We start from the raw sequence: 287,628 nt of genomic DNA, 5'->3' as shown, positions 1-287,628 counted from the left end.
CTAATACAATTATGTAAAGTTTAAAAATAAAATAAAATTTAAAAAAAAATGATAAAAGCAAGAAAGTGTTCTTTGGAGGGGATCTCACCACATAAAATAAAATTGGAAAATACAAAAAAAAAAAAAAGCATCAGTTGTTGGGCACTCTGCCTTCTTTGTGGTCCAGCTCTCTCTTACGTGGCCCACAAGCTGGGAAGGTCTGTTCTAAGGTACTTACTTTGAAGTGGACTTGATGGGTCAAGACTGTGCGTTAGACGCCTAGTTGAACCACTTTTCTACTCCCACCCATAATACCTGTATCTGTTGTTCCACATCCTTGCCAACATTTAATATTGTCACTTTACTCTTTAAAAAAAAATCCATTGATTTCTACTTTAATAGAAGGGAGTTAATCTTTCATATTCCATGCTTATTGCATACGTTTTCATTTCTTTCTGTTTTGTATGAACGTGCTTAACGCTGTGACCTTTCCTCTGAAGTCACCTTTGCCTACTATGTGTTTGTCTCATTTTTGTTATTTTCTAGCAGTTTGCATTTGTGATTTCAAGAGCTTGGGTGTTTTTTTCCAAATGTTATATTACTTTTTAGTACTCTAAAGTCAGTAATACAAAATTTAGAACTGAAAAAGGAAAATGAGAACTACAATAATTAAAATGGGATTCTTGGTAATTCCCTGGTTGTTCAGTAGTTAGCACTTGGCACTTTTGCTGCTGCGGATCCAGGTTCAATCCCTGGTTGGGGAAGTAAAATCCCATAGTCTCTGCAGTGCAGCCAAGGAGAAAAAAACAAGCACTTTCTTTGTTGAATATTTACTATATAACCTTAGTACCTTTTCTCAGTGCTTGTTGTTATTTCACTTCTCACAACCAGTCGTTTTATGGAAGAAACTGAAGTCATAGAAGTTAATGATCACATAATTAGTAAATGTTGGGTGAATCTAGGATTTGTACCAAGACAACGTGACTCCAAAACTCATGCTTCTAATCACTATGTTCTACTACCTTTTATATAAATTATTATCACAGATGTTCTAAATAAAAAATCCACTACCAGGAGTACATTGAAGAATAGAAGATGACAGAAATAGCTGCATTCTCTTAATCTCCCAGCTTCCTTCATAAAAGCAAAAATCTATGCATGGCATCTGTAGCGAGTCTTGGTGACACGGTATCCCCACAATCCCAAAATAAGACCAGATAGTGACAAACTCAAAAGCAGCTATAAAACCTGAGTAGTGCCAGCTATCTGTGTGGAAGGTCATGGACAAAAAACAATGGGACATCTGATGGCCTTGAGAAAAGGGTGTCTCCCAAAACATTGCCACAGGAAAGTGTGGCAGGCCAGTTTCAAAGCAGCCACAAAAGTGAAGATTCCTGCAGCTGCTAATATGCAGGTGTTTAAGAGGATTGCTAAACTCCACACTTGTCTTGAAACTAACAAATGTAAGCTTTCTTCCAAAACAACCTTTTTAAGGAGAAACTGCTGGCTCTGGACACCAGTTTCAGCAGGAATGGACAATAGGGGCAAAGGAAAGAACAGAGTGAAGTGGGGGAGAAACGAAGCAGCTGTCAGAACTAGGTCATTTATTTTAGTCACTTTGTGAAACTAATACATTTCATGAACCTCAAGGATAGAAAAGTTATTTTGTCCCTTTTAAAAATATTTAAAACTGATCAGTGGAATTGTGGAATATGATAGAAAATTATGAGAATATAAAACTAAATCCTTACAAAACAATCTGCTGTTTCAAACCAAGGTTAAATGGTAATATTGTAAAAGAACAGTGTAAACTAGAATTAGAAATGCTCAGATGAGTGGATAAAAGGTGTAAAAATAAATGCAAAGAATTCAGGAAAATATTAGAAGTTAAAAGGAATAAAAGTCAAAGTGAAAACTAAAAGGAACTCAAAAAAGTGAATAAACAATTGATAATTCCTAAGAGAAATAGATGGAACTGGAAAGAAGGAAAGTGTTTTAAATAGAGAAGAGTGACACCTCATTGAAAACCTGATATCCATTAAAAAAGAAGTCTGTGAAGAAATCCAGAGCAATGGACAAGAGCAAATACTAAAAACTTGGTGCAGGTTATTATGCTGTTGTCTCTACAGCCACCCTTCTATCCTCAGTCTTGTGGTGACGAAGCTGGAACACTGCACGTTTCTCCTCTGAGTAAGTGCCTGCTCAGTCATTTCAGTCATATCCAAAATACGGGACTCTCTGACCCCATTTCTGTTCTAGCTGTATTTATATTAGCCTCTGCCAGTAGGGGGTCACTAGAGGGAGAATGCAGGTCTGAAGGAAACAGGATTATGTTCCATCCTGTCTACCTTCTGTGGGCTTTATATCTGCTTGTGATTCTTGTGAGCATTATTCCAGCCAGTGCTATTACATCCAGCACTTCGTTCCCTAGCCTCAGCTGAATCAGGTTGCAGTTTTTATAACACCTGAAGCGCTTTCATCATGCCTACTGTCAGAGATACAAGCGGCCCCTTTTCAGGGATCTTGGTCTTAGGTCAAAGCTCAGAGACCAGCACAAGCATCATCCCTCCTCATTGTCTTAACTTTCAGCTCCACGAGGCTGTTCTAATTCCTCTCCTTTCTTTGTTCTCTCATTTCAGGATATTAGGTGCTCTCTCCTTGGGTTTCCCTTGTGGCTCAGTGGTAAAGAATTTGCCTGCCAAGCAGGGGACACAGATTCAGTACCTGTGTTGGGAAAATCCCCTGGAGAAGGAAATGGCAACCCACTCCAGTATTCTTACCTGGAGAATTCCATAGACAGAGGAGCCTGGTGGGCTACAGTCCACGGGGTTGCAAAAGAATCAGACACAACTTAGCTACTAAAAAACCACCACCATGATATCTTGATGTTCTCTTTTTATCCCTTCAGTAACCTATTTATACTTAGTATGTTTTTATATTCTGTTCAGATAACTAGTATGGCTTCTGTTCTGACTGAACTCTGGCTGATACACTGAATCAAGAGAACTTGCTTGAAATTAGAAATACTTTATATATTAGAAAGACACACTGTATACCTAGGAACATTGACCCAGAATAGTCAGTACTGAGTCATGGCCTAAAAAAAAGAATGAAACAATTTTGAAAGGGTTTTTTAAAAGAAAAAGTCCCTGGGAGTCCGGGCCCTCCAACAAAAGCAAGGAGGAAGTCACTTATAGGGAAGATAAATCTGATCATGTTCATACTTTTTGATAGTGACACTATGTTAAAAGATAATGAAGTAACATGAACTTAGGATTTTTCTTTTTTTAGGGGGGGGTCACACCATGCGAGATCTTCGTTTCCTGACCAGGGATCAATCACGCACCACTGCATTAGAAGCACAGGATCTTAACCACGGGACAACCAGGGAAGTTCCCAAACAGGATTTTATATCCAACCAAATGGACTTTCAAGCATAGAAAGCCACAGGTTGTCATCAATAGTTAGAACAATAGTGTTCTAACTCATGATTTCCATGAACCCTACATGAGGAATCTATTAGAATAAGGTTCAGATAACCAGATTAATAGGAGAGGCATTAATGTAAGAGGTGATAAAGCTTTGCAAGTATTGAATGAGTAAGATGAGAATATTACCTTAATGATTACCTATGCTAATACCAGTAATACAGTCAGACATTGTGTACTTCCTAATTGATACTAGCACTAGCTAAGAAAGGCATCCTCAGGTATCTGAATTTCTGTTCCATAGGACTCTATCAGGCTGCTAAGTATTAATTTCAACTCTTTTTTTTTTTTTTTTCCCTCTCCCAGTCCTAGTAGCTTTGCAGTTGCTGCTGCTTAATACCTTCTTGGTGCTCTTTAGCCTTTCTAGTCATATAGTTCAAATAACTCATGTGGTTCCAGTCGCCTGACTGGATGTTCCCTGATATAACACTAGCTATGAATCTTGCCAAATAATTCAATCTGGAGTCTTGTCAAAACCCTAGATCTAACTGCTTGTTTACTGGAAATGTAGGGGGTCAGAGGAGCATATTAAACATCAATGGGATTAACCAGCAAAGTCCAAATCCTGGGAAACTGCACAGGATAAACACTTCTAACAAAAACTAACAAGGAAAAAAATGGCAGAGGATCCTCTAAAAGAGCAGTAGGATTTGAAAAAGGATACATGTTTAACTGAAAAAAAATTTTTTGTATTACAGTCCTGGGGGTAATGTCACTGAATTGTACACTTTAAAATGAGGGGATTTAGGGACTTCCCTGGTGGTCCAGTGATTATAAAGGGGACACAATTAAATTCCTGGCCTAGGAAGATCCCACATGCTGCGGGGCAACTAAGCCCGCGCACCACAACTGCTGAGCCCTCACTCTAGAGCACATGAGCCGCAGCTGCTAAAACCCGGGTGCTAGGGCCCGGCTCTGCAACAAGAGAAGCCACGGCAGTTAAGAAGCCCACACGCCACAACTAGAGTAGCCCCAACCACCGCAACTGGAGAAAGCCCAAGTGCAGCAACGAAGGCCCAGTGTAGACAAAGAGAAATATTTCTTGAGAATTTTATGATACATGAATTATATTTCGATAAAGCTGTTATTTTATTTTATTTTTTTTTTTCTGGGGGGATCATGTTTTTTTTTTTTTTCTTTTTTTGCCAAATATCAAAATGAATCCACCACAGGTATACATGTGTTCCCCATCCTGAACCCTCCTCCCTCCTCCCTCCCCATACCATCCCTCTGGGTTGTCCCAGTGCACCAGCCCCAAGCATCCAGTATCGTGCATTGAACCTGGACTGGCATCTCGTTTCATACATGATATTTTACATGTTTCAATGCCATTCTCCCAAATCTTCCCACCGTCTCCCTCTCCCACAGAGTCCATAAGACTGTTCTATACATCAGTGTCTCTTTTGCTGTCTCGTATACAGGGTTATCGTTACCATCTTTCTAAATTCCATATATATGCGTTAGTATACTGTATTGGTGTTTTTCCTTCTGGCTTCCTTCACTCTGTATAATAGGCTCCAGTTTCATCCACCTCATTAGAACTGATTCAAATGTATTCTTTTTAATGGCTGAGTAAAAGCTGTTATTTTAGAAGGAGGAGTCATATATCAACAAATTGTGTAGACCATGTTTAGATCTTTAAGCAACTGTGAAAAAAACGGATATTTATAATGATATTGTGGTTATGTGTTTTTTAAAAAGTCACTTTTAGAGAAAAATACTTAAGCTGTTAGTCATGAAATTACCAACATGTAATCTGGGGCTTCAAAATAATCATAGAAGTAGAGGGAATATGTGAGGATCAAGATAAAAAATTGGCCATGATTTCATAGTTGTTGAGTCTAGATGATGGGTATGTAGGGATTCATTGTATTGTTAACTCAGTTTTTACATGTGACATTTTCTATTGTAAGAATGTTACTAAATGATGAACTATTTCCCATTGGAATTCATGCCAGGAATGTAAAGGTGTTTTAATACTAGGAAATTTATTTATGAAATGAAATTTCATATTTCATATTTATTTGTTTATGAAATGCAACAGAATAATATATCAAATTAAGAAAATGATATCAAATACCATAGCATTGCTAAAGCTTTAACTTTTGTGCCTGATTTTAAAAACTTTGGTAAAATTAGAACAAAAGATATTTTCTGTTAACAATAAATTGTTGGTAATATATTTATTAGTAGGTAGGTGAAGACCTAGACAGTAGTACATATAACATTATCAGTTCATTTGTTCAGTCATATCCGACTCTGTGACCCCATGAACTGCAGCACGCCAGGCTTCCCTGTCCATCACCAACTCCCAGAGCTTGCCCAAATTCATGTCCACCGAGTTGGTGATGCCGTCCTACCATCTCATCCTCTGTCATCCCTTTCTCCTCTTGCCTTCAATCTTTCCCAGCATCAGGGTTTTTTCAAATGAGTCAGCTCTTCACATCAGGTGGCCAGAGTATTGGAGTTTCAGCTTCAGCATCAGTCCTTCCAGTGAGTATTCAGGTCTGATTTCCTTTAGGATGGACTGGTTGGATCTCCTTGCAGTCCAAGGGAGTCTCAAGAGCCTTCTCCAACACCACAGTTCAAAAGCATCAATTCTTCAGTGCTCAGCTTTCTTTATGGCCCAACTCTCACATCCATACACGACTACTGGAAAAGCAATAGCGTTGACTAGACAGACCTTTGTCAGCAAAGTTATGTCTCTGCTTTGTAATATGCTGTCTAGGTTGGTCATAGCTTTTCTTCCAAGGAGCAAGCGTCTTTTAGTTTCATGGCTGCAGTCACTATCTGCAGTGATTTTGGAGCCCAGAAAAATAAAGTCTCTCACTGTTTCCATTGTTTCCCTATGTATTTGCCATTATGAAGTGATGGGACCAGATGCCATGATTTTAGTTTTCTGAATGTTGAGTTTTAAACCAACTTTTTCATTCTCCTCTTTGACTTTCATCAAGAGGCTCTTTAGTTCTTTGTTTTCTGCCATAAGGGTGGTGTCACCTGCATATCTGAGGTTATTGATATTTCTCCTGGCAATCTTGATTCCAGCTTATACTTCATCCAGTCCAGCATTTCTCATGATGTACTCTGCATATAAGTTAAATATGCAATACCAAATTAAAATTATCAGTATGAATTATCTACCATTTTACTGAGTGCCTACCATCTACTAGAAACATTAAAAAGTAGGAAAGTAAAAAGTAAGCATCTTATCTCATCCATTTTTATATCTAGGAAATGATGTTAATGTTATTCTCCTTCCTTTCTAGGCAAGCTAAATCTTCTAGGGAGACGGCAAGGGCAATAAGCAAGTTGAAAAGTGTTTCTACATTACACAGTCCCAGGCCAGCTCACATGGAACACTGTCCAAGTGAGTCTCCCTATGAGCCTCCTTGCCTTTTTTTAGTTCATGGTTTTTCTTCATGTAAACTTACAAAATAGCCATTAAACCAAGATGGATAAAAAGTTATCTGATTTATTAATTACAGTGACATTACAAGAATCTTCAGGAGAAGCAGCACCCTGAAAGGTCTCCAACGTGCATGTTTAAATTTATATATGCATAGAAAACCAAAAAGCCCTCTCGTTCTCTTATTTGACTCCACCTGGGTTTCTACCAATATGTCCCTTGAAGAAGTCTATATCAACTCCATGGACTACCCACTTTCCTGCCTCAAATAGACTTATGCTTTTACATCCATCTTGTTTAATTACCTTGTACTGGTGCCTGCTCAGTTCTTCCTTAATAGCAGTTATAACCATATTTTGTTTTCTTCCAAATATGTGGAAACTTTTCCTTTTCAATCAAAAGTATGCCCCTCTGCCCCGAAAAATGTGCGTGTGTATTAGTTCTGTTTCTCTGAAGAACATTAAGATGTATATAACCATTCCATGAAAATGAGTGCAGGACTTCCCTGGCAGTCCAGTGGTTAAGAATCTGCCTGTCAGTCTGACAGAGGTTTGATCCCTGCTCTGGGAAAATTTCACATGCCATGGACCAGCTAAGCCCATGTACCACAACTGCTGCGCTTGTGCCCCAGAACCCACGACCCACAACTCCTGAAGCCAGTGCACCACACAACTCGAGAGCAGCCCCGCTCACAACTGGAGGAGGCCCGTGCACAGTAATGCAGGCCCAGTGCAGCCAAACAAGAAATTAAGGAGGTTAAAAAAGACGAACGTGTGGGAAACCAAAGACAATCTTTTCTTGGGGAAAAAAAAAAAAAGACTGCTAGAACTCATATCCAAAGCAATTAAATTTAAAATACGATATTTGTGTAGGAATAGATAGCTCACTGGACCAGATATATAATGAAATTTAGTATATGATAAAGGCAGCTGAACTAGTGAAGGCTATTTTGATTATCAAGAGACAGAAGCAACTCAAACTAGCTTAAGGAAACAGATTACTTCGGTGGATTGTGAAGCTGAATTCAGGTAGAACTGGAAACCATGAAACCATGAAAATAATGTTACCACAGCTCCTCCTTTTTATCATTAAGCTTTACTCTTTGCTCTATATTGGTTTCATTTTCAAGGAGTTCTCTCTAAGGTAAATAGAAGATGACCAAGCCTGGCTTTTTGCCTTTCTCCATGGTGCCCATTACCTAGCCAACAGAGCTGATAGTTCCAGACAAATAGGAACTCAGGAAAAGATTACATAGTTGAGCATAAGAAGAAATACAACAAACTGAGTAAATTACAGTACAAGAAGAAGAGAAAAATATATACAGAACAAAAAGTTTAAACATACATAAGCAGGAGCCTCACGGAGAGAAGGGATAATATTGAAAACATCTGTGCATTCACACACAGTTGCTCAGTCGTGTCCAACTCTGCAATTCCATGGACTGGAGCCTGGCAGGTTCCACTAGCCATGGGATTATTCAGGCAAGAATACTGGAGTAAGTTGCCATGCCCTCCTCCAAGGGATCTTTCCAATGCAGGGATCGAACACGCCCCTCCGGCTTCTGCATTAGCAGGTAGACTTTTTACCACTAAGCCACCTGGGAAGTCAATTGAAAGCGTGAAGCAACACTTTCTAACACCATACACAAAAATAAAATGGATTAAAGATCTAAACGTAAGACCAGAAACTATAAAATTCCTAGAGGAGAACATAGGCAAAACATAAATCACAGCAGGATCCTCTATGACCCACTTCCAGAATATTGGAAATAAAAGCAAAAATAAGTGGGACCTAGTTAAAAGCTTCTGCACAACAAAGGAAACTATAAGCAAGGTGAAAAGACAGCCTTCAGAATGGGAGAAAATAATAGCAAATGAAGCAACTGACAATCTCAAAAATACACAAGCAACTCCTGCAGCTCAATTCCAGAAAAATAAATGAACCAATCAAAAAACGGGCCAAAGAACTAAATGGACATTTCTCCAAAGAAGACATACAGATGGCTAACAAACATGTGAAAAGATGCTCAACATCACTCATTATCAGAGAAATACAAATCAAAACCACAATGAGGTACCATTTCATGCCAGTCAGAATGGCTGCTATCCAAAAGTCTACAAGCAATAAATGCTGGAGAGGTTGTGGAGAAAAGGGAACCCTCTTACACTGTTGGTGGGAATGCAAACTAGTACAGCCACTATGGAGAACAGTGTGGAGGTTCCTTAAAAAACGAAATAGAACTGCCATACGACCCAGCAATCCCACTGCTGGGCATATACACTGAGGAAACCAGAATTGAAAGAGACACGTGTACCCCAATATTCATCGCAGCACTGTTTATAATAGCCAGGACGTGGAAGCAACCTAGATATCAGCAGACGAATGGATAAGAGAGCTGTGGTACTTATGCACAATGGAGTGTTAGTGAGCCATGTAAAAAGAATACATTTGAATCAGTTCTAATGAGGTGGATGAAACTGGAGCCTATTATACAGAGTCAAGTAAGCCAGAAAGAAAAACACCAATACAGTATACTAACGCATATGTATGGAATTTAGAAAGATGGTAACGATAACCCTGTATACGAGACAGCAAAAGAGACACTGATGTATAGAACAGTCTTTTGGACTCTGGGAGAGGGAGAGGATGGGATGATTTGGGAGAATGGCATTGAAACATGTATAGTATCATATGTGAAGCGAATCGCCAGTCCAGGTTCGATGCAGGATACAGGAAGCTTGGGGCTGGTGCACTGAGATGACCCAGAGGGATAGTATGGGGAGGGAGGTGGGAGCAGGGTTCAGGATGGGAAACACGTGTACACCCATGGCGGATTCATGTTGATGTATGGCAAAACCAATACAATATTGTAAAGTAAAAATAATGAACTGAAGGTCAAAAAAAAAAAAAAAGCATGAAGCAAGAATAAAGAGTTACAAAGGGAAACTTAATACTAGGTACAAAAATGTATAATAATTGAAATGAAGAACAGAAAATGTAGATTGGAGAAAATAATGAGAGAATATACCCCCCCAAAAAGGAAAAGGAATCTAAATGTTTAACTACAAAAAAAAGAATACAAAAGAAGCCAGTAATGGAGGAAATGAGGGATGAAGACCTATAAGGCATACAGAAAATAGCAAAACGACAGAAGTAAGTCCTTCTTTACCAGTAATTACTTTAAATGGTTTAAACTCTCCAGTCAAAACACAGGGTAGCCGAAAACAAAAAAAAACACAGTGAAGCTCCATTTCATACCCACTGCTGCTGCTAAGTCGCTTCAGTCATGTCCGACACTGTGCGACCCCATAGATGGCAGCCCACCAGGCTCCCCCGTCCCTGGGATTCTGCAAGCACAAGTACTGGAGTGGGGTGCCATTGCCTTCTCCATCATACCCACTAGAAGGGCCATAATCAAAACACTGAAAACAGCCAAGTGTTGGTGAGAAATTAAAACTGTCATACACCTGCTAGTGGGAAGTGGGTTCTGTGGAAAAGTTTGGTGGTTCCTCAAAATGTTAAAGTTACCTTAAAACCGAGGAATCTCACTCCTAGGTAGATATTCAACTGAAAACACATGTTAACACAGAAACTTGTGTGTGAATGTTCGTAGCATCACCATTCACAAAAGCAGAAACAACCCAAGCATCCATCAACCGATAAATGGATAAACAAATTCTGTTTTATCCATAGAATGGAATATAAGCCCGTGCACCACAACTATTGAACCTGTGCTCTAGAGCCCAGGAGCCTCAACTACGGAGCCCATGTGTCTAGAGCCCATGCTCTGCAACAACAGAAGCAACTACAATGAGAAGCCTAGATGCCACAACTAGAGAAAAGCCCAAGCAGCAACAAGGATCCAGCATAGCCAAAAATAAAAGTTTTTAAAAAGACAATAAAGAAGTCAACATAAATTTATTAAAAAAAAAAAAAAGACGTCTACCCTGAGACTGTCGTGCTGAAGCTAGGAGTAGGCATTCCAGTCAACAGCCTCAGCTGAGCCCTTGGCCAATAACCAGCATCTGGCAATCATGTCAGTGTCACCTTGAATGTCACGCCCAGAGAATTTTGTGATGACTGCAGACCAGTCAACAACTGACTGCAATTGCATGAGATCCCAAGCAAAAATGGTCGTCAAGCCCTTCGTAAATTCCTGACACATGAAGCTGTGATGAAGTAAAATGATTGGGGTAATTTATTACACAGCAACAGGAACCAGAACAATTCCTGTCTGAGATGGACCATTTAACACATTTGATTTTTATAAGTCTACTTGCCAAAACTGGACTGAGAGATTTACTGTGAAATCTGATAAAGTTCTTCATTTGGTTACCTCACATCCATACTCAGTCTTGAAAGATAACGCTGTGTACACGTGATAAGGAATCTTTTCGTTAGTATAATTTTTTATGTACAGAAACACTGGCCTAGAGATTAGAGCATAAATTTTAATCTCAGTTCTGCCATTTACTGATTTTTGTGACCTTGGTTAATTCACTTTGAGTGCCAGTGCCTTTGTTTATTGAGGCTACTTCCCAGAATTATAGTGTAAAGATTAAATGAAATACTATAAGTGAAATAACTCAGTAAACTATATAAGTTTATAGTTATGAAGTTATTTCACCTATATGATTTCTCTTTTTAAACTTTTTTTTGGTAATATTTATTTATTTTGGCTTCACTGGGTCTTCGTTGCTGCTCGAGGGCTTTAGTTTCAGTGAGCAGGTGCTGTTCTCTAGTAGCGATGCTCAGGATGCTCGCTGCAGGGGCCTGTCTTGTGGAGCAAGGCCTAGGCGTTCAGGCTCAGTAGCTGTGGCACATGTGCTTAGTCTCTGTGCCTGTAGGATCTTCCTGGACCAGAGATTGAACCCATGTCCCCTGCACTGTAGGCAGATTCTTAACCACTGGACCTCCACGGAAGTCCTCCCCAATTTGATTTCACTAAAATAATTCCTACGCTATTTCCCTGGGTGGTAGCCATGATTATTAATAAATGTTATAGGACTGGTTGGGGCTTCCCAGGTGGCGCTAGTAGTAAAGAATCTGTCTTCCAATGCAAGAGACACATAAGATGTTGATACGATCCCTGGGTCAGGAAGATCCCCTGGAGTAGGGAATGGCACTCCACTCCAGTATTCTTGCCTGAAAAATCCTATGGGCAGAGGAACCTGGTGAGCTACAACCTGCTGCTGCTGCTGCTGCTAAGTCGCTTCAGTCGTGTCCAACTCTGTGCAACCCCACAGACGGCAGCCCACCAGGCTCCCCCGTCCCTGGGATTCTCCAGGCAAGAGCACTGGAATGGGTTACCATTTCCTTTTCCAGTGCATGAAAGTGAAAAGTGAAAGTGAAGTCGCTCAGTCATGTCCGACTCTTCGAAACCCCATGGACTGCACCCTACCAGGCTCCTCTGTCCATGGGATTCTCCAGGCAAGAGTACTGGAGTGGGGTGCCATCGCCTTCTCCGAGCAACAACCTATGGGGCTGCAAAGAGTTAGACACGACTTAGTGACCGAGCACACACGTAGGACTAGTTGGCATAGAGCAGAGCAGGAGAAAAGAACAGGGATCTATCAGCGACTAACAGAAGAAGTGAGTACCAGGCCCAGATCATGAAGGAAATAACCAAGGTAATTAGAAGATGATAAAGTCATGTATCTCAGCATTTCGGAATTTCAATTGAAAATGTGAAGCAGAAGTTGATTTTATAAAAAAATATCAAAGTCAGAATGACCCTTGTGGCAAATGAGAATTAGTAAGTAAAGTGACATGTGAAGCTTCCAGGAAAACACATGCAGAAATGTCCTAGTTACCAGATGGGATAAAAGCAAAAGAAAGCTGTGGAGTCTAATATGGAAAAAGCCTATTTCCTGAAGGTAACAATATATTATTTACTAATGGTTCCTTGGTATGAACCATTGAAATCATATTTTTTTTTTCTTCTTCCACAACGGTAAAGATAATTCCATATTAAACATTACCTCTCAAAGGCAAGGTCTGTATCTTTTTTAGAGGGGTGGAGAGCGGGGTGTGGGCCAGCGACACTGTGCAGCATGCCAGATCTTAGTTCCCTAATCAGGGATTGAATCCATGTCCCTGCAGTGGAAGCCCAGAGTTTTAACCACAGGCCAGCCAGTGAATTCTGAAGGTCTGTATCTTATTTTGCGTTCAGTTCAGTCGCTCAGTCGTGTCTGACTCTGCAACCCCATGGACTGCAGCACGCCAGGCCTCCCTGTCCACCAACTCCTGGAGCCTACCCAAACTCATGTCCGTTGAGTCAGTGATGCCATCCAACCATCTCATCCTGTTGTCCCCTTCTCCTCCTACCCTCAATCTTTCCCAGCATCAGGGTCTTTTCCAGTGAGTCAGCTCTTCGCATGAGGTGGCCAAAGTATTGGAGTTTCAGCTTCAAAATCAGTCCTTCCAATGAACACCCAGGACTGATCTCCTTTAGGATGGACTGGTTGGATCTCCTTGCAGTCCAAGGGACTCTCAAGAGTCTTCTCCAACACCACAGTTCAAAAGCATCAATTCTTTAGCACTCAGCTTTCTTTATAGTCCAACTTTCACATCCATACATGATCACTGGGAAAACCATAGCCTTGACTAAGCAGATCTTTGTTGGCAAAGTAATGTCTCTGCTTTTTTAATATGCTGTCTAGGTTGGTCATAACTTTGCTTCCAAGGAGTAAGTGTCTTTTAATTTCATGGCTGCAGTCACCATCTGCAGTGATTTTGGAGCCCAAAAAAATAAAGTCTGACACTGTTTCCACTGTTTCCCCATCTATTTGCCATGAAGTGATGGGACCAGATGCCATGATCTTAGTTTTCTGAATGTTGAGCTTTAAACCAACTTTCTCACTCCTTTCTTTCACTTTCATCAAGAGGCTCTTTAGTTCTTCACTTTAGTAGACCATAAAAAAATGTTCCCTGAGTAAAATGTAAGAGGTCATTAATATCTTAGATACAGTGGCACGTGTGCATGCCTGCTAAGTTGCTGCAGTCATGTCCACTTCTTTGAAACCCTGTGGACTGTAGCCCAGCAGCCTTTTCTGCCAATGAGATTCTCCAGGCAAGAATACTCAAGTGGATTGCCATGCCCTCCTCCAGGGGATCCTTCTCACCCAGGGATTGAACACTTGTCTCCTGCAGCTCCTGTATTGCAGGTGGATTCCTTACTGCTGACCCACTAGGGAAGACCTAGATATACTGGATAAAACACCAAATGTGGAATAAGTTTCGTATCTGAGTGTCAGCTCTGCCATTTACTAGTTCAGAGACTTTGGATAAGCCATGTTCTCTCAGGCTCAGTCTCCTTGGTAAAACAGGAATTCTTTCTAATGTATAAAATAATTATACTGTTATTTTAAATTTATTTTACACCAGGATTCTCACAGACGATTCAAAGTCCAGTAAGACATGCTCCCTGCCACTCAGAGGTCTAATGGGTGAAACAACTGTAGACAAATAAATCCAATGGTTAACAATAAAGGAACACCAAAGGAATCATCATTTTTCTTTGTGTGTCTGCATGTGTGTGTGTACCTCTGAGTTGTGGAAATTAAAAAAAAAAAAACAAACATGTTTTATAATAAAAAGAAAAGTAAGAGTATCCTGAAAGTTGATATTTGCTAGTCTTGAAACGGAGCAGGACCCTATGGTCCTTGCCACCACCCACCCGCCCCCCCTCATGTCCTCTGCATGCCTTTTGTCTGTGGATAACTTTAGTCAAAGAACAAGTTTAATCAGAGAAGTGAGAAATGCTGAAACAAAGGAAAACAGTCATAGGAGACTAAATAATTATAGTCATTAAACATAGTCAAGGACCTTTAGTTTTTTCCCAAGGGCTATAGATAATATTCTGAGCCACATCCTGTGAGCTGTCTTATAGATACTAAAACACCAGGTGGAGAAGTTAATTACATGATGACCAGAGTCTACCCAGGACATGAACTGCTACAATTTTGAGAATTGGAACAAATGGACCCTGGAAATAAAAATTAACTGTACCTGAAACAACCTAAATGATGCTAGTCAGACCACCGATGACCGATTTGAAGATGACTGTTAGAGATGACCAGAGAAGGCAATGGCATCCCACTCCAGTACTCTTGCCTGGAGAATCCCATGGACGGAGGAGCCTGGTAGGCTGCAGTCCCTGGGGTCGTGAAGAGTTGGACACGACTGAGCGACTTCACTTTCACTTTTCACTTTCATGCATTGGAGAAGGAAATGGCAACCCACTCCAGTGTTCTTGCCTGGAGAATCCCAGGGACAGTGGAGCCTGTTGGGCTGCCGTCTATGGGGTCACACAGAGTCCGACACGACTGAAGCGACTTAGCAGCAGCAGCAGTTAGAGATGACTGCTGATTCTGCATGTAGCTGCCCCCTCTTATGTCTAGAAAAGCTCTCACTCCCTACTTGTCAGAGGGGGAGTGAGTTGGCCTTTGGATAGACATCCGCCACCCTCCCTGCCTTCTCAGTTGCTGGCATCTGAAATAAAGCAAACTTTCTTTTCCACCAACCCGGCCTGCTTATTGGCTTTTGACTGATGAGCAGCCGGATCCACTACACACCATTTGGTAACAGTTTGACAAACTGCAGGTCTTTCTAGGAAGCTGGAACAGTGTGTACAGAGGTAAAGAAGTAGAAAATGCAAGATACACTTGGGGAAGTACAAATAGTTTAGTTTGCATGAACAATTGTTTCAAAGGCATAACAAAAGGTGTAACTAAATAAGGAGCTATTAATAGAGTTATGTGACCTGGTAAGGAGTTTCAGGGAGAAGGCAATTGCATCCCACTCCAGTACTCTTCGGAGAAGGTGATGGCACCCCACTCCAGTACTCTTGCCTGGAAAATCCCATGGACGGAGGAGCCTGGTGGGCTGCAGTCCATGGGGTCGAGAAGAGTCTGACACGACTGAGCGACTTCACTTTCACTTTTCACTTCATGCATTGGAGAAGGAAATGGCAACCTACTCCAGTGTTTTTGCCTGGAGAATCCCAGGGATGGCGGAGCCTGGTGGGCTGCCGTTTCTGGGGTCACACAGAGTCGGACATGACTGAAGCGGCTTAGCAGCAGCAGCAGCAGCCAGTACTCTTGCCTGGAAAATCCCACGGACGGAGGAGCCTGGTAGGCTGCAGTCCATGGGGTCTCGAAGAGTCGGACACGACTGAGCGACTTCACTTTCACTTTTCACTTTCATGCACTGGAGGAGGAAATGGCAACCCACTCCAGTGTTCTTGCCTGGAGAATCCCAGGGATGGGGAAGCCTGGTGGGCTGCCGTCTATGGGGTCACACAGAGTCGGACATGACTGAAGCGACTTAGCAGCAGCAGCAAGGAGTTTCAACTTCATCTTGAGTTGACCAAAAAGTTCGTTCAGATTTTTCCTTTCTTTCTGGCCAACACATACAAGAGAAAGGGATTCTGAACACCACATAAATAAAATTAGAGTTCCGGGGAAAAAGCCTGACAGCCGTGCAAGTGCCAGTGAAGAAGGGGAGACTCGTAAAGGGTAGCAGAGTCCAAGTGGAGTACACTGACACTGGATTAGGATGGTTTGGGCAGATACAAAAAGGGCTTGAATTAGATATTTAGGAAGTATAATCTACAGTACTTAGAGAACAATTGCCTGAGCAAAGGGGAGGGAAATGTAAAATAATACTATTTTAAATTCTACCATAAAGGAAAGTTGTGAGGAAAAAAATAACATTTGCTTTGATTTAGTTTTTCTTTTTAACGTCTCATGTAAAATACTAAATAAAATTCCACCAAAAATTTTAAAAACAAGGAGGGGCAAGAGTATACAAGTGTAATACAACCATATATCAGAGAACCTAAAAAGTATAAGATGAAGGAAAGAAAAATGAGTAACATCTGTTTGTTGCTGTTGTTGTTTAGTTGCGAAGCAGTGTTTGACTCTTGCAACCCCATGGACCGTAGCCTGCCAGGCTCCTCTGTTCAAGGCATTTCCTAGGCAAGAATACTGGAGTGGGTTGCCATTTTCTGCCCCAGGGGATCTTCCCGACCCAGGATTGAACCCTTGTCTCCTTGCCTTACAGGTGGATTCTTTACCACTGAGCCACCAGAAAAGTCTATAATATTTATTACTTGGTTCCATACAAAAGGAAACCATATTGTTACTTTCATCTGGTTTTGCCCTGAATAGAAAAATTTGGTTTGACTCTCTAATGGAAAAATTACATTATTAGTTATTTCAGTGTGGCATGTGGGATCTTACTTCCCCGACCAGGAATCAAACCCATACACCTTGCATTGGAAACTTGGAGCCTTAACCACTGGACCACCAGGGAAGTCCCTATAGTTTAAAGTCTGAAACCAGAAAGAGAACAGGATAAGCTGTCTAGCTGAACCCTGTTGGGTTCACTCATAATTTTATCCAGCAGTCCTTGTGGTGCTAGCACATCTTTGTTAAATTCACCATCTTATTTGCTGAAAATAAATCCCTGGTTCCAAATCAATATATAAATGAAGAGCTGGTTTCCCTAAAACACAAAGTAAAATATCAATGAATCCCCACATGTAACACTTTTCCTTTTTGTCTGTTACAGCTAAGGGCAAAGTGTGCTTCTACTGCCCGATCCAAAACCCTTTTCTCAGACACAGACTGGCTTTCTAGTCTGTTGGAATTGCTACCACAGAATGTCATTTAAATGTCTCTCCACACCACAGGCTTAGAGTTGAACATTCTCTAAAGTCCCTCTTTCTCACTGGCCTCAAAAAATACACCAGTCCCTTTTGCTTTTAGGATCTGAGACATATTTATTTTGTGGAAACAATATAAAGTTCCAACCATCCCAGCTGAGGCATCAGATACGTGAAGTAGCCACCTTGGTCCAACAGTCTTCAGACAACAAAAGCTCCAGTGTCTGTCCACCTTGCTGAGGCCAGTCAACTCTCAACACCATAATAATTTGTTGTCCCAAGTCACTAAATTTAGGGGTGGTTTGTTATGAGCATTAGACCATAGAAACTACTGAGATGGATACCTGGGCAAGGGGTCAGACAATTTAGGAGGCAATTTTAATAATCTGGGTCTGAGATCTCAGTGCCTCTTGCTCAAGCTGTTTGCAAAGAACAAAAGAAAAGTGTTGTGATCAAAATCCTTAATAATGGCCTACAAATGATCTTACTTCAGCCTACTGCTCAGGCCTCTTCTTATACAGCAGTCTTTTTTAAAAAACCATTTTATTGGGGTGTAATTCACATACCATCCCATTCCCTCCAAAGCATATGATTTAATAGTTTTTAGTATATTCACAGATACATGCATCCATTACTACTTTAGAATATTTTTTTTACCACAAGAAGGAATCCTGTATCCTTTAGCAATTACACCCTTATTCCTACTTTCCCATTTCTTAACACCTTTCCCCCAGTCCTAAGCAACCACTTACCTACTTTGTAGATTTCCCTGTTCTGGCCATTTTATACAAATAGAATCATATAATACGCGGTCTTTTGTGACGGGCTTCACTTCTCTTGTAGCACGTATCACTACTTCATTCTTTTTTATGGCTAATATTCCACAGTATGGATATATCACTACATGTTTATCCATTCATCCATGACTTTTATTTCCACATTTTGGCTGTTATGAATGATTCTATAAACATTCATGTACAAATTTTTGTGAGCATGTTTTCATTTCTCTCAGGTTATTAGACTTGCTGGGTCACATGGTAACTGAGGAACTGCTACTGTTTTCCAAGATGGCTACACAATTTTACACTCCTGATAGTGTATGGTGCTGCTGCTAAGTTGCTTCAGTCATGTCCGACTCTGTACGACCCCATAGACAGCAGCCCACCAGGCTTCCCCGTCCCTGGGATTCTCCAGGCAAGAACACTGGAGTGGGTTGCCATTTCCTTCTCCAATGCATGAAAGTCAAAGTGAAGTTGCTCAGTCGTGTCCGACTCTTCGAGACCCCATGGACTGCAGCTCTCCAGGCTCCTCCATTCATGGGATTTTCCAGGCAAGAGTACTGGAGTGGGGTGCCATCGCCTTCTCTGCCCAATAGTGTATGAGGGCTCTGGTTTCTTCACATTTCTGCCAACAATCTAGTAGTTGTAAAGTGGTATTTTTTTTCCTTCTCCAACTTTTATTAAGGTATTATTGACAAACATAATTGTATAATAAAGTGTACATTGTGACTGGATACATTATGAAAGCACCTAGCAACTGCTGCTCTTTGAAAACATTTTAAGTTCTACTCTCTTAGTAAATTTCAATTCTATAATGCAGTGTTTATGAACTAGTCACCATATTACAAAGAATTGATGTTTTTGAACTGTGGTGTTGAAGACTCTTGAGTCCCTTGGATTGCAAGGAGATCCAACCAGTCCATCCTAAAGATCAGTCCTGGGTGTTCATTGGAAAGACTCATGCTGAAGCTGAAACTCCAATAGTCTGGCCACCTGATGCGAAGAACTGACTCATTTGAAAAGACCCTGATGCTGGGGAAGATTGAAGGTGGGAGAAGGGGATGACAGAGGATGAGATGGCTGGATGGCATCACTGACTCAATGGACATGGCTTTGGGTGGACTCCGGGAGTTGGTGATGGACAGGGAGGCCTCGCGTGCTGCAGTTCATGGGGTCACAGTCAGACAAGACTGAGCGACTGAATTGAACTGAACACCATATTATCTTCAGACAGCCTATAGTTCAAAGTGTGAACTGGTATCTCGGGGTATATACATGTATCTTTCATGGCAAGCTGCACAACCAGGGATGGAAGCTGGGCCCCTGCGCTGGAAGTGTGGAGTCCTAACCACTGGACGGCCATGTTCCTTTGAAGAAAAGTGATAAACCCAACATGCCCATTTTTTGTTGAACACCTTTTCAGTGTCATATTTAATAGTCTCTCACCCAACTCATTTACCCATTTTCTAAGTTTAATTTTATTCGTACATTTAGATTTTCAACACTTTAGTTGTTAAGTAAATGAGTTTGGGGAATACCATGCTGTGTTAAATCTTCAAATTCTTAAAAACGGGATGTTTTCCTATTTGGCACTTTAATGTCTTCTGAGTCTTTCCCCAGACCGCACGATTGCACTCATCTCACACACTAGCAAAGTAATGCTCAAAATTCTCCAGGCCAGGCTTCAACAGTATGTGAACTGTGAACTTCCAGACGTTCAAGCCAGATTTAGAAAAGGCAGAGGAACCAGAGATCAAATTGCTAACATTCATTAGATCAATGAAGCAAGAGTTCCAGGAAAACATCTACTTCTGCTTTATTGACAAAGTGTGTGGATCACAACAAACTGGAAAATTCTTCAAGAAATGGGAATACCAGACCACCCAACCTGCCTCGTGAGAAACCTATGCAGGTCAAGCAACAGTTAGAACTGGACATAGAACAGACTGGTTCCAAATCGGGAAAGGAATACATCAATGCTGCATATTGTCACCCCTAGTTAACTTACATGCAGAGTACATCATGAGAAATGTTGGACTGGATGAAGCACAAGCTGGAATCAAGATTGCAGGGAGAAGTATCAGTAACCTCAAACATGCAGATGACACCACCCTTATGAAGAAAGCGAAGAACTAAAGAGCCTCTTGGTGAAAGAGGAGAGTGAAAAAGCTGGCTTAAAACTCAACATTCAGAAATCTAAGATCATGGCATTCAGTCCCATCACTTTATGGCAAATAGAGGGGGAAACAACAGAAACAGTGAGACTATTTTTCTGGGCTCCAAAATCACTGAAGATGGTGACTGCAGCCATGAAATTAAGACACTTGCTCCTTGGAAGAAAAGCTATGACCAACCTAGGCAGCATATTAAAAAGCATAGACATTACTTTGCCAGCAAAGGTCCATCTAGTCAAAGCTATTTCCCAGCAGTCCTGTATGGATGTGAGAGTTGGGACTATAAAGAAAGCTGAGTGCCAAACAATTGATGCTTTTGAGCTGTGGTGCTGGAGAAGACTCTTGGACTGCAAGGGGATCCAACCAGTCCATCCAAAAGGAGGTCCATCCTGAGTATTCATCAGAAGGACTGATGCTGAAGCTTAAACTCTCAATACTTTGGCTTCCTGATGCAAAGAACGGACTCATTTGAAAAGATCCTGATGCTGGGAAAGATTGAGGGCAGGAGAAAGGGAAGACAGAGGATGAGATGGTTGGATGGCATCACTGATTCTATGGACATGAGTTTAAGCAGGCTCTGGGAGTTGGTGATGGACAGGGAAGCCTGGTGTGCTGAATGAAGTCCATTGGTTTCCAAAGAGACAGACACAACCAAGTGACTGAACTGAACCGAGTCTTTTCCTTCTCATCCTCCTTGACCTCAAGTATGTCTGGAACTTTTTCAAATTTGGCTGTGTTGGGTCTCCACTGTGGCACAGGCTTGAGCTTCTCTTGTTACTGCACATGGGCGCTACAGGTCACAGGCTCATGTGGAATCAAGTTCCACAACCAAGGGGCTGAAACTACACTCCCTGCATTGGAAGATGGATTAAGACCCGGGACCACTGGGGAAGTCTCCCAACCCAGTTTAACATCAAAGATAGAAGACGTGCAAAACATTACATGCCTCATACACAGTATGTTAAAAACCTTGTGGACTCATTCTCAACTTAAGCTCCCCTGACTTCCCTATACACACTTAAAAATAGCAACTAATCAATACACCTTGCAAGGCAGGGATTTTTATTTAACCCTAATATAGCATGAGGTTAAACAACTTGTCAAATACAAGAGCATATTAAAAAGCAAGAGACATTTCACAAAGGTCCATACAGTCAAAGCTGTTTCTCCAGTAGTCATATATTTGCATTGAACTGTGCCAATGAATTGATTCTTTCAAACTGTGGTGCTGTAGACTGTGTCTCTTGGACAGCAGGATCAAACCAGTCAATCCTAAAGGAAATAAACACTGAATATTCATTGAAAGGATTGACACGGAAGCTCTAATATTGTGGCCACGTGATACGAAGAGTTGACTCACTGGGAAAGACCCTGATGCTAGTTAGATAGGAGGGCAGAAGGGGGCAAGAAAATGAGACGGTTGGATGGCATCAACATGAGTTTTTTGAGCAAACTTCAGGAAACTGAAGGACAGAGAAGCCTAGTGTGCTGCAGCCCCTGGGGTTGCAGAGTTGGGGCATGACTTAGCAACTGAACATGTAACTTGTCAAAAACAGTTTAAAGAATTATTTTGAATATATACCTCACATTAATTTGGTTTGTAGAACAGCTTGTCAAATTTAATGAGTTTTCAAGAATGAAGGGGATAAGCAGATTTTATAGTAAATTACAACAGTATTTCCCTTACACTTATAGGTAAACTGAGAATTTGCCCATTACACTGTACATAAAATTCAACTCCAGTTTACAGAAATTGCCACTCAGGACAACCAAAATGTTGTATTTGGCAATATGCAATTCAGTCTTTGAGTGAAATAACACCCAATTACTCATAACCATAATTTGGTAATCCTTTTCTAATACACAATAGTACATAAAATGGAGAAGGCAATGGCACCCCACTCCAGTACTCTTGCCTGGAAAATCCCATGGATGGAGGAGCCTGGAAGGCTGCAGTCCATGGGGTCGCTGAGGGTCAGACACAACTGAGCGACTTCATTTTCATCACTTTCATGCATTGGAGAAGGAAATGGCAACCCACTCCAGTGTTCTTGCCTGGAGAATCCCAGGGACAGGGGAGCCTGGTGGGCTGCCAGCTATGAGGTCACAGAGTCAGACATGACTCAAGTGACTTAGCAGTAGCAGTACATAAAAACCTACTTAGCAATTGCTTTGATGTTCAGTCACTGTCACGTTAGAATCTGTTGTGACTTTGCTATCTCAAGGACTAAAGCACACCAAGCTCCTGACTTTGCACCATCTCAATCTCCTGTAGTTTGCTCAAATTCGTGTCCATCTAAGTCAGTGATGCTAACCATCTCATCCTGTGCCACCTCTGTGGCAATTAACAATTGCCGATCACATGCTAACTCCAAGACTAAAACTTATGAAGCCTGAAGGCAATTTTTTAAGGCCACACCAGGCAGCGTATAAGATCTTAATTCCCCAATCAGGGCTCAAACCTGTACCCCTTGCACTGGTCCACTGGACAGCCAGAAGCCCCTGAAGGTGATTTTTAAGATACTGACAGCTAAACCCGTGAATAAATAAGGGCATCAGGTTGATTAGCTATTAAGAAGCTGGGGGGGGGGGGCGTGGTGGTGGAAAAAAAGGCTGAAGCAGCTCTGCCAAAAAGGACTCAAGAAATATAAATCCTGAATTATGCAATTTGTTTTAAACTTATAATATGGAATGACTTCAATGCCACTGAGAAATAAGTTGCTGATACTTATGGAAAAATTCTCAAAAATAGAAGAATCCTACTTAAAAACAAACCAAAACAAAATCCCATCTCGAAACATTTTTATTCAACAACAGGTTGATTCCTCTCTTTGCTCTTTTTTCCTCACTGGGTTTCAGGACACAGTTCACGTAATCCTGCCAATTAAAAGGAAACAATTATTCCAAAAGTTGTTAATAATTAGGTATCAAGGTCTCAAATATTTATCAGCAACAACCAAACTTTAATCAAAGAATGTGGTAGCGTAAGTATTTGATTATCTCTAGATAAATAAGGGTTAAGCAGCACAAATAATTTTAATACCAGACTCACCTAGCGAGTTTATTAAATTTTATTTCCATCTTCTACAAGAACTTTTAGTTACAACCAAACTCTTAAAAGGCAGATCTCTTCAAGCTACTCCATTAATTGGCACCCTCTGGTGGCTTGGGCAGTAAAGAATCCACCCCCAATGCAGAAGACCCAAGTTTGATCCCTGGGTCAGGAAGATCTCCTGGAGAAGGCAACAGCAACCCACTCCACTATTCTTGGCCTGAGAAATCCCATTGACAAAGGAGCCTGGTGGGCTACAGTCCATGGGGTTGCAAGAATTAAAACACAACTGAGCAACTAATACTTTCTAAGGTATAAGACACAGATCTCAATTCTCCCATTTCTGCTTAAAATTCAACTGATTATGATAGCCCTTTATATCTAAGTGATACCATGAACAAATGCAATTTTTATTACATGAGACAGGTAAGCTACTGTCTACAGCCCATTTTGTAAAAAAAAAAAAGCAGCTTTACTGGAACACAGTCATTGTCCATTTGTCTACCTAATGTCTATGACTGCTTTTTAGCCAGAAAAGCAGAGCTGAATTGCCCTTTAAAATTGCCAACCCTCTAGATTTTGTTTTCCATCTATTCTATCAGTGACTCCACCATTTAACTATCTGGATGAAAAATAGGAACTTCAAATCTTCTGAATCTTCCTCTGCATTGTTGTATGGATGCAAAGGTAATAAAGCTATATATATTTTTATTAAAAACTTAAGTCCCTGTTTTTCCCAAGCCAAACAAGACTAAAGCCAAGGCCTACCACACCTCAGAAAACTTAAAAAAAAAAAAAAAAAAAAAAGATGATTAAATATTTAAGTAAATGTTATAAAAACATACTTGCTACAAAAAAGTTTTAACACAGAAGAAATTAAAATGAGATATCCACATAAGCAGTTATCTTACACCACCCAAGATTCCTTCTGAAGACAATTTTTTTAAAGATGTTTTTTGATGTAGACCATTTTAAAAGTCTTTATTGAATCTGTTACAAGACTGCTTCTGTTTTATGCTTTAGTTTTTTGGCCCTGAGGCATGTGGGATTTTAACTCCCTGCCAGGGATTGAACCCTCACCCCCTGCATTAGAAGGCGAAATCTTAACCACTGGACTGCAGGCAAGTCCCTGAGGACAGTTTAGAGTTAAGAATCTCAACTTACCTTGATACTTCATCAGTCTAACAAGTTGTAGCTTTCTTTCTTGATCAGTTCATGCTGTGTGACGTCTTGAGAACTTATATCCACCTATCATTAAAATATCTTTGTTATGATAACATATTTGGCATATCTTGAACAAAACTGATTTTTAACATGTACACTTTATTCTGACATCAACAGGTATATATTTTGGCATAGGTTTGGATTTCAGTAGTGGTTTGGTTTTTTTTCTTTTGGCTATGGGCTTCCCTTGTGGCTCAGACAGTAAAAAGAATCCACCTGGCAAGGGAGAAGACCTGGGCTCGATCCCTGGGTTGGGAAGATGTCCTACAGAAGGAACGGCTACCCACTTCAGTACTCTTGCCTGGATAATTCCATGGACAAAGGAGCCTGGCAAGCTGCTGTCCATGGGGTTGCAAAGAGTTAAGACACAACTGAGCAACTTTCAATCTCACAGTTAGTTTAGGTAAGACCTGGCATTGTAGTATGTATCTATTGGAAAAAATCAGCATCATTAAGTGAACCCCTGAAGCGCAAACCCATGTTGTTCAAAGGTCAAATGTACTTTAAAGGAATTCTCCCTACCAATGACTGAACAATTGTTCTTCACAATTTATACTGTGAAAGCAATCTCAAGGAGATTTCTGAATTGGACCCAAGTTGATTTTAGAGTACCACAAAATACAGCATTTCTCTACAAATTCAAGCCTTTTCTGATCTAACTTCATCTTTTTCTTCTATTGTTTAACATTTTTGTAGTAAGTATTCCCAGCCTTTTCTCTTTCCAACTCATATACACCCACACACATCTATTTTAAAAAACAAAAATACAGGGGTATCAAGAGGTGAACATCTTAAAAAAAATCAAATAGCTTTCACCCCACATAGTTAAATCAAATCATAACCATTAAATAGAAACCAAACCCCAAATCCTTAATAGGTAGACTTTCAAGAAAGCTTACTTCAAGTGAATGAGCACTCCAGTTCTCAGCCAACATCAATCATTCTTACCTAAAGAATAATAAGAAAAAGTTAATATAAAAGACAAGGGCATGAAGATTAGAAATGCTAATTTCAAAATTTAAAGAGTAAAATTCCAGAAACAAAGATTGGGGGCAAGTTACAGCATAAAAAATAGGAAGAAACTTCATGGGGGAGGTGGGTGGACTCTAAAATCATTCTGAAGTAGCAGTAGACACCTGAATTAGAGTGAGAACTGTATCTTCTTTGTATTTACAAAAGCCTAACTGCATTTTCACCAGTCTGAGCACAATGAAGTTTGACTGCAACCCAAAATATACTATCCCTTATGTGAAGGTATGTGACAACGTTCACCTAACCAAATGAGTTTTAACATCGGCTCTTTTCATATAAAAGCACATACCCTGCTCCCCACCAAGTATGTCTTCCATTCTCAGGTAGACTGACCACCTTCAGCAGTCCTCCTCCAAGAGTGCCCTCCCCATTCCACAGTACACAACAATGCAGTTGTTATCCTGCAGTCCTATATATTTGCCTCATTCTTTCCCTCTTAAGTCCTCACTGAGTTTTAAGTTACGGCAGGGAAGCTATGCCTTATCAGGACAGCAAGGAACCTGAGTTTTTCTGAGGGAGAAGACATTCACCTTCACTATATATGCCTGGGAGAGCCACAGTGCGCAAAAACCAGAAAGATCAGCCTTAATCCAAATTCCAGGTTTTTCTTCCTCCCTGATTATCAGAGACTGCCAAGGGTATATGAAATAGTTCCCTGTTGCACATGTACCATCCATAAGGGATACTATATCGTTTTGCATTCTTCCTCCATTCTCCAGATTATCCTATTCTGCATCCAGCCCCTTTTTCACCCTCTGAATAAATCTTTTCAGCACTGGTGTTCAAAAGCAACATTTATGTTTGATGGTTTACCAGCAACTGTGTGATTTCCACAGTTGAGTCTTAAAAATTGCCAATCATTATCTAGCAGCAATGACAGATGATTAGGAGCAGCCAAATCCTCTGAATTCTTTCCCTAACAGGCAGCCATTTGAGAACTGCACTAGCTGACAGAGCACTGAAACGTTATCAGCTAAAGCCCAAACCAAATAAAGGCCCAGAACAAACATCCCAGCTCTCTAAAACCTATCCAAAATCATTAATGTTAAGGCAGTAAATGCAGGACTGTGGATCATGTCACTGCAGCTGACAATGATTAACAATAAGAAACATGCAACCCCCATTAAAGTTAAAAGTCCAAAACTAGTCACACGCATCTCTTTATCGGGAAAAATGAGACTATTATGCATTCTTTGTAGGTTTTGCAACCTTATATGAAGAGCACCCATTGCATTTCTTTCATCTTTCATAAAGCACCGGTATCTATTCCCAAGGGCCTAACAGTACGAAAATGCATTCTGGCATCACACCTCTGAACTTGCGACCATTGTCATTAAAAATAATTTTTGTTTGTAATAAGAAAAGACTATGAAATACAATGCAAGCACCTGGGATATAGTTACTATTGAAACCCGTTTATCCCGTTTTTTGACTGATTTTTAAAAAGACCCTCTGCACTAAAATTCACAAATTACAGCTGCATACAAATCGAAACTAGTAAGAATCAACTTAAGTCACAGGTTTCTCATTGAAAGTGCAAAAGCCTATTCATCTTGAAATAAGCAGAATGAAGCAAAATTACCCCCCAACCCAATGATGTCCATGTATTAAGTACATTCTCTCAAAAGTGTTATTGACTGTTAAGAAATAAACCTGATCTTTTATTTCTAAACAATCACTGAGCCACGGTAGCCAAGTGTTGGCTACCAACTTCATGGATTATGCCATAGGAAAACCCCATCAGAATTGCATGCCAATTTCATGACACTATTGTCACTAATACTGAGCATTACGTTTGAGGTACATTGTATTACTAATACAGAGCTAAACTAGTCACCATTTGTTCTTTCGTCTAGCAGGAGTCAAGTCATTTGGTTGAATGGACTGCATATTAAAGTTACAAGTCTGTCCCCACCATGTGAACTGCTTGCCAAAGAGCAAGCCATTTTTGATACAAAAGAAATTCTCATAATCATGAAGAGTTTTGCCAACATTTATGCGAAGTAAACCAAACTTTCCAGTTACAGAGCAGAAAACATTATACATGAAAGCTATTTCTCATGCATGCTAGCTAAAAATCAGTTCATAGACCAATGTTCAGTTGAATTGAGGTCTGGAACAACTGTTGATGCAAAGCTTAAATCCTGAACAACAGAGAGGGTGCTTTTGAAGCCTTACTATTTTGGTAATTGAACAGTTTGGATTGCAACATCTCATCCCTAAAAAGCTAAGGGAACCAAATTCAAAAAGCTACCCTGAACATTTGCAGTTATCCTACAGAATACGACGAAGTCTTACAGTTGGGAAATGATTCCCAACATGTATTCAATAGGCAAGTCAACATGCCACACCATCTTCCCCCAGGTTTAGAGTATAGACATATTTAGACAAATCACAGAACTTGAACTATTCATGTTAGATTCCCATCTATGCCCCCAGTTAGTAACAAAGCTGTTCCCATGGAGCCCATTTAAAAAAAGTTCAAATCACATTGCAAAAAAAAAAAAAACTGTACTTTTAGTTTTAATTCACTCAACCCTGTGGAGTAATAACCAAGATTGCACTCTGAAATTGATATTGCTGACCTCTGGGAAGGTCAGTTTGCTATAACAGAAACTAATTGTCACGTGCTGTATACAGTCTGTGTCAAGATGCTAAAAGCACTCTACTTTCCAAATATGGTATGGTCCCCTCTCCCCCACACCACTGATGTGTTTCATGTTATGTTCAGTTACGATGCAACCAAAAACCACACAACTGAATCAGATACATACCAAATACTCAAGTTTGCACTTTTTATCTGAGAACTGCAACAGCACTGAATTCTGCCTGACAAATTACAGCTCTAACCCAAACCCACACAGTTTTGATATAAGCTAGCTTTATCATACACGTGTTAGGTGCTGCACTGTAATTTCATTGTCAGAAGTATGATGTCAGAATGCCCACGGAATAAAAGTACATAGCAAGTCACCAAGTTAGATTATATTGCTTGTTACCTACCTGTATGCAGTCGGCAATGAGAATCTCGGAGCAAGCAGGAATACTACATCCGGGTCCTAATGTCCATTGCCATTTGCGGTACTACGTTCCTCACAGTTACGCACTGCAGAAATGCTGGCTAAATGCAGTTATGTAGCAGGCCACTACTTTAATAGTGCACAATTGCAGTCCAAGAACACCAGAAAATATTCCGCCACAAACTTAGTGGCTTGCCCAAGAAAAGCCAAGTATCTGAATTTTGATCTGCCATGATATGCCACTTACAAAAATTGCACAGGCGTAACATTACAATTTCCCAAATTATTGTCTATTTATATTAGTGATATAATACATCTAATAAAGAGTGGTGGGGTTTACAGTACTTCTTAGAAGTTTAATTAGTGTTTTAAGCCAAGAGGATTATGGTTTCACTGAACATGAACCAATGGGTTAAGTTTCTAAAGTCCCTATTAAATACACTGGGATCTCTTAGAGAATGCATTTTTTGAAGATAAGGAGTAATAAGAGGAGCAGTTAGTTTAAAAACAATCAAGTGTTCCTCTTAAAATTATGAGAGAAAGTGGAGAAGAGGAAATGGGGGCAGGTGGTTTCTTTAAATGAGAAGACTGGCCAAAATACCTCTAAAATACTACCTTCCCTTTCCCACCCCAAGTTTCGTAAATCAGCTTTTAGGAATCTACTTTTTGAGATGATTTAAATTCACATTAGGCTATCATATACATTGCAGGACTTGTTCAAAGTCTGAGTAGCTTACAACCCTTGATACACTGCTATTTCAGTGATAAAAGTCAAAACTTAGTTAAAACTAAGCAACATTATTTGCTAAACCATGTTTAGCAATTCTGCACAGTAAGTCTATCAAAACCACAACTTTTAGGAGATAATCCATTAGCATCCTTCACCACTCTTCAAAGGTACAGTACTACGAAAAGCTTATTTTAGGGGTCTGTGCCAGCATCCCTTTACAAAGAAAGGCATGTAATCTGAAAAATAAACTGAAACATTAATTTTATAGGCAGATTTTCCCATTTCCCCACCAGCCCCCACCCACACATTCAAGTTCACCCTCTGTGGGTGTCCCATGAACACCCCTTATTTTCTTATCATTAACGGAGTCCCTACCATACAATTCAAATTGTAATGGACTCCTTTCAAATCAAGACCCTTGTTTCCAATACAGAAAATCTCATACATTATCACCAATTAATGACTTGGGACAAAACTTCCTCCTATTATTATGGTAGAACTACTCATTTCCAAGTGTCTTGGTGAACAGAAATAATGAACATTTTCTAACGAGATTCTCTCCCTTAATTAGCACACCAGGTACCTGTCAGTCACACAACCAGAATTTGGTGGCATGCCTTTACATTCCACTAGTGTTTTAGTATTAACAGGTTTCCTATGCACAGTGCTCAATTGTTTCAACTATAGGTTTCCCTTTGTACTCAGGCACAATACTAAACTTACTTCAGCATTTAAAGATTTGATTTAGAATTTTACTTTTGCCAATTAACACTAAAAGAGGTGAAAAGGAGGAAGACACATTCCACAGTAAGAGTTCTATAATGTACAAATTAGAATGGAAACAGCTAAAATCAAAGCCAAACCATTCAATTACTTTACCTACTACTTTTAGGAAATTGTTCCTCTGCTTAAAAATACACTGGGAAAGCAGGTGTTCCCATTGTACTAACAGACACCAGTATCAATCTATTTTATTAATAAGTCAAAATGTCTCTGATGGAAGGAGAGTCAATGAAGTTGACGTTAAACTGACACCACCATCGAAACACTCCGAAAGCTTTATGGTGGGAGGAAGGAACATCTGTACTGTGTAGCACGAGCAACTGTCTCCAGATTTTGTGCCACATCAAAAGGAAACTATGAAAAACAAAAATGTTTCCTACGAATGGTTCTCTGCAACCCTATGTTATTAACAGTCACTACAAGCTCTTAGAAAACAGACTAGTTTTTTTCATAGTCCTACAGATTTTGCCCAATAGAAGTAGCACAAGGAGATGTAAAAAGTTAGATTACAAGTATATACATTTCTAACCTACTTTATGATTAACTATACCTCTTATTTTTAAATTATTCACACTAAACTCCACCTTTATAAATCACTTAAAAGTAATACATGAAAAGGCTTCATGTTTAACAATCTTTAATTCAAATGTGAAAGTTCAATACAAGCCATTTGTAGGGCTTGGGACTCGTTTTTTAAAAAACAAGAATGGAGGAATGCAACAAAATGATCTTTCCACTTTTTCTTCAGAAACTTTCAAGGAAAGAATAGATCATAGGGCCATAAAAGATCCATTTAAGTCATAACCACTTTCTCCCCCTACCAATAGTCTTACACCCATTCCATAATCTTGATACACATTCCTGGATGAAGATTTACAGTTCAGCTTTGCTTACATAGCCATTTAAAAATACTTAGCACCAGCTTGCTTCCTTGCCAAACAAATCAAATCATGAAACTACTTCAGTAAGCATTTCTTCTTTTTAAAACAAGGGGGTACTTATAAGTAGAAAGCAATACTTAGCCTACAAATAACATTTCCCAGAAATGGCATATGCCATTCAAAGGCCTAGACACGCTTATGCTTTCCAAGTGGAATACCTAGCCTAATGTGCATAGAAGCATGAATGGCAAAGTTGAAGATCAATATCATAACTATTTTTTCTATTTATTTGAAGCACAGTAAAATAAAAAATTGGTACACTTTGGAAATTCAGTGGCACAGGTACACTGCCGTAACTTGAGGGACATTATACAGTTTAAAAAAAAAAAGGCAAAAAAAAAAGGAAAAAAAAAATCCCCTGTTGCAAACACTGCATTACATAATTTTACCTGCCCCAACAGACCATTTACAAATATTAGGTCAATAAACTGCTAACATCCATAAAAAGGTTGCTTTCTTACTAAAATGCAAGAATTTAAAAGACTGGTTATCTAAACAAGAAAAGACAAAAACAAACTGGAATGAAAGCCTAGATATCACATCTAAAATCGGGGTTTTTTGTTTGGGCCTTCATACTCTTCTCTCCCTCTACCATATCCTGCTGGAGTTCCAGGCCCCATTCCTCTAGGACCCTGTCCACCCACAGGTCCCGCACCTCCCTGCCCAAAGCGCTCAGTACGCTATTGGAACAGTAATTAACAGTTCATTATATGTAGTTGATGTCCATGTGTGTTAAGTAAATATTTTAGAAGGTTCCGTAGTCAACGTTCGTCGATACAATCACCAATGAGTCGATCCACAGGTACCGGGAACATAGAAAGGAAAAAAGGGTAATTTGAAAATTAGTTTACGATAATACATGCCTTGTGGTATGTTCCCACTTGAGCCATTCTCATACACCTGTTTCAAAGAATAGATCTTCCCTGTAGTGCTAAAAAATTTAAGAATTAGTGCAGATGTGAAAACCCATTCCAAAATGAGTTTTAAGAAATTTCACATCAGATTAACCCACTGAAAAGCTTACAAACTTCTCACTTTCAAGGTCTGAACAGGAAATTTAATTTCCAAGTAAGCCTAACAAGCCCAACCAGACAGATTCAATTCACTCAATGAAGTGACAAAGACCTACTCACCAGTTAGTGGTATGTGCTGCATAAGAAACCTTGTGCTTTTCAAGATCTTAAGACACATCTGCTAAGTTGCAGAAATCTTAAAAGGTTCAAAGTTTTTAATAAAATGCTACCAGACTACAAAAAGAAAAAGAATAGAAGACTAATAGGTTTAGTCACTTAACCGGCACAGTAATTTGATTTAAAAGTGTTGCCATATTCTCTCCAAGTATATCACCTTCACAGCCATCACTACATAAAACCAGAGATATTATGTTCACAGTACTGTTCTTTATAGTTGCAAATTAACTGAATATACAGCCCACCCTCATAACAGCCCAACTTTTCATTTTCCCTTATGTCTGTGAAAAGTCCCGACAGTTATGATTCCGTGTTTTGGGTGTCTCCCAAACAGCATTAATACCAAGCTTAAGTGACTGCCATAAAGCAGGACTTTATTCCATCTTGTTTTAGGTTAATTCTAGTCCTAGAAACCTATGATCCCAAACAGAGTAACCCTACAGATATGCAAGCACAGCAGCCTGAACTATCTCTCAAATTCATATAAAGCAGACCAATTATTAAGAGTATTGCTCAAAACACAAAACAAAGCCCCAAAACAGAACAAAAATCCAACAAAACCCCCCAGAAATTAAAAAAGGCATCAGGGTTTAAAAATGTTATTATAAATAATTTCAACATGCTTCCTATAAAATACTACAGGGCTACTCAAGACTAAATCCTAATCCTTCCAACTATTTCAAAATCCTAACAATTTTAGGTTTTCAGAGCATTGTATTATCTCAAAAAGGTGAAAAGGAAATTTGGGGGTTTGTTACCACATCATCTTAGAATCCAGAAGCTACACGTCACAAGGACTATAGAATCTGAATTGTGGGAACATCGTGTCAAAATTAGTTACAAATTTGATATATAACCTACATCTGACTATTAGGAAGCATATAAACCAAAATATAACTCACATTATTTTTAAAATTCATTTTGAAGCTAACAGCGCTACATTTAACCCTCCAACTATTTATGATTCTAATCTTCAAAGCCTTAAGCAGATGAAGCCCCATTCTAAATCCTTATTATTTGTAAAATGAATCTAGTGAGCTATATACTGCAGCTTCTCTCCTTTGCCAAAAGACTGTAGATGAACTAATTAGATTCAATTCGGTTGTGACAAAGCACTTTTCTCCAAACCCACCTCTACAGCCAATATTCAGTTCTTCTAAGGATTGTAAAATCCCGGTATCACCACTCAGACCAATTCTCTTGGTTGTTCTAAAGGATCCTGACACGCTATCTGTACAGCTAAAATATGACACCATCAAGAAGGTTCAGATCAAATGCACACAACTAGTATGCTAAAAAATAAGTGACTTTTGCTATTCTGTAGCAAAAGAGATGTCCATTTATTTTAGAAAGTACACCTAAAGACAGGCCCAACAGGAGGGAAACGACGAGTCCGAAGACTAAACAATTCCCTTTTCATGGATAAAGTCACACCAAATGTAGGTCAAAGTCCTAAACATTGCTAAAACATGCCTAAAGCTACAAGCTACAAACAAGTCTGATTCACACTTATGGCAAATACCAGCTTTATGAATGACAACTTGCCATTTGATTACTCTCACTTGGATGTAGAATAATCAGTAGTATCTAACATTTAGAATTTGGATTTGCCATGAACTATTGTGCAAAAGTACACAAGCAATATAATGGAAAGCACCTAAGTCTACTTATTGCCAAAGGTAACTCCCAACATACTAACAGTATTGACTTTTTGTTGGCAACCTTATCAGGTGGTTACCACATTGAGTTCTTCTATGTTGCCAAGGTATTCACCAATATTACGGATTTACACGATAGGGGAACTAAAAGAAGTCCAGTCACCTACTTAAAAAAACAAAAACAAAAAAAACACACACACATAAGTTGTGAGAATGAGAATTTCCTTTTGAACTATGTCCCACAAGATACATTACCATGTCGCTTCCCATCATGGAACCACTCATTGTTGCCGGTGGAACGCCAGGATTAGCTTCATAACCTATGCCACCACCACCACCTAGAGGTGGAAATTTCTGGCCTCCTGAGCCATAGGGATCTAGGAAACAAAAATGCTGGTTACCCCTCAACCAAAATACTGCTCTTCATTAATATTACTAATTTAATTTTCATTCTTACCTCCCATGTTCATTGCTCCTCCACCACCCATTCTCATGTCTCTTTCTCTCTGAAATTAAAAAAAAAATCCTTTCATACACTTCTACTAAACCCATACCAAGCATTCTTAACTTGGTAATTCTTAACTTGGAAATTCCCTAACAAGGAATTTCCAAAGCTGAACAAAAATTGTTTTCAACTTAAAGGAAAAAACCAATTAGGTGATTTTTTTAAAGATGCCATTATCAAAAAACCTATAAAGCAAGCTTCTTCCTAACCAATGAAATCTTTTGGCCCACCCAAGAAGGTAAAACTCAAGGCCCATCAATCATAAACACTTGGGTTAAAAAGAAAGAAAGAAAAAGGTAGAATAGCTACCATGTGAAAAGTGACATTTAACTGAATAAACTGCACCCTAGGTATCCACAAATTCTGTAGAAAACTCCAATTACATTGCAAAAGTTTACTTACTGGATCCATATAGCCCATCCGACTATAACTTTCCTCTCTTTGGCGTCTCATCTGTTCTTCCATCTCACGTTGACGAATCATCATCTCTTCTTCCCTCCTACGTCGTTCTTCCTCTTGCCTGGAAATATTCATCAAGTATGTAAACAAAAACTTTATGCACATTAAAAAAATTCAGCTTGAAGGAAACTAGTAGTTTACTCAAGAGCATTACAGCAAATGGAAGGTTGGGACTAAGGAGAAAAGCCCTAAATGTATTCCAGCAAAGTAAATGAGCCATATAACAGAAACCTCTATTTCACAATTTAAGCATTAAACCAACACTGACATAGTATTTAATATCTCTGTACCTCAATTGACTCACCTGCAAAATTTAGGTACACTTAACACTGAAACAAAGGTTTGACAAAATTGTACCTCAATTGCATCTCTTTACGTTTCTGCATTTCTTGATTGTGCAGTTCTTCCATGCGTCTTAATTCTTCCTGGCGTCGCATTAGATCTGAACATTGGAAAATTCTGTTAGAGATTCACATTAACAAATTCTAATACGCTCAAAAGGCAAATGATCCTACCGGCAAAATTCAGAAGGTATTTTACCTTGACGCAAAAGATTTGCCTGATGCTCATGATAGGCATCTTCCATTTCACTTTCCAATTTGTCTTTTGCATCTTTCATGTTTTTTTCAACTTGTTCCCGCTGCTGTTTTTCCATTTCATCAAGGGACTTCCACCGCTGAGAATACTCATACTCAAATGTCCCATGCTGGGCAAAACGAGGAGGGGTTTCTCTCTCCCTGACAATATTTAAATATGAACCAATTTATGGATGCACACAAGAAATATATGTATCTGATGTCCCCTAAAAATCACTGGTCCTTCCACTGGCTGCTCACTTCTAAGAAATACTGGAAGGCAAAAATTACCTTGATTCTTAGTTATCTTATCTCTTTACACATTCCAGGATGATACTAGACAGTAACACAGGCAATGAGGATCAATCCTACCTTCCTCACTGTCCTAATTCCACTTCCCAAGCCAAGTTTCAATTCAAAGAATATTTTTCCAACCCTGAAAAACCAGGACATCTACAACACATCTTAACAACTGTTAAGAACAAAACAAGATTGCATATAAAAATATAGCTACCACAGAAACAACCACTAGGTATTTGAATGACTGCTTCAAATCCTCTAGCTTTCTAAACCTGAGCTTTTCATTAAGCGTATCTAAGATTTTTGTACATATTAAGCAAAACTGAAAAATTATCAAGTTCTCCGAACTTACGGTTGCTGAAGGGGAAAGGATAGTTAAGAGTTTGGGTAAGACATGCACACATTCCTATTATTTAAAATAGATAACCAACAAGAACCTACTGTACAGCACAGAGAACTTTGCTCAATGCTACAGGGCAGAGAGGATGGGACGGGCGTTTGGGGGAGAATGAATACATGTGCATGCATGGCTGAGTCCATTTGCAGTTCACCTGGAACTATCGAACACTGTCAATCTGCTATACCCCAAAACAAAATTAAAAACTTAAAACAAACAAAAAAATGAACAAGTTCTCTTTTGTACTTTAAGAAATTGTTCTTACTTTTGATACATTGGATTCTTCTGGGCAAGTTTTTCAGGAAGACCGTCTTCATCATCTAACTGTTCAAGTGGTTCCACAATGACTGGACGAGGAGTTCTAACAACAAAAATGGTTCCATCTTAATTTTGTTCCATCTGTATCGCAATTTCTTCGTAAGTTAGTAAGTAAGAGTTACTAAGATAAACATAAAAACTTACGTTGTCAGTAAGAAAACACCTTCACTGCATCTTTCAAATGCTTTTCTTGCTGCTGGTTTAGAAGCAAATTCAACAATGCCTTTCCCTGTAGATCTTCCACGATCATCCACAATTACAACAGCCCTTTCAATAGGACCAAACTGGCTAAAAGCTTCTTCCAACAGTTCATTGGAAACATAAGGTGAAAGATTTCGAACAGAAAGGGCAGCAGCATGTGTGGCAAATCGAACCCGAAGCTGTCTACCTCTCATGGGTGTATCATCAAGTTCAGCTTTAGCTATTTCAGCCAACGCTCTAGATTCCTGAAAGCATCAAGACATACACTCAAAGTTAATGACCTCAAAACTGGCTAATGCCCACCCTAAAATTGTTACGAGTCTAACCCCCAATCCTATTCTTCTGCCAGCTCAATTCAACTTATCTCGAAGCAGTCTTCCCTGACACTTACCACCCAATCGCCCGTTTTACATACTATTATGCACTATAGAGAGACTACATCTTTTCTGTTACTGATGAAAACTTTATAAAGTTGCTGGTTCAGAAAACACTATGTAGTAGTAAAAAAAAAAAAAAAAGGTAATTCCACCAGAAAAACACAAAAACTAAACTCACAAGCTTAATAAATCCAAATCCTTTGCCTTTGTTTATAAAAACTTCTCCTGGTTCTCCATATTTAGCAAAAAGTCTTTTGAATTCATCCTCCGTGATGTCTGCAGGTAGATTACCAACAAACAACCGACACCGCTGGGTGTAAGTTTTCTCTCCAGGCCTCCTCAGGAGTGACAAGTTGGCTTTAAACCCCTGATATAAAAGGAAGGAAACTTTCAGATACAAGGTACCCCTGCAAGTAGGAAGAACCAATAGTCTTTTCCCAAAACTGAGTATGTTACCAATCCAATCGGGTTGCTCTTCTGTTGCCTTTAAAGATCGTATTACATGCCTAACCGGACTTCCAAAGTAATCACTCATAACATTAAAAAGCCTAAACCATCCTAATACTCTTGAGAAGTCTCTTTAGAGAGTAGGCTCTGTCTGTATCAGGAACCTCGTCAACCGTTTATGCCTAACGTCCCTGACAGCATCAAAACTATAGTGGACAAAAATTAAAAGGATGGAAGGGTATGAATAAAACGATTAAAACTGTTGTCAACGACGAAACCTGTGGCTAAGCGTTAAGAGAAAAACTCGACCGATGTCGTCAGTCCTAAATTTCAAGCTATACTCTTTACTCTAGACCCCAGGATCCGTTAGCTTTAACAGGGCCCATCAAACTTTCCTCAAACCACCCGCTGCCAGCCCGGAGGCCTCCCCAGGGATGCCGCTAGCGGACCCGCGCCGTCCGCCCCTCAATCCCGCAGCCCCGCCCACCCACCCCGGCCTCCCGCGCGCAGGCGCCCTTTCCGGTCTCCGACAAAATGGAGGGCGGGGAGAGGGGCCGCCGCCATCTTAGAAAAACCGACGCGTAGCTCAGGTTAACACTCACCTCAGAGTCCGAAATCTTTTCCTCGCTGCGGCCGCCGGGCCCTCCGGGCGGCGGCCCTTGGTGGTGCTGCTGGTGGTAGGGCGGATGGTGCTGCCGGCCCCCGCGGGGCTCCCCGCCACCTCGGTGCGGCGGCTTAGGGTGGCCGCCAGGAGTGCTTAGGCCCGGGCCGCCGCCAGGCTTCGGCCCGCCTGGCATTTTGCCGCCCTTGGGGCCGCCGGGTCCCGGGCCCTGCTTAGGCCCGGGCACCGGGCCCCCTGCAGGTGGTGGAGGCGGCGGGCCCCCAGCCTGAGGGGGGGTGGTGGGCACCCCACTGCTCGGCGGAGCCGGTGGAGGCGCACCTGGGGGCGCCGAGGTGACAGCGGGCGGCGGGGTCGGGGTGGGGCCTGGCCCCGTGGGGGCCCCCGAGGTCGGGGGTGTGGCGGGCGGCGCCGAGCCGGTGGCCGGAGGGGCGCTGCCTACTCCGGGAGCCGAACCGGGTCCTTGAGGAACAACAGACTTAGATGAGTCCTGTGGCGGCGGCGGCGGCTGCTGGTGCGGCGGCTGCTGATGGGGCGGCTGGTGCGGCGGGGGCTGAAGCGGCGGCGGCTGCTGTGGTGGCGGCTGCTGCGGCGGTGGCTGCTGCTGTTGCTGGTGAGGAGGCGGTGGCGGGATCTGAGGCTTGGGGCCACCTTGGCCCGGCACGGGCCCCATGGGTCCGCGATTCTGATTGAGGCCCATGCCGGGCGGCGGGGAGCGGAAGTCGTGGAGACCGCCGCGGCCGCCTCCTCCTCCGCGTCGGTGGAAGCCGCCACCGCCACCGCCCCGGCTTCGGAACCGGTCCCGAGACATGTCTGTGATCAAGGGGCGGTCGAGGCAAAAGCGGAGAAGACGTTCAGGGAACGTGGAGGCCACCTTGCTTCGCACAAGATGGCGGATGACACAGGCGGCGCGCCGCCTTTGTCCTCTTCTTATATAGGCCTGCTGGCATGGCCCCGCCTACTTCTCGATCGGTAGCTCCAATAGCCAATTGCAAGTACTGTGCTTGGTGACGCTAGGTTACGAAGATCTCATCTCTCCTATTGGCTCTCGATGAGAGGCGGGAGGAATGGAGTGGTTGAAGATTTCAGTCGGCCAATGAGCGGTAAAGGAGTTGTCTGTAGGCCACCGTGATTTGCTGGGAGATATTTGAATGGGTTTTCCAGAGCAATTTTCCCGTGAAAGCAAACACCCAGGGCCCTATCAGCTCCTGGGGAGAGATGTTAGAAGACCCTTTTCTTTCTTGATTGCCTTTATGAGCAGACTGCTGGTATCTTTCCACAGAAACAACAGTAGTCTCCAGTTCAAAAGCATAAATTAGCTTTGTGCTGGGCCAATGGAATTAGAGAAAAATTTACAGATTTCGTACACAGCATTTACTGATTTGATTTTGGAACCTCATTGGAGTATTGGTTCTAGCAGTATAAGTGTCTCAATAGGCTTAAGTGAGTGTTCTTTTGCTCAAAAAGGCCTTGATTTTGTGGTATATATGTAGACTGTTTCGGAGAAAGCAATGGCACCCCACTCCAGTACTCTTGCCTGGAAAATCCCATGGACGGCGGAGCCTGGTAGGCTGCAGTCCATAGGGTCGCAAAGAGTCGGACACGACTGAGCGACTTCACTTTCACTTTTTACTTTCATGCATTGGAGAAGGAAATGGCAACCCACTCCAGTGTTCTTGCCTGGAGAATCCCAGGGATGGCGGAGCCTGGTGGGCTGCCGTCTATGGGGTCGCAGAGAGTCGGACAGGACTGAAGCGACTTAGCAGCAGCAGCAGCAGCAGCATATAGACTATTTACAAACACAAATCACAGAAGGAATTAAACATTTTTCTTAATTCTACCACAAAACACTTGATGAGCAGATTAAGATACTTTAAAATTACCATATTAAAAAATATATATGGAATCAACCAATGGACAACATCCTTCTTATTTCGAAGTGCATGAGCCATTTCCCTTAATACCTCTCCTAATTAGTGTCATCTAGAGACCTTTGGGTGGATCACTCCTCTGGTTAATATTAGCCCATGGCTCATGTCTTCTTTTCTAATTCTGTATATCAGGCACCATCTGAATGGATGACCACCCAATAATACTCTTGTCAATCCTTTACCTCCTCGCCTCCAGCCATCTTTCCTTCTATCCTATGTTAGCCACCCACCCACATTGTAGTTAATCCTATTTGTTATTGCCAGGAATAACATCCCTTAGAAAATCTCTATTTTGGAATCCCAGCCAACATAGTAACTTCTGAGTCTGACTTCATCAGAACCACCAAACCAGGACTTAACCTGGCAGTCCAGTGGTTAGGCTTTCACGCTCCCACTGCAGGGTTCACAGGGTTGATCCCAGGTTGGGGAACTACGATCTCACAAGCCATACAGCCAGAAAAAGAAAAACAACTCCCAGATTTTCACTCTCACTTTCACAACTTGTGTCACCTAGTTTAGATGTTGCGATGGCCATAGCTCTTTCTCCATTATACTCACCTGGTAAAATTCTGTTTGTGGTTAGACCAAAGAATTCACCTTCTTTAACAAGGGCTGAGGCTTTCACTTTAAATTTTGACCACGGTTCTCGAAAGGGCGTTAGGCTTTTCCTGTCAATCTTACCGAATTTCCCTAGTAAGTTCACTTTCTCTCTTCCAGAGATAGTGTATTTCATGCTTTCTCTGTTCAAACTCCAACACTCTGTTCTGTCACACCCCCATAACTAATGACTTCTCATATTTCTTTGAGAAAATAAGAATCACTGCATAGGAACATTCTCATCCAGCTAGAAGCCACCAAACTACTTGCATCTGTGTCCATCATCTCTGACTTCCTTCCTGATATCATGAAAAGTATATCTCTGCCCCTACCAAAGGGCAAGCCCTAGGCCCCCACCCACCACTCCTGCCCCAGTGATTTGGATTCCATGCTACAGCCCCCGTGCCGTCTCAGGGAATTTTCTTTGCTGTATCATCAGTTACTTCTACTGAATCATTTCCATCGTAAACAAAACCTTCTCTTTACCCTATCATCTCATTTCTTCCACTATTTGCAACAGCATTAAAATTGTCTATGCTCAGTTCAGTTCAGTTCATTCGCTCAGTCATGTCTGACTCTTTGTGACCCCATAGACTGCAGCATGCCAGAATTCCCTGTCCATCAGCAACTCACAGAGCTTGCTCAAACTCATGTCCATCGAGTCGGTGATGCCATCCAGCCATCTCATCCTCTGTCATCCCCTTCTCAGGTGAGAGCAAGTTAAAAGAACTAAAAGGTAGCCAGTATGACTGCAGCAAAGAATGCAAGAGGGAGAGATAACTGGAGAGAAATGGGATGGGAATGGAGGTTCACCTTCAGAATTTAGGAGTTTGTAATTTTTTTTTTTCCTACGGGCAATATGAAGACAACAAGTGGTTTTAAAAAGAAGAGTAAGAAGCATCAGATTTGCTTCTTTAAAAGATAATTTTGATTGCTACCTGGAAAACAGAAAGAAAGGGCAGTAGTGACACCATGTTTAGGGCCCACTGCTTTGGGAGCACGGTGAACAAAGTAAGTCAGAAAGAGAAAGACAAATACTGTATGATATCACTTATATGTGGGATCTAAGTGTGACCCAAATCAACGTATCTATGAAACAAAAACAGACTCAGATATAGAGAACAGACTTGTGGCAATGGGGGTGGGTGGTGGGTGGGAGCAGGGGAGGGAAGGCGTGGGTGTTTAGGATTAGCAGAGGCAGAATTTATAGATAGGATGGAGAAACAACAAGATCCTACTGTGTGTGCGCTTAGTCTCTCAAGCATATCTGACTCTGCAACCAATGTAGCCCCCCAGGCTCCTCTGTCCATGGGATTTTTCAGGCAAGAATACTGGAGTAGGCTGCTATTTCCTTCTCCAGGGGGATAGTCTCATCCCAGGGATTGAACCCACCTTTCCTGTGTCTCCTGCGTTGCATGCAGATTCTTTACCCACTGAGCTATCAGGGGAGCCCCTACTGTGTACACAAGGAACTATATTCAATCTTCTGTGACAAACCATAATGGAAAAGAATATCAAAGGGAATAAATATATGTACGTATATGTACACTTTGTTGTAAAGCAGAAATTAACACAACATTGTAAATAAACTATTTATTTTTAATAAAATTTATTTAAAAAATAAGAGCCATTACTAACCTTGCCTCTTTGAAAATATACTAACCAGACATTTGTTACTGAACTCAATTTGTCTTCTGGCCTATAACATTCAAGAGCTTCTGATTTTTTTTTTTTTTTTTTCAAAACAATAGCTAGTATTTATTGAGCACTTAACAACTATACTAAACACTTCACCTAATCTTCACAATTTCCCTAAGGAGTATGTCAGAAAAGTACAGAACCTTGGGACAAGGCCCTGGAGATGGAACCAGAGCCTTAAAAACTGTTATGCTTCATTCATTCGTTTAGCATATTAAGCATTTCTGTGCTCTTGTCTGTTATGTACCAATGGTACAGACTTAAAGAACTCTGACAGAATCTCAGTGCAACAGAGGAAACAGACAATAAACAAAAGAAAGAAACAAGATAAATACTAGAAATCGTAAAGAGAACTCTCATGTATATTACATCACATATGGAATGGCATTACAGAGAGGGGAGAAGACTTTTGAGGTGACGTTCAATCTGACATAGAAGAATGAAGAAGCCATAACTCTGCAGAAAGTTGGGGGAAGAGCACTTGGAGCTGGGTAAACAGCAAGTTCAAATACCTTGAGGCAAAAACCATGCAGACAAAGTAACTTGATAAATCCTAAGAAAAGACAGGGGCTTCCTGTGGATGAGGTTTGGGAACCAGAGAGATAAGAATGGGGAAGCAGACGGGGGCCTTTTAAATCTTGGTAAGGTGTTTGGTGAGTCTGAGTGAACTCCGAGAGTTGGTGATGGACAGGGAGGCCTGGCGTGCTGCGATTCATGGGGTCGCAAAGAGTCAGACACGACTGAGCGACTGAACTGAACTGAAGGTGTTTGGATTTTTAATCTAAGAGCAACAGGAAACCACTGAAGGCCTTTAAATAGGGGAAGGAAAATGACATCTGAATTGCTTTTTCCTAAAAGTTCACTCTAGCTGCTGAATGGAAACTGAATTAGAGAGGACCCAGAAAGAAAGCAAGGAGAAAAGTTATAAAGTGGTTGCATTGAGACTTCCCTGATGGTTCAGTGCCTGAGACTCTACACTATCAATGCAGGAGGCCAAGATATGATCTCTGGTCAGAGAACTAGATCCCATATGCCACAGCTAAGAGCCAGCATAGCTAAATAAATAAACATTTTTTTAAAAAGGTAGGTACAGTAATTGAGGTGAGAGATGGAGGTAGAAAAGATCAGGTTGTAGTGACATTTGAGATATATTTCAGAGGTAGAAATGACTTTTTAATTTCATGCAGAGGATAAATCCCTGTTATTGTTAACTATATGATGCCATTTACTATGCTGGGGAAGACTGGAAGGAATATGTTAGGTTGATAAAGTCAAGAGCTCTAGATTGGACATATTAAATCTGATACGCAAGCTAGAGCTCTGAATGGAGATGTCTAGTAAGTAGTTGGATATATAAGTTGGGAACTCAGAAGAGAGATCTACCCTATCAAGTAAGTAAAAATGTAAAGATTATTAATATTTAGAAGGTGCTTGAAGTCTTGAAGAGACTATCTAGATCAAAAGAGAGCCTGGTTGTTAAAGTGAGTCCAAAACTGAGATGTGAACTATCTCATCATTTAGAGGTCTTAAGAGGAAGAAGTCAGCAAAGGAGACATCATTGAGGCAAGGCGAAAATCATCCGAGTGTCATGTCACAGAGGTCAGTGAGAAAGTGTTTCATCAAAGACAGAGTACCATCTATGCTGAATGTTGCTACCCTTCTTACCACGTTTTAGTTAGCTCCTATCCATCTTTTAGGACTTAACTTATACCTACCCTTCCCTGAAGGCCTCCTGTGACCCCAAAGAAAGACCAAGTTGCATCATTTGATTGGCATCCTGAACTTACACTCTCATAACACTCATCCCACTCCATTGTACAGACTTTCTAAATTGTACTCTTTAGTCTATAAGATCATGAGGGCAATGACTGAGATTCTCTTTAAACCACCAAATCCCTGCAACCTGGTGGTGGAAACTCAACATATATTTGAATGAATGAATGAACAAATCCATTAGTCTCCCTTTTCTGAGCAATTGAAGAATGGCCCCAGTCATAAATGACTAATTTCTGATATTAAACACAACTCCATAGTTCAAATATGTGGAAAATTATGCTGAATGGCATGTAGAACAATATTCAATCTATAATACTCTGAATGTGGATGAACTTACAATTCAAATTATAATTTCAATAATAAAAAGTATAATAATTCTCTGGTTTGACTTTTTATATGGCATAGAAAGTAGGGGGTGGAGATAATATGCTTGATAAAACATATTGCCACTCCCTAATGAATATTAATTGAATTGGCTAAATTTACATCTTCAACTGTATCCCAAGGCCTGAGTTACCATGTTGGTCAGCTTAATTTGTGTTAATTAGCTTTGTAGTTCCAACTTTGCGGAGGCTATTCAGTTTCCAGATCTATCAGCACAGATCTATCTCTGTAGCTTCACAAACACAATAGAAGCCTCAAGTTATTTTGGAGCAGAAAAGAGGGCACCTGAGGTCCCCAAACCCACTCTTCCCAGTAATAAGGGGTTCCTAAGTGAAAGAAAATGTTAGTCATTCGGTTGTGTCTGACTCTCTGTAACCCCATGGACTATAGCCTGCCAGGCTCCTCTGTCCATGGAATTTTCCAGGCAAGAGTACTGGAGTGGCGTGCCATTGCCTTTTCCACCTGAGAAGCTGCTGCTGCTGCTGCTGCTAAGTCGCTTTAGCCATGTCCGACTCTGTGCGACAGCAGCCCACTAGGCTCCTCTGTCCCTGGGATTCGGGCCCAAATGGCAAATTCTAACAGTGTAGTAAAGATACTCACCACTAGGTGTCTCAGTGGCTATGCCACGTCCTCCACGTCCTTGGAAAGCAGCCAACTGCACAAACTCCAGTACTCTGTTATGGAACCTTCAAGCAAATATCCTGTAGGAAGGGTTGGTTTCAATACCTGAGTAAGTCTTCCAGCAGATCTAATCAGAATCTAGATCGCATCTCTCAAGAGAAACACTGGATTAACCAAAGTGTCTCACTCAGTATGGCTTTCCTTTGCTAAGGGAAAACATGCTGTGTTGGTGGAACATTCGTTTATTTATTTATTTCTCTATTTACTTGTTTATGGGTTGGGGGAGAGGGAAGGAGACTTGGCTTGAAGTGATTATAATGCTCTACCTGATTTTGATCACCTCTTAGCCCTACAGTGAGCTACATGTCCTTCCAGGCCCTCCCCACACAGGTACTTGAAGGTATCATCACTCTGCAGCTAAGCTGAGCCACCAGGGAAGTCCAAGAATACTGGAATGAGTAGCTGATCCCTTCTCCAGTGGATCTTCCTGACCCAGGAATCGAACCAGGGTCTTCTGCATTGCAGGCAGATTCTTTACCAACTGAGCTATCAGAGAAGCCATAAACTGACCACTCGGATTGATTTTTTAAAACTGAGGTGTAGCTGATTTACGAGGTTGTGTTATCTCTGGTGTACAACAAAGTGATTGAGTTATAATGTACATATATTGTTTTTCATATTATTTTCCTGGATTGATTTTAAATATCAAAGAAGTTAAGAGTTTAAAGAATTATCAAAGGGAGGAAGATAGCTCAGAGATAGAACCATATACATGAATTTTTTCCATAAGGGAACATCAGAGATCAATGAGAAAGGAATAGTCAATAAATGATATTAAAATAACTAGTTTATGAAAAAATTACCAAACTAATTCTATATAGGTGGATTAAAGAGATAAATATACTTTTAAATCAAATCCTGAAAGAAATAATGAGGAAAAAATCGATGTGAATATCAGATCTTTGTCAGGAAGAGAAATTTCTAAGGTTTAATATGATACAAATAAACTACAAAACAAAATATCAATAAATTTCTGTGCATGAAGGTTAGAAATCACCGTGTGAAAAAAAAGACAAAAATTAAAAGTTACACTGAAAAACTTAATTGCAAAGAAAAATTATAAGTGGTGAATATCTTTAATATGTTAATATAAGTAATTTATACAATTTTATAAAATCATCAAGATCTCAGTAAAAAATAGCCAAAATAAACGAACAAACATATGGAAAATATTCATCTTCACTGATAATTCCAAAAATGCAAATAAAAATTAGATACCATTTTTCATCTAAGTTAACACAAATTGTGGACTTTTCAGTAGTTAGGACTCTATGCTTCCACTGCCAGGTTTGGAAGAGGTTTGACCCCTGGTCAGGGAACTAAGATCCCATAAGCCATGTAACATGGCCAAAAATTTTGAAAATAACAATAAAATTAAAAATAATTTAAAATTTTAAAAATTAACAAATTGAAACAGTTTTCATACAACCCTTTTGGAAAATAATGTAGCATGTCATTTAGCAAATTCATCCTTCTTTTCTCCTCCATCAATCTCAGTCTTCTTCTTCTCCAAGCTTCCTTCCCCTCTTTCATTCGTTCATTTTTATTCAACAAATACCTTTTGTATGCCTGCGAGGTGCTGGAATCTAGCCTAAATTCTAAATACAGTAAAAAACTTTATCTGCAATTTTGTTCATCTCAACATGATCAGTAATAGCCTCAGATTGAAAACATCCTACATTTTCATCCATAGACAAGGTAACCAAATGTCCTGTTTTGCTCCTGACACTCTTGGTTTATGCCTGATGTCCCAGAGTAATTATTAAACGGTGCCCCCATTTAGACAACTTCCTGGCTGATGGCAGTGAAGTATTTTGAGGAAGGACCAGCTTTTTTAATTTGTACAAAAGCACCACTAGGATTAGACACTACTGATCAAGTTATGGATATAGGGTGATTTCTGGTGTTGCCTCTATTTGTCTATAATTTCTGGACTTTCTAAAATGAAAAGATAAAATATCTTCTATGTATATGGGGCTTTACATGCATTAACTCATTTAATTTTCTCAACCCTATAAGGCATACCTCATTTTATTGTGCTTCACTTTATTATGCTTTTTACAGATTAAAGGTTTGTGGCAACCCTGCCTTGTCAGATAATAGTTAGCATTTTTTTAATTAAGATGTACTTTATTTTAGACATGCTATTGCACACTTAATAGACAACAGATTAGTGTGAACATAGCTTTTATGTGCATTGGGAAACCAAAAAAATCATGTGACTCACTTTGTTGCAGTACTGTGTGTATTGCAGTGGTCTGGAGCCATGCCCATAATACCTCCGAGGTGGGCTTGTGCTTAGTTGCTTAGCTGCATCTGACTATTTGCGACCCTAAGGACTGTAGCCCATCAGGCTCCTCTCTCCATGGGATTCTCCAGGCAAGAATACTGGAGTGGATTGCCATTGCCATTCCCTTCTCCAGCAGATCTTCCCAACCCAGGGATGGAAGCCGGGTCCCCTGCATTGCAGGCAGATTCTCTACCATCTGAGCCACTAGGGAAGCCCATCTGCAAGGTATGCCTATAATTTTTTTTCCCTCTATCTTTAAAAAAACAATGAAATGAGGCAATTGAAGTACTGAGAGATTTCTTACTTAGAGTCACAAATTTACCAAGTGGTAGAACCAAGATTTATACCTAAGCAATCTATCTCCATACCCTTAAACACTACAGTATCCTGCCCATAGGGACAACTATATCCCATTGAGCTTGTTTTTCACTTATGGGGGAATGTCGACTACCTATGTAAATATTATCTGAAAAGTGCTTACAAATAGTAGCCCCAAAAGGTCTCCGTTTATTTCTGAGAAACATAATATTTATGTTATAAAATAGTTGATTTTTTAGAAATTTAAGATGCAAAAATTATAAACTGTAAGAATCCCAAACACAAAATTATGAATGTCCTTTTTAATATATATTTATATTTCCATTTAAATTTCAACACATTAAGTACACATGATTAAAATACTTGTTTTAAATGTGTTGGTAGAGGGATTTCTCTGGTGGGTCCAGTGGTTAAACCTCCATTCTTAAACTGTAGGGGGCGCAGCTCAATCCCTGGTCAGGAAACTAAGACTCCACATGCCATGTGGCAAAACAAAAAAAAACGTGTTGGTGGACAAATAATATTTTTCTTTCATGATTAATTAATTTAAAGTGAATTAAACAATATGCATTACCAAGTAAGGAAATGTTAAAAAATACTTTATGAGTGTTATTGAGAATTTATAAAAACAACTGTTTAGTGCTAGTTTTAATTATCTGTTAATCTAAATTGTTAAATAACTTCAAGTCACTTTTTAAAAAAATCATATACTACAAAAGGGCAAATTTTAAATAACCTCCTTAAAGGGGACCCTGGAATACTGAAGTATCACCTTACCAGTCTGAATAATACTACATTGGTGCCAATTAAATTCCCTTTCACGGGCTTGAGTGTTTCCAAGTCACCTCGGCTACAGATTCGCAGCCCATGTTAAAGACTGACTGTAGATGCCTCATCCGTCATGTGTTGACATTTCCTAGTTTCATTCTCAGATGCTGAAAGTAGCATAGGTCAGCTGTGGAATGAAGCAGATTCAAGTTTCCATTCCAGTTCCATCTCAGGTCATTTGTCCCTAGGCGAGTTTCTGAACCTCTCTGAGCCTCAGTTTCCTCATTTGTAAAAGGATAAGGGTAATAATACCACCTGGGATGAAGTAAAGTGGGTCATAGTCTTAACATAGAGGCTGGCTTCTGGTAAATTCTCAGTTGAAGTTAGTTATTATTATCTATGTGACATCCAAGTTCTGGGAACCCAACTCAGGCTCTTATGTGGTGACCCTGGTTAGACAGGAACAATTTTGAAAATAACCTCTCTGCTTTGAGTACTTCATTGAGTAAAGGACACAATGAAAGCACAGCTTGAGTGATGTTTCCCCAAGAGAATGCAAAGGAACAATCTAGAAGGGTAGGACAAAGCAGGCAAGATCATCAGGGCTGGTTGGGTTTTGGCAGGCATGCTACACACTGCAGGGGTGTATCTGGGGCAAGCTGGAGTGAATTTTAATATCTTTCCGACCACAATATCTTCCTGGACTTTTGACACTAGTGAAAGCCAGTTTGGGTACTGGCCCTCTCCTGCTGGTCACTGGAAATACAGCATGAGCAGCAAAAGAGCCTTTGTCTCATTTGCCTGCCCTCACACAGGCCCAGAATGTGGCCTTTGCTCTAGGTTAAGTCCCACTATTCAAGATTCTTATCTTCTCCCAGCAGCCTAGAGTTAGTACCATGGGCGAGAGACAGCAGGAGGTCGCTGCCTCCATTTCCCTTTGCCATTTTTCAAAGTTTAACTCAGGCTCAGGGCTATAAGGATTAAATGAGATAGATAATGCATATTTAGTACAATGCCCACTACAAAATTTTGGCTGTTATTCCTGTGCATCCCCATGCTCCACGACCTGGAATGCAGCAGACATTGGTTGATTACAGGTCATCTTCCCTGGCCTTTCTCAGGCAGGGCCTGTGACTTCCTCCTTTTTTGTTCCTAAACACTCTGTTCTGGGTCTGTCACTGTGCTTGATCACTCTGCATTGCATTTCTACTGTCTGCTGACTTGCAGATTTCCTCCACAAGGCTGTGAGTTCTTTGAAGTCTGAGACTACATCCTTTATCTGTGAATTCAGCCTGTGAAATCATATCTTAGATGAATTATGAATGTTTCATGACTGTTAAATAAAGCAAAGTACATCGAAAAAAAGTATGCATTGCGAAATTTTTATAGATCTGGATATGAATCCTAACCTTGGGAATAAAGCTGTGTGTCCCTAGTAAGTTACTTTGCTCACAGTTTCCCTTTCCTCACCCCCAAAAGAAGGGTGACCTGTAACTCCCTCCTAACATTGTTGTGAGGATTAAATAGAATAATGTAAGAAAAAATATAAACCCCCTCCAAAATCTGGCCAATTTTAGGTGCTCAGTAACTGAGTTCCTACTGTAAATTGAGTTTACACTAATACACTAAAGAATTGAAAATGCAAATCTGGACTCTTAAGTCTCCTTCATTTGTAACATTCTCATGGAATAAGGAGGTATGAGATAAATGTAAAGTAATGCGATGATGTCTCTGGCTGAACAATGGGTGTTTAGCTGAAGGAAGAGTCTAATGTGTTATTACTGAGCTTAATTAAGTCTTCTCCGCTATTCTACCATAATGGATGAAAATACATTCTCTTTGGGGTTAATTCAAGAACACTCCTCCCAGGAGGGAAAGCCTGGGCAGGAGCTTCACTCCCCGACTTGAGGCAGCAACATTTCTTCTTAGTCCTCTTCCCAGACACTAACAAACCCTGCTAAGTGCGTCCTCCTCCTCCCCTGGGGCTTCTCTCTGAATCACCCCAACCAGAACAGGCTGGCAATATGACTCAAGATTCATCAGGCCTGGTGAATGGCTGCAACAAGGGCTGGGGGACTCAGGGAGAGGGCTGACTTTAAATAAACACGAATCCTATTGGACAGAGGATAAAAGAAGAGAAGCGAGGTAAACCTCAGAGGCAAACGGAGAGATATTCCTTGGAATGCTCATGGAAGCCAGATCCCAGGGTTGCTCAGTAGCTCCGCCCCAAGTCTTGCATTACCCACCTGCCACCCCTCCCCCACTGCCTTTTCACGGCTGCTGAATTTAGACCCTGAACCACGTGCTGTGCCTGCTGCCTCTTGAGAACCCTCGCGGGAGTGAGAATCGGATGTTTCTGAAGCAGCCGGGGAATCCGCTGCACGAACAGCCTGCTGCTTCTGTTTTCTACCATCGGCTCCATTTATTTGGGGGTAAACGAAGCAGTCACGCAAGAGATGTTGCTAGGAGGAAATGGGCTAAAATTCTGAAGAGTTTATTCACAAAACTGGATTAGATCTGTCACCCTGCCCCAACCCCTGTGAGTTATCATTCTGGGACTCATCTGCCAGTGTCCACTCCCCGCTTTCCCTTTCCCATAGCCTTCCCACTGCCCTTCAGGGGAGAATGGTCTCTTCTACCCTGGCAGACTGGTGGTTAAGACTCCATGCTTCCAATGCAGGGGGCCTGAGTTCAATCCCTGGTCAGGAAACAAGATCCCACACACCCACAGCCAAAATAAATAAATAAATAAAACTCAAAATTTTTTTTGTTTTTCAGAAAGTTACCTCAGTCTCACAAGTCTGAGACGTGATTTTGAAAAAGTTCAGAACTCTTAGTTCTTATCTGAAATATTAGCATCTTTTCTTGGGAAGTTTTGTCCAACTCCATAAGAAAATTGCTCTATCCCTAGTTTCTCATTCTCTTAAAATTTGCAAGGAATTGTCTACCCTAGATGTCTTTTGTATATGTCTTTTAAAAGAAATCAGTTCCTTTTAATGAAAGAAAAACAACAACAAAACCAAAAATGTTTCAGGACAGACAGAACTCACTCCTGAGAGGTCAGCATAGCTTTTAAGCAGTACATAGAATTCTAGGACCAGACTGTGTGTTTGAATCCTTGGTCTGCTGCTAACTAGTTATATGCCTTTGTCAAGTCTCTTAACCTCTCTAGGCCTGGAGGGAGATTTCCTTATCTGTAATCAGAGATGATAATAATGGTGTTGATACTTACTTTTAGAATTAGGAGGATTAAGGGAGCATTTACAGCATATAGAACAGCAAATGAGACCTGCTAGAAAAACATGGTCTATGATTTTACTAGAAGGTAGTTTTGAACTCCCAGAGAAGGCAATGCACCCCACTCCAGTAGTCTTGCCTGGAAAATCCCATGGAGGGAGGAGCCTGGTGGGCTGCAGTCCATGAGGTCGAGAAAAGTCGGACACAACTGAGCGACTTCACTTTCACTTTTCCCTTTCATGCATTGGAGGAGGAAATGGCAACCCACTCCAGTGTTCTTGCCTGGAGAATCCCAGGGACGGGGGAGCCTGGTGGGCTGCCGTCTATGGGGTCGCACAGAGTCGGACACGACTAAAGCGATACAGCAGCAGCAGCAGCAGCAGCTTTGAACTCCATTATAGAGATAACAACTGGGACTTGTATCCTAGGTCTTTAATTGCTCAGCCACTCTGATACTTTGTGACAAACCATCATTCCCAATTCATACAAACCTTTTACCATTCTCCTACTCGGCCACCTGAATGCTTGTTCTTTCAAGAGTCAAGTACCTCCCACCCTTGAAAGAAGAGACATGAACCCCTCTGGTCAGAACTTCTGTTTTAATGAAACTGAAGTGGCTCCATTTCTAGGTTTGAAGAGATTTCAGTTTATGGAAATGAGATCGTTAGCAGAGTTGAATGAAGAACAGCTCTCAAAAGAAAGACAAAAGAACTGACCTGTGAATTAGAAGCATCCACAGAATCCATAATCATACAAACAAAAGATGAGTTTCAGTGCCTTGAAATTCAGCTTCTGGTACTTTGAAAAAGTCTCTGATGTCCCTTTTGAGGCAGTCCCCACCTTTCTTTACTTCTTATCCTTCTTCAGTTTTTGTAATTTCTTCTTGGCTTTGCACCAAAGCCTTCAAGCTAGGGGACAGTGGCAAGGACACTGTTTAGAGGATACAAGGAAGGGGGAATTCCTTGGCAGTCCAGTGGTTAGGACTCAGCGCTTTGACTGCAGTGGCTAGCCTCAATGTGAGGTCAGAAAAAGAAAGAAAGGTTACAAGGTAAAAGTTCTCATCATAAGAAAAAAATTCTAAGTGTGGTGATGGATGTTAACTAGACTTATTGTGGTGGCCATTTCACAATATATGTGTGTGTAAAGTCGATTCATTCATGTCCAACTTTTTGTGACCCCATGGACTGTAGCCTGCTAGGCTCCTCTGTCCATGAAATTCTCCAGGCAAGAATACTGGAGTGAGTTGCTATTTCCTTCTCCAAGGGATCTTCCCAACTCAGGGATGAAACTCATGTCTCTGATGTCTCCTGTATTGGTAGGCAGGTTCTTTACCACTAGCACCACCTCACAATAGATACAAAAATCAAATTATTACATGCACATGAAATTAATATACTGTTATATGTCAATTATATTTCAATGAAAAAAAATTTTAAGATTACAAAGAAGCTTTACTACAACAAAAAACAATGGAGATAATATATAGGCCAGAAAAGACGAAGTAAAAGGGATGAAGTCTACCAAAAGCTGCTGGGCCAGACTTATTTTCTCCACCCCCCGCCTTTTGTTTTTCTATTTGCTTTTTAAAAAAATTTTATTTTATTTATTTGGCTGCTCTGGGCCTTTGTTGCAGCACGTGGGATGTAGTTCCCCAACCAGGGATCGAACCCAGGCTCCCTGCATTGGGAGCATAGAGTGTTCACCACTGGGCCACCAGGGAAGTCCCTGCTTTGTTTGTTTGTTTGTTTGTCAATTGAAATATAGTTAACTTACAATGTTGTGTTAATTTCTGCTGTACAGCAATGCGACTCAATTATACCTATATATTTTTTCATATTCTTTTACCTTATGGTTTATCTCAAGGTATTGAATATAGGTCCCTGTGCTATAAAGTAGGTCTTTGTTGTTTTCTATTTGCTTTCTTAATGCTAAGTGTAAGCTACATTACAAGAGGAGAGACGATTCTGGGGAGGAGGTAACAGATTTTAAAAATGCAGAAAAGTTAATAATGTTTTTGTTTCCTTCATGATGAATATCTAATTTATCTTTTTAGTAATGATTTCTTGGTTTCCTCCATTACTCCCCTACAATATAAACTCCAGGAGGGCAAGGAACAGGCCCTTCAGTCTTGGCTTATCCTTGTATCCATGGCAACCAACACAATGCCTGGCATGATGTTATAGATTTTAAACATAGAAAACACTCTCTTAAAATAATACAAGGAAATATTGGAAAACATTTATTTTTAAATTCTTGGGGGGGGGGCATGAAACCTTTCTATAACAAAAAAGAAAATCAAGAAGCCAAGACTGACTAAACACACACACACACACAATTTTCCACCTGAAAAATAATAATAACCACCACTTATGTGTCACTTTATATGTTCCAGCTTCTGTTCTAAGCATTTTGTATCTCTTAATTCATTTATGCATCCTAATAGTCTTCTGATGCAGGCACTATTATCATTTCCCTTTTACATATAATGAAACTGAGGTTCAACAAGATTAAATACTTTACTCAAGATCAGCTACTAAATTGTGGAGCCTCAGATTAGATCTCATGCAGCCTAGTTCCAGGGTCCATGTTCTCAACCACTGTATTACAGTTACCCTAGAAAAATAATGTAAAAAAATTTTTTTAAATAACCAAAAGACTGGGAGAAAAATTTTGCAACATATATACCAGACAAAGCCTTAATATTTATAACAATTAAGAATTTCTAGATGAAGGCTGGATTTAGAATGTTCAGATGTTCAAGATGGATTTAGAAAAGGCGGAGGAACCAGAGACCAAATTGCCAACATCTGCTGGAACATTGAAAAAGCAAGAGACTTTGAGAAAAATATCTACTTTTGCTTTATTGACCATGCAAAAGCCTTTGACTGTGTGGATCACAACAAACTGTGGAAAATTCTTCAGGAGATAGGAATACCAGACCACCTGATCTGTCTCCTGAGAAATCTGTATGCAGGTGAAGAAGCAGCAGTTAGAACTGGACATGAACAACAGACTGATTCCAAATTGGGAAACAAGTACGTCAAGGCTGTGTATTGTCAAAATGTTTATTTAACTTATATGCAGAGTACATCATGTGAAATGCTGGGCTGGATGAAGCATAAGCTGGAGTCAAGATTGCCAGGAGAAATATCAATAACCTCAGATATGCAGATGACACCACCATGGCAGAAAGCGAAGAAGAACTACAGAGCCTCTTGATGAAAGTGAAAGAGGAGAGTGAAAAAGTTGGTTTAAAACTCAACATTTAGAAAACTAAGATCATGGCATCTGGTCCCATCACTTCATGGCAAATAGATGGAGAAACAGTGGAAACAGTGACAGATTTTTTGGGGGGTGCTCCACAATCACTGCAGATGGTGATTGCAGCCATGAAATTAAAAGATGCTTGCTCTTGGAGGAAAAGCTATGACCAACCTAGACAGCATGTTAAAAAAGCAGAGACATTACTTTGCCAACAAAGTTCTGTCAGTCAAAGGTATGGTTTTTCCAGTAGTTATGTATGACTGTGAGAGTTGGAATATAAAGGAAGCTGAGTGCCGAAGAATTGATGCTTTTGAACTGTGGTGTTGGAGAAGACTCTTAAGAGTCCCTTGGACTGCAAGGAGATCAAACCAGTCAATCTTAAAGGAGATCAGTCCTGAATATTCATTGGAAGGACTGATGCTGAAACTGAAATTTCAATACTTTGGCCACCTGATGTGATGAACCAACTCATTGGATAAGACCCTGATGCTGGGAAAGATTGAAGGCGGGAGGAGAAGGGGACAACAAAGGATGAGATGGTTGGATGGTATCACTGACGTGATGGATATGAGTCTGAGTTGGCTCCAGGAGTTGGTAATGGACAGGGAAACCTGGCGTGCTGCAATACATGGAGTCGCAAAGAGTAAGACACTGAACTGACTGAGATGAAGGCTAAGTGCTGAAGAATTTATGCTTTTGAACTGTGGTGTGAGAGAAGAATCTTGAGGCTCCCTTGGACAGCAAGGAGATCAAACCAGTCCATTTTAAAGGAAATCAACCCTGAATATTCATTGGAAGGACTGATCAGGTAGCATGAATCTGAAGTTCCCATACTTTGGCCACCTGATGTGAAGAGCCGGCTCATTGGAAAAATCCCTGATGCTGGGAAAGATTGAGGGCAGGATGAGAAGGGGGTGACAGAGAATGAGATGACTAGATGGCATCACCAACTCAATGGACCTGAGTTTGAGCAAACTCCGGGAGACAGTGAAGGACAGGGAAACCTGGCGTGCTGCAGTCCATGGTATCACAAAGCCTCACACGTGACTTAGCAACTGAACAACAGCAAGAGTTCCTAAAATCAATATGAAAAATACAGATAATCCAGTTGAAATATTGGCAAAGAATATGAATCAAAAACTCCCTGAAGAAATAAACACATATGTTCAGTTAATATTCCTTATTGGTAAGTAGTGATTTCTATTTTTTTTAATTTTATTTTTTAACTTTACAATATTGTATTGGTTTTGCCATATATCAACATAGTAGTGATTTCTAAAGCTATAATAATAGTGAGCTACTACTTATTATCCTTTGGCAAAACAGAAAATAGTGCTACTATCAAGTACTGGCAAGGGTGTGGGGAAATAGAGAAAACTGTTAGAACTGTTTCTCATTTTATTCCGAGTTATTTTTCATTGCTGTCACTAAAGAGGGACTCATCAATGAGTACTGATTTTCAAATTATTCTAGATTTGACCAGGGGACGCTCCTTCAAGCTGGCTCATGTGTACTTTTGAATATTGCATCATTCTTTGAGCGCTGCTTAGTTTCTGGCACAACAAAACAGTTGCAGGCTCATTCTGTTGCAGCCCTGGAATCAGTCATTTCTCTGAGTTCCTGGTTCCAAGTATATTCAATGTTCTTGTCCTGTCATTGCTTCTGGTGCTCTTGAAGGGCTCAAAAATGAATATGCATAAAAATGCTTAATGATAAATGTTAAGTAAAATAATCAAGACAGAAAACTGTGTATACAGTATGGTAGTTTTCATTAAAAACACACACAAACACAGATACAGCAAAATTTGGGGGATTATTTTCTTGTTTAATTGAAAGATAGTTGATTTACAATTTTGCATTAATTTCTCCTGTACAGCAAAGTGATTCAGTTATACATATACATACATTCTTTTAAACATTCTTTTCCATTATGATTCATCCAAGGATACCCTATGCTCTACAGTAGGACCTTGTTGTTTGGGATTTTGGGGTTTTTTTGGCTGTGTTGCACGGCTGTGGGATTTTAGTTTCCCCAAAAGGGATTAAATCCAGGCCCTCCACAGTGAGAATGCAGCATGAACCCCTGGACAGCCAGGGAATTTAGGATGATTTTAAAATTTCAATTTGTATTTCAAATTTTCTGAAATGTAGCATGTAATTTTTAAAAAACATTTTAAGGCATATTATCTTTTATTACTTTTTCAGTAAACTTTATTTTAGAGTAGATTTAGATTACAGAAAAGTTGCTGACATTGACAAATTCTCTTAGGGCTTCCCTAATGATCTAGTGTTTTAGAATCCACCTGCCAATGCAAAGGACACGGGTTTGATCCTTGGTCCAGGAAGACCCCACATGTTGCTGAGCAGCTAAGCCCATGCTCCGCAATTACTGAAGCCTGCGTGCTTAGTGCCTGTGCCCAGCAACAGGAGAAGCCACCACAGTGAGAGGGCCGCGCATCACAATGCAGAGTCGCCCCCACCATCGCTGTAACTAGAGATAGCCTGTGGACAACAGTGAAGACCTAGCACAGCCAGAAAAAATAGTTCTCTTATACTCGACATAGTTTCACCTATTATTAACACTATTTGTCACAACTAATTAGTCAATATTGACCATTATTATGAATTAAAGTTCATACTTTCTTTAAATGAAGTATTATTCATGCTTTAGTTATACTTTCTTTAACTCCATACTAAAAGGACCTTAGTTTTTACCTTTTTCTGTTCTAGGATCCTATCCAGGATACTACATACTATAGTCCAGGACAGATACCAAAATCCAACAATGCTCAAGTCCCTTATATAAAATGGTATAGTATTTGTGTATAACCTCCACATATCCTCCTATATACTTTAAATCATTTCTAGATTACTCATAATACCTAATACAATGTATTAGTAAATGTTATGTAATCAGTTGCCAGTGCACAGCAAATTCAAGTTTTGCTTTTTGGAAATTTCTCTAATTTTTAAAAAATATTTTTGATCTGCAGTTGGTTGACTCCATAAATATGGAACCCATTGATATGGAGGGCTGTCTACAGTTTTGGTCATTATGTCTCCTCAGGCTCCTTTCCTTGTTTTTGATGACCTTGATAGTATAGGGGATAGTCAGTTGTTTAATAAGATTTGTTTGATGTTTTTCTCTCAATTAAACTGAAGTTATAGGTTTTAGGAAAGACCAGAGAAATAGAGTACCATTCTTATCACCTCAAGAGTCAGTCAGTTCAGTCAGTTCAGTCGCTCAGTCATGTCTGACTCTTTGTGACCCCATGAATTACAGCACGCCAGGCCTCTCTGTCCATCACCAACTCTCAGAGTTCACTCAAACTCACGTCCATCGAGTCAGTGATGCCAACCAGCCATCTCATCCTCTGTTGTCCCCTTCTCCTCCTGCCCCCAATCCCTCCCAGCATCAGGGTCTTTTCCAATGAGTCAACTCTTCACATGAGGTGGCCAAAGTACTGGAGTTTCAGCTTTAGCATCATTCCTTCCAAAGAACACCCAGGATTGATCTCCTTTAGAATGGACTGGTTGGATCTTCTTGCAGTCCGAGTACTTAATCACTTTTTGGTATGTTGTTCAGTAGCTAAGTTGTGTCTGATTCTTTGTGATGCCAGGACTGCAGGACACCAGGCTTCCCTGTCTTTCACTATCTCTTGGAGTTTGGTATGTTATTTTTGTAATAAAAAGTAATATGCTTTTTAAAGTTCTAAGAACAAACAATGCATTTTTATATATTTGTTAAGGATGAAAGTTTGGCTGTTACAACAGAAATAAAAAATATTAAAGCATGATAGAAATTAATTTCTTTCTCTCAAAAAGGTCTAGACAGAGCAGTCTAGAGCTGATGGGGCAGTTTGCTTTACAAGGTTGGCAAAAGACCCAGATTCCTTCTGTCTGATAGTTCTGTTTAACAAGTAGTCATCATGGCTACAATGGAAGTTTTGGTTGTTGTATGACTAAGATGGGTGCTCTAGAGGCTGCCACAGCATCCACATTCAGTAGAAAAAGGATAGTATACTCTTTTTTAAAGACATACTTGGAAGTTGCACAGTTCATTCATTCTGCTCACATTCCATTGGCCAGAACCTAGTCACATGGCCATAGCTAGCTGCAAGGGAGGCTGGGAAGTGTAGTCTCATAGTAGACAGCTCTGTGCTCAGCTAAAGTTTCTGTAAAGATTAAAGAAGAGGAGGCTGAATTTGGGGAAGACCATCAGCAGTCTCTGCCAAAGCTGGGGTGCAACCATCCTAAGAGTAGAAGATGGATCTGGGAAAATCCAACACTTTAATGGCTATTCATCATCATCTTCATTACATTACCACCAAAAATTCCCGTGAGAACACCAGACATTCCTTTTCTAATGTTATTTGGTTACCCTACCACTAAGGAATTTATACCAGCCATTTTTACTCCACATACTCTCCAACCTCATAACATTTCCATATTTCTCTGTCCCACCCCATTCTTCTTTCCTCTCCCTCTCAGGAGTGAAACCAAACTCCCCAGTTTGCTTGAAGTGGTTTATCCAACCACAGTCATCCCCTTAGGGGTTCACCTTCTACTTTAAGAGGATTATCAAGATTTTTTTTCAAGGAAAAACTTTTGCTTAGAAAAGCTGTTAAAATTTTCACACCTTTACACTAAGAACATCCTTTTCACCAACAGATGAGATAAAATTCCTTTGTGTCTGGCACTCTTTGAACATTTCTTCACGTGACAATCAGAAGTATCAGCTGAAAACAGTTGTTCTCAGTCAGCTTCCTGGCCCCATATAAACTGTAATGTTGGAAAAATTTGTTTTCAGATACCTTCAATTTTTCTCTACACTCTTCCCCTCTCCTTCCTTTTCCTTCATGTCACCCCCAAGAGGTCCTCCTGCCTTTGCTTTCCCAAAACAATTCATGAAGCACTTTGACTATGTCATACATAAGAGTAGGGTATCTAGTTACTAATGCCAGGGTTATTTTCATTTTAGTGTAGTAGTGTTAGTTGCTTGGTCATGTCCAACTCTTTGTGACCCCATGGACTATAGCCTACCAGGCTCCTCTGTCCGTGGGATTCTCCAGGCAAGAATATGGAGTAGGTAGCCATTCCCTTTTCCAGGGGTTCTTTCCAACCCTGATCGAACTCAGGTCTCCCACATTGCAGGCAGATTCTTTACCATCTGAGCCACCAAGGAAGCCCCAAGAAAACAAGGACTAAAGGCTGAAGCCTAACAAAGTGAAAATGAAGTCGCTCAGTTGTGTCCAACTCTTTGTGAGCCCATGGACTGTAGCCTACCAGGCTCCTCTGTCCATGGAATTTTCCAGGTAAGAGTACTGAAGTGTGTTGCCATTTCCTTCTCCAGGGGATCTTCCCGATCCAGGGATCAAACCCGGGTCTTCCACATTGCAGGCAGACACTTTACCATCTGAGCCACCAGGCATCTCTAAATGGGAGAATTTCAGGTATCTCAGTTCTTAGGCGGAAACTCTAAATCCTTGACAGCAAAAAAATGAGACAAAAACTAACTTTTACTGAATAACTGGTCCATACTAGGCATTATATACAACACTTTCACATAAATTGATATATTTAATCCTCATATTAATTATGAATAGCAATAGTATCCCTATTTTATGGATAAATCAGCCTCAGAGAGATGTCACAATTGGAACCCAGATCTGTCCAAATTCCCAAATTTGCATTGTTTTCACTATAGTAGCTGTGAATATTTGCCTGAGGAATAGAAATTAAGGATTACCACAAATCCATGGGCCAAATCTTCTCAGAAAGTATCTCCAGACAGATCTTGGACCAGAGTTAGCAATGTATGGAGTGGTTGTAGGAGATAATTAAATTCTATACCAGCCAGGCCCAGTCCCTTTTGCTGCATTTCTCAAGAAGTAGACTACATCAGAATCACCAGGGGGTCCTTAATCAAAATGTGCCCTCCTGAATCCCTTCCCAGACTACTGATTCCAACCCCCAGGGCCACAGTCCTGGAATCTGCATTTAAAATAAGACTGTAAAACACACTGAGTTTGCAAATCACTGGTTCAGTGAATAAACACTCCTCCTTTCTACACCTGCCCATATTTTTGTAATTTTATAGCTTGTTTGCACTCTTCTCAGAGACTGAGAGCCAGAAAGCCTAGGATTTGTTCTTCTAAATTATTCATTTAGCACTTATTTATTGCATGCTTTCAAATGTGCCAGGCATAGGAAAGCCAACACATTGCTTCTGAAATGTATTAGAAAGGAAGGCAAACAACTGGGGGAGAGAAATTTGAAAACAACGGTCAAAAGAAGAAATTGAGAAATTATTTGAATGATCAGTTACAGAGACGCTCAGGGTCCCCAGTGAGATAGCTGTAATAATCTGGGACTACACAGGAGTCACTGGTCACCCATGTGCTCTGTTTTATGGTAGTGGAGCATGCCTTCCTGGATATGCTGATCAAAGATAAGCAAGCAAGAGAGCCATTTCTCTTCTGCTTCCTGTGAAGAAGTCAGATCACTAGCTACTATCTAGCTTGGGAAGGATGGGTGTCTATATGCGCAATGGATCTAGGTTTTGTAAGAGCTGAGTTTCTACAGGCCCAAAGACCTGCTCCAAGAAAAACCATACAAAATTGTGAGTATAATATTAAGTATGAAAGTGAATGTTTGTTTAGAATGAGAAAAGAAGTCAAGACAAAGTATTGAAGACTCAGTTTCAGATCCCTCTTTTCTGAGATCTTCAGGCAATTTTTCAGAAATGCTTCTTGACTGCAAGCCGCTTCCTCTCCTCAACTCTCAGCCAACAAATCCCAGCAACTCCCACCTTTCATAGGGGCTCCTGCAAGTGAGGGACCCTGAAACTTAAACCTCATTGCTGCTGCTGCTGCTAAGTTGCTTCTGTTGTGTCCAACTCTGTGTGACCCCACAGACAGCAGCCCACCAGGTTCCTCTGTCCCTGGGATTCTCCAGGCAAGAATATTGGAGTGGGTTGCCATTTCCTTCTCCAATAAGCCTCATTAACTTCACAATAAATCTTATTTCCTTCCTTCTTTCCTTATAGGACAAAGTGCTAATCTTTGCTCCAGTGGTCTTTTGTTACCGACTGGCTCCAGCAAATATGCAAAAGGCTCAGTCAGTTCAGTTCAGTTGCTCAGTCATGTCCGACTCTTTGCGACCCCATGAATCACAGCACGCCAGGCCTCCCGGTCCATCACCAACTCCCTGAGTTCACCCAAACTGATGACCATCAAGTCAGTGATGCCATCCAGTCATCCATCCTCTGTCGTCCCCTTCTCCTCCTGCCCTCAATCCCTCCCAGCATCAGAGTCTTTTCCAATGAGTCAACTCTTTGCATGAGGTGGCCAAAGTATTGGAGTTTCAGCTTCAGCATCAGTCCTTCCAATGAACACCCAGGACTGATCTCCTTTAGGATGGACTGGTTGGATCTCCTTGCAATCCAAGGGACTCTTAAGAGTCTTCTCCAGCACCACAGTTCAAAAGCATCAATTCTTCGGCGCTCAGCTTTCTTCACAGTCCAACTCTCACATCCATACATGACCACTGGAAAAACCATAGCCTTGACTAGATGGACCTTTGTTGGCAAAGTAATGTCTCTGCTTTTGAATATGCTATCTAGGTTGGTCATAACTTTTCTTCCAAGGAGTAAGCGTCTTTTAATTTCATGGCTGTAGTCACCATCTGCAGTGATTTTGGAGCCCCCAAAAATAAAGTCTGACACCGTTTCCACTGTTTCCTCATCTATTTACCATGAAGTGATGGGACCAGATGCCATGATCTTAGTTTTCTGAATGTTGAGCTTTAAGCCAACTTTTTCACTCTCCATTTTCACTTTTATCAAGAGGCTTTTTAGTTCTTCTTCACTTTCTGCCATAAGGGTGGTGTCATCTGCATACTGAGGTTATTGATATTTCTCCCGGCAATCTTGATTCCAGCTTGTGCTTCTTCCAGCCCAGCGTTTCTCATGATGTACTCTGCATAGAAGTTAAATAAGCAGGGTGACAATATACAGCCTTGACGTACTCCTTTTCCTATTTGGAACCAGTCTGTTGTTCCATGTCCAGTTCTAACTGTTGCTTCCTGACCTGCATAAAGGTTTCTCAAGAGGCAGGTCAGGGGGTCTAGTATTCCCATCTCTTGAATTTTCCACAGTTTATTGTGATCCACACAGTCAAAGGCTTTGGCATAGTCAGTAAAGCAGAAATAGATGTTTTTCTGGAACTCTCTTGCTTTTTCGATGTTCCAGCAGATGTTGGCAATTTGATCTCTGGTTTCTCTGCCTTTACTAAAACCAGCTTGGACATCTGGAAGTTCACAGTTCACGTACTACTGAAGCATGGCTTGGAGAATTTTGAGCATTACTTTATTAGCATGTGAGATGAGTGCAATTGTGCGGTAGTTTGAGCATTCTTTGGCATTGCCTTTCTTTGGGATTGAATGAAAACTGACCTTTTCCAGTCCTGTGGCCACCGCTGAGTTTTCCAAATTTGCTGGCAGATTGAGTGCAGCACTTTCACAGCATCATCTTTCAGGATTTGAAATAGCTCAACTGGAATTCCATCACCTCCACTAGCTTTGTTCATAGTGATGCTTTCTAAGGCCCGCTTAACTTCACATTCCAGGATGTCTGGCTCTAGGTGAGTGATCACACCATGTGATTATCTGGGTCGTGAAGCTCTTTTTTGTACAGTTCTTCTGTGTATTCTTGCCATCTCTTCTTAATATCTTCTGCTTCTGTTAGGTGTATACCATTTCTGTCCTTTATTGAGCCCATCTTTGCATGAAATGTTCCCTTGGTATCTCTAGTTAAACTGATTTTGCTGGGGGAGCAATCTTGAAAGAATAAAATCTGATGATGGTGGGGGTCTAGGCTGGGGAAAATGATTTATTGGATCTCACTCCATTCACTCTGGGGAATCTGAAAACAGCAAAGATGGTCTGTGAGGATTTCAATATAGTTTTTTTATTTGTTTCAGCTGGGCTGTGCAAGCTGGATAATAAAATTCTTTCAGCTTGAATTTGTTAATTAACTTAGCTTGCAAGAGATATCTTGCCCCTGCTATTCAGAAATACTTGCTGACTCTCACACCTTGTATGAGTAGTACACAAAGGAACGAGAATAAATGATTTCTTAGTAAATGCAATTTGTTTAGAAGATAAAAACACGGTGTTCAAAGGAAGCACCTTAGTGGAAAAATTTTCGGGAGTACTGTTCTGGTCCAAGCACCTCATTTTACAGATACTAAAACAGATACTGAGGTCAGAGAAAGAAAGAAATATGTTCAAAACCAAGTAAGCAGGCAGTAGCAGATCCAGAATAGAATTGCTGATCCAGGTTTCTCTTTGACCAAACAAACTTCCCAGTTGAAAATCTTGGTTTATGGACTCCCCTGGTGGTCCAGTGGTTGGGACTCACACTTCCAATGCAGGGAGCACAGATTTCATCCTTGGTCGGGGGAAAAAGAATACCATATGCTATGGAGCGTGGCCAAAAACAAAATCTTCGTTTCTAATAGCAGGCACAGGAATGATCTGGGAGGCAAACAAGAATAATCTGTTAAATTGGGTTTGGAGCTGCTGACAACCTGTTGGAGAGGTGATGGGCTAGGCTAGCCCTCTTTGATGGGAATGCAAATCAGCCTAGCACTACCAAAGAGTTATTTGGCAACTAGTATCAAGAACCATGAACATGTGCATTCCCCCCAACCCTGAAATTTTATCTTTTGGAACTGATTGTAAGGGCATAATCAGAAATAAGTATAAAGATATATATATTTGGGCTCCCCAGGTGGTGCTAGTGGTAAAGAACCTACCTGCCAATGCAGGTAGATATAAGAGACATGTGTTCCTTCCCTGGGTCAGGAAGATCCTCTGGAGGAGGGCATGGCAACCCACTCCTGAGTACTCTTGCCTGGAGAATCCCATGCACAGAGGGGTCTAGTGGGCTACCGTCTATAGGATCAGAAAGAGTCAGACATGCCTGAAGAGACTTAGCATGCATGCATGCCTGTGTATATGTATAGCAGCATCATTTATAATTTTAAAAATTGAATATTAAAGTTTTATATTATTTTATATATTATTATAATTATTTTAATTATTACAATACAGTATGTTGTTATAATATATAATTATTTATAATATAATATAATATATTATATATAATAATATAATATAATAATATATTATATATAATAATATAATAATGTATTATATGTTATATAATATGTGTTAATTATATAATTACATGTTATATAATATTATATTATATTAATTATATTACTATATTTTATATTATGTAATTAAAATATCAGTATGAGCTGGCTTTATGAAACCTAGTCATCCTTTTCCTACCAGTCCCTGCCCACTAATTCCACTCCCCAGACCTGTACAGCATGTTATCTATATTTTTTCCTGATAACTATTTTCATGTTTTTTAATCATATGCATCTGTCACTATTCGCTTCTTTTTTCTTTTTTGGCCATGCCATGTGGCTTGTGTGATCTTCCTCAACCCAGCTCATGACAGTGGAAGCCCGAAATCCTAAGTACTAGGCTACCATGGAACTCCCTCATACCATTATTTCTTGATTTTTCCTAATTTCGGACATTATTCATTGATTTTCACTATGTAAAGTGAGGATTTAACTCCTTACATTTACCTCTCCCTCTTCCTCTCTTCATTCTCCCAGTATCACAATTGTTTGTTAAATTGGTAAGCAGTACTTTATATTATTATAATTTAATAAGCATTATTCACTTCTGTGCCATGTGGTACAGAAATGAATAATAAATGCTTGAAATTTAAATTTTTTCTTTTTTTTGGCCATGCTGTACTACTTGCAAGATCTTAATTCCCCAACCAAGGATTGAACCTAGGCCATGGCAGCGAAAGTGCTGAATCCTAACCACTGGAGGACTAGGGAATTCTCTTGTTCTTTTGCTGTTTCTTCCTGCAGTTATTGCTTCATTTTTATATTTGTTTAGTTTTCAATAATCATAAAATTAGCTTGCTTTGAGTGTTCCATGGAGTCTGCTATATGTCTATCAATATTATTTTTCAACTGGTCAAACATATCAGATATTCTATCAACTTCATTTTTTTCCCCCAGACACCTCATTACTAGAGCCTCATTTCGTTGCTCTATTCTGGAGTAAGATCAAGATTTCTAGGGGCTTCCCTAGTAGCTCAGGGGTAGAGTCCACCTGCCAATGCAAGAGACACGGGTTCTATTCCTGGTCCAGGAAGATCCCACGTGCTGTGGAGCAGCTAGCCCCTGCGGCACAACTATTGAGCCTGTGCATTAAGCCGGAGAAGCACAACTCCTGAAGGCCTGCGAGCCACAGAACCTGTGCTCTGCAACAAGAGGAGACACCACAATGAGAAGCCCGCGTGCCACAACCAGGGAGTAGGCCCTGCTCACCACAACTGCAGAAAAAATTTTGTGCAGCAATGAATACCCAACACAGCCAAAAAATAAAGAGGAAGATTTCTAGATCTGACACAAACTATTTCCATAGCGCTCTTTTTCACCATTTAGCTGTATTGTGTCTTCTGTTTCCTCCGTCTTATTTCATTAGAAATAAAAGAAATTTATTTCATTAGACTTATTCCTTTGTTTTACAGGAACACACCCTCCAGTAGTTTCTCTATTAAGGGGGCATGTAAGGAAAATCTACTGAAAGCTTGTAAATGTCTTAATTTTACTGTTATATTTCACAGTATGGTAAGGTGAAGAAAACAAGGTTGATACTCCATTTTTTTCTCTCAGAATTTGGAAAGTCTTGCTCCATCATCTTCTAGCTTCCAGTGTTACATTATGATTTCAGAATATCATCTGTTTTCCTCCTCGCTCTGTAAACTTTTAAGAATTCCTTTTTATAGCTTGTAATCTGAGTAGCTATGGTTTTTCCAGTAGTCATGTATGGATGTGAGAGTTGGACTGTGAAGAAAGCTGAGTACCGAAGAATTGATGCTTTTGAACTGTGGTGTTGGAGAAGACTCTTGAGAGTCCCTTGGACTGCAAGGAGAGCCAACCAGTCCATTCTAAAGGAGATCAGTCCTGGGTGTTCTTTGGAAGGAATGATGCTAAAGCTGGAACTCTAGTACTTTGGCCACCTCATGCGAAGAGTTAACTCATTGGAAAAGACTCTGATGCTGGGAGGGATTGGGGGCAGGAGGAGAAGGGGACGACAGAGGATGAGATGGCTGGATGGCATCACCGACTCAATGGACATTGAGTTTGAGTGAACTCAGGAATTGGTGATGGACAGGGAGACCTGGCGTGCTGCGATTCATGGGGTTGCAAAGAGTCAGACACGACTGAGCGACTGAACTGAACCGAACTGAATCTGAGTTCTTCTTTATTTTTTTAGGCCACGCCATGCAGCATTCAGGTTCTTAGTTCCTCAACCAGGAATTGAACCCATGACCCCTGTATTGGGAGATTGGGATCTTAACCACTGGTCCACCAGGGAAGTCGCTGTAACCTGAGATTTTTAAGAATGTATGCTTTAAGGTGACCCTCTTTTTTTCATTTGTTAGGCTTTTTCAATCTAGAGATAATTTCTCTTAACACAGTTTCAGTCTCTTACACGTTCCCATATTAAATTCTAAAACTTCCCAGACTTAGAAAATGCAGGGACTTTCTGGTGGTCCAGTGGTTAAGACTGCACTTCCACTGAAGGGGTGGCAGGTTTGATCCCTAATCTGGGAAACAGGATCCTGCATGCTACTAGGACAAAGAAAAAAAAGAGAGAGAGAGAGAAGATGCAGACCAGAAAGGGAGACATTTACTGAAGTTGTGAATGACCACAGAAATACTGAACTCTCCTTAAAATTGTTAAATCAGTACTCATTAACTTCAAGTGGAGTGTGATAACAAGCCTATGTTAAATATGCACATTTCCTAATTTTTTCTTCTTCAATTAGTTGATTGAATTTTGCATTTCCAGGGCTTTTGAATATGTATATGTCATTTCTTCTTAATTATTAAAACCACTGGATTTGAGGGAACCCAAGGATATGTTTACTTCCACTTAAAAATTTAAGTTTTAAATACTTTGGGACTTGAAGGAATCTTGCATTCTCACATAACCCTAGAATGAGACAAGTATTACTTTTGAATATCTTAAATATCTCATTTAATTTTTAATATCTCATAGATTGTGTGAAACTTGCAGCCAACAGCCAAAAACATTATTCTACCAACTTTTGAGTGCCCAAGCTTCTCCAGGAAACCCTAAAAAGACTCACAAGACCAAATAAGCAGGAGGAAAGTCAGAGGACCATGGAGAGAAGACTAGATTTGCCTTGAAATAAAGAATCTGCTCCAGGTGTTCTAACAGCAACTGTTTGGTTCAGTTCGGTCGCTCAGTCATGTCCAACTCTTTGCGACCCCATGGACTGCAGCATGCCAGGCCTCCCTGTCCATCACCAACTCCTGGAGTTTACTCAAACTCATGTCCATTGAGTCGGTGATGCCATCCAACCATCTCATCCTCTGTCATCCCCTTCTCCTCCCACCTTCAATCTTTACCAGTATCAGGGTCTTTTCAAATGAGTCAGTTCTTCACATCAGGTGGCCAAAGTATTGGGGTTTCAGCTTCAGCATCAGTGCTTCCAATGAATATTCAAGACTGATTTCCTTTAGGATGGACTGGTTTGATCTCCTTGCAATCCAAGGGACTCTCAAGAGTCTTCTCCAATACCACAGTTCAAAAGCATCAGTTCTTCGGTCGGTGCTCAGCTTTCTTTATATTCCAACTCTCACATTCATACATGACTACTGGAAAAACCATAGCTTTGACTAGATGGACCTTTGTTGGCAAAGTAATGTCTCTGCTTTTTAATATGCTGTCTAGGTTGGTCATAACTTTTCTTCCAAGGAGTAAGCATCTTTTAATTTCATGTAGTCACCATCTGCAGTGATTTTGGAGCTCCAAAAATAAAGTCTGTCACTGTTTCCACTGTTTCCCCATCTATTTCCCATGAAGTGATGGGACCAGATGCCATGATCTTAGTTTTCTGAATGCAACTGTTAGGGCTTCATAATCCTAGTATTATTTATTAATAACCAATTCAAGATCACAGACATTTCTCTAAATCCCCTTGTGAACTTTACAATGCTTCCTATCAAATCTGTGGAGTCATCTGTTCATTCAACCTATACTGAGGGAGGCAAGGGTCTTCTCATTTATTGAAGGGCTACAGTGTGACTGGAGCTAGGCTAGGCATCCATAGACATGACCTTACTGAATTTCCCAAGAATTTGCAAGATGGAAATTATTATCTCCTCCTTACGAATGAGGAAACTGAAGTTAAGATAGCAGCTAATTTGCCCAGGTTCTGCCAAGAAGGCACTTTGCTGATTACGCTGTGAGAGAAACAGACTCACTCTGGAAGGTTTACAGTCTAATGGCAAGACAGACATACAAATGACTATAATATAAAGCAAAAGAAATAAATGAGAAGTTAAAAGTGCCAGCAAAATATCCAGAGAGCACACAGAAAGGGGAATTTTTGTCTGAGTTGGTGGGGACAGGTATGTTGGCTAGGCCCCAAAGGATGAGTAGAGTGTTAAATAAAATAAGAAGGTAGTCCCTACAATATTGCTTGAGCACAGCCAGTGAAGTGTTTTGTGTTTGGGAGATAGCAACTGTCTGTGTGGTTGAAGCACAGAGAAGTAGAAGCAGAGAAGGGAAGTGAAGCCAGATCATGTATGGTCCTGAAGGCTATAACATGGAGTGTGGGCTTCATTTTGAAGGCAATCAGGAGCCAACAGATGATTTAGAGCAACAGTTCTCAAGGTGTGGTCAATGGAAGTCCCTGAGACCTTTTCAGAGTGTCCGTGGGGTTAAAACTATTTTAATACTAATAAATATCTTGCCTTGGGACTTCCCTGGTGGTCCTGTGGCTAAGGCCCTGTGCTCCCCATGCAGGGGATCCAGGTTTGATCCCTCGTCAGGGAACTAGATTCTCAGTGCCACAATTAAAGAACTCACATGCCCGCAATGAAGATTGAAGATCTTGTGTGTTGCAACTAAGACACAGAACAACCAAATAAATAATTTTTTTTTAAATCAGCACACATTGCTGGGAGAAATATCAATAACCTCAGATATGCAAATGACACCACCCTTATGGCAGAAAGTGAAGAGGAACTAAAAAAGCCTCTTGATGAAAGTGAAAGAGGAGAGTGAAAAAGTTGGCTTAAAGCTCAACATTCAGAAAACGAAGATCATGGCATCTGGCCCCATCACTTTGTGGGAGATAGATGGGGAAACAGTGGAAACAGTGTCAGACTTTATTTTTGGGGCTCCAAAATCACTGCAGATGGTGACTGCAGCCATGAAATTAAAAGACACTTACTCCTTGGAAGGAAAGTTATGACCAACCTAGATAGCATATTGAAAAGCAGAGACATTACTTTGCCAACAAAGGTCCATCTAGTCAAGGCTATGGTTTTTCCTGTGGTCATGTATGGATGTGAGACTTGGACTGTGAAGAAAGCTGAGTGCCGAAGAATTGATGCTTTTGAACTGTGGTGTTGGAGAAGACTCTTGAGAGTCCCCTGGACTGCAAGGAGAGCCAACCCAGTCCATTCTAAAGGAGATCAGCCCTGGGATTTCTTTGGAAGGAATGATCCTAAAGCTGAAACTCCAGTACTTTGGCCACCTCATGCGAAGAGTTGACTCACTGGAAAAGACTCTGATGCCTGCAGGGATTGGGGTCAGGAGGAAAAGGGAATGACAGAGGATGAGATGGCTGGATGGCATCACCGACTTTATGGACATGAGTTTGAGTGAACTCCGGGAGTTGGTGATGGACAGGGTGGCCTGGTGTGCTGCAATTCATGGGGTCACGAAGAGTCAGACACGACTGAGCCACTGAACTGAACTGAACAGTTTCTATACACTAACAACTGATTATCTGACAACTTATAAAAAGTAAATATTTTGCCTTTTTAAAATGGTGGCAAAGAGCACATGCCATAAAATCTACCATCTTAACCATTTTTAAGTGTACGGTTCAATACTACTACTACTACTAAGTCGCTTCAGTCATGTCCGACTCTGTGAGACCCCATAGACGGCAGCCCACCAGGCTCCCCCGTCCCTGGGATTCTCCAGGCAAGAATACTTGAGTGGGTTGCCATTTCCTTCTCCAATGCATGAAAGTGAAAAGTGAAAGAAAGTCGCTCAGTCATGTCCAACTCTTAGCGACCCCATGGACTGCAGCCTACCAGGCTCCTTCATCCATGGGATTTTCCAGGCAAGAGTACTGGAGTGGGGTGCCATCACCTTCTCCGTACAGTTCGATAGTGCTAAGTATATTCATATTGGTGTGCCACCGTCACATCATCCACTTCCAAAACTTTTTTTTTTCAGAACTGAAACTTTATACCCATTAATAACTTCCTATTTCCCATTTCCACTAGCCCCTGCTAATCACCCTTTGACTTTCTGTTTCTGTGAATTGGACTCTATAGATACCTCATATAAGTAGTGAAAGCTTATGGTATTTGTCTTTTGGAAGTGAAAGTGAAGTCGCTCAGTCATGTCCGACTCTTTGCTATCCCATGGACTATAGTCTACCAGGCTTCTCTGTACATGGGATTTTCCAGGCAAGAGTACTGGAGTGGGTTGCCATTGCTTTCTCCGAGTACCCCTTTGAGATCCTACTTTCAATTCTTTTGGATATATATCCAGAAGTGAGGTTGATAGAGCATATGATAATTGGATTTTTAATTTTTTTGAGGAGCCATCATAGTTTTCCATAGTTGTCGCACCATTTTACATTGTTATTTGCCTTTTTAGCTACGTTAACATTTTCACTGACATTGTAAATCAATGGTGGGTTAATGGTGGGTCAGCATAGCCCAGTGGCCCCAGATTGAATCTGTATTCTTTGCATACAATCACAGTAAAACAAGTATTCTTGATGAAGCAGTAAAAAAAAAATTCTTAATTTTATTAAATTTTGACTCTCGAGCACATATCTTTTGAATATCCTGTTTGGCAAAATGTGATGAAGACATAAAGCACTTTAGCTGTGTATCAAACTATGAAGTTTATTTCAAGGAAAAGCTCTTGTGAGATTGTTTGAGCTGGGAGCAGATCTAGCAGCTTTTCCACATAACACCGTCTTTACTTGAAAGAATGATTGATGAATGATGGTTATACAGACTTGTGTAATTGGCAGACAAGTTCCCAAAATAGACTGAAATGCAACTATTACCTCAAGGAAAACAACTGACAATATTTGTTGCCAATAATAAAATCCAAGTTTTCGTGTGAAATTATAATTTTGGAAAACTTATATCTTCTATCATGACCTTGACAGGTTTGCAATACTTGAAGACTTTTATGATAAGGCTGATGGAGACATTAATGAATGAGATTTTTTATATTTTATAATGAAATGTGTCAGTGTTTGGAAGATTAGGGTAATGTGGTGAATCAATATTTTCCACGTGACCAATGCCTGATGCTATAAAATTATTCATGGGTGGAGCATCTATTCAGGGTGTAAGATAGATTGATGAATTTTAATGTAACAGAATACAGAATTCATTGATATGGCTTCAGATTCCACATTGAAAGTAGCCTTTCATAAATTACTCCGTGTATGTTGATTATTGGTGTCATGCCAAAGAAGAATATCCACATCCCAAAAGGCTTTTAAAATACTTCTCCTTTTCCCAATAATACATCTATATCAGATTAGATTTTTTCATAGACTTCAACCAAAACAGCATACTGCAATAGATTGAATGCAGAAGATATGAGAATCCAGCTGTTTTCTATTGAGCCAGACACAAATGAGGTTTGCAAAAATGTAAAACACTTCATTTTGCTCTCTAATTTTTTTTATTTTGGAAAATATACTTATTTTTCATAAGTTATATTAACACAGTGGATTTATTGCTATCCTCTTAAGTACATGAAAATATATTTTAATACATTCTAGTTCTAATTTCAGATATGGTAAATATACATAAACAAAAGCTCAATATTTATTTATTTTTGACTGTGCCGGGTCTTCATTGCTAGTTTGCAGCGAGTGGAAGCTATTGTTTACTTGCGGTAGGTGGGCTTCTCATTGCAGTGCAAGGACTTCTCATTGCAGTGGCTTCTCTTGTGGAGCATGGGCTCTCGGGCACATGGGCTTCAGAAGCTGTGGCACGTGGGCTCAGTAGTTGCGGCTCCCAGGCTCTCGAGCACAGTCTCAGTAGTTGTGTCCCATGGACTTTGTTGCTTGGAAGTATGTGGGATCTTCCCAGACAGGCATCGAACCCATGTCTCCTGCATTGGCAGGTGGATTCTTTACCACAAAGCTACTAGGGAAGCCCCCAAAGCTCAATAATTTTAAGAGTGTAAAGGGGTCCTGATATAAAGAACTTCAGGACTGGTGATTTAGGGGTCAGGTGCAACAGGATTAGGACTTTTAGGGCTCTTTATTGGCTGTGCCAATTCTTAGTTGTGGCACGTGGGGCCTAGTTCTCTGAACAGGGATCCAGCCTGGGCCCCCTGCACTGAACGTGAAGTCTTAGCCCCCGAACCTCCAGGGAAGTCCCGGGACTGCTTTTAAGAATATAATTCTGAAGATGGTGTTTGGAAGGCCTGAAAAAGGTGAAAATTTAGAGGTATTGAAGTCAGTGGGGAAACTATTAAAATAGTTGTGCTGAACATTCCACAATCTGAATGCAAAGTAAGAAAAGTGCGGGAAAAGGTTGCAGCCCAATAGAAACTTTAAGAACACTCACAATTAAAAGAAAATGCCATTTAAAATCTAACTGATTGCTAACTGAATGCTCAAGAAGTCTGATGATAGGTGAAGGTAGGTGAAGGTATAGAGATATAGTCCCATTTATACACAGCTGGGGGATGAATTGGGCTTCACGAAATATTAATATCTATCAGTATTTAAAGTATTTATGTGTGTTGACCCAGACATTTATATTAAGAATTTATACTACAAATATATGCACATTTGTTCAAAATTACACACACACATGTATTTATATGCAATGGAAAGAGTTTAAACGTTTGTAGAGGATGGTTAAATATTTGAGTTAAGCTATCCATACAATGTGGAGAAGGGAATGGCGGCCCACTCTATTCTCCCCTGGGGAATCCCATGGATAGAGTAGCCTGGCAGTCTGCAGTCTAGTGGGTCACAAAAGAGTCGGACGGGAATTAGTGACTACTAACACACACACACAAACCATGCAACGACATAGTATGAAGTCACTGAAAAGAAGGAATCAGTTTTTATGGGTACGAATATAGAACTATCTCCAAAATACATTGTTAGTGAAAATAAAGACTGAGAAAAATGTGCTATCACGTGTGAAAAAAAGTGTGTGTGTATGGTAGATTTGTAACCTCTCAAAAGATATACAAGAAACTGTGATAGTAGCTGCCTCTGAAGTAGAGAATTAGATGGCTGAAAGACAATAGTAGAAGGGAGATTTACTCTTCCCTATATAACCTTTTATATCTTAAAAATTCCACGTCAGATATATGTATTATGAGTCCAAACTTCACTTAAATGGTTAAGAACAAGAAGATAGTTTCAGTGACAGTAGGAGTCTTATCTATGGTCCTGCATGAAATGGAGAGCAGGAGATAGCACAGACGTTGTAAAAGTGGAATTGATTGGTTTTTAAATCTTTTTTTGGCTGTGCTGGATCTCAGTTCTCTGACCAGGGATTGAACCCTTGGTCCCTTGCTGTGGAATCGTGGAGTCTTAACCAAGCAAGTCCTAGAATTGATTAATTTTGATGACTGGTTTCATTTTGAAGGTATGAGTGGTGCTGGGGCTAAAAAGAAAGATAATAAGGAATTAAAGATGATTTCATTCTCCAGACAGAACGATTGATGGCACCCATAACCGCTGTGTGTGCTCAGTTGTGTCCGAGTTTTTGTGACCCCATGGACTGTAGCCCACTGGGCTCTTCTGTCCATGGAATTTTCCAGGCAAGAATACTGGAGTGGGCTGCCATTTCCTACTCCAAGGGCCATAACATTGAAAGAAACACAAAATAAGAAGCTGGTTTATGGGGGTGGTAGAGATGGGGTGAAAATTTATGAGTTTCAGGCCCAGATGCTCCAATCATTTATAAGAAGACACCTATAATTGACTAAATATATTGTTCACAAACATAGTCTCTTAAATTCAAACCAACAAACAAAATAAGTATATAAGGTAGGAATTACTACCCCTGCTTGATAGGAACAAAGTAGCCTCTACGATGTTAATAAACTTGCATAGGGCTGAACATCTATTAAGTGCAAGAGGTGGCTTTGAATTAAGTTGTTCTTGTTCTCCAAAAATGTTGTCCCCCCCATCTATCAGATGCCAGGTGTTAAACTGGCAGAAGAGGCTAAAAGAACAGGTTGTGGACTTGAATAGACTTGGATTCAGATCCCAATTCTGCTAATTCCTAACTGTATGACCTTGAGCAAGTTACCTAAGCTGTCTAAACCTCACTTTCATCTTGATGTTGTTTGGTAGCTAAGTCGCGTCTGACTCTCAGTGACCCCATGGATTGCAGCATGCCAGGCTCCTCTGTCCTTCACTATCTCCTGAAGTTTGTTGAAATTCATGTCCATTTAGTCGGTGATGGTATCTAACCATCTCATCCTTTACCACCCCCTTGGAAAATACCCTGATGCTAGGAAATATAAAAGGCAAAGGGAGAAGGGGGCGGCAGTATCTAGAAATGAGATTTAAATTAGATGACATACCGAAAGGTTTTGGCAGACACGCATGATGGCTTAATATATGGCAGATCAACTGTCATATCGATTAGATGTGGGACTTGTCATTACAGTAAACTGAGAGTAAGAATTTTACATCTGGAGTTAAGGGAGGAGTACAGATTTACCTCACATAATGATAACCAGTTTTTGCCATAATGGCTCTTGGAAAATTATTCGACTTTTCAGTCAATGACTCATTTTTCCTAATACTACAGTTTTTTCACTTAAAAATAGTAAAAGTATGCTCTATTTTTATTATGTAATATTTCAATCTTATGGTTTCCAGTAAAAATACACTCATCACTTTACTTGGCTCAACAGATTTAGTCAGAGAATATCATATGGACAAATTTGTATTGGACTCTAGATTTAGATGAGCACAAATGTTTTGTTTTGCATATATATACAAAGTGAGAAAAATGAAGCATCTTCTATGATCAGTTGAATGAGTGCTTATGTCATTTCCATTTTTCAAAGCACATTTGGAGTTAGCCTTTATTTTGCCCTAGAGATATTTTTCCTTGTTATAAATTTATTTCTAAGTGCAGTTCAAGGGCAAGAAAACCATGAGCTTCTAAAAGATTGAAAAAGTGGTACAAATGGCCAACAAAAGAATACACCTTCTAGAGAATAATTTCCCTGTATCCATCCTCCACCAACCACCTCTCACAAACAAGTCTTCTCTTCTTTTTTTGATAAGTTTAAAAGATTGATTGAATTATATTTTATCTACAAAAGATATTAACCTTCAAATAGCTGTTTATTTGAAGATTAATATATATATGTTACATGGTATGGGCTTTCCCTGTGGCTCACATGGTAAAGAACCTGTCTGTAATGCGGGAGACCAGGTTCGATCCCTGGGTGGGGAAGATACCCCGGGGAAAGGAATGGCAACTTGCTCTAGTATTCTTGCCTGGAGAATTCCATGGACAGAGGAGCCTGGCAGGCTACAGTCCATGGGGTCACAGTATCAGACACGACCGAGCAAGTAACACACACAGTATACCTCAAATAATATTATATTATGCAATGGTATATATTGCATTATAATATTATTATGCAATTATATATTGTATTATATGAAATGGTATATACATGTGATAGATATCATATAATATACCACATAATGGTATATATTTACAGATATATATTATATTACATTATACTATTATACATTATACATATACTATGGTATAACATAATTATGATACTTAAGTGAAAACAATTATATGTTATAAACCATGTTATAGCTATATATACCATCATGTAATGATATGTGTGCTCAGTTGCTTCAGTCACGTCTGATTCTCTGCATTCCCACAGACTAGCCTACTCCAGTACTCTTGCCTGGAAAAACCCATGGACAGAGGAGGAGCCTGGTAGGTTGCAGTCCACAGGATAGCTAAGAGTCGGACATGACTGAGTGACTTCATTTTCACTTTTCACTTTCATGCATTGGAGAAGGAAATGGCAACCCACTCCAGTGTTCTTGCCTGGAGAATCCCAGGGATGGGGGAGCTTGGTGGGCTGCCATCTATGGGGTCGCACAGAGTCGGACACAACTGAAGCAACTTAGCAGCAGCAGCCTACTAGGCTCCTCTGTCCATAGGATTCTCCAGGCAAGAATACTGGAGTGGATTGCCATGCCCTTCTACATGGGATCTTCCTGATCCAGGGATGGAACCCATGTCTCCTGCATTGCAGGCGGATTCTTTACTACTGAGCTACTGGGGAAGCCCAAAATGGTATACATATCATATAATCTATTGCATAATAGATTATATAATATAATATATATAATTTACATATGATGTGTTTGCTGTGCACCGTTATTTATTATAATTAATATATTATCTACTATAATAGATTATAATATATACCATTATAGTACATAATATATAAACCTATTTTCACTGCTTAATAAATGTATTTATTTGTTTATTTTTGCTTTAGTTGAATAATTTAATATGCAGATTTGGGACTCAGATCTTGAAGGAGGAGGCACAGCTGGCTGCTGATAGAACTTCAGGAGGGTGAAAAGAGGTACCATAGAGCTGGGACTCAGACCTCCAAAGAGGGATTGTGTGCTGCTGGGTCTAGGAATATGAAAAAAGCTGGAGGTTGGAACCAGTTGCTGTTGCCGGGGTGAAGTGATCATTGACGGGAACAGTGAAGGAGCCAGTCCTTTATTCTACCCCCAACACTGCAATCTCCCTCTACATCCTCTATTTCTTTACCTTTAAAAATTGTTTGCAAATCTTGGGTTCTAAGTTGGCTCCCAAAGTTTCCATCTCTTGGTATGCACATTTATAAAATCCCTACACTCAAGAATGGGTGGGATCTATAAATATGATGAGCTATAATGTGTGATTCTGCTGCTGCTAAGTCACTTCAGTCGTGTCCGACTCTGTGTGACCCCATAGCCCTCCAGGCTCCCCGGTCCCTGGGATTCTCCAGGCAAGAACACTGGAATGGGTTGCCATTTCCTTCTCCAATGCATGAAAGTGAAAAGTGAAAGTGAAGTCGCTCAGTCGTGTCTGACTCTCAGCGACCCAATGGACTGCAGCCCACCAGGTTCCTCTATCCATGGGATTCTCTAGGCAAGAGTACTGGAGTGGGGTGCCATTGCCTTCTCCAATAATGTGTGATTAGGTTATCTTAAACAGCAAAAGTGAGGAGATTTTTGAGATGTAATAAGGTTTCATGTATGGATGTGAGAGCTGGACTATAAGGAAAGCTGAGCACTGAAGAATTGATGCTTTTGAACTGTGGTGCTGAAGAAGACTCTTGACAGTCCTTTGGACTGCAAGGAGATCCAACCAGTCCATCCTAAAGGAGATCAGTCCTGGGTGTTCATTGTAAGGACTGATGTTGAAGCTGAAACTCCAATACTTTGGCCACCTGATGCAAAGAGCTGACTCATTTGAAAAGACTCTGATGTTGGGAAAGATTGAAGGCAGGAGGAGAAGGGGACGACAGAGGATGAGATGGTTAGATGGCATCACCGACTCAATGGACATGAGTTTGGGTAAACTCTGGGAGTTGGTGATGGACAGGGAGGCCTGGTGTGCTGTGGTTCATGTGGTCTCAAAGAGTCAGACAGGACTGAGCGACTGAACTGAAACTGAAAGTTTTCTAATCAGTTGACTTTAAGGTAATCAAAAGGGAGATTATCCTGGATGGGCTTCACCTAGTCAGCAGGGCTCTTTGAAAAGGGTTAGAGACAGAAAGATCTGAAGCACAACCGCCTTAAAGAAGCAAACTGCCCTGTTGTACAGTGGTCTATATAGCAGGACATTGTGACTGGCCACTAAGAGTTGAGGGCCTCAGTCCAATGACTGGAAGAAGTGGCATAGCCAACAACCAGCAAGTTTGGAAGAGGACCCTGAGCCTCAGATGACATCAAAGTCCTGGCTGACATCTTGATTTCAGCAGAGAAAGAACAGAGCAGAGGATCCAGCTAACCCATGTCCAGATTTCTGACTCATGTGTGTGCAATGCTTAGTCACTTCAATCGTGTCCAACACGGTGCAACCTGTGACTATAGCCCTCCAGGCTCATCTGTCCATGGGAATTCTCCAGGCAAGAATACTGGAGTGGGTTGCCATTCCCTCCTCCTAGGGATGTTCCTTTGGAGAAGGAAATGGCAACCCACTCCAGTGTTCTTGCCTGGAGAATCCTGGGGACGGGGGAGCCTGATGGGCTGCCATCTCTGGGATCGCACAGAGTCGGACACGACTGAAGCAACTTAGCAGCAGCAGCAACAGGGATGTTCCAGATCCAGAGATCAAACCTGCGTCTCTTATGTTTCCTGCTTTGGCAGGTAGTTATTTTACCACTAGGGCCATGTGGAAAATCTAAGACTGAGATAATGAATGTGTTGTTTTAATCCACTAAGTTTCTGATAATTTGTCATGCAGCAGTAGAATACTGGTATAGATGTGTATAAATGATCTATGGCCACAATAATTCTGTATAACAAACCATCCCCAAACTCAGAAGCTTAAAGGAACTACTATTTATTACTTCTCAGGTCACCCAGGCTGCTCTTTTGACCTGGGCTGGTTGAGGCTAATCTCAGTCGGACTTGTTCATGATATAACACCTGTTGAATTGCCTGGAAGTTGGCTAGTCTAGAAAGACCTGAGGTGGGATGACCTGGCTTCTCTCCACATGGTCCTTCATTTTCCAGCAGGCTAGACTGTGTTTGTTCTCATGGTAATAACAGGGTTAGAGAGAGGAATTAAAATTTACAAAAGCGAATTTCAAATTGTTTGCATCAAATTTGCTCAGTTCAGTCCAGTTCAGTCACTCAGTCATGTCCGACTCTTTGTGACCCCATGGACTGCAGCACGCCAGGCTTCCCTGTCCATCACCAACTCCCAGAGTTTACTCAAACTCACACCCATTGAGTCGGTGATGCCATCCAACCATCTCATCCTCTGTTGTCCTCCTTCTCCTTCTGCCTTCAATCTTTCCCAGTATCAGGGTCTTTTCAAATGAGTCAGTTCTTCACATCAGGTGGCCAAAGTATTGGAGTTTCAGCTTCAGCATCAGTCCTTCCAATGAATACTCAAGACTGATCACCTTTAGAATGGACTGGTTTGATCTGCTTCCAGTCCAAGGGACTCTCAAGAGTCTTCTCCAACACCACAGCTCAAAAGCATCAATTCTTTGGTGTTCAGCTTTATTAATAGTCCAACTCTTGCATCCATACAGGACTACTTGGAAAAACCATCGCTTTGACTAGACGGACCTTTGTTGTCAAAGTAATGTCTCTGTGTTTTAATAAGCTGTCTAGGTTGGTCATAACTTTTCTTCCAAGGAGCAAGCATCTTTTAATTTCATGGCTGCAGTCACCATCTGCTGTGATTTTGGAGTCCAAATAAATAAAGTCTGTCACTGTTTTCACTGTTTCTCCATCTATTTGCCATGATGTGATGGGACCAGATGCCATGATCTTAGTTTTCTAAATGTTGAGTTTTAAGCCAACTTCTTCACTCTCGTCTTTCACATTCATCAAGAGGCTCTTTAGTTCTTCTTCACTTTCTGCCATAAGGGTGGTGTCATCTGCATATCTGAGGTTATTAATATTTCTCCTGGCAATCTTGTGCTTCATCCAGTCCAGCATTTCTCATGATGTACTCTTCATATAAGTTAACCAAGCAGGGTGACAATACATAGCCTTGACATACTCAGTTCCTGATTTGGAACCAACCTGTTGTTCCATGTCCAGTTCTAAATGTTGCTTCTTGACCTGCATACAGATTTCTCAGGAGGCAGGTCAGGTGGTCTGGCATTCCCATTTCTTGAAGAATTTTCCACAGTTTGTTGTGATCCACACAGTCAAAGGCTTTGGCGTTGTCAATAAAGCAGAAGTAGATGTTTTTTTGGAAGTCTCTTGCTTTTTTTGATGATCCAACAGATGTTGGCAATTTGATTTCTGGTTCCTCTGCCTTTTCTAAATCCAGCTTGAACATCTGGAAGTTCACGGTTCATGTACTATTGAAGTCTGGCTTGGAGAATTTTGAGCATTACTTTACTAGCATGTGAGATGAGTGCAATTGTGCGGTAGTTTGAGCATTTTTTGGCATTGCCTTTCTTTGGGATTGGATGAAAACTGACCTTTTCCAGTCCTGTGGCCACTGCTGAGTTTTCCACATTTGCTGGCATATTGAGTGCAACACTTTCACAGCATCATCTTTTAAGATTTGAAGTAGCTCAACTTGAATTCATCCCATTAACTAAAGCAAGTTACATGAGAAAAGAAATTAAGATGTAGCTATATAGAGTTGTGAAAAAATATTTATAGTAGTTTTAGTAATAAGAGCCAACAACAGGAAACAAATCCAAATGTTCATCAATAAGAGGAAGAATAGACAAACTGTGGCATATTCACAAATGAAGTATTACTCAGCAATAAAAGAATAAACAACTGATACAAGTAGCAACACAGATGAAAATAAAAAATATTATGTTGCGCCAAAGAGGTCAGACCTAAAACACTGCATGTGAATAGATCCATTTATTTGAAGCTAGAGAACAGGTAAAGCTAACCTATGGTGATAGAAATCAGGATAATGGTTAAAGGATATGAAGGTTGAGTGGAAGAGGCATAAGGGCATTCTCTGGGTTCACAGAAATGGGCTTCATCTTGACTGGAGTGCTGGTTACAAGTATATATTAATTTATCAGAATTCACTAAACTTGATATTTTATGCTTTTAGTTGTATGCTTTAGATCTACACATTTCACTGTTATCAAAATTTTACCTTTAACAAACTGATGTAGTAGTAAGAACATAAGCTTTGATGTTAAAAAGCCTTATATTTGGATACCATTTCCAATTCCTAGCTACATAATCTTTTTTAAAATATTTATTCATTTATTTTATTTAAGACCTGAAGGAGGTCTTAATTTACACATGCTAACTCTTACTTGTAGTGTGTGAGATCTACCTGCTGCTGCTGCTGCTAAGTGGCTTCAGTCGTGTCTGACCCTCAGCAACCCGATGGACTGCAGCCTTCCAGGCTCCTCCGTCCATGGGATTTTCCAGGCAAGAGTACTGGAGTGGGGTGCCATTGCCTTCTCTGGGATCTACCTAGATAGCATATTAAAAAGGAGACTTTGCCAACAAAGGTCTGTCTAGTCAAAGCTATGATTTTTTCAGCAGTCATGTATGGATATGAGAGTTGGACTATAAAGAAAGCTGAGCACTGAAGAATGGATACTTTTGAACTGTGGTGTTGGAGAAGACTCTTGAGAGTCCCTTAGACTGCAAGGAGATCAAACCAGTCCATCCTAAAGGAAATCAGTCCTGAATATTCATTGGAAGGACTGATGGCTGAAACTGGAACTCCAATACTTTGGCTACCTGATGTGAAGAACTGACTCATTTGAAAAGATCCTGATGCTGGGAAAGATTGAAGATGGAAGGAGAAGGTGACAACAGAGGATGAGATGGTTGGATGGCATCAAAGACTCAATGGACATGAGTTTGAATAAACTCTGGTGATGGAGTTGATGATGGACATGGAGGCCTGGCTTGCTGCAATCTATGGGGTCGCAAAGAGTCGGACATGACTGAGCAACTGAACAGAACTGAGTTCCCTGACCAGGGATCGAACCCAGCCCCCACTGCATTGGGAACTTAGAGTCTTAGTCGCTGGATCACTAAGGAAGTCTCTAAAGTTAATTAACCTGGATAAGCTTTATTTATCTATAAAATAGGAAGTTCACAGTTTTTTTTGAAATTGTGGTCAAGTGTATATAACATAAATTTACCATTTGTGTATAGTTCTGTAGCATTTACATTCATGTCACTGTGCAACCCTTACCATCATCCATCTCCAGAACTTTCTCATCTTCCCTAACTGAAACTTTGTACCTGTTAAACAGTAAATCTCCATCATCCTCTTCTTCCAACCCCTGGCAATCACCTTTCTAATATCTATGAATTGGGCTACTCTAGATACTTTATGTAAGTGGAATGGTAGAAGATTTGTCCTTTTGTGATTGGCTTTTTTCACATAGCATAATTCTTCAAGGTTCATCTATGTACTGCATGTCAAGATTTCTATCCTTTTAAAGGTGGAATAACATTCTGTTAGATGGATATACCACATTTTGGATATACCACATTTTGTTTACCCTTTCATCTGTTGATAGACACTTGGATTGCTTCTGTCTTTTGGTTACAATGAATAATGCTGCTATGAATGTGGGTATACAAATACCTGTTCAAATCCCTTCTTTATTTCTTTGGAGTATATATCTAAGAGTAGATATGTTGCAATATAAAATAATTCTATGTTTAATTTTTTGAGGCATTGTGATGCCCTTTTCCACAGTGATTGAACCATTTACATTTCTATCAGCAATGTACATGGGTTCCAATTTGTTTGCAGTCTCATCAACAGTCATTATTATTATTATTATTTTTAATAACAATCATCCTAATGTGGGTGGAGTGGTATCTTATGGTGTTTTAATTTGGATTTCCAATGACTAGTGATGTTGAGCACCTTTTCTTATGCTTATTGGCCATTTATATTTCTTCTTTGGAGAAATAAAATCCTGTACTAACTTTTTTTGGGGGCCGTGCCACATGACTTGCTGGGTTTCAGTTCCCCGACCAAGGACTGAACATGGGCCATGGCAATAACAGCCTGGAATGCTAACTACTAGGCCACCAGGGAGCTCCCTCCTTTACTAATTTTTTAAAATTATGTTATTTTTGTTGTTGTGTTGAACTCTAGGAGTTCTTTAGATATTCTGGATATCAATCCCTTCAGACACATGATTTGCAAATATTTTATCATATGCGGTGGGTTGCCTTTTCATTCTGTTGACAATGTCCTTTGATGCATAAAAGCTTTGAATTTTGATGAAGTCTAACATCAAACAAAAGAAAAACATTTTTTTCTTTTCTTGCCTGTGTTTTTGGTGTCATGTCCAAACAGTGGTTGCCAAATCCAATATCATGAAGTTTTTCCCTTAAGTTCTCTTTTAAGAGTTTTATAGTTTTAGCTCTTATATTTAAGCCTTTGATCCATTTTGAGTTATTTTTTAATACAGTGTAAGGCAGGGGTCCAAATTTTCTTTCTCTTGAATGTGGATATTGAGTTTTCCCCGTACTATTTGTTGAAAAGACTATCCTTTTCCTGTTGAGTGTCCTTGCCCCTTACCTTGCTCCTTGCCTCTTATCTAAATTATTTCAGCAGGAATTCCTTGCTGGTCCAGTGGTTAAGGATCTGTTTGACAATGCAGAGGACATGGGTTCAATCCCTGTTCTGGGAGGATTCCACATACCTCGGAATAACTAAGCCTGTGTGTCCCAGCAAGGAAAATAACTGAAATGAGAAACCCATGCACCGCAACAAGAGAGTAGCCCCTGATGGCCACGACTAGAGAAAGCTAGCATGCAGTAACGAAGACCTAGTGTGGCCAAAAATTAACTAATTAATTGAAAAAAAAATCATTTGACCATATAGAGGAGGGCTTTTTCTGAGCTTTCTATTCTATGCCAATGATCTTTATGTCAGTATCACATTATTTTTTGATAAATTTTAAAATCAAGAACTATGAGTCCTTCAGCTTTGTTCTTCTCTCTTATGAATATTTTGGCTATTCCAAGTCCCCTGAGATTTTATATCAATTTTGAATGGGTTATTTTAGTTCTGCATAAAAGTTCATTAGAATTTTGATTGTAATTGCATTGAATCTGTAGATTTCTTTGGGTAGTGTGAAATTTTGACAATAATAAGTCTTCTAATCCATGACCATGACATGTGTTTAAATTTATCTATGTTTCTTTAATTTCTTTAAGGAATGTTTTATAGTTTTCATTGTATAAGTCTTTCAACACTGTGGTTAAATTAATTTCTAGATCAGTCAGTCAGTTCAGTCGCCCAGTCATGTCCAGCTCTATACAACCCCATGGACTGCAGCATGCCAGGCTTCCCTGTCAATCACAAACTCCCAGAGCTTGTCCAAACTCATGTCCATTGAGTTGGTGATGCCATCCAACCACCTCATCCTCTGTCGTCCCCTTCTCTTCCTGCCTTCAATCTTTCCTAGCATCAGGGTCTTTTTAAGTGAGTCACTTCTTCACATCAGGTGGCCAAAGTATTGGAGTTTCAGCTTCAGCATCAGTCCTTCCAATGAATATTCAGGACTGATTTCCTTTAGGATGGACTAGTTGGATCTCCCTGTAATCCAAGGGACTCTCAAAGTTTTCTCCAACACAAGTTTTTTCTCTCTCAATTCTTCGGTGCTCAGCTTTCTTTATAGTCCAACTCTCACATCCATACATGACTACTGGAAAAACTATAGCTTTGACTAGATGGACCTTTGTTAGCAAAGTAATGTCTCTGCTTTTTAATATGCTGTCTAGGTTGGTCATAGCTTTTCTTCCAAGGAGCAAGTGTCTTTTAATTTCATGGATATAGTCACCATCTGCAGTGATTTTGAAGCCCAGAAAGATAAAATCTGTCACTGTTTCCACTGTTTCCCCATCTATTTGCCATGAAGTGATGGGACCAGATGCCATGAACTTAGCTTTCTGAATGCTGAGGTTTAAGCCAACTTTTTCACTCTCCTCTTTCACTTTCATCAGGAGGCTCTTTAGTTCTTCACTTTCTGCCATAAAGCTGGTGTCCTCAGCATATCTGAGATGATTGATAATTCTCCCAGCAGTCTTGATTCCAGCCTGTGCTTCATCCAGTCCAGCATTTCTAGATATTGCATTCTTTTTAATGCTATTATAAATGGAATTGTTTTTGTAATTTTCTTTTCAAATTGTTCATTGTTAGTGTATAGAAATACAAATGATTTTGTGTAATTTTATATCCTGTTATAAAAATTTGCTAAATTCATTTAGTAATTCTGTATATCTGAAGTTACTGGTATTTCTTCCAGCAATCTTGATTCCAGCTTGGGCTTCATCCAGCCCAGCATTTCACAAGACATACTCTGCATATAAGTTAAATAAGCAGGGTGACAATACACAGCCTTGACGTACTCCTTTCCTGATTTGGAACCAGTCCCTTGTTCCAAGTCCGGTTCTAAGTGTTGATCCTGACCTGCATACAGATTTCTCAGGACGCAGGTCAGGTGGTCTGGTATTCACATCTCCTTAAGAAATTTCCACAGTTTGTTGTGATCCACAATTCAAAGGTTTTAGTGTAGTCAATGAAACAGAAGTAGATGTTTTTCTGGAATTCTCTTGCTTTTTCGATGATCCAACGGATGTTGGCAATTTGATGTCTGGTTCCTCTGCCTTTTCAAACTCCAGCTTGAGCATCTGGAAGTTCTCGGTTCGTGTACTGTTGAAGCCTAATTTGGAGAATTTTGAGCATTCCTTGCTAGCGTGTGAGATGAATGCAATTGTGCGGTAGTTTGAACATTCTTTGACGTTGCCTTTCTTTTGGATTGGAATGAAAACTGACCTTTTCCAGTCCTGTGGCCACTGCTGAGTTTTCCAACATTGCTGGCATATTGAGGAAAAGAGGAGTGACTCCACAAGAGACTGAACCAGACTTGCCTGTGAGTGTCCAGGATTCTCCGATAGAGGCGTGGGTTAACAGTGGCCTGCGGTGGGATTAGGGTCACTGAATAAAACAGTCCTGCACCATGCTGGTGTAAGTCCTTTTGATGGCGGTCACCATTAATGCCATTAGCCCTACAATAGTTTGACCTCAGGCCAATCTATAAGGAGGGAACACAGCCCCTCCCATCAACAGAAAATTGCATTAAAGATTTACTGAGCATGGAGCTCATTTCCACTCTATAATCGTAAGGGATTTCATTTAGGTCATACCTGAATGGTCTAGTGGTTTTCCCTACTTTCTTCAATTTAAGTCTGAATTTGCAAGATGGTGTTCATGATCTGAGCCACAGTCAGCTCCTGGTCTTGTTTTTGCTGACTGCATAGAGCTTCTCCATCTTTGACTGCAAAGAATATAATCAATCTGATTTCTGTATTGACCATTTGGTGATGTCCATGTGTAGAATTATCTCTTGTGTTGTTGGAAGAGGGTGTTTGCTATGACCAGTGTGTTCTCTTGGCAAAACTCTATTAGCCTTTGCCCTGCTTCATTCTGTTCTCTAAGGCCAAATTTGCTTGTTACTCCAGGTATTTCTTGACTTCCTATTTTTGCATTCCAGTCCCCTATAATGAAAAGAATATTTTTTGGGGGGTGTTAGTTCTAGAAGGTCTTGTAGGTCTTCATAGAACCATTCAACCTCAGCTTCTTCAGGATTACTAGTCAGGGAATCAACTTGGATTACTGTGGTGTTGAATGGTTTGCCCTGGAAACAAACAGAGATCATTCTGTCATTTTTGAGATTGCACCCAAGTACTGCATTTCAGACTCTTTTGTTGATAATGATGGCAACTCCATTTCTTCTAAGGGATTCTTGCATACAGTAGTAGATACAATGGTCATCTGAGTTAAATTCACCCATTCTAGTCCATTTCAGTCCCCTGATTCCTAGAATGTCGATGTTCACTCTTGCCATCTCCTGTTTGACCACTTCCAATTTGCCTTGATTCATGGACCTAACATTCCAGGTTCCTGTGCAATATTGCTCTTTACAGCATTGGACTTTACTTCCATCACCAGTCACATCCACAACTGGGTATTGTTTTTGCTTTGGTTCCATCTCTTCATTCTTTCTGGAGTTTTTTCTCCACTGATCTCCAGTAGCATATTGGGCATCTACCGACCTGGGGAGTTCATCTTTCAGTGTCCTATCTTTTTGCCTTTTCATACTGCGGCTGCATCCTTACGATTATACAAAGGACGTGAGAAATAGATTCAAGGGATTAGATCTGATAGACAGCGGGCCTGACTGCCTGAAGAACTATGGATGGAGGTTCATGACATTGTACAGGAGGCAGGGATCAAGACCATCCCCAAGAAATGCAAAAAGGCAAAATGGTTGTCTGAGGAGGCCTTACAAATAGCTGTGAAAAGAAGAGAAGCAAAAGGCAAAGGAGTAAAGGAAAGATATACCCAATGCAGAGTTTCAAACAACAGCAAGGAGAGATAAGAAAGCCTTCCTCAGTGATCAATGCAAAGAAATAGAGGAACACAATAGAATGGGAAGGACTAGTGATCTCTTCAAGAAAATTAGAGATACCAAGGGAACATTTCATGCAAAGATGGGCACAATAACGGACAGAAATGGTATGGACCTAAGAGAAGCAGAAGAGATTAAGAAGAGGTGGCAAGAATACACAGAAGAACTATACAAAAAAAAATCTTCATGACCCAGATAACCAGGATGGCGTGATTACTCACCTAGAACCAGGCATCCTGGAATGTAAAGTCAAGTGGGCCTTCAGAAGCATCACTATGCACAAAGCTAGTGGAGGTGATGGAATTCCAGCTGAGCTATTTCAAAACCTAGAAGATGATGCTGTGAAAGTGCTGCACTCAATATGCCACCAAATTTGGAAAACTCATCAGTTGCCACAGGACTGGAAAAGGTCAGTTTTCATTCCAATCCCAAATAAAGGCAGTGCCAAAGAATGCTCAAACTACCGCACAATTGCACTCACCTCACATGCTAGTAAGGTAATGCTCAAAATTCTCCAAGCCAGGCTTCAACAGTACGTGAACCGTGAACTTCCAAATGTTCAAGCTGGATTTAGAAAAGGCAGAGGAACCAGAAATCAAATTGCCAGCATCCATTGGATCATCAAAAAAGCAAGAGACTTCCGGAAAAACATCTGCTTCTACTTTATTGACTATGTCAAACCTTTGACTGTGTGGATCATAATAAACTGTGGAAAATTCTTCAAGAGATGGGAATGCCAGACCACCTGATCTGCCTCCTGAGAAATCTGTGTGCAGGTTAAGAAGCAACAGTTAGAACTGGACATGGAACAACAGACTGCTTCCAAATCGGGAAACAAGTACATCAAGGCTATGTGTTGTCACCCTGCTTATTTAACTTATATACAGTGTACATCATGAGAAATTCTGGACCGGATGAAGGACAAGCTGGAATCAAGTTGCTAGGAGAAATATCAATAACCTCAGGTATGCTGTTGATACCACCTTTATGGCAGAAAGCAAAGAATTAAAGAGCCTCTTAATGAAAGTGAAAGAGGAGAGTGAAAAAGTTCGCTTAAACCTCAGCATTCAGAAAGCTAAGATCATGGCCTCTGGTCCCATCACATCATGGCAAATAGATGGGGAAATAGTGAAAACAGTGGCTGACTTTATTTATTTGGGCTCCAAAATCACTGCTGATGGTGACTGCAGCCATGAAATTAAAAGACACTTGCCCCTTGGAAGGAAAATTATGACCAACCTAGACAGCTTATTAAAAAACAGAGACATTACTTTGCCAACAAAGGTCCGTCTAGTCAAAGCTATGGTTTTTCCAGTAGTCATGTATGAATGTGAGAGTTGGACTATAAAGAAAGCTGAACACTGAAGAATTGATGCTTTTGAACTGTGGTGTTGGAGAAGACTCTTGAGAGTCCCTTAGACTGCAAGGAGATCCAACCAGTCTATCCTAAAGGAAATCAGTCCTGAATATTCGCTGAAGCTGAAACTTTAATACTTTGGCCCCCTGATGCGAAGAACTGACTCATTTGAAAAGATCCTAATGCTGGAAAAGATTGAAGGCAGAAGGAGAAGGGGATGACAGAAGATGAGATGGTTGGATGGTATCACCGACTCAATGGACATGAGTTTGAGGAAACTCTGGGAGTTTGTGATGGACAGGGAAGCCTGGCATGCTGCAGTTCATGGGATTGCAAAGAGTTGGACATGACTGAGTGATTGAACTGAACTGAACCAAACTGATCACATGGACAAAAGCCTTGTCTAATTCAATGAAACTATGAGCCATCCCTTGTAGGGCCACTGAAGATGGATGGGTCATGGTTGAGAGTTCTGACAAAATGTGGTCAACTGGAAAGGGGAATTGCAAACCACTTCAGTATTCTTGCCTTGAGAGACTCATAAACAGTATGAAAAGGCAAAAATATATGACACTGAAAGGTGAGCTCCCCAGATCAGTAGGTATCCAAGATGCTACTCGAGAATAGTGGAAAAATGACCCCAGAAAGAATGAAGAGATGGAGCCCAAATGAAAACAATGCCCAATTGTGGATGTGACTGGCGATGAAAGTAACATCCGATGCTGTAAAGAACAATATTGCACAAGAACCTAGAATGTTATTTCCATGAATCGAGGTAAATGTGTAGTGGTCAAACAGGAAATAGCAAGAGTGAACATTGACATTTTAGGAACCAGTAAACTAAAATGGACCAAAATTGGCATATTTAATTCAGATGACCATTATAACTGCTACTGTAGGCAATAATCCCTTAGAAGAAATGGAGTAGCCATCATAGTCAACAAAGAGTCTGAAATGCAGTACTTGGGTGCAATCTCAAAAACGACAGAATGATCTCTTTTTGTTTCCAAGGCAAACCATTCAATACCACAGTAATCCAAGTGTACTCCCCAGCCACTAATGCTAATGAATGGTTCTATATGACTTACAAGACCTTCTATAAGTAACACTACAAAATGATGTCCTTTTCATCATAGGGGACTGGAATGCAAATGTAGGAAGTCAAGAGATACCTAGAGTAATAGGCAAGTTTGGCCTTGGAGTACAAAATGAAGCAGGGCAAAAGCTAACAGAGTTTTGCCAAGAGAACACACTGGTCATAGCAAACACCCTCTTCCAACAACATAAGAGAAGACTCTACACATGGACATCACCAGATGGTCAACACCGAAATCAGATTGATTATATTCTTTGCAGCCAAAGATGGAGAAGCTCTATACAGTCAGCAAAAACAAGACCAGGAGCTGACTGTGGCTCAGGTGATCAACTCCTTATTCCTGAAATCAGAATTGAATTGAAGAAACTATGGAATACCACTAGGCCATTCGGGTTGACCTAAATAAATCCCTTACAATTATACAGTGTAAGTGACAAATACACTGAAGGGATTTGATCTAATAGAGTGCCTGAAGAACCATGGGTGGAGGTTCATGACATTGTACAGGTGGCAGTGATCAAGACCATTCCAAGAAAAAGAAATGCAAAAAGGCAAAATGGTTATCTGAGGAAGCCTTACAAATAGCTGTGAAAAGAAAAGAAGCAAAAGGCGAAGGAGAAAAGGAAAGATATACCCATTTGAATGCAGAGTTCCAAACAACAGCAAGGAGAGATAAGAAAGCCTTCCTCAGTGATCAATGCAAAGAAATAGAGGAACACAATAGAATGGGAAGGACTAGAGATCTCTTCAAGAAAATTAGAGATACCAAGGGAACATTTCATGCAAAGATGGGCTCAATAAAGGACTGAAATGGTATGGACCTAACAGAAGCAGAAGATATTAAGATGAGGTGGCAAGAATACACAGAAGAACTATACAAAAAAGATCTTCATGACCCAGGTAACCACAATGGTGTGATCACTCACCTAGAGCCAGGCATCCTGGTGTGTGAAGTCAAAAGGGCCTTAGGAAGCATCACTATGAACAAAGCTAGTGGAGGTGATGAAATTCTAGCTGAGCTATTTCAAATCATAGAAGATGATGCTGTGAAAGTGCTGCACTCAATATGCCAGCAAATTTGAAAAACTCATCAGTAGCCACAGGACTGGAAAAGGTCAGTTTTCATTCCAATCCCAAATAAAGGCAGTGCCAAAGAATGCTCAAGGTACCACACAATTGCAGTCATTTCACATGGTAGCAAAGTAATGCTCAAAATTTTCTAAGTGAGGCTTCAACAGTGTATGAACTGAGAACTTCCAAATGCTCAAGCTGGCTTTAGAAAAGTTAGAAGAACCAGAGATCAAATTGCCAACATCCGCTGGATCATAGAAAAAGCAAAAGAATTCAGGAAAACATGTACTTCTGTTTCATTGATTATGCCAAAGCCTTTGACTGTGTGGATCATAACAAACTGTGGAAAATTCTTCAAGAGATGGGGCTACCAACCCCTTTACCTGCCTCCTGAGAAACCTGTATGCAGGTCAAGAAACACCAGTTAGAACCAGATATGGAAGAACGGACTGGTTCCAAATTGGCAAAGGAGTATGTCAAGGCTATCTATCATACCCTGCTTATTTAACTTATATGCAGAGTACATCGTGTGAAATGATAGACTGGATGAAGCACAAGCTGGGATCAAGTTGCTAGGAGAAATATCAATAACCTCAGATATGCAGATGACACCACCCTTAGGGCAGAAAGTGAAGAGGAATTAAAGAGCCTCTTCCTGAAGGTGAAAGAGGAGAGTCAAAAATGCTGGCTTAAAACTCAACATTCAAAAAACTAACATCGTGGCATCTCGTCCCATCACTTCATGACAAATAGATGCAGAAACAATGGAAATATTGACAGACTATTTTCTTGGGCTCCAAAATCACTGTAGATGGTGACTGCAGCCATAAAATTAAAAGATGCTTCCTCCTTGGAAGAAAAGCTATGACCAATCTACACAGCATATTAAAAAGCAGCAATTTTATTTTGCAGATTAAGTTTCATATAGTCAAAGCTAAGTTTTTGTCAGTAGTTACATATGTATGTGAGATTTGGACCATAAAGAAGGCTAATTGTCGAAGAACTGATGCTTTTAAACTGCGGTGTTAGAGAAGAGTCTTGAGAATTCCTTGGACTGCAAGGACATCAAACCAGTCAATCCTAAAGGAAACCAGTCCTGAGTATTCATTCAAGGAATGATGCTGAAGCTGAAGCGTCAGTACTTTGGCCACCTGATTTGAAGAGCTGCATCATTAGGAAAGACCCTGATGCTAGGAAAGATTGAAGGCAGGAGAAGAAGGGGACAGAATAGAATGAAATGTTTGGATGGAGTCACCAAGTCAATGGACATGAGTTTGAGCAAGCTCTGGGAGATAGTGAAGGACAGGGAAGTCTGGAGGGCTGCAGTCCATTGGGTGGCAAAGACTTGGACAAGACTGAGAAGGAAGTACCCATTTTAGTTTTGGTCTCATATGCAGATATCCAAGATTAGAACAATGGAAACTGAAGAGGACAGACAATCAGCGCTTAGGAGGAAATGAATGGTCTTTTCCCTGTGATTTCCTCTTTTGCCTCCTGGGAGCTGGAGCCTGCTGTGCCTTCAGGCTACTCCTGTTGTTCCTGTGACGCTACAACGGGAGTTAACTGTGCTGACTTGTCAGCTCTGTGCCTGTCTGTGTTTTCAGTGTTCTTTTCCACCCAAAGTTTGCCTGAATGTCTTCTCTTATTGCTGTTCCTTATCCTTCACTTTACAATTAGGTGATATTTATTCGAAGCTTTTGGAGACATTACAAATGGTGGGCTTTCTAGGTAATTTTTCTTAGTTCAGCTCAGTGGCTTATTTGTGTCCAACTCTTTACAACCCCATGAACTGCAGCATGCCAGACTTGCCTGTCATCACCAACTCCCTGAGCTTGTTCAAACTCACGCCCATCGAGTTGGTGATGTCATCGAACCATCTCATCCTGTGTGGTCCCCTTCTCCTCCTGCCTTTGATCTTTCCCAGCATCAGGGTCTTTTTTCAATGAGTCAGGTCCTTACATCAGGTGGCCAAAGTACTGGAGCTTCAGCTTCAGCACCAGTCCTTCCAATTTTTGTTAGCCTATGTGGAAAGTTCAAAACTGTTTGACTTAATTGACAGCACTGAAATATTTGTAAATTTTATGGTGTGTCCATACAGGAGAATGTTATCCAGTTATATAAAGGAATGAAGTACTGATACATGTTACAACATGGATGAACCGCAAAAATAGTATGCTAAATGAAAGAAACTGTTCACAAATGCCACATATTATATGATTCCATTCATATGAAATTTCCAGAATATTGAACTTGGCAGAGACCGAAAGTAGGTTAATAGTTGCTTATGACCAGTTGGGTTGTGGGAGAGATTGGACAGTCATAGTGAAAGTGTATTTTGGAGGTAATGCAAATGTTCTAAAAGTGATGGTGATGTTGGTTGTACATATCTGTGAATATAGTAGAAACTATTGAATTGTATCCCAGGTGGTGAAGTGGTAAAAAAAATTTACCTGCCAATGCAGGAGAGGCAAGAGACGCAGGTTCAATCCCTGGGTTGGGATGATCCCTGGAAGGAGGAAATGGCAACCAGCTCTAGTATTCTTACCGGGATCATCCGAAGGACAGAGGAGCCTGATGGGCTACCTATATGTGGTATCTAAATAGTCCAATTTATAGAAACAGAAAGTAGAATGGTGGTTGCCGGAGAAGGAGGAGATAGCTATTTTTTAAGGGGTAATAATAATAATTACTTATTTTTGTATTTACATAATTAACAATATTTTAAAAGTATATGATTAAGATTATTCCTCCCCCATCTTCCCTTATCTGGTCCCAAATAGGTAACTACTATTCATTTCCTGTGTGTCTTTCCAGATTTTTAAATGCATATTTGAGCAAATACATATTCTTTTCAGGGGGGTGATTTTTAAATTTAACTCTTTGAAACTTTCCTTTTGAAAAATAATTTCCATATTATTGAGAGCAATGTTGTTATTATTATCATTACTGTTGTAGTAGAAAATAAGAATATTTCGTGATTATTCAGCTGGCCTACGACAATTATTGTGACTGGCCAAGCTCTGTCCTTTATCTTTTCTTCCTGCAATTTCAAAATATCTAACTCATCAGCATTAAATATACTCATTTTTATCCTTATTAATCATGAATTTTACTCTCGTGCTAGGACCTGAAGAACAAGGCTTATAGAAGAAGCAGTACAATGATATTCACCTTCTTTCACAGAAATAAACCAATAACTATGACAACTCTGCAGGGCTTCCCCAGTGGCTCAGCGGTAAAGCACACTCCTGCAATGCAGAAGCCACAGATTCGGTCCCTGGGTTGGAAAGATCCCCTGGAGGAGAGCATGGCATCCCATTCCAGTATTTTTGCCTGCAGAATCCCATGGACAGAGGAACTTGGCGGGCTACAGTCCATAGGGTCGCAAAACAACTGACGGGACTTGGCATGCACGCATGACAATGCTACAGAATGCATTTCCCAAGGATTAACTGTTGGATGGAGCACTGGTTTCTGAAGATGGCTTGGCCCCATGATGCATGATTTCTTCTTTTTCACCCACCTCTTCATCCACTTCCTGGCCTTCACCTAATCTTTCAGCCTTGTCTCCAAAATTTGTGTCATCTTGAAGGCAGAGGTCTTTCATACCGTTTTGTCCAGATGATCTTTCCAATATATTTGGTGATGCTTTACTATTTGTAATATGCTTTAATGATTCCCATCTTTAAAAAGATCAACCCTCTTGACCCACAATTCTCCTTATAGTAGTATAGGGTTACTTGAAGGGACTTAGGTTCTCACAAGTCATGTCAGTCTCCATAGTTTGCATTTCATCTGTTTTTAGTTTCTTGAAGTATCAGTTTGGGTGGGGACAAAGTTAATGGGTTCAAGTTGAAACACCCTTGCATTAACTGGAGTCTAAAAAGCTTCAGTACACTTCCTCTGTGCTCCCTACCATACCAGGCTCATTTCTCTCGTATCACCGGTTTTAATTGTTTAATTACATGTCCATATCAATTCTTATCTTATTTATCTTGGTATCCTTAATTTCTGACAGATGCTAGGCTTATAAATAAGTAAATTATGTTAAATCATCATGTAGTGGATATGAGGTTCTAGAGCTCAGAGTAAGGCCTGCACTGAAGATGTCAATAGAGGTAGCCAATGAGTTATGTGATGGATAAAATTTACCAGGGAAAGTTCCCATCTTCCAGGCCTGTAAAGCTTACTCTGCTCCAGTCTCTGAGCCTCTCTCACATGCCTAGAGAATATTCATACCTTAGTGGGTCACTTTTTAGTGAAGGGAAATGGGGAAAATATCTTCACATGAGGACAATGTAATGAGCACTCATTGTTTGGGTGTTCAGTTCAGTTCAGTCGCTCAGTTGTGTCCACCTCTTTGCGACCCCATGAATTGCAGCATGCCAGGCCTCCCTGTCCATCACCAACTCCCGGAGTCTACCCAAACCCATGTCCATTGAGTTGGTGATGTCATCCAACCATCTCATCCTCTGTCGTCCCCTTCTCCTCCTGCCCTCAATCTTTCCCAGCATCAGGGTCTTTTCCAATGAGTCAGCTCTTCACATCAGGTGGCCAAAGTACTGGAGTTTCAGCTTCAACATTAGTCCTTCCAATGAACACCCAGGATTGATTTGCTTTAGGATAGACTGATTGGATGGACACTCCCTGAAAAAACTGAATTGAAAATGTGGGTATTCTGTTAATAAAAGGTACAGTAAACACGTCATAAGGGATCCAAACAACTTCAAGTCAGTAACAACTTCTCTGCAATTTACTGCATGCTATTTTTTTGAAAAATGACAAACAAAATGTCCCTATTGCTTCAGTGTACGTCAAGATGTAAGTCAGGAAAGATTCAGCCCAACACCCCATACCGTCTGTTAGAAAGTTAAGATGCTTGACTTAATAACCCAGCGGCACTACAAAATCTTAGACTGTCTTTAAACCACCAAAGCAAGATTAAATTCTAATCTGAATAGTTTTTATGTGAATTATAGTCTCATATTCTAAATTTTTGAAAATTAATTCATGCAGAACATATGTATTAACTATCAGTTAAACTGAATATTCACCATTTCTCCTGTCATTTTTGGCAGATAGTTGCTAATTTTATTTGTATTTATGTGTTAAGTCCTCTGAACCGCTCACCTCAGACACACAGGTCCTTGAAGCTGAAAAGCTTCCATGATCCTTCTTACTATTATTTTTTATTTTCTCACAAAGGAACAGAAACTTACTTTATTATTTGCTTAACTTTAATTTTTTCTATTGTCCTCATTTCAGAATGAGAATCTTTAAATTGTTTTTTAATTTAATTAAAAAATAAGATTTGAAGATCACTCTTTAAGACAAAATTTTCTGCACAAAGGTCTGGTACATGAAAAGGAGATAAGCATTATTTTCTCCATATTAGGACAAGAAAAATAAGAGTTATCCTTTAACAAAAGAATCCATCTTCAGTTTTTTTTGCAGCTAATTAAAAAGCTTTGGTTCAAGAAAAAGCTGTGGACCAGATTTCTGGATCTTCATTACTCAAAGGGCAGTGTTAAATTGGAGGATCAATTCTTTTTTTCCATCCCTTCTCTCCATTCCTACTGACATAATGGCAAATAGTCAAAACAGTGAGATTAAATTGCTACATCTCAACAGCAGTCACGTAAATTTATAGAATCAAAAAAACCTAGAAAGGGGGTAATTAGTAGAGCATTTAGCTTAGGGATGGCCTATGTAATGGGCAATGTAGTTCCCTCCACCCCTGTCTGATCTGTGGCAGACATCACTCATTAATTACTGAAACTAAACGTGTTTTCTAACATTCCAAGAGATGTTTTCTGCGTAACACCCCCAGTGGTCATTCCAGGTAATTGGCGCTACCAGTGAGACCCTACCTGAACTAATCACCTTACATTTGAACGTTGAGGCCCACAAAGGTAAGGTAACTGTCCCAAGGTCATTCAGTGACTGACATGTGTGCAAGTGTGCTCAGTGGCTCAGTCGTGTCCCACTCTGCGACCCCTTGGACTGTAGCCTGCCAGGCTCCTCTGTCCATGCAATTTCCCAGGCAAGAATACTGGAGTGGGTTGCCATTTCCTCCTCCAGGCTTATTTTCCACCCAGAGACTGAACCCATCTCTCCTGTGTCTCCTGCATTGCAGGTGGATTCTTTACCCACTGAACCATCAGGGACGCCAGTGGCTGACAGAGAATCCTTCTTTGTATAATGCAAAAATCTGCTCTCTCTGAGCTTTGAATCAATTGACTATGCTTCAGGTCCCAGCAATGGCAAATAAGAGTCTGTATACGGTAGACCATTTCTATCTGGGAAGACAGGTTCCTATGACATTAAGAAACCCAAGGGAGAAGCCAGGGATAAACAATAGATTACTCTTCTTCCTCATATTCTGCTGAAAGCAGGCGATACAAAGAGGGGAAATTCAGATCTTCTGCAAGTCTTCTAATTGTGGTATTCTTGAAACTGTCCTACCAACAGGGAAGGAAGGAAGGTGTCCCTCTATAAGCGGCAGTCCACAAAAGGGGCACCTAATTCCCTTTCTAATTGTTCAGGTTCCCAAAACCAGGGTTTAGAAGTTCTTCAGAAACTAAATAACTGAAGTAGCCCTACTCCATTCACTTTTTATCCCAGCACCCTGTTACTTTCTTTTAAACACTCTCAGAATTTATCTAATATACCCGAGTGTCCAATTTTGTTTAGGATATATTTGAATCTAAAGGATGGAATTCCTTTAGGTAATAACCTCTTTGGGGAAGAAACGCCAAGAACTTCCTACAGCTTCTTTCCACTTCTGCACATGTCCCTAAGATAGTGTTGTCGTGGTTGTGTAGGAAACATTATATTGCTGAGGAAGGACTTGGGACCCAAATGGACCTTGGGTCCATTTGATATCCTTGTACTGTTCTCTGACTTCTCTGGATGCCCAGCAACCTGTTCATCACGAGCAGTGTAACTTGTAGCTTGGCCTTACTAAGCTTGCTGGGAGCCAGGAAGCAAACCACAGTTCTTCCTAAGGTCTGGCTATTACTACTTTTTGTTCTCAGATCGAGCTGTAGAGTTATCTCCTCCAACACTTGCCAGCCAGTTCTCTTGGCTACCTTCCCTATTCCTCTGCAGGGTGTGTGGGAACTTCTGGATACATTCCATATCACACTGGAGCTAAAGGGCCACTCACTTGCATAGCTCCTTCAAAAACACTGTATCTAATAATTGTGTATATGGAATTTTACACAAATTGGGAAGATATAGACATATATCTCTCAATCATTCTCTTTCTTATCTTTCTTTTCCTTCTTCCCTCTACACTTTGAGTTAGGTTTAATGTCTGAGTATGTCATGGCTTCCTGACTGAACTGTCCTCGTTGGAAGCAGTATCATTTCTGGAGTGTGGAAGAATATGAGATTCTTCAGTTCAGTTCAGTTCAGTTGCTCAGTCGTGTCTGACCCTTTTCGACCCCATGAATCGCAGCACGCCAGGCCTCCCTGTCCATCACCAACTCCCAGAGTTCATTCAAACTCACGTCCATCGACTCGGTAATGCCATCCAGCCATCTCATCCTCTGTCGTCCTCTTCTCCTCCTGCCCCCAATCCCTCCTAGCATCAGAGTCTCTTCCAATGAGTCAACCCTTCGCATGAGCTGGCCAAAGTACTGGAGTTTCAGCTTTAGCATCATTCCCTAAAAAGAACACCCAGGGCTGATCTCCTTTACAATATACTGGTTGGATCTCCTTGCAGTCCAAGGGACTCCCAAGACAACACCACAGTTCAAAAGCATCAATTCTTCGGCGCTCAGCTTTCTTCACAGTCCAAGTTTCACATCCATACATGACCACTGGAAAAACCATAGCCTTGACTAGATGGACCTTTCTTGGCAAACAAATGTCTCTGCTTTGTAATATGCTATCTAGGTTGGTCATAATTTTCCTTCCAAGGAGTAAGCGTCTTTTAATTTCATGGCTGCAGTCACCATCTGCCATGATTTTGGAGCCCCCCAAAATAAAGTCTGACACTGTTTGCACTGTTTCCACTCTTTCCCCGTCTATTTCCCATGAAGTGATGGGACCAGATGCCATGATCTTAGTTTTCTGAATGTTGAGCTTTAAGCCAACTTTCTCACTCTCCTCTTTGACTTTCATCAAGAGGCTTTTTAGTTCCTCTTCACTTTCTGCCATAAGGGTGGTGTCATCTGCATTTCTGAGGTTATTGATACTTCTCCCGGCAATCTTGATTCCAGCTTGTGCTTCTTCCAGCCCAGCATTTCTCATGATGTACTCTGCATAGAAGTTAAATAAGCAGGGTGACAATATACAGCCTTGACGTACTCCTTTTCTTATGTGGAACCAGTCTGTTGTTCCATGTCCAGTTCTAACTGTTGCTTCCTGACCTGCATAAAGGTTTCTCAAGAGGCAGGTCAGGGGGTCTGGTATTCCCATCTCTTAAAGAATTTTCCACAGTTTATTGTGATCCACACAGTCAAAGGCTTTGGCATAGTCAATAAAGCAGAAATAGATGTTTTTCTGGAACTCTCTTGCTTTTTTGATGATCCAGTAGATGTTGGCAATTTGATCTCTGGTTCCTCTGCCTTTTCTAAAACCAGCTTGAACATCTGGAAGTTCACGGTTCACGTATTGCTGAAGCCTGGCCTGGAGAATTTTGAGCATTACTTTACTAGCGTGTGAGATGAGTGCAACTGTGTGGTAGTTTGAGCATGAGATTCTTAGGAAGTACTAAATTTCACAGGTTAAATGGAATTAAGGAAATTTAGCAAATTCGTTTTCGCTCCACTAAGTCTGTTCTAGGAGAAAAGGAAAGATATAAGCATCTGAATGCCGAGTTCCAAAGAATAGCAAGAAGGGATAATAAAGCCTCCCTCAGAGATCAATGCAAAGAAATGCAGGAAAACAACAGAATGATAAAGACTAAAGATCTCTTCAAGAAAATTAGAGATACAAAGGGAAAATTTCATGCAAAGATGGGCTCGATAAAGGACAAAAATGGTATGGACCTAACAGAAGCTATTAAGAAGAGATGGCAAGAATACACAGAAGAACTGCACAAAAAAAATCTAGACAACTAAGAAAATCACGATGACCTAGAGCCAGACATCCTGGAATATTTAGTCAAGTGGGCCTTAGAAAGCATCACTATGAACAAAGCTAGTGGAGATGATGGAATTCCAGTTGAGCTATTTCAAATCCTGAAAGATGGTGCTGTGAAAGTGCTGCACTCACTATGCCAGAAAATTTGGAAAGCTCAGCAATGGCCACAGGACTGGAAAAGGTCAGTTTTCATTCCAATCCCATAGAAAGGCAATGCCACAGAATGCTCGAACTACCGCACAATTGTACTCATCTTACATGCTAGTAAAGTAATGCTCAAAATTCTCCAAGCCAGGCTTCAGCAATACGTGAACTGTGAACTTCCAGATGTTCAAGCTGGATTTAGAAAAGGCAGAGGAACCAGAGATCAAATTGCCAACATCCACTGGATCATGGAAAAAGCAAGAGAGTTCCAGAAAAACATCTACTTCTTCTTTATTGACTATCAGTTCAGTTCAGTTCAGTTTAGTTGCTCAGTCGTGTCCGACTCTTTGCGACCCCATGAATCGAAGCACGCCAGGCCTTCCTGATCATCACCAACTCCTGGAGTTCACTCAGACTCATGTCCATCGAGTCAGTGATGCCATCCAGCCATCTCATCCTCTGTCATCCCCTTCTCCTCCTGCACCCAATCCCTCCCAGCATCAGTCTTTTCCAATGAGTCAACTCTTTGTATGAGGTGGCCAAAGCTAAAGCCTTTGACTGTGTGGATCACAATAAACTGTGGAAAATTCTTCAAGAGATGGGAATACCAGACCCCCTGATCTGCCTCTTGAGAAACCTATATGCAGGTCAGGAAGCAACAGTTAGAACTGGACATGGAACAATAGACTGGTTCCAAATAGGAAAAGGAGTACGTCAAGGCTGTATACTGTCACCCTGCTTATTTAACTTATATGCAGAGTACATCATGAGAAACACTGGGCTGGAAGAAGCACAAGCTGGAATCAAGATTACTGGGAGAAATATCAATAACCTTAGAAATGAAGATGATACCACCCTTATGGCAGAAAGTGAAGAGGAACTAAAAAGCCTTTTGATGAAAGTCAAAGAAGAGAGTGAAAAAGTTGGCTTAAAGCTCAACATTCAGAAAACAAAGATCATGGCATCTGGTCCCATCACTTCATGGGAAATAGATGGGGAAACAGTGGAAATAATGTCAGACTTTATTTTTGGGGGCTCCAAAATCACGGCAGATGGTGACTGCAGCCATGAAATTAAAAGACGCTTACTCCTTGGAAGGAAAATTATGACCAACCTAGACAGCATATTACAAAGCAGAAACATTTTTTTCCCAAGCAAGGTCCGTCTAGTCAAGGCTATGGTTTTTCCAGTGGTCATGTATGGATGTGAAACTTGGACTGTGAAGAAAACTGAGGGCCAAAGAATTGATGCTTTTGAACTGTGGTGTTGGAGAAGACTCTTGAGAGTCTCTTGGACTGCATGGAGATCCAACCAGTCCATTCTAAAGGAGATCAGTCCTGGGTGTTCTTTGGAAGGAATGATGCTAAAGCTGAAACTCCAGTACTTTGGCCAGCTCATGGGAAGAGTTGACTCATTGGAAAAGACTCTGATGCTGGGAGGGATTGGGGGTAGGAGGAGAAGGGGAGGACAGAGGATGAGATGGCTGGGTGGCATCACTGAGTCGATGGACGTGAGTTTTAGTGAACTCCGGGAGTTGGTGACGGACAGGGAGACCTGGCATGCTGCACTTCACGGGGTCGCAAAGAGTTGGACACAACTGAGTGACTGAACTGACTGAAGCCTGTTCTACTCACTCTTGATTAGGGAAATAAGTCTCAGAGCTACACTTCAGACAATAGTCTATACTGGAACATAACTTGATGAAGAAAATTAAAATAATATTCACAAAATACTACACCATTATATTCTACTTGTTCACAGAGAAGTCAGAAAATTTTATGTGATATTTGCATGTGAATTAGCCCATTTTAAAGGTTGGCATGCAGTAAATATTTTAAGTTAAAACATTTTTTAAAGTCTATAAAATGATATGGTCTTTTGGTGTTTGGAACCAAAAGTATCCTAAGCGATTTAGAGGTATTAACTAATTCTCCCAGCAACCTATTTTACAGATGAGGAAACCGAGGCAAAGAGCAGGTAACCTGACTAAACTGTACATGGTGAATCAAATACAACTACAGGAAAGATGGTGTGCAAGACTGCCAATTTGCAATCCACAGGTTATTACATATTTGCATAAGCTAGAAAGAAAAAGGCTTTTAATTCTGAATTGGTTTCTCTGCTGAATGGCCTTGGACTGTCACTTAACCTCTAAAATTCCCTCTACAAAATTCAGATAATATGAGTAACCTTGCAGTGCCCACTAAGCGTTGGTTTTCTCTTTTCTCCTTCCCTGACATGGATGATTGCTCTGAAAATTGATTGTATGCTTGTATTATCATGTGGAATGTACAAATCCCACCTATTGTTCAGGACCCAACACATTCACAATACCTCTAGAAACAGTTGGAAGTAAGAAACAGCTTTAGGCTGTCTGTTCCAGTTCTATTGTTGTTCCTAATTCTTTTTGTGATCTCAAGCAAGTCAAATCTTATTTCTGGGCCTCAGTGGCTCCATCTTTAAAAACGTGGAGGAAATAAATGGCTTTAAACTGTGTTCAGAGAAACACATTTCTCTAACAGTGGGAGGGGGCATGAAAGGAAAACACTGAGGGCAAGGGGGAAGCTGGGGAGCAGGCTTATAGGTTCCCCATTTCCTCTTCAAATTTAGCAACTCCAACTTCAAACTTAAGTCACCAGATTTTATTAGAAGAGATGACTAGACCTTTCATGTACCCATATTCCCTGAAATTTTCTTTTCTTGGCTGCTCTTTTTAATTCCTTCTTGTTCTTAACATGGAACTGAAGGGTCTGACATCTCTTTTTCTTTTGGGCTGAAACATACTTTTTTTTGTCTTTTTCTCCTCTTTCTCATCCACAAGTGAAATTAAAGATGAACAAGAGTGAGCAAAGATCAGCATGGAAACCTAGCAATCTTACACATTCTTTTCAATTAAGTGTGATGGATTATAAAACTTCTTAGTTTAAAAACATCTATCAAGCAATATGCAAAAATTAAAGTGACACACAAACATTACGTCCCATTATCTTGTAATTTTTGGAGTTGCTCATTTGCATCTAAATGTCTCTTGTCACGAGGAAAGACTCTTCGGGAAGCAAATTCTTTGTACTTCTTTCTTATATGATTACCCCTAGCTACAACTCCATTAGGGCAATTTCTCCCCACCTGGGGATGGGAGACTGGAATGGATCAAGTCCTCAGTTTCTTCAGCAATCTTCAGCTTTGGTTTCAGGGCAAATTAGATCCAAATCTATTTCACAGTTTTCTGCTTAAAGATGCTCATTCTTTAAGTCATATTCTCAAAGCTCCTTCAGTGGAAGTGAATGAAGACACACAGTATTTGCAAACCGTCACACATCTTCAGAGGATAATTACAGTATTCTTGAAATATCATGAATTTTCACTTTTAATCTTCTAGATAAGAATGAATTTATTTCTTGCTTCGAAGACAGTCTGGTGCGTTGAAAAGCCTGGAGGATTGTGACTCAAGTCTTGTTCTAATTACACACCAGCCTCTACATGCTTTGGGGCAAATGACTTTCCTTGTTTCGGCTGCAATTTTACCAATGGGAAAGCGTAGATGGTTCCTAAGATACTTTTCGATTTAGACAAAGGACAAATTTGAGAAAATTGTCTCCAGCTGTTGCTTCAGTCTTCAAAATCACCAAAGGCTTTGGCTTTGAAGTTAGGCTGTCAGAGGTGGCCCTTAATCGTCTACGCCCTGTGCTTCTGACCAGGCTGTCTAAAGGCAAGAAAGGTGGATCTTCTTGAGGTGACTGGCTTCTTCTCTTGTTGCTTGGGATTCTTCACATTCAGAGGTCCACGGTGAACTTCAGCTCACCATCATTTTCCCCTTACAATGGTATCACTGCAGTCAGGTCCAAGATGGTGATCTGGACCCCTCACTGACATTTCACCCAATACTCCAGATAGCCCTTTCACTAATTTCTTGCATTCCTCCTTCATCATTGCGTCATGGCCCCTTTAAGGAAGCGGCCATAGTTGAGTAGTGGGACCAGCTGCTGGCAGCAAAGAGACTTGCAGGATTTGGCCTACCCTGGGCTACTCAACGCGCACGCTCGGGACCGGGGGCTTGGTGGGAAAGGAAGGAGGGGCTTAGGGTGCGCCTGCGCATCAAGGGCGCGCGCAAGGGGCTGGTTTGGTGATCCCTTTAAGAAACCGCAGGCGGAGGAATTTCTCTGAGAGAAAATAATCCTACTCACGGGGCCCCTTGGAGGCCATTAACCCCCCGAGTCCCGGCCCCCCCCTTTCCCGGGCAGGCCCTACCGCCTACGCTCGCACCCGTGGGATCTCAAGATCTCCGACCCGGCGCGCGGCATCCGCCCCCTCCCCACTCTAAGCGCCAGGCCCGGCCAGGTTCGGGGACGCTGCCGCGAGGCGGCTATTCCTGCAGTGTGGGCGGGGGCCGGGGGCCCGAGAGGTTCCGCCGCCACCGTGCTGGGAGCCGCAGCGGTTCCGAGCGGGGCCCAACATGGCGGAGAGAGAGGTGGAGTCCGGCCCCCGAAAGAGGGTAGGTGAGGTGAGGCAGAACTCGGGCGGCGGGGGGCGGGGCGGGGGCCGCGTCCCGGGGCCCGGGAGGGGAATGGGCCAAGCGTAGGCTCGTGGAGGCGTCGCCGAGGCCCGGTTGGGGAAAGGTTCCGGGCAGGACTGAGGCAACCTTGAGTCTGGAGCGCGTTTAGAGTGGTCCTTCGGCAGGTGGGACAAAGATTTGCTGCTGGTTGGGAGGGGAGGGGGAGGGGCTGTTGTTTTTGTGTTTTTAATTTTTCCAGCCCTGTTGGTGGGTTATCTGGGCCGGGAGAGGAAAGGTGTCAGATACTTAAGTGCATCTTTAGTGAACCAGAGTCTGGAAGTTTTAACAGGAGAGAGGTCAGGTGGGGGTGGTGGTGGCGGGAATGAGTCGTGGAGGGGTTTTCTGAGGAATAACCAAGAGGGTGTTTCAGGAGTACCATTGCAAATTCATTTTCCTGCCTTCTTTCCCCTCCCCCCATAACCGTTATCAAGACCAAGGTGGAGGTGGTGCTCTTACCTAAGAAGAAATGGGTTCGTTGGCTTGTCCTGATTTAGGAGAAAGATGTTGGCAACTATAAATGTCATGTTCTAGTCTAGTCCCTTTAGCAACAATTAAGAATATGGAAGAGTGTGACAAGTTTTGTCATAACAAAGATGTATCCAACCAACCTGCAGAGGTGAAGCCAATTCTACATAGGAGTTGCTGAGTGCTTTTTAAAGTTTGTCTTGAAACTTTTCTTATTTAATTCTGAGTGATTTTCTTTTTTTCAGATGGAGAACAATACTGTACTGTCAATTGAGCAGTATTTTTTAGATTTTTCTTTTATCACCCGTCCCCCCCTCCCCCTCGCCTCCCTTCTCCCTTAGCCTGCGTGTTAAGCAGTAAGTTTCCTACCAGGAATCTTCCTTTTTGTAAATGGTGTCAAAATGATCAACTCAGTGTTAAGACAGCTGCCTAGAAAATTACTGCTTAAATCCTAATCTTTCGATTTATCATAAAATTAGCAATCTCAGTGATACTACAGCTAACATTTCGAGTGCTTACCATGTGCCTGGCACTGTGCTTTATAGGAAGAATTAAACCTCAACATTTACTATGGGCTTCCCTGGTGTCTCAGCTGGTAAAGAATCTACCTGCAGTGCGGGAGAGCTGGGTTAGATCCCTGAGTTGGGAAGTTGGGAAGATTACCTGGAGAAGGGAAAGGCTTCCACTCCAGTATTCTGGCCTGGAGAACTCTGTGGACTCTATAGTCCATGGGGTTGCAAAGAGCTGGACACGACTGAGTGACTTTCAGGAGGAAACGTAGGTGTATAGGGGTTAAGTAACTAATATTAGAGAGCTAGTTAGGAGATTTAGCTGGGATTTGAATCCGTGTTTGTCCCAACTACAGTGCCCACATAGGGGTTTTTAAAGTCTATGTTTCTCTCCTTAAAAGCTTAAATGATAAATAACCAAAGAAGTGTCAAGTAGTGTTTTTTCCACAATTTATTAGGAAAATATTTTCAACTACTCAGCAAAACTGAAAAAAAAAATGCAGGATGTGTCCATAATGACCAACATTTAGATTCTGTCATTGACATTTTACTATACTTGTGTTATCAAATATTTATCAACATCTATCACTTTATCAGTTCTTATTTGCATTTCACTGTAGTATACTGAGCAATTGAAGTTTATCGTTGATAGTCTTAGGTTTAGAAAACTTTAGATCTCTCATGCAATAGTTAGATCTTCCTCATAGGACAAATTAAATTGTATGATAGTATGCCCAAATAGTTCACTTAGGATTAATATTGGTTATGGAATGCATGCATTTTGAAAGTTTTAAATTGTTGTTTATACTTTGAGCCAGTTTTAAACTGGATCCTCATTATGCTTGAGTGAAGGCATATGGCATGTGGGCCACCTGTTAAAATATAAAGAATAAATTATCTTAGTTGAGAATTCAAGATCATCTCTGAACCCAGTTGCAGCTAATACTGTTGTTGTTTTCACCATAGAAGATAGAATGTTCTAGAAAACATCTGTGCACTTTAGTAACAAATTCAACTAGATTTTAAATACTACTTTCTCTTCTAATACACTTAAAAGGTGCTACACTGATATCAGTGTAAACTTAATATTGTTTTTAACAGCATGTAACATACAGAGCACTTGTATAGGTTTTCCATGTTATTTTACCAGTTTCATTGTGGAAGAAGGTTACAGCCAGTCTCTTTTAGGCTCCATAATCTATTTTGGTTTTGATATTTGGTTAGAATGTTTAGTAGAGTTGTTTTAAATGGTGCACATGATGCATGTGCTTCCCCCCCGCCCATATTTTTGTCTCCCTGCACTAAACTCTACATGGGTTCCATGTGTACATTCTGAGCAGTTAGTGGGAAGTGTGTACAAAAGTATAGTATCTTTTTAAAGAAGCTGTGGTACATATATAAAATGGAATATTACTCAGTCATAAAAAGGAACACGTTTGAAACAGTCCTAATGAAGGGGATGCATCTAGTGAGTCAGAAAGAGAAAAACAGTTACCATATACTAATGCATGTATATGGAATCTAGAAAGATGGCACTGATGAACCCGTTTGCAGAGCAGCAGTGGAGACAATAGACATCGAGTACAGACTTATGGACATGCCTGGGTGGGGGAGGAGGGGGGGTATGGCCAGAGTAACATGGAAACATGTATTACCATATTTAAAATAGATACCAAAGGGAGTTTGCTGTAGACTCAGGGAACTCAAACTGGGGCTGGATAACAACCTAGAGGGGTGGAATGGGGAGGGTGGTGGGAGAAATGTTCAGGCGGGAAGGGACATGGGTAAACCTATGGCTGATTCCTGTTGATGTTTGGTAGAAACAAATGTAATACTGTAAAGCAATTATCCTTTACTTAAAAATAAATTTAAAAAGTACAATATCTTTTAAAATAATCTGTTTGCCTTGAGGTAGTTTAAACTATATAGGCCTAGATAATTTATTTAATCTGAAATTGCATTGATGTTGTTTTGGTGTTGTGTTTATGATACTTACTGCCTTTGACTTTTATAATCACAAGTCACAAAAAAATTGTTGAGTACCTGTGCCTGTTGGTGAACTGTGTTTTAGGCATTGTGCTACGGTATATGGTATGTATGATCATTTAGAATTACATATTCTGACTTGTCTGCTAAATTGTGAACTCCATAAGCATAGGGCCATTATATTCTTTTTTGAACCTCTAATACGTATGACCTCCATGTGATAGGGACTCAAAAATTGACTTTTGGTAGTTTACTTGTATTAGAGGCTCTATGGCTTGGGTACCAAGTTATCTGGTTTGTAGTTTTGCGACCTTCTGTTAATCTTTGATATCACCCTTTATATTCCAAATTCTCCTTTGTGAATTTAGATTTAAGGATCTTGTGATTGTTTTGGATTACAGTTAGATGGGAGAGTGTGTTTTAAAACCATTGACTTAACAACCTTAAATTCTTTGTAGGTCTGTCTCATGTCTTATTTTTATGTTTATGGGCACTTAGGACAATAGTAATACCTAAGGTAAGACTGATTTAATTGTATTCAGACTATATCTGAATGCCAGTCTCTCAATTTGTAAACATGGAGAAGCTGAATATGTGGGTGGGTGAGTACCACATCCATCTATCATCTCTGCTGTACAAAGAACCAAGTTCATATGAAGGCCAGTATTATACACACACACTCACATACTCTTTAAAGTCAGGATATTTTTCAGATATTATTTATGAGTTTGTTTAAGATTATAAAATTTTTATTTTCTGAACTAAGCTTTAAAATTCATAAGATAGGCTTATAAGTAGTGGGATTATTTTATGCATGGTTATTGTAATAAACTCTTATGAAGCATGAGCTCTGACTAAATCTGGTGACCATATTTTTTTGTGAAATTCCTTTATCTTTTCAAAGGTTACATACAAAATTATAATAACTTTTGTAAATGTATGTATTATTATCTGGTTTAGTAGATTGTATCCATTTTCTTATTTAAACTTTTCTGTATATTAACTTTGAGATATATGTGTGGCATATGTTTAAAAGAAAGAGAAAGCATATGTATATAAGTATTATACTTCCATTTTTGTAAAAACAAACTGACCTTTCTCTCCTCTTTACATATGTGTCTATACTTGTATATGTATGAGCTTGGAGAAAGTTGTGAAGGACGTATGTCAGCTGTTACCATTATCTTCAGCAGATGGGGATGAGAAAGGAAAAGGGAGACTAAGGGAAAATTTTGCAAAATGGAAAATTTCATGGGGTATAAAATTAAAGTGAAAATGTAAACTATGTTCTCATTGTAAATATGTTAAAATTGAACATGCATGTAGACAAGGAATAGAAAGTAACATGAACAAATGAAAACATTGATTTTACTATGTGATGGGATTATGGAGAAGTTTTGTTTTGTATTTCTGTTATTTTAATATTTTATAATAAAAAAATTGCAAAAGGTTAATCCCTCTTAATTCCTTAATGAACTTTTTATCTTTGGTTTTTCTATTAAATGTGTTGCTTAAGAACATGGTGGTACATATCATTAAAAATATTTGCAGTAAACATGTGCATAGTGTAAGTTATCTACTTACATATCTACTTCAAAATGCTCCTTATACATTGAGTGTATAAAGAGCATTTTGGAGAGACCATTCTAATGATGACAGTGATCCTGAATTGTTTTCACAGTGCGCATCTTGTAACTAGCAGAGAATTCTACAAATAATGATAATATTTATAAACATTTATGTGCCATTCTAAAGGTTTTACATGCAGTGTATTTTTTAATTCTCATTAATTCCATAAATAGTAGTCAACTATTACTGTCCTGTTTTATACAGGAGGAAACTGCAGCACAGAGAGAGCTCAAGGTCATGATATATTAGGCTAAAGTAAGATCAAGTGCCACTTGAAAAATTGTACTGTTTGATAAGTAGTATAGGTTAGAATTCATTATATTAACATACAGTAATTAATAAACATTGTACTTAGTTGCTCATGTCTGACTCTCTGTGGTCCCGTGGACTGGAGCCCAGTAGGCTCTTCCATCCATGACATTTTCCAGGCAAGAATACTGAAGTGAGTTGCCATTTCCTCCTCTGGGGAATCTTCCCGACTCAGGGACTGAACTCATGTCCTCTCTTGCATTGGCAAGTGGAATCTTTACCACTAGTGCCACCTGGGAAGCCTTTAGTAAACATATACATTAGTTATTAATATATGTGATACAAGGTAATATGTGTACATAATAGTATTGGTTCAGAATTCATTGTCTGGAATTTTTGGTTTTTAAAATAATATTGTAGTTAAGACTGCACTTCTACTGCAGGGAGCATGGGTTTGATCCCTGGTTAGGAAACTAAGATCCTACATGCCCTGTGGTGTGGCAAACAAAGCATTGAAATATATTTAAATCAAACTGATACAAATTATTTCTCAAGAAGCATCACATTAACTTTCTGCCTGTGAAATATATCTTGCGATAACCTTAAAGCATATCTTTGCATCTCACAGGCTTGTTTTTAAGAAATATACACTAAATATTTTAAAGCTATGATTCACTTAAAAGATAAAGCTTATGCTTCCTTTGAAAATGGAATGCTTTTATTATGTGATAAAATATAAGTAGATAAATGTACAGTTGCAATTTCTCTGGATATTTAGAAAATGTTTTTGAGCTCTGTGTTAGATCAATCACTTTTTTTTTTTAAGATCAACCACTTTTTAAAGAAGACTGACATTTCCTTTAAATATGCTGATTATTTTACTATGAGTTAACTGTATGTAATTATTTTCGCAAAAGAAAGAGAAAGGAATTTTAACATAGTATTAGGTTGTACCATACAGAATTGCTAATATTTGATCATTTTAACTACATAGATGCCTTTCCATGTGGCTCAACTCAGTAGTAGGAGCATGGACTTTACAAAGTCAGGTTATGTACAACCTCTAGTATTTAGCAATAGTATTCCTATGCCCAGTTTTTTATGCTTAGGGAATACTAATAATGTTATTTTAATTTCATTCATTCTGGTCTCACAGAAGCTTGAGCTAGCTGCCTTCCTGTCTTTGATGAAAGACAGTACATAAGCAAACCTTTTGTTGTCCAATATTTAGGCTCCCCACTATTCCTTGAGGCCAAGGATCACGTGTGTTCATTTTTTTTTTATATTTCCCAACATATAAATATACACAGTCACATATATACTACATATTCATAGGCAAGATTAAAAAACTGTACTGTATTTCATAATTCCGTATCAATGCCGAATATGAAAAATATATTGGGGCAGTGAATCCCCATGTTCTTAATACCCAGCTTTGACAAGTAAACAGTTATCAACATTTTGCCATTTTTTATCTCATCTTATTTCTTCCTGCCTTCCTTCTCTTTTTTTTTTTTGATGCAATAACTTCAAAGAAATCTCAGGTATCACATCATTTAATCTATAAATACTTCCGTATGCATTTTTAACAGGTAAACGACACAACCACAATGCTAAACAAAATTGATTTCCTTAATCCAGTTTAGATTTCTCTGATTATTAATAAGTGTCTTTTTACAATTGTTCTGTTTAAATTACTGTGCAAATGAGATTTACCTCATTTACTGTGCAAATGAGGCTTATATGTATCTTAAGTTTCTGTTAACTTTAACCATCCACCCTCCCACTTTTTCCCATGCTCTTTATTTGTTAAATATATTCCCTCTTTTGACCAGGAGAGTTTCCCACATTCTGGTTTTCGCTGATTGAATTCTCATGGTGTTTAACCTTTCATATTTCCCACAAAATAGATATAGAGCAATTGTTCTCTATTTTGGCTGAAACATTAGGATTACTTGGAGAGCTCTTAAATATCTTGATTCTCAAATCAATTAAATCAATTCACAAGGTGGATTCTAGGCATCAGTATTTTTAAAGGCAATTTGATCTCTGGTTTCATTGCCTTTTCTAAATCCAGCTTGTACATTTGGAAGTTCTCGGTTCGTGTACAGCTGAAGTCTAGCTTAAAGTATTTTGAGCATAACTTTGCTACCTTGCGAAATGAGCACAATTGTATGGTAGTTTGAACATTCTTTGACATTGCTTTTCTTTGGGATTGGAATAAAAACTGACCTTTTCCAGGCCTGTGGCCATTGCTGAGTTTGCCAAATTTGCTGACATACTGAGTGCAGTATTTTTTTTTTTTAAACTTTACATAATTGTATTAGTTTTGCCAAATATGAGTGCAGTATTTTAACAGCATCATTTTTAAAGATTTGAAATAGCCCAGTTGGACGTCCATCACCTCCACTAGGTTTGTTTGTAGTAAAGATTCCTAAGGCTCCCTTGACTTCATACTCCAGAATGTCTGGCTCTAGGTGAGTGACCACACCATTGTGGTTATCTGGGCCATTAGGAGCTTTTTTGTATAGTTCTGTGTATTCTTGCCACCTCCTCTTAATCTCTTCTGTTTCTGTTAGGTCCATACTGCTTCTGTCCTTTATTGTGCCCATCTTTGCATGAAATGTTCGCTTGGTATTTCCAATTTTCTTGAAAAGATCTTTAGCCTTTTCCATTCTATAACTTTCCTCTATTTCTTTGCATTGTTCACTTATCTCTCCTTGCTATTCTCTGGGACTCTGCATTCAGTTGGGTTTATCTTTCCCTTTCTCCTTTGCCTTTCACTTCTCTTCTTCTCTCTATTTGTAAGGCCTCCTCAGACAACCATCTTGGCCTTGTTACATTTCTTTTTCTTGGGGATGGTTTTGAATACCACCCCCTGTACAATGTTATGAACCTCTGTCCATAGTTCTTCAGGCACTCTGTCTACCAGATCTAATTCCTTGAATCTATTTGTCACTTCCACTGTATAATCATAAGGAATTTGGTTTTTCCCTGGGTAGCGCACGTGGTAAAGGATCTGCCTGCAGTGCAGGATCTGAGTTTGATTCCTGGGTTGGGAAGATCCCCTGGAGGAGGAAATGGCAACCCACTCCAGTATTCTTGCCTGGAAAATCCCATGGACAGAGGAGCCTGATGGGCTACAGTCCATGGGGTCATGAAGAGTTAGACACTACTAAGCGACTAAACACTACCTGAATGGTCTAGTGGTTTTCCCTTATTTCTTCAGTTTAAGCCTGAATTTTGCAAGAAGGAACCTGTGATCTGAGGTCAGCTCTAGATCTTATTTTTGCTGATTGTGTAGAGCACTCCATCTTTGCTTGCAAAGAATATAATTAATCTAATTTTGATATTGACCATCTGTTAATGTCCATGTGTAGAGTCATCTTTTGTCTTCTTGGAAGAGGGTGTTTGCTATGACTAGTGTGTTCTCTTGGCAAAACTCTGTTAGTCTTTGCCTTGCTTCATTTTGTACTCCAAGGCCAAACTTGCCTGTCACTTCAGGTATCTCTTGACTTTCTCCTTTTGCATTCCAGTCCCCTATGATGAACATCTTTTTTTGATGTTCTAGAAGGTTTTGTAGATTTTTGTAGAACCTTTCAACCTCAGCTTCTTTGACATTAGTGATTGGAGCCTAGACTTGGATTACTGTGGTGTTGAATGGTTTGCCTTGGAAATGAACAGAGATCATTCTGTTGATTTTGAGATTGCATGCAAGTACTGCATTTTGGGCTCTCTTTTGACTGCGATGGCTACTCCATTTCTTCTAAGGGATTCTTGCCCACAGTAGTAGATAAAATGGTCATCTGAATTAAATTCGCCTATTCTGGTCCAGTTTAGTTGACTGATTCCTAAAATGTTGGTGTTCCCTTTTGCCATCTCCTACTTGACCACATCCAGCTTACCTTGATTCATGGACCTGAAATTCCAGGTTCCTATGCTGTTTATTTAACTTACATGCAGAGTACATCATGAGAAACGCTGGACTGGAAGAAACACAAGCTGGAATCAGGATTGCCGGGAGAAATATCAATAACCTCAGATATGCAGATGACACCACTCTTATGGCAGAAAGTAAAGAGGAACTCAAAAGCCTCTTGATGAAAGTGAAAGTGGAGAGTGAAAAAGTTGGCTTAAAGCTCAACATTCAGAAAACGAAGATCATGGCATCTGGTCCCATCACTTCATGGGAAATAGATGGGGAAACAGTGAAAACAGTGTCAGACTTTATTTTGGGGGGCTCCAAAATCACTACAGATGGTGACTGCAGCCATGAAATTAAAAGACGCTTACTCCTTGGAAGAAAAGTTATGACCAACCTAGATAGCATATTCAAAAGCAGAGACATTACTTTGCCAACAAAGGTCCGTCTAGTCAAGGCTATGGTTTTTCCTGTGGTCATGTATGGATGTGAGTTGGACTGTGAAGAAGGCTGAGCGCCGAAGAATTGATGCTTTTGAACTGTGGTGTTGGAGAAGACTCTTGAGAGTCCCTTGGACTGCAAGGAGATCCAGCTAGTCCATTCTGAAGGAGATCAGCCCTGGGATTTCTTTGGAAGGAATGATGCTAAAGCTGAAACTCCAGTACTTTGGCCACCTCATGCGAAGAGTTGACTCATTGGAAAAGACTCTGATGCTGGGAGGGATTGGGGGCAGGAGGAGAAGGGGACGACAGAGAATGAGATGGCTGGATGGCATCACTGACTCGATGGACGTGAGTCTGAGTGGACTCTGGGAGTTGGTGATGGATAGGGAGGCCTGGCGTGCTGCAATTCATGGGGTCGCAAATAGTTGGACACGACTGGGCGACTGATCTGATCTGATCTGATGCAATATTTTATTCACAGCATTGGACTTCCACCACTTTCACAGGCACATCAACACCTGAGTGTTGTTTCCGCTTTGGCCCAACCTCTTCATCTTTCTGGAGCTTTTCTCTGCTCTTTCCTGGTAGCATTTTGGACACTTACCCTGGGGATTTATCTTCCAGTGTCATATCTTTTTGCCTTCTCATATTGTTCATGGGCTTTTCAAGGCATGAATACTGGAGTGGTTTGCCATTATCTTTTCCAGTGGACTATCTTTTGTTAGAACTCTCCACCATGATCCATCTGTCTTGAGTGACCCAAACCTGTGTCTCCTGCATTGCTGGCAATTATTTTCTGAATCACCAGGGAACCCCCTCAAATTCCACATTTTTAGATATTTATTGCAGCAGCATGCCTCTGTGTTCCAAAGGAAGTTGGTGGCTTTAAACAACAGAAATTTATTTCTACACAGTTCTGGAGGCTAGAAGTCCAAAATCGAGGTGTCAGCAGGGCCATGCCATGCCTGAAGACTCTAGGAAAGAATCCTTTGTCTCTTCTAACCTCTGGTGGCTCCACATGTTCTTTGATTTTTGTGGCAGCATAATTCTAGTCTTTCCCTCCATCTTCACACAGCCTTCTCTTTCTGTTTGTTCTTTTCTGTCTAAGGATGATTGTCATTGGATTTAGGGCCCACCCTAAACAAAGGTGATTTCGTTTCAAGATCTTTATATTAATTATATCTGCAAAGAAGTTTATTTCAAAAAGGTCACATTCTGAGATTCTAGGTACACAGATCTTTTGGGGGCCACAGTTTAACCTACAGCAGGATCTTTTACTTCCTGAGTCCTTTTTAAAGATGATTATTTTATATTTAAACAATTACTTGAAAAATTTCTTATGTCTTCAGTTAAGTTCAGTCACTCAGTCGTGTCTGAGTCTTTGTGACCCCATGGACTGCAGCATTTCAGGCTTCCCTGTCCCATTACCAACTCCATGAGCTTGCTCAAACTCATGTCCATTGAGTTGGTGATGCCATCCAGCCATCTCATGCTCCATTGTTCCCTTTGTCTCCTGCCTTCTATCTTTCCCAGCATCAGGGTCTTTTCCAGTGAGTCAGTTGTTCACATCAGGTGGGTAAAAGGAGCTTCAGCTTCAGCATCATTCCTTCCAATGAATATTTAGGACTGATTTTCTTTAGGATTGACTGGTTTGATCTCCTTGCTATCCAAGGGACTCTGAAGAGTCTTCTCCAACACCACAGTTCAAAAGCATCAATTCTTAGGTGCTCAGCTTTCTTTATGGTCCAACTCTCAAATCCATACATGACTACTGGAAAACCATTGCTTTGACTAGACGGACCTTTGTTGGCAAAGTAATGTCTCTGCTTTTTCACATGCTGTCTAGGTTTATCATAGCTTTTCTTCCAAGGAGCAAACATCTTTAAATTTCATGGCTATAGTCACCATCTGCAGTGATTTTGGAGCCCTCAAAAATAAAATCTCTCACTGTTTTCATTGTTTCTGCATCTATTTGCCATGAAGTGATGGGACCGGATGCCATGATCTTAGTTTTCTGAATGTTGAGTTTTAAGCCAATTTTTTCACTCTCCTCTTTCACTTTCATCAAGAGGCTCCTCAGTTCCTCTTTGCTTTCTGCCATCTGCATATCTGAGGTTATTGATATTTCTCCTGGGAATCTGGATTCCAGTTTGTGCTTCATCCATCTGGGCATTTCTCATGGTGTACTCTGCCTATAAGTTAAACAAGCAGGGTGACAGTTTCCCAATTTGGAACCAGACTATTGTTCCATGTCTGGTTCTGTTGCTTCTTGAAATATATATAGTGTCCAGTTTATGACTTTAATCATTTAAAATGTATAAGTCCGTGGCATTTGATACATTAACAGTGTTGTGCAACTGTTACCACTATTTCATCCCAAACAGAAACTCTGTATATTCATTAAGGTATAAGTCTCCATTGCCCTTTTCTCCAGCCTTTGGTGTGTTTGCTGCTTATTTTAGGTATTTCATATAAGTGAAATCTTAAGTATTTGACTTTTGGTGTCTGGCTTATTTCACATAGCATAATGTTGTAGGATATGTCAAAACTTCGTTTTTTAAAATGGCTGAATTATGTATATAGCACATTTTGTTTTATCTGTTCCTCGGTTGATACTTTGGTTGTTTCTGCCTTTTGGCTGTTGTGAAAAATGCTGGTGTAAACGTTGCCATACAAGTATTTGAGTTCCTTCCTTCATTTTTTGGTTGGGTACCTAGAAATGAATTTGCTGGGTCACATGGAAATTTTATGCCTGTCGTTTTGAGGAGTCACCAAACTTTTCAACAGAGGCTGCACTGATTTCCATTCTCACTAGCAGTTCATGACTGTTCTGTTTTCTCTACATCCTCACCAATACTTGTTCTTTTCTTTTGGTAATAGCGGTCCTGGTGGGTGTGAAGTGTATCTCTTTGTGGTTTTTACCCCCAGTTTTATTGAGATCTAATTGACATACCAGATTGTAGAAGTTTAAGGTATACAGTATAAGGATTTGACTCACATACATCATGAAATGATTATCATAGTAAGTTTAGTGGACATCCATCATCTCATACAAATACAGACTTAGAAAAAAAGTTTTTTCTTGTAATGAGAATTCTTAGGACTTACTAACAACTTCCATATGTAATATACAGCAGTGTTAATTTTATTTATCATGATGTATATTCATTGTGGTTTTGATGTTTTTTCCAAGTATAATTTACAGTATTCAGTTGTACAGTAGGGTGATTAAATTATACAAACATATATATATATATGTATACATTCTTTTTCATATTCTTTTCTAATACAGGTTATTAGAAGATGTTGAATATAGTTCCCTGTGCCGTTCAGCAGGTACTTGTTGTTTATCCATTTTTATATACAGTACTGTGTTAATCCCAGATTCCTAATTTATTCCTCATTGTGTGTGTGTTTGTTGTTGTTGTTGTTTTGGCTGCCCTGCATGGCTTGTGGGATTTTAGTTCCCCAGCCAGGGACTGGGATTGAACCTGGCCCTCAGCAGTGAAAGCATCGAGTGTTGAACACTGGACCCCTAGGGAAGTCCCTGTTTTGATTACTGTAGTTTGTAAGAAGTTTGAAATTGGAAGGTACAGGTCCTCCAACTTTACTTTTTTTTCTAGATTGTTTTGTCTTTACTTGGGGTTTTTTAAAATTCGTAAGTTTAGGATTTTTGTTGATTTCTGCAGTAGTGCCATTGGAATTTTTATAGGCATTGGATTCAATCTGTGAATCTCCTGAGTAGTATGTTTCATCCCAGCACTATTAAATGTTGTGAATCAGTGAACATGGGATGTCTTCCAGTTTATTTAGGTCTTCTTTAATTTCTTTCAGCAATGTTTTGTACACGTCCCTCAATGTGTAAGTTTTATACCTCCTTTGCTACAATATCAGTCAGAGTAATAGACCACACTGATAGAGTGAAGGGAAAAAGCATGATAATCTTTGTTGATGTAGGGGAAATAAAGCATTTGAAAAGAACCAACATCCTTTTATAAAAACACTCAAGAAACTAGGAATAGAAGGAAACTTTCTCAATATGATAAAGTCTATATATGAAAAATCGTAGCTAACATCATTTTTGATGATGAAAGACTGAAAAAATTTCCCCTCAGAGTAGGAATAAGACAGAGATGCCCTTTTTTGGCATTTCTGTTCAACGTGGTATATGAAGTTTTAGCCAAAGCATTTAGGCAAGAAAGAAATAAAAGATCCTAATTGCAAAGAAAGAAGTAAAACTATATTTACAGAGGATATGACCTTGTATGTAGAAGCCTGTAAAAATCCTCCTCCTCCCCAAAAAATCAAGCCCTCTGAGAAATTAAAGTTCAGGATACAAAAAATAAATAACTTAGTTTTATTTCTATATACTATCAATGAACAACCCCAAAAGGAAATAAAAAAATGATTTTGTTTATATTATAATCAAAAAGAATAAAATACTTGTATTTATCCTTTTGACTTAATTCCAGTAGTCCTCGAGTCTCCCCTTTTGGCCAAAAAGATGTTCCTAGGCTCATTGGCTCATCTTGTATATTACCACTTCAGCCTTGGAATTAACTCCAAGTGGGAAATGGTAGTTTATAGACCATAGACTGAACTCAGGCAAGTCTTTTGACTTTGGAGTTTTTTTGAGATGGTATCAGCTGAATATTTCGCATTTACTCCTCAGTCACACCTATGCTTTTCCTTCTGTTTCACCACTTAAATTCTCTTTAAAATCACTGAAATGACCTGATAATCACCAAGTCTAACGGATGCTTTTTCAGAACTTTCCTTTTTTGATCTTTGTTAAACATCTGACCCTATTACCCATTCTTTCCTTGAAACTTCTCCCTTAGGTATAAGATGGCATTCTCGTGGTTCTTCTCTTGAATTGATTCTTTTCAGTCACCTCTGACTTTGCTTGCCCAGTAGGTCTTGTTCCCCCAGCTGCATTTTTGTTGGGTAATTCCTTCTACAGTGATTTTAGCCATTACCCATTAAATACATTATGTGATTTCCTTCCTTTGCTTCTCTGTTGTCTCTAAAATTCAAAATCAGTGTTTCCAAATGTGAGCTTTGACTCACATTTTGATGTCTTGTGAGTATTGCTAACTCAGTATACCTAAAATGGAATTCTCTATATCCTTGACAGGTACTTAATCTTCCAAATAGTGCCCTATTCCTTCTGAACCTGTTTTTCTTCCTGTATTATCACCCAACTTAGAGACTTCTGAGTCATCTTGCTTATTCCTTTTCCCTTATCAATCCAGTTTAAATTGGTAAATCTTGTTGAGATTATCTGAAATTATTTTTAAAACTTCAGTGCTACTGCCAACACCCTAGTTCTAGTACTTAAAATGCTTTGTCTTTTTACTTTCTATGCCTTTACAATTCTTGTTTTCCCTTTCTGTAATCTACTGTTTCCTATTCCCCATTCATTTTATACACCGGAGACTGAAGTATCTTCAGAAATGAAAATCTGTTCATCTATAAGGTAACATGTTGACCCCCTCACTATTCTAATTCCCTTAGATACTCTTTGAATTCTCTCCCTGTGGCAAGAGGCAGGTTGCTTCACAGCTCTTACTCTCATCCTGGAAATTTTCTTTTCCTTCATGGGAGAGTTTCTTTCTGGTTGTCTTTGCTGCTATTATGTTACCTTGGTGGGGGTTCTGCTTGGGCTCTGCAACCCAAATATGGAGACAAAATCTTAGCTTAATTCCACCCAATACAGCTGAGACCAGGCTATGATTTTTTACACAGGACTATTAAAAAAGTTTGCTTTTAACTTTTAATAGAGAATGAGATGGCTGGATGGCATCACTGAGGCAATTAACATTTACTTGGGCTAACTTCGGGAGGTGGTGAAGGACAGGGAGGCCTGGTGTGCTGTAGGTCATGGGGTCTCACCGAGTTGGACACAACTGGGTGACTGAACAACAACAGTTAAAAGTTTAGCATAGTAGGAGGGAATTTGAAAACAAATATAGCTGGCTTTTACATAGGCTGATCTAGGAGAAATGGGTAACATTTACCTACTAAGCCTTCGGCTTATTGTCTAGTGAATAGAGGATGTCTTCTCTTTGCAACCTGGAAGCAGTTTGAGATCTGAGGGAAAGAACTTATTTCCAGGATGAGAGTAAGAGCTGTGAAGCAACCTGCCTCTTGCCACAGGGAGAGAATTCAAAGAGTATCTAAGGGAATTAGAATAGTGAGGGGGTCAACATGTTACCTTATAGATGAACTTATTCCTCTCTCCTTTCTTCTGAGGATCTAGCATCCTGACCTGTAATTTCTTGTTTTTTGGCTGACTAACATTGGGACTAGTTCACTTCAGGAGATTCAGTCTCCTTTCTGCAGAGATGTAGTGTTATGTTAGTCTTTGGCTACAATAGAGCAAACAGACCAACATTTGTGTAAGACAGATTGGCTTATTCAACATATATATAAGATGTGTCACACAGCCATGGAGTTTCAGAGTTGGACACGACTGAGCCACTGAACTGAACACATGGTTCTAGGTGCTGGAGAAATAGTAATGAACAAGAAAGACAAGGTTCATGCTGGTGGTGGGGGTGCAAGACAGAAAATAAGAAATGGATAAAATAATTTCAGGTAGTGAAGAAAATAAGAGAGCATAAGATAATATGGTAGTGAGTAATTGGGGTGGAAACAAACAATATTAGATATTTCTCTAAGAAGCCAGCTTGTGGTTTTTAAATAAGATCTCTTAAAAAGGTTCCTTTAGTTCCTGTGTATAGGGTGATCTTCAGGCAGCATGATGGGAAAGAGGATGAATTAGGAGGTTCTCGGTGTAATTTTTGTGTAAAGGTAACCATTGTTTGAGGAAGGTAGAGATGGTGAGAATTGGTTGTAATACATTTTGGAGATGGAGTCAGTACAACTTGTGGATTGATTGAATAGGGAAATAAGACTGCAGACCTCTGGGTTTTCACCTGGATGAGCTAGATACTTCGTGGCACCATAAACTGAGATGGGAAAATGGAAAAGAATACACATAGTAATGAGGATAAGGGAAGTGAAGTGAAGTGAAAGTCGCTCAGTTGTATGACTCTTTGCGACCCCATGGACTGTATAGCCTGTCATGCTCCTCTGTCCGTGGAATTCTCCAGGCCAGAATACTGGAGTGGGTAGCCGTTTCCTTCTGCAGGGATCTTCCCAACCCAGGGATCGAACCCAGGTCTCCCACATTGCAGGTGGATTCTTTGCTGTCTGAACCAGCAGGGAAGCCCTGGAGGTTTTACCAAGATAGGAAGAAACTGTTATTTCCTTACATTAGATTACTGGTCTAAATTGCTTGTGATAAGAATATAACAGCTTCACTGTAAAGTATACATCAGAGTCTCAACTTTGATATTGTTGAGGTTTTGAACCAGGTAATGTGTATGGGGTAGAGCGAGTTGCCCTGTGTATTTTGGATGTTTAGCAGTATACCTGTTCTTTACCAACTGCATGCCAGTAGCACTGACTCCCCATTGTGAGAACTGAAAATACCTCCAGGCATGGCCAGATGTCTCCTGAGGGGCATGATTGCCCCTCGTTGAGTACCACGGCTCTAGATATAGCCTAAAGACCTATCAAATGGTTCCAACTACTTCTCATTCCGTTCTCTTATATAAATTCTGTCAATACAGCTATGTTGATTGACATGCTACTTTTCTTGCTTTTGTGCCTTTTAAAAAAATCGTGTTTTATTCAGCCATAATTGTTTCCTGATTTTTTAACCTAAATTTTTACCCCGAGCACTGCTTCTGTTATTAAAAATATGCTTGTAAACATAACTTTAATGGCTTTAAAATGATAATATTTTTAAGTTGTAATACTTTATAACTTTAAAATATTTTAAATTGTAATAATCTGTGGTATAGATAGACCATAATGTGGGAATATCCTCCAATTCTTAGGTTGTTTAAAATCTTTTCCTGTTAAAAGTGAGGCTAAACTGGTTGGATGAAGCACAAGCTGGAATCAAGATTGCTGGGAGAAATATCAACAACCTCAGATACGCAGATGACACCACCCTCATGGCAGAAAGCAAAGAAGAACTAAAGAGCCTCTTGACGAAAGTACAAGAGGAGAGTGAAAAAGTTGGCTTAAAACTCAACATTCAGAAAACTAAGATCATGGCCTCTGGTCCCATCACTTCATGGCAAATAGATGGGGAAACAGTGGAAACAGTGAGAGGCTACTTTTGGGGGCTCCAAAATCACTGCAGATAGTGACTGCAGCCATGAAATTAAAAGACGCTTGCTCCTTGGAAGAAAAGCTATTACCAACCTAGACAGCTTATTAAAAACCAGAGACATTATTTTGCCAGCAAAGGTCCCTCTAGTCAAGGCTATGGTTTTTCCATTAGTCATGTATGGATGTGAGAATTGGACTATAAAGAAAGCTGAGCGCTGAAGAATTGATGCTTTAAAAAAAAAAAAAAAAGAATTGATGCTTTTGAACTGTGGTATTGGAGAAGATTCTTGAGAGTCCCTTGGACTATGAGGAGATCCAACCAGTTCATCCTAAAAGCAATCAGTGCTGAATATTCATTGGAAGGAGTGATGCTCAAGCTGAAACTCCAATACTTTGGCCACCTGATGCAAAGAACTGACTCATTGGAAAAGACCCTGATGCTGAGAAAGATTGAATGCAGGTGGAGAAGGGGACGACAGAGGATGAGATGGTTGGATGGCATCACTGACGCAATGGACATGAGTTTGAGCAAGCTCCGGGAGTTGGTGATGGACAGGAAGGCCTGGTGTGCTGCAGTCCATGGTGTTACAAAGAGTCAGACATGACTGAGCGACTGAACTGAAACTGGCTAAACTGGTTGGGGGATGTTGGGACCAGTGAGTGATAGCCAAGGGTTTGAGGTTTCCTCCTGGGATAAGAAAAATATTCTAAAATCGATTGTGGTCATGGTTATGTAACTCTGAGTATACTAACACTCATTGGGTTGTGTACTTTAGATGTGTGATGTGAATTATGTGGCATCTCATTGAAGTTGTTATAGAAAAAGGTTTAAAGCAAACAGCTTTCTGTGTAACTTTTTACAAGTTTTTTTTTTTAAACTATTTTATTTTTGGTTGTGATGGGTCTTTGTTGTTGGTCACAGGTTTTCTCTAGTTGCAGCAGGTGGGGTCTGCTCTTCATTGTGGTGCACCGCTTTCTCATTGAGGTGGCTTCTCTTTTTTTGGAGAACAGGCTCTCAGCACACGGGCTTCAGTAGTTGGGGCACAGAGGCTTAGTTGCTCTGTGGCATGTGGAATCTTTCTAGACCAGAGATCGAGCCTGTGTTCCCTGCATCGGCAGGCAGGCTCTTATCCACTGTACCACCAGGGAAGTCTGATTGTGTGTAACTTCTGTCTGTAACTCTAGAAGTGAAACTACTGATTCAAGGCATGTGAAAAATATATTTACGGTTTATTGAGGTATTCTATATGGAGTAACATTTATCCCTTTTACTGTACAGTACATTCTGTAACTTATTGAACTACCAACAGAGTCAGGATCCAGAACAGTTCCATCAACCCCCAAACCCTCATGTCCCTTACAGCCAGCCTTTCCCCTACCTCTGCCCTGATCCGTTTTCTCTTCCGCAATTCTGCATTTTCAGAAAACCATATAAATAACATCATACAGTATGCAGCCTTATGAATTTTGTTTTTTTCACTTAGCATAATGCATTTGAAATTTATCCATATTGTTGCATGTGTCAGCAGTTCCTTTTTATTGGTGACTAACATTCCTTTTTGTGGATGTACCAAAATCTATCAACTTTCCAGTTGAAAAACAATTGTTTCTAGTTTTTGGTGATTATGAGTAAAGTCATAATAAATATTTGCCTATAAGTGTTTTTTATTTGGCTGCCCTGGTCTTTGTTGTGGTGTGCTGACTTCTCTAGTCGTGCGTGCAGGCTTCTCTTTGTGTAGTGTGGGCTTCTTGTGTTGTGGAGCTCAGGCTCTAGAGTGCATGGAGTTAATTGCACCATGGCATGTGAGATCTTAGTTCTTCAACCATGTCCCCTGAATTGGAAGATGGATTCTTAACCACTGGACCACCAGGAAGGTCCCTGCCTATAGATTTTTTTCTTTTCCTAAGCACTATATTATTGCAGGGATATACTATAACACTTTGCTCTTTCAAAAAAAGTTTAAAGCAAAGTATACAAATGGGGAAAACCCCTTCATTTTCAAGAAGGAATTAATGAGGAAAAAGCTTATTACGTTGGGTGTAATTTCTTTATACTTGTTCATAATGAACAATGATTTTGAGGCAGTTTATGAAAAGATGTATAGGGAGAAAAGATTAAAAGAAATAAGAACCATAATAGGAAAATATAGATAATTCTAATGTGATTGATGAGAGAATACGGTTAGGTATGTATGTGCCATTATTAACTGGAGCAAACATTACTGAATCTGCTAAAAAAAACCAGTATCTTCTAGCACTTATTCTAAAAGTAATTTCAGACGTGAATCTTCAGTAGGAGACTCTGAGTAAAGGAACAATAACATCTCCTTTTCAACAGGAAACATCAGTCTGAACTTCTTGCTTATAGGTTTTTGTATACACATACATTTTCATTTCCTTTGGGTAAATAATTAGGTGTGGGATTGCTGGGTCATATCTGTTTTCTTATGTTGCATTTTAAGAGTTATTTTTGTATTTTGGATATAAATCTTTTACTTGATATGTGTTTTGGAAATATTTTTTCCTAGTCTGTGGCTCAACTTCATATTCTTAAGTATTTTTCAAAGAGTAGAAATTGAGATTGAAGTGGGTGAATACACACACAGACACAAATTTAATTTTGTGGGAATAAGCACGTAGATCATGTCAAAGGACCCAATAGAAAACATCATGATGTATTTCTTTTTTTTTGTTTCAAAAAAAGCAACTATTTGCATTTCCCTGAATGCTAGTGAGATTATGCATTTGTTTTGACTAGCTGTGTTTCATCTGCCAAGAATTATTTGCCTCTCCATACCATTTGTTTAATTTCACATTGGAATATTTCTCTCTTTATTGTTGGATTTGAAAGAGAACTTTATATATTGTAGATATTATGCCTTTGAATATTATATGCATTGCAGATATTTTCTTCCAGTTTATTGCTTGTCTTTTCACATTTTTAAATGGGTAGAAAATGTTTTCACTTTTATGTAGTTGAACTTGTCACTTTTTCTTATTTATGCCTTAGTAGTTTTCTGTATTGCTTAGAAATATCTTCCCTGGTTAAAGATCATAAAGAAGTTTCTACTTTATTTTCTTCTAGGAATTTTACTATGTTGTTATTTTGTTGGCATTGTTGTGCATTTATTTTTTTACATTAAATTATTACTTCCCCTGAAAAAAAAAAAACCAAAAAAACAAAAAAAGCAACTTGTTATTGAATTATAGTTGATTTACAGTGGTGTGTTAGTTTCAGGTGTGTGGCAGATTGAGTCAGTCATACATGTATTTATCTATTTTTTTCATATTTCTTTTCCATTATAGTTAATTACAAGATACTGAACATAGTTTCATGTGTCATACAGTAAGTCTTTGTTGTTTATTTAGTATAGAGAAGTGTGTCTCTGTTAATCCTACATTCCTAATTTATCATTCCTCCCTTTTCCTCTTTGGTAACCATAAACTTGTTTTCTATGTCTGTGAGTCTGTTTCTGCTTTGTAAATAAGTTCATCTGTATCATTTTTTCAGATTCCACATGTAAGTTTCTAGATCATTCATATTGCTGTAAATGACATTATTTCATTCTGTTTTATGGCTGAGTAATACTCCTTTATATATTTTCATATATATACACACACACACACAGGCACGCGTGCACACATACCACATCTGGTTTGTGCATTCATCTGTCAGTGGACATTTAGGTTAATTCCCTGTGTTTATGTCAAAGAGTGTTCTGCCTGTGTCTTCCTCTAGAAGTTTATAGTATCCCGTCTTATATGTAGGTCTTGAATCCATTTTGAGTTTGTTTTGTGTGTAGTGTGTATCTGATTTCACTCTTTTTACGTGTAGCTGTCCAGTTTTCCCAGCATCACTTGTTGAAGAGGCTGTCTTTTCTCCACAGTACATCCTTGCCTCCTCTGTCATAGATTTGTCAGACGTAAGCATATGAGTATATTTCTGGGCCTTCTGTCCTCTTCCATTGATCTAGTGTCTGGTTTGGTAATTTGAGTTTGATTACTGTAGCTTTGTAATATAGCCTGAAGTTAGGGAGTCTGACTCCTTCAGCTTTATTCTTCGTTCTCAAGATTGTTATGGCTATTCAGGATCTTTTGTGTTTCCATACAAAATTTAAAATTATTTGTTCTAGTTCTGTGAAAAATGCCATGGTAGTTTGATAGGGATTGCATTGAATCTGTAGATTGCCTTGGGTAGTATGGTTATTTTTAACAGTATTGATTTTTCCCATCCAAGAACACAATATATCTTTCCATTTGTGTTGACTTCAATGTCTCTCATCAGTGTCTTACAGTTTTTGGAGTACAAGCTTTTTGCCTCCTGAGGTAGATTTATTCCTAGGTATTTTATTGTTTTTGGTGCAGTGATAAGCAGGATTGTTTCTTTAATTTCTGTTTTTGATAATTTGTTGTTAGTGTGTAGAAATGTAAAAGGCTTCTGTATGTTAATTTTGTATTTGGTAACTTTACCAAATTCACTGATGAGTTCTAGTAGTTTTCTGGTGGCATCTCTAGGATTTTCTGTCTATACTATCATGTTATCTGCAGACATTGACAGTTGTAGTTCTTCCTTCCCATTCGGATTCCTTTGTTTTTCTTTTCTGAGGCTATGGCTAGGACTTTGCAAACTGTTGAATAACAGTGGTGAAAGTGTCCTTCCTTGTCTTGTTTCTGGTCTTGGAAGGAATGCTTTGAACTTTCCATTGTTGAGTGTGATGTTAGCCATGGGTTTGTCATATGTGACCTTTATTATGTTGAGATATGTTCCCTCTGTGCCTGCTTTCTAGAGAGTTATTTTCAATGGATATTGAGTTCTGTCAGAAGCATTTTCTGCATCTATTGAGATGATTCTGTGGTTTTTATTCTTTAGTTTGTTAATATGATGTATCATATTGATCTTTGGATATTGAAAAATCCTTGCTTTCCTGGGATAAATCACACTTTATCACGATGTATGATCCTTTTAATGTATTGTTGGGTTTGGTTTGCTAGTATTTTGTTGAGGATTTTTGTATCTGTTGTTCATCAGTGATAAGTTCAGTTCAGTTGCTCAGTTCTCTCTGACTCTTTGCGACCTCATGGACCGAAGGATGCCAGGTTTCCCTGGCCATCACCAACTCCCAGAGCTTGCTCAAACTCATGTCCATTGAGTCGGTAATGCTATCCAACCATCTCATCCTCTGTTGTCCCCTTCTCCTGCCTTCAGTCTTTCCCAGTATCAGGATGTTTTCTAATGAGTCAGTTCTTCGCATCAGGTGGCCAAAGTATTGGAGTTTCAGGCAGCATCATTCCTTCCAATGAATATCAGGGCTGATTTTATTTTAGGATTGACTAGTTTGATCTCCTTGCAGTCCAAAGGACTCTGAAGAGTCTTCTCCAACACCATAGTTCAAAAGCATCAATTCTTTGGTGCTCAGCTTTCTTTAGAGTCCACTCTCACATCCATACATGACTATTGGAAAAAACATGACTTTGACTATATGGACCTTTGTTGGCAAAGTAATGTCTCTGCTTTTTAATATGCTGTCTATGTTGGTCATAGCTTTTCCTCCAAGGAGCAAGTGTCTTTTAATTTCATGGCTGCGGGCACCATCTACAGTGATTCTGGAGCCCAAAGAAATAAAGTCTGTCACTGTTTCCATTGTTTCTCCATCTGTTGCCATGAAGTAATGGGACTGGATGCTGTGGGAGCTTCGTGTTTTGAATATCGAGTTTTAAGCCAGCTTTTTCCCTCTCCTCTTTGACTTTCATCAGGAGGCCCTTTAGTTCTTCATCGCTTTCTGCCATGAGGGTGGTGTCATCTGCATATCTGAGGTTATTGATATTTCTCCCAGCAATCTTGATTCGAGCTTGTGCTTCATCTAGCCTGGCATTTCTCATGATGTACTCTGTATATAAATTAAATAAGCAGGGTAACAGCATACAGCTGTTGACGTACTCCTTTCCCAATTTGGACCAGTCTGTTGTTCCATGTCTGGTTTTAACTGTTGCTTCTTGACCTGCGTGCAGATTTCTCAGGAGGCAGGTAAGGTGGTCTGGTATTCCCATCTCTTGAAGAGCTTTCACAGTTTGTTGTGATCCACACAGTCAAAGGCTTTGGCATAGTCAATAAAGCAGAAGTAGATGTTTTTCTGGAATTCTCTTGCTTTTTCTGTGATCCAGTGGATGTTGGCAATTTGATCTCTGGTTCCTTTGCCTTTTCTAAATCCAGCTTGAACATCTGGAAGTTCTCAGTTGAACCCTAGCTTGGAGATTATCATCAGTGATACTGGCCTGTAATATTTTTTGTGTGTGATATCTTTGCCTGCTGTTGGCAGAGGTGTTCCTTTCTCTGCAATAAAAAGCAGTAGAGAAGATAAATGAAATTAAAAGCTAGTTCTTCGAAATGATAGACAAAATTGACTAACGGTTACCCAGACTCATCAAGAAAAAATGGAGAGAGCTCAAATCAGTAAAATCGGATGAAAAAGGTGAAGTTGCAACTGACTCCACAGAAATACAAAGGGTCATAAGAGACTACTGTGAACAGCTGCTGCTGCTGCTGCTAAGTCACTTCAGTCGTGTCCAACTCTGTGCGACCCCATAGACAGCAGCCCACCAGGCTCTCCCGTCCCTGGGATTCTCCAGGCAAGAACACCGGAATGGGTTGCCATTTGCTTTTCCAATGCACAAAGTGAAAAGTGAAAGTGAAGTTGTGCCCGACTGTCAGCAACCCCATGGACTGCAGCCCATCAGGCTCCTCCGTCCATGGGATTTTCCAGGCAAGAGTACTGGAGTGGGTTGCCATTGCCTTCTCCAACTGTGAACAGCAGCATGCCAATAAAGTGGACAACCTAGAAAAAGTGGACAAATTCTTAGATACAATCTCCTAAGACTGAAACAGTAAGAAATAGAAAATATGAACAAACCAGTTATCAGTACTGAAACTGAATCAGTAATTTAAAACAAGTCCAGGATCAGATGGCTTCACCGGTGAATTCTACTAAACATTTAGAGAAGAGTTAACATCTGTTCGTCTCAAAGTCTTTTAAAAAATTTCAGAGGAAGGAACATTTCTGAAGTCATTTTATGAGGCCACCATCACCCTTATACTCAAAGCAGACACATTTATCACAAAAAAACAAAATTCCAGACTAATATCACTGATGAGCATAGATGCAAAATAGTCTTCAACAAAATACTAGCAAACTGAATCCAGCAATATATTTGAGAGATCATACACACTGATCAAGTGGGATTTATCTCATGGATATAAGTATTTTTCAATATCCAGAAATCAATCAATGTAATATACCACATTAACAAATTGAAGAATAAAAACCATGGTGTATTTTTCAGAATCCCCTGAAGGAATTCACCACCCGTCCCCCCTTTACAATACACAAATACCCATCCAGTTTCTGTCTATCCCAGACCTTTTGAAGTAGAATATGGGGGAGAAAGTGGAAGATTGCAGAATAGGAACCATTGACAGTAGAATTTGGCCCTGGTCCTTAGCAGTAACAACAGTTTGTGTTTCCTTATGTATAAGATGGAAATAAAGACACTCTAACTCTCTTAGTAGGTTTCAGTAGGTTAGTGCACATGGAATACATTAGGTGGTGATTTCTAAAAGCAAAGGGAAAGACTAAGAGCCAAAGATCTTGTCATGGAAGGCTTTCAGATCATTGCCAGAAACTGGTAGTGAACATTAGTCTTTTCTTCCTTTCCATTTCTGTGTGGTGCTTGAATTATTTAAGAAGCAAATGTTTGTTTCAGTTTTTCTCTGGTTCAGTCCATTTATTCTCCTGAAATTGACTATGTTGTTTTCAGAAGTTCTTGAATTCTAATATAGCATAGTAAATTTTTTGCTTTTTTATATGCTTTTCATATGAGTTTTGATGAATTTATATCAAAGTTGAAATGGTCCACTAAAGATAGTTTAAAAAAATATGCATGTTTACTGACGTTCAGTTATTTTTCATGCTTGATGTCTTAACATATGTATTGGAGAAGTAAATACTTTTTTTACTGTAATTTTTATATATGAAAAATAATTTCACTTTAATTGAAAGAGTATTCAACCATGATAAAAAGGAAAAAAGGGTCCTCTGCCTGTTACCAAAAGAAGATGTGCTTTGTTTTGTTGCCATTTGTTGGATGAAAGGAGTAAAGAAAGGCCCCCAAATAGTTATTTTTCAGTTCAGTTCATTTCAGTCGCTCAGTCGTGTCTGACTGTTTGTGACACCATGGACTGCAGCACGCCAGGCTTCGCTGTCCATCACCAACTCCCAGAGCTTATTCAAGATCATGTCCATCGAGTCGGTGATGCCCTCCAACCATCTCATCCTCTGTCGTCCCCTTTTCCTCCTGCCTTCAATCTTTCCCAGCATCAGGGTCTTTCCATTGAATCACTTCTTTACATCAGGTGGCCATAGTATTGGAGTTTCAGCTTCTGCATCAGCCCTTCCAATGAATATTCAGGACTGGTTTCCTTCATGATGAATGGTTGGCTCTCCTTGTAGAGAGTCAAGGGATTCTCAAGAATCTTCTCCAACACCACAGTTCAAAAATATCAATTCTTGGTGCTCAGTTTTCTTTATTTTTTTTTTCTCTCTCTTTTTTTTTTAATTTTATTTTATTTTTAAACTTTACAATATTGTATTAGTTTTGCCAAATATCAAAATGAATCCGCCACAGGTATACCCGCGTTCCCCATCCTGAACCCTCCTCCCTCCCCTCCCCTCCCTCTGGGTCATCCCAGTGCACTCAGTTTTCTTTATAATCCAACTGTCACATCTGTACATGACCACTGGAAAAACCATAGCTTTGCCTAGGTAAACCTTTGTTGGCAAGTAATGTCTCTGTTTTTTAATATGCTGCTGAGGTTGTTCATAGCTTTTCTTCCAAGTAGCAAGCATTTTTTAATTTCATGGCTGCAGTCACCATCTGCCATGATTTTGGAGCCCAAAAAGATAAAGTCTGACACTGTTTCCACTGTTTACCCATCTATTTCCCATGAAGTGATGGGACCAGATGCCATGATCTTCATTTTCTGAATGTTGAGCTTTAAGCCAACTTTTTCACTCTCCACTTTCACTTTCATCAAGAGGCTTTTTAGTTCTTATTGGCTTTGTGCTATAAGGGTGATGTCATCTACATATCTGAGGTTACTGATATTTCTCCCGCAGTCTTGATTCCAGCTTGGGCTTCTCCCAGCCCAGCGTTTCTCATGATGTACTCTGCATATAAGTTAAATAAGCAGGGTGACAGTATACAACCTTGACGTACTCCTTTCCCGATCTGCAACCAGTCTGTTCCATGTCGGGTTCTAACTATTGCTTCTTGACCTGCATACAGATTTCTCAGGAGGCAGTAAGGTGGTCGGTATTCCCATCTGTTTAAGAATTTTCCACAGATTGTTGTGACCCAAACAGTCAAAGGCTTTGGTGTAGTCAATGAAGTAGATGTTTTTCTGGAACTCTCTTGCTTTTTTGATGATCCAAAGGATGTTGGCAATTTGATCTCTGGTTCCTCTGCCTTTCTAAATCCAGCTTGAACATCTGGAAGTTCATAGTTCATGTACTGTTGAAGCCTGGCTTGGAGAATTTTGAGCATTACTTTGCTAGTGTGTGAAATGAGTGCAATTGTATGGTAGTTTGAGCATTCTTTGGCATTGCCTTTCTTTGGGATGGGAATGAAAAGAAACCTTTTCCAGTCCTGTGGCCACTGATGAGTTTTCCAAATTTGCTGGCATATTGAGTGCAGCAGTTTGACAGTATCATCTTTTAGGATTTGAAATAGCTTAAATGGAATTCCTTCACCTCTGCTAGTTTTATTCGTAGTGATGTTTCCTAAGGCCCACTTGACTTTGCATTCCGGGATGCCTGGTTCTAGGTAAGTAATCACGCCATCCTGGTTATCTGGGTCATGAAGATATTTTTTTGTATAGTTCTTCTGTGTTTTCTTGCCACCTTGTCTTAATATCCTCTGCTTCTGTTAGGTCCATACCATTTCTGTCCTTTATTGTGCCCATCTTTGCATGAAATGTTCCCTTGGTATCTAATTTTCTTGAAGAGATCTCTAGTCTTTGCCATTTTATTGTTTTCCTCTATTTCTTTGCATTGATCACTGAGGAAGAGTTTCTTATCTCTCCTTGCTGTTGTTTGGAACTCTGCATTCAAGTGCATAATATCTTTCCTTTTCTCCTTTGCCTTTTGTATCTTGTCTTTTCTTAGCTATTTGTAAGGCCTCCTCAGACAACCATTTTGTCTTTTTGCATTCTTTTCTCTTGGGGATGTTCTTGATCACTGCCTCCTGTACAAATGGTTTGTTAAAAGAAAAAGTGGCTTGTTTAGTGTGAGGAATACAACTTTTAAGAGATTTCTACTTGATTACTACTTTGCTTAACCTTTGTTATGAAAATTTTCAAACATAAATGTGAGTAGATAAACTAATGCTCATGTATTCATCATTCATCTTTTTAAAGATTCATCAACTTTTTGCCTCATTTTTCATCTATTCTTCCCACATTTCTTTCCCTACAATATACATGTGTGTATGTGTGTGTGTGTGTGTGTGTGTGTGTGTGTGTATAAAGTATTTATTTGGCTACACCAGGCCTTAGTTGCAGCGCACAGGATCTTTGATCTTCATTGTGGGCATGTGGAATCTAATTACCCAACCAGGGCTCAAACCTGGGCCTCCTGCATTCAGAGCGCAGAGTCTTAGCCACTGGACCACCAGAGAAGCCCCTCCCTGTCATATTTTAAAGCAAATCCTGGACATACGTTTTTTTACCTATTAATACATAAAATATGTATCTCTGAAAGATGAGTCTCTTTTTTACAAAAAATAAGCCATAAATACCATTATCGCACTTAACAAAATCATTAGTAATTTTTCAGTTTCACTTAATGCCCTGTTCATCTGTTGAAACTGTTTCAGAAAGTTAGTAGCTAAAATAAGATTTGTGTGTTGCTAAAACAGAGTCTGTGGGTTGTTGTGTCTTTTCAGCCTCTTTTCATCAGTAAATCTTCCCCCATTAAAAAAAAAGCCATTTATTTTTAGAAGATACTGTTTGATTTGTTGTACAGCATTTCCTACATTCTGTGTTTTGCTGGTTATATCCTGGTGTCATTGAACACATTCCTCCATCCCTTATGTTCCCTGTAAGCTGTTAGAAGTATGATTAGATTCATGCTTAATTGTTTTTTTTTTGCAAAGACTTCTTCATAGGTGGTCCTGTGTTCTTTCTATGACACTGGCAATGGTAGCACATCACTCTTCGTGATGTTCATCCTAGGTCAGGTGATATCAGCCTAATTCATATATTAAAAAGTTCTCCTTCAGTTTTGATCTAATGCTTTTATCATTCGTTGATTAGTTCTTGATTCACTATTTAATTAGTAGTTATAAAATGATCGTTTCCTGATTCTTTTATTTCTGCAGTATCTGTTAACTGTAATAGTTCCTTGTCAGTTAACTCTCTCGTTTTCTTATTGCTTTGAAATATTGTCAATGCAGGAAAGACAAGATAAATGCTTAATTCTTTTTTTGTCATTTTAAAAAATAAGTTGATACCCTCACAGGCTCTACAGATGACAGGTAAAGGTTGTTTTTTGGGTGGGTGGGGGAATGAGGGAGCTATCCTGGTAAGTCATCAAAAATGGATTTATGTATTGTTTATTGTACTGTATTATACTTCATGGCAAATAGATGGGGGAACAGTGGAAACAGTGATGGACTTTATTTCTTTGGGCTCCAGAATCACTGAAGATGGTAACTGCGGCCATGAAATTAATAGATACCTGCTCCTTGAAAGAAAAACTATGACAAACCTAGACAGCATTATTAAAAAGCAGAGACATTACTTTGCCAACAAAGGTCCATATAGTTAAAGCTGTAAAGCTATGGTTTTTCCAGTATTCATGTATGGATGTGAGAGTTGGACCATAAAGAAGGCTGAGCTTCAAAGAATTGATGCTTTTGAACTGTGGTGTTGGAGAAGACTCTCGAGAGTCCCTTGGACAGGAAGGAGATCAAACTAGTCAATCCTGAAAGAAATTAGCCCTGAATATTCATTGGAAGGAATGATGCTGAAGCTGAAACTCTAATACTTTGTCCACCTGATGTGAAGAACTGACTCATTAGAAAAGACACTGATGCTGGGAAAGATTGAAGGCAGGAAGAGAAGGGGACGACAGAGGTTGAGATGGTTGGATGGCATCACTGACTCGACAGATGTGAGTTTGGGCAAGCTCCGGGAGTTGGTGATGGACAGGGAAGCCTGGCGTGCTGCAGTCTATGGGGTTGCAAAGAGTTGGACATGATTGGGCGACTGAAATGAACTGAGAACTGATATACGTCAGTTGTACCATCTGTGGTCAGTAAAATCCTCAGTTAGCCCTTGAGTCATTCTGTCATGACTTCAGTAGTCTTTGGTAATTTACTTGCTTTTTGATGCAGGATGAAGCACCTTGATGCTGGGAATGATTGAAGGCAAAAGGAGAGAACAGCAGAGAATGAAGAGGATGAGATGGTTAGATAGCATTACCGACTCAATGGACATGAACTTGAGCTAAGTCTGGGAGATGGTGAAGAACAGGGAAGCTTGGCATGCTACAGTCCATGGCAAGGAGTCAGACATGACTTTGTAGCTGAATGATGAAGCAGCTTCATGTGTGTATTCCCTATTCTGGATCTGAAATCAACCATTTCTGCCAGGAGTCCTGATCCCTCTTAGTGGGAAATAGTATTTAGGGAACATAACACTTGATAATCTTTTTTTTTTTTTTTGACTGTACTTGGAAGATGTTAGTTCCCTGACCACAGGTTGAACCCATGCCCTTGGCAGTGAAAGTGTGGAGTCCTAACCACTGGGCTCCCAGGGAATTCCCAGGACTTTTTAAAGTTATATCATCTTAGTTTCTAGATTTAGGAAAGTTCTCTGGAGTTTCTACCGAGTGTGGGAATCTGTGTCCTAAGCATTTTGCACATTCATGGTTGGACTCCTTTGGAGCCCATTTAAAAAAGTTAGGTGATCAGATTCTTTTGTTCAGTATGAGCTCTACTTGATGTTGCTCATAAGAAATCTAAAATGAAATGAAACTAAAAAAATTAAAAATAAAACAGTGTATATAAAGCATATGCAGCAAAATCAGAATTTTAATATTAAAAGAAAACTATGTAAAAAAATGATCTGCCACAGATTTCTGACTTTATTCATAACAGATATAATTCACTTTGAGAATGTAATTGCCATGAATTTTTATGTATCAAAAAGCCTTGTAGTGAAGTATATAAAACAAAAATTTAAACGGTTTAGAGGTTTATAGTTTAATTGAACCTGGTACAGAATGAGGAGACATTGCCTTTTTACATTCTCATGGAACATTTACAGAAATTAATCATAATTTATACTTTGAAGAAGATTGCAAATTTTAAAACCTTAGAATTTAGAGATTACATTCTTTGACCATAGTGCATTAAAACTGAGATGAGTAGAGTATCAATTAAAACAATCCAACAGTTTTGAAATTTTAAAACTTTTAAGCAACTCTTGGGTTAAATAAGTTATAACTAGCTTCAGTTGTTTATAGAGTATAATAATGGTGTTATATGTTAATTATACCTTAGTAACAAAAAGAGTATAGCAATGAGAACATGCCATATCACAACTTGGGATATGAGCAGAGCTATACTGTAAAGAAAATATTTAAGGCAGTTCCTTGGCAGTCCAGTGGTTAGGAGTTTGTGCTCTCACTGCCAAGGGCCCACGTTCAGTCCCTGATTGGGGAACTAGGATCCTATAAGCCAGAAGATGGGGCCAAAAAAAAAAAATGGGAGTGGGCAGTCCTAACTACTGGACTGCCAGGCAAGTCCCTGTAACCACTGTGCTTTGATGACTCTTGGAAAAAATAGAGTAATATATCATGTTCCTGGATGGGAAAACTCAATGTTATTAAAATGGGACACAGTATGCTATAGTGGAAGGGGCATTGCAGTTTTAAACAGGGGCATCTAAGCAAAAATCTGAAGGAAATGAGAAACCCATACAAATCTCTGAGAGGAAGAACATGATAGGAGAGGGCAAACAAACAAGGGCAGTAGCTCTGAAGCAGAAGAGTACTGCGCATGTTTTATGAGCATCGAACAGGCAGTTGGAGGTGAAAGAGCAAGGTGGTGAACAGTCAGAGAAGAGATCAGGGAGATAACTGTCTAGATCATGTAGGGTCTTTTAAGGCCAGATAATTCTTTGCTGTGGTGGCTGTTGTATACATTGATGTTTTGCAGCATCCTTGACCTGTACCCACTAGATGTCAGTTGAACTCCCTAGTTGTGATGACCAAAAATGCCTCCAGACACTGCCAACTTTTCTAGATTTGGGAAGTGAAATTGCCCCTGATTGAAAACCACTCCTTATTAAGTGGCTGTGGATCCATCTTGGGGGAGGCTTGGAGGAAGATTTATGGTTGTGTTAGGGGCTTCCCAGGTGGCTCAGTGGTAAAGAATCCACCTGCCAAGCAGGACACATGGATTTGATCCCTGGGTTGGGAAGATCCCGTGGAGAAGGAAATGGCAACCCACTCGAGTATTCTTGCTGGGGAAATCCCATGGACAGAGGAGCCTGCTGGGGCTTTAGTCAATGGGGTTGCAAAGAGTTGGATATGAGTTAGCCACTAAACCACTACCACCACCACCACTTGTGGTAATGGTGCAGAGTCCTTCCTCAAGAGAACCAAATCTCCCCACAATTAAGAGGCAATGGGGGACTTCCCTAGTGGTCCAGTGGTTAAGAATCTGTCTTGCAATGCAAGGGATACCAGTTCAACCCCTGGTCTGGGAAGATCCCAGCTGCGTTGGAGCAGTTAAGCCTGTGTGCCACAACTACTGAGCTTGTGCTTTAGAGTCTGTGAGCCACAGCTTCTGAGCCCATGTGCTACAACTACTGGAGCTCCATGCCCTAGAGCCCGTACTCCACAAGAGAGAGTGTGCGTGCAGTTGTGTCCAACTCTTTGAGACCCTGTGGACTGTAGCCCGCCAGGCTCCTCTGTCCATGGAATTTTTCCCGGCAAGAATACTGGAGGGATTTGCCATTTCCTAATCCAGAGGATATTCCCAACCCAGGAATTGAACCTGCATCTCTTGTGTCTCTACATTGGCAGGCGGATTCTTTAGCACTGTGCCATCTGGGAAGCCACAATAAGAGAAGCTGCCGCATTGAGAAGGCACAGTGAAGAGTAGCTCCCGCTCTTCACAACTAGAAAAAGCTTGCCTGCAGCAACAGAGCCCCACTATAGCCGAAAATCAATCAGTCAATCAATAAATCTTAATAAAAAAGAGCCAGTGAGTCAGTTAATTAACTTGGTCTGGAAACTGGTCACATGTCCTTAACTTCCACTCTGATGCCTTAAGTGAGTTTCTGGCAACCAGATTTAGACATTTTTCTGGTAGATTACGCTGCCCATGTATTTCATTGCTAGAATCATTGTGAACAGTTAGCCACTGCCAGGCTCCTGCAGGCCAGGCACTCTGATTACTGGTGCCTCTCTGCTGCCCTTATCTTGGGGTTGAGTGCTGCCACTTGGCCTTTGCTGCCTGGGCCCCCATCTCAGGGGGCTGGCTTCCATATCTGACTTCCAAAAGAGAGCCGCCACACAGCTTCTCAGGGTATGCGCTTCTCTCACTAGTGTAGCGTCCTCTGGGCCTTCTCAGAGAATGTAGTTGGGTAATAGGTGTGTAGGTTGCAGAGGATAAATGAACGATGTTCCTGTCTCCCTGAGCCTTTGGATTTCCTCTCCTACATAATGCCAGTGGAACTTTGCTCTCTCAGTCTCTAAACTTTATTACATCTTCATTGTTAGTGTAGTTTTGATTTGCATTTCCCTAATGATTATCAGCTATTGTTGAGTATAAGTTTAAACCAACAACTAAGCCGGTAGAGCCACCTCCAGCTGCACAGCTAGCACATTACATTCTGAATCTGTAGTTATCTCACTCATTTTAATGAATTATATAATCTCCTTGGTCTAATACCCTCAGCATCTGTTTTCACACGCAGTCCCAGGTTTTTGCCTTTATATGTTAGCAAGGTTTTGGCATTTTGGACATGTAATTTCTTCCCTGTTGGGTCATAGTGTGTATTTGTCTTACTGCAACCAATTCGTGGGTCTAGTGATAACAGGGTTGGTTGTGGTTGATCTTGAAGAGAGTTAACATCTTCTCGCAAGTCATTTGTGTCACATAAGGATGTCACAGATATTCAAGAAAAGAAAGGCTGTTCTTACATACAGGATGGTAAGTTATTTCTCCTGGAGATTTGAAGTTGTCTTTTTCATTCTGGTTCAATCACACGTTCCCATTCCAGGTTTAAGGATCCATTCTTTTCCTAGTCATTGCCCTTACTTTCATATTAGAAATGGTTCGACTGTGAATTCATGTGATAATTGTAGTTCAGCTGTTTGCACAGTTAGATTTTGCATTTCATTTTTAGTAATACCAAGCTAGGAAAGTGGAAGTGAAAGTCACTCAGTTGTGTCTGACTCTTTGGGACCCCATGGACCATACAGTCCATGGAATTCTCCAGGCCAGAGTTCTGGGGTGGGTAGCCTTTCCCTTCTCCAGCGGATCTTCCCAACCCAGATATCAAACCCATGTCTCTCACATTGCAGGTGGATTCTTTACCAGCTGAGCCATCAGGGAAACCCTTCAACCTATGGTTATAAGAATTAAGACTTTTTTTTTTAATACCATCATGAAAGTGCTCTGTTTCTCAGACTGTGATTTGATTTGAGAGTTAATGGACCTGAACTTGTTATTCTTTAACTGCTGAAGAGCACTTGGAGAATCCATCTCATAAATCTGTTACATGAGATGGATATAACTCATCATTACTGCCTTAACAGTTAAGTGTAACAACTCTAATGGCACTGTGTGGCAGGGATTACTAGCCTCCTATTTCCTCTTTGAGCCCAATGCTTAAACCCAGAGACACAATCAAGCCAATCTCCAAATCTCATCCTTGTGGGTCTGTCTACTGTCAACACTGCCACTACCTACCCTGTATTAGTCAGAGATCAGAAACTGAAAAGTAAATTGAATAAGAAAAGTTTAGTGTAAAGAATTATCAACCAGTAGCAGAGAATTATGGAGAAGGTGATGGCACCCCACTACAGTACTCTTGCTTGGAAAATCCCATGAACGGAGGAGCCTGGTGGGCTGCAGTCCATGGGGTCGCGAAGAGTCGGACATGACTGAGTGACTTCACTTTCACTTTTCACTTTCACGCATTGGAGAAAGAAATGGCAACCCACTCCAGTGTTCTTGCCTGGAGAGTCCCAGGGACGGGGGAGACTGGTGGGCTGCTGTCTATGGGATCGCCCAGGGTCGGACACGATTGAAGCAACTTGGCAGCAGCAGCAGCAGCAGAGAATTAACTCTTAAGGGCAAAAGAGAATATTAAAGTTTACAGACTAGCAGGTAAAAGGAGTAGCCACTAGCTGTAGGACTGAGGCAAAGTACCAGTGATGGAAAGATGTGAAGATGCCTGTCTCCCACCTTCAGGGCTGAGATTCAAATTTTGGAGAGGGTGGAATGCCAGTAGATGCTGAAGAAGTTTTAGGTGCTGCAGATTTTTGCTGGCAGGGAGGAAACCTTCCTCGGGTGCTGACAAAAGTCACTAGAAAACCCCTTGCTGAACCTGAGAAGAAGCCACCTGGAGTATCGGCATAATTCTCTGGGAAACCTGCTCATTGGAGTACTGCTGAAACTTGCTCGGTATGCTACCCTCTAGGGAGCTGACCAAATCTGATAGGAAACTGCCTGCGGGTGTGTGTGTGTGTCTGAGTAGGAAACCACCAGTGGAGTTGTGTGTGTGTTGCTGAGACTGGTGGGGAGTTGGCACCTGGGGAGAGGGCCATCGACTGTCTCATAGACCACTGGCCTCCACTGGAGCCAAGCAGATTAGAGCACAGTGCAATGAGAAGAGGACCCATTCTTTCCAGAGTATTCTTTGGGTGCAATCTGTTGTCAAAAGTTAACACTGCCAGATGACAAAGGAGAAGTGTTTATAGATGCCAAAAACAAGGCAGAGAAAATCAGATTTGAAGTTGAAAGACAGTAGGTATATAGTTGGTAACTCAGATACTTACATTTCTTGTGCTCTTCATTCCTTTGAAAATGAAAGTGAAGTCGCTCAGTCGTGTCCAACTCTTTACGACCCCATGGACTGTAGCCTGCCAGGCGCCTCCACCCATGGGATTTTCCAGGCAAGAATACTGGAGTGGGTTGCCATTTCCTTCTCCAGGGGATCTCTCCGACCCAGGGATTGAACCTGGGTCTCCCGCAATGCAGGTAGACTCTTTACCATCTGAGCCACCAGGGAATCCCTCATTCCTTTGGGTTTACCTTGATTTCCATGTGGTGTAATTTTTCTTCTTTCTGAAAAGTGAAAGTGAAAGTCGCTCAGTCGTGTCCGATTCTTTGTGACCCCATGGACTGTAGCCTGCCAGGCTCCTCCATCCGTGGGATTTTCCAGGCAAGAATACTGGAGAGGTTTGCGATTTCCTTCCTAATGAGCTTGAGGTCATATCTCATTGTAGTTTTGATTTGCATTTTTCAAGTAATTAGGGGCATTGAGTATCTTTTCTCCTGCTTATTGGCCATCTGTATATTTTCTTGGGAGAAATATCTGTTCAAGTCCTTTGCCCCTGTTTTTTTTAATCAAATTTAATTTTTGGTGACACCACACAGCATGTGGGATCATAGTTCCCCAACCAGGAAATGAACCCACACCCCTTGCAGTTGAAGCATGGAGTCTTAACCACTGGACTGCTAGGGAAGTCCTGCTTTTGAATTGGGGTGGTTTTCTTGTAGGTTTTAGGAGTTTTCTATATATTCTCAGTATCCTTTATCAAAAAGGAGATTTGTAAATACAGTTGACCTTTGAACAGCATGGGGGTTGGGGCACCAGCCCTCCATGCAGTGGAGCACCCCACATGGAATTTATAGTTGGCCCTCTGTGTCTGTGATTTTTCCATATCTGTGTAGTACTGTAGTATGTACTGTTAAAAAAAATGCAGACCAACCTAGATGGCATATTCAAAAGCAGAGACATTACTTTGCCAACAAAGGTCCAGCTAGTCAAGGCTATGGTTTTTCCTGTGGTCATGTATGGATGTGAGAGTTGGACTGTGAAGAAGGCTGAGCGCCGAAGAATTGATGCTTTTGAAGTGTGGTGTTGGAGAAGACTCTTGAGAGTCCCTTGGACTGCAAGGAGATCCAACCAGTCCATTCTGAAGGAGATCAGCCCTGGGATTTCTTTGGAAGGAATGATGCTAAAGCTGAAACTCCGGTACTTTGGCCACCTCATGAGAAGAGTTGACTCACTGGAAAAGACTCTGATGCTGGGAGGGATTGGGGGCAAGAGGAGAAGGGGATGACAGAGGATGAGATGGCTGGATGGCATCACTGACTCGATGGACGTGAGTCTGAGTGAACTCTGGGAGTTGGTGATAGACAGGGAGGCCTGGCGTGGTGCGATTCATGGGGTCAGAAAGAGTCAGACACGACTGAGCGACTGATCTGATCTGATAAGTGGACCCATGCAGATCATATCTTTATACATCATGTGCCTAAAAACATAAAGTAAGAATTTTAAGTTTCATTAATGTCTTGAATTATGTAGAAAAATGACTTGAGTTATAAACCAAAATTACAGTAATTCTAAGTTTTTTAATTGCCCATATATTTACCTTTATTAAGATCTTTATTTTTTCATATGGCTGTGAATTACTATATTATTTTGTAAAATTATTTTTAAATTTTCTTTATTTTTAATTGGAGGATAATTGCTTTACAATATTGTGTTGGTTTCTGCCATATATCAACATGAATCAGCTATAGGTTATGTATATCCCCTCCCTCTTGAACCTCCCTCCCACCCCATTCCCACCCCTCTAAGTTATCATACAGAGCATCAGATTTGAGCTCCCCGCTTCATACAGTAAATTTCCGCTATCTAGTTTTATATATGGTACTGTATATGTGTCAGTGCAACTCTCTTAATTTGCCCCACCTTCTCCTTTCCTGCTGTTTCCACAAGTCTGTTCTCTATGTCTGCATCTCCATTGCTGCCCTGCAGGTAGGTTCATCAGCACTATCTTTCTAGACTCCATGTGTTTTCATTAATATATAATATTTGTTTTCTCTTTCTGACTTCCTTCACTCTGTATAGGTTCATCCATCTTGTTAGAACTGAGTCAAATATGTTCCTTTTATGGCTGAGTAATATTCCATTGTGTACATGTACCAGAACTTCTTTATCCATTTATCTGATGATGGACATCTAGGTTGCTTCCACGTCCTAGGAATTGTAAATAATGCTGCAATGATCATTGAGGTGCATGAATTTTTTTCAGTTAACGGTTTCCTCAAAGTATATGCCCAGTATGTGAATTACTTTCTATTGCCCTTTCATTTCATTGTCCTTCAGTAGTATGAACTTTCTCAGGCTTTATTTATTTGGTAATGTCTTAATTTCTCCTTGAAGGAGAGTTTTACCGAATAGAAGATTCTTGGTTATCTGCTTTTTCTTTTAACATTTTGAATATATCAGCCTGCTGGCATACAGTCTTTCTAATGAGTTCAGTTCAGTTCTTTCACTGAGTCATGTCCGACTCTTTGTGCCCCTGTGGACTGCAGCGCGCCAGGCCTCCCTGTCCATCACCAGCCCCCGGAGTTTACTCAAACTCATGTCCATTGAGTCAGTGATGCCATCCAACCCTGCTTACATACTTACTGCGGACACCTTGTGTGTGATGAGCCAGTTGTGTCTTGCTGCTTTCAAGATTTTCTCTTTATCTTTGGCTGTTCAAAGTGTCTTTATGTGGATCTCTTTGAGTTTATCTTTACATGGTGTTTGTAGAGCTTCTTGGACATTTATGTTCGTGTTTTTCATCAAATTTGGGGACGTTTTCAATTATTAATTTTTCAGATATTCTGTCTGCCCCATTTTGCTCTTTCTGCTTCTGGGACTCCCACAATACATATGTTGGTACACTGCTTTGTGTCCTATAGATTCCTTACCGTGTTTATTTTTCTTCTATCAGTTTTCTTTCTTTTCCTCAGACTTGATAATTTCCATTGTTCTGTCTTCAAGCTTGATGATTCTTTTGTTTGCCTAAATCTGCCTTTGAATCCATTTAGTGAATTCCTTTTAGATATTGAACTTTTTGTCTCTAGAATTTCTTTTTTGGTTTCTTTATGTATTTTCTCTTTATTGATATTTCTGTTTTGTCTGTATAACATTTTATTGATTTTCTTCATATCTCATATCAGTTTTTCTTGCTAAGTGTTGACCACTCGTCATTCTGGTTTGTGAACCATTGACTCAGGTCATTTAAAAAATTCTGAAGTCAGACAGTTGATAGAATTGATAATCACAGTTAATAACTATATTATTATATATTATATAATAACTATATGTTATAGGTTCTTCAAAAATGAAAATGAAAATGAATGTAAATAAAACAGCAAAATACAAACTTAAATGAGATAACATCTTTTTCCTACCAAATGGAGGATGATGAATAAAACTTTATGCCAAGTAGTGGAAGAGTTCTGTAATACTGTATTTGGAAAGAATATCTGATCACAGAACTCTTTTTTTCACTTAGGGCCTCTTGCAGGTTTTGTATAACAAATATTGAGAGATGCAGAGTTACGGTATTCAGTTAATAAAAAAGATACAGAAAGGAGATACAACACAGTATGCTAGGACCTGTAGGTATCCCAAGATGAAAAAGATTTATCTAGAAAGTGATACTGACACATATATGTTAACTGTGCCACAAGTAACTGTAAGTGAAATATAAATGTAGTGCTACAGAGAAGTCAAGACTTCTAAATGGTTTATCAGAAAGTGCAAGTGAAGTCGCTTAGTCGTTTCCGACTCTTTGCGACCCCATGGACACTAGGCTCCTCCGTCCATGGGATTTTCTAGGCAAGAGTACTGGAGTGGGTTGCCTTTTCCTTCTCCAGGGAACTTCCTGACCCAAGGATCAAACCCAGGTCTCCCACATTGTAGACAGACGCTTTACTGTCTGAGCCACCAGGGAAGTATCAAAGAGCTTTATTTTAAATAATTATTGGAGAGAATTCCCTGGCAGTTTAGTGGTCAGGACTCTGGGCTTCCACTACTGGTGACTTGGATTCAGTGCCTGGTTGGGGAAGTAAGATCCTGAAAGCTGAGTAGCACCTCTTCCCCCGCCGCCCTCCACCCCACAAGAAAAGTAAGCATTGGAATTTCATCTGGTAGAACTCATTCCCAGTTGGAAGACAATAGTATGGGAATGGTATGATGAGAACTTTAGTGAGGAATAATAAATAACCTTACGCTATAACCAGAGTAATTGTTTTCAGAACTTAGATCTCCTTTCTACTATCTCCTTCAGTGTTTTTACTTAGGATAAAGTCCAGCGTCTAAACATGACTAATACTTAGGGTGACAAACTGAGACAGTTTTGAGAGTGAAAGGGAGCATGTTAATGATTACATGGGGATAGTAGGCATAAGCTGCGATGCTTTGGGCTAACTGGAATATGTGGTCACCCTTTCCATAAAGAATGTCCATTGTTTGGCCCATGATTTGTCATCAGCTTTGTCTTACAGTGCTGACTTGCTTTAGTCCCAGAATTCTTACCCACCTAGCCTTTCTGTTGTTTGAATTTTCAGTTTTTTCCTGCTAAGTTTTTTCCTTTACATTTGCTGTTCTTCTCTTGAATCTTTTCTTCTATCTTTTCACTTAATTCTTAGTTATCCTTCAGAAATTAAATTATGGAACAGTTTCTATTTCTTTCTTGACCTCCTCTATAGGTTAGCTAATCATGGAAAGTTAAGATTTATCTAAAACTGAAGATGTGTTAGAAATAGAAACGATAGTTCTTACGATCAGTTGAAGCGGGTGGTGGTTTTAGTAGGTAAGTCATGTCCAACTCTTGCAACCCCATGGACTGTAGCCCGCCAGGCTCCTCTGATCATGGAATTTCCCAGGCAAGAATACTGGAGTGGGTTACCATTTCCTTCTCCAGGTGATTTTCCTGTCTCAGGAATCAAACCTACATCTCCTGCATTGCAGGCAGATTCTTTATGAATGAGCCACCAAGGAAGCCCAGTTGAATGGCAGAAAATATTTTGAGAGTTCTTTGAATTCTGGGGTGTTGGGGCTCCTACTGAAATGAAAAAAAGGAATCAGTGGTGAAAAGAGTAAATTTTAGAGAAGAAGACAGTGAAAGACATTTGACAGTTTTCAGTCTCTACTTAATCATTGAAAAATCCAGGTTCAACTTTCTGAAAATAGAGCTTTTGGTTTAGTTTTCACTGAATAAGTTTATCATATAAACTCTTAAATTGTTGCAGATATTAAAACCAGTTTGAGAAAGGTGTTTATGGTGTTAGGCATTTTAGCAGTTATGTCCAGAGAATTTGCAAAATTGTATGGTGGATTTCCCTCATAGCTCAGTTGGTAAAGAATCTGCATGCAGTGCACGAGTCTGCCTGCAATTCAGGAGATCTGGGTTCGATCCCTGGGTTCGGAAGATCCCCTGAAGAAGGCAGTGGCAACGCACTCCTATGGCATTCTTGCTTGGAGAATCCCATGGACAGAGGAGTCTGGTCGGCTACAGTCCATGTGGTTGCAAAGAGTAGGACATGACTGAGCAACTAACACACACATGGTGGATAAAAGAGAAAATTAACATTTTAAAATAAAAATTATTGGTCCAGGATTCAGTAAATTTCTGTGGGTTTTTTTTGCCCACACCACACTGTGTGCAGATTTAGTTCCCCAACCAGGGATGGAATCTGGTTCCCTTGCAGTGGAAATGTAGTGTCCTAACCCTGGACTGCCAGGGAATTCCCTCTGTGATTTTTTAAATGTTTTAATTTTTTCCCGCAGGTGGTCATGGGTGGTATTTATCAATTCACAGTATATTGGGATTTTTAGCTCCCTCTAGGGTTAGGGAACTTTAGTGTTCTGTTTGGTAAGTAAAAATATACTCTATTCCCAGTGCTTAATTTTTGGAATAAAGAGGGATAAGTCATTTCCCCAGTGCTTTCCTTTAATTTTAAGCAGTGGATACATTTTTACAAACAAATGTTGTAGTGAATCCTAAATTTTAAGATAAGGGAGGATATCTTTTATTAATGTCATCTTATTGCTCCCTGGTGGCTCAGACAGTAAAGAATCTGCCTGTGATATAGGAGATGGGTTCAATCCCTGGGTCAGGATGATACCCTAGAGAAGGGAATGGCTACCCATTCTAGTATTCTTGCCGGTAGAATTCTATGGTCAGAGGAGCCTGGTGGGAGTTGGACACGATTCAGTGACTAACACTTTCACTGCATATTTCTGATTTGCTAATCATATGCTAAATGCTTTTCATTTAATCATGCTAACAATTCTGGGAAGTGTAGGTATCACTATATCTTTATTTTATGGGTAAAGAAATTTGAAAGTAAAAATCCCTTAAAGTTGTAGCATTTATTTTATAAGTTTAAATATGCAACAGTTACATGTTTTGAAAGGGGTAGAACCCATAAGACTATTTTGGTAACTAAAAATGAACTGGTATTTTTTGTCTTAAGTTAATATCCATATTCATTTGTTTATTTTTTTAATATTAGGTTTTGTGGTATTGAGAAAATCCTTGCCTATACAGAATAATTATTACAGATTCTTAAAATCAGCTTGGCTTTTAAGTCCAGTTAAATCTTTTATGAAACTTGAGGATTGAGTAATAACATTATTCAAAGCTAAATTACAGTTTATATCTAATTCTTGTTTGTAAATATACAGGTTAGACAAGAAGCACCCAGACACATTTAGCAAAACCACCGTATTACAGTCTTACTTGTACATTTGTTGTCACCCCAATGTTAGATTTTAGGCCAAGCAGGTGTTCTGCAGTTCTGATGTAGTCCATATTTGAGAGTAGTGTTAGTGTTAAGTGAGCAGTCACCAACAGATTTGAATTAAAAGATCAAAAAGCCAAACAACCCAATCAGAAAACGAGCAGAAGATCTAAATTAGACATTTCTCCAAAGAATACATGCGGATAGGCAACAGACACATGAAAAGATGCTCAACATCACTATTATGGGTTTTTAAAAAATTTATTTAGTTTTACTTGGAGGATAATTGCTTTACAATGTTGTGTTGGTTTCTGCCATGTATCAGCATGAGTCAGCCATAGGTATACGGATGTTCCTTCCTTTTTGAACCTCCCTCCTACTTCCCACCCCATCCTACCCAGCTAGGTTGTCACAGAGCACCAAGTTGAGCTCCCTGCATCATACAGATCTGTTTTACATATGATAATATATATGTTTCAATGCTGTTCTCTCAATTCATCCTGCCTTCTTCCCCTGCTGTGTCCACAAGTCTTTTCTCTATGTCTGCTTCTCTATTATTGCCCTGCAGATAGGTTCCTTAGTACCATTTTTCTGTTGTTGTTTAGTAGGTAAGTTTTGTCTGACTCTTCTGTGACCCCATGGACTAGCCCACCAGGCTCCTTTGTCCATTGGATTTTCTAGGCAAGAATACTAGAGTGGGTTGCCATTTCCTTCTCTAAGGGACCATTTTTGTAGATTCCATATATATGTGTTAATAAACGATAATTGTTTTTCTCTTTTTGACTTAATTCACTCTGTATGACAAACTCTAAGTTCATCTACCTCACTAGAACTGACACAAATTTGTTCCTTTTTATGGCTGAGTAATATTCTATTGTATATAACATCACTGCATATTAGAGAAATTAAATCAAAATTATAGTGAAGTGACCTCACACCAGTCAGACCTCACACCAGTCAGAATGGCCTCATGAAAAAGTCTACAAACGGTTCTTTCCCATCTTGCAAGATGGCGGGTGAAAAGGCTGAGAAGCCAGATACTAAGGAGAAAAAACCTGAAGCCAAGAAGGCTGATGCTGGCAACAAGGCTAAAAAGGTGGAAAAGGTGAAGAAAGTTAAGAAGGGGAAGCCCCACTGCAGCCGAAATCCTGTCCTGGTCAGAGGAATTGGCAGATATTCCCGATCAGCCATGTACTCCTGAAAGGCCTTGTACAAGAGAAAGTATTCAGCAGCTAAATCCAAGGTCGAAAAGAAAAAGAAGGTTTGTGTTCTTGCTACTGTCACAAAACCAGTTGGTGGAGACAAGAATGGTGGTACCCGAGTGGTCAAACTTCGCAAAATGCGTAGGTATTACCCTACTGAAGATGTGCCTCGAAAACTGTTGAGTCATGGCAAAAAACCCTTCAGTAAGCATGTGAGGAAGCTGCGTGCCAGCATCACTCCTGGGACCATTCTGATCATCCTCACTGGGCGCCACAGAGGCAAGAGGGTCGTTTTCTTGAAGCAGCTGGTCAGTGGCTTGCTACTTGTGACTGGGCCTCTATCCCTCAATCGAGTTCCTCTGCGTAGAACACACCAGAAATTTGTCATTGCCACCTTCACCAAAATCGATATCAGTGGTGTGAAAATCCCAGAACATCTCACTGACACTTCAAGAAGAAGAAGCTGTGTAAACCCAGACACGAGGAGGGCGAGATCTTCGACACAGAGAGAGAGAAATACGAGATCACAGAGCAGCGCAAGGTTGATCAGAAAGCTGTGGACTCACAAATTCTGCGAAGAATCAAAGCTGTCCCTCAGCTCCAGGGCTACCTCCGCTCCGTGTTTGCTCTCACAAATGGAATTTATCCTCACAAAGTAGTGTTCTGAACTTCTTGCAAAGAACCTAATTAAATAACTTGTCATTTCAAAAAAAGAAAAAGTCTACAAACAATAAATGCCAGAGAGGGGATGGAGAAAAGTGAATCCTTCTACACTGTTGGTGGGAGTGTTCTCCATTTCACTATAGTAAATCAACTATACTCCAAGGTAAAATAAAATTCTGTAAATAAGAAAAACAAAAACAAAATCAAAGTGAGTCAAAAGTAGATTCTCCCTTAATTGAAGCTCTACCATAGTAAGAAGTTCAAATACACAGAGAGGCTAACATTAAAAGGAGATAACCACATAACACTGGAAATTGTACTTGAGGGGCTTCAATGTATTGAAAATATTATTTATTTAATGGATTTGAATATATATTTTGAAAATTTCTGTTTAAAAAATACTGGCATATGCTGACATACCGTTTCCCTAGTTACTCTTGTTTCATTTGTGCCTTTCAGTTTTTAATATGCAAGACTTCATGGAAATAGTTTTCTTAATGTGTTTTTAGAACAGCTTAATAGAGATGTAGTTCATATGTCATGCAATTCACCCATTTAAAGCATATAATTCAATAGTTGTATTTTCACAGTTGTGCAACCACATCAGTTTTAGATCATTTTCATCACCAGAAAAAGAAAAAGGCAGTGTTGTCCAAAAAATGCATTTTCTTCAGACACTCAAACCCCTTTTCAGTGTAGCCCAGTGCTTTCATTCTTTGGCTTGCGGAGTCATGTCTCCCGTTTCCCTTTTATTCACATAGCTCATTGAGTGGAATGGTAGGTAAAGTGGCCTTTACTGTTTCTTTCCTTTTTCACTGTTTATATAGTTGAATTCAGTTATGTTAAATGTGTTTAATGAATCATCTGCATGATAATTTTTTATTTTTCTTTTTGTTTTCTTTTTGAAATTTTGAAATTTCACCAGGATGTGCCTTCCCGCCCCCCACTTTCTCTTTGGTATTTGGTATACCCATTCAATCTCAAATATCCATTTATTTAGTTCAGGGAAATTTTCTTCTATTATTTCACCTGTTTATTGTTCTCTTCCTTGGATTTGCCTTTGAGATTTCTTTTATACCTAATTGCTTAATCTTTCATGTTTTCATATAAAATATCTTTCAACTCTAACTTTTTGTTTTGTTTTTTTTTGGAAGTTTTTAGAACTCTTGTCAAAAGCTTGCCCAGCAAAATTTTTATTTTCTTGTCTGCTAATATTTTCATATGTCTCCTTTTCATGGCCATCTGGGTTTAGTTTTTGTATCTGTAGCCTCTCACGTATCTCAGCACTTAAAAGTAGAAACTTCTTTTCTGTAAATTGTTTCCTCCTGGAGTGGTTATTCTTTAATTCTTCTTGAACCTTCTCTTTCACATAGTTAATTTCTTTCAGAAATCTGGGATCCTTGATTGTCTTTTTGTTCAATGAATCTTAGATATTATTGATTACTATAGCTAGCTGTTGTGTTTTATTTGTAGTTATGTAGGTAGCTAGGTAGTTCTTTTTCCCTGAAGTTTCCCCTTTGAATGGGGAGACTCACCTGTAGTTTAGTGGGTTTATCATGAAGCAGAGTTGCTTCTCTTCTTGCCTCATGGATGAATAGTAGGTAGGGAGGCAGGAGGTTGGAATGCTCACACTTGCCAAAATGAGGAGGGCTTTAAAGACTAGAAGTGAAAAATACTAGTTGTGTCTTTATCAGCTTCTGAGTGGAGTTCCCTCTGCTTTAGATTTCCCCTTCTCTGTGTCTGTTTTAAAGGTCTGAAGTTACTTTATACTTGGCTCTGTTTCTGTATTGGGCCCTAACATACTCAAAAAGGAATCGTTTCTGTAATTTGACTAACTTTGATTTAAAGAGCAGCAGATTTCTGGCTTTCGCCTGAGAGTAAAACCTATTGATGCGATTGTTCTGTTCAGTTTTGATTAGAAGTTTAACATAGTTCTAATAATAAGTGTTGAAAGTTCTCAGTAAGTGTTGGCTGTGTTTTATTATTATTACAAATGTATATCATCTTTTGTGTTATGTGATAGAAAAGTGATTTGTAGCTTTTCCAAATCACTTTGTTGTATACCTGAAACATTGTAGATCAACTATACTTCAGTTTTTATAAAACCTTAAAAAATAGCTTTTTTAATAGGGAGAGTATGTATATATCTCTTAACTTTTGGTTTGGAAGTTTTGGCCTGAGAACCCTTTTATCCGTACTAAATTTTTGTTTTACTCTATTTGGTAGTGTTTTTGTTTATATTGTTATGAATTTGCATACTTTGGGTGAAGATTACGACTCTTAAGGGAGGAAGAAGGGATACTAAAAAGCATGAATGAAGAATGATAATAATGTTACTTTTCTTTTTTTGCTTTTTCAGTTTGAGCAGAAAACTGGTGCAGTTTTTGATGAAATTGTAGAGAACTGTAAGTACCATTCTTAAAAAAAAAACCCAAAACAGTGGTGTCTTAGATAATAAATACAAGTCTAGAGAAGGCATTTATCTATCACAGTGATTAGTTAGGGCTAATTAGTGTGATGGTCCAACTTGATTTGGTTTAGATCTTTCCACACCATCTTAGTGTTTTAATAAAGTTAATCTGACTTGTAAGAATCTTACTCTTTTCTTTAAATATTCTTGTAGTTACTACTATTGAAATATAGCCATGGTTTGTATATGTGTGGATCATGTTGAACTTATCACTCAAAATTGTTTACAGGGTCTCTTAATTCTCTCTTCATATTTTTTCCATTGTTACATGATTTTCTTAAAAGAAACTTTGTTTCTTAGATTATAAAAGTAATACATTCAATTTTATAATACAAAAATGAATAAAGCAGAAAATAAAAACCTTTATCTTTACCATTCTCCAAAGAGAATCTGGTTTGAAAGTGTAATATATATCTTTCCAGACTTTTTTCTATGAATGTAAATACATATCTTTATGTGATGGGCGGGAAGAGTGTACTGTTCTTGCATTTTTCATACAACTGCCTGGACATCTTCTGTTAGTGTTTATGGACCCATTTTATCCTTTTTAGTGTGTACTCAGCATTTTATTGTCTCACTGTACTGTAAGTTAACCAGATTCCTCTTTTACATGTGTGATATTATTTTCAACTTTTTACTGTTACAAACAGTGTTAAGTATGCATTTCTGTACACGTTTTTGTCTACTTATTGAAGTGTTTGTGTAGAATAAATTCCAAGAATAGAATTTTTTCTTCCAGTTTTATTGAGATATAATTGGCATGTTTTGACTTATGTACATCATTAAATGATTGCCACAGTAAGTTTAGTGAATCTAAGAATAGAATTGATGAATCATCAAAGGATGTTCATGCACTTGCTTATGATGGATAAATTTCATCATCTAAAATTCCTAAGGCAAGGGAAATGTGCTTTTCTTTTGTTTTGTTTTCTGTTTACCTTCACTAAAGGGATCTAGTAGTACCTTCCTTCTCTTTGGAATTAGTTTGTTAATATTTTTTGAGTGGTAACAGTTCTTTAGATTGCATATTGAAAAGTAACTAGCGTTCCTGATCTTCAGTGGATTTAATTATTAAATGTCCTTTTTATTGCATGCAAGTTTCAAAAATAGACTTTTGCTTGCTTGTCTCAAAAAAAAACATTTAGAAGTGTACTGGGGTATTTCACAAATATCAGGGAGGAGATAAAGAACACATTTCCTCCAGGGAACTCAATGAAACGTGATCATGGGCCTGCTCTGTCTAGTACTGCCAAAAAGCAGTTATGCTCCAGTGACTTTTAGTCTTTTTGTTTATCCATTTTAGATTTTAAGTTCCTAGTAAAAAGATTATAATTGGTCCAGCTGGTGTATCTTTGAACCAGTTGTCTGTGGTCGGGGGAACAGGGTCAAAAAGTAAAACATGCTGTTAGAAGGTATTCCTCAGCCATTGCTTCACGTTCAGCAAGTAATTTTTGATTTCCTGCTTCTGGATATGCCTTTGCTCAAGTCTGTATGCCAGAAATAGTAATTAATAGTAATAGTAATTAATCAAATAGCTTTCTAATGATGCTTTTGATTGGATACTTCTTTTGTGAAAGATGTTGCAGTACCAACAGTTTTAAAGCAGAAATCTTAAGGCAGTGAAGTACTAAGCATGCTGCTCCATGTGGCTCTTGACACACAACGTTTGGAATTTGTATTTCTGGTGCAGGTACTCTTTTTTGCTCCAGCCCTGCAAGCATTTTTAGGCTAGGGGTTTGCATGCAGGGGATTTTAAACCAAATGTTGAATGCAAATGGTGTGGTAAAGATTACCGTTTATCTCCCTCTTTCTGGTAGTTTATAATTAAGGGGCTGTTGAAGGCAGAGAAGTAACTAGCTTGGAAGAGGAGGCTGCTCTGCCTCCATAAGGGAGCTCAGGAACATAGACCTCTACATATAGAGAGAAGGGCAGACCACTATATAGATGGTATTCTGGAAGTTTCTGATTCCAAAGATGGCCATTTGAGGCCTACCATTTTGTCTTGATGTCCAGAAAAAAAGGAGATTCACTGTATCTCAGGCAGGTGCCTGAAAATGTCTTGTGTAATACCAGACCTAACTGTGTGTTCATTGCCCAAGACCACTAGGATGGGAACTTCAAGTATTTGTTTTATAAATCAAGTTCAGCCCTTCTAGGGTGCAACCTTTTAGCAAACTACAGTGTCTGCTACTGTAACCCTGTCAGTGAGGCCTTCGGGAAATTTGGTTTAAACATGAAAATAGTTAAATTGGCGTTTCAAATATATAGTGTTTTCAATGAAAGAGATTTAAAAGAAAAAAAAAATCTTTAATATTTTATGCAAATCAGAAGAGAAAGTAGAGTTGTCCACCTTCTAGTTTGTCATTTGTCTGGAGAATTGTACTGTCGATTTTTTAAGGTAACATGTTGGTAGTGGAAATGACTGATGTATAACTGATGTTCCTTTAACTATTGCTTCACATTATTTATGTGCAGTTTGAAAGAAGTTCAAAAATAATTTTTATTGACATATAGTTTATTTACAATGTCAATTTCTGCTATACAGCAAAGTGATTGTGTTATACATTTTTTTAATATTCATTTCCATTTATAGGATATTGAGTATAGTTCCCTGTGTTTATACAGTAGGACCTGGTTGTTGAGAGATTTTTTAAAAAATGCTTTTAGATAACTGCTTCTTTAAATCAAGGACTTCCATTGACTGAATGGCTCTAAGGTAACCACCAGGGAAGAATCCACCTGCCAGTGCAGTTTCAGTCCCTGGATTGGGAGGATCTCCTGGAGAAGGAAGTGGCCACCCACTCCGATATTCTTGCCTAGGAAATCCTATGGACAAAGGAACCTTGTGGGCTACAGTCCATGGGGTTGCAAAAGAGTCAGGCACGACTTGGCGAGTAAATGATAATAACAAAGATAACCACTTGGTCATTTACCAGTGGTTAATTTTCTTACTAATAGAAAAAGTTCATTGAATGTAACAAACTCGACAACTTCAAGGGAAAAATAAGAGCATTGTTGAATTTTCGTGTGCAGTCTTTGGATTAAAAAACTATTCTTATTGTTTTGATCACTTGCAGTATACTAGTTTATTTGTGAAAAACTTTACGTGTATTACTTTTTTAAAATCTTGATCATTATATAACTGGTAGATTAGATTCAACCATGTGTTGATATAACAGAAACACAATAGAAAAACTTATTTATTTATTTATTTTTTAAATTTTATTTTATTTTTAAACTTTACATAATTGTATTAGTTTTGCCAAATATCAAAATGAATCCGCCACCGGTATACATGTGTTCCCCATCCTGAACCCTCCTCCCTCCTCCCTCCCCATACCATCCCTCTGGGTCGTCCCAGTGCTCTAGCCCCAAGCATCCAGTATCGTGTATCGAACCTGGGAAAAACTTATTTTCTATGTGAAAAAAGCCTAGATGAAAAAATGCTCTGGTTATCAGGAATACAGGGTATTCTGGTTTTCTTTATCACTTCCTTAGTGTTTGGCTTCCATTCTCTGATGTTCTGAGATTCCTGCTGTGTCTTCAGCTTGTGATGGGTTAGGGAGGAAGGCAAAAAGGCATACTTCTCAATGGAATCAGCCTCTTAAAGAACTTTCCTAGAAACTCTACATATATATATTGGTTTCCATTTCATTAGCCATCCTGATTTTGAAGAAAACTAGGATTGTCCTTTAGCTGTGCCTGTTGGTCCAGCAGTAAAATTAAGGATCTCTTAATGAAGAGAAAGGGAATTGTTACCAGGTGTGTAATCTCTGCCATAACAACCCTCTGGATGAAGATATTACAGCTGTTTCTGTGTTACTAAGGAGGAAACTAAGGCTTAGAGACATCATTTAAAGTGGTACAACCAGGATTTGAATGCAGGTTTATCTTAACTCCCAAGCTCCTCTAAGCTCCTCTTAAATCTCTTGTCACCTATTTCTGAACTGCCCCCTGGTTCACTGGAATCACAGGTCTTGAATAGTAATTGTTATTCGGTAGAAATAAAAGAATATTTTGTAAAGTAATTTAGAGATATTTTAATGAGTGTTAACCATGACGAGTTTTTGGTACCGTCTATCAGCAGTAAAGAATCCGCTTGAAATTCAGGAGACACAGGAGACGTGGGTTCGAGACGTGGGTTCAATCCCTGGGTTCGGAAGATTCCCCTGGAGTAGGGTGTGGCGACCCACTCCAGTGTTATTGCATGGAGAATTGCCATGAACAAAGGATCCTGACAGGCTGCAGCCCATAGAGTTGCAGAGAGTCAGGCACAGCTGAAGCAACTGAGCACACAGAGTGTCAACATCAGTTTGTGTTTGAATTATAAAACATCTGTCTTATCAGTGCAGTTCAATTTTTAAAAGAACTAATAAGTTGAGCAGTATTGTTTTTTTTTTAACCTCAGAGCTACTTAAAAATTTCTGTTTATATGGCCTATTGCTGAGTATTGTTTTTGTCCTTCCAGCATTTGAAGGAATATCTTCTTTATGAAAATGTTGAAATCAAAACCTAGAGTTGTCTTTAAAGATAAAAACATGGGAATAAAACTGAGATGACTTTAACTTAAAACACCTCACCATTCTTAATAATTTTCTAGTTTATTAAATAAAAACATAGTTTTTTTTGAATTAAGCATTGTATTAAGTTTTTAAACTAATTTTTTCTTTATTTCTATGTTGCTAAAAGGAATATGTATTTGAAAACAAGTTACACTTTTATTTTAAGATTGTTATCTTTAAAACTGAGTGGTGACAGGAAAACTTAGAGACTGAAAGGAAGACATGAGTTGCATATGAATTTTAGTTTATGTTGATAACTAGTATAAAAGATTGGTAGAGTTGAAAGTATAAGACAAATTTTTAAATATAAGATGATTCAAATACAGGGTTCTCATCCATTTTCCAATGAAAAGATCACAACACTTAAGTTTTTAATTTCTACAGTGCATGTTGTCTTAGACATATAGATGAAAATCAGGTGTCGATCCATGTTAATTCAACTATTGTTAATTTAAATATATACATCTTTAAACTTCATGTTGCTGCTGCTGCTGCTAAGTCACTTCAGTTGTGTCCGACTCTGTGCAACCCCGTAGATGGCAGCCCACCAGGCTCCTCCGTCCTTGGGATTTTCCAGGCAAGAGTACTGGAGTGGGGTGCCATTGCCTTCTCCAAAACTTCATGTTAAGTAATATTAATTTAGAAAATACTCCTTTTCTCACAGTTATTTTGTGAAAGAATTTTAAGTACCTAACATGCATATTTTAGAAATTTGACTTTGTTAACACTAGTGTCATTTCTTAAATCAGTTAATAGTTTTCTAGAGCCTGCTGTCTAAATTATTTAAGATAAAGCATAGTTTGAATTTGCATTCTTATTACTGATAATGTGCTGCTTAACAGATCACCATAGTGGTTTAAAACGACAGTTTTATTATGCTTGTCGATCTGTGGCTCAGATATTCCGAAACGATACACGTGAGATGTCTTGTTTTTGTTCTGCAATATCTTGGTTCTTGGCTAGGAAGATTTGGAAACTCAGTAGGGAGAATCTGGAAGTGTGTTGTGTATCACATTTATCCTTTCATCTGTTGATGGACATTTAATTTGCTTCTATGTCTTAGCTGTTGTAAATAATGCTGCTGTGAACATTGGTGTGCATGTATCTTTTCAAATTTGTTTCCTCTTTCCTGGATATGTGTCCAGGAATGGAATTGCTGGATCATATAGTAACTTTTTAGTTTTTTAAGAAAACTTCAGATTGTTTTCTGTGGTGACTGTCTCAGTTTACATTCCCACTAACAGTGTAGGAGGCTTCCTTTTCCTGTACACTCTCTCCAGCATTTATTATTTGTGAACTTGTTGACGATGGCCATTCTGACCAGTGTGAGGTCATTGTAGTTTTGATTTGCATTTTTCTAGTAATTAGCTATGCAGAGCATCTTTTCATGTGCCTGTTGGCCATCTGTATGTCTTTAGAGAAATGTCTGTTTAGGTCTTATGCCCATTTTTTGGAGTGAATTGTTTTTTTGATACTGAGTTGTGTGATGTGTTTGCTTATTTTGGAAATTAAGCCTTTGCCAGTCACATTGTTAGCAAATATTTTCTTCCATTCTGTAGGTAGGTTGTCTTTTTTTTTTTTTTTTTAATGGTTTTCCTTTGCTGTGCAAAAGCTTTTTAAGTTTGGTTAGGTTCCATTTATTCTTGCTTTTACTTCTTTTACCTTGAGAGACTGATCTAAGAAAATTTTATGTCTGAGAATGGTTTGCTTATGTTCTCCTCTAGGAATTTAACGTTTCATGTGTTATCTTTAAGTTTTTAAGTCATTTTGCATCCATTTTGATGTCTGGTGTTCGGGAGTGGTCTAACTTTAGTGGTTTATATGACACTGTCCAACTTGCCGAACACCACTTACTAGAAAGACTGTCTTTTCTCCATTGTGTATTGCCCCTTTGTTGAGGATTAATTGACTGTAGGAATGTGGTCGTATTTCTGGCCTCTCTGTTTTGTTCTGTTGATCCATATATCTGTTTTTGTGCCAAAACCTTCATGTTTTGATTGCTGTAGGTTTGCAGTATTGTCTGAAGTCTGGGATGTTGTTCCTCTACCTTTGTTCTTCTTCCTCTGAACTGCTTTGGCAATTGTCGGTCTTTGTGATTCTGTGTAAATTTTAGGATCATTTTTTCTTTTAGGATCGTTTGTGGAAAATGTCATGGATAATTTGATAGGGATTGCATTAAATCAATAGATTGTGGTGTATAGTGTGGCCATTTTAGCAATATTAATTCTTCAAATCTGATGTCAATATTTTATAGTTTTCAGCATATGTCGTTTACCTGCTTGGTTAGGTTTATTCCTTTTTTTTTTTGGTTTAAACAATTTTAAATGAGATTATTTTTAAACTTTCTGTTTGTGACTTCATTGTTAGTGTAAAGAAATGCAACAGATTTCTATATATTGAACTGTGTCCTATTATCTTGCTGAATTCATTTATTCTAATTGTTTTGTGTGGAGTCTTTAGGGTTTTTTGTATGAATATTGTATCATCTGCATACAGTGACAGTTTTACTTCTTCCCTTCCAATTTGGATATGTCTTCTTGTTCTTGTCTTTGCTGTGGCTAAGATTTCCAGTACTGTGTTGAAGAGAAGTGATGAGGGTGGACATGCTTGTACTGTTGGAGAATTTAGCAGGAAGGCTTTTAGGCTTTCACTGTGGGGTGTTACATTGACTGTGGGTTTGTCATAAATAGCTTTTATTATGTTGAAATACGTTCCCTTTGTACTTGTTTTGGTAAGTTTTTAATGAATGGGTGTTGAATTTTATCGTTTAGAGTTTCTGTTGCCTTATTGGTTTTCAGTTTGGACAGTCTGTCCATTGATGTCAGTGGGGTTTTGAAATCCCCTACTGTTGTTATGTTCCCCTCAGTTTCTTTTTTATGTCTGTTTGTACACTGTTTTATGTGTTTAGGTGCTCTGTATTAATGATCCTTTTGTTATTATATAGTGTCCTTCTTTGTCTGCCTTTACGATGTTTGTTTTAAAATCTTTTTTTTTAATGTTGCTATCACTTTGTTGTCATTTCCATTTACATGAAATGCAGTTTCCATTCCCTCACTTTCAGTCTGTTCATGTCTTTTGCCCTAAAGTGGGTCTCTTATAGGCAATATGATTGTACATTCTTGTTATCCAATCAGCTATCATGTGTCTTGTGATTGCAGCTTTTACTCCATTGACATTTATAATTGTTATTGATAAATATGTATTTATTGCCATTTTTCTTTGCCTGTCTTTATAGTTTTTAACCACATTTTCATTATTGATCAGTATATTGTTTGGTTTTGCTTATTTATGAATTTTGTATTATTTTTGAATCATTCTATATGTTACCACTTTGTTTTTTCATTATACTTGGTATTTGTCTGTATTCATTGTTTAGCTCTCATTCATTCATCACTGATGTGTAATTCATTATTAACGCCCACCCTAATAAATTTCTGTTTATTCATTTTTAATTGTGGTAAAAATCGCTTCTCGGCCTTTTGGCTAAGATCAAGTGTAGTATCTGTTCTTATCAGTTTAATTGTGGTAAAAAACACATAATGCAGAATTTACCATCTTAATCATTTTTAAGTGTACAGTTTCGTAATATTAAGTACATTCACATTTTTGTGCAACAAATCTCTGAAACTATTTTGTCTTGCAAAACTGAAATTTCTATACCCATGGAACAAAAATACCCTCCCGTCTTAAGGTTTTTACGTGTTGTAACATGTATTAGGGTTTTCTTCTTCTTTTTTTTTTTTTTGGTTTTCTTCTTTTTTAAGAATGAGTAATACTCTGTTGTATGGCTAATACCACATTTTGTTTATCTGTTTTATTGATGGGCATTTGGGTTGCTTCTGCCTCTTGGTCTATGTGAGTAATGCTGCAAATACCACCTTTTGATATGCTTGTTGGCCATTTGTGTTCTGGCAGAAATGTGTTTTTCAAGTCCTATGATCATTTTTGATTTTTTATTCTTACTGTTGATTTATGAGTTCTTTATGTATTCTGGGTATTATTCCTTATCAGATGTATGATTTGCAAATACTTTATTCCATTCCATGTGATGCCCTTTTACTCTGTTGATAGTTTCTTTGGATGTGCAGAAGTTTTAAAAATTGTTTGTCCCATTTGTTTATTTTTGCTTTTGCTGCCTGTGCTTTTGGTGTCATATACAAAAATGTATTGCCTCTTCCAATGTAATGAAAGTTTTTCCCTGTGTTTTCTTTTAGGAGTTTTATACTTTTAGGTCTTCTGTTTAAAATATATCACAATTTCAAAATCTGCTTTACTATTTATAGACTGCTTGATATTTCTAGTTTTTCCATTGCCAGTCTTTCCTCTATGAACATCCTTGTATGTCTTTTGATTCATTTAAGAAAGTATCATGTGTGGAATTCATGTAAAATCTATTATGGTGAGTCTCTGTCAAAAAACAAACTTAGAATCTTTTGGTTTAGGATAGGAATTGACTAACTGTTTCTCTAAAAGACCAGATAGTTAATATTTTAGATATTTTGCCATCTCTGTTGCAGCATATTCACCTCTGTCTTTTCGGCATGAAAGCAACCATAGACAATACATGAAGAGATTAGTGTTTGTTTCCAGTGAAACTTTATTGGCACTGAATTTTGAATTTAACATTATTTTCATGTGTCTTTTTTGTTTTTTAACTGTTTAAAAATGTGAAAATCATTCTTAGCTCATGGGTTATGTAGATAGGACACAGGTGGCTTTTGGATTTAGCATTCAGACATAATTTACATACCCCTCCTCTAGAGTGCATATGGAAGGTGATTGCTCAGGCATTGGATGTGTACATTCTCAACTTACTAGAACTGCAAAATTTACTGTTTTCATTTGTTTATATTTCTACCATTATTTAGAGTTTTGGTCACTATGCATCTGGGCAACACTTATTACTAGACTTAAATATTTTGTAATTATAGTAGAAGGAAATGGCAGCCCACTCCAGTGTTCTTGCCTGGAGAATCCCAGGGACGGGGGAGCCTGGTGGGCTGCCGTCTATGGGGTCGCACAGAGTCGGACATGACTGAAGTGACTTAGCATAGCATAGCATAGCATAGCAGGTATAACATGGAATTCATTTTTAAAATATTTATATTTAACTGATTAATAATTTAGTTGAATATTTTTTCTTGTTTTTGGCTCTTTCTGGTTCCTCTACTGCAAAATTTGTTGCCCATTTGCTGTTGCACTGCTGACCTTTTCTTAACTGCATTGTAGGAGTTCTCTAAGTATCCTAAAGAAGAAACATGTCAGTTATAAATATTAAAAATGAATTTTCCTAACTCATGACTTGACCTAATAAGTCTTTACATAAGCTGAAATTAATTTTAATATATTTGAATGATAATAAATATTAGAGTCTTTTATGATTTGATTTTTTAAAAATTTTATTTAGATAAACCTTTTCTAGGCTGACATCAGAAGGATATTTCATGTTGTTTCCTAAAATGTTCATTGGTTTTACCTTTAACACATAGCTCTTTGAATTCTTATAGAGTTAAGTGTTTCAACTGTTTTATGGTTTGGGTTAGGGAATTAATTTATTTCTTGCCATAATACTAACAAATTATCTCATTACCAATCATCAAATACTGTTTTCTTCACACAGTTACTTGAAAAGCTATTCTGTAGTGTATACCTATGGGCTTTCCCCCACATTGTCCAGTGGAATTTTTGTTTATTTCTGTGCCATGTTCTTTTAATTAATTTAGCTTTGCAATAAGTCTTGTTTGATAACCTGATAGTTCACATATCCTTGAAAATTTTTCTTCAGGAATGTATCACCTATTCTTGTTACTGTTAATTTTAGAAATACTTTACCAAGTAGCTAACAAAACAAAATTGTAAGAGCAGAATTTTGATGGACTGTTTTTTGAGTCTGTCGATCAACAGACAATTGGCATGTTTATGATATTGACTGACTGTGAACTTTGTGTGTCTTTTTATTTATTTAATTCTTTATTGCCTTTCAATAAAATTTTATAATCTATAAAGATTATCTTGTAAGCTTTTTATTTTATATTTTAGCATTTAAATCTTACTTAATTTGATATTTATTTTTGTATGCAGGATAAGATTGGGGTACAGTTTTTTCAGATGAGTAATTACTTGTGGTAACATATATTAAATAACTTATCTTTTCATCTAAATAGTTGATATTCATCAGTGAACTCAATTGGCACTACTGAGGTGTATTTAAGTCATATATATGTGGGAATCTTTTTCTGAATTTCTTTTACATTCTGTTAACATTTACATAGTAATATTTATCATAAACATATATTTATTGCTATATTATCTTCAGTGATTTCATTAATAGTATGTATTATTATAAAAATATGTTAATACTGTATACTTTTTGGATTTGAGGTATTGGCGTTGCTCTGCTCTGTCAAGCCAGTGTCTTAGTTTTAATCTGTTAAAGCTTTTCTTTAGGCTCTTCACCCACTAAATTTTAATATGATTTATTGAATATCTGAAAATAGTCTTTTGGAATTCTGATTGAAAATACATACATTTATATGTTATTTTTTTGGAGAATCAGTATTTTACTATATTTTTCTGTTCAGAAACAAACTAGATTTTAATACAGATTTTGATTTATGCCATTTACTTAATTTTTAGAGTTGCTTTCAAGTAACTGTATTGTGTTTTTCTTCTATCATTTATTCTTAAATATCTTATTTTTGTTAAGTGTAATAGTTCTCATATTTTATCACTTAGGGATAATTATTGTTGGTTTCAGTCACATTTGCTAAGGCTTTATTACATTAAAAACTCCCCATTTTACAAGGAATGGCCGAAGAATATTTATATATTACTGAACTCAATTTGCTAATATTTCATTAAGGATTTTTTCTGACAGACTTTGTGTACAGCTAGAGTTATATCTTCATTAAATGTTTTATAGAATTCATAGGAAAACCACCTTGGCTTACAGATTTCTTGGTATGAGGTTTTTTGTTTTTGGTTTTAAAGGCATACATTTCCCATTTATTTTAAAATTTTGAGCATAATTGTTTTCCAAAATATTTTTGATGTCTGTTGTAGAACTTCTCGCCATGAAACCTCAGTTCCTGACCCTGAAGTGCTACTCTTTTCTGTGAGAATGAATGTGCCTCCAAGGGACCTGGCGCATCATGCACTTTTCACAAGGGTGTGCAAGAACTAATAAATCAGTCCTTATGAGATTGAATATGCATTTGGTATGCACTTTAATTTTCCTAGGTATATAGAATACTCTTTCAACTTTGTCCTTTAATACTAAAGGAAAGAAGAAAACCTATGCATGAGTACTAAAAAATCTGATCTCCAGAAATCAAAACAGTATCAAATAACAGTTGTCCTTCAGAACCAAATATGTGACTGTTAGTTAGTGATTTTTTTTTCTTTCTCATTCTTTCTTTTGAAAGTGAAAGTCACTCAGTTGTGTCTGACCTTTGTGACCTCATGGACTGTAGCCCACCAGGCTCACCTGTCCGTCGAATTTTCCAGGCAAGAATACTGGAGTGGGTTGCCATTTCCTACTCTGTGCTGTGAGGTTTTAAGTTATGAATTCAAAATTTTCAATAAATACAGGATTATTTATATATTTACTCTTGTGTCAGGTTTGTTATGTTTTCAAGTAGTTTGTTCATTTCACTTAACTGGTCTTTTCCTTTTAGGTTATAATTATTTTAAAAGTGGGAAGGAGGGACTTCCCTGGCAGTCCAGTGATTAAAACTCTGCCTTTCAATGCAGGTAGTGCAGGTTCAATCGCTGCTCAGGGTGCTAGGATCCCACATGCCTAGGGGCCCAAAAACCAAAATATTAACCACATAAAAAATATTTTCCACATAAAAAATATTGTATAACAAGTTCAAAAAGACATAAAAAAGCTGGTTCCCATCAATAAACTCTTTCTAAAAAGTAAGGGAAAGGATGGATACTTTGCTGACAAAGGTCTGTCTAGTCAAAATCTGTGGTTTTTCCAGTAGTCGTGTATGGATGTGAGAGTTGGACTATAAAGAAAGCTGAGTGCTGAAGAATTGATACTTTTGAACTGTAGTGTTGGAAGAGATTGTTGAGAGTCCATTGGACTGCAAGGAAATCAAATGAGTCAGTCCTAAAGGAAATGTGTCCTAAATATTCATTGGAAGGACTGATATAGAAGTTGAAGCTCCACTACTTTGGCCACCTGATGTGAAGAACTGACTGACTGAAAAAGACCCTGATGCTGGGAAAGATTGAAGGCGGGAGGAGAAGGGGACAACAGAGGATGAGATGGTTGGATGGCATCCCGAGCTCGAGTTTGAGCAGGCTCCTGGAGTCGGTGATGGACAGGGAAGCCTGGCATGCTGCACTCATGGGGTCGCAAAGAGTTGGACACGATTGAACAACTGAACTGAAGGATGGATAGTGGCAACTGTTTATGGTTTTAATTTACATTTCCCTGCAGACTAATGATTTCAAACATTTTTTCAGTGTGTGTATTAGCCTTTCTTAAAATGTTTCCTTTGTAAAGTGTCCCGAGTCTTTGCCCATTTTTTGAATTGTTGGTTTGTTTTTTCTATTATATTATTATAAGGGTTTTTTACATATTCTGGATATGAATCTTTTATTTTATAGATGATTAGATAGAAATAGTTTCATTGAGTTAGACAAAGCTGTGGTCCGTGTGATTAGATTGACTAGTTTTCTGTGATTATGGTTTCAGTGTGTCTGCCTTCTGATGTCCTCTTGCAACACCTACCATCTTATTTGGGTTTCTTTGACCTTGGACGTGGGGTATCTCTTCACGGCTGCTCCAGCAAAGTGCAGCCGCTGCTCCTTACCTTGGATGAGGGGTATCTCCTCACTGCTACCCCTCCTGACCTTGAACGTGGAGTAGCTCCTCTAGGCCCTCCTGCACCCGCGCAGCCACCGCTCCTTGGACGTGCCCTGCCCTAACTAAGCCATGCCCTGTGGGGCAACCCAACGGGCAGGTCATGGTGGAGAGGTCTGACAGAATGTGGTCCACTGGAGAAGGGAATGGCAAACCACTTCAGTATTCTTGCCTTGAGAACCCCATGAACAGTATGAAAAGGCAAAATGATAGGATACTGAAAGAGGAACTCCCCAGGTTGGTAGGTGCCCAATATGCTACTGGAGATCAGTGGAGAAATAACTCCAGAAAGAATGAAGGGATGGAGCCAAAGCAAAAACAATACCCAGTTGTGGATGTGACTGGTGATAGAAACAAGGTCCGATGCTGTAAAGAGCAATATTGCATAGGAACCTGGAATGTTAGGTCCATGAATCAAGGCAAATTGGAAGTGCGCAAACAGGAGATGGCAAGAGTGAACATTGACATTCTAGGAATCAGCGGACTAAAATGGACTGGAATGGGTGAATTTAACTCAGATGACCATTATATCTACTACTGCGGGCAGGAATCCCTCAGAAGAAATGGAGTAGCCATCATGGTCAACAAAAGAGTCCGAAATGCAGTACTTGGATGCAGTCTCAAAAACGACAGAATGATGATCTCTGTTCGTTTCCAAGGCAAACCATTCAATATCACAGTAAGCCAAGTCTATGCCCCAACCAGTAACGCTGAAGAAGCTGAAGTTGAACGGTTCTATGAAGACCTACAAGACCTTTTAGAACTAACACCCAAAAAAGATGTCCTTTTCATTATAGGGGACTGGAATGCAAAAGTAGGAAGTCAAGAAACACCTGGAGTAACAGGCAACTTTGGCCTTAGAGTACAGAATGAAGCAGGGCAAAGGCTGATAGAGTTTTGCCAAGAGAACACACTGGTCATAGCAAACACCCTCTTCCAGTAACACAAGAGAAGACTCTACACATGGACATCCCCAGATGGTCAACACCGAAATCAGATTGATTATATTCTTTGCGGCCAAAGATGGAGAAGCTCTATACAGTCAGCAAAAACAGGGGGCTGACTGTGTCTCAGATCATGAACTCCTTATTGCCAAATTCAGACTTACATTGAAGAAAGTAGGGAAAACCACTAGACCATTCAGGTATGACCTAAATCAAATCCCTTATGATTATACAGTGGAAGTGAGAAATAGATTTAAGGGCCTAGATCTGATAGATAGAGTGCCTGATGAACTATGGACAGAGGTTCATGACATTGTATAGGAGACAAGGATCAAGATCATCCCCATGGTAAAGAAATGCAAAAAAGCAAAATGGCTATCTGGGGAGGCCTTACAAATAGCTGTGAAAAGAAGAGAAGTGAAAAGCAAAGAAGAAAAGGAAAGATATAAGCATCTGAATGCAGAGTTCCGAAGAATAGCAAGAAGAGATAAGAAGCCTTCCTCAGGGATCAATACAAAGAAATAGAAGAAAACAACAGAATGGGAAAGACTAGAGATCTCTTCAAGAAAATTAGAGATACTAAAGGAACATTTCATGCAAAGATGGGCTCAATAAAGGACAGAAATGGTATGGACCTAACAGAAGCAGAAGAGATTAAGAAGAGGTGGCAAAAATACACAGAAGAACTGTACAAAAAAGATCTTCACGGCCTAGATAATCATGATGGTGTGATCACTCACCTAGGGCCAGATATCCTGGAATGTGAAGTCAAGCGGGCCTTAGAAAGCATCACTACGAACAAAGCTAGTGGAGGTGACGGAATTCTAGTTGAGCTATTTCAAATCCTGAAAGATGATGCTGTGAAAGTGCTGCACTCAATATGCCAGCAAATCTGGAAAACTCAGCAGTGGCCACAGGACTGGAAAAGGTCAGTTTTCATTCCAATCCCAAAGAAAGGCAATGCCAAAGAATGCTCAAACTACTGCACAATTGCACTCATCTCACAAGCTAGTAAAGTAATGCCCAAAATTCTCCAGGCCAGGCTTCAGCAATACATGAACCGTGAACTTCCAGATGTTCAAGGTGGTTTTAGAAAAGGCAGAGGAACCAGAGGTCAAATTGCCAACATCTGCTGGATCATGGAAAAAGCAAGAGAGTTCCAGAAAAACATCTATTTCTGCTTTATTGACTATGCCAAAGCCTTTGACTGTGTGGATCACAATAAACTGTGGAAAATTCTGAAAGAGATGGGAATACCAGACCACCTGACATGCCTCTTGAGAAACATATATGCAGGTCAGGAAGCAACAGTTAGAACTGGACATGGAACAACAGACTGGTTCCAAATAGGAAAAGGAGTACGTCAAGGCTGTATATTGTCACCCTGCTCATTTAACTTCTATGCAGAGTACATCATGAGAAACGCTGGGCTGGAAGAAGCACAAGCTGGAATTAAGATTGCTGGGAGAAATATCAATAACCTCAGATATGCAGATGACACCACCCTTATGGCAGAAAGTGAAGAGGAACTAAAAAGCCTCTTGGTGAAAGTGAACGAGGAGAGTGAGAAAGTTGACTTAAAGCTCAACATTCAGAAAACGAAGATCATGGCATCTTCATGGTCCCATCACTTCATGGGAAATAGATGGGGAAACAGTGGAAACAGTGTCAGACTTTATTTGGGGGGCTCCAAAATCACTGCAGATGGTGATTGCAGCCATGAAATTAAAAGATGCTTACTCCTTGGAAGAAAAGTTATGACCAACCTAGATAGCATATTGAAAAGCAGAGACATTACTTTGCCAACAAAGGTCCGTCTAGTCAAGGCTATGGTTTTTCCAGTGGTCATGTATGGATGTGAAACTTGGAATGTGAAGAAAGCTGAGCGCCGAAGAATTGATGCTTTTGAACTGTGGTGTTGGAGAAGACTCTTGAGAGGCCCTTGGACTGCAAGGAGATCCAACCAGTCCATTCTAAAGGAGATGAGCCCTGGGTGTTCTTTGGAAGGAGTGATGCTAAAGCTGAAACTCCAGTACTTTGGCTAGCTCATGCGAAGAGTTGACTCATTGGAAAAGACTCTGATGCTGGGAGGAATTGGGGGCAGGAGGAGAAGGGGATGACAGAGGATGAGGTGGCTGGATGGCATCACCGATTCGATGGACGTGAGTTTGAGTGAACTCCGGGAGATGGTAATGGACAAGGAGGCCTGGTGTGCTGTGATTCATGGGGTCACAAAGAGTCAGACACGACTGAGCGACTGAACTGAGATAGGAATAGATGTGGATATATCTGTCTCCATCTATTCAGGTATTCTGTGGCTGATGTTTTCATTATATTTGGTGTCTTTTGAAAAGCACAAGTTTTAATTTTGATTAAGTTCCATGAAATTCGATTTTTTGTTGTTTAGCCACTCAGTTGTGTTCGACTTTCTGACCCCATGGACTTCAGCTCGCCAGGCTTCTCTCTCCTTCACCATCTCCCGGAGCTTGCTCAAACTCATGTCCATTGAGTTGGTGATACCATCCAGCCATCTTGCCCCCTGTAAGACCCTTGCTCATTGCTCATTGCTCATTGCTCATTGCATAAGGTGGCTAAAGTATTGGCGCTTTAGCATCAGTCCTTTCAATGACTATTCAGGGTTGATTTCCTTTAGGATGGACTGGTTTGATCTCCTTGCTGTCTAAGGGACTCTTTTCCAACATCACAGTTTGAAAAGTATCAATTCTTCAGCACTCAGCTTTCTTTATGGTCCAGCTCATACATCCATACATGATTACTGGAAAAATTATAGCTTTGACTGTATGGACCTTTGTTGGCAAAGTAATGTCTCTGCTTTTTAATATGCTGTCTAGGTTGGTCATAGCTTTTCTTCCAAAGAACAAGTGTTTTTTCACTTCATGGCTGCAGTCACCATCTGCAGTGATTTTGGAGCCCAAGAAAATAATCTTTTTTCTGATTGATTTATTTTGATACTTTTTTGAAGATTAAATGTTCTGTATGTTTGGTTTTATTTTGGGCTCATACTGTTCCCAGGATCTATATGTCGTTCCTTATGTCAGTACCACATTGTATTAATTACTTTTAAGTTTTATATGAGATCACATAGTCTAAGCCATTTTTTTCAAAAGTTGTTTTTTGTATTCCAGATCTTTTGCATTTTCTTGCAGTTTCTTAGAAACACCTTGTTATTTTTCTATAAAAAAGCTTCCTGGGATTTTGATTGGGATTCTCATCTATAGATGAGTTTGGGGAGAATTGACATCTAAAAGAGTTTTCCTGTTAATGAATGTTTTGTATCTTTTAAAAAATTTATGTAGATCATCTTTCCTTTTAGCAGGGTTTTGTAATTTTTAAGTATGAGTCTTATGCATATTTTGTTATCCCTGTACATTTAAAATTTCTTGTGCTATTGTAAATGAAATTTAAAAAATTATATTTGCTGATGTATAATTTACATATAAGATGTACTATATCATGAAATCATTTTCAACTTTTTACTTCAAAATAATTACAGACTTATAAAACAAGTTAGTGTAAGCCATTCATTTCTTCTTAAAATTTGCTTTGTGTATTTAACTCCTTTGTATTTACACAGACATTTTATAATCAACATGTAAAGGTATATAGATAAACCATTGGCTATTTGATTAGAGTTGCATTAAATTTGTGGATTAATTTGGAGGAGAATTGACATCTTAAATATATCCATGAGCATTGCATATTTCTGAGTTTATTTAGTTCTTCTTTAAATCTGTAAATAATAAATTATTTAATTTCTAAATAACCTTTTATAGTTTTAGCCTATAGATTTTGCATATATTTAAGAAATTAGCATTCCTGTTTTTCTTTTGGTCTTTTAAATATTTTGCTTCAGTTTTGTGTGTATTTGGATAAATTAAGGGACAGTTTTCCCCATACTATCCAATTTTTCTCTTCCAAGTCAGTTAATAACAGTCCATTCTTTCCTTACTAATTTGAAATTTAATATTCCTATTTTTTATTCTATTATAATGATTAAAAAAATTTTTTTTTTTCATTTTCCAGTTGATGTTTATTATCTTTGTAGATGCCTTTTCTCTGGTTGAGGACCTTCTCTTTGTATTTGCGAGAAGATTTTTTTCATGAATGACTATTTTGTCAAATGGTTTCTTTTCATATGCTGAAATGATCATGTGTTTTTCTTTATTGTGTTCATGTAGTGAATTGATTTTTGAATCTTAAACCCACCTTGCATTTGTGATATAAATCGTACTTTGTCATGATCTATTCTTTGTTTTATATCTTTTAAAATCCAATTTGCTAATATTTTAAGTATTCTGATTTTTTAGCACCTATATTTATGAAGGATATTGGTATGTAGTTTTTTTTTTTTGGTCACATCTTTCTCTGGCTTTGGTTCCAGGATGATAATGGCCTCATAATATTAGTTAGAAAGTGTTCCTTTCTCTTATATTTGCTGAAAGAATCCATGTAAGGTGGGTATTACTTCTTCCTTAAGTATTTAATTTGCTAGTGATGTCATCTAGTCTTGATGTTGTTCATATTTTCTATTTCTTCTGTGTAATTTATACTTTTCAAGGCATTTTCTCATAAGTCAACACAGTCTGGTAGAACTTTCTCTGACTATTGAAATATCTACGTTGTACTACACCATTAAAGTATAGTAGCAACTGTCTGTGGCAGTAGAGTACTTGAAATGTGATTAAGTGCAGAACTGAAGTTCTAATTTTATTTAAGCGTGTAACTGGTGACTTACTGTACTGAATAGTATAGATCTTAAGTTGTTAATTTCATTTCCATAGAATTATTAATAATTCTTAAATGATTGTCATATACTGTGAATAATAGTTTTAGTTTATGTTCATAGTTTTAAAATTTTTTTCTACATAATTGTTCATAGGGAATTCCCTGGTGGTCCAATGGTTATTAGGACTCTGAGCTTCCACTACAGGGAACCTGGATTTGATCCCTGCTTGGGGAGCTAATGTCCTGCAAGCTGTGTACTGTGGTAAAAAACACAGACACACACACAATTGGGAGATATAAGGTTGTTTTTAATATTAACTTATTTTTACTCTAATGAAACCTTTATTGCTGTCTCTTTTACTCCTGAGGATTGGTAATTTGTGTCTTCTCTTTCTATCCTTTCCTCCTCTATGTATTTTTTATTAAAATATTTTAAGTGTAAAAATACACATAAATTAAAATTTACCATTTTTATCATTTTTAAATGTTCAGTTCAGTACTGTTAATTACATTTAGATTGCTGTGCAGCCAATCTATTAACTTTTCATCTTGCAAGACTGAAAGTCTGTGTCTATTACACTCCCTATGTATCCTTTCAGCGGTGTTATCTACCTCTTTACTGTCTGTCTCTATGAATTTTACTCTTCTGGGTACCTCATAGAAGTGGAATTATACAGTATTTGTCTTTATGGGACTGGTTTATTTCATTTAAAATGATGTCCTCAAGGTTCATCTGTGTTGAAGCAGATGTCAGAATTTCCTTCCTTTTTAAGACTGAGTACTATTCCACCATGGGCTTCCCTGGTGGCTCAGCTGTAAAGAATCTCCTGCCAACGCAAGAGACATGATTTTGACCCTTGGGCTCCAAAGATCCGCTGGAGAAGGAAGTGGCAACCCACTCTGGTATTCTTGACTGGGAAATTCCATGAACAGAGGAGCCTGGCGGGCTACAGTACATGGTGTTGCAGAAGAGTCAGACAGAACTTAGAGACTGAAAGCAACAACAGCGACAGTATTTCATCATATGGATATACCACATTTTATCAGTTCAGTCAGCAGTGGACAGATACTTGAATTACTTCCATCTTTAAGCCATTGTAAATAATGCTGACTTCCCTGGTGGCTCAGACATTAAAGCATCTGTCTACAGTGTGGGAGACCTGGGTTCAATCCCTGGGTCAGGAAGTTCCCAGGAGAAGGAAATGGCAACCCACTCCAGTACTCTTGCCTAGAAAATCCCATGGACGGAGGAGCCTAGTGTCCATGGGGTTGCAAAGAGTCGGACACGACTGAGCGACTTCACTTTCACTTTTTCTTTCTTAAGCCATTGTAAATAATGCTGCAGTGAACATGGTGTACCGATATAAATATCTCTTACAGACCATGCTTTTTATTCTTTTGAGATGATGTGGTAATTCCATTTTCAACTCTTGAGAAACTGCCGTACTGTTTTATGTAGCAGCTGTACCACTTTCCATTCACACCAACAATGTGCAAGGGTTCCAGTTTCTCCACATCTTCACCTCTGTGGTTATTTTTGCTTTTTTGATAGTAGTTAGCCTACTGAATGTGAGTTGATACCTGATTTCAGTTTTGATTACGTTTCCCAAATACTTAGTGATGTTGAACATCTTTTTCATATATTTGTTTGCCTTTATTATTTCTCTCTGTTTATGGTTAGTTTGTCTAGAAGCTTATCATTTTTGTTCTTTTTGAAGATCTTGCTTTTGGTTTTTCTTTACTGTTTATTGTCTGTTATATAGATTTTTCTTTTTATCTTCATTACTTCTTCTGTTGAGTTGGCCAAATGTTCATTAGCTTTTAAGTAAAATTAAAAGACATTGATATTTTCACTTTTACCAAGAACTTTATTGAACAGTGTATTCACTAACCAAATAAACTTTTTGGCCAACCAAATGAACTTTTTGGCAAGTCCAATCAATACTTGTGCTTAATTTGATTTTTTTTCTTGCTTATAAAGGTGGAAGTTTAAGTCATAGGTTTTAAATGTATAAATCTGTAAGTTCCCCCTCTAAGGACTTCTTTTATTGCCCTTCTCAAGCTCTGTTGTGTGTTCATGAACTTTATTAAGTTCATGTGCATGCATGCATGTTAAGTTGCTTCAATCGTTTCTGACTCTTTGCGACCCTATGGACTGTACCCACCCTGGCTCCTCTGTCCATTGGCATTCTCCAGGCAAGAATACAGGCATGGGTTGCCATGCCCTTCTCCAGGAGATCTTCCATACCCAGGGATCGAATCTGTGTCGCTTGTATCTCCTGCACTGGCAGGTGGGTTCTTTACCACTGGGTTCTTGCCCACCTGGGGAGCCCCTACTCAGTTTATAATATTTTCTAATTTTCCTTGTGATTTCTTTTTTGACCAGTCACTTTTTTAAAATGAAGTTTTTATTTCTAAATATTTGGGGTTTTTTCACATGTGCTTTTGTTACTGAGTGCATTTTGGTCAAAGTAATTATTCTGTATGAGTTCCATTCTTTGATAATTCTTCCATACAATATTTCCATCACTTATCACGTGATCTATATTGGTGATTGTCCCATGTATATTGGAAAAGAGTATGTGTTTGCCATTTATGGGTTAACATTTTATAAATATCAGTTAGGTTTAGTTGGTTGACAGCATTTTTTTGGGTCTTTTATATTTTTGTTGATTTACTGCTATTCAATTAATGGCAGAGAAGTGTTAAAACTATTCAGATATTGCAATAAAGTTATCTACTTTTTCCCCTTAAATTTTATTTATTTATTTATTTTATTTGGCTACATGGGATCTTCTTTGCTGCACTATGGCACGGGGGATCTTTAGTTACTTCATGAAGAATATAGTTTTCTGACCAGAGATTGAACCTGGGCCCCCTGCATTTGAGAGCAGGGAGTCTTAACTACTAGATCACCAATGAAGTCCCTATTTTTGCTTTTAATTGTGTTTGTTTCCAGTATTCCTTGTCTAGGTCTAGGTTTCCATCCGGTGTCTTTCTTTAGGCAGAACTTTCTTCAACATTTCTTGTCATATAAGTCTGCTGATAACACATTCTTTCATATGTAATAATAATAATATAGTTTTTTTTTTTCTGTCTCCTCCTGTTTACTGTTTTCATCTGTATAGTCTAATGTACAGTTAACTCATTCAGTTAAATTTTCATTTCAGATATATTTTTCAGTTTTAGAAGTTTCTTTTTAAAAATATAGTTTCTACTTTTATTCTCATTAAGATCATGCTTTGCATTAAATCTTTCTACTTTTTTAAAAAATAACTTTTGAAGTATTTTCTGCTAATCTAATCCCATCATTTATATTCTTTCTGGCTCCATTTCTGTTGGCTGAGTTTTCTTCTGGTTATGACTCTCATGTCTTTTTCAAATGTGTTACAGTTTTTGATTGGATGTGGTATATTGTTAATGTTACATTAAGTGTTAGATTATATTTTATATTATATTTCCTTTAAGGAGCATTGAGTTTTATTCTGACATTCAGTTTGCTTTGATTCAGCTTGATTTTTTTTTTTGTTTTGTTTTGTTTTTGAGATTTGCTTTTAAAGCTTGTTAGGACAGCTCTAGGGTTGGCTTTTGTAGCTCACTTGGTAAAGAATCTGCCTGCAGTGCAGGAGACCTGGGTTCGATCCCTGGGTTGGCAAGATCCCCTGGAGAAGGAAATGGCAACCCACTCCAGTATCCTTGCCTGGGAAATCTCATGGACAGAGGAGCCTGGTGGGCTACAGTCCATGGGGTCGCAAAGAGTCGGGCACGACTGAGCGACTAACACTAACCCCAGTCCTACTTTTAACGTGTGACTTTTTGAGGTCTCCATTGATTCTCCTAGTTGTTTGATGAGGTTTCTTGCCGGGGTCCAGCCCCGACTGATCCAGGGTATTCGAAGGGGAGACGGAGTCGGCGACTATTTACATATTTATCAAAGATATAAAGAGTAATAGAATGAGGATAGCTCAGTAGGAAAATTCAGTGGAGAAAAGAGGCTGAGTAGCTTGGTTTACGCGGGAGACCAATAAAACTTCAAGACAAGAAGTTTGCACCAGTTACGTAGGCCGCAGGCGCCCTCTTGAATAGCGGAAGGTGCCCCACCCTAGACACCTTCTCGAGTGGGTCTTAGAAGCCCAGGCATAATAAGTAAGCATGGTGGGTTCCACGCTCCAGATGGAGACTCCGCTGGAAGTTAAAGGGAAGAATGACATGGGGAGACCAAGCGTTGGTGAGCAAGGCCTGTAGCTTTATTTTCAACAGGGGCTTATATACCCTAAGTTACACATAGAGGATAATAGGGGATGCAAAGTCAGCAGTTTTTGATCCTTATCAAAAACCAGGGTTTCTTTCCTGCACATTTATCGTATACAAATGGTTTAGGTGATTTACATCATCTTCTGGCCAGAAGGCCTATTAACATTTTATGACTCTTGACAAGGACTTATCAACAAAGACTTATTTTCTCTAAGAGTAATTATTTTAAGGTTTGGCGCCATCTTCCAAAGATAACATTGCATTCCTATAGGGCGGATGTGTAATGGGTTTACAACAAAGGAAAGAATTTATTACCTTAAGGGTCTAAAGTTACTAACACCAAGGCCACTACTTATTTTTTCTATATACCAACTGTATTAATTAATACACATTCAAGGATACAATTCAGGGGATGTGGAAACTTGGCAACAAGCATTGGCTCATCAATGAAATCTTTTACTAGTTTTATTCTGACAGTTTCTAACTCTCTGAGAGGCTCTAAGCTATTTGAATATCTTAAGCTTCCCGTGCCTCTCGAGGCTGGGAGACTGTAAACAATCGTATGCATAGCTGTAGGAGTCCGAGTAAACTTGTCAGGCGAGTTAGAGAGCCATCTGAGGGGTTTGGATTTAAACACTCCTAATTGCCCAGGAACTTTATTAATTGGAGCTGTAAGTTAACTCTTTGACAGAGAGAGCGAGATGGTGGTGGGGGACAGCCCCCAGTAAAGTCAGAGGTGAGAGCACAAAGCAATAAAGTAGGCAGACTCTGGTTTTTTGGGGGAAGATGCTTGAGAATATCTGGGGAGACTCCTGAGGCTCAATCCCGCCTTTGCCTTTGCGTATGCCGAGCCTCCTTCCTCATGACCTTTGTCACGAGCGGAATGTCTCTCGCCGGCTCCCGGCAGTTTCTTTGTTTTTTTAAAGATAGGCTTTAATTTTTAGAGCATATTTTTAGGTTCACAGCAAAATTGCGCAGAATGTATAGAGTTCTTATGTGTTGCATTCTCTCACAGAACCGTAACCTTCCCCACCTTCTTATGTGTGGCTTTCTGTTCAGCCAAAGAATTTCTAGGGCTCTTTCAGTGTATATTTGTCTCTTCTTTTTGGTGGCGTGTCCTCCAAATACCATCTGCTTCAGTTTTCTCAGTCTCTTGTCTCCCCAGTGTACTGAGCCTGGTGTGCTCTGCTTGAGTTTTCCCTCTGTATACTGGACCCTGCTAAATGTCCCCAGGCAGAAGGTGGAGGCTACTCACCTCAGTAGTTTATTTTGTTGGAGATCACAGTCTTGTGTTTATTGTTGTCCATACTTTGGGTGTATTTGTTTTATGTATTTCGTCAAATTTTTTATTCACAGCAAAAGGGTTATTTGGGTACCAGAACTCTCCTAGAGATGCAAGTAGTTTTATGATAGTATATTATACCTAGTGCCTAATTTGCAGTTGCTTTGTTCTGAATCATTTTGGCTGTAACTCAAGAGATAGTTCTGTAGATAATTGCCCTGAGGGCTTTTCTAAGCCTATTTAGTGCTGTATGTTTTCCTAGCATGATGCAAATTATATTGTGTGAACTACACTCAGCAATATTCCTATAGATAGGGGTCAGGAAACCTTTTTCATAAAGGGCTGAATGGGAAACATTTAAGCTCTGTAGGATGTAGTCAAAAATAGGGTCTCCCATGTATTCTTCTCTTCCTCCTCTTCCCTCCCCTCTCCTTTACTTCTTTCTTTTACTGTCTCAAAAATGTAACTATTTCTGGCTCAGGGGCCATCCTTTGATCAAGAGTTTACCAGCCCCTACTGTAGATAAAGTTGTTCAAGTGGGATTTTTTGTTTCTCTGTTTAAATCTCTGTTGACATTGTTGCAGGTAATATGAGATAGTAGAATTGATGTTTCTGAGTTTAATGAGTTCAAGAGAGTAACAGCATGAAATGGTTATAAGTTTACTAATGCCTTTGAAGACAGAAAAATGAAAGTTACTCTAGTTCTAGGGCTTTAAAGCTCTTAAAAATGGCTATTTTACCATTGCATTTTTTCCCAGTTAAATAGGATGGGATAAAAAGTAAGGTTCAGGACTGGAACAGATCCTTGTTTATCTGTGCAGAAAAGGATATTCAGCTAAATTTGGTGTGGCAAGAAGGGAGAGAAGATGAAAATTAAAACATTGTATTTTATATATAACAATGGTATCACAGAAATTTAGAATTAGAACGAATAACAGGGAAATTGTAGAACTGTAGATTGGGACACAGTTGGAACTGGCTCCTCATACCTCTGTAGAATTGTGCTTCTGCAGCTATTAGTATGAATTATTTTTGCTTTTATTGTTTTGTTAAAATTTCATTGTTTTCTCCTTATAGAAGTAATATACTCTCTAAAATGTTATTAAAATATATAAATATTATACTCGATTAAAATGTATGATATTCTGTTGTAGTGATATGCTTCAGTTTTAACAGACCCTGGACAGTTTTTAGGTACATGCTGAATATTTCTATTTATAGACATCTCTAATCTTCTTGATCATTGCTTTCAGAGCACTGTAAATATCAATAACCATTCAAAAAAACTAGTCTGTTGTATTTGCTTTAGTTGTTCTCACAGTAAAGAACAAATAGTTACTTGTTTTATAATGTGTGTTAAATCTTTTTTTAGCTCTAAAAATAGTATACATCTGGACTATTGAAATTGACAAAATCTAACCAATTTCTGTCAGAGGTGTTAGAAGTGTTCACATTTGTCATTCACCTTTTAGCAAGTTATAAAGTCAAATTGTTCTGGATATTCCCGTTTTTCCCCAGTGTGGGAACAAATAAAAGCAAATTAATGAAAAGTTCTGTGAATCTCACTTGGGAGTCTCATCTCTCTTCATTGAATGTATAGAATCATCAATGGCATTCTTTAATAATTCCACAGTAACGATACATATTTAAATAAAAATAAGAAAGGAGAGCAGTAATCTCGAGTCATGACTCCCTGAGAAAACTAATTCATTTTCATTAGTACTTAACATGGATTATTTTTGAACTATCATAAATAGTTCATAAATGGTTCATCTGTTGTATGGTGGTAGATCATTCAGTGGTTCATCTTTGTTGGTTTAACATTCAGAGGGATGGTTGACCATTTAGGATTTTGTGAAAGAAATTCAACCATCTGATAACAGATTGGACTTGATGAAGATTGCTTTCAGCCTCCGGGTATAGTGTTTTATTTTCTGATGTTAATTATGCCTGGTTCATAAAAACTAGAGCCTATTACCTCAAATGTGGTAGGGTATTAGCATCACCTAGAGCTGTGTTAGAAATCAGATTTTGACTGCCACCCTTGACTTGCTGAGTCAGGATCTTGAGAAATTAATTTAGGAATCCGTTTCCAAGCTCACCTAGAGAGTCTGATATCCAGTAACCGTTGAGAAGCATTGCTCTTTAGTTCAGTTCAGTTCAGTTCAGTCGCTCAGTCGTGTCCAACTCTGCGACCCCATGAATCGCAGCACACCAGGCCTCCCTGTCCATCACCAACTCCCGGAGTTCACCCAAACACCTGTGCATCGAGTCGATGATGCCATCCAGCCATCTCATCCTCTGTCATCCCCTTCTCCTCCTGCCCCCAATCCCTCCCAGCATCAGGGTCTTTCCAATGAGTCAGCTCTTTGCATGAGCTGGCCAAAGTACTGGAGTTTCAGCCTCAGCATCAGTCCCTCCAATGAACACCCACAACTAGTCTCCTTTAGGATGGACTGGTTGGATCTCCTTGCAGTCCAAGGAACTCGCAAGAGTCTTCTCCAACACCACAATTCAAAAGCATCAATCCTTCGGCGCTCAGCTTTCTTCACAGTCCAAATCTCACATCCATACATGACCACTGGAAAAACCATAGCCTTGACTAGACGGACCTTTGTTGGCAAAGTAATGTCTCTGCTTTTCAATATGCTGTCTAGGTTGGTCATAACTTTTCTTCCAAGGAGTAAGCGTCTTTAAATTTCATGGCTGCAATCACCATCTGCAGTGGTTTTGGAGCCCCCCAAAATAAAGTCTGACACTGTTTCCACTGTTTCCCCATCTATTTCCCATGAAGTGATGGGACCAGATGCCATGATCTTCGTTTTCTGAATGTTGAGCTTTAAGCCAACTTTCTCACTCTCCTCGTTCACTTTCATCAAGAGGCTTTTTAGTTCCTCTTCACTTTCTGCCATAAGGGTGGTGTCATCTGCATTTCTGAGGTTATTGATACTTCTCCCGGTGATCTTGATTCCAGCTTGTGCTTCTTCCAGCCCAGCACTTCTCATGATGTACTCCACATATACGTTAAGTAAGGAGGGTGACAATATACAGCCTTGACGTACTCCTTTTCCTATTTGGAACCAGTCTGTTGTTCCATGTCCAGTTCTAACTGTTGCTTCCTGACCTGGATACAAATTTTTCAAGAGGCAGGTCAGGTGGTCTGGTATTCCCATCTCTTTCAGAATTTTCCACAGTTTATTGTGATCCACACAGTCAAAGGCTTTGGCATAGTCAATAAAGCAGAAATAGACGTTTTTTTGGAACTCTCTTGCCTTTTCGATAATCCAGAGGATGTTGGCAATTTGATCTCTGGTTCCTCTGCCTTTTCTAAAACCAGCTTGAGCATCTGGAAGTTCACGGTTCACATATTGCTGGAGCCTGGCTTGGAGAATTTTGAACATTACTTTACTAGCTTGTGAGATGAGTGCAATTGTGCAGTAGTTTGAGCTTTCTTTGGGATTGGAATGAAAACTGACCTTTTCCAGTCCTGTGGCCACTGCTGAGTTTTCCAGATTTGCTGGCATATTAAGTGCAACACTTTCACAGCATCATCTTTCAGGATTTGAAATAGCTCAACTGGAATTCCATCATCTCCACTAGTTTTGTTCGTAGTGATGCTTTCTAAGGCCCACTTGACTTCACGTTCCAGGATATCTGGCTCTAGGTGAGTGATCACACCATCGTGATTATCTGGGCCATGAAGATCTTCTTTGTACAGTTCTTCTGTGTATTCCTGCCACCTCTTCTTAATATCTTCTGCTTCTGTTAGGTCCATACCATTTTTGTCCTTTATCGAGCCCGTCTTTGCATGAAATGTTCCCTTGGTATCTCTAATTTTCTTGAAGGGATCTCTCATCTTTCCCATTTCTGTTGTTTTCCTCTATTTCCTTGCATTGATTGCTGAGGAAGGCTTTCTTATTTCTCCTTGGCATTACTTGGAACTCTGCATTCAGATGCTTATATCTTTCCTTTTCTCCTTTGCTTTTCACTTCTCTTCTCACAGCTATTTGTAAGGTCTCCTAAGACAGCCATTTTGCTTTTTTGCATTTCTTTTCCATGGGGATGGTCTTGATCCCTGTCTCCTGTACAGTGTCACGAACGTCCGTCCCTGTTGCTAGGAGGGATTGGAGGCAGGAGGAGAAGGGGACGACAGAGGATGACATGTCCATCACTGACTCGATGGACATGTTTTTGAGTAAACTCCGGGAGTGGTGATGGACAGGGAGGCCTGGCGTGCTGCAATTCGTGGGATCGCAAAGAGTCAGACACGACTGAGTGACTGAACTGAACTGATTTTGAGTCTGAACTATGTTTTCTGTTGTAGTCTATTTAAAAAAAAATTACAGCCCTGACTCATTAATGAATTGACACTTTCAGTTTGAGAGAAGAATGGTTTGTTGTATTCCAATTATTGTTTATTTCCATGAAAAGTTTTCTGTTGGTTATTGACCTGTTAATAGACAATATGCTTTTTACCTTAGGATCATAAGCTGAGATTACAATCTTTTTGTTACTATAAGTGTGCCAAATTCTGGGAGATGGTAGGGACAGGGAGGCCTGGTGTGCTGTAGTCCATGGGATCACAACTTAGCTACTGAACAGCAATAAATGTGCCCCAATGAGAATGAGGGCCTGTCGTTAAGAGAGGAAGCTAGAATGACTGTTGAAGAGCATCTAGTAGTTCAGAAGAATACAACTTGATTTAGCTTTTGATGAATTGAGTGCTTACAAGAATCAGAATTTCCTATATTTGTTTATTCTAGTGGTACTTTTTATTGTAATTAATTTTAGTTGTACCATTTTTGACAATAATGAAATTTCCTCTGAAAAGTAAAATTGTTTCTGTGAATAATTTTAATGCTTTAGGAAGACTTAACTCGGTCAAGTCAGTAAAAACGTGGAGGTGCCTTTATTTTCTCATTCCATTCTAAAGAAACCAAAGTTGCGATCTGGAAGGTTGTTTTAGGGCTGTAATTTGTTCAAGGAAGAACTCAAATTAGCAAACCCGTTTCCAAAGTCTTACTGATCATCAGTGATAGGTCAATGTGCTTTTTTTATACATACCAAGTAAAAATAAATGTTTAAAGCATGTATGTTTCATTTTTAATTCCTGACTTTATTGGACTTTTAACTGGTAAACTATATTGCTGATCTTATAGTTTAAAGGGGCTTTTATTACATTGTTGTTGTTGTTCATTTGGTGAGTCATGTCCAGCTCTTTGGAACCCATCGACTGCAGCATGCCAGGCTTCCCTGTCCTTCACTATCTCCTGGAGTTTGCTAATTGAGTTGGTGATGCCATCCAGTCATCTCCTCTTCTGTCATCCCCTTCTCCTCCTGTGCCTAATCCTTCTCAGCATCAATGTCTTTTCCAGTGAGTTGACTCTTCACGTCAGTTGGCCACAGTATTGGAGCTTTAGCATCAGTCCTTCCAGTGAATATTCAGGATTGACTTCCTTTAGGATTGACTGGTATGATCTCCTTGCTGTCCAAGGACTCTCAAGAGGCTTCTCCAGCACTGCAGTTTGAATGCATCAGTTCTTCAGTGCTGAGCCTTGTTTATGAGTCAACTCTCATATCTGTTTATGACTACTGGAAAAACTATAACTTTGACTATATGGACTGTTGTTGGCAAAGTGATGTCTCTGCTTTTTAATATGCTGTCTAGGTTTGTCATAGCTTTACTTGCAAGGAGCAGGCGTCTTTTTATTTTGTGGCTGCAGTCACCATCTACAGTGATTTTGGAGCCCAAGAAAATAAAGTCTGTTGCTGCTTCTACGTTTTCCCCATCTGTTTGCCATGAAGTGATGGGACTGGATGCCATAATTTTAGTTTTTTGTATGTTGAATTTTAAGCCAGCTTTTTCACTCTCCTCTTTCATCCTCATCAAGAGGCTCTTTAGTTCCTCTTCACTTTCTGCTATTAGAGTGGTATCGTCTGCATATATGAGGTTGTTGATATTTCTCCTGGCAGTCTTGATTCCAGCTTGGGCCCTACATTTTGCGTGATATACTCTGCATATAAGATAAATAAGCTGGGTGACAATATACAGCCTAGACGTACTCCTTTCCCAATTTTGAACCTGTCTGTTGTTCCATGTCCAGTTTGCTTATTGACCTGTATACAAGTTTTGCAGGAGGCAGGCAAGGTGGTCTGGTATGTCCATCTCTAAGAATTTTTCCACGATTTGTTCTGATTCACACAGTTAAAGGCTTTAGCACAGTCAATGAAGCAGATGTTTTTTTTTGAAATTCCCTTTTTTTATGATCCAACGGATGTTGGCAGTTTGATCTCTGATTCCTCTGCATTTTCTCAATCCAGCTTATACATTTGGAAGTTCTCAGTTCATGTACTTTTGAAGCCTAGCTTGAAGAATTTTGAGCATTATCTTGCTAGCATGTGAAATGAACGCAATTGTACACTAGATTGAACATTCTTTGGCATTGCCTTTCTTTGGGATTGGGATGAAAAGAAACCTTTTCCGGTCCTGTGGCCACTGCTGTTTTCCAAATTTGCTGGCATATTGAGTGCAGTACTTTCACAGCATCATCTTCTAGGCTTTGAAATAGCTCAACTGGAATTCTATCAGCTACACTAGCTTTGTTCGTAGTGATGCTTCCTAAGGCCCAGTTGACTTCACATTCCAGGATGTCTGGCTGTAGGTGAGTGACTACACCATTGTGGTTATCCAGGTTGTTAAAACTTTTTTTGTGTAGTTCTTCTGTGTATTCTTGCCACCTCTTCTTTTTTCTTAAGTTATTAAATTTATTTTTAGTTGAAGGATAATTGTTCTACAATATTGTGTTGGTTTCTGCCAGACATCAACATGATTCAGCCATAGGTTTACCTATGTACCCTTCCTCTTGAAACTCCCTCCTCAGCCCACCCATCTAGGTTGTTTCAATGCCCTGGTTTGAAGTCATATAGCAAATTCCCATTGGCTATCTGTTTTACATATGGTAATGTATATGTTTCCATGTTACTCCCTCCATCCATCCCACCCTCTCTTTCTCCCCCTCCCCCTGTGTCCATGCGTCTGTTCTCTATGTCTGTGTCTCCACTGCTACCCTTCAGATAGGTTCATCAGGACCGTCTTTCTAGATTCCATATGTATGCATTAATACACAATATTTGATTTTGTCTTTCTGACTGACTGCCGTTTGTTGAATAGGCTCTAGGTTCATCCCCCTGATTAGAACTGACTCAGATGCATTTCTTTTTATGTTGCCACCTCTTGTTAATCTCTTCTGCTTCTCTTAGGTCCTTGCTGTTTCTGTGCCCACTTGGAGACGGTTTTGTCACCACCTCCTGTACAGTGTTTCAGACCTTCGTCCGTAGTTCTTCAGGCATTCTGTCTACCAGATCCAATCCCTTGAATCTATTCGTCTCCTCTACTGTATAATCATAAGATTGTATTTTATTGGAAACAAAAATAAATCATCTTCTAGAACTATTTCAGTGTCAAAGCAAAATGCTAATTTAAAAGTTTAAAAGGAACCAGATTACCTTGCTTTTATGCTTGCTGTTGTTTATTTCTGCGTTCTTTGGAGTTTGTGTTTTTTCTTTTGATCCTTTATTTCTTTAATAAGAGAGAAAAACAGTGTCAGAATTATTAGAGAACCATCTTCTAAGGTTGAAATTACAATTGACATTATTTTATTTCTGAAAGTTATCATTTATTGAAATAAAAATATATAAAATTAATTTATAATATATATTATTGGAAATAATATATTGGAGTAATATATTGGAAATGAGTAATAGCCCTTTCATAATGTTCATTTATGTAGGTTCCTTTAATGAGTTCTTTAGTTGGTGGTTGTACTTTAAAGTAAAATGATTCTTGGGTATAGTATACAAATACCAATATGCCACTAAATCAAAAGCAAAAAGAAGGACAAGGCATAAAAGTTCATTTGACCTCATGAAATTTAATTTCATATTCAAACACACATAATTGTACTTAAGTGCTTTAAATAACTTTCTTTCTTCTTTCTGAAAATCTTAACAGCCTACCTGCATTTAACCAGTATGCTCATTTTATTTTTTCACAGAGGAAATTTATGTACTGATCACATCCCTGTTGCACAGATTTTCCCTTTTAATAGTTTTTCCCTTTATTGAAAAAATATTTGTTTATTTGGCTGCACTGGGTCTTCCCAGGTGGCGCTAGTGGTAAAGAACCTGCCTGCCAGTGCAGGAGATGTAAGAAACTTTAGTTTGATCCCTGGGTTGGGAAGATCCCCTGGAGGAGGGCGTGGCAACCCACTCCAGTAGTCATGCCTGGAGAATCCCGTGGGTAGAGGAGCCTGGTGGCCTATAGCCCATAGGGTTGCAAAGAGTTGGACACGACTGAAGTGACTTAGCGTGCAAGGGTCTTAGTTGCCGCTCTCAGGATCTTCAGTCTTTGTTGCACCACACAGGATCTTCAGTTGCAGCATGTGGGGACCTAGTTCCCTGATCAGGATCAAACCCAGGCCTCCTGCACTGAGAGCACAGAGTCTTAGCCACTGGACCACCAGGGAGCTCTCCTCCCTCTTTTTTTTTTTTTAATAAATTTTTCTTATTGGAATACAGTTGTTTTACAGTGTTAATTTCTGTTATACAGCAGAGTGAGTCAGTTATATATGTACAAATAGCCACTCTTTTTTAGATTCTGTTCCCATTGTTATTCCCTCTTTATTGAATCATTCCTAGAGGTATGCTATAAGCTGTGATAGTCTTCATCTTAAAAAACAAAACTCCCCCCTCCAGAAAACTACCCAAAACAACGAAAACAAAACAAAAATACAGAGTCAAAAGAACTTTTCAGTCTAGATTTTACTCCAGTTTCTGCTCATTTTCTTTAATTTAGAGCAAAACTCCTCTGTAGAGTTGTTTGTACTTAAAGTTCTCTCCTCTGAGTCTCTTTATGGGATCACCCCATTGCAGCTTTTGTGTATCCATTTTCCACTGATAAAGCTCCTGTCAAGTAAGAAGTTTGTTTCAACTTTGCCAATATTAATAATCAGTCTTCAGCCTTCATTTTTCTGTGTTAGCTCAGCAGCATTCATGAAGGTTGCCCACTTCTTTCTAATTGAAATATTTTCTTCACTTTGCTTCTGTAATATCACCTCCCTAATTTTCCTCCTACCTCATTGGTTGTTCCATTTTAGTCTCTTTCCCTGATTCCTTCCTTTCTACCAGATTTCTAAAAGTTGAATGAAGTATCTCAGGACTCTCAGCTCTCTTCCATCAGTAGTAAGTTCAATCACTAGGTTATCTTAACTAGTCTCATGAACTTTAAGTACCATCATTTCATCTATGACTCCCAAATTTATATATCATTTTTTGACAAGAGTTTCTTCTTTACCTCGTTAATATGTCCAGTTGCCTTCTTGATATCTCCATTTTCAAGTTTTGTAAGGTTCTCAAAATTAACAGGTCCAAACCAAACTATTCATGCTACCCCTCTCAGTCTGTTCCTCCCTTAGTGTTTACGTCTCAAGACATGGCACCCTTTTCTGCTATTTTTGATTCCTTTCATATACAGCTTCTCATATACCAGGAAATGCCTCTACTTTCAAATTATATCCAAATCTGAGTACTGTTGCTCACATCCACCATTCTATCCTGTCTGAGCCACCAGTTTTTCCTTGGATTACTGCAGTAGCCTCCTACATGATATCCTTGCTTCCCTTCTTCACTCCCTGTAACATTTAACAGCTTTAAAGTAGTCCTGCTACTTTACATCCTGTTCCTTGTAAAACATAAATCATATTATTTCCTCTTCGGGATCTTTTTTGTATGGTTTGGAAATTCCTAATATATCTGTCCTGCATTTTCTCTTTTATCATTTTTAAGAACTCTTCCTCACACTTATTCATTTCCAGCCTCACACTTATTCATTTCCAGCCATATACCATTTTTTCCCTCAAACATACCGGTCCAGTTCAGTGTCTAAAAATTAGGTAGGAGTCTTTTGTGGGAAATTTGCTTTCAAGTGTTTCATTATCCACTTGTATCCCCAAATACAATTTAGTGTTGTATTTTTTCTGTAGATGTAGGCTCTGAGAAACAGAACCTATTTCTTTTATTTGGGCCACAAGGATGAGTACAATTCTGTTCTATTTAATTATGTATACTAATAGAACATAATTTAATCTCATGTACTTTTATTCAGCCTGTAGATTTATTGTGTGATAACTATCAAAATTGCAATTCAAATTAGATAACTTAATAGCAGTTGCCACCTCTGAAAATCTTGAGTGCATTCTCAAAATGAGAATAAATTTTGTTTTTTTCAATAGATAATAGATGTGCTTCAAAACTCAAGATACAAAAGGATATGTTTTGAAAGTTAGTGTTTCTGTTTCATAGCCACCTGATTCTGGTGTCACAGAAAATCAGTGGAAGGTATATTTAACGTATACACAAACATACACAGAAATTATAAAACATATAGCAGTGATAGCCTAATATATATATATATATATTCTTTCTCAGTTTAGGTATTTTTACTAATTGACTCTGAGAACTCTTATAAAGCTGCCTCATTCTTTTTACCAACTATATAATATTCTGTTATAGGTATGTACTATAGTTAATTGAGCCTCATTGTTGAACAGATAGACTGTTTCCAGTCTTTGCTGTTTATTCATGTTCTTTTTCATAGATCTTTTGAGAAATGTCTATAGGATAAATTCTTAGAAATTGAATTACTGGATCAAAGGTATGTGTAAAGTCATATACCTATTACCTGTTTGCTTTTTTTTTTTAATGATTGTGCCATCTTATCCAGTGTTCTTGCCTGGAGAATCCCAGGGACGGGGGAGCCTGGTGGGCTGCCGTGTATGGGGTCGCACAGAGTCGGACACGACTGAAGTAACTTAGCATAGCATAGCATAGCATACTTTGCCTATTAGGGATTATAGTAGGGATTCTCTACTACAGGGATTGACAAACTTTTTTTTCTCTTAAGGGCCACATAGTAAATATTTTAGGCCTTACAGCTCACATATGGTCTATGCCACACTGTTTGTGTATTTTTTGGCCTCGGGCCATAGTTTGGCAGCTTTGGCCAATAGCATAGCTGCCAGGCTGTTATCAAAACCTTAACTGCATTATTAATTTGCATTTCGTTTATGAGCAAAGTTCAACCTTAGTGTTTCCATTCTTGTGAAATGTTCATTTAGATCCTTTGCTTTTATAAATGTATTTGGTTTTGGTATCTTTAGTGAACTAAGAGTCTAATCTTTATCCATTAGGGAAAGGATCTGTTGTGATGTAAAGTGCAGTAAAATGTTTTTGACAGCTTTGTCTTTGATCTTTTGGTTTGCCTTATGTTTCCTTCTCGTTAGGAATTTTTTATAGTCACATTTGGTCTTTTATTCTTTTATTCAGTCAGTTTTTTATTCTGGGTTTTGTGTCATTCTTAGAAAGGCTTTTCCCTAAAAATAATTCTTCCATTTTTTTTTTAATATTAGCGTTTTATTTTTTTATGTCTAAAAGTTAAATACATCTGGACATCGTTTTGGTGTGAGTTAGAGATCCAGTTCTTTTCAGGTGGTTCCCCTTTCCTCCCAATATCATATCCTGAATTTAAACATAAAGATTTTGGAAGTCTCTTGGCAATATTACATTTTAGTTGATTTCTTATATACTGTAGTACTTAGATTAAAATGTTGATCACAGGAATGCATATTCTTTCATTCATTGAACAGTTACTGAGCATATATCATGTGGTCAGGTAGTAAGGATAAATTTCTGTAGAGAAGGCTCTAACCTTGACCTTTGGTTGCCTTATGATCTGGTAAATTTATCTCACTATGTGTGTGTTTTAACACCTGCTTCTTTATATTTTCTCCCTATTCTTCTGTTACTAGGAAAATTTTCAAATAAAACACTCTAAAGAATAAAAATAGTATAGTGAATATCTGTGCTATTGTACATACTTTCTCTTCCCTCCATGCTTTTCTTTGTGTGTTATGCTTTCTTACTATGTGAAAGTAAGTTGTGGAAATTCATATGATTTCACCATCTTTATTTAAAATTAATTAGTTATGTGAAAATGGTGATTTTCTAATTTTATTATTTTCTCTGTTTCTCTAGTTCTCTGAAGAGAGGGAATCACAGCTATCTTTTCCATCATCATATCCCTAGAACGTAGCAGAGTAGTTACCATGAAGCGATTTCCTAATAAATAGGTGCTGAATGAATGAATGAGTACTTTTAGGCCAAGGGATATTTTTGAAGGATTTCAAGTGAAGGTATAATGTGGAATGGTTAATGGTTTCAAAAGATAGTTCTGATATCTTTATGAAGGGGGCAACTTGAAGAAAGCTTTCATTTGGACCCTATATTAGTTAGGACTTGATTAGAAGTATTCCAACTCAAATCAGTTTGAACAAAAAGAGAAATTTATCCTGGATCATGGAACTCAGGGAATGATTTGAAGATCCAGCCACATGAAATAAAAGCAAAGCTGTTGGTGCCACTAATATTTTTAGTTTTTGCTTCACTCTGTGTTTTCACCAGTTCTAGTTTGTTTGCTCATGGACCAATTAAATGTGGTTTGAGGGCAGGATTTGTAAGAATGTGGTTGCCTACTAGATATGCTGTGGATTGAGTTAGTGCACTGTCAGTAGGAAGAGATGTGAAGTGTTGGAATGGTACCAAAGAAGGAGATGAATTTGAAAGAGATATTAATACAGTTAACAGAATTTGGCCAAGAGAAAGGAGAATTGGAGTGAGTCTTTTTTTTTTAATCTTGATCAGTCTGCTGATTTGGCAATTCTATTAATTGACAGAAATAAAGTACAAGAAAGTATTCTTGGGATGGGTACATGATGAATTTGATTTCAGAGGTGTTAAGTTGAAGGTTCTTAGGGGTCCTATAGAAGCTAGTTGAATATAGACATCTGAAGTTTGGAGGAAAGTTCTAAGCTAAAACATTTGGGAAGTCATCAGCAAAAGTCAAGGCTATGATGGTGAATAAAATGGTCTGAGTATATGAAATGAGATGATAATTGGAATATTGAACACATAAAATAGGAAGACAAGAATGGAATAAATTAATAGAATAGTAAGTGAAGTGAGTGAAGTCGCTCAGTCGTGTCTGACTCTTTGCGACCCTATGGACTGTAGCCTACCAGGCTCCTCTGTCCTGGGATTTTCCAGGCAATAGTACTGGAGTGGATTGCCATTTCCTTCTCCATAGAATAGTAAGGAAAATAGGAAATAGTGCATGTCAAAGAAACTAAAGTATTTTATCTTGGAGGGATATGACACATAAAGATTGAAAAAATAATTGAATTTGGCCATGAGGAAATCATTGATGATCTTAATGAGAAAGGTTCCAGTGTGAAATTGGGAACCAGACTGCAATAAGTTCAAAGGATTAATGACTGGGAGATGAAGTAGAAACAAACCAACGTAAACTTTTCCCCTAGAAGTTTGGGAAAGAAAGGTGAATTAGGGCAGGAAAAAGAAATGCAGGACTGAGTTTTCTTGTTTGTTTTATTTTGGAATAGGAGAGACTTGAGCATTTAGTTCAAACAGTAAACAGGTTTTAATATTTATTCTGACCTGGATAAATTTTATTTTTATGTTTTAATATTTACTACTGTAAACAGTAACTGCTGTGTTTATTAAGGGTTAGTGTAGGGAAGTTAGGACTCTGAGGTCAGAGAACTGGGTTCTGATCTCAGCTCCCCAGAATAGTCTCTATGATAACTGTAATTATCACTTTCATATTCCCTTCTGTGTGTCAGTCTCTATGTTAGTAGGCCCTTTATACATACTATCATTAAACCTCACCACAAATTAATCTGCAAGGTGAGTATTACACTGTTTTATAGCTAAGGAAGCCTTAGAGTTTCTTCTCAGTATCCCATAGATTTTCAGTAATTATGCTATGATTCCAACACACATATGTCTCATTCTGAAGTTGGTACTCTTTCTTTCTATATTGCATTGACTTTCTTTCGAACTTAAAATAGTTTCTCAAGTTTTATGTCCCTGTTTCCTTATCTGTCAGATAGGGCTATCTGTCACACCTATTGAATATTGCAGTATTATTATCTATATTTTGTTTGAAAAGAAAAAATATATAATTTGTTATATGCCAGACAGACCTTATAAATATGGTCATCTTTAGCACTATCATTTGTCTAAACAGTATTTTACTTTTTAAGGTGGTGGTATCATGGATACAGAAATGTCTGAAGATATAGACCACAACTTAACTCCTACCCTTGACAGCATGTCTTATGGAATGCCGAATCAAACAGGATCTGAAAATTCATTGCTGGATGAAGATGATTATTTTTTGAACTCTGGGGATCTTGCAGGAATTCCAGTCGTTGGTAGTGACAATGAGGATGAACAGGATTTTAGTTCAAAGGACAATCTTGTTTCTTCAATTCATACTGATGATAGCTTGGAAGTAGAGAGAAGAGTCACACAGCATGAATCAGACAATGAAAATGAAATACAGATTCAAAATAAATTAAAAAAAGACTTTCCTAAACAATTTGATCAGGTTTCTGTCTTTAAATCAATACGGAAAGATTTTAGTCTAGTAAGAGAAAACAGCAAAGAGACATTTTCTGGAAAGGAGAAAAATAGAGACCTAACTTATCATGAACGTGAAAAACGGTTGGATAAACCCCATAAAGAGTTGGATTCAAGGTTGAAAAGCAGTTTTTTTGATAAAGCAGGTAATAATTGTTGGAATAGAGCCATAAAACACAATAAATAACAACATACTGATAATAATACAGCTTTTATTACTTCTGATACTAAGCAAAGTGTGAACAGTTAAATTCATTGTAAGCTTGTCATTTTTCTTTTATCCTTGTTCTTTGCAGAGTGACTGAATTTCTCCCAGTAACTATTGGTAATGGTATAAATGGTTGAAAAATAGCTCTAAACCTCATTTCTCCCTCCCCTGGTTGCAATATTTTGATGAGAAGGCAAGATACTCGAATCACCTGTTCATTTTCTTTGGTTGAACATTGGAACCTGAAGTTGGATTTAACTTCTTTGTGCTGTAAGCACTAATTCAAACTGCTGTCCCACCAATTAGTCCAATTTAGGGAGGGTTTTCCTTTTTGATATCATTTCTATTTTATGTTTTAAAAGTTTCTTGAGACTCCTCTTGAGCCTCTTTGCCCAGCATACCCTATACTGTAGCTTCAGTTCCATTCTTGAATATACATTTTCTTATTTCTATGCCTTTCTTTTCTCTTGCTGTTCCATTTGCCTGCATGTCATTTTCTCTCTTGTATATGTGCCTGTAAAAGTGCTTCTTATCTGACAATACCTAACTCATAAACCTCTTCTACCCTGTGGTCATCCCTAACCTCTCTGCATCAAGAATGTTTGTTTCCTCATCTATATTTCCATAGCATTTTGTTTATGCCTCATTTATTTATAGTAATTATCACATAGTATCATAGCTGTTTGTTTTGCCTTTCCTTGTTAGTGTGAGAGTTTATTGAGGGCTGGACTGTATCTTACTCATTTTTGTGTTCTTGGGGCCTAATCTGGTGTAGTGAAAATAGTAAAATTTCAATAAATATTCAATAGGTGTGAAAGAAAGCAAGGTTGAATATTCTAGTCCTTGTATTACTATTCTGACAGTGCTAGGAAAACTGTGATAGAACAAATCAGTATCATTATAAAGAACAATTAGTTTAAGTATCTATTATGTACAAGGGTATACTGTGTTTTTCAGTATATATTATTTAATGCATTTTCAGTATGCCTAGAAGGGATAAATTATATGGGTACTTATCTTCAGGGAACATAATATCTAGTAGCAGAAGGGACAAGTCAAGTAGTTGAAGTGTTAATGACCAGTTGAATAGCATAAAATTTAATTTATAATTGAAGACACTGGTAGAAGAGTTTTTAATAAAGCAGTACAATAATATTTCTTTGAAATAACTGAAACTGTGTTTTAGGTATTCTTAGAAGAGAAATGATTTTTAACTTAGTGGCCAAGGGAAGGTTTTCTAGAGGAGAGGTGATTTTTGAACTGAGCTGAATCTGGAAGACTGTGTAAAGATTAGGATAGTGGGGACTTGGAATGATATAAGCAGAGATGGGGAAGAACAAACTTAAGTAATTTTTAGAACATAGTGAATAAAGTAACCACTTTATTTAGGTTTGAGCAAGGAGATAGCTAAAAGTTAGGTGGGGCCAGATTGTTTATTTTGAGTGAAACTACCTGTGGGTATTTTTTTGTACCCTTTTCACTCTAAGGAGCATCTTTGTTGGAAAGAGAGGTGATTATCAAGTAATAGCTTTTTAGGTCACTCTTTGTAAGATTTGTTATTCATATACATATGTTTGTTTTGTTTTGTTTTTTTCTTTCAATAGCTAATCAAGTTGAAGAAACATTACATACCCATTTACCACAAACCCCAGAAACAAACTTTAGGGTAAGTTTTCAGTGTGTATGTAGATTGCTGTAACTGTGGCAAGTGTCAAAGTTTTCTTTATGTGATTTTCTAAACTGTAACTATATGTATTAGGTAGAGCGCTGGTTTTTTAAAATTCCTTTATTATTCGGATAAGGACATCTTTGGAGATGTGCTAAGAAGTCTTTGGTCTTAGATTCTTTATTTGTGTTTGATATTTGGACATATATCACATTTACTTATAAGCATAGGGACTCTAATGAACATCCATAGAGTTCTTCATTTCCAGTGAGCTTTTCTTTGGGTGTTAAACCTGAAGAGGAATAATTTAAAAATCTGAATATTTATTAATCCTTTATATTGTGTTTTAGGATTCCAGCTATCCATTTGCCAATAAAGAATCCATTGGTTCGGAACTGGGAAATTCCTTTGCATCAAATATTAGAATTAAAGAAGAACCTTTGGATGATGAGTATGACAAAGCAATGGCACCACAGCAGGGACTACTAGACAGAATTAAAGATGAACCTGACAATGCTCAAGTAAACATTTCACCTTTTTTCCCCCTTCTTTTTTGTTCCACACATGCATTATTCATTCAAGAAAGGAAGTTTTTGATAAAGAAGTGTTTTGTGGATGGGGTGAGAGGAGACTCTTAATGAAGATTGAGGAAATTGAATTATCTTAAGAATAATACTAAGGAATCAACCAGAGTTACAGGAAACTTTTTCCAAGTAGTAATTAAGGCTTCTAATTCACTTTGTCCCTTAATAACGTTGTTCTGTGGTTTTTAACAATTTTAGTGAAGGATTAGGGAAAGTGAGTCTTCAAGGATTTGAGATTTATAATAGCAGACATGGCTGAAGTTTATGGAGGTTTATGAGTTTATGGTGTGATTGTTTATATAAGGTAGTAATAAGCCTTTTACAGTTATTGCTAATGAAGTATGTAAAGATTTAAGTGTTTCTCGGGAAGGATTAATGGACAGGTTATCTTTGGAAGAGTTAACTGATTGAGGAACCAGTTCTTTAGATCAGTGGGTTGAAGATAAAGGAGGCTTTGATGGGTCGTATAGGATTCCAGTTTTGAGGTGTGTGAGTAAAAAGGGTAGGGATAGAGCTCTGTTATTTCAAGGTTGTTCTAGAGATGAAAGTTAGAGAGATCCTGTAACTGTGAATCCTGAAGTCAGTGAAGTTATCCATGCAGTTAATGACATAGCAGTGGTTGGAACAGAATAAAGATGGTGTAATCATTTAAGAATGTAGAAAAGGACCAAGGGATGAATATGCAATAGCAGCAATTATTTGAGAGTGTTCTGTATTTTATACAGATGAGAAGTAAAGATAGCATGAATTAGCTATTTTTTTGAAATGACATTTGATCTGGAGAAAGCTTACCTTTTCCTGTCTTTGTTTTATATTAGGGTGGTTGAGAATGTGAGACTGTGTGGAAGAGATTTCTTTCACTCGGATGTCTCTAAGCAGGGTTTCTCAGCACTGTTGACAGTTTGACCCAGATAGGTCTTTGTAGTGAGGGGCAATACATCCTAGGCATTATAGGATATTTCGTAGCATCCTTGACCTCTACCTACTAGTTGCCAGTAGCACCATGTCCTCAGACATTGCCAAATGTCCCATGGGGGACAAAATCCTCTGGTATTGAGAACCACTGTTTTAGAGTAGGAAAAGGCAAGAGTTATAAGTGATTTATGTGAGTCAGACTGATGCCTCAATTAAACAGGAATTCCATGGTGCCCAGTGGAAGGTAGCTGTATAGGGTAGTGATGATAAAGCTGTAGAGTTGGATGAGTATGAGTGTGGTAGCTACAAAGAAGGTGGTAGAAGTTAGATTGAAAGAACAGTAATAGAAGCAGGCAAAATAGAGATACGTGAATTAGAGATAAAGAAATGTCCTGACACCTAGGGGAGATCCGTATGGCAGTGTATATTTCAGAAGACTACAGTTATGTCTGTACAGAGCAGATCTCCATCCTTTACGTGCCCCAATGTGGACATGAGAAATCCATAAGGAATCGCAGTGCTGTCAGGGTACCAAAGACATCAGTTTCTCCCTGTACATGACCCAGTGACACTCCTTGAGATGAAAGACAGTTATAGGAAAGACTACATACATTAGGGGAAGGGGGCATCAGGAAGGGTTATTTGTATTACTGTTTTGAAAACAATCAGATATTCCAGTAACTGGAGAACAGCAATAGGATGGAACTGTCAGGACCCAGAAATACCTACATTTTTATCAACTATTCAAAGTGAATAATGTGTTATAAAATACCAAATAGGAAGTTTCGCCATGATTTTGGGGAAGAACTTCCGTAAGAGCTCACTACTTGATTGACTGGACTCGAGAACCAAGCAGGAATGTAAGTCCAAGGCATAAGGTCTAGAAGCATTCTTTATGCTGACCCCAAAATAAGGAAGTTCCAACGCGTGAGTGGGTAAAGCTAGGTTTTCTCTGAGAAGTCTGTTTTCAGCTACACCAATCCTGTGGGACCAGACCTTCATCATTCTTCTAGAAATTCCTCAGGGGACCTCACGTTAAACTATGGGTACTGGATTCTTTATTTCCCTTTCCCTTCCTTACCCTTCTCTCCCTTTCTTTCCTACTTCCTCTCCCCACTCCTGTTTCCTCTCCCCTTCTCTTGCTTCCTTCTTCATTGTTCTGTCCTTTTAGATATTTCTCCTCAGTGATCATTGGAAATCTATTCATTTTTCAGTACTACCTAATGCTTTATCACTCTTCATTTCCAAAAATAGGTTGGAAGGAGGAGTTCCAGTGAATTATTCTGAAACAGTACTATTAACCTAATGCTCATAAAATACTGATAGATTTAACAGCTGTGGTCAGTCTTTACTTTTGACCATCAGTTACTTGTAATAACTTTTCTCTTGACTTAATAAGATCATAGCTTTAGCTTCTGGCACCTTATAAAAACCTCCCTTGGCTTTTCTCTTTGCTTAACTTGTAGCTTTGTTTCAACTTGCTTCCTTTTTCTCCACTTTACACAACTCATTTTGGTCTTAGTTTTTTTACTTTCCCATATAACTCACTAAGATATGGAAATATGTTTATATATGTTTATCCACTTGTTCCCAATTGCTCTTGATTATTCTTCAGTTAAAATTTTCTGGGTTTTCCAGTTATCGTACTCCTTCCTCTGTTACTGGCATAGCATCGTTTGTCCTCCTGGTTACATTTCTTCATTCAAATCCTATTGCATGTTACTATATTTTCTATATAATATTTACAGTTACAGGTACTTTTATATGTACTACATTGTTTCATCCTCCAGAATAAAAAGGCCAGAGTAGATGATATTAAGTCCATTTATAGATAAGAGAACTGAGGTTTGTAGAGGTTAATAAGTTATTCAAGGCCATATGGCCAGGAAGGAGCCAATCAGAGGCCTTCATCAAGGCCTTATTATTAGTCTACCAAACTTTGTTCTATAAATAAAAGTTGTTTCTCATTTTTTCTTTTCCCCTTTTCTATAGATTCTAAAACCTGGGAATTCAGTAAATATTACTTTTAAATAATGATTTTTTTTTCTTTTTGCTCATAATAAAAGGAGAGCTAATCTATAATCTCATTGAAATAAATGGATTAGAATGGGAAAGCAAATCAGTTAATTGTGACAATAGTGAGTCATATAGTTGTGGAAAGTAGGATCCAATAATTAAATGTTGGAGCTTGTTTTTTAGCTATGTCAAGTTAACTTGGTTATAGAATCTGGGTTTTTCATTTCTGAAACACTGTCTTGTAATACTGATATATACTTTATGGTAAACAAAGGGAAAGTAAAGATACTGGTAAAGGATTTTTTTGGTTTTGACATCTGTTTTTCTGCTTCTGAGAGCTTTTGGATCATAAGATTTTCACTTCTCAAGTTATTAGTCATTGATTTTTTATTAAATATTTGTGAAATTAGTTATTGTTGGGAGGATGCTAACACAAACATGGTTCTGCCTTGAAAGCATTGTGGGGTGTACAAGCAGAGTACTTAAGATATATGTGTATTTTACTATGTTACATAAGTAATACGTACTTGAGGCTTAAGGAATATAGCAGAAGTTTTAAATAACTGTCATAGACTGAGAAAGAGAGCTGATTGGAGACCATTAAAGTATACCCATGAATATTAATTTTTTTTTGAATTTTCTGAAATTAGAAAAGATTTTTACTTGTAATATGCCTTAATATACTATATAATGTAGGAATGTTAGAATAAGTCAGTATTAGAAAATCTCTTAATGTATAACTTCATCAACAGGTCAAATAAGACTAGATACATAGATAGATGCCAAAAAAATTTCAATGTAATTCACTATACATTTCTTACAATAGATACTCTCTTGATCAGGTAAGGAAATACCTACTTCTGATCAATAACAGTCATTGAATTTAAAAGTAAAATGATGGAAACCTTCTGTTAATAATTAGTAAATGAACACATATTACAGATGTCAGTATTAATTATTATTTAACTCTTGTTGGATTTTCGACCCAACACATGTTAAAGAAATTAGAAGAAATAATGGAAAAGGGGAGACAAAATTATCATCATTTGCTGATAAGGATCTTTATTAGAAAGTTAATAAATTTCATGAAAGTTTAGTTGAGTGGCTAGTTGAATTTTAATTATGTAAAACAGAGCAGTATTTCTATAAATCAGTTTCCCACCTAGATAATACAGTGAAAAGATACACTATTTCCTATAGCAAAGCAACTAAAAAGTGCTGTATCATATAAAACAACTTGAATGAATGGATAGACTTTCTTAAAAAAAGTAAGATATTAGTTATTCCTAAAGTAAAATATAGTTCTGATACAATTCTGATGAAATATCAATGGTTTCTTATGTTTTGAAGAAGAATAAATAGGCATGCACACACACATTATATGTATATTCTAGTAATTAGAGATATGGCAAACTATTAAATGATTAAGCATCTCACAGTTATTTTCATTAGAATAGTGTGAAATCGTAAGAGTAGTAGCCTGATAATGATGCAGAATAGATTGCCATAAAAGAGGTATTTTTAGAGGAATTTGATATATTAATTGTGAGTGAAAGGAATTCACCAGCTATTCAGAGAAAGAGAAAGAAAAATGCTCATTATATATCAAAATAAATAAATTCTGGATGGATTAAAATAGGAGTTGACAAACTGTCTTACTAGCAGCAGGCTAAATCCTGCCTGTCCTCTTTGTTTCTGTTTTGTTTTTGTTTTTCTGTATACAATTTTTGTAAATAAAGTTTTATTGGTTATTGCCACAGTTGTTCATTTATATATTATCTATGGATGCTTTTGGTCTACCAGGGCAGAGTTGAGTAGTTGTGATAGCATGGCTTGAAAAGTCAGAAATACTTCGTATCTGGCCTTTTGCAGATAAAGTTTGCTGACCTCTGGATTAAAGGACTCTATAAACAATGAGAGCATTTTCTTAGCATTTTATCATGGAAGTAGAACTTTGTAAGAAATAGAAGTGAAGTGAAGTCGCTCAGTGGTGTCCAACTCTTTGCGACCCCATGGACTGTAGCCTACTGGGCTCCTTTGTCCATGGGATTTTCCAGGCAAGAATACTGGAGTGGGTTGCCATTTCCTTCTCCAGGGGAACTTCCTGACCCAGGGATCGAACCCGGGTCTCCCGCATTGTAGGCAGACGCTTTACTGTCTGAGCCACAAGGGAAGCCCTTTGTAAGAAATAGAAGGAATCGCTAAAACTAAAACCACTGATTTTTTTGGCAAAACATGGGAACTTCAGTATGTAAAATTTTAACTGAACTTATTGAGGAAATACTGATAACAGATGCTATAGGAGGTTAATATTACCTTATAGTGCTTTTTTGTGAATGGATATTGAAAAAATTGGAAATTATAGCAAGAGTGGGAAAAGACTAAGTGGCTTTTTTCACAAATTGCTAGAATAAATGTAGTTAAATTTTTAAAAAGCAATCTGTCATTGTGCACCAAGAACCTTTACTATATACTTATCTACCTCGTAATTCCACTTTTAAGGTTCTTTCCTTAGGCGATAATCCTAAATACGAATGTATGAGCATTCACAAAGATGTACATCATGGCATTAATGATTAAAGCAAATGTGTGGAAACAAATGGACCAGCACTGGGTTGTGGTTTTGTAATTTCATTGCCATACAGGGCTATCACCAAATTGGAGACTAAGGCCAAGGGAAGAATTAGTAATGGTATCCTGTCTTTACTTATTTAAAGTTTTGAAATATTATCATGGAGTTTTGCATTTAAAAAAAATATGACTGAGAATTGGTGCCTAAATTTATACCTGAGGCAAGGGCCTTACCTCACCCCAGTCTCATCCTTGTGTAATCTGTTATGTCTATTAAATAATATATATCAGTATTTCTCGAATTTGAGTAATGTACAGACACCTGTTGCCACAAAAAAGGGAGTATGTTGGAGTTGCCTGAGAATTCCAAGAACATGACGTCTTTTGGGGTTTTGCAAGTTTCAGTGTGGTAAACAGTGAATTAAAAAATAAAAAGTTAATCTATTACTTAGAGGTTTCACAATGCAATAATATAATTGTAAAAGTTAAAAACAGTATTATAAACTTGTAGTGTAACTCAGTTATATGTGATTATTCATGACTGAAAATAAGCTTAATTCAAATTATAAAAAATTACTCAAAAACTCAAAATTTTTTTTAGAATTTTCATACTGCTTAGAGTACCTTTACATAGATCTCATGGATTCTTGGAATCCTCCTTTAGAAACACTGATACTTAGCCACTAGAAGTTATTTTGGAGTAAAGTGTGGTAATATGCAAATATTCAGTTGATTCAAGTGACCAAAAAAATCACTTTATAAAAATGATATATTCAATATAACTACAGCTGTGTTAAGAAACACATATCGGAGGGGAAAAGACTGGAAAGAAATATACCAAAAGAATAACAGTGGTTGGTTGTTTGGGGGTAATGGAAATATTCTAAGAATTTTTTTCTGATTTCTATTTGTCTAAATTTTGTATAGTAAGTGTGTATTACTTTTATAAATATAAATACTTAAAATACTGTAGTAAACTAAGAATTAAACAATAGCTTGTGAATATCTGGTAGTGCTGTAGGCTAATTAGATAGCTACTTTGATTTTTTACCTCTTAAACTCTCAGCATGTATCAACCTGTTATACCCTCATTGTAATTATAGTTTGCTTGCTATTATTTCTTACTAATGTAGTAAACATTTTCCACCCCTGTATAGACTTAGTAAAATGTCTTGAATGTTTCAATTTCTTTAGACACATTGTATTCATTTTTTATTTACATATTTATTTATTTTTCTTTTTTAAAAAGGAGTATAGTCATGGCCAACAGCAAAAAACTCAAGAGGGGGAACTGAAAATTAGCGCTGTGTTTTCAGTCAGTGGCAGTCCTCTTGGTAAGAAACAGAACTGAATGAATGAATCATGTTTGTTTATTCTGACCAGTGTGAGTGAGAGGAAGTACCTACTTATATTAGTAAACTAGGCAGTTCTCTCTGCCTGTTTAGAATGGCTTTAATTGTGCTTTGGCATAATTAGTGTTGGATTTCAAAACTAGTTCTAGAAGAGAAAGAAAGGATGCCTACTTAAAATTCATGGTAAAAAGTAAAACTTTTTTTCAATTTTTTTTTAAAGCTCCACAGTTGACTACTGGCTTTCAGCCTTCACTGGCGTCATCTGGCATGAATAAAATGCTTCCTTCAGTTCCAGCCACAGCTGTTCGAGTTTCCTGTTCTGGTTGTAAAAAAATCCTCCAGAAGGGGCAAACTGCTTATCAGAGGAAAGGGTCTACGCAGCTGTTCTGCTCTACATTGTGCCTCACTGGATATACAGTTCCACCTGCCCGCCCACCGCCTCCTCCCACTAAGAAAACTTGCTCAAGTTGCTCAAAGTATAGCAGAATTCTAAATTATCTTCTGTTTCCTTTCTTTCAAGATGCTTTGTTCTTATTTGTGCATTGTTTAATTTCTACCTTTCTGTGTTTTTTGAGAAATATCACACATTGTTTACTACAAACTTGTTGCTGCTGCTTTCCGTCTTTTAGGATGATAGGTGCTCAGCTTTCTTTTAACTTTAATTAATGTGCATTTTATATAATAAGAGATACTTTTGAAACATATTTTAGCATCTCTGTTAGTTGAGATGCTTTATAAAACAAAAACTGCATAACTTAGAGTAATATGTGACTGAAGTATTTTATAACTGTAGGCAATAGACACTTAAGTCCAACAAATATTTAATGCTTGTGTGTATTTCTTGTTTACATAGTTGGAATTCATTTAATACTTTTCATATTAACTTTAATTAGATTCAAGTATATTTATTTTTATCTTCTCAGTATTTCTGAAGTATCTCAGAGGTTATAGTTCAGTGTTTAACAACAAAAAATTATGACAGGATCATTTGAGGAATATGAACTAATTTTGCAGGGTGGTCATTAGATACTGTTTAAATAAGTCAGAAAAAGATGAATAATGCTTTTGTTCTGAAACAATTTGGCTTCTGTTATTAAGCTACTCAAACTATGATTTATTTGTATCAATACTTAGATCAATACAAGGATGTTGCCCTTTTCTGACTAGAAAGGGAAAAAGATGCTCCCTCTTCTAGTTCAGTTGGAAAAGGCATACAGAAAGAAACTTCTAAAAGAAATTTGAGTATGGTTAGATGTTCCAGAAGTTATATTTGCATTCCTTTAAGTTTCAAGTTAAATTTAGTAAAAGTAGACTTTATTTATACTGTTTGAATTATGAAATATGCTTTAAAAAATGATTACTTACAGACCACATATCTAATTATTGTATTTTAGTAAATTTATCATCTTTCTAAGGCTAATCAACCTGAGAATTAGACTTTTTATAAGGCTTTTTTCAGTTTCCTATTTTGCCATGAAATAATTTCATGTAATAACTTCCTTTTATGTTTCTTTATTTAATTCTTGAGCAGTCAGCACTTTCTAAAATTTCAGCGATTTCTCCTTTCATAATAATAGTCATAGATATTTATTGCAATGATTTATCAATGAATTTCAAAATGACCATAGGAAATTCATAGAAGTTAAAATGTGTGCCCTCTTTTTGTGTTTTTGAATTCTTATCCATACATGTTGCTCTTCTCATCTAAATTCACTGTATTTCTTTGAGCTCTGGTATTGACTTCCCATTATCTGGAGATGGTTATTTTTACCTGCATGTCATTCCTTAGTTTTGATCTTACGTAGTTTAATTATTTTTAAGATTACATTTTCTTCTTTTGTAATGTTTGGTCTTACCCATAAATTTCAACCTGTCATTCTTTGACTTTAAACTGTTCTACCTCTTCCTTCACTTACTCTGTTACCTTTTGTTAAATCCTTTGCTCTTTCCTTTACCCCTTTCTGGTCTTTTTTCAGGTACTCCTTGCCTGCTTATCACCTCAGTTTTTCTTTTTCATTTTCTGTCTTCATTTCCCCCTTTCTCTTATTACAGAGTACCTTTTTCACTCGTTTCTCAATCCTCAATCATTTTTATTAGTTTCGTTTTCCTTTGTATTCTGTTTCATTTCATTTTCTGAACTACTCTTTCATCTCCATTTCATCACTTTTCCTTTCTCTTTTTTTCTCTCGTTTACACAGTCATTACAACAGTCTGGAATAGTCTGGTTTTTCTGATTATAAAATTATTGATATGAATTGTGCCTTAAATATAAGGAAATTAGAGTCAAAGAAGTTAAATGATTTACTCAGTGTCACGTTTTAACAGCTTGTTTTGGCACATTCATTTTCCCCCCTTATAGTCCATTTAGTCAAGTAGGTTTAATTTGTAATTCAGTCCCTGTAAGAAGGATTTTTACTTTAATTTGAATAGGTGGAGATAGAAAAGATTTCTTTTCCGATAAGCTTACTGCTATTTTTATGTTGTTGTTCAGTCGCTAAGTCATGTCCGACTCTGCGACCTCATAAACTGCAACCTGCCAGGCTTCCCTGTCTTTCACTATCTCCCAGAGTTAGCTCAGATTCATGTCCGTTGAGTTGAAGATGCTGTCTAACCATTTCATTTTCTGCTGCCCACTTCTCCTTTTGCCTTCAGTCTTTCCCAGCATCAGGGTCTTTTCCAGTGAGTCAGCACTTCGCATTAGGTAGCCGCATTCCATGGATGGAGGAGCCTGGTAGGCTGCAGTCCATGGGGCCGCTAAGAGTTGGACATGACTGAGCGACTTCACTTTCCATTTTCATGCATTGGAGAAGGAAATGGCAACCCACTCCAGTGTTCTTGCCTGGAGAATCCCAGGGACGGGGGAGCCTGGTGGGCTGCCATCTCTAGGGTTGCACAGAGTTGGACGTGACTGAAGTGACTTAGCAGCAGCAGACTGGTAGAAATAATAGCAGCAGCACTTGAAAGAAGCTACATCACTGTTTGGAGTAACAATTTTATTTTTTAGTCTTTTATTAACCAAATCTCTTAGCATCTTGAATTTAACCTAAAGTCTGAATATATTTTGGCTAATCATTTAATCTTTAGATTTCATTAGTAATAAGGATGTAACAATTTATTTTAAAAAACTCAATTTCACATCCTACACTTTCTGATTTTTTTGACATTTATTTCGTGTTTTAAGTATATAGAGAAACAAACATTACTAGAGTAAGTTGAGATTTTAATCCAAAAAATAGGCAGATATGAAAAACATTTTTCACATTCTCCCACATATCCTGTGTTCATTTTTGCCTCTGTCTTTGCTTTTGTCATCAAATTCAACATTTAAAAGAGATAATTTGGATAAGGATACTTGTCTTAATTAATACCCATAGATCAGTTTTCTAGATATAATAGTACTCAGAGAAGTAACTGTTTCAGGATTGTCTGTACCATTTCTGAATTTTTGCTATCTGAAATGATGTTGCTCATTCTCATTCTGACATAAGATGTAATCTGTATCAATAAAATGTAATGCAGCTGGATGTTAAACATACTAAGAGCTGGGAGAAGTAGCTGTTTTTATGCTTCTGTTGCCTCAATCCATGCTGTTCCCCAACTCTTATCTCCTTAGCCTTCTAGAAAACACCTATTTAAGGTTCAGATAAAATATCATAATTTTCATGTCACATCTTGTCTAATATTTCAGTAGTACATTTTATGTATATAAATATATTTGTCAAAATTATTATACTATTTTAAGAATACTTGTTACAGTATTTAATATATCATTTATGTGCTTGTCTCAGTATACAAGCTCCTTGAGTGCTTGTACCATTACTTCGCCTAGGGTTGGGCTAGTCCCTGACTCAATATAACTGCTCATTAAATACCCTTATAAATGAAATATAGTAAATTAAAACCTAATTAAAAATAGCTATAAAAGGTGAGAAAATGCAGATAATAGAGCAGTGTTAAGCTTCTGAGTATTGAAGATGAGGTGTGGTGTTACGAATTACAGTATTGTGATGAATCCCACTGTGTTCACTGTTTTCCTGTATTGAAGCAGGGGTATTTGTAATCTTTTCTAAAAAATACTGTATTAGTGTAATCTGTTGAAAATGTAAGAATGAATATAACAGTTTATTTATTATTATGTGAGTGTATACTCATGGGACAGAGGCATTGTTTAAAGAATTACTGGTTTTTAAAATGGTTTGCACTTAAACTATCTCATAAACTTCTATGCAGTAAGACTGATTTGGGAGTGGGATAAAGGGTGGAAAGGTAGGGAGTCTTAATTATCACAGTTTTAACCTTCATTGTCTTTTACTAATGCTTACAGATCGAATCACTTAGATATGAAAATGTTCAATTCAATATAATCTTGATAGAATATGCACTGTGTAGTTTTAAATGTATTCTTTTAAAAGATAGTGACTTCAAATTTTTCAAATGTAATGTTATTTGAAGAGTATTTTGAACATACAGGAGACCTGAGTAAAGAAAATGAGAATCTCCTATAATTCTTCCTCCTAGAGATAGTAAATGATAAGTATTTATCTTAAAACATAGTATACTGATCCTCACAACAGTTCTATGAACTGTATTCATTTCATTTTATACAACAGAGTTTGAGGATCAAAGAGATTTATCAGTTTATTCAAGAAAACCCAGGTTTCAGGTTTAAATTTCCATGCCCTTTCCCTACACTTTTAATTGCCCTTGTTTCATTTGATATTTCTAGTTGACAAAAAGGAAAAAAATGAATTATGTTGTGGCTTATTTTATCTTTGTTGTCATTTTTAGAGACATTTTAAATCCAAAGGATGTGATCAGTGCCCAGTTTGAAAATACCACCACTAGTAAAGATTTTTGTAGTCAGTCGTGTTTGTCAACATATGAACTGAAAAGAAAACCTGTTGTTACCATAAATACAAATAGCATTTCAACTAAATGCAGCATGTGTCAGAAGAATGCTGTTGTAAGTTATCTTTTTTACTGTACTGGGGGAAAGAGTCTGGTATTTGTGCTTAAACGACAGCTTTTGATGATCTTTGCTTGTTGTTTCTAAGTTGTTACTTTATAATTTCTAGATTCGACATGAAGTTAATTACCAGAATGTGGTACATAAACTTTGCAGTGATGCCTGCTTCTCTAAATTTCGCTCTGCTAACAATCTCACCATGAACTGTTGTGAAAACTGTGGGGGTTACTGCTACAGTGGCTCTGGACAATGCCACATGCTTCAGATAGAGGGACAGTCTAAGAAGTTTTGTAGTTCAACATGTGTCACAGCATATAAGCAGGTATGTGACCATACTTCAGAAGGATCTATTTTGGTAGAAATTATTTATGAAAATGTCACAAAAATATTAAGTTCTTATTATTAGCTTAATTAATATTTTTGCATCTAAATAGTATTTGTGAAATGCTTGTATGTTAAACACTCTTGTTACGGAGCTTTATAAGTACTAGTTGTACCCCAGTGTCCATGGGGGATTGCTTCCAGGAACCCTGAGGAAACCAGAATCAGAAGGCCTGCTGCTGCTGCTGCTGCTAAGTCGCTTCAGTCGTGTCCGACTCTGTGCGACCCCAGAGACGGCAGCCCACCAGGCTCCCCCGTCCCTGGGATTCTCCAGGCAAGAATATTGGAGTGGGTTGCCATTTCCTTCTCCAATGCGTGAAAGTGAAGTCGCTCAGCCGTGTCCGACTCTTAGCGACCCCATGGACTGCAGCCCACCAGTTGTATATTATCTACATACATTCTCCTGCATACTTTAAATCATCTCCAGATTACTTATAAAATCTAATACATTGTAAATGCCATGTAAATAGTTGCTGGCATGCAGCAAATTCTTTTGCTTTTTTGAAACTTTCTGGAATTTTTTTCATTAAATGTTTTTGAACAGAAAATGCAGAAAAGCACGAAGAAGAAAATATAATGCATCTCCCAGAAATCCCCAGTCTCATCATTTTGGTTTATGCATTCTAATTTTTGCATCTGCTAATCCCAAACTCCCAATCCATCCCTCTCCCACCCTCCTGCCTTGGCAACCATCAATTTATTTTCTATGTCCGTCCCTCATTCTGTTTCTGTTTCATAGATAGGTTCATTTGTGTCCGATTTTAAATTCCACATATAAATGATATCATATGGTATTTGTCTTTTTCTTTCTGGCTTACTTCACCTAGTATGATAACCTCTGGTTGCATCCATGTTGCTACAAATGGCATTATTTTGTTCTGTTTTATGGCTGAGTAGTACTCCATTGTGCACATGCACCACGTCTTCTTTATCCTTCATCTCTCAGTGGACATGTAGGTTGTTTCCATGTCTTGACTATTGTGAATAGTGCTGCTGTGAACAGTAGGGATGCATGTATCTTTTTGAATTACAATTTTGTTTGGATGTATGGACAGGGGTGGGATTGTGGTATCATATGGTAATTCTGTTTCTACTTTTCTGAGGAACCTCCGTACAGTTTTCCACAGTGCTGCACCAATTTACATTCCCACCAGCTGTGTGGAAGTGTTCCCTTTTTTTTTTTTACACCCTCACCAGCATTTGTTATTTATAGACTTTTTAATGATGGCAGTTCTGACTGGTGTGAGGTATAGTTTTGATTTGTATTCCTCTGATAATTAGCAGTGTTGGCAGTTTTATTTATACTGCTTATATTTTGTTGATCAGTTTTGATTTAAAAATCCACTTTAAAATTGATACGAAAGATAGTAAGAAGTTTTTAAATTTTCAGTTTTATAATACTTTCCTGTTTCACTGCATCTACTGATCATTCTTTTTCATAGAATAGTAAATTTTTATATAGTTTATGAAAACTGGTGAATTTAATAATGTTGATTGAGAAGTTTCTTTTAAATTGTTCTTAAAACTTTGCAGTGATCTTGAAATTTTAAACATTCTAGTATTTCCGTTTATTTCTTGGTAATGTGCAAGCATTTTTAAAGGACTTAGTTCCTAGTTAATCCTTCCTTAGAAACACTTCGTTTTCATTTTCACATGGGAAAAAAATCCAGCATCTTCATTTGCTTTATCTTTGTCCAAAAGACTGTTTTCCTGATACTGTATCAAGTTCTAAAAGTTACTTCTATTCGGTCTATTGGAAGATGGTAGTATGGTCCACCAGAGGAGAAATACTTTGAAATGCCTTAAGTTTAAGTTTATTACTTTTAATTTAGCTAATACCTATTAAACTTTTCACTTATTAGTGTGTACTTTAGAGAAAGGATGTGGATTTAGAAGTAAATGGATTTTGATTTGATTTCCAGACTTTCTATTCAAATAGAATTTTATATTGGGGAAAGCGGTTAAACTCCCTGACTGCATTTTCTTTTCTATAAATGAATGTGTACTACCAGTGTCACTGGGATGTTTCTAGGATTATGTGAAGTAAGAATGAGAAAGCACCTAGTATACAGCCTGAAATGCTGAAGATGGTCATTTCTGCTACTTTTCTTTTCTTCTATATAATTGTTAAATTTATTTAACAAGCATTAGATGTGGTTCCTGTTTTGAGGTGCTATATGTTCCTTGGGGAGATACACATATAACTGTGTAGAGATGCTATGTAATTATTAAGGGATTCAGAAGGGCACCGCAGAAGCAAGGTCAGTTCTGCTTGGTAGTTTCAGAGATAACTCTTGACCTAATTCTTACAAATGAAGTTTGTATTTGTAGCCTTGATGGAGGAAGAAAGGACAAATGGGGTTGGAGATGCTGAAGACATTCCAGAATGCAAGAATGTGCTCACTTGAACATGTATTTATTTTAATAGCAAGTCTTACATAGGAATCTTGAAATCTTTTAATTGGTGCTAGATATACTGTATAAGTTATCCTGAATGTATGACATGTTAATAGTATTTAGCATTATTTACTACTGATTCACAGAGTGGGAACTTAAGATAACAGATTCTTTCATTGTCTGTATTGGACACTTGAGATATCCAAAGTTTCTTCTCACTTTATTGCTTAGAGTGTGCTTTGCTGTTATTATTAATTTATTTTTTGGCTGTGCCATGTGGCATGTGGGATCTTAGTTCCCTGACCAGGGATCAAACCCATGGCCCCTGCAGTGGAAGTGTGGAGTCTTAACCATTGAACTGCCAGGGAATTCCCTGTGCTTTGTTATTGTTAGAGGTAGTATATTTGAAAATGAATTTTTCTGGTAAGTTTATTGATTTCCTTGGATTCACATTTCATTGCTATATGCAGCACCTTTTGTGGGAAAGTTCTTCCAATGTTTTGAAGAGAGTAAGAGCATGAATTCTCTGTTGTGTAATTTTTAAAATAGTGGGGGGGATTTGTTTGGTTGGAGTTTTGTATGGTATATTCTTATAGCTAATTTACTTTATACATAATACTGAATAGTTTGTACTTAACCCCTTATGCTTATCTTGAAGTGAAAGAAAGTGTTAGTCACTCAGTGTGTCTGACTCTTTGTGACCCCACAGACCTGTAACCCACCAGGCTCCTGTGTCCACGGGATTCTCCTGGCAAGAATACTGGAGTGGGTTGCCATTTCCTTCTCCCAGGGATCTCCCCAACTCAGGAATCAAACCCAGGTCTCCCACATTCCAGGCAGATTCTTTACAATCTGAGAGGGAAGTCTAAAATAATGTTTTTAAAACAGTAGTTGCAATGAATTAATAGATCCCAAAATTAGTTGCTAAAGAGCATTGTTTTTTAATGAAGATGAGTAGAAAGGAAAAATATCAAGCTTATCACTATATATATTATTTTATGAAACTTTTCAGTTTTATGTACATGCTTATTTAATACACAACCACAAAACATCAGAAATCTAAAATATATTTCTTACTGAGGATTGTAATCATAAAAGTTTGGAAGCCACTAATTTAAAATATTTCAACAGTGTTAAGTATAAACATTTAAAAGAATTATGCTTTCACTTGTAATTTGGTGAAAATGAATGTTATTTTATTCTCTTAATAGAAATCAGCCAAAATTACACCGTGTGCGCTTTGCAAATCATTGAGATCCTCAGCAGAAATGATTGAAAATACCAATAGCTTGGGAAAGACAGAGCTTTTCTGTTCTGTTAATTGCTTATCTGCTTACAGAGTTAAAATGGTTACTTCTGCAGGTAATATTGGTTTCATAAACTTTATAAATATAATATTTGAAAAAATTATGATTATTGCTTTGTTTTTGTAGTACAGATTTTTGTCCATATTTAATTGATTTTAATGCAAATTAAAATATATCAGATCTGTGTTGTAAAATATCACCTATTATCTTGATTGCGTGTTTTATGTTTATTTTACTTGCTTGCCTATTTGTACATCTTCCTTACCAAAAGAATTTAGGGCTTTTTAAATGTACTTTATTCACACCTAATTTATTTCAAGATTTGTTATTTTTTAGTTTTAGGGTGTAGACCGTGACAACTTTAAATCATCATTTAGCATTGTTAGTTTTTGTCTACATGTGAGGTAACTAAGTTTAATTTTAGTTCCTGCAACATGACTTGGCCCTTGAATTTTCATGTATTGTACTTTCTCATACATTTGTATGTATTACTCATTAGCTTTTATTTTGATTTGCTAAGGTGTACAAGTTCAGTGTAACAGTTGTAAAACCTCAGCAATCCCTCAGTATCACCTAGCCATGTCAGATGGAAGTATACGCAACTTCTGCAGCTACAGTTGTGTGGTAGCTTTCCAGGTATGGCTTCAGGACTCTTCCTTTTCTCCAGCCAGTTAGTAGCCTACAATAGTGAAGTAAACTTATTAGGTGTTTGCTAACTGCCTGGATTGCCGACATTTCTGTCTCAGTTTTAGTAAATAAACTAGGGTTCTTTGGTCCATCCTCTATTTGGATGCATGTTATTTAATTGCTTCCTGTGAAATTAAATGATACTATTATTACCTAGATTATCTATTGGGAGGATATTATCTTTAAAGATTATCATTAGTTAAATTATTTTATTTTTTGGATGTAAATAACACTCCCCCCATTCAATTATAAGCTACTGAAAGGCAGGGATTTTTGCCTGTTCACAAATGTATGTTAAGTGCCTAGAACCGTGCTTGATATAGGTAGGTACTCAGTGCCCTCTTATTTGAAAAAGTGAGTAGATTGATCTTTTTATTTGTTTCTTTTTTCAGAATTTGTTCAACAAACCAGCAGGAATGAATTCTTCAGTAGTGCCCTTGTCTCAGGGCCAAGTAATTGTAAGCATCCCTACAGGTTCAACAGTGTCAGCAGGAGGGGGTAACACCTCTGCTGTTTCTCCCACTTCCATCAGCAGCTCTGCTGCAGCTGGTCTCCAGCGTCTTGCTGCCCAATCCCAACATGTGGGGTTTGCACGAAGTGTTGTAAAACTCAAGTGTCAGCACTGTAACCGTCTTTTTGCCACAAAACCAGAACTTCTCGACTATAAGGTAAAGTATAGGAGCGTGATAGAGAGTTTGGGTATAAAATGATCAATTTGTAAACTTACTTCTGGCTTTTCACCTTTCAAAATTACACTGTTTCTTTGAAAGAGAGATAAAGATTTCCCCAAGATAAAAGCCAAATGTTTAATTAGTACTTAATCTTATTTCTTTGCAGGGTAAAATGTTTCAGTTCTGTGGCAAAAATTGTTCTGATGAATATAAGAAAATAAATAATGTAATGGCAATGTGTGAATATTGTAAAATTGAGAAAATTATAAAGGAGACTGTACGATTCTCAGGGGCTGACAAGTCATTCTGTAGTGAAGGTAAAGATAGAAGATTATCTTCCCTACCGAGCATGTTGGTTATTTGAAAAGTAGTTGATAATTTAAGCTGTCACTGTGTAAGTTTTATCTATTTCATCCTTTGTATATAACACCAAAACCTTTTGTTTTGTTTATACTTGTTCACTCTTTTCTGGTATAATCCTTCATATTATAAAGATGTTAAAATGAAGGAAAAGATCTTCACAGTATATAGCAAAAATGATGGTGATGGGAGAAATGTTTAATGTTATTAGATTGATGAGCATCTTTTAGTTCTTATATTTATTTCTAAAAGGAACTGCTTAAATTTTCGTAGCATCCTAAGATTATACTTTTTTTTTTAAACATCCATTATATTTCTGAATATGCAAATCAGCATGTCTTCCTTATTTAGATGACTGTAAGTTTAGAATGTTTTGTTTTACTCTAAAACCATGCAGAAGTAACCTAGTCTAGTGGCTTTCAAACCTCTTGACCACATGCAGAAAACATACATTTTACATTGTGACCCAGTGTATGATCACATACCCAAAGAAAACAAGTTTTATAAAACAAAACTGACTTTTATTATATATGATGGACTGTAATATTTGCTCTGCTGTCTTATTTTGTTTAAAAAAAGAAAATGGTAGTATCAATCCTCTAAATTGATTTCTTGATCTACTAATTGGTGAGAACCCAACTGTGCAAACTTTATCATAGGGCATTTAAATTAAAGATGTAAATACTTACTATTCTCTCTAATGTTAATTTTACCTTCTCTGATTTTTTTAGGTTGCAAATTGCTTTATAAACATGACTTGGCAAAACGCTGGGGAAATCACTGTAAAATGTGCAGTTATTGTTTACAGACATCTCCCAAATTGGTACAGAATAATTTAGGGGGGAAAGTAGAAGAGTTTTGTTGTGAAGAATGCATGTCCAAATATACAGTTTTGCTCTGTCAGGTAAATATGATTCACATTCCTGGTTTTTCAAGTTAGGGCACATTTTTCCCTTCTTTTTTTCTTTCAAATAGTATAAAGGGCAATTAATGATTTTCAGTGTTAAGTATTAATGTAGGATTTAAAAAGACTTTAATGTTACTGAAATTACATTGCTTTTGTTTTTTAATTTCCTTGTAGAAGACATATGTCTTAAAACATTAAAATATTTAAAATTATAATTATTCACTTTAAAATAGTCTTCTGACGTGTTTAAGGAGGATCAATCTATTTCCATTTCACTTTTTAAAAATTGCTATTTTTGGCATCTCTATAATGTGACTTTTTTTAATATTGTATAAGATTGTTGACATAATTTCCAATTTCAGAATCATTAACCTTCATTTTTTCTTAAAAAAAGCTGAATTATAGTATTATAGTAAAGTACTAGGTGTGCAATACAGTGATTAACAATTTGGAAAGGTTATACTTCACTTATAATTATAAAATATTGCCTATATTCCCTGTGGTGTACAATATCTTTATAGCTTATTTTCTGCATAGTAGTTTGTACCTCCTAGTCCCCTACTGTATATTGCCCCTCCCTCCAGGATAGTTAACCTTCCTTTTAGTGATCTAAATTCTAAGCAGATTTCCTCACTCGTTACCTGGGACCTTTTATTTAATCAGTCCATAGATAATTTATTTCTTACTTCTTTACTGTCTTCTGTTTCTTTTTTCAGATGGCAAAATGTGATGGTTGTAAGCGACAGGGTAAGCTCAGTGAGTCCTTGAAATGGCGGGGAGAAATGAAACATTTCTGTAACCTGCTTTGTATTTTGATGTTCTGTAATCAGCAAAGTATGTGTGACCCACCTTCACAAAACAATGCAGGTAAAATTAAACTTGAGTCTTAGGTCAATGCCAGGGACTAACTACTCTTCCACAGATTGAGAACTTTAAATAGTTGTAAATAATTTCATGAATTGTAGATTTCATTCTGTTCAAATCACATTAACATGTAGATCCCTTTTGTTTAACACCTTAGGTTAATGCCCTAAATTCTTTCAGTTTTCTCTGAGCATATTTAGTCAAATAAACTCTGTAAGAACTTTATGGGAAAGAATGGCAGGTAACGTTTTATAGTTGAAGATACACATCTTGACTTCTTTAGAAAAGCACTTAAGATTATAACAAAGAACATGGAATCTAAACCACATAGCCTTTTGTATATACCACATGCATAGTTATGCAAGCGAAAGTACATGGAATACTTTTAAGGTTTAGTAATTTAAAAATAGAAAAAAATACAGTTAATCTTGAAGTGACTCTTTAATCTATTTTACTCTAACATAAAAGCATTGTTTAACCATCTTAAGATGTTGGTTTCTATGTATGTTCATATAAATTACATGAGGTTTTCTTATTTTTGTTTATTTTAATCAGCAAGTATTTCCATGGTGCCAGCTGCTTCAGCAGGGCCGCCATCTCTAAGAAAAGATTCAACTCCAGTTATAGCTAATGTGGTATCATTAGCAAGTGCTCCTGCTGCTCAGCCCACAGTGAATTCTAACAGTGTCTTACAAGGTATGGCTTGATTTGACAGCAGTTATTTAGCCTTTTTGAGGTTGACGACAGTGGTCCTCTACCTTTTTTCTGTCTGTAATCATTGTCATGTGTTTGTCACATTCATATTAGGAACCGTGGTTCCCTATGTGCTGCTTTGGCATTAAACAGTGTTTTTGTAGTTTCCAAATCTATTTTTCTTGTATAATACTTTAGATGCTACTCTTCCCCTGAATAAAATAAAAGATAATACATATTTTTATTATAAAACTTTGTGTTTGTTTTCTGAAAATCAGCTGTTAATGCTAGTGTTTAAATAATAAGATCCTAAATTTTATATTTTTATTTATATCAGGTGCAGTTCCAACAGTAACAGCAAAAATCATTGGGGATGTAAGTTTTATTATTTTTATTGTTATTGCTACTGTCTTTTCCATCTTATGCAGAATGAATATGTCTAAGCTGATTTGCCCTTATTCATTTTTTTTTTATTTATTATATAAAATAAATTTCATGAGTTCATTTAATCTTGTTCAGGAACAGGATTTCCTGGTTATTTAATTAGGTCTTTTATGCACTTCAGTTTTTTTGAATGCTTTATATAGTTACTGAAAATTTTTGTTTTAATTGTATAGAATTAAATCTTATAGCATTTAGGCATACAAGGATTTGGGGCATTTTGTAATGTAGTCAGATTGTAGATGAAGTATTTGTAGAAAGTAGCTTGTTTCCCATTCAGTGAAGATTATGCTATAAATAAGCATTCTTTTTTTTTTTAAAGCTAAATATTTTTGTCTCTTAAGGACAAAATCAATAATGAGAAAAACTTAGGACTAGAACAGTGGCATTTCTAAAGTCTTTCCTAGTTTCTGGGACAATTATCATATCATCTTTTCTCAAGTTACTTATAGGATCATGAGTGATATTATTATTTCTAGTTACCTTGAAACTGGTTCTTCTAAGATTTAACCCAGTCAAGAAAAAACAGTTCTGATTTTAAGCTCAACCATCATTGTTACTGATCAACAATATTTCATTAATACAAATGGTATTTTTCTTGGTTAATAGAACTGGTAATTAGATACATTCAGAGTTAATATGTAGTTATCAAGGTATTCCTTTATTGCTGTTGATATTTTAGGAATTTTGTATTTCTTACATATTTAATTGAATATTTATATTCTGTGTCTTACATGTGATTCCATTATAGCATTTCTTTTGAAATTATAATACTTTGAAATGTAACATTATGTAGTGAAGTGTTAGTCGCTCAGTCGTGTCTGACTCTGTGTGACCCCGTGGACTGGGGCTTACCAGGCTCTTCTGTCCATAGGATTCTCCAGGCAAAAATACTGGAGTGGGTGGCCATTTCCTTCTCCAATGATATTATACAATATTTCTCATAATTAGTAAGCTTTTCGTTTCTGATGTATTTTTTTACTAGGCAAGTACACAAACAGATGTCCTAAAACTGCCACCTTCCCAGCCTCCAAGACTTCTGAAGAATAAAGCTTTATTGTGCAAACCCATCACACAGACCAAGGCCACCTCTTGCAAACCACATACACAAAACAAAGAATGCCAGACAGGTATGTTCCTTGTGTTTTCTTTGTTTAATTTTTCCTAAAGGAAAGGAATGTGGTATGTGCTTACATTAATTGTGTCTTTTATTTCATAGGTGATGTATTTCATTGCTTATATACATTGCACAATTGAGTCCTTACAGTATCCCCGTGGGTTAGGTGTTTTCAGTACCTTAGTTATGGCAGAGGAAAGGTAGTTGATAATACCATACCATGAATGCTTCATTTCATTTCTTTATTCATGACAGTTATTTATTATGGGAAATATATCCAAATTCCATAGCTTTTGGAATTATATATACAGGGTCTTAGTTAAGAGGAACTATTATTTTCCAGAGCACCCTTCAGTTCAGTTGAGTTCAGTCGCTCAGTCGTGTCTGACCCTTTGCGACCGCGTGAATCGCAGCACGCCAGGCCTCCCTGTCCATCACCAGCTCCTGGAGTTCACTCAGACTCACACGTCCATCGAGTCAGTGATGCCATCCATCCATCTCATCCTCTGTCGTCCCCTTCTTCTCCTGCCCCCAATCCCTCCCAGCATCAGAGTCTTTTCCAATGAGTCAACTCTTCGCATGAGGTGGCCAAAGTACTGGAGTTTCAGCTTTAGCATCATTCCTTCCAAAGAAATCCCAGGGCTGATCTCCTTCAGAATGGATTGATTGGATCTCCTTGCAGTCCAAGGGACTCTCAAGAGTCTTCTCCAACACCACAGTTCAAAAGCATCAATTCTTCGGCACTCAGCTTTCTTCACAGTCCAACTCTCACATCCATACATGACCACTGGAAAAACCATAGCCTTGACTAGACGGACCTTTGTTGGCAAAGTAATGTCTCTGCTTTTCAATATGCTATCTAGGTTGGTCATAACTTTTTCAATGAGTAAGCGTCTTTTAATTTCATGGCTGCAGTCACCATCTGCAGTAATTTGGGAGCCCAAAAAGATAAAACTCTGACACTGTTTCCCATGAAGTGATGGGACCAGATGCCCTGATCTTCATTTTCTGAATGTTGAGCTTTAAACCAACTTTTTCACTCTCCACTTTCATTTTCATCAAGAGGCTTTTTAGTTCCTCTTTACTTTCTGCCATAAGGGTGGTGTCATCTGCATATCTGAGGTTATTGATATTTCTCCCAGCAATCTTGATTCCAGCTTGTGCTTCTTCCAGCCCAGCGTTTCTCATGATACACTCTGCATAGAAGTTAAATAAGCAGGGTGACAGTATACAGCCTTGATGTACTCCTTTTCCTACTTGGAACCAGTCTGTTGTTCCATGTCCAGATCTAACTGTTGCTTCCTGACCTGTATATAGGTTTCTCAAAAGACAGGTCAGGTGGTCTGGTATTCCCATCTCGTTCAGAATTTTCCACAGTTTATTGTGATCCACACAGTCAAAGGCTTTGGCATAGTCAATAAAGCAGAAATAGATGTTTTTCTGGAACTCTCTTGCCTTTTCGATGATCCAGAGGATGTTGGCAATTTGATCTCTGGTTCCTCTGCCTTTTCTAAAACCAGCTTGAACATCAGGAAGTTCATGATTTGCATATAGCTGAAGCGTGGCTTGGAGAATGTTGAGCATTACTTTACTAGCGTGTGAGATGAGTGCAATTGTGCGGTAGTTTGAGCATTCTTTGGCATTGCCTTTCTTAGGGATTGGAATGAAAACTGACCTTTTCCAGTCCTGTGGCCACTGCTGAGTTTTCCACATTTGCTGGCAAATTGAGTGCAGCACTTTCACAGCATCATCTTTCAGGATTTGAAATAGCTCAACTGGAATTCCATCAACTCCACTAGCTTTGTTTGTAGTGATGCTTTCTAAGGCCCACTTGACTTCACATTCCAGGATGTCTGGCTCTAGGTGAGTGATCACACCATCGTGATTATCTGGGTTGTGAAGGTCTTTTTTATACAGTTCTTCTGTGTCTTCTTGCCACCTCTTAATATCTTCTGCTTCTGTTAGGTCTATACCATTTCTGTCCTTTATCGAGCCCATCTTTGCATGAAATGTTCCCTTGGTATCTAATTTTCTTGAAGAGATGTCTAGTCTTCCCCATTCTGTTGTTTTCCTCTATTTCTTTGCATTGATCGCTGAGGAAGGCTTTCTTATCTCTTCTTGCTATTCTTTGGAACTCTACATTCAAATGCTTATATCTTTCCTTTTCTTCTTTGCTTTTCGCTTCTCTTCTCACAGCTATTTGTAAGGCCTCCTCATTTTTGCATTTCTTTTCCATGGGGTTCATCTTGATCCCTATCTCCTGTACAATGTCACGAACCTCTGTCCGTAGTTCATCAGGCACTCTATCAGATCTAGTCCCTTAAATCTATTTCTCACTTCCACTGTATAATCATATGGGATTTGATTTAGGTCATATCTGAATGGTCTAGTGGGTTTCCCTACTTCTTTGGTTTAAGTCTGAATTTGGCAAGAAGGAGTTCATGATCTGAGCCACAGTCAGCTCCTGGTCTTGTTTTTGTTGACTGTATAGAGCTTCTCCATCTTTGGCTGCAAAGAATGTAATCAATCTAATTTCGGTGTTGACCATCTGGTGATGTCCATGTGTAGAGTCTTCTCTTGTGTTGTTGGAAGAGGGTGTTTGCTATGACCAGTGCATTTTCTTGGCAAAACTCTATTAGTCTTTGCCCTGCTTCATTCCATATTCCAAGGCCAAATTTGCCTGTTATTCCAGGTATTTCTTGACTTCCTACTTTTGCATTCCAGTCCCCTATAATGAAAAGGACATCTTTTTTTCATCTTGATGACAAAGAGTACCCTTAGGTTTGGACTTTTCCACACTCTGTTTCAAATAAAGTCAGTTCTTTTGGGAAGAGCTTTAGGGCTTTCTTTTCTTATAAACTGCCTCTTCCTTCTTTGACCTACTGCTTTTCTGGATTGTGGGCACAGTGTGAGCTTCTGACCTTCTTAGCTGGCCTCTGCTAGCATGGAATCTCTGCCCTACAGGTGAACTGGGATGAAGGTTGTTCAGACCCTGGCTTTGATAGCCTTGCTGTTCCTGTAGTTGTTGATGTTCAGTTCCTCAGTCATGTCTGACCCTTTGCAGCCCCATGGACTGCAGCACACCAGGCTTCCCTGTCCTTCACCATCTCCTGGAGTTTGCTCAAACTCATGTCCATTGAGTCAGTGATGACATCCAACCATCTTGTCCTGGGTTGTCCCCTTCTCCTCCTGCCTTCAATCTTTCCCAGCATCAGGGTCTTTTCCAATGAGTCAGTTCTTCACATCAGGTGGCCAAAGTATTGGAGCTGCGGCATCAGTCCTTCCAGTGAATATTCAGGATTGATTTCCTTTAGGATTGACTGGGTGGATCTCCTTGCAATCTGAGGGACTCAAGAGTTTTCTCCAACACCACAGTTCGAAAGCATCAATTCTTCAGCACTAAGCCTTCTTTTTGGTCCACCTCTCACATCCCTACGTCACTACTGGAAAAACCATAGCTTTGACTCTACGGACCGTTGTTGGCAAAGTAATGTCTCTGCATTTGAATATGCTGTCTAGGTTTGTCATAGCTTTTCTCCTAAGGATCAGGCATCTTTTAATTTTATGGCTGCAGTCACCGTCCACAGTGATTGTGGAGCACAAGAAAATAAAATCTGTCACTGTTTCCATTGTTTCTGCATCTGTTTGCCATGAAGTGATGGGACCGGATGCCAGGATCTTAGTTTTTTGAATGTTGAGTTTTAATTCCTGTAGTAGGTTTTCTCTTTATGGGTGGTAGTGATACGCACTAGGAAATTAACCTTTCTGTCCTGGAGTTTGAGGGAATAAGAGATAATGGTGGCCTGCCCCTCCTGGTGAGATACAGTAACCTTGAATTGGGAGCTGAAGGAAGAGGAGCCCATTCTTGTTGGTGACATCCATTCCAGAGTAGAGTTTCTGTCATATTGAGCTGGGTGAGGCAGGGATGTGGAGCAGGTGGTAGATCAAATGTCATAGACTCCTACTGTTCTTACTGTATTTAGTAGATTTTCTTAAACATTTCTCCATTTGATGTGTACCCTTTGGACAATTTCAAAATAATTTAAATGGTTATTTTTTAGATTTTCACCAGCTTTGCTTGTTTCCCTAAAGAATGGATCTCTGGAGCTCCTTATGCTGCCATCTGAAAATCCCAGAATTTTTAAAATAGAAAGGAATCTTAGATTCTTAGACCTGGAAGGTTATCCTCTAGGCAGTACTTCTCAAACATGAACATGCATATGAATTACTTGGGAATGTTGCTATGTAGATTATGATTTAGTGGAGCTGAGGTTCTGCATCTTTAAAGTTCCTGAGTAATAGCAGTGCTGGTTCATGAACCATGTTGTATAGCAAGGCTATAGATAAGATAGTCCTGTATTTTTATTGTGTCAATAGTACCTTTTTAAAAAGTTATTTTTAATATTTTTTTGCAGTAGGTCCTTGTTGGATATTTATTTTAAATATAGCAGTTTGTACATGTCAGTCCCAAAATAGTGACCTAGTTTACCACCATGTAGCTTGGTTACTGCATGATAAATAGAAGGGGAAAAGATGGAAGTAGTGACAGATCTTCCTTTTTTGGGGCTCCAAAATAACTGCATATGGTGACTGCAGCCATGAAATCAGAAGATGATTGCTTCTTGGCAGGAAAGAGATGACAAACCTAGACAGCGTGGTGAAAAGCAGAGACATTACTTTGCCAACAAAGGTCCGTATAATCAAGGCTCTGGTCTTCCCCGTGGTCATGTATGGTTGTGAGAGCTGGACCATGAAGAAGGCAGAACACCAAAGAGTTGTTGCCTTCGAACTGTGGTGCAGGAGAAGACTCCTGAAAGTCCCTTGGAGAGCAAGGAGATCAATCTTAAGGGAGATCAGCCCTGAATATTCACTGGAAGGAGTGATGCTAAAGCTGAAGCTTCAGTATTTTGGTCATCTGACACGTACAGACGACTCATTGGAAAAGTCCCCAGTGCTGGGAAAGATCAAGGGCAGAAGGAGAAGAGGGCATCAAAGGATGAGATGGAAGGAGAGGAGGGCGTCAGAGGATGAGTTGGCTGGACGGCATGCCCGATGCAGTTGGCATGAACTTGGGCAAACTCCAGGAGATGGTGAGGGACAAGGAGGCTTGGTGTGCTACAGTCCATGGGGTTTCAAAGAGTTGGACGCAACTGGGTGACTGAAAAACAGCCGCGTGGTTATCAGACGTCTCTAATCGTAACTTTTTTTTTTATGTCCACTGTACCATGGTAAAATTGATCCCATATTATTCCCCCCTTCTGACCCTAGACAAATTGTCAACTTTTCAGTTCTCCTTACTAGAAATACCTTTCTCTTGCATTAATGATTTTACAGTTATCCAGCATATGTTTCTGGCCTACAGAAAAGACTTTAGATGGTTGTTAAATAATTGAATGACTCCTACCTCCATCCTTCCCATTTTTTCCTTACTCATGTATAAGTTAGTGTCCAAGTTCTATTTAATTTTTTAATATCTTGGACCCTCTGCTGTGAATACTTACTCTTTTTCTGCAGCTATCATAACCACCCTAGTTCAGGCCCTCATTGTCTTAGCTCTATATATTGTAGTTGCTTTGTATACTTTGTATTCCATCCAAAGATGGCAGCAAAATTAATCTTTTTTTTTTTTAATTAATCTTTTAAAATGCAAATTTTATACCATTACTTTGTGCTAAACAATTTGTAGTACTTCCTACTGTTTACTAGAAATGATTTTAAATGTGTATTATAGCCTTATGAAAAGGGCCCTTCTATATATTCAGTCTCCTCTTTAACATACACTACTATTCATGTTAAGTTTTCTATACCTCCCTTCTAAGATCACTGTTCATTTATTCATCGAGTTATAGCCACCATTCATCTTATTCTTGTGTCATTGATAATTATTGTGTTGCCCACTTTTTGTTAGTGCTTTATACTCAAGCCTTTCTTCACAATTTCTCCTTTCTATGAACTCCTAGTATCATGGGTCTGGGGTACATGCTCAGTCACTTCAGTCATGTCTGACTCTTTGCACCCTATGGACTGTAGCCCACCAGGCTCCTCTGTCCATGGGATTCTCCGGGCAAGAATACTGGAGTGGGTTAACATGCCCTCCTCCTGGGGATCTTCCCTACCCAGAGATCGAACCTGTGTCTCCTGCATTGCAGGCAGATTCTTTACCCACTGAGTCACCTGGGAAGCACCCTAGTATCATAGATATTTCTTTTGAAGTACAAAAAAAATTTTTTTATTAGAATGTTGTTTCTAACCCTCTTTGTTTTTGTGTGGGTTTTTGCTTTTATTTTTGTTTTTATTAGAAGACACTCCAGCTCAGCCCCAAATTATTGTGGTGCCAGTTCCAGTACCAGTGTTTGTACCTGTACCTCTTCATCTTTATACTCAGTATGCACCAGTCCCATTTGGAATTCCAGTTCCAGTGAGTAATCATTGAGAGGTTAAGGCTAATCTAGTGCACGTTTTTCTCAATTAAGATTTAGCAGCTCCATAAAAACTTCTCACTTGTTGGTAAAATATACCTGACTCATGTTGGATATCATCATATTACTTTAATTACTTGAACATGGAATATATAAAGGACAGCTCCTGATTGTATCCTGCCTTCTCAGATAAGATTATGATTGATAATGTGGTTATTTATGTTAGCTGTTATCACTAAGCCAAGTGAAGTGTGCATCAGAACTCCGTGCTGTCTTTATAATTTATTGTACTACTTTTTTTTTTCAAATAAAAAGTAAACAATAAAAAAACTTTACTTCAAAAAAATAAAATAAAATAAAATATTTTAAACACAATAAGGCCACTAACATAGAAAAAGATTGGAAATGGTGTGTGTTAGAATCTTATATTCTAGCATGGCTGAAAAGAGGAGTACTGTGATTTCCAGGATTCTCACTTTTTATGAAAGAAAAATGTATTCATTTTTTATCAGAAAATACATATTTTCTTGGTACTGAATTCTTACGAGAAACACTTGTGTGAAAATATTAAACAAGAAATATAATCAAAAATAAAAATGAATTGCTTAATTATTCTTTTAAAGGATTCAGAGATACTTTTTTTGAGTGTCTGAAAAGCACTTACTGAGTTTTTATTTAAGAGACTGTAGTCTTATAAAAACAAACTAGCAAGGCTGTTTTAATTGTTGGCCATAGAATATCTTGGATTTGTTTATTATTTTTGTATTTAAATGATCTCACAAGTAATAGTTTTGATGATAGACCATTTCCCGAGAAACTCTTTAGTCTGTCCTTGGTCTTTCAGATGCCTGTCCCTATTCTTATTCCATCCTCAATGGGTAACGAAGATAAAGTCACTGAGAGTATTGAGGACATTAAGGAAAAGCTTCCCTCACATCCTTTTGAAGCTGATCTCCTTGAAATGGCAGAAATGATTGCAGAAGATGAGGAGAAGGAGAAGACTCTATCTCAGGGAGGTTGGTATAATTTTAAAGGAAATAAAAAAGAAAAGCACATCTGCAGACTTTCAGGTCAATGAAAGTGCAAGAGTAATTTTAAGTATTAGCCAGTCAGGAAGTTTCTAAAAGCTTTTGCTGTTATTCAGCCACTAAGTCTAAAAGCTTTACTTGTGTTTAAATACCAAGTCTGTGGGCTTGTTAAACTTGTTAACTCTGAAACTCTGTGCAGTTTAGGAAAAAAACTAAGTTTTGATATAATTTCTGGTTCTTAATGTTTCCAGAAAAATAACATACAAATCCCTGTTTCATGATCATATTTTTTTTTAATACTTGTTGTCAAAGCCTGTGTGCTCAGTTGTTTAGTTGTGTCTGACTCTTTGCAACCCCATGGACTATAGCCCACCAGGCTCCTCTGTCCATGGGATTTCCCAGGAAAGAATACTAGAGTGGGTTGCCATTTCCATTTCCTTCTCCATTTATTTGTATTTTGTTTATTATTTTTGTATTTAAATGATCTCACAAGTAATAGTTTTAATGATAGACTTATTTCCCGAGAAAGTGAACCCGGGTCTCTTGCATTGAAGGCAGTCTCCTGCATTGCAGGCAGATTCTTTAGTGACTGAGCCACTGGGGAAGCCCCTGGTCCCCAAATAAAAATTCCTGTTGTATAATAATCAGCTTGTTGGTAGAAGGTCAATAAAATTTTAGGATGGAAAAACATTTAGTTCAAAATAGCCTATAGATAAATCCCATTTATGAGTGTATAATAATGATAATAACAGTAGTTAAGATTTATGTCCTTGCTGTACGCTAGGCATTGTCCTAAATGCACTTGTATACGTCACCTCATTTAATCTTTACAACTACTCCTTGAGGGAAGTATTGTTTACTTTAGATTCTTCTTTTGGAAAATAGGCTAGCCATGGTTATACCATCAGGACATAATGAAACCAGAAGTTGAATCCAGGTCCGTCTCACTTCAAAGAAAGGATTTTGACTAGAACTCAGTAGTATGTATTCCAGAATGGTTTCCAGCCTTAATTACCACCTTCTTGATTTATGGATGAAAGAAGAGATATAATCATAAGAAAAGATAGAGGAAACAGTGTTTAAGGTAGTTGAAATGTACAGGTGAATTTTTGTAAAAGCAAAAAAAGCAGAGACATTACTTTGCCAACAAAGGTCCATCTAGTTAAGTCTATGGTTTTTCCAGTAGTCACGTAGGGATGTGAGAGTTGGACTGTAAAGAAAGCTGAGTGCCGAAGAATTGATGCTTTTGAACTGTGGTGTTGGAGAAGACTCTTGAGAGTCCCTTGGACTGCAAGGAGATCCAGCCAGTCCATCCTAAAGGAGATCAGTCCTGAGTGTTCATTGGAAAGACTGATGTTGGAGGCTGAAACTCCAATACTTTGGCCAGCTGACTCATTTGAAAAGACCCTGATGCTGGGAAAGATTGAAGATGGGAGGAGAAGGGGACAGAGGATGAGATGGTTGCGTGGCATCACCGACTCAATGGAAATGAGTATGAGTAAACCCTGGGAGTTAGTGATGGACAGGGAGGCCTGGCGTGCGCTGGTCCGTGGAGTCAAGAAGAGTCAGACATGACTGAGCGAATGAACTGAACTTTCACATATCATTGATGACCCAACAAATTATTCTTTTCTGACAGCTTTTTTCCCATGATGGCTTTTAGAAAGCTAGCCACTGGGTTCTGATTTTGTATAATACATTCTAGAGATTTTCTGAACAGTTTAGCATTTGAAAAAGCTACTGTCAACTTTTCAGTTGTGTTGCCACTGTATTTTTAAATTATATATACTTTGAGAGATGGATAAAAAGCTTTTTGTCATTATCGCAAAGTTTCTGGTCTCATTTTGCTCTTTGGTGTATAATCTGATAGTTGTGACCCATTTATATATGGATGTTAATATCTTAGAATATTGCTCCTGTGCGTGGTCTTCTAATATCTGATACTTATTTTGGAAGTTCAGGCAATTTCTAATGATAAACCTCATTTTAACTTGTCTTCTCTATTCGCATTAATAGTCAGCATTTATCAGATATTTCTTCTATACAAATATTGTGAGTTTGCCTTAACTTGCAGTGGAGTCAAACAGAAAAACTTTAAGCTTCAAGCCAGTTTTAATCATCATAGTGTAAGTAAAATCAAATGGTCTAGAAATATAACAGTGGGAAAAATTAATTCCAACTGAAAGGATCTGGCTCATTTATCTTTGATTTCAGGGAAGAGAGACAGTTTTCCTTGGTTTTTAAAAAAATCTGATTTTTTAATACTCTGAATCTTTAAACTTTTTACATTTATTTTTTAATATATGTATTTTATGCACATTTAGTTGACTTACAGTGTTTCAGGTACATAGCAAGGTGATTCAGTTATACATATACAGATATAATATTTTTGAAATTATTATCCATTATAGATTATTACAAGATGTTGATTATAGTTTCCTGTGTATAGTTTGCTGTTCTATACAGTAAAACTTTTCTTGTTGCATATCTATTTTTTTAGTTAGAAATCTAGCATTCTATTCATTCTAAGTCAAACAAGTGGTATTAAAATGTCATAAATTTTTTAGTTAGGCAAAAATTCCTAAGTTTTCTGAAATGTATATATTGTACATATTATTTATATATTTATTTATTTATATATATTTATATATTTATGGACTGAGGTTTGTGACATTGTACAGGAGACAGGGATCAAGACCATCCCCATGGAAAAGAAATGCAAAAAAGCAAAATGGCTGTCTGAGGAGGCCTTAACAAATAGCTGTGAAAAGAAGAGAAGCGAAAAGCAAAGGAGAAAAGGAAAGATACAAGCATCTGAATGCAGAGTTCCAAAGAATAGCAAGAAGAGATAAGAAAGCCTTCCTCAGCGATCAATGCAAAGAAATAGAGGAAAACAACAAAATGGGAAAGATCTCTTGAAGAGATCTCTTCAAGAAAATTAGAGATACCAAGGGAACATTTCATGCAAAGATGGGCTCGATAAAGGACAGAAATGGTATGGACCTAACAGAAGCAGAAGATATTAAGAGGTGGCAAGAAGACACAGAAGAACTGTACAAAAAAGATCTTCATGACCCAGATAATCACGATGGTGTGATCACTCACCTAGAGCTAGACATCCTGGACTGTGAAGTCAAGTGGGCCTTAGAAAGCATCACTACAAACAAAGCTAGTGGAGTTGATGGAATTCCAGTTGAGCTATTTCAAATCCTGAAAGATGATGCTGTGAAAGTGCTGCACTCAATTTGCCAGCAAATGTGGAAAACTCAGCAGTGGCCACAGGACTGGAAAAGGTCAGTTTTCATTCCAATCCCTAAGAAAGGCAATGCCAAAGAATGCTCAAACTACCGCACAATTGCACTCATCTCACACGCTAGTAAAGTAATGCTCAACATTCTCCAAGCCACGCTTCAGCTATATGCAAATCATGAACTTCCTGATGTTCAAGCTGGTTTTAGAAAAGGCAGAGGAACCAGAGATCAAATTGCCAACATCCTCTGGATCATCGAAAAGGCAAGAGAGTTCCAGAAAAACATCTATTTCTGCTTTATTGACTGTGCCAAAGCCTTTGACCGTGAGGATCATGATAAACTGTGGAAAATTCTTCAAGAGATGGGAAACCAGACCACCTGACCTGCCTCTTGAAAAATTTGTATGCAGGTCAGGAAGCAACAGTTAGAACTGGACATGGAACATCAGACTCGTTCCAAATAGGAAAAGGAATACATCAAGGCTGTATATTGTCACCCTCCTTATTTAACTTATATGTAAGTACATCATGAGAAGTGCTGGGCTGGAAGAAGCACAAGCTGGAATCAAGATCACCGGGAGAAGTATCAATAACCTCAGATATGCAGATGACACCACCCTTATGGCAGAAAGTGAAGAGGAACTAAAAAGCCTCTTGATGAAAGTGAAAGAGGAGAGTGAAAAAGTTGGCTTAAAGCTCAAGAATCAGAAAATGAAGATCATGGCATCTGGTCCCATTACTTCATGGGAAATAGATGGGGAAATAGTGGAAACAGTGTCAGACTCCACTTTTTTGGGCTCCCAAATCACTGCAGATGGTGACTGCAGCCATGAAATTAAAAGACGCTTACTCCTTGGAAGAAAAGTTATGACCAACCTAGATAGCGTGTTGAAAAGCAGAGACATTACTTTGCCAAAAAAGGTCCAGCTAGTCAAGGCTATGGTTTTTCCAGTGGTCATGTATGGATGTGAGAGTTGGACTGTGAAGAAAGCTGAGGGCCGAAGAATTGATGCTTTTGAACTGTGGTACTGGAGAAGACTCTTGAGAGTCCCTTGGACTGCAAGAAGATCCAGCCAGTCCATTCTGAAGGAGATCAGCCCTGGGATTTCTTTGGAAGGAATGATGTTAAAGCTGAAACTCCAGTACTGTGGCCACCTCATGAGAAGAGTTGACTCATTGGAAAAGAGTCTGATGCTGGGAGGGACTGGGGGCAGGAGGAGAAGGGGACGACAGAGGATGAGATGGCTGGATGGCATCACTGACTCGATGGACATGAGTCTGAGTGAACTCCAGGAGTTGGTGATGGACAGGGAGGCGTGGCGTGCTGCGATTCATGGGGTCGCAAAGAGTAAGACACGACTGAGCAACTGAACTGAACTGAACTGATACAAAAGCTTTTCTACTACACTTGATAAAGACTTGAGAAAGAACACCCAAAAAAAAAAAAAAAAACAGAAGAGGTGGAGAAATTGGAAAACATAAACTAAATGAAATGGGAGCACTGAATATGAAATAGAAAAAGTGAAACAAACTAGATAAAAGTTAAAAAGACATCGCTGTACCAACAAAGGTCCATATAGAGCTATGGTTTTTCCATTAGTCATGTATAGATGTGAGAACTGGACAATAAAAAAGGTTTTTCCAGTAGTCATGTATAGAAAAGGCTGAGCACTGAAGAATTGAATTTGTACTGTGGTCCTGGTGAAGACTCTTGAGAGCCCATTGGACTGCATGGAGATCAAACCAATCAATCCTAAAATAAATCAACCCTGAATATTCATTGGAAGGACTTGATGCTGAAGTGCCAGTGCTGTGGCCACCTGATGTGAAGAGCTGACTCATTGGAAAAGACCCTGATGCTGGAAAAGATTGAAAGCAGGGGAAGGGGACCACAGAGGATGAGATGGTTGGATGGCATCACTGACTCAATGGACATGAGTTTGATCAAGCACCAGGAGATGGTGAAGGACAGGGAAGCCTGGCATGCTGTAGTTCATGGGATCACAAAGAGTTGGACACAACTGCGGAACTGAACATCAACAACAAAAGTTATAGTCCAGTTGTTTTTAAACATCGCTGCTCATTAGAAATATATCTGTAGCTCTGGAGGGGAAAAAAGCATACCTGTACATTTGTATTTTTCAAAAAATTCCAAGATAGTGGACTTCCTTGGTGGTCCAGTGCCCAAGACTCTGTGCTTCCGATGCAGGGGGCCTGGGTTCAATCCCTGGTCAGGGAATTAGATCCCACATGCCACAACTCAGAGTTCCCATGCCACAACTTAAGATCTTCCTTTGCTGCAAGAGAAGACTGAAGATCTACATGCTGCAATTAAAACCTGGTGCAGCCAAATAAATAAATATTTTAAAATCCAAGATAATTCTGATAAGCATCTGGATTTTCAAAAGTGTTTACAGGTTTTTGTATTAAATGGTAGTTTTGGTGATACAGAGTTCTATCATTTTTCTGTTGACCAATCATGATACAGTGGTATTAAGTGAGTAATAGTTACATAATCACAATAGTGAAAGATGTTTATCAGTTTTCACAATCAATATCCAGACAAAAAAATAAAACGTAATTACAATTGCAAACCATAATGGGAACATGATTAACCTAACAGTATGAAATAATTACATACAGTTTGGGGCATCAAGCAGAGTGATGTAGTAAGTGGAAATGCAAACACGCACATATTTTCTTCCATCCAGCCAGTCTGTTTTTTGGTTGGTGCATTTGATCCTGTTACCATTTTCTTAATTATTTGGGGTTTATTTTCTGTAGATCTTTGCCTTCTCTTGTGTTTCCTGTCTGGAGAAGTTCCTTTAGCATTTGTTGTAAAGCTGGTTTGATGGTGCTGAATTCTCTTTAACTTTTGCTTGTCTGGAAAGCTTTTGATTTCTCCATCAAATCTGAAAGGAAAGTCTTGCTGGATAGAGTTTCCTTGCTTATGGGTTCTTCCCTTTTATCACTTTAGATATACCATGCCATTTCCTTCTGGCTTGTAGAGTTTTTGTTGAGAAATCAGCTGATAGCCTAATGGGAGTTCCCTTGTATGTTATTTGTTGTTTTTCCCTTGTTGTTTTTAATGTTTATCTTTGTCTTTAATTTTTGTCAGTTTTGAGTATTGTGTGTCTCGGTGTATTCCTCCTTGGGTTTATCCTGTCTGGAACTCTCTGTGCTTCTTGAACTTGGATGACTATTTCTTTTCCCTATTAAGGAAGTTTTCATCTATTATTTCTTAATATTTTCTCAGATCCTGTCTCTGTCTCTTCTCCTTCTGATACCCTTCTAATGCAGATGTTGGTGTGTTTAATGTTGTCACAGAGATCTCCTTGGCTGTCCTCATTTCTTTTCATTCTTTTTTCTATATTCTGTTCTACAGCAGTAATTTCCACCATTCTGTCCTCTAGGTCATTATCTGTTCTCTGCCTCAGTTATTCTGCTATTGATTCCTTCTAGTGTATTATTCATCTCTGTTTGTTCTTTAGTTCTCCTAGGTCTTTGGTAAACATTTCTTGCATCTTCTCCATTGTCTTCCAGATATCCTGGATTAATTCTGAATTCTTTTTCTGGAAGGTTGCCTAGTTCCATTTCACTTAGTTGTTTTTCTCGGGTCTTATCTTGTCCCTTTATCTGGAACATAGCTTTCTGCTTTTTCATCTTGTTTAACTTTCTATAATGTGGTTTTTGTTTTAGCTGCTGTAGGACTGTAGTTCTTGCTTCTTCTGTCTGCCCTCTGATGGAGGAGGCTAAGAGGCTTATGTAAACTTCCTGATGTAAGGGATTGGTGGTGGGAAAAACTGGGTTTTGCTCTGGTGGGCAAGGCCTTGGTCAGTAAAGCTTTAGTCAGATTATCTGCTGATGGGTGGGGTTGTGCTTCCTCTTTGGTAGTTGTTGGGCCAGAGGTGACCCAACCCTGGGTTCCACAGGCTGTATGGTAAGGTTAATGGTGACCTCTAAAGGGGCTATGCCAAAGGGGACCTTCCTGGACTGCTGCAGCCAGTGCCCCTGTACCTTTGGTGAGCCCCTGCTGACCCATCCCTCCATAGGAGACCCTCCAACACTAGCAGGTAGGTTTTGATTCAGTCTCCTGTGAGGTCACTGCTCCTTCCCTCTAGGTGTTGGTATGTGCAAGACTTTGCTTGTGCCCTCCAAGACTGGAGGACTGTTTCCCCCAGTCCTGTGAAAGTCCTTTCATCAGATCTTGCTGGCCTTCAAGGCCAGATTCCCTGGAGATTCCCAGACCCTTTGTCAGAGCTCCAGGCTGGGAAGCCTGATGTGGGGTTCAGCACCTTCACAGCAGTGGGAGGTTCAGCAGTGGGTGCTTCACAGCAGTACTTCTTTTGGTACTGTTATTCTGCAGTTGTGGGTCATGCACCTGACAGGTATGGGATTTGATTTTATAGTGATTGCACCACTCCTTCTCACTGCAGCTTCTTTGTCTTTGGATGTGGCTTATCTTTTTATGGTGCGTCCCTGTGTCCTGTCGATTATTCAACAGGTAGTTGCAATTTTGGTGCTGTCATAGGAGGAGATGAGCATGCTTCCTTCACCATCTTGAACTGAAAGTCCTAAACTCTTTACTTTTAAAGTACTTCTACAGGGACTTCCCTGGTGGTCCAGTGGTTAAGACTCTGTTTCCACTGAAGAGAACACAGGTTTGATTCTTGGTTGGGGAACTGAGATCCTGTATGCTGTGTGGTGCAACCAAAAGAAAAAAAAAAATAGTAATAATAAGGTAGTTTATAATTGATAGAACTTTGTTCTGTTTAGTTTCATGTGCTTATTACTAATGTATTTATATTCTGTTTTCCATTTCACGGTACATCTTTTTTTTTCAGGGGGGAAAGCAATGTAGAACAGATTTTCGAACCTATGAGTAAATAAAAATTGTGTGTGTTTGTTATTAAAAAAAGAAATTTCATAGTCAGAACACTCGATGACATAAAGCAAGATCCTCTATGACCCACCTCCTAGAGTAACGGAAATAAAAACAAAAGTAAACAAGTGGGACCTGATTAAACTTAAAAGCTTTTGCAAAGCAAAGGAAACTATAAGTAAGGTGAAAAGACAACCCTCAGAATGGGAGAAAATAATAGCAAGTGAAACAACTGACAAAGGATAATTTCCAAAATATACAAGCAGCTCATACAGAAAAACAAACAACCCAATCAAAAAGTGGGAAAAAGACTTAAAAAGACATTTCTCCAGAGAAGACATACAGATGGCTAACAAACACATGAAAAGATGCTCAACATCACTCATTATTGGAGAAATGCAAATCAGAACTACAATGAGATATCATCTCACACTAGTCACAATGGCCATCATCAAAAAGTCTACAAACAATAAATGCTGGAGAGGGTGTGGAGAAGAGGGAAGACTCTTCACTGTTGGTGGGAATGTAAATTGATACAGCCACTATGGAAGACTGTATGGAGACTCCTTAAAAAACTAGGAATAAAACTACCATATGACCGAGCAGTCCCACTCCTAGGCATAGACCCTGAGGAAACCAAAATTGAAAAAGACAAATGTGTCCCATTGTTCATTGCAGCACTATTTACAATAGCTAGAACATGGAAGCAACATAGATGTCCATCGACAGATGACTGGATAAAGATGTTGAGGTACATATACATAATGGAATATTACTCAGCCATAAAAAGGAATGCATTTGAGTCAGTTCTGATGAGGTGGATGAACCTAGAACCTATTATACAGAGTGAAGTGAGTCAGAATGAAAAGGATAAATATTGTATTCTAACGCATTTATACGGAATCTGAAAGAAGGGTACTGAAGAATTTAATTTACAGGGCTGCAATGGAGAAACAGACATAGAAAACAGACTTATGGACATGGGGAGAGGGGAGGAGAGGGTGAGATGTATGGAAAGAGTAACATGGAAACTTACATTGCCATATGTAAAATAGATAGCCAATGGGAATTTGCTCTATGGCTCAGGAAACTCAAACAGAAGTTTTGTATCAATCTAGAGGGGTAGGATGGGGCGGGAAATGGGAGGGAGGTTCGAAAAGGAGGGGAAATACGTTTACCTATGCCTGATTCATGTTGAGGTTTGACAGAAAACAAATTCTGTAAAGCAATTATCCTTCAATAAAATTTTTAAAAATATTTTAAAAAGTAAAAGAAAAAAAAAATTTCAGATAGCATAGAATCCAAAATAAACATCTCTTGGCTTGACTTTTTTCATACTGCTATTTGGAAATATAACCACTGTTACCCAGTTGTAATTTAACTATTTATCGCTAGTGCTTAATTTTTATTAATGAGTTATTCTGTATATGCAGGGTATTTTGCAGTCATTTCATTTGAGATGCAGTTTGTTCACATGTACATATAAATTGACAGTATGTGCTTTTCTTTTTCTTTAGAATCCCAAACTTCTGAACAGGAACTCTTTTTAGACACCAAGATATTTGAAAAAGGTTTGTAATTGTAAATACATTATGAAACTTAGAAATATTGTATCTTTGTTAGTGATACAAACCCATGAAGTATTAGCAACCTTGGATTTAATATTTATAATTTAAGCTGTTTGTAAGGGGCATCAGAGAACTGTGAATTTGTGGTAATTTATAAAGAGACTGATAAAAGGTACCTCAGATACTGGTTTTAGAGATTAATTGAACTTATGTACTAAAGTGTATACCAAGAATATAAATCCGTTTCTGTGATCCTGGTGAACAAGTTGCTTCATTCTTAAGGGTAACTACAGAATTGTCCAGCAACTATACCTGACTTTTTGTTATTTAGGATTTCAGGGAGATGTATGAGCATATCAGGAGTCTTATTTCATTTTGAAGGCTTGTTTGTTTTTTATTATTTCAGACCAAGGAAGTACTTACAGTGGTGATCTTGAATCAGAGGCAGTATCTACTCCACATAGCTGGGAGGAAGAATTAAATCATTATGCCTTAAAGTCAAATACTGTGCAAGAGGCTGATTTAGAAGTGAAACAGTTCTCAAAAGGGGAAACTGAACAGGATCTGGAAGCAGATTTCCCCTCAGGTTTGTTCAGTGTAACCTGACTGCTGAAAGTCCTTTTTTAGAAGATAGGTACAACTCTGAATCGACATTTTGAAGCAGTTATGATGCGTGATTACTATCTAAAGGCACAGATGGTCCCTGACTTCAAAGGTATTGATTCATACCATCTTCTTCTTTACAAAAGTTTGGTTTGTTTTTGTTGTTATTGTTAACTTTCCCACAGTAATCATATAGGGGATCTTCTTGATTGTTAATAAAGTTTTTATTCATGCTGTATCTCCTCTGTTTCCTCAAGTATATAAGTAAAATCTGTATTTTATCAAAACAAAATAATATAGTGATGATTACCTGGTATTTCCTCCTCCAGTCTGAGACTTTATTTAACTGTGAGTTATTTATCTCACATTATGCTTTCTCCTGGTTGTCACAGAATCCTTTGACCCATTAAACAAAGGACAGGGAATCCAGGTACGTTCCCGAACGAGAAGACGACACAGAGACGGCTTCCCTCAGCCCAGACGAAGAGTAAGCAGTAGCTTAATTTTTCTAGCATTTTGTTTTATTATTTCCCAGTCTTGAATTTTCATGTTTTTGCTTTTTGAAGTAAAAAACCATATCTTTTATTTTACATTTCTTTAAGAGGGACTTTTTCCACAATTGAAGGATTTTTCTGTTTTGTTTTTTATAATCCTTGTTATAGACTTTCCTCTTTTTTTAAAGTCTCTAAATTTAGCTTTTAAATATAATAATGAGGTTTCCTGTTTTATTTAGTACAGTTATAATAGTGAGGTACACAAAGACGTTTTCATGGTGACTGGGGTTTCTCATACTAAAATTTAAACAATAATAGCCTTTTAAAAAAAATCTCCATTGAGTTGTAATTACATTTAAAAATTCATAAATTTTAAGTGTACAGTTTGATGACCTTTGATAAATGTATACAGTACGTATACATTTGATAAATGTATACAGTACCTCCACAATCACAGTACTTCCCTTGTGAAAAAATTTGCCTTGTTACCATTTCCAGTCAGTCTTCATCTCCAGCTCCTGACAGCCACTGACTGACCTGCTTTGTGGACGGGTGTAAAATGGTACTGCTTTCCCTTTTCTAAAATTCATATAAGTGCAATCATATAATTTGTACTCTTCTGTATCTGGGTTCTTTCAGTTAGCATAATGTTTTTGAGAGTTATCCATATTGTTTCATGTATCACTAGTTCATTCCTTTTTATTTCTGAGTATTTCATTTTATGGATGAACTACTGTTTATATAATTGTTTAATAGCTACTGGAAATTTGGATTATTTCCGATTTGGGTGTTTTTAAATAAAGCTGCTGTGAACATTCTAATATAAACATCTTTGTGAAGAATATATGTTTTTCATTTGGGGAAAAATATCCAGGGATGGAATTGTGGGGTCTGTTGTGTATTTTTAACTTTGTAAGAAAGCTGACAAAGTGTGTTCCAAAGTACATGTGCCATCTTGAATTCCCACCAGCAGTCTGGGAATTCTATCTGCTCCATGACTTTACTAACAATTATCAATTGTTATTGATAATAACAATTATTATCAGTTGTTATCAGTTATTATCAATTGTTATGAATTATAATCAATTATTATCACCTGGTATTATCAATTTTTAATTTTAGTTATTCTAGTAAATGTGTAGTGATATTAATTTATAGCTTTAATTTGTATTTTCCTCATGACTAATGTGTGGGCATCTTTGAAATGTATATTGCTGTTGGTGTATCTTTGATAAAGTGTGTGTTCAAAACTATTGAGCATTTGGTGGGGGTTAGGTGTCTTATGGCGGAGAAGGCAATGGCACCCCACTCCAGTACTCTTGCCTGGAAAATCCCATGGTAGGCTGCAGTCCATGGGGTCGCTAGGAGTCGGACACGACTGAGCGACTTCACTGTTCGTGCCAGTGTTCGTGCCAGGAGAATCCCAGGGACAGGGACAGGGAAGCCTGGTGGACTGCCATCTATGGGGTCGCACAGAGTTGGCCACGACTGAAGCAACTCAGCAGCAGCAGCAGCAGCAGGTGTCTTATGGAGTTGTGTTTTTTTTTTAATGGATATAATTCTTGTATCAAATATGATTTGCTCCTATTCTGTGACTTTTTCATTTCTTAACAGTGAAAAACAACTTTTTCCCCCATTTCCATGGTTCATTTTATTTTTCTTCCAGTTTTACTAAAACATATTCGACATCCAGCACTGTATAAGTTTAAGGTATATAGCATAATGATTTGACTGACTTACATTTCATGAAATGAATAGAACAATAAGATGGTAAACACACATCATTTCATATAGATAAAGAATTAAAGACTTTTTTAAAAAAAGTTTTTTCCTTATTATGAGAATTCTTAGGGTTTACTCCTAACAACTTTCATATGTAATATAGAGAAGTGTTCATTATATGTATCATGATGCACATTATATCCGTAGTACTTCCTTACCTAAAATTGGAAATTTGTGCCTTTTGACTGCCTTCATCCAATTCCTCCTGCCTCTCCCTTGTGCCTCTGGTAACCACAAATCTGATCTCTTTTTCTAAGAATTTGTTTGGTTTTGAAATATAATAGACCCATAACATTATGTTCTTGGAGTACAACGTAGTGATTGGACATTTCTACATATTTCAAAATGTTCACTAGGGTAAGTCTAGTTACAGTATGTCAACATACAAAGATATTACATAATTATTGTGTGACTGTATTCCCCACACTGTGCATTTCATAACATGACCATGACTCATTTGCTTTGTGACTGAAGTTTGTACTTCTTAATCTCCCTCACCTGTGTCTCTCATCTCTCCATCACCCTCCCCTCTGATAACCCCATGTTTATTCTCTGTATGTTTGATTCTGTTTCTGTTTTATTGTATTTGTTCGTTTGTCCTATTTTTTAGATTGCAGATATAAGTGAAATAATATAGTATTAACATTCTATCCAGTTTTTTTCTCTTACCTTAATATTCTCTAGGTCCATTTGTGCTGTCCCAAATGGCAAGATTTCATTCTTTTTTTGTAATTGATTAATAATTCCATTGCATGTAACTGTGTGTGTGTGTGTGTGTGTATACACACCACATCTTCTTTATCTATTCATGTAGGACACTTGGCTCTTTCCATGTTTTGGCTGTTGTTGGTAATGTTGCAGTGGATATAGGGGTGCATATATATCTTTTTGAACTTGTGTTTTTGTTTTCTTTGGGTAGAAAATACTGAGAAGTGGAATTTCTGGATCATATGATAGTCCTATTAATATTTTTAATTTTAGAGAAAGCTCCATGCTACTTTCCCCGATGGTGGTACCAATTTACATTCCCATCAAGAGTGCACAAGGGTTCCTCTTTTTACACATCTTCATCAACACTTGTTCTTTATTGTCCCTTTCATGACAGTCATTCTGAAAGGTGTGAAGCGGTATCTCGCATTGGTTTTGACTTGTATTTTCCTGATAATTAGTGATGTGGAGGATCTTTCCAAATGTCTGTTGGCAGTCTGTTTGGAAAAGAGTCTGTTCAGCTCCCGTGCCCATTTTTTAATTGCATTTTTTTTCTTTTTATGAGTTCTCTAAGTTCTTTTTATATTTTGTATTTTAACTCCTTTCCAGATAGGTACTTGGCAAGTATCCTCTCCTGTTCAGTAGGGTGCCTTTTCATTTTGTTGAGTTTCCTTTGATATGCAAAATCTTTTTTATTTGATGAGGCCCCACTTGTTTATTTACTTTTGTTTTGTTTTACTTTGCTTTTGCTTATTTTGTCTGTACCTGAGGAGACAGATCTAGAAAAATATTACTAAAACCGATCCTAGAATTTCCTGCCTGTGTTTTCTTCTAGGAGTTTCATGGTTTCAGGTCTTACATCTTTAATCCATTTTGAGTTTAATTTTGTATATGGTGTGAGAAAGTAGTTCAGTTTCATTTTTTTCCATGCAGCTCTCCAGTTTTCCTAATACCTTTTACTGAAGGATCAGTCTTTTCTCCATTATATTTTCTTGCCTCTTTTGTCATAGATTAATTGACCATTTGTTTTAGTTCTGTGGAACATGCCATTGGTATTTTGAATTGTTTGCATTGAATCTGTCGTTTGCTGTGGGTAGTATCATTATTTTTACAATATTCTAATTCATGAGGATGATATATTTTTCCATTTATTTGTTTAACCTTCAGTTTCCTTCATCATCTTACAGTTTTCTGAGTCAGGTCTTTTGCCTTCTTTATTAGATTTATTCCTAGATATTTTATGCTTTTTGATGCAGTTGTCAGTGGGATTGTTTTTAAAATTTCCCTGACAGTTTGTTGTTAGTGTATAGAAATGCAGATTTTATATCAGGCAACTTTACTGAGTTCATTGGTGACTTCTCATAGCTTTTTGGTGGTGTGTTTAGGATTTTCTATGTACAGTGTTGTGTTATCTGCAAGCACTGACAGCTTTTCTTCTTCCTTTCCAATTTGGATTATTCTGTTTAGATTATCTTAATTTCTCCCAACAGTATTTTGTATGTTTCGTTGTACAAGTCTTACACTTTGTTAAATTATATCTAGTAAATATTTTAATATATTTTTGATCCTGTTGTGGGTAGCATTGTTTTTAAATTTCCTTGTCTAGTGTTCTTCACTCACATATAGAAATAGAGATGGTTTTGTATATTGACTTTATATGTGGCAGTTTTGCTCAACTAAAATCTGTGGGATTTTCTACCTACACAGTTGTATTATCTGTGAAGTAAGAAAGTTTAAAAATTTTTCCTTTATAATCTCAGGGTATTTTCTTCTTTTTTTTAAAAAAATTATTATTTGTTATTTTACTTTTTTTTTTGACCATGCCATGTGGCATGTTGGATCATAGTTCCCCAAACAGGGATTGAGTCTATACCACCTGCAGTGGAAGCAAGAGTCTTAACCATTGGACCACCAGGAAGCCCCTCTTTCTTTTTTTGATTTATTGCATTAACTGGGATCAATGTTTAATATGAGTGCAGACTTTCATGACTCTTCCCAATTTTAACGAGTTCAGCCTTACAATGTTAAATACAATGTTAGCTGTATACTTCCTGTTGTTGTTGTTCAGTTGCTCAGTCATGTCTGATTCATTTCAACTTTATGGACTGCAGCACACCAGGCTTCCCTGTCCTTCATCATCAGAGTTTGCTCAAACTCATGTCCATTGAGTTGGTGATGCCATCCAACCATCTCATCCTCTGTTGTCCGCTTCTCCTGCTGCCTTCAGTCTTTCCCAGCATCAGTTTTTTTAAATGAGTCAGCTCTTCACATCAGATAGCCAGAGTAACTAGAGCTTCAGCATCAGTCCTTCCAGTGAATATTCACTGGATTGATTTCCTTTAGGGTTGATTTCCTTTAGGATTGATTGGTTTACTCTCCTTGCTGTTCAAAGAACTCTCAAGAGTCTTATCCAGCACCACAGTTTGAAGGCATCAGTTCTTTGGCACTCAGCCATTTTTATTGCCCAGCTCTCACATCCATACATGACCACTAAAAAAATCACAGCTTTGACTAGACGGACCTTTGTAGGCAAAGTAATGTCTCTGCTTTTTAATATGCTATCTAGGTGATCATAGCTTTTCTCCCAAGGAGCAAACATCTTTTAATTTCATGGCTGCAGTCACCGTCCACGGTGATTTTGGTGCCCAAGAAAATAAAGTCTATCACTGTTTCCTTTGTTTCCCCATCTGTTTACCATGAAGTGATGGGACCAGATACCACGATCTTAGTTTTTGAATGTTGAGATTTAAGCCAGCTTTTTCACTCTCCTCTTTCACCTTTATCAAGAGGCTCTTTAATTCCTCTTTGCCTTCTGCCATAAGGGGGGTGTCATCTGCATATCTGAAATTATTGATATTTCTCTCCACAAGCTTGATTGTAGCTTGCCCTTCATCCAGGCCAGCATTCTGCATATAAGTTGAATAAGCAGGGTGACAGTATACAGCTTTGACATGCTCCTTTCCCAGTTTGGAACCAGTCCATTGTTCTATGTCTGGTTCACTGTTGCTTCTTGACCTCGATACAGGTTTCTTGTAGATGACAGTCTTTCTCATAGATGACCTCTATCAAGCTCAGGAAGTTTTCTTCTGATTTACTCAGCTTTTGTGATTGTGTTTTGAACTTTGTCAGGTGATCTCTTGAGATGATCATCTGATTTTTCTTTTGTAAGTCTTTTTAAATGGTGAAATACATTGATTTTTTTCAGTGATAACTTTGCTTTATAGGATGAACACTACTCTCTTTTGATGTTTTTATATTTATGTATATTGCTGAATTGAGTTTGCTGGTATAAGTTTTTAAGTATGTCAGTTTAAAAGATCTATTGATGTGTCAGTCAGTCATTTCAGTCGCTCAGTTGTGTCCAGCTCTTTGCGACCCTGTGAATCGCAGCACACCAGGCCTCCCTGTCCAGCACCAACTTCCAGAGTTTACCCAAACTCATGTTCATCGAGTCAGTGATGCCATCCAGCCATCTCATCCTCTGTCATCCCCTTCTCCTCCTGCCCCCAATCCCTCCCACCATCAGGGTCTTTTCCAATGAGTCAACTCTTCGCATGAGGTGGCCAAAGTACTGGAGTTTCAGCTTTAGCACAGTCCTTCCAGTGAATACCCAGGACTGATCTCCTTTAGAATGGACTGGTTGGATCTCCTTGCAGTCCAAGGGACTCTCAAGAGTCTTCTCCAACACCACAGTTCAAAAGCATCAATTCTTCGGTGCTCAGCTTTCTTCACAGTCCAACTCTCACATCCATACATGACCACAGGAAAAACCATAGCCTTGACTAGACGGACCTTTGTTGGCAAAGTAGTGTCTCTGCTTTTGAATATGCTATCTAGGTTGGTCATAACTTTCCTTCCAAGGAGTAAGTGTCTTTTAATTTCATGGCTGCAGTCACCATCTGCAGTGATTTTGGAGCCCAAAAAAATAAAGTCTGATACTGTTTTCATCGTTTCCCCATCTATTTCCCATGAAGTGATGGGACCAGATGCCATGATCTTCGTTTTCTGAATGTTGAGCTTTAAGCCAACTTTTTCACTCTCCTCTTTCACTTTCATCAAGAGGCTTTTTAGTTCCTCTTCACTTTCTGCCATAAGGGTGGTGTCATCTGCATATCTGAGGTTATTGGTATTTCTCCCGGAAATCTTGGTTCCAGCTTGTGCTTCTTCCAGCCCAGCGTTTCTCATGATGTACTCTGCATAGAAGTTAAATAAGCAGGGTGACAATATACAGCCTTGATGTATTCCTTTTCCTATTTGGAACCAGTCTGTTGTTCCATGTCCAGTTCTAACTGTTGCTTGCTGACCTGCATACAGGTTTCTCAAGAGGCAGGTCAGGTGGTCTGGTGTTGATGTGTAGTTTTCTTGTAATGACTTTATCTGCCCTTGCTGGCAGGATAATAGTGATGTAAAGTGAGTTACTGTTCCTCTTCTGTTTTCTGAAATACAATTTATATAGTTACTTTTATTCTTGGGTAGACTTCAGCAGTGATGTCATCTGGGTCTGGAATTTTTTTGTGGGAAGGTTTTAAAATATAATTTGAATTCCTCTGGCTGTTTACATTATCTGTGTCTTCAACAGCAAGCTTTGTTAGTTTGTATCTTTCAAGAAATTTGTTCAGTTTTTCTAAGCTGTCTAGTTTATTGTCATAATGATGTTCACAGTTTTCTTTTGTTACCCTTTATTTTGTCTGTGGAATCAGGTGTTGATAATTTGTGTCTTTTGTCTTATCTCTATAATCATTCTGGCTAGAGATTTATCCATTTTTTTAACCTTTTAAAATTACCAGCTTTTTTGTCTTACTAATCTTTTCCTCTGTTTTTTAATTTGTTTTTGCTCTTATTTTTTTTTTACTAATTTGAGTTTTAATGTAGTCTTTATTCTAGTTTCTTAACATAGGAGCTAGCTTATTGATTTCAGACTTTCTTCTCATATAAGCATTTTAATAGATATAAATATCCTTATAAGCACTGCTTAGCATTATTACATAAATTTTGATATGTTTTGTTTTCATTTTTACTTAAATTCAAAATATTCTCTAATTGCATTTTTGATTTCTTAACATGTGTTGTTTAATTCTAACTTTTATGGATTTTTCTAATGTTATTCTGTTATTGTTTTATAGCTGAATTCCAGTGTAGTTAGGGAGTTGATTGAGGGTTGTTTTATAGCCATCTGTTCATCTATTCCATTAAATAGACCTGAATGTAATAACTGTTACTCATACCTCATACCTCATTTTGTAATTCTAGTATCTGGAAAATAGTAAATAAATACTCAAATATTATTGATTATTACAGTATTATTTTCTACACTTCAGTTTTCTCTTTTTTTTCTCCTGTGGATAGGATTAGATAACTTCTAAAACTCTTTCTAGCTATAAGAACTCTGAATCTCAGGGATGTAATACTGAGTTCCATTTTCTGTAAATTTATGCCCATTCTATGTTTACGAACCATGATTCTTAAAGATCCAAAACTAAATTTATATTCTGTAAATTTTTGGAAATTCTTACAGGGACGGAAGAAGTCTATAGTATCTGTGGAGCCCAGGAGTCTTATTCAAGGAGCCTTTCAAGGGTGCTCAGTGTCTGGGATGACATTGAAATACATGTATGGGGTAAACGCCTGGAGGAACTGGGTTCAGTGGAAAAATGCCAAGGAAGAGCAGGGGGACCTGAAGTGTGGCGGTAAATATGTGGCGTGAATTTGTGTCTTGATTTAGGGGTGGGAGGAATACGGATTAATAAATCCATAAACCTACTCAAAGGGGATGAATGCTAGGTCAGAAATCCCATAAAACTTTGATTTTGGTTTGCTTAATTTTTTTTGGATCTTTATTTAAACTTCTCATTTACTTTTCTTTTCATGCAGGAGTTGAACATGCCTCATCTAGCCCGTGTTCTGACCCGTTAGGAAGTACTCAAGAGCATGCACTCTCTCAAGAATCTTCAGAGCCAGGCTGTAAAGGTAAAATACTTATCTCCTTATGATCTGAATTGCTTGTAATATCATCGTTGATTTTAAATTTATAAATGGAAATTTAAAATTCTTTAAAATTTGAAGTTTATGTTTAAAAAGCGAAATTAATCTCCACTCTCAGTTTTAAAGAACTTGTTATTAAGGGAAGGTTATTATCTTCAGATCATGAGTTTCTTATACAAATATAAGAAATTTTGTGACTTTTTCTAACACTGTGCAAGTGACTCAAATCTCTTTTTTGAGTCCTGTATCTGTAGAATAACCCGTGTGGAACCCAGTGTAACACTTCATTATTGTTGTTGTTAAGACAAGTGCCTGGGAAAGCCTTGCTGTTTCTATGGTTTCTCTCACCAAGGAGCTGTATATGACTGACCATGTTTGCAGGTTTCACATGTGGTGCCAAGAAATTTGGAACCCAGTCAGCAGTTCAAATAGAGCAACACTGTGTTATTTTAGAACCCTAATCATTAGATTTCTTCTTTCCAGGATTTTGTTTTATGTTCTAAATTTTGTTTTCAGTTTGTGTTCTGCTTTTTAATTTTGTTTATATATCATTTGTATATTATTTTATGAAGTCTTTGTGGAATGAGATAGGGCAGAATGCATGAGTATGTAACTAAACTTTTCACCCATTTCCAACTGTACCTTCTCTCTGATACCTGGGTGACTGCATGTATTCTTGGCTTCACCTCAGTTTACCCTCATTGGAGCAGTTAGTTGCTGCTGTGGTCTGTGACTGACTGACTGAGTTCCCACAGATCAAGTGTAATCTCTCTGCTTCAGAGTGATGTAAAAATGCTCACGTCATGGGGGTTTACTAGGCCTTTCACTTTGCACTTTGAGCCACAACATTTTTGAGAAAGAAGGAGGAGGGGTAGTGAGAATGGAGAAGTAATATGGTGTTAGACTGCCAGGCCTAAGTAGTAGCCACACAGGATGCCTACTCATTTCTACTGCTCACTCTTCCAGATAAATACTTACTGTATTTATCTGTCATGTATCAGGCATGGTGGTACGTATTCAGGTAAAAAGGTCAAACATGGTCCTTGCCCTCATGAATGACCTGTTTAAATTTGCAAAGCCAGCTCAGGGAAGCTTGAGTGTGCCATTGGAAACGTGTAGTCTTTTCTACATGCAGAAAAGCAGGAACTGGAAAGGGTGTTTTAACTCATCCCACAGTGTGGACCAGTCTGTTACCGTAAGATCTCTAAAAATCAAATTAGATAATGCTCCTGCCTAAAACTAATTCGGGTCATATGTGCGTGTGCTCATTTGCTCTATGTCCAACTCTTTGTAACACTGTGGACTGTAGGCCACCAGTCTCCTCTGTCCGTGGAATTTTCCTGGCAAGAATACTGGAGTGAGTTGCCATTTCCTCCTCCAGAGATCTTCCTGACCCAGGAAATAAACCCATGTCTCCTGTGTCTATTGCTTTGGTGGGAGGATCCTTTACCCCTGAGACACCTGGGAAGCAATTCAATTCTTAGTTGTCTTCAAAATCTTAATATATATATGAGGCTTACCGTGATCTGCCCTCTTTACTTTTCTCCTATATTCCTAAGTCCCCAAACCCTTTCACTTTTGTGGCTGAGCACACACTGTATTTTCCAGCATTTTCAAAAGCATGAAGTTGTTAATATGTAATCTGAAATGTACTTTATTCAAATAAATACGACTTAAAGTTAAATAGCATTCCTTTTACAGATATCTTCCGAGCCTTTAATATATTAAAACATACTGTGAATTCTTCATAGGCAGATATAATATACTGCTGTTTTCCAAATTTATCAGATCTTAGAAACCCAGTTTTATTGAGCTTTCGCAGGGTTAGTATTTTGTGGAATATACTTTGGGAAATCTTTTTATATCCTCAAGTTGAAATTCTTAATCTACGTGTTTAATTCTTCTCCACCTTTCACATCTTCTGGAATCTAACATGACTCTTCACTATTAGATGGCCTTTATTTGTTTTCATAGAATTTTACTTAAATAAGACATTTTATTTAAATGTTACATCAAATGTGCTGAATTATCTTTATTTCTTTAAAAAAGCCTTGAGATGAGTATCTGTCTTTAATCCATGTATTCACTAGTGTATACCACTATACCTGGGGCAGTGTAGTCAGTGTTTATTTAGTGAATTGAGTAATGTTATTATTTTTCTTATAAGTTAGTATTTCAGATGTTTTCTACCTTTCCACAGTCCGCTCTATCAAGCTGAAGGAAGATATTCTGTCCTGCACTTTTGCTGAGTTGAGTTTAGGCTTATGCCAGTTTATTCAAGAAGTGCGGAGACCAAATGGTGAAAAATATGATCCAGACAGTATCTTATACTTGTGCCTTGGAATTCAGCAGGTATGAAATCAGTTATGTAAACTATTGCATTTTTAATAATTCTGGTAGAACTTGTAAATTAAGCTGAGAAAGTATTGTATGTATTGTCTGTTTGGTATTGCTCCTATACTCTCTTCTTAATGAACCACTGACCCTGATTTAAAAGTCTTAGTCACGTAAAGCTTTTATAAGTTTAATTGAGACTGTTAGAGTAATAGAAATTGAAGTTGGTTCATTTTATTGCTAAATGGACAAAAAAGGCCTAATAGCAATTCACAAAAGAAGTGAGATAGGTGACTCTGTGTATATATGTATGAATTTACATGAATTTCGTAGTCTCATTTAAACTTTAAATTCACATTAGAATAGATATGTCAATATTTATCTATCACATTAGCAAAAATCAAAAAATTATAATACTCATTGTTGATATGAGTTCTGTGAGATGGAGGTTCACCTTCATGCTGCTGCTGCTGCTAAGTCACTTCAGTCATGTCCAACTCTGTGCGACCCCATAGACGGCAGCTTACCAGGCTCCCCCATCCCTGGGATTCTCCAGGCAAGAACACGGAGTGGGTTGCCATTTCCTTCTCCAATGCATGAAAGTGAAAAGAGAAAGTGAAGTCGCTTAGTCGTGTCCGACTCTTCGCAACCCCATAGACTGCAGCCTACCAGGCTCCTCTGTCCATGGGATTTTCCAGGCAAGAGTACTGGAGTAGGGTGCCATTGCCTTCTCCAAAATACATTGTTAATTTATCTTGAAAGTGAAAGTGAAGTCGCTCAGTCGTGTCCGACTCTTAGCGACCCTGTGGATTGCGGCCCACCAGTCTCCTTCATCCATGGGATTTTCCAGGCAAGAGTGCTGGAGTGGGGTGCCATTGCCTTCTCCTCACCTTCATAGTTGATGATAATTAGTACATAGTTTGTAAAAAGCAGTTTTGAGCGTATGGTTCAGGAATACTTTTGAATGTTCATATTATTTCACCAATGATTCATTTTTGGGGAATCTCTCAAAAGTCTGAAGTTCAGACATCATTGCCTAGAACTGGAGATCACCTCAGTGTCCACCAAAGTAAAGTATAGTATATTTATAAAGTTACATATTATGCCCCCAATAAAAATGGTTTACAAAGTGACTTCTGCTGCTGCTGCTGCTAAGTCGCTTTAGTCGTGTCCGACTTTGTGCGACCCCATAGATGGCAGCCCACCAGGCTCCCCCGTCCCTGGGATTCTCCAGGCAAGAACACTGGAGTGGGTTGCCATTTCCTTCTCCAGTGCATGAAAGTGAAAAGTGAAAGTGAAGTCGCTCAGTCTTGTCCGACCCTCAGCGACCCCATGGACTGCAGCCCACCAGGCTCCTCTGTCCACGGGATTTTCCAGGCAAGAGTACTGGAGTGGGGGTGCCATTGCCTTCTCCATAGTGACTTCTAGTAACATAAAAATCTTAATACTAAAGCATTAATGAGCAAAGTAAGAGTGTATGTGTATCACTATATTTTAACATAGTGGTTTATAAGCCATTCACATAAATAACATAGTAAAATGAAATATATGAAAAGTATTTATAGTGGTTATTATCTTGGAGTGATGGAACTCTGAATGTAATTGATTATTTTTTCTCTATTTGCCAAATTTTATTCCCTTTGTATTTCAGGGGGTATTATTTAGTCATTTATTTGTTGTTAAAGTTTCATTTTTTAATTATAAAAGTAGTATGGGCTCAGTTAACTGTTAAAACAGTAAACGAAGGCATAATAAGAAAAATTAATCTGTCCATTCCCACTCCCTGAGGTAATCAGTGTTTGCAGTATGATATATGACCTATATCTTCTTTTTTTGTAATTTTTATTGTAGTGTTGTTGACTTATCTCATTATCTTCTATGCAATATATGTTTATACATGTGTATAGATGTTTAACAGTTTTTTTTTGCTTAGTTTTTTCAAAATGGGGCCTATACTATACCCACTTTTTGTAGCTTACTATTCTCAATCTGTGTATCCCTTGAGATGAATATAAATCAAATTCCTTGCTTTAAAAAAGAAAGTCACATAATATTGCAGAATATGAACATAATATTTATTCAGCCTTTCCTCTTTTATATATTCAGGAGTTTCTCCCTCCTCTTTTCTTACTCTTGCAAACCGTGCAAACCGTGCTTCAGTAAATATTTTGTTTGCAAACCTAATGAACTGGTGCTTTTATTTCTAGGTTAAAGCATATATTTTTCTAATTATAAGATATTTTCAGATTACTTTCCAGGATAATTATGGTAGCTTATGGTTTTACCAGCAGTGTGATGCCTGTTTCTTGAATCCTCTTTACCAGTGTTCTTTCTAATGTTTATTATTCTGATGGAATTTTTTAAAATGTTAACTTGTGGATCCAATATGTGTTTTTCCAATTTTGTGAAGTAAAATGTCTTTATGTTGGTCATTTGGATTTTTCCTCCTGATCTGTAGGGTCTCTTTTATATTAGGGATATTGATTCTAATATGAGATTAAATTTTTCTAGTGTATTTTTGTCTTTTGGTTTTTAGGTATGTTTTACTAAAGGTTTTCATTTTTATATAGTCCAGTATGGATATATTTCCCTTTGTAGTTCCTATATTTTCCATGTTGCTTAGAATGGTCTTTGTACTTAAATATTTAAATTCTCTTCAATTTCTAAAATATTTGGAGTTTTTTAGATCGACATTGTTAATATATCTGAAATTCATTTTTATGCATGAAATAAGTATGTTGCTGATGAATAACATATCTGAAGTGTAGCTGGTTATGCAAGCAGCTACATGGAATCACAATGGCACCTGTTACTTAATAAGTTTCCCCTATATTCTGATCCAGTTTCTAGGTGGTAAAATATATTTTTAAAAGTCACATATAAGAGGACTTCTATGGATTCTTTCAGCAAAATTTGAGAACCTTCTATGTGTGTCAACATGCATTTTGCTTAGGTAAAAATCGCAAAGATTCTGGACACACTTTGTTTGGAGTTTATAATATGAAGAATCTAAAGAACATTTCCTAATTTTATTAATACATATGTCAGGAAATAAGATGTTTTTAGTATTTATTAATAATCTAATGATATGAATATAATCAAAACGTATGTACTCATTGCTAGGAATTTCAATAAAAAACATTTGAGTACTTTACAGCTAGACACTCTGCTGTATGTATTCTATTTGTGAGGTGAATCATAAACCTGTTACGTTTTTTCCTAGTATATTTCTCTTGTTATTTGTTTATATTAATAAATGACTTTCTGTAACAATTCTATAGGTTAACAAATTCTCAGATGACTTATAGAAAGTAAGTAATTACAAACTTGTTAGCAATTTTGGCAAGAAATAAACTTTCGTTAACCTATAACTTATTCCTTATAGGGAATTTTAAAAGTTTACTTACGTTTACATCTCAAATTTGTTTCCTTTTTTATTTTTTCCTCATTATAAACATATGGTTATGCTATAAAAGTTGGCATTATAAACATATGGTTATGCTTAAAAGTTGGCTTAAAACTCAGCATTCAGAAGACTAAGATCGTGGCATCCGGTCCCATCACTTCATGGAAGATAGACAGGGAAACAGTGAGAACGAGTGATAGACTTCAGAGCACTGCAGATGGTGCCGCCACCACGAAGTTAAAAGACACTTGCTCCGTGGAAGAAAAGCTGTGACTAGCCTGGACAGCATTAAAAAGCAGCATATTACTTTGCCAACAAAGGTCCGTCTAGTCCAAGCTGTGATTTTTCCAGTAGTCATGTATGGAGGTGAGAGTTGGACTATAAAGAAAGCTGAGCTCCGAAGAATTGATGCTTTTAAACTGTGGTTTTGGAGAAGACTCTTGAGAGTCCCTTGGACTGCAAGGAGATCCAACCAGTCCACCCTAAAGGAAATCAGTCCTGAATATTCATTGGAAGGACTGCTGCTGAAGCTGAAACTCCAGTACTTTGGCCACCTGATGCAAAGTACTGACTTATTGGAAAAGACCCTGTTGCTGGAGGAGAAGGAGACAACAGAGGATGAGATGGTTGGATGGCATCACCAACTCGATGGACATGAGTTTGAGTAAGCTCCAGGAGTTGGTAATAGACAGGGAAGCCTGGCGTGCTGCAGTCCATGGGGTCACAAAGAGTCAGACATGACTGAGCAACTGAACTGAACTGAACTGAACTGGTGCTAATTGTAAAGAGTTTTGAAAATACATAAGCATGTAAAACAACAGCTTTAATATCAATGCCTTGACCACCATTGTTAACGTTCTGTAGGAGGGGTAATTGGCAAAAGAAACAGTCAAGTAACAGAAGAAAATCAAAAGATTGCTAATAGATAAAATGTATCAGGAATATTTAACAATCATTTACTTTGTATGCCATATTTTAATATAAGCCCATTTCATATATTAACTTACATAATTGTTAGTGTACACTTATGATGTATAAGAACTAATATCATTTTCTGCTGAAGAATCTGAGGCACAGTGAGTTAAATAACTTGCCTAAGGTCTTAAAGGTAGTAAGTGGCAGGGCCAAGGTGTGAAGTGAACGCAGGTAGCTCAGCTTTAGGGTCCGTGTTATGATTACTGTGTTGGGCTGCCTCTCTAATATAAAATAGTGGTCAGCTGTAATCAGCGAAAATTTTCACCTATCAGATGGATTAAAAAACTTGAAAGATTGAGAAGTTTGATAATACTAAGTATTAGTGAAGACACATGTGCACTGTTGGAGGCCTTTTCAGAGGGCAAGTTGACAGTGACTATTAAAACTTGAAGTGCATATAGATTGTTCAGTCTAGCAAATCTATTGATCAGTATCTTTCCCACAAAGAAATTACTACAATTACCTAGAAAAACACATAATAGTGTTTTCATTGTAATGTTTTTAACAGCAAAAAACTAGAAACCCCCTTAGTGTTCATGAAATGATTCAATTAAATATAGTACATCCATACTATTAAATATCAAACAGTAGTTTTAAAGGAATGAATTGGTTCTGTAACTTCTATATGTTTTGACATGGAAAACTTTTGGAGACATACATTTTGAAAAGTAACTTGAAAAATTGTATGTGTAGTATTTATAGTATGGTAAAATACATATAAAATTTACCATTTTAAAGTATATAATTCACTACATTCATGATGTTGTACAACCATCATCACTATCTTGTTCTAAAATTTTATTTCTCTAAAGGGAAACCTCTTACCCATTATGCTTTCACTTCTTACCTCCTCCATCTAGTCCTTGGCAACCATAAATCTGCTTTCTGTCTCTATGGGTTTGCCTATTCTAGATGTTTCATGTAAGTGGAAAGTTACAGTTTATGGACTTTGATGCCTTGGTTCTTTCACTTAACACGATGTTTTCAAAGATCATCCATTTTGTAATATGAATCAGTACTTTGTTCCCGTTTATGGTTGAATTATTCTGTTGTTGGAAAAGTGTTGATAGACATTAGAGTGCTGTCTATCTTTTGGCTGCTCTGAATAGTGAGTGCTGCTATGAGCATTCATATATGTTTTTGTTTGAACACCCATTTTGATGTCTTTTGGGTACTATATGCCTAGGAGTGGAATTCTAGAGTCAAATGGTAACTCTTTAGCTTGTTGAGGAACCACCAAACCATTTTCCAAGATGACTGCACCATTTTACATCCCCAGCAGCAACTTCTGAGTATTACATTATCTCCATATACTTGTAAACCCTTGTTAATATCCTTAAGAAAAAAATAGCCATCTGATGGGTGTGAGGTGGTATCCTATTGTGATTTTGATTTGCTTTTCCCTAATGACTAATGACACTGAGCATTTTTTCATGTACGAAGCCATTTGTGTAGTCTCTTCAGGGAAAATGTCCAAATCTTTTGCCTGTTTTAAAACTGAGTAGTTTGCTTGTTATTGAGTTGTAGAATCTCTTTTTATAGTCTGGATAGTAAACTTCTATTAGATTTGTGGTTCAAATATTTTTTTTCCAGTTCTCTGGGTTTTCTTTTCAGTTTCATATACTTTCTTGTACTTTCATTTTTAATTTTGATAAAGTTCAGTTCATTTTTTCTGTTGTGGCTTGTTCTTTTGGTGATATATCTAAAGAATCCATTGGGAAGTTCAAGTTCATTAAGATTTGCTTGTGTTTTCTTCTAAAAGTTTTATGGTCTTAGCTCTTATGTTTACGTCAGTGGACCGGTGTTTAGATCCTCTGTTTTGAATGATTATTCTATCAGGTGAGCCACCAGGACTTCCCTGGTGGCTCAGATGGTAAAGAATCTGCCTGCAGTGCAGGAGATCTGGGTTCAATCCCTGAGTCGGGAAGATACCCTGGAGAAGAAAATGGCAATCCGTTCCAGTATTCTTACCTGGGAAATTCCATGACAGAGGAGCCTGGCAGGCTACAGTCCATGGGGTCACAAAGGGTCAGACACAACTAAGTGATTAACACAGGGATATATTGAATTAGGGATAACTGGATATGTGGATATCCAGTTCTCCTGGCATCATTTGTTGAAGAGTCTGCTCTTCATTCATTGATCTTGACATCCTTGCCAAAAATCATTTGACTAAATGTGTATGTGCTTATTTTACACTCTCAGTTTTTAATACTTTTTGGTCATATGAGTATTCTTGTGGCAATACACACTGTTTTGATTACTGTAGCTTTGTAGCAAATTTTGAAATTGGGAAATGTGATTCCTCAAGATTCTTTTGACTATATTCCTTACAATTTCATAATAGTTTTAGGATTGACTTTTCCATTTCTTCAAAAAAGAAAATCTGAACCTTTGGGATTTTGATAGGATTGCATTGAATCTGTAGTTTACTTTGGGGAGTATTGGTATTGTAATAATACTGTCTCTAGTGTAATAATACTGTCTCTAGATCCATAAATACAAGATGTTTTTCTTAGGTCTTTAATTTCAGAAGTTCTATATAGTTTTAAGTGTGTAAATGTGTATCTCCTTGGTTAAATTTATTCTTCTCAAGTATTTTATTTCTGATACTGTTGTAAATGGAATTTTCTTAATATTCTCTTTGGATTGTTGATTGCAACTGATTTTATGTTGCTTGTATTCTGCAGCTTTATTGAGTTAATTTATTAGCTCTAATTATTTTTTTGTGGACTCTAGAATTTTCTATATATAGGTTCGTGTCACTGCAAATAGAGATAGTTTTACTTCTTCCTCTTCTATTTCAATGCTTTTTATTTCTTTTTCTTGTCTGGTTACTCTGGCTAGGATTTCCTATCCAGTGTTGAATAGAAGTGGCATTTTTATCTCATTCCTGATCTAAGGGAGAAGTGATTTTTTTTTAATATTTCTTTTTTATTTTATTGATATATTTATTTGGTTGCTCTCAGTCTTAGTTGAGGCATGGGAACTCTTAGTTGCAGCATGTAGGATCTAAATAATTCCCTGACCAGAGATTGAACCCGAGCCCCATGCATTAGGACCATGGAATCTTAGCCACTGGACCACCAGCGAAGTCCAGTGATTTTTTTTTTTAACCCATGTATTTTATATGTACTTATATTTGAGTTACTGTATAAAAACTCAACTCTATATATTCATAAAGAAAAATTTTTTAAAGATTGATAGTTGATTGTAGATAGTAGTTGCTTTTGAGTAATAAGTCTGAACGTACTTTTCTTCCACCTTTTCTATATTTTAAACTCTTTTCATAATGAGATATAATATTTTTAAGTTGTAAAAATAACTTTATTAAAATAAAAAGGAAATGAATACTTTTCAACAACAAAACTGTAATCTGGCAATATGATCATAAATTGCCTTTAAAGAGACCTGTAAAAGTGTACATTGAAATGGTATATAATCTTTATTAGCCAGAATAATACTTAAGTGGAAATAAAAATTTACAGCAAGTCATACATAGATCAAGAAAGCAGGAAACCAACATAGCCATAGATAAATGTTTAAAATACTAGATCTTTAAGACACCAAGATTTTTAGGTTATAATTATGCTACTTTGTGTTCTTCTCATATTCTACTGATTTTATTTCTCTGAGTGATTTCATCTGACCTCACCTGCACCCTCAAAATAGTTAATAGTAATTTACTCAAGCTATTGCTTGTTTCCTCTCTGAAATGATTCTTGATGGTTATAATTAGCATAATTTTATGTCCTGTAATTAGACTTGAACTTTGTGAAGGCTGGCTTGTGGGGCAGAGAGTTGAGAGCTGTGGTTAGAAGCCTCCAAATAAATAGTTTTACAGTTTCAGTACCCTCGGGTCACCTGACACTAGCTAACTGTATTATTTTCAGGAAATGATCTTATAACTAGATTCAAAAGCAAACAAACTTCTAAGAGTACATCTCAGATGCTGAGAATTAAAAAATGATTTGAGAAATATGAATTAAGAACAGTGTTTAGTATATCAGTTTTATTAAGTGACTGAAAGGTACTGATTTATTATTATTATTTTAAATAATTGTTTTTAAAAGGAAATGTAAAACTTTACCTTACAAGCTCAGTGGTCAAGATAATGTTAATTCATGTGCAAAGGATCTTTAGCTTGAATTCTTCTGTTTTGACTGTATCCTTAAAATATTTCTCAGTATTGTAAGGACAGAAACTAAGGGTAAACTATATTCCTAAACATATATTTTTTACATTTTATGTTTTCTTTGTATCAACATATATGTTTCCATTTTTTCTCTTGTAGTACCTGTTTGAAAATGGTAGAATAGATAACATTTTTACTGAGCCCTATTCCAGATTTATGATTGAACTTACCAAACTCTTGAAAATATGGGAACCTACAATACTTCCTAATGGTAGGATGATTATATTTTGATTCTTTTCATGATATGCCTTCTTAAATTGCTTAATTTTTATGCTTATCTTTTGTAAATTGTTCCTTTTATATTTGTCTTGACTTATATTTGGACTTTTGAGGAGAAAATCTTTGGTTTATTATCAGTTACTTAATAAAACTATATCTTGCATATAGCACATGAAGAGATAATGACTACTCGATATAAAAAAATAACTAAAGGCTACATTTACTTTTTAGAAACCATTTTTGATATGGTAGTATTGGTAAAGTTGTACACTATACCAGTAGCTGCCACATATACTACTTTTAGACTCTGTTAGCAGTAGATCTTCTTCAGTATTTTGAAAAAAGTACCCTGAACTTGTTAAGAGAGTTAAGTCTTCATCCTTGAATTGTCTATGACCATATGTCTTTGGACAAGCCCCTAATTCACTCCTGCTCTCATGCTCCTTGCCTGTGAATGGAGAGGTTGAATGTAATGCCCAGAAATGTGGTCCCCTTCTTTTGGGCTACAGAGAACCTATGAAGCATTAAAAGGAATACAGTGGCGTGATGCATTTAGCTTTTAAAGGAGGAGCTAAGAACCTGTATTTGGAAGTAACAAATAATGTATTCGTGGGCAGTCTCCCAAGAATAGAATGAGAGGTGGTAACAAAGAGGATTGGGGAGAGAACATTAGGAAAGACCTGAGTTTAACGGATATCATGAGGAAGCTGTGTTTAAAAGTATACTAATTTTAATTCTTCTGACCTGTGCTTTTCAGGAAAAATACAGATGAACTATTGTGAAGTAATTTCTCTTAATATAAGTTTTAAATAGGAGCTGCTTTCTAATGTTGTTAGCCAAATAAAACTGAAGCAGTTAACAGTAAGCATAATGATCTCAAACAAGAGTCTGCTAACTGCACCTCATGGTTGGATCTGGCCTCTTGCCTGTTTCTATATAGTTTATCAGCTAAAAATATTTTTTTACATTTCTAAATAGTTGGGGGAAATTAAATTATATTTTGTGACATGGGAAAATTGCATGAGAATCAAATTTGTTTCTATAAATAAAATTTATAAATAGCCATACCTATTTGTTTCTGTATTGTCTATACTTCCTTATCTTTCACAACAACAAAGTTGTTCAGAGCCCTTATGGCCCACAATGCTTAATATACTTATCATCTGGCTCTTCACAGGAAAAATTTACCATGCCCTGGTCTAAAATAACAATAGATTAAAACTGTTTTAGGGGAGTGCTCACTATGTTTGTTTCACTGGAATCATCTGCCCTTTTTTTTGCAGTGCTTTTTATATTTTTATGTATGAGGAAGAGGGACAAAGAGGAGCAATCAGTGTTCTCCTTAGTATCCTCCTGTCTGAGAATTAAAGAAATTACATAGTCCCTTTTAGCAGGAGCTTAGTGCTGTTTCTTTGCCCCTGTTCTGTTCAGGTTACATGTTCTCTCGCATTGAAGAAGAGCATTTGTGGGAGTGCAAACAGCTGGGCGCTTACTCACCAATCGTCCTCTTGAACACCCTCCTTTTCTTCAATACCAAATACTTTCAACTACGGAATGTTACTGAGCACTTGCAGCTTTCTTTTGCCCATGTGATGAGGCGGACGAGGACGCTGAAGTACAGCACCAAGATGACATATCTGAGGTTCTTCCCACCTTCACAGAAACAAGAGTCGGAACCAGGTGTGGTAGAGTTTTCAAGATTTCTTTCTTTTTTAATTGAAATATAGTTGATGTACTATATTATGTTCGTTTCAGGTGTGTAACATAATGACTTGACATTTAAATACGTTATGAAATGATCACCACTATAAGTCTAGTAACCATCTGTCACCATACAAAGTTATTACAGTAGTATTGGCTGTATTCTGTATGCTGCATATTACCTCCTCATGACTTATTTATTTTATAACTGGAATCTCATACCTCTTAATACCCTTCACCTAATTACCCCCACCCCTCTTGCCTTTGGCATCCACCAGTTTGTTCTCTGTAGCTGTGAGTCTATTTCTGTTTTGTCTGTTAATTTTTTTAGATTATACATACAGATAAAATCATATGGTATTTTTCTTTTTCTCACTGACTTTTTTCACTTAGCATAGCACACTCTGTCTTTTAACAAATGGCAAGATTATATTCTTTTTTATAGCTGAATGAATTAATCCTTCTATTGATGGACACATCCATATTTTGGCTATTGTCAGTAATGCTGTATTGGACATAGGGGTGCATTTATATCTTTTTGAATTAGTGTTTTTGTTTCCTTTGGGTAAAAAATACCCAGAAGCAGAATTGCTGGACCATATGGTAGCTCTGTTTTCGGTTTTTGAGGACGCTGTGTGCTGTTTTCCACAGGGGCTGCAGCAGTGCACACTCTGACCAGCAGTGTGCAGGGCTCCCTTGTCCCTTTCATGATAGTCGTTCTGGTAGATATGAGATGATATCTTGTTGTGGGTTTTGACTTGCATTTTCCTGATGACTAGTCATGTGGAGCATCTTTCCATTTGTCTGTTGGCAGCTTGTATGTCCCTTTTGGAAAAATGTCTATTTAGATCCTCTGCCCATTTTTTAATTGCATTTTTTATATTGAGTTTTCTGAGTTTTTGTATGATTTGTGTGTTAACCCCTTTCCAGATGTATACTTTGCAAATATCCTTACCCATTCAGTAAGCTGCCTTTTCATTTTGTGGCATTTCCTTTGCCATGCAGAATCTTTTAAGTTTGATTTGGCCCCAGTTGTTTATTTTTGCTTTGTTGTCTTCATCTGATGAGACAGCGCCAAAAAAATATTATTAACACCAATGTCAGAGTTTCCTGCTGGTGTTTTCCTCTAGGAGTCTTATGGTTTCAGGTCTTACATGTAAGTCTTGAATCCATTTTGAGTTTAATTTTGTACATGGTGTGAAAAAGTGGTGCACTTCCATTCTTTTCCACGTAGCTGTCTGGTTTTCCCAATCCGTTTGCTTTAGAGTCTGTCTTTGCCCAGTGTGTATTCTTGCTTTCTTTGTCATACATTGATCGTCAAAGGATTGGTTTATGTCTGGTCTATCTGTTCTGTCCCACTGATTTGTGTCTCTGTCTTCACACCACTACCATACTGTTATGATCATTGTGGCTTTGGGTATACAGTTGAAGCTTAAGCCAGCAAGTTGAAAATCTGCATATAACTTTACAGTCAGCCCTCCTCATTTACCATTTCATGTCTGCAGATTCAAAAGCCATGTATTGTGTGTATTTATTGAAAAAAATCCATGTATGAGTAGATCCATATAGTTCAAACTTGTGTTTTTAAGAAACAATGGTAGTTTGAAGTCAGGAAGTGTGAACCTCCAGCTTTGTACTTATTCAAGATACCTTTGGCCATTTGTGGTATTTTGTGAGTTCATATAAATTTTAGAATTACTTGCTCTGTCTTTGTGAAAAATGCAAATGGTATTTTGTTCAGTTCAGTCACTCAGTCATGTCCGACTCTTTGCAACCCCATGAATTGCAACACGCCAGGCCTCCCTGTCCATCACCAACTCCTGGGGTTCACTCAAACTCATGTCCATCGAGTCGGTGATGCCATTCAGCCATCTCATCCTTTGTTGTCCCCTTCTCCTCCTGACCCCAAATCCCTCCCAGCATCAGTGTTTTTTTCCAGTGAGTCAACTCTGCGCGTGAGGTGGCCAAAGTATTGGAGTTTCAGCTTTAGCATCAGTCCTTCCAAAGAACACCCAGGACTGATCTCCTTTAAAATGGACTGGTTGGATCTCCATGCAGTCCAAGGGACTCTCAAGAGTCTTCTCCAACACCACAGTTCAAAAGCATCAATTCTTCAATTCTTCAGCGCTCAGCTTTCTTCACAGTCCAACCCTCACGTCCATACATAACCACTGGAAAAACCATAGCCTTGACTAGACGGACCTTTGTTGGCAAAGTAGTGTCTCTGCTTTTCAATATGCTATCTAGGTTGGTCATAACTTTCCTTCCAAGGAGTAAGTGTCTTTTAATTTCATGGCTGCAGTCACCATCTGCAGTGATTTGGGAGCCCAAAAAAATAAAGTCTGATACTGTTTTCACTGTTGCCCCATCTATTTCCCATGAAGTGATGGGACCAGATGCCATGATCTTCGTTTTTTGAATGTTGAGCTTTAAGCCAACTTTTTCACTCTCTTCTTTGACTTTCATCAAGAGGCTTTTTAGTTCCTCTTCACTTTCTGCCATAAGGGTGGTGTCATCTGCATATCTGAGGTTATTGGTATTTCTCCCGGAAATCTTGGTTCCAGCTTGTGCTTCTTCCAGCCCAGCGTTTCTCATGATGTACTCTGCATATAAGTTAAATAAGCAGGGTGATAATATACAGCCTTGACGTACTCCTTTTCCTATTTGGAACCAGTCTGTTCCATGTCCAGTTCTAACTGTTGCTTCCTGACCTGCATACAAGTTTCTCAAGAGGCAGGTCAAGTGGTCTGGTATTTCCGTCTCTTTCAGAATTTTCCACAGTTTATTGTGATCCACACAGTCAAAGGCTTTGGCATATTCAGTAAAGCAGAAATAGATGTTTTTCTGGAACTGTCTTCTGTTTTTGATGATTGAGCAGATGTTGGCAATTTGATCGCTGGTTCCTCTGCCTTTTGAAAAACCAGTATTTTGTTAGGGATTGCATTGAATCTGTCAGTTATTTTGGAATAGACATTTTAACACTGTTCTTTCAGTCTATGAGCATGGTGTATCTTCCAATTTATTTGTATCTTTTTATAGTTTTTAGAGTACAGGTCTTTCACCTCTTTGGTTAAATTTCTTCCTAGGTATTTTATTATTTTCGATGTAGTTGTAAATGGGATTGTTTTCTTAATTTCTGTTTCTGATAGATTGTTATGAGTGTATAGAAATCTGAAATATTTCTACATGTTTTGTATCCTGTAAAATGTATTTACTAGAATTGATTTCTTCTTACAATTTTTTGGTAGTGTCTTTAGAATTTTCTATATATAGTATATCTGCAGGTAGTGATGGTTTTACTTCTTCTTTTCCAGTTTGAATTTTTAAAAATATTTTTTGTAACCTGTGATGTGTCTTTTAGTATTATTTTAAAAATATTTCTTTATTTTATTTATTTGGCTCCTCCAGGTCTTAGTTGTGGCACCTGGCATCTTCGATCTTCATTGTGGCATACAGAATCTTTAATTGTTGCAAATGTGGCATCTAATTCCCTGACAAAAGATTGAACCTGGGTCCCCTGCATTGGGAGCATGGAACCTTAGCCACTGGACCGCCAGCAAAGTTGTTGATTTTTAAAAATTTCCTTTTCTTGTTTGATTGCTTAGGACTTTGTAGATTGCCTCGGTCTTTGTAGGATTGCCATGGCTAGGATTTCATCCAATACTATGTTGAATAAAACGGTCAGGAGTGACCATCTTGTCTTATTCTCCAACTTAGAGAAAATTTATTCAGCTTTTCACCATTGGGTATAATGTTAGTTGTGAGTTTATCATATATCACATTTATTGTGTGGGTATCTTCCGTCTGTAGCTGCTTTGTTGAGTTTTTATCAGAAATGGATGTTGAATTTTTTTCAAAAGCTTTTTCTGCATCTGCTGAGATTACCTTATGCTTTTTATCCTTCATTTTCTTAATGTGGTGTATTATGTTGATTTGTGAATATTGAATCATTCTTGTATCCCTGGGATAAATCCCATTTGTTCATGGCATATGATCCTTTTAATGTATGGTTGAATTCAGTTTGCTCATATCTTGTTGAGGATCAGTGATATTGGCGTGTCATTTTATTTCTTTTTCTGGTGTCTTTGGTTTTGGTATCAGGGTTCTGCTGGCCATGTAGAATGAGTTTGCAAGAGTTACTTCCTCTCCTGTTTTGGAATAGTTTGAGAAGGATAGGTATTAACTCTTACCTAAATGTTTGGTAAACTCATCTGTGAAGCCATCTGGCTCCAGGTTTTGTTTTTTGAGAGTTTTATGATTATTGATTCAGTTTTATTATTGGTGATTGGTCTGTTCATGTTTTCTATTTCTTGCCTGATTTAGTCAGATAGTATGTTTCTAAGAATTTATCCATTTTTTCCCCTAGGTTGTCTAATTTGTTGGCATAGAACTGTTCACGGTAATCTCTTGTGATCCATTGTGTTTCTGTGGTGTCAATTGTAACTTCTGTTTGAATTTTCATTTTATTTATTTGAGCCCTCTCTTTTTGTTTTTGATGAATCTGGTTAGTTTTATTCATCTTTTCAAAGAACAGGTTCTCTTCTGTTTTTTTGTTTCTATTTTATGTATTTTCACTTTTGATCTTTATTATTACTTCCTTTACTAACTGGTTTTCGGCTGTTCTTTTTCTAGTTCCTTTAGGTATAAAGTTAGATTATTTGAGTTTTTTGTTTCCTATGGTAGACCTATATCACTATAAACGTCCCTCTTAGAACTGTTTTTGCTGCAGCTGATAGATTTTTGTCTCAAAGTACGTGTTTTTTTTTTAATTTCCTCGTTGATTTCTTCAGTGATCCGTTGATTGTTCACTAGCATGTTGTTTGGACTCCACATATTTGTTTTTTCCAGTGTTTCCCCTTTAGTTGCTGTCCAGTGTGATAGCATTATGGTCGGGAAAGATGCTTAGTATGATTTCAGCTTTGGGGTGACAGAGGATGAGATGGTTGGATGGCATCACTGACTCAGAGGACATGAGTTTGAGCAAACTCCGGGAGATAGTGAAGGACAGGGAAGCCTGGTTTGCTGCAGTCCATAAGGTCATAGAGTCAGACATGACTTGGCAACTGAATACAACAAACTTATTGAGATTTGTTCTGTGGTCTGATGTGATGTATCTGGAGAATGTTCCATGTGTACTTGAATATTATTTTGTTTGGGGATGGAACATACTGTTTATTAAGTTCATCTGGTCAAATGTGTCCTTTAAGGCCAGTGTTTCCTTATTGATGTGTCCATTGATATAAATAGGATGTTAGAGTCCCCCTGCTGTTGTGGTATTATTGTCACTACCTCCTTTTGTGTCTGTTAATATTTGCTTATTATTGTATTTAGGTACTCCTGTGTAGGATGCATACATACATACAAATGTTTTGTATTATTGTTGAAACGTTGCCTTTATCGTTATGCAGTGTCCTTCTTCCGTCTTTGTTTTAAAGTCTTTTTAGTCTAATGTAAAGTACTGCTACCCCAGCTTTCTGTTTCCGTTTCCATGGGATATCTTTTTCTTTTCCCTTGCTTTCAGTCTGTGTGTCTTTAGGTCTGAAGTGAGTCTCTGATATGCAGCATATATATGGATCTTATTTTGGTATCCATTCAGGCACCCTGTGTCTTTAGATTGCAGCATTTAGTTGATTTACATGTAAAGTAGTTATTGCTATGTACAGGACAGGGAAGCCTGGCATGCTGCAGTCCACAGGGTCACAGAGTCCAACACAACTTAATGACTGAACAACAAAAATGTATTTATTACCATTTAAAAAATTTTTATGATTGTATTGTTCACATCTGTTTCTTTTCTTCTTGCTCTCTTCCCTTGCAGCTTGATTACTTTTTAGTTTTGTTTGTATTCTTTTTTCTTTTTCGTGTGTGTATCTGTTATTTGGTTTTGGTTAGTGGTTATCATGAGGCTCTTATATAATAACTTATGTATATAGCAGTCTATTTTCAGTTGATGGTTGCTTAAGTTTGTGTGTGTTCTAAAAGCACTACATTTTTACTCTCACCACCCCACCCCATCTTTTATGTTTTGACAAATTTTATTTTTTTAATGTTGTATTTTCTTTAATAGATTATTTGATCTTACTACTTTTATAATCTTCATACTAGCTGCATAGATGGTTGAGTCACTACCTTTAGTATGTGCTTGCCTTTACATTGAGTTTTTTTCTTCCATAATTTTCATATTTCAAGTAATGGCCTTCTTTTTATGTTCAAAGAAGTCCCTTGAACATTTGTTGTAGGGTCAGTTTTGTAATGATAAACTCTTTAACTTCTGCTTGTTTGGGAAACTTTATTTCACCTTTAGTTCTGAATGATAATCTTGACAGAGTATTCTCAGTTGTAAATTTTTTCCTTTAACCATTTTGAATACCTCATGCCACTGCCTTCTGGCTTTAAAGTTTCTGCTGAAAAGTCAGCTGATGGTCTTGTGGGGGCTCCTCTGTATGTAACTAGTTATTTCTCTCTTTTGCTCAGTCATGTCTGACTCTTTGCAACCCTGTGGGCTGCAGCACACCAGGCTTCCGTGTCCTTCACCATCTCCCAGAGCTTGCTCGAACTCACGTCCATTGAGTCAGTGATGCCATCCAGCCATCTCGTCCTCTGTCACCCCTTTCTTCTCCTTGCTGCTTTAAATATTCTCTATCTTTAACTTTTGACATTTTAGTTATAATGTGCCTCAGTGTAGGTTTCTTTGCATTCATCTTGTTTGGGACTCTGCATTTCCTGGAATTGGATGACTTTATACTTTTTCAAGTTAGTGAAGTTTTCAGCCAGTTTTTTCTTCAAATAGATTTTGTTTCTTTCCTGCCTTCTTTGGGAATCCTTAGTTTTTGCCTATTTTATTTGGAAAAATTCCTTTGTCTCTTCAATATTCCTAGCTCTCTGCGTTTGTTTCTATGTACTAGATAGATCAGCCACATCTGCCAGCCTTTAAAGGGTGACTTTATGTAAAAGGGCTGCATGCACCCTTCTCTGTGGTTAGGCCATGATGGCTGTAGGTTTACTGGTGTGCAGGACTGGACCCTGACAAAGCTGGCTATAATGGTGAGTTGTGACCGTTGAAGGCAGTATGGTTTGCAAGGCCATCTCCTAGGGTGGAGCTGCTTTGGAGGGGCTCTAGTGCTGGCCAGAGCCATTTGCTAGGTGTAGTAGTATAGCTTTGGAGGAGCGTCAGCTTGGATGGATCTACAGGTGAGCCTGGGATGAGATGGGGAGAGTCAAACTGGCACCCACCAGCCCTGGACCAAGTAGGCGTAGTTCCTCAGTGGCTACAGAACCAGAGGAAATTATAAAAGTCCCTGGCTCTGCTGCACACACCCTAAAATCAGTCAGTGACTCTCCTTCACATATGACCCAGGTCCTCTTCAAACTGCTGCCTCTGGGACTTGGGGCAAGAGAGTTTTTGCATGTGCTCTTTAAGTTTTAGTTTCCTACAGACCTCTGGATGTAAGTCCCACTGGTTTTCAAATCCAGGTGTTATGGGGGTTTGTTGGCTTATCTCTCTGGTGCTGATTCCCCCTCGGCTGGGGAGCTCGATGCGGAGTTTGGACACTTTGCTCCTCAGGAGGACCTCTGCAGCTGTGATGTCCTCTCTGCCTGTGGGTCCTGGCCAGATACCATTTCTGCCTCTCTTACCCATCTTAATGGTGATTTTCTTTTTATCTTTAGTTGAGGAAAATCTTTTGTGCTGGTCTTCAGGTCTTTCTCAAGGATAGCTGCTCCGTGTATAGTTGTAGTTTTGGTGTGTTCATGGAAAGAGATGAGCCCAGGATCTTCCTACTCTTGCATCTTGTCCCCTCCTTGTAAGATTTCTATTTGAAATCTTATTAGTATTCAGATAGACACTTATTAGAGAAGAGGAATTGCAAATTCTAGACATGGAAGAATATAGCTTTAGTTTAACATTTAAATGCTTTCTCTATTGTTAGGGTCATATTAAAGGCTTGACTTAAAATTAGAAGAATCAGTTGCTTCAGTATGCTTTTATTGGTGGGCTATTTTGGTGGAGGGGAGTGGTTGCCATGTTGCATGGCTTGTGGGATCTTAGTTCCCTGACCAGGATTCAAACTCATGCCCTCTTCAGTACAGAGTATTAATCACTTAAAAGTCCTCTTTTATTGTCATTTAAATTAGACATTCTAATTTAATTCATTAGGGATGTAACCCAGATAATCTTCAGTTTAAAACTTTGCAAGAAATTGAAATATACAGCCAAGATTGGGGATCATTGATTTAGAGGCAACAGATGGGTCAATTACTAGTTAAAAGGAACTTGCATAACTTTTAAATCTAGTGTTTCTAAAAGTTTCGGGGTTTTTGACCAGAGTACTCCGTTTTAGTTAACTCATTATTGACCACAGGATTTTTGTAGAAACTAACACCTGTGGCTGGTGGTTTTTATTTTGACCAGCCAGGTATTAATTCTGTTATTTCACTAACGCTTTGTGGGTTCTTGATTCAGTAGTTACACTTGACACACCTGTGAAGTCTTCTAATTTTCTTGAAATGTTGTCTTTAGTCCTCTCTCCTGTAGAAGCAGAGGTACATTCTCTAGCACCATGAGTTTCCCTGTATGTATCAGAATCAATCACTACGGCCTTTTGTCTTATTTTTTTCCTAATATTCGCATTGTTTGAATCAGAACTATATTTTGAAGAACTGTCATCTTCCAAGACACTAGTATATATGTCACTTGGAAAATCAGAGAAAGTACCTGTATAAAATTCACCAAAAAATTCTTCTTTACTCAAAAATTTTCAATGTGTCAGTTTTGAAAATGTTACGTTAATATACACAAGGCTGGTACAAAAACCTAATGGAGCAAAACGTGAATGATAACAATCCTAAGTTACATAATGAATCCTTGGTCAGTTTTAAACTCTTAACAGCTTCACCTGGTGATGTTAATTGTATCACTCTCTAAAAATGTGTTGATACGTCTCTAGTCAATAATATGTTAACGCTGTAAAATTCTGAGGGAACTTAAACCTGTCCTAGAGTATACTGCCGTCATACACAGTAGAAAAATATCAGCAGTGACTGTTTTATTAGAAGGTTTATGATCTTGCATTCTAAAAAATCTGTTAATAATTTGTTATTAATATTTAAAAATTAATGTTGTTATTATAGAACTAGAAATTATTTTGAACAGAATTGCAAGTTCTGAAATTCCCAAAACCAAGCTGTTATTTCCTTGAGATAAGAGTGAAGTATATATTTTGAATGTAAGAATTTTAAATTACTGAAACTAGAATCTGTAAAGAATAATTGTGATGTTCATCTTGTATTTACTTTTTTCTCAGTTGCTCGTTTACTTTAGAAAATACTAAGATTATCTTGCTTTTTCCACCATGCATTCATACCCTCGTATGTTTTGTTTATATATAGCCCACTTTATGCTCTTAATGGATATTAATTCAGCGACTTCCCTTGTGGCCCAGTACCTAAGAATCCACGCTCCCAACGCAGGGGTTGCAGATGTGATCCCTGGTTGGGGAACTAGATCTCACGTGCCATGGCTAAAGAGTTCACGTGCCACAGCTAAAGATTCCACATGTTGCAACTAAGACCTGGTTCTGCCAAATAAATAAAAATAGATAACTTTAAAAATTTATATTAATTCAAGGAGGTAGAGACAATGGGACAACATTTCCCTGTTTTCTGATTAGGTGTTTGACCAGATTGGTAGTAAATTTAGCTTCTTTTATGAATGAGCAGCTAGCATATTTTCTATTTAGATAGTCTCTAAGTGGAAAACTGGATGACATATGCCTAATTCAGAACTAATACGGGAAGCTGGGGAAATTTTTGGATCAGTTGTTAAAAGCAGATATGAGAAAAGAAGAAGAAAACCTTTTTTCCTTCGGGTTTCCAGATCCACCTAATGTTCTCTTGAAGTTTGAATGGAGAAAGTGGGAAGGAAACAGCCTGCTTTCCATGTCTTTACCCTGGCTTCTTTCTGATAACCCTTGGCCTCTGCACAACTCTGCTGGTAAAAAAGGGATTGCTCTTTCCTTATCAAATGGTCAGCTTTACTGAGAATTCTTTTTCTGACAAAAGATTTCACTTCTCATAATACTATAACAAATGAAAGAGACTTAAACAAACGCCCAATGGACACTGGTGTCCTACAGGAGAACTGTTTTCAGAGAAAGAGGTGCCAGCTTCTGTTTTGATCTCTACTATAGGAGAAAAACATGCAGAACCCTTTTTTCTCTTTATTTTGCTATGGATTAAGAACCCTACGCCTAATAAAATTGCCTAACAAAGTCAGGCTCAGAATTGAGACTTACTCTCAGGCATCATGCTTTTTGTCATGCTGCCCCAACTTGGGTAAGGATAAAAACATAAATTCTACAGGACAGGGACTTTGTTTGATTAACCCAGCACTAGTCTAGTGCTTCCATAGATCCTCAATAAATACTTGTTGAACACGCGAGTAAGTGAAAGGAAGGGAAAGGGAACCATATAAGTGGGTGTCTTAAGATTTGAAGAAAGACTTTTCTAATTCTTTGATTATAATTTTCTGTCTCAAGATAAACTAACCATTGGCAAGAGGAAACGAAATGAAGATGATGATGTTCCAGTGGGTGTGGAGATGGCAGAGAATACTGATAACCCCCTCAGATGCCCAGTCCGACTTTATGAGTTTTATCTGTCCAAATGGTAAGTGATTTTCCTCTGAACTTGATACAGCACTCTTCAAAAAGTAATTATTATATTTTAGATTTCAGATGCTCAAATCCCAGAAATGTAGCTGGTCTGTGACTTTAAACAAAGATTTACTTACGGTTTCATTTTTTTCCCCACTTTCATATCTGCCTGGATTTTGAACCAAGAAACAAATTGCTTTATCTTGAGCATTTTCCCCCAAAAATCTCTTAAAAAGCAAGAATCACTGTCATTGTTTATTCTGCTATGAATTTGTTATTTACATAGAAAAATAGGGGAAAGACTGTACTGCTACGTCTATAAATGAGAAAACAGTTTTTAAAGAATTGACATTTTTTGAGTGGTCTTTTTCTTACAGAAACTTTATGATTTTAAAAAGTTGCAAGATCCACAGTAAAGCCAATTTTTTTCCCCAAAGAAACACAGTGACTGGGTTTGCTCTTCAGCAGAGCTGTGTGGAGTATTCTGGGGATTCATTGCAGGGTATTGGGCACTGAGGATGAGTCTCAGCCATAGTGTCACTTGTGAGTTGAATTTTTTTTTGCTCCTGGTAAGTTTTAAGTACTAATACTTGTGAAGGATTTGCATTTTGTCATCTATTAACATTATACTTACTTCAAATCCAGTGTGATTCCTGAGTGTGGGGGAAAAATATGCAGTTACAGGTTGCTCCTGGAGCATAAATGTCTATAAACTTGTTTATCTCTGTGGGTACATTGTTTACGATGTTAGTCATAGTAAGAAAGATAGAGAGCCATTATACTTAAAGAGTAATTACATGTGTGCTGTACTTTCTGATCCCAGTTTTCTTTCTCTCTTTTCTTTCCTGTGATAGCTCTGAAAGTGTGAAGCAGAGGAATGATGTGTTTTACCTTCAGCCTGAGCGCTCCTGTGTTCCAAATAGCCCCATGTGGTACTCCACATTTCCCATAGACCCTGGGACCCTGGACACCATGTTAACACGTATTCTCATGGTGAGGGAGGTACACGAAGAACTTGCCAAAGCCAAATCAGAAGACTCTGATGTTGAGTTATCAGATTAAAGTGGAAGTAGGGTTCCTATTTTCATACGTGTTGGTATGCACCAAACTGTGAATGCATCCAGCTTTGGAAAATGATAAGTCCCAAGTCCTCTTGACTTGATTATGAGGTAATGGAGAACAGACAGCTCGTGAACCAGTGTGGATGTACAAATGGCAACTGAAGGAAAGAATGTGAGCTGAGAAACCTTGTTCTCCGGCAGTGATATTGCTCTTAGACATCTTCAGAATGACTAACCAATTTCTCTGAGTGGTGCATAATCTTATTTTGTTTGGGAATAACAAATTGTGGAATATTTTTAAGGAAAACTGTTGTATAAAATTCTACCATAGTAACCTTAGACCTTAGAGAGGTAGCTTTGGAGTGAAGCCTTGGCTGCAGTAGGCTACTTGGGCAAGCCCTCTGTAAGAGTCAGGGCAGAAATCAGTACAGAGCTAAGAGTGGCATCAGATGAGGACTGTGGGGCCCAGACTTGAAGACCCAGTAAAAATACTCAGCCTTTTTTTTTTTTAAAGGTAGAGAGTGAAGTGGTCTTGATTTTGATTTTCACTGCCAAGCCAATTCTGTGAAGGATAGAAGCCTCTGGTGCTTTTGCCATAGGGTCCCTCACATCAGGGGAAAAGGCCTTCACTGCTGTTCATACAGTAATGTGTCCCCTTCACTTTCTGGGTCTAGCCTTCTCAGCTGTGGGTCTGGATGTGGGTAAATTAAGTTAAAGGGGCTGAAACTTGCAAAATAATTATGCACACAGAAAATCTGTGGCACTTGTTAGACCCCAGGTGTTTTGAAATGTTTGTAGAAAACCCACTAAAATGCCCACTTCTCTGGGTGTCAGCCTTTATTGCTGCTGTCTCACAGCATGAGCTGTGGCGCACAGAAGTGGGGGTTCTTTTGTTTTTATTTTATCCCCAAATGGCAGCTTTCCTCCTGTTGTTTTATCTTCCCGTTTCCCAAATAATTTCTGTTATTTTGTCTTTTGCACCAGTTTCTGGAGGCCCTTGTCATTTCAAAAAGAAGAGTCTCTCCTTTCTCTGGCAAACCTGTGGGTGATTCCACAGAGACACAGTGTTACTTAGCTATCAGAATTATGGTAGAAGAAGAACTAGTATTTTCCTATGTAAAGCATTGGAAGATGACCTTGTTACCCTAAGACACTTAAATAAATAAATAGGATTCTGGGGTTAGTATACAAAGACACTGACAGTCTTGCAAAGATCCACAAGGTCCTCTTATAGCATTATTCCAAACTCTAGCTGTTTTAGTAGTTTGATGAGGATCAAGTCATAGGAGTGTTTGGCAAATGGATCCATTTCCTTCTTCTCCATTCTGTTTCTTCCCCACAAAATTTTGAATCAAAGCTTCTATAATATTGGCCAATCACAGAATTTCCTTAGGTGAGGTTAATTTGATCCTTTAATAGAAATGAGAGAAGTCTAAAAAGCCTCTTAGAAATTTTAACCTTGAAAGACTTTACTATATGTCCCATTTTTTTAGATGGGAGTGGCAGGTGGTTTTTTTGTTTTTTAATAAATAAATTTAAATACAATGAAAATTTTAAAGTAGGCCTTTTGACATTGTGTACTTATGGTTCTGTCCTGTAACAAATCTTGTTTTTGTTACCAAGAACTGTGTGAAAGAAGTAAATCCGCCCCAGTTCTGTATGACTAATTCCATCTGTGTTTGTCATTTCTGACTGGAAAACTTACTTCCAGACCTTGTTTGATATGGAGGAAAAACAATTGGATTGTCTGATAAGTCTGCCAATAAACTATCCAGAAACATCAGGTGTAATAGTCCCCACTAAGAAATTTTATGGTTTATATAAACACTAATGTTTCCCCTTCTGTAGAAATGCAAATTTATGGCATAGTAGATAAACTATTATAAAACACTAGAGAGAGGAAAAAATTCTGTATCTTTTAATTGAGAACAGCCAATATCCAGGTAAATGACTGTATCAAGATGTCAATTGCATGTTCGTCCACAGAGTTGTCCAGATCCTGGAATAATTTGTAAAAGAAAATATTGATTCATTATTGGTCATTCCTCATAAGCATAGCTGTTGATGTGTGTGTCCAGTTATTTGCTTTTTTAAATTTTATTAAAATAATGTAAAATTGGTTCTTTTTCCCCCAGGGGAGGAAAAAATATCAAACAAGAGAAACATTAAATTATCTGTTGTTCTTTGTTTTTTAAACACTTTCGGGTTTTCACCTTGCAGAAACCACAGAAATATTCCCTTAGAATAAAATAGTATATTTGTATTTGATGGGTGAATTATTCATTTTCTTTATGTCTTGAAAGAATTTTAAATATTTTTTTCTGTTTGACCCTATTGGTATGATACAACAGATGGTATATTACAAAGAAAAAGATCAGTTTTCAGAAAATAAATTATTTGGTTTTTACTCAGTCCAGAAAACATTGTTTCATTGCAAAATCTTTTCAATTGTTTTTTTTCCCCCATCAAAGACTTGTTCTGGTTTTTAATTTATTACTGTTTTCAAAGCCCTGAAAGCTAGAAGTATCAAGTATTAGGTTGGTGCAAAAGTAACTGCGGTTTTGCATTGTTGAACTTTGCTGTTTGATATTAATGAGCACATTCTTAAATGTGGTTATATTATACATTATTTTAATGCACATTTCTTTTGCTAATGACTTATTACTTGCTGTTTATTTTAGATTAGGGAAATGATGATGTTAGACAAAAAGCAAGTTCTAGTAATTTTCTTATTTGAGTTCAAAATGGGTCATAAAACAGTAGAGACAACTCACAACATCAACAATGCACTTGGCCCAGGAACTGGTGATTCAAGAAGTTTTGCAAAGGAAACAAGACCCTTGACAATGAGGAGTGCAGTGTTTGGCTGTGGGAAGTTCACAGCAGCAAATTGAGAGGATCATCGAAGCTGATCCTCTTACAACTACGCAAGAAGTTGCCGAAGAACTCAGCGTGGACCACTCTATGGTCATTTGGCATTTGAAGCAAATTGGAAAAGTGAAAAAGCTTGGGAAGTGGGTACCTCACTTATCTTGCGGCTGACTGCAAATCAAAAAAATCATCATTTTGAAGTGTCATCTTAATTCTACACAACTACAACAAACCATTTCTTGATCAGATTATGACATGTGACAAAAAGTGGATTTATACAAGGCAACAACCAGCTCAGTGGCTGGATCGAGAAGAAGCCACAAAGCACTTCCCAAAGCTAAACTTGAACCAAAAAACAGTCAGGGTCAGTGGCGGTCTGCTGCCCATCTGATTCACTGTAGCTTTCTGAATCCCATCAAAACCATTACATCTGAGACACATGCTCAACAATTCGAAGAGATGCACCAAAAACTGCAATGCCTGTGGCCAGCACTGGTCACCAGAAAGGACCCAGTTCTGCATGACAACACCTGACTGCACACTGCACAACCGACACTTCAAAAGTTGGATGATTCTTCAAAAATTGGATGAATTGGGCTGTGAAGTGTTGCCTCATCTGCCACATTGACCCGACCTCTCACCAGCCAACCGTCACTTCTCCAAGCATCTCAACAGCTTTTTACAGAGGAAATGATCCCACAACCAGCAGGGGGCAGAGAATGCCTTCCAGGAGTTCTTCGAATCCTGAAGCACAGATTCTTACGCGATGGGAATAAAACTTGTTTCTCATTGGCAAAAATGTGTTGATTGCAGTAATTCCTATTTTGATTATTAAAGATGTACTTGATCCTACTCACAATGATTTAAAATTCATAGTCCGAAACCGCAGTTATGTTTGCATCAACCTGATCTGTATTTCATTTTAGGCAGACTTTTTTTTAGATTTACGCAGCTTAACCTAGTTCAACTTGAATCATTTTGAAATCATGAGATTAGAATAAAGAATATATTCTTAAGTATGAATACATAGTTAATTTGGGAATGTAAGACTAAGTGGTATTTTCCTTAGACTTTCTAGTTATCTTGGTATTGTGCAAATATACCTTCAGATTCCACATAGATTGTTTTTACCTACCTGCCTTGTGGCATTCCTATTTTTTTTAACAAAGTTTTCTGAGAAGTTTTAAGTTAAAATGAAATTATGTAAATGAGTCCCAGTTTTTCTATTAAATTCAAAATTTAATTTTCTATGCAAATAGAAAAAGTCCTTGTGATTCTGAGTTGAAATAAGCAACAGTACCCCCAATTCCTCCTGTCTGTCATCATCATACCTTATTTCATCATTGAAAAATAATTGTGAGCCTTCGTTACAGAGCGGGAAGGTCGGAAGCTCTGGAGCCTGGTCTTTACTGTTTGTATAGCCTTAAGTTAGTTACCTAGCTTCTCTGTGCCTCAGTTTTCTCTTAAACTGGGAATAATATCAACTTCTGTAAGTTGTGCTTGGAACATGCTAGGTTTTCAATGTCAACTCTTTTTTACTATAACACCTGCAAATTCTAGGCATATAGTAAGATTTTAAATATATGCTAATTCCCCCACTACAGCCTGAATTTTCACTAAATTCAGTGCTTCAGATTCTGTAAAACATAATACACAGCATCATCAATTCAATATATTGGAATGAACTATTTAGAATACCTAAATATTCTATATACACTGGTGTATACACTGTATACACTAAATCATACATTCTTCACTCATGTGCTTGCTTACATGCATATAAACTGTAATCGACGTTACAGAAATGCTTTGATGCACTTCACTACGTCAGTGGATACAAGAAGAGCCTGTGATAGTTTACCCTTTTTTTAATTGAAATTCTGAGTCTGTGAGATTTCATCATTTGACAGTAGTTCTGTACCGTCAGAGGAAGAGGCTGCTGTACAATGGGTGCTTCACACTCCTCATTAGGAACCTGCGTCCCCTACCTTTTGGGTAGGCAGCAGCTTCCTGGTATGTGACTGTCTTCCAGCCTATCTTGCAACTGGATGTAAACAAGTGACTAGGTTTTGACCAATGGGATGGAAACAGAAGTACGTAACATCCAGGCCGCATCCATAAAAGGGAAGAGTTTGCCCTCCTTTCTAATTTTCCTCTCCCCATGCACCAGGATGTGAATGTAGTCAGTCAGTGGTTCTGGCAAACCAGTTTTTCCTACCTGGGAACGGGCGATACAGCGAAAGTACGGTAACCATATGGGGCAGCCACTTACCCCTCAGCTGCCTACTAGCTCAGACCTTCACATAAAAAGACCTTCCGTCTTACTGAAGCCATCATTATTTGGTTTCTGCCAAAGTAGCCAAACCAGTATCCTAACAGACCTACTGTGCCCAGTATCATGCTACTGCTTAATACAGAACTGGAAGTTCTGATCCAGAGTACAAAGAGCTTTTCAATATTGGCAAGTGAGAAAACCCATTATATTTAAGTCATTATTTTCAGGTGTAGAAACATTTGCAAAAAGCCAAAAGAGGGAATTCTCTGGCAGCCCAGTGGTTAGGACTGCTTGCTTTCACTGCTCTGGGCCTGGGTTCAATTCCTGGTCAGGAAACTAAAATTGCAAAAGCCATGCCATGAAGCCAAAAAAAAAAAAAGAGAAAAAACATACCATTAAAAATAAGGCTGCTGCTGCTGCTGTGCCCAGTCATATCCAACTCTGCACCATGGACTGTAGCCTACCAGGCTCCTCTGACCATGGAACTTTGCAAAGAAGAATGCTGGAGCAGGTTGCCATCTCCACCAGGGGATCTTCAACCCAGGGATCAAACCCAGATCTCTTGTGTCTCCTCCATTGGATTCTTTGCCACTGTACCACCTTTAAAGCCCTAAGTTTAAGCTTGCGAACAATAAGTTTATAAAAAAGCATTTTTCCACAAGAGCAGTACCCAATTAGATAATGTAATTAAAAGGAAAAGATACTAATTTTTAAAAAACATAACTTCACAGTAGCAATGCAAACTGTACAGTATTTAGTTACTAATCATATCTGTAAAGGATGGCAAACATGACAGGCTGAGAGAAGATACTTGTGTAAGACCACCAAAGGATTTATTCCTAGAATATAAAACTGCTAAATTGTAAAGAAAGTTAAACAAAGATATTTCATAGATCAGTCGCTGAGTCGTGTCCAACTCTGCGGCCCCATGGACTGCAGCACGCCAGGCTTGCCTGTCCATTACCAACTTCCGGAGCTTACTCAAACTCATGTCTGTTGAGTTGGTGATTCTGTTGAGTTGGTGATGCCGTCCAACCATCTCATTCTCTGTCATCCCCTTCTCTTCCTGCCTTCAATCTTTCCTAGCATCAGGGACTTTTCAAATGAGTCAGTTCTTTGCATCAGGTGGACAAAGTATTGGAGTTTCAGCTTCAGCATCAGTCTTTCCAATGAATACTCAGGACTGATTATCTTTAGGATGGACTGGTTGGATCTTGTTGCAGTCCAAAGGACTCTCAAGAGTCTTCTCCAACAAAACAGTTTAAAAGCCTCAATTCTTCGGTGCTCAGCTTTCTTTATAGTCCAGCTCTCACATCCATACATGACTAAATCCATAGCTTTGACTAAATGGACCTTTGTCAGCAAAGTAATGTCTGCTTTTTAATATGCTGTCTAGGTTGGTCATAACTTTCCTTCCAAGGAGTAAGTGTCTTTTAATTTTATGGTGGCAGTCACCATCTGCAATGATTTTGGAGCCCCCCAGAATAAAGTCTCTCACTGTTTCCATTGTTTCCCTGTCTATTTACCATGAAGTAATGGGACCGGATGCCTCAATCTTAGTTTTCTGAATGTTGAGTTTTAAGCCAACTTTTTCACTCTCCTCTTTCACTTTCATCAAGAGGCTCTTTAGTTCTTCTTCTCTTTCTGCCATAAGGGTGGTGTCATCTGCATATCTGAGGTTTTTGATATTTCTCCTGGCAATCTTGATTCCAGCTTGGGCTACATCCAGTCCAGCATTTCTCATTATGTACTCTGCATATAAGTTAAATAAGCAGAGTGACAATATACAGCCTTGACGTACTCCTTTCCTGATTGGGAACCAGTCAGTTGTTCCATGTCCAGTTCTAACTGTGGCTTCTTGGCCTGCATACAGATTTCCCAGGAGGCAGATCAGGTGGTCTGGTATTCCCATCTCTTGAAGAATTTTCCACAGTTTGTTGTGATCCACACAGTCAAAGGCTTTGGCATAGTCAATAAAGCAGAAGTAGATGTTTTTCTGGAACTCTCTTGGTTTTTTGATGATCCCACAGATTTTGGCAATTTGATCTCTGGTTCCTCTGCCTTTTCTAAATCCAGCTTGAACATCTGGAAGTTCACGGTTCACATACTGTTGAAGCCTGGCTTGGAAACTTTTAAGCATTACTTCACTAGCGTGTGAGATGAGTGCAATTGTCTGGTAGTTTGAGCATTCTTTGGCATTGCCTTTCTTTGGGATTGGAATGAAAACTGACCTTTTCCAGTCCTGTGGCCACTGCTGAGTTTTCCAAATTTGCTGGCAAATTGAGTGCAGCACTTTCACAGCATCATCTTTTAGGAAATAGCTCAACTTGAATTCCATCACCTCCACTAGCTTTGTAGTGATGCTTCCTAAGGCCCAGTTGACTTCGCATTCCCGGATATGTGGTTCTAGGTGAGTAAGCACACCATCGTGGTGTGATCTGGGTCATGTTATCATGGGTCATGTTATCTAGGTCTGGTTATCTGGGTCATGAAGCTCTTTTTTGTACAGTTCTGTGTATTCTTGCCCCTTCTTAGTATCTTCTGCTTCTGTTAGGTCCCTACCATTTCTGTCCTTTATCGAGCCTATCTTTGCATAAATGTTCCCTTGGTATCTCTAATTTTCTTGAAGAGATCTCTAGTCTTTCCCATTCTATTGTGTTCCTCTATTTCTTTGCATTGATCACCGGTGAAGGCTTTCTTATCTCACCTTGCTATTTGGAACTCTGTATTCAAATGGGTATATCTTTACTTTTCTTCTTTGCCTTTCGCTTCTCTTCTTTTCACAGCTATTTGTAAGGCCTCCTCAGACACCCATTTTGCCTTTTTGCATTTCTTTTCCTTGGGGATGGTCTTGATCCTTGCCTCCTGTAGAGTGTCACGAACCTCTGTCCATAGTTTTTCAAGCACTCTGTCAATCAGATCTAATCCCTTGAACCTATTTGTCACTTTCACTGTATAATCATAAGGGATTTCATTTAGGTTATACCTGAATGGTCTGGTGGTTTCCCCTACTTTCTTCAATTTAAGTCTGAATTTGGCAAGGAGGAGTTCATGATCTGAGCCACAGTCAGCTCCTGGTCTTGTTTTGCTGACTGTATAGAGCTTCTCCATCTTTGGCTGCAAAGAATATAATCAATCTGACTTCGGTATTGACCATCTGGTGATGTCCATGTGTAGAGTCTTCTTTTGTGTTGTTGGAAGAGGGTGTTTGCTATGACCAGTGTGTTCTCTTGGCCCTGCTTCGTTCTGTACTCCAAGGCCAAATTTGCCTGTTACTCCAGGTATTTCTTGACTTCTACTTTTGCATTCCAGTTCCCTATAATGAAAAGGACATCTTTTTTGGGTGATAGCTCTAGAAGGTCTTGTAGGTCTTCATGGAACCATTCAAGTTCAGCTTCTTCAGCATTACTGGTTGGGGCATAGACTTGGCTTACTGTGATACTGAATGGTTTGCCTTGGAAACAAACAGATCATTATGGTGTTTTTTAGATTGCATCCAAGTACTGTAGTTTGGACTCTTCTGTTGACTGTGATGGCTAATCCATTTCTTCTTAAGGGATTCTTGCCCACATTTCATAGATGAGGAGCCCCAAAGGGTAAGCAAATACATGAAGAGGTGTTCAAACTCATCAGTAATCAATGGATTTTTTTGTTTAAAGAACTATCACTTTACATCTAAGACTTGCCAAAATTAAAAGGAAAAAAAAGGATAATGTCAACTGGTGCTGGTAATATAGGGATATTAAAACCCTTTTATATATTGCAAGAATAATTGTAGAACTGTATCCCCATTCTGGAGTCAATCTTGGACGTTAAGTTAAAGAAGTTTGGTAGATTTTACAAAGAAGTTTACCCTTTCCTCTTGTTAAATAAATGATTATTATTAAATGTGTTTGTTTTTCATTATTTATGTCCATGCAATTTTTATCTTTATTCATTTGCCAAAATACCTTGATGGATTTTTCTAATGTTGAACCATCATCCCTGCACTCCTTGGTGAAATCCTAATGTGATTTATATGCAGGATTAGATATATAACCTTAGCAAGGTAAAGATAATACCTTCCATTCCTAGTTTGCCCTGAATTTTTCTTTAAATTTTAAATGTGTTGAGCTTACCAAAGGCCTTTTTTTTTTCTTTCTGCATTTAAAAAATAACACTCATCTTACTTTTCTGTCTTCATTAATGTTGTGAAGAACATTGAATGCTTCTTAAATTCCTTGGATAAACTCTTATTATGTTTACATATTTTGGCTAACTAATATCTTATTCAGTTCTGTTTTTACATCAATAGTCACAAGTGACTATATTTTTTCTCTCTGAATTATCTTTGACTATGTTTCTCTTTGATTTCTCATCTGATTTTGGAATCACTGTTAGAAAAAGAAATAAGCAAGTTTTATTTTTCCAGTGTGCAGAACAACTTATATAGAACTTATATTCTTGAGAGTGTAGTCAAACCATAAAAATTTTTTCTACTTTTTGGCCATGCCATGTGACATGCGGGATTTTAGTTCCTCAACCACAGGTGGAACCTGCACCCTCAGCAGTGGAGGGGCAATGTATTAACCAGTGGACCACCAGGGATGTCCATATAACATTTTAATTGTTTTTTAAATTCCTCTAAAGCGATTTTGATTTAATGCCATTTTGGTTTATTTAATGCTCATTCATCTACTCAGGTTTTTATGTCTTATCAATTTGGACATTTTGGTAATTTTCTTAGTTTGATCTATATGTTCAGGTTTATTAGCATATGTTTCATAATTCCTTCTTCCATTCTATATTTGTTATTGTTTGCATTTTCTCTTTTTCCTGATATGCCTTCTTTTTAACAATTTTTATTGGAGCTGATTTACAATATTGTTTTAGTTCCTGCTGTACAGGGAGGTGAATCATATAGAGCTACTTGTTTTAGATTCTTTTCCCATGGATGCTCCCACGTACAGAGTATTAAGTAGAATTCCCTGGACTATACCCTAGGTCCATACTAGTTTTCTATTTTACATAGTATGTGTATGTCACTCCCAATCTCCCAATCTATCCTTCCCCCCCTGTAACCATAGATTGTGTTACACACCAGTGCCTCTGCTTCTGTTTTGTGAATAAGTTCATTTGTACCATTTTTAAGGATTCCATGTATAAGTGATATATTTGTCTTTGTCTGACTTACATCACTCAGTATGACAGTCTCTAGATCTGTTCGTGTAATAGTGATGTTGAGCATCTTATGCTTTTTAAACATCTGTGTATCTGCTTCAAAGCAGTGTGTATTTAGATCTTCCACCCATTTTTTGACTGGGTTTTTGTTTTTTGTTACTGAGCCGCATGAGCTGTTTGTATACTTTGGAGACTGATCCCTTGTTGGAGAAAATGCAAGCATTTTCTCCCATTCTATGGGCTATTTTTTGGTTTTATGTATGATTTCCTTTGCTGTGCAAAGCTTTTAAGTTTAGTTATGTCCAATTTGTTTTAGTTTTTATTTTCATTAATGAGATGAATCAAAAAAAATCTTGCTTCAGTTTATGCCAGTGTTCTGCCTGTGTTCCTCTAAGAGGTTTATAGTATTCAGCCTTACACTTAGTCTTTAATCCATTTTGAGTTTGTTTTTGTCTACAGTGTTAGGGAGTGTTCTAATTTCATTCTTTTACAAGTGGCTGTCCAGTTTTCCCAGCGCCATTTGTTGAAGACTGCCTTTTCTCCGTTGTATATTCTTGTTTCCTTTGTCATAGATTAGACCATAGGTGTGGGGGTTTATCTCTGGCCTTTCTACCCTGTTCCATTGATCTGTATTTGTCTTATGTCAGTACCATGCTGTCTGATTACTGTAGCTTTGTAGTGTAGTCTGAAGTCAGGGAGCCTGATTCCTCCAGGCCCACTTTTCTTTCTCAAGATGGCTTTGGCTATTTCAGGTCTTTTGTGTTTCTGTACAAACTGTAAAATTGTTTGTTCTAATTCTGTGGAAAATGTCAATTTGACATTGAATCTGTAGATTGCTTTGGGTAGTACAGTCGTTTTGATGATACTGGTTCTTCCAATCTAAGAACATGGGATATCTCTCCAACCGTTTGTGTCATCTTTGATTTCTTTCATCAGTATCATAGTTTTTTGAATACATGTTTCCCTCCTCAGGAGGGTTTATTCCTAGGTATTTATTCTTTTTGATGCAGTGGTAAATGAGATTGTTTCATTAATTTCTATTTCTCATTTTTTATTGTGTGTAGTAATGCAAGAGATTTCTGTGCATTAATTTTATTTCTGTGTACTAATAAGTTGTAAAGTTTGCAACTTTACCAAAATCATACGTTTAGGATTTTCTATGTATAGTCTCATGTCATCTGCAAATAGTGAAAGTTTTTACTTTTCACTTTGGATTCCTTTTATTTCTGTTTCAGTTGCCTTGCTAGAACTTGCAAAACTATGTTGAATAAAAGTGGTGAGAGGAGACATCTTTGTCTTGTTCCTGATCTTAGAGGAAATGCTTTCAGTTTTTCACTGTTGAAAAACTGGGTTTGACAAACTACGTGCTCTGGGTTTGTCCTATGTGACCTTAATTATGTTGAGTTATGTTCTCTTTATGCCTTATTTCTGGAGGGTTTTTATCATAAATCGATATTGACTTTTATCAGAAACCTTTTCTGCAACTCGAGATGATCATATGGTTTTTATTCTTCAGTTTGTTACTGTGGTGTATCACATTATTTGTGGATACTGAAACACCTTTGCATCTTTGGGATAAATCCCACTTGGTCATGGTATATAATCCTTTTAATGTATTGTTGGATTTGGTTTGCTAGTATTTTGTTGAAGATTTTTGTATCTGTGTTCATCAGTGATAATGGCCTGTAATTTTCTTATTTTGTGCTATCTTTGTCTGGTTTTGCTACCAGGGTGATGGTAGCCTCACAGAATGAATTTGGGCGTGTTCCCTCCTCTGCAGTTCTTTGGAAGAGTTTCAGAAGGACAGGTGTTAACTCTTCTGTAAATGATAGAGGGCCTTCCTGGTGGTCCAGTGGCTAAGACTCCATTAACTCCCAGTGCGGGGGACTCAGGTTAGATCCCTGGTCTGAGAACTAGATCCCACATGCCACAACTCAGTGTTTTGTAGAATTTGCCCGTGAAGCCATCGGGTCCCGAATTTTTGTTTGTTGGAAGCTATTTTAATCAGTTTAGATTTCAGTACTTATTGGTCTGTTTATATATTTTATTTCTTGTTTAGTCTTGGAAGATAGTACCTTTCTATGAATTTGTCCCCCTAGAAGAAATGGACAGATTCATAGGCATATAATTGCTTGCAGTAGCTCTTATGATCCTTTATACTTGTGTGGTGTCAGTTGTAACTTCTTTTTCATTTCTAATTTTATTGACTTTGAACCCTCTCCCTTTTTTTCTTGATGAGTCTGGCTAAAAGTTTATCAATTTTGTTTACCTTTTTAAAGAACCAACTTTTCATTGATCTTTTCTGTTGCTTTCTTCATCTCTTATTTCTGCTCTGATCTTTATGATTTCTTTCCTTCTACTAATTTGGGTTCGTTTGTTCTACTCTTTCCAGTTGCTTTAGGTGTAAGGTTATGTTCTTTGAGATTTTTCTTGTATCCTGAAGTAAGGTTGTATTGCTATAAACTTCTTTCTTACAACTGCTTTTGCTGTGTCCCATAGGTTTCCGAACATCATGTTTTCGTTGTCACTTTGTCTCCATGTATTTTTTTAAATTTCTTTGGTGACGCTTTAGTTTCTTAATAACATATTGTTTTCTCTATGTATTTGTGTTACAGGTTTCTTCCCAGTAATTTATTTGTAATCTTTTAGCTTTGTGGTTGGAAAAGATGCTTGATATGACTTCAGTTTTCTTAGATTTACCAAGGTTTAATTTGTGGCTAATATATGGTATATCCTGGAGAATGTTCCAACGTGCCCTTGAGAAGAAAGTATATTCTGCTGCCTTCAGATGGAGTGTTCTAAAAATATCAATTAAGTTCATCTGGTCTAATGTGTCATTTTAGGCCTGTGTTTCCTTATTTTCTATATGGATGACCTGTCCATTGGTACAAGTGTTAAAGTTGCTGTTGATTTTAATGTTTTGTCTCATAATGAGTATTGCTTACTCCAGTTTTGTTTTGGTTTCTATTTTCATGGAATACCTTTTTCTATCCCCTCACTTTCAGTTTGTATGTGTCCCTAGCTCTGAAGTGGGTCTCTTGTAGACAGCATATATATGGGTCTTATTTTTGTATATATTCAGCCAGTCTGTATATTTTGGTTGGAACATTTAATCCATTTACATTTAAGGTCATTATTGATATGCATGTTCCTATTGACATTTTCTTAATGGCCTGGGATTTGTTTTTGTAGGTCTTTTTTCTTCTGTCTTCTTTTCTTGTGATTTGAACGACTACCTTTAGCACTGTGTGTGTATGGTAGTTTTTTGGTCTGCCGTTCCCACGAGGTTTTGATATAGCAGTCTGTATATATACAAAGTTGTTTTAAGTTGGTGGTCTCTTTGTTGCCTAGAGAAGTTCCTTCGGTGTTTGTTGTAAAGTGGGTTTGCTGGTGCTGGATTCTCTTAGCTTTTGCTGTTCTTAAAGCTTTTGACTTCTCCATCGAATCTGAATGAGAGCCCTGCTGGGTAGAGTATTCTTGGTTGTAGGTTTTCCCCTTCATCACTTTAAATATATCATGCCATTCTCTCTTGGCCTGTAGAGTTTCTGCTGAAAAATCAGCTGATAACATTATGGAGACTCCCTTGTATGTTATTTGTTGTTTTTGATCAGACTTATCTTAAAAATCTTTCCAAGAACTATCACTTGGTTTTGTCAGTCTTCTCTTTTCCATCTCTGATTTTATAACTATTTTTCCTCTCCCGTTTTTTTCCCTTGCTGTTTTTTCTTTTTTCTGTTGCTTTAGTCCTAAATTTTTGGGTTTTAAAGAGACTTCATATTGAGTCCTTCATATTTTTTACTCATTTATGTGTATCAGTAGTCTCATATATTCCTATTTTATTAAGTTATAATTTGATACTCAAATTTCCTTAGGTTTAATCAGTAGAAACAATACACGCTTATATAGCCATATATAACAATTTATCATCTATCTCTCTCTCTTAACTTGTGAGTTCATATCAATTCTTCCAATTTGAGTTCAATACCTCGGGGTTCTTTCCGCCTCCTTTTTCACACTCATAAACCTTTTAAGAGTTACTCAAACTAAAACATGCTTATTTTCTCCTTGGTTTCTTTAACTGTCATCTACATCTTCTAATAAGATGTAGTCTTTGCAACTCTACCATGTTGATATTTTTTAGAATTTTGGCTCTGGATTGTTAATATACTTCATTGTTTTCTTTTCCTTCTCCTTCCTCTCTTTTCCCATCATCTCGATCTTCTTCAACTTGTGTTATGTCCCAATAAACCCAGTAAGTTGAAAATATTTTAAGTCAAGAAAGCATTTATCATGCCTAACCTCAACATCATAGCTTAGCGATTCTACCTTAAAGGTGCCCAGAACACTTAAATTAGCCTGCAGTAACTGGGCAATACCAATTTCTTTTGTTTAGTTGCTAAGTCATGTCTGACTTTTTGCTACCCCGTGGACGGTAGCCTGCCAGGCTCCTCTGTCCATGGGATTTCCCAGGCAAGAATATTGGAGTGAGTTGCCATTTCCTTCCCCAGGGAATCTTTCTGACCCAGGGATTGAACTCTTTTCTCCTGCATTGCTGGTAGATTCTTTGCTGCTTTGCCACTGGGGGTTGTACACAAAGCCTATTCTATAATAAAGTGTTGACTATCTCATTTAATTTACTGAATATTGTACTGAAAGTGAGAAACAGATGGGCTGTATAGATATAGAATAGTTATAATGTATCGGTTGTTTCCCCTTCTGATGTGGCAACTGGGAGCTGTGGCTGCTGCCACTGCCCAGCATCGCAAGCAGGTGTCCTGCATATTGCTCGCCCAGGAGAGATTAAAATCCAAAATTCCAGTGACTTCCTTGGTGGTCCACTGGCTAGGATTTCACCTTCCAAAGTAGGGGGCACAGGATCAATCCCTGGTCAGGGAGGTAAGACCCCACATACTTTGTGGCCAAAAAACCAAAACATAAAACAAGTAATATGGTAACAGAGTCTAAAGACTTCAAAAATTGTCCACATTTTTTTAAATCTTCAAAATAATTTTTTAAAAAAATACAAAATTTGATAGTTTCTACTGAATCTGAATCATTTTTACATCATCATAAAGTTGAAAAATCTCAAACCGTTTTAAGTTGGAACCCATCTGTACAAATTGTGCCAAATAATTTATTTGCTCACTCTTACTTCCTATATCTTTCCATGTCTAAATTTACTTTTCCTATTTTGTAGAATTTTTTAAATCGTTTACTTTTGGGTCTTTGCTGTGCAAGGGCTTTCTCTAGCTGTGGCGACTGGCGGTTCCTCTTCATCGCAGTGTGCGGCTTCTCACTGCAGACCATGGGCTCTGGGCGCACGGGCTTCCGTGGTTATGGTGCATAGGCTTAGTTGCTTTGTGCCATGTGGGCTCTTCCAGGCAGATTCTTGACCACTGGGCCACCAGGGAAGTCTTTTTCATATTTAACCACTTCTTCTAAGTACATTTTAAGTGGCCACCTCATGCAAAGAGTTGACTCATTGGAAAAGACTCTGATGCTGGGAGGGATTGGGGGCAGGAGGGAAAGGGGACGACAGAGGATGAGATGGCTGGATGGCATCACCGACTCGATGGACGTGAGTCTGAATGAACTCCAGGAGTTGGTGATAGACAGGGAGGCGTGGTGTGCTGCGATTCATGGGGTCGCAAAGAGTCGGACACGACTGAGCGACTGAACTGAACTGAACTGAACTGATTGGAAAAAAAAATTTGAAGCCTTGTATCCCTGAGAATATTTTTTTTTCTACTTTCATGTTTAAGTTTGTCTTGCTATAAATTCTGAGTTCAACTACATTCTTTTCCTTCAGCATTTTGGAAACATGATGTCTTTTTTTCACCTGAGGATGCTGATAAGAAACCTGATGTCAATCTGTTTCTTGTTCTTTTGTCATTGATCTGCTATTTCTCTCTGGGAGCTTTCAGGATTTTCCATTTTCTTAGATGCTCTCAATTCTCTTACTACAATGTTTATGCTATGTTTTTCTTATTCATCCATAAGTTCCTTTATCTTTAATTCTCATCAACCTATTATTATTTCTTCAAATACTTCCTCGTCTTCTCGGACTCCCATTCATTCTGATGTCGGCACTTCTTCTGTGCCACTGTGCTGCTGTGTGTCCATCTGCTCTAACCCTCCCTGCTTCCTTCTGGTAGAGGCCCGTGATGACACTCCAGCTAACGGGTCTTAACCTCTATGTGTCTATCACATTCATTATATTTTAATATTTCCACTTGGTTCTTGTTCCTGCTTCATATTGCTAGTATTTCCCTGTATATTGACTTTGCTTTATTTTCAATTCTTGGTTAGGCAGTATATGAAGTTTGCTGTCTATGGGGGCCAGGGTTTGGTTATTTTTGGCCTGTGAGCTCATGTCCCTTCACAGCACTAGCTCTTCTGCCTGGGAGTATTTCCGGGGGAAAGGGCAAGGCCAATTCTGTCCCTTCCAATTTCGAAGGGAAGGTAATGGCCTCTGGGTACCTCACGGTCACTGTCCACCCCTCCACCAGCAACTGTTTTAAGATTCCTTTCGGAGCCTTGGGAAGAAGCAGCAATTCCTAATTGTCATTTCCCAATGCTGGGGCTTTGGAGGGAAAAAAGTTTTAATCCCAAGAGCAGCTGCCTAGCCCACTCTACCTCTGGCAGAGCTTTTGTGCTGACTCAACAGTGTGCCTCTTACACCAGTGACTTGGCTGCGTCTCGGGTTCACCAAGAGTAGACATCTCACTGATGTCCCACATCCTTTTACAGTTTCTGATGACCTTCAGTGTCCTAGGGGTTCTCACAGGATTTGGGGAGATTTCTTGGTTTGGTTTTTGGTGGTGGTCCCTCAGATTTATGCTCCTTTCTAATGTGTACAGTTTTTACCTCATTGTCTTCATTTGAATCAAAGCCCCCGGTATTATTTTTGCTGACATTAATTTTCAATCTTTGTGTGAATCCACCTGCAATGTGGGAGACCTGGGTTTGATACCTGGGTTGGGAAGATCCCCTAGAGAAGAGAAAGGCTACCCACTCCAGTCTTCTGGCCTGGAGAACTCCATGGACTGTATAGTCCATGGGGTCGCAAAGAGCTGGAAACGACTTAAGCGACTTTCACGCTGTATTTTAGGAGTCTTTTGTGAATGTAGTTTCACAGTTTTATCCAATCTGTTAGCTTTTGTTTGGAGGTGGTAGTGGTGGTTCCTTTAACATCCAATCTGACTTCTGTGTATTAAATGATCAGATCTTTAATGCTGCGGTCTTGCCTCTATTCTTGCTTTCTGCTTGGTTGACTGAAGTGTGGCTTTTTTTTTTTCTTTCCTCTTGTTTGTTGCTAAGTCGCTTCAGTCGTGTCCGACTCTGTGTGACCCCAGAGACGGCAGCCCACCAGGCTCCACCGTCCCTGGGATTCTCCAGGCAAGAACACTGGAGTGGGGTGCCATTGCCTTCTTCATTCCTCTTGTTTAGATGTTGCATATTCTAGTTCTGAATTCTTAGTGGCTTTCTCAGTATTTTTAACATGAACAGCTGACAAACTCTAAAGTTAATTGGCATTTTTACTGTCCTTCTATGAAAGGACCTTAGATTACTTTCAATTACCACCCTACCCCTATCTTAAATGTCATTCACTGTTCAGTATTTTAAGTCCATATTTTTATTTTTCCCCCAAGTAACACTACCTGAGAGCTTACTAGGCCAGATTCCCTTGGAGTGCCAGCTCAGCTCAGCAGTGACTAAATCCTCCTCCCCTCTTCAGCTGGCATTTTCTTTGAGAAGCCACCCCTTCCACATCCCTGGCTCGGTCAGCCTGTGCTAATTTCTGTGTTCATCACAGGTACACTTTCGAGGGCATACCAGCCACTGTGCTAGGAGCTAGAGGTGTGGTGCGTAAAATGGCACAGGTGCTTCTGGAGTGCTGAAGTGGACACTGCCTTTCCAAATAAGAATACGGTACTTAATAGTTCCAAAGAGAACCATGTTTAACAGTGATTCCTGCTTTTGATAGACATAGCCTGGGGTTTTGGAGCTGCAGTAGGGATAGAGTGGTGGTGTGATTTCTCCGTGGCTGCCCGTCGTTGGCGTTAGTCACTGATGAGCACGTGCAGATCATGGACTCTCTGCCTGAGGCGCAGGTGATGGAGACTTGTGTTCTGTCTCCGTGTAACAGAATCAGCACGAGAAGAGTGTTATAAAACATAAGACGGCCCCACAGCTCGTGAACTTCTAAGCGAGTAGGAATGCTGTGAAGTGTAAGAGGTACGTGGGTCCCTGTAGGCCCAGATGTAACCCCAGGTTTTAGAGGGAGAGAGATGCTTGGCTGCTTGGACCTACTTGAAGGCTGGAGGGCACTGCCTGGGGAAAAGCTTAAACTGCTCTAATGGGATGGCACTTTAATCTGCTTTCATGCTTTAATTTCTGTAGCCAACGAATAAATGCCAAGAAAATCATGTGACTCAGATATTCCCATGATTTGATTCCCCGTTTTGGGCCCTACAGTTTGAACTGGGAGCCCAGGTCTGATTCCAAGTATATGCTGACGTTGTTTTTCTTACAGGTATTGGACTCCTTCAGAGATTCAGGGTGTGAGTGGTTACCTGCAGATTACAAAGATAACAACTTTCCTCCATGTGGCCATATTTCCAGTCGAATAGTAAAATGCTGTAGTCATTTTCAGCACAAAGTCTGAATTAAATACTTTTTGCACTGGATTTGTCCTGGCTTTTCCTTTTTTTGATCACAGAAATAAGTGTTTGAGAATCTCTTCCATTTTCTGGTCTACAAGATATGGTAACAACTGAGATACCTCTTGTCAACAGTCAAGTTGGAAGTTCCCCCACATACAGATCCAGAAGGTTAGGTTTCAGACTGCTACTGATTATTCCTCTCCATGCCCCTCAATTCCCAGACTACACACTATAGGAAATCGTACCTCTGACTCTGGATTCCGAAGCATGTTGCCGTATCCTAAGGGAGGACCTGAAGTATTAGCGTCTGCTCTTCAGCAAACAAGCTAACAAAACCCAGAGCATGTGACCTGGAACTGTACGGCCAAGACCGCGGCGGGCCTTAGCTCTCTCCAGCCACCCCTCCTGCAGCCCACACGGCTGCCGCGGAGCCTCGGGCTGAGGCTCCTTTGTCAACCCTGGGGGCTTACTCAAGCCCAGGGAGGCCTGTCACAGAGGAGAGCCCAGGCCCACAATCTTAACACCAGCCATCACTTAAAAAAAAATGCTTTGGCTAGCACAATACAGTTCATTTCTCTCAACACCACCCAATGTCCACTCTGGTAGAGCAGCTATCTGCTAGACAATGGTTCAGGAAGCGGCTGCCTCCACCTTGGATGTCTCTACATGGCTATAGAGTCCCCCGAGGGCTCCTGCGTCCGGCCGGTAGGTGGAGGAAGGGCGTGAGGGTCACAAAGAAGTTTCTAACGGGTCAGGGTGGAAGACGGAACCTCTCTTCTGCCCACGTTGTGCAGAAGGCTGGAGGCGTAGTGAGCTTTGTGCCACAGAAACGGACTCTGGTTTGGGAAACTGCTGACCTCTGCCACACGCCACTGCAAGGGCTTCTCCCTGAGGTGATGAAGAGGAACTGGGTGTCTGGGTATTTTCCTTGTCACCAAATCCAACTGGTCTGCAAAGCTTTTAGAGCTGCGCTGCTAAGGGCTGTCTGCCCCCTCGTCAAGGGTATGGTATGGATGCACAAATTATCTGAGGAATTAATAAAAGACCAATTAAATCACAGAAGCTTGTGAGGTGTGGGTTCTAGGCATCGGTGTGTTTGAGAAGTTGCCCAGGTTATTCTAATGTGCAGAGCCAGTGAGAACCACTCGTGTCGATACACAGGAATGTGACTGTTAGACGTGTGGGTTGAGGGGGACCTAGAGTGTAGCTTGGAAGGTTAGACTAGGGCACAGCCGTAACTTGCCAGCCAGAGTTTCGTATCTGTGCTGACAAATGGATAGAAGGCTGGCCTCCCCAGGAAAGGTAACTTTAGTTTTCTTCCTTGTGACCAAAAAGGCCTGATCAATTAACCTCCAGTGTCAAACCTGACAACTCAGAGAGCTCCCCAGGATGGAGGGGGGTGGGGCTTTACCGGTTTGGCAGCACTTGGACACAGAGGCTCACACCCCATCTGGGCCTTTGTGGGAGGCCTGAGCGTGGACAGCCCCAGCTCTGGTACTGAGATACTGGGTATTAA

The 287,628-nt window shown here is 38.4% G+C and overlaps 2 protein-coding genes and 2 pseudogenes across 11 annotated transcripts; 3 read left to right on the top strand and 1 right to left on the bottom strand.

Moving 5' to 3' along the window:
* Positions 1–23,280: 23,280 nt before the first annotated feature.
* On the bottom strand, positions 23,281–39,243 carry SFPQ (splicing factor proline and glutamine rich). Of its 2 annotated transcripts, XM_070368459.1 has the most exons (13): positions 38,307–39,243; positions 37,436–37,624; positions 36,824–37,125; positions 36,627–36,722; positions 35,630–35,826; positions 35,447–35,531; positions 35,033–35,150; positions 34,583–34,631; positions 34,381–34,502; positions 28,807–31,957; positions 25,671–25,719; positions 24,712–24,795; positions 23,281–23,372 (listed from the first exon to the last, which is right to left on the bottom strand). In XM_070368459.1, the coding sequence occupies exons 1-10, from the start codon at positions 39,132–39,134 to the stop codon at positions 31,820–31,822; spliced, it is 2,124 nt and encodes a 707-aa protein (XP_070224560.1). In that variant the 5' UTR covers positions 39,135–39,243; the 3' UTR covers positions 23,281–23,372; positions 24,712–24,795; positions 25,671–25,719; positions 28,807–31,819. The 2 variants fall into 2 exon arrangements, with proteins under 2 accessions (XP_070224560.1, XP_070224561.1); XM_070368460.1 differs by lacking the exon at positions 28,807–31,957.
* Positions 39,244–105,493: 66,250 nt separating this feature from the next.
* Positions 105,494–269,403, top strand: ZMYM4 (zinc finger MYM-type containing 4). Of its 9 annotated transcripts, XM_070368447.1 has the most exons (31): positions 105,494–105,883; positions 118,439–118,482; positions 152,452–152,497; positions 191,400–191,924; positions 193,591–193,652; positions 194,003–194,173; positions 200,988–201,072; positions 201,311–201,566; positions 205,879–206,053; positions 206,166–206,378; positions 210,046–210,196; positions 210,662–210,777; positions 211,221–211,496; positions 211,666–211,816; positions 212,591–212,763; positions 213,483–213,633; positions 214,186–214,326; positions 214,661–214,698; positions 215,750–215,894; positions 222,181–222,299; positions 223,145–223,316; positions 232,978–233,031; positions 233,435–233,614; positions 234,024–234,118; positions 242,131–242,302; positions 242,487–242,582; positions 244,798–244,949; positions 253,607–253,718; positions 255,158–255,406; positions 265,963–266,092; positions 266,934–269,403. In XM_070368447.1, exons 2-31 carry the CDS (start codon positions 118,450–118,452, stop codon positions 267,139–267,141), a joined length of 4,647 nt encoding a protein of 1,548 aa, XP_070224548.1. In that variant the 5' UTR covers positions 105,494–105,883; positions 118,439–118,449; the 3' UTR covers positions 267,142–269,403. The 9 variants fall into 9 exon arrangements, with proteins under 9 accessions (XP_070224548.1, XP_005892699.2, XP_070224546.1 ...); XM_005892637.3 differs by lacking the exon at positions 118,439–118,482; XM_070368445.1 differs by lacking the exon at positions 118,439–118,482 and having other exon boundaries at positions 105,494–105,892; positions 222,184–222,299.
* On the top strand, positions 149,225–150,136 carry LOC138986310 (large ribosomal subunit protein eL6 pseudogene; annotated as a pseudogene).
* Positions 160,588–160,746, top strand: LOC138987364 (U2 spliceosomal RNA; annotated as a pseudogene).
* Positions 269,404–287,628: the final 18,225 nt, after the last annotated feature.

The sequence above is a fragment of the Bos mutus genome, chromosome 3 (genome assembly GCF_027580195.1).
Source record: "Bos mutus isolate GX-2022 chromosome 3, NWIPB_WYAK_1.1, whole genome shotgun sequence".
Taxonomy (NCBI): domain Eukaryota; kingdom Metazoa; phylum Chordata; class Mammalia; order Artiodactyla; family Bovidae; genus Bos; species Bos mutus.
Note: the sequence above shows the minus strand (reverse complement) of the source record. Positions and strands in the feature narration are given on the sequence as shown.

Excerpts from the sequence above, each read along its gene's own strand:
- SFPQ (XM_070368459.1), bottom strand. The coding sequence starts at position 39,134 with ATGTCTCGGGACCGGTTCCGAAGCCGGGGCGGTGGCGGTGGCGGCTTC. Across the intron at positions 36,723-36,823 it reads GGTGTTTTCTTACTGACAAC|AACTCCTCGTCCAGTCATTG; the intron begins GTAAGTTTTTAT and ends TTTTGTTGTTAG. Across the intron at positions 35,151-35,446 it reads CGTAAAGAGATGCAATTGAG|GCAAGAGGAAGAACGACGTA; the intron begins GTACAATTTTGT and ends GAATATTTCCAG.
- ZMYM4 (XM_070368444.1), top strand. The coding sequence starts at position 105,845 with ATGGCGGAGAGAGAGGTGGAGTCCGGCCCCCGAAAGAGGGTAGGTGAG. Across the intron at positions 193,653-194,002 it reads CCCCAGAAACAAACTTTAGG|GATTCCAGCTATCCATTTGC; the intron begins GTAAGTTTTCAG and ends ATTGTGTTTTAG. Across the intron at positions 253,719-255,157 it reads ACCTACAATACTTCCTAATG|GTTACATGTTCTCTCGCATT; the intron begins GTAGGATGATTA and ends TGTTCTGTTCAG.